At 44.0% G+C, this 288,358-nt stretch overlaps 2 protein-coding genes, 1 long non-coding RNA gene and 1 other non-coding gene across 15 annotated transcripts in view; 1 reads left to right on the plus strand and 3 right to left on the minus strand.

Moving 5' to 3' along the window:
* Positions 1–14,706: 14,706 nt before the first annotated feature.
* Positions 14,707–236,143, minus strand: LOC120543393. 11 transcript variants are annotated; one of them, XM_039776461.1, is made up of 10 exons: positions 235,837–236,143; positions 190,254–190,375; positions 121,335–121,414; positions 86,713–86,894; positions 86,407–86,458; positions 85,926–86,320; positions 74,487–75,697; positions 61,511–62,663; positions 49,811–50,944; positions 14,707–19,818 (listed from the first exon to the last, which is right to left on the minus strand). In XM_039776461.1, the coding sequence occupies exons 7-10, from the start codon at positions 75,637–75,639 to the stop codon at positions 19,815–19,817; spliced, it is 3,444 nt and encodes a 1,147-aa protein (XP_039632395.1). In that variant the 5' UTR covers positions 75,640–75,697; positions 85,926–86,320; positions 86,407–86,458; positions 86,713–86,894; positions 121,335–121,414; positions 190,254–190,375; positions 235,837–236,143; the 3' UTR covers positions 14,707–19,814. The 11 variants fall into 11 exon arrangements, with proteins under 11 accessions (XP_039632395.1, XP_039632402.1, XP_039632397.1 ...); XM_039776468.1 differs by lacking the exon at positions 121,335–121,414; XM_039776463.1 differs by lacking the exons at positions 190,254–190,375; positions 235,837–236,143 and adding an exon at positions 170,063–171,128.
* LOC120543394 lies at positions 123,374–130,519 on the plus strand. Of its 2 annotated transcripts, XR_005636326.1 has the most exons (6): positions 123,374–123,776; positions 125,179–125,354; positions 126,658–126,778; positions 126,885–126,954; positions 127,050–127,200; positions 130,115–130,519. It is a non-coding gene; the product is annotated as an uncharacterized LOC120543394 (long non-coding RNA). The 2 variants fall into 2 exon arrangements; XR_005636327.1 differs by lacking the exon at positions 127,050–127,200.
* Positions 211,941–212,122, minus strand: LOC120543435. Its single transcript, XR_005636335.1, has one exon. It is a non-coding gene; the product is annotated as a U2 spliceosomal RNA (small nuclear RNA).
* A 48,851-nt stretch (positions 236,144–284,994) lies between the features above and the next one.
* Positions 284,995–288,358, minus strand: part of LOC120542541 (beta-1,4-galactosyltransferase galt-1-like) — an 11,908-nt gene continuing 8,544 nt past the window's right edge. Inside the window, exon 2 of the mRNA XM_039775071.1 lies at positions 284,995–286,324. Coding sequence (XP_039631005.1) covers positions 285,061–286,257 — 1,197 coding nt within the window. The 5' untranslated portion in view covers positions 286,258–286,324 and the 3' untranslated portion in view covers positions 284,995–285,060. The remainder of the gene's footprint in view (positions 286,325–288,358) is intronic.

Genomic DNA, 288,358 nt, shown 5'->3' on the forward strand with positions numbered 1-288,358 from the left:
CCGATCCCTGATGTAACCCCACGTCTGTCACTCCTACTGCAGACCTCACCACAGTCACACTCCCCTCGTTCATATCCTGTACAACTCTTACGTTCTTCTCTGTTACTCCCGACTTCCTCATACAGTACCACAGCTCCTCTTAGTCACCCTGTCATATGCTTTCTCCAGGTCCACAAAGATGCAATGCAACTCCTTCTGTTCTTCTCTCTTCTTCTCCATCAACATCCTCAGAGCAAACATCTCATCTGTGCTGCTCTTTCTTGGCATGAAACCATCCTGCTGCTCACTAATCATCACCTCACTTCTTAACTGAGCTTCCACTTCTCTTTCTCATAACTTCATGCTGTGGCTCATCAGTTTTATCCCCCTGTAGTTACTGCAGTCCTGCACATCCCCCTTATTCTTAAATATCAGCACCAGTACACTTCTTCTCCACTCCTGAGGCCTCCTCTCACTTTCCAAGATTCCATTAAACAATCTGATTAAAAACTCCACTGTCATCTCTCCTAAACACCTCCATGCTTCCACAGTATGTTCTTCATCCTCTTCATCGCTGTCCTTACTTCCTCCTTGCTAATCCGTTGCACTTCCTGATCCACTATCTCCACATCATCCAACCTTCTTGTTCTCTTTATTCATCAGCCTCTCAAAGTACTCTTTGGTAATAATGTCACTAAATCCAGTAATTATTTCACCAAATAAATCATACAATTCCTCCGTTTTGTCATTATATTTTGAATCAATCAGCAGTTTAATTGATAAATAAGTGGATGGGAAACAATTTCTAATAACCTTAAAACATTCTTGTACAAGTTTCCTAAGGTTAGGGTTAGGGTTTTCTTATTCAAATAAAAGTTTGATTTCATCATGACAATGTGTAATCCCAAGATTGCAGGAAGAAGAAACTCTGTTTGCATTATAAAAATACAATAACCATTGTGTATTTTTCAAATGAATTCAAATGCATGTCCTCCACATTTGGGGTCTGTCACCCTTCACGATGTCCTTATTTTTGTTTAGAAAGAATCTGCTGCAATAAACTTTGTGCTGAAGGGAGGATGTTGGGACCCTCAGAAGTGCATTTTGTGTCCTTGAAAAGCTCAGTTTGTGACAAATGGGTGGGGGGGGTAGTTGATGGGGGGGAGGTCGTGTGGTGCTTTGTTTCTTGCTGGCCTTACTTGATCTCGTCAACAATTACTGACATGGGATTATTTTTGTCCCCAGTGGCTCTTTTGTGAGGTAAATTCAAAAATAAACTTCTTTTACAGGTGGCACGGTGGCACAGAGGGTAATGCTGCTGCCTCACAGGTTTGCTTCCTGGGTCCTCCCTGCGTGGAGTTTGCACGTTCTCCCCGTGTGTGCGTGGGTTTCCTCCCACAGTCCAAATTAATGCAGGTTAGGTGCATTGGTGATCCTAAATTGTCACTAGTGTGTGCTTGGTGTGTGTGTGCCCTGTGGTGGGCTGGCACCCTGCCTGGGTATTGGTTCCTGCCTTGCACTCTGTGTTGGCTGGGATTGGCTCCAGTAGACCCCCATGACCCTGTGTTAGTACACTGCTCACAAAAATTAAAGGAACACTTTAAAGAAACACATTAGATACATCGGATCTCAATATGAAGTTGGATATCTATACAAATAACGACAGGGCAATGTCTTAGGAACAAAAGGATGCCAAGTCTTCTAATGGAAATACAAGTTTTCTGCCTACAGAGGGCTCAATTGTGTAGACACCCTAAAATCAGAGTGAAATGAAGATGTGGCAGGCTAGTCCATTTTTTCAAAAACTTAATTTCTGCTCCTCAAAATGCTTTTCAGTATCTTGTGTGGCCCCCACGAGCTTGTATGCATGCTTGCCAACGTCGGGGCATGCTCCTAATGAGACGACGGATGGTGTCTTGTGGCATTTCCTCCCAGATCTGTATGAGGGCATCCCTGAGCTGTTGTACAGTCTGAGGAGCAACCTGGCGGCGCCTAATGGACCGAAACATAATGTCCCACAGATGTTCTATTGGGTTTAAGTCAGGGGATCGTGAAGGCCATTCAATTGTTTCAATTCCTTCATCCTCCAGGTACTGCCTGCATACTCTTGCCACATGAGGCCGGGCATTGTCGTGCATTAGGAGGAAACCAGGACCTACTGCACCAGCGTAGGGTCTGACAATGGGTCAAGGATTTCATCCTGATACCTAATGGCAGTCAAGATGCGCTGTCTAGCCTGTAGAGGTCTGTGAGTCGCTCCATGGATATGCCTCCAAGATCATCACTGACCCACCACCAAACCAGTCATGCTAAACGATGTTACAGGCAGCATAATATTCTCCACGGCTTCTCCTGACCCTTTCACATCTTTCACATATACTCAGGGTGAACCTGCTCTCATCTGTGAAAAGCACAGGACGCCAGTGGTGGACCTGCCAATTCTGGTATTCTATGGCAAATGCCAATTGAGCTCCCCGGTGCTGTGCAGTGAGCACAGGGCGCAGTAGACATTTGGGCACTCAGGCAGCCCTCATGAAGTCTGATTCTGATTGTTTGGTCAGAGACATTCACACCAGTGGCCTGCTGGAGGTCATTTTGTAGGGCTCTGGCAGTGCTCATCCTGTTCCTCCTTGCCCAAAGGAGCAGATACTGGTCCTGCTGATGGGTTATGGACCTTCTATGGCCCTCTCCAGCTCTCCTAGAGTAACTGCTTGTCTCCTAGAATCTCCTCCATGCCCTTGAGACTGTGCAGGGAGACACAGCAAACCTTCTGGCAATGACACGTATTGATGTGCCATCCTGGAGAAGTTGGACTACCTGTGCAACCTCTGTAGGGTCCAGGTATCGCCTCATGCTACCAGTAGTGACACTGACTGTAGCCAAATGCAAAACCAGTGAAGAAACAGTCAGAAAAGATGAGGAGGGAAAAATGTCAGTGGCCTCCACCTGTTAAACCATTCCTGTTTTGGGGTCATCTCATTGTTGCCCCTCTAGTGCATCTGTTGTTAATTTCATTAACACCACAGCAGCTGAAACTGATTAACAACCCCCTCTGCTACTTAACTGACCAGATTAATATCCCATAAGTTTCATTGACTTTATGCTATACTCTGATTAAAAAGTGGTCCTTTCATTCTTTTGAGCAGTATATATAATGGATAATGGATGGATGGAACTTCTTTTACAGGAAAGTGCCCTGTTTTCTCAGAGAGAAGCACGTCGCTCATTTGCTTTCAATGATCCGATTTTTCCGTTTCTTTCACTCCTGTGTATCTAAACTGCCTACACTTCCATAAGCAGGTTCAGTTTGCAACACCCTGGCGTAGTTTTTAGGATAAGTGAAAATGTCACCTTCAAACGGCGAACCTTAAAAATGACACCACAGACTCAAGAGAAAGTTCTGTTCAGCTGGCTGACTGCTGCCATCTGCTGGTGAGTGGGCTGTCGCGTTTACTACCATACTGGGGCTCTGCGGTGGCTGCAGGTTTTTGCTTGATTTTTCAGGGCTTAATTTTAGTTACGATTCAGAACCCTCACTTGCATATTTTAGTTTTAAACTGCTGGTAGCCATCAGTCCCTAATGAGGTGCAAATGACAAAAGGAACCAGAAGCTCTCCAGCTAATGTGCTTCCTTGTAAACCTGCGTGTATTCATAGTTATGGAAGGCAACAGCAGCCATACCACCTGCACTTCAGAAGAGGTCACCCACCTGAAGATGAGCCTGTTCAGGCCCGGCCACGACTCGGAGGGGAAACCATCTAAGAAAAGCTTGGGCTGCTGCTGGAAGAGGTGCTGGTGAGGCCAGCAGGGGGCGTTTACCCTGTGGTCTGAATGTACATCCTAATGTCTCAGTGCAATGACAGGGGGACACTGTGCTGGAGAAAATGGTGCTGGCCTTTGGATGAGACGTAAAGCTGAGGCCCTGACTCTCTGGGCATCCATCATAAAGATCAGGGTCTATCCCAATGTCCTGGATTAAATGCCCACCACAGCTTTGTCTTTCCAGCCCCCTTTACCATCTCCTGTCCCCTATACCCTTATCACCTAATAACTAATGTGTGGTGAGCGTACTGGCACATGTGGTCTCATCACCCAGGTGGGGGCTACACATTGCTGGTGGTTGAAGTGGCTCCCCCTGTCTATGTAAAGCACACTGAGTGTCTTGAAAAGCGCAATATTAATGCAATGTCTTCTTCTTCTTAAGTAAATGCTGTGCAGTCTCATACAAGATAAACTGTAACGCTGTAAATATGAAGTCCAGAAGAAGCTTTCACTGTATGTAGCTGCACGTTCAGATTTACCCAGTTTACCAGAGCTCAGTGTGGGTGTCTGCTTTATTATTCATGGACCCCAATGGATCATTGAGAACAACAGGTGACCTTCACGTGTAAGAGGAGATGATTAGAAGTGCAAGAGGATCTGTGGCCACCAGGTGGAGCTGTGGGCCTTTACCTAACCAGCAGGACTTGCGCCAATGAAGCAGTAAGAAACTTCCAAGGCGGCCGACCTGAATTGTAACATCAGGCTATATCAGGGGTGTCCAGCTCCGGGCCTGGAGGGCCACAGTGGCTGCAGCTTTTCATTCTAACCCTTCTCCTAATCAGTTTTCACTGCTAATTAACTCCTTTTCCCTTCATTTTAATAGCCCAGTGTTTAAGGATTCAGTCCTCTGAATTGATTCGTTTCCTCATTAAATGGCAACCAAACAGAAATGAGACGTGAAACGAGCCAACAGGTGACCGCTTAAATTGGAACGTCAAACTCCAGTCAGTTTCATTCCAACCAGTCTCTTAATAAGGAGCCGATTCTTGCTGTTAATTACACCCGTTTTTGAATGCCAGGACCTGTTGCTGCTCTCATTCTGTTGATTTTCTGTTTTTTCTAAGACCACCATCAAGATCTTTTGGTGACCTGAGCAGACCAACATGACCCTTACTTTTATTTATTATCAGGTTAGCTGGTCATGTTTTGTGTCTCATTATTGTTGGGCTGCTCATTAAGGAAAAAGAAACAACTAAGGGGGTCTGAGTCACGTCAATTAAAACTAAGGTAAAACAAGTTAATCAGCAGTAAAAATGGCTCACTAACTAAGAAGATGGTTAGAATGAAAACTTGCAGCCACTGTGGCCCACCAGGACCGGAGTTGGACTCCCCTGACGTAACCAGTACAACTTGCGCCACTGAAGCAGTGCGAGATTTCCAAGGTGGCTGCCCTGAACTGTAATTGGCCTTCTGGATTCTGCCTCCGCCAGCAGCTGCTCTCCCGGTGCTGATATCAGAATGGATTGCTACGCTGTTTATCATCCGATCGTTTCAAAATGTGGCCAGACTTATGGTAAACGATGTCATTCGCTTTATTCAGACATGGTGACAAACATCAGGAGCTAAAAAGGAGAAGGCCTTCAAACTAAATGTTTCAAGTAATAAAAACGTGTGTCTACTATGAACTTACATGGGACAAATACTGCATGTCTTTACTTTAGGCTTCTTTAAAATAAACAGAATTTCAAAAATTAGTCATTAAACTTTAGTCAGGGACAGGTGACTGTGTACAGGTATGTAAGCCTAATATTGCAACGGCACTGGATAAGTGACAGTAACCAAAAGAATGAATGGTCTTTATAGCAGGAGCGCCTATAGAAACGGCAACTCCGCACAGCCGCGCACGCACTTTTTCCAACTGTGACAAAGGCGAGGCGTCCTTTTAAGGATAGCGAGTCCCCTCAAAGAGCCATGTAAAGAGCAGAGAATCCATCCATCGTGGTGCGCGCCGCTGATGTTACAATACACAATAACTTGAGTCTGCTGGACGTCTGTCTGAGCCATCAAAATGGTGAATAACAAACCGCTGCTTCATTTTAAGGGTCTCGATTTGTTTCCTCAGCTGGAGGGCCTCGTCTCTGGGAGACAGGTCTTCATCAAGCCCTACATTGGCAACTGCTGGATCTGGAGCTGAAGCCTAGTCGTGGTCCTTGAGGATTTTATCCTCCTCCTCCTCACCTGGCTTGTAATCCTCCATTGGTCACTTTCTCCTCTCACAATCCCCAGTTTTAAAAGTACGACAGAGAAATTGTTCCCTTCTTCAACAGTCGCTGCACTGTCTCAGACCCTGGCTCACAAAAATCGCCTTTTAAAAATACCGGGTGTGAGGACAAACCGTAAAGCTCTCTCTGGAAAGTGGCAATTCATTTAGATCGGGTTACCACATCCAGCCTGGCCTTCAGACAATCTTGGGCCCCTGACAATTGTGGCCGACCCCCTGGGCCCCCTGGCTCTGTACTTCGATAATTTTGCAAGCCCAAGCTGATCAAGTGACGTGCCTTATGCCACATTCAAGCTCATGATGGGTGGAGGAAACCCTAACCCTAACCCTAACCCTAATTCAAATGACTAACAGAGTCAACGTATCTTTTTGCAACGTTTTTATTTCTCAAGATATTGTAACGTGCAGGCTGTGTTTCCTAACCTTGTCTGAGAGAAAGGGAGGACTGGAAGAGGAGGTTTCTAATTCAGCGTTTCTCAACCTTTAAGTATTTGTGACCCGAGTTTTCATAACGGTTTTAATCACGCCCCCCCCACATTTTTTTGAAATGTAGATGCATATTTTATTATACCTACTTAACTTTTATCGACAATTATCTAACTCTATATTTATTGTTCTAGTATCAGAATGTAGTTTAAGTTAATTTGTTTTGGTTTCAACGGATGTTTTTTCATGTTTTTGATTCTTGTTTTCTTTTTTTCACATCTTCGCGCCCCCCTTTTTGTTACTTCGCACCCCCCTAGGGGGGTCCGCCCCACAGGTTGAAAACCACTGTTCTAATTGTAAGCGGTGGACACGCCTTGGAAGGGAAGTTTTGTTTTGATGTGTTCCGGAGGTGTTCTAGAAAAGGCAACATATTATTTATGTGTTAGGGATTAGTTTGGTCTGCGGTGGGCTGGCGCCCTGCCTGCTGTTTGTTTCCTGCCTTGTGCCCTGTGTTGGCTGGGATTGGCTCCAGCAGACCCCGTGACCCTGTAGTTAGGATATAGCGGGTTGGATAATCGGATGGATGGATGGATTAGTTTGGTGGTGTCTTAGCAGTAGAATTGGAGCATTATTTGTTAAATGTGAAAGTTTGCATAATTATATATAAAGTAAGTGGAATTTAATTGTTTGTCCTTAAAGTATATTGTTTATGTGTTTAAATTTGTAATTTGGATTTATATTTTAGTAAAGTTTCTAAATATAGACGTTTAAGGAATCTAATGTATAGTTGAACAGACGCTATTAGGAGTTTCACACATATTGTTTGTTATAGAATTACAGTATTACGGTTTCTTCATGTATAATATATATATATATATATATATATATATATATATATATATATATATATATATATATATATATATCCATCCATCCATCTTCCAACCCGTTAAATCCGAACACAGGGTCACGGGGGTCTGCTGGAGCCAATCCCAGCCAGCACAGGGCACAAGGCAGGAACCAATCCCAGGCAGGGTGCCAACCCACCACAGGACACACACACACCAAGCACAAACCAGGGCCAATTTAGAATCGCCAATGCACCTAACCTGCATGTCTTTGGACTGTGCCACCCATATATATATATATATATACTAGCAAAATACCCGCGCTTCACAGCGGCGAAGTACTGCATTAAAATTTTTATTAAGAAGAAAATTAAACCTTTTTAAACTGAGGGAAAATATGCCAATAATTATTTGTTAAGGATCTCTTTGTATACCACATTGTGAGTACGGCCCTCCGGTTGTAATATGACCAAGCTGTGCGCTGAGCTTACTCTTGAGCATGTAACGTACAGTCGGCCATGTGAACAGTAATCTTGTCTCAGATCTCACAGCGTGGATTGCTGCTGTCATAATCAGTTTGAGTTTCATGGTTTGTTTCAATGACGACAGTATTTGTAGGACTTGTGGTGTTCAAGAGACATTCGGCATCTGTCAAGCATTGTAAGCACACAACCGGTTTCATCGATAACTTCACATCCAGCTTTTGAGAGTTTAAACATTCATAAACATCAATGTGTCCACTACTCAAATCGTCACCTGTCAATCTAAGATGTTTAAGAGGCATTGGCGGTTGTCCAAAGGTGTAAAATATTTGGCCATTTCGGTACACTTGAAAGTGACAACCGAACAATTCAGTGGCAGCCATCAACTCACATGCAGAACCATAGGTGAAGGGCTTAAGCATTTCACTCTTCTAGTGCTCCTGTGTAGTCTAATTATCTCCTGTACCGTCATCAGTCCACACCTTGAACCTGTCCAGTCATTCAATACATAAGACACAATGTTCCTCCGGATATCAAGAGTGAGCCTGATATGGCCGTGCAATATGTAACAAAGAGAATGGAAAAGGCAGGTGCCATCTCCGGGCATGGAAACCACTCGGTAAGTGACAGTTCTTTGATCGATGGTGATCACCTCGATAGACATGTTAATGGGGGTTGGAATGATAAAGGAAATGGGTACCTGAACAATGTAAAGTAAGTGTAAAATACCTACACAATAACTATAATCGTAATAAACAAACAATAAAACAGCGGAGAAGCCGTGGATTAAACAAATTAGGGCTGTAGTTATCAGCAGGGAGACGTGAATCCCGTGGCGAAGCAAGGAAGGGAATGTAGAGACCGGAGCGACGGATGGTCTTATATTGGCAGCCAGCCAACAACGTGGGAGGCGTTGGGATGGGGGACACAAAACCACCACACGCAGTGACCGAGGTGCAGGCTATGCACGTATATATGTACGTAAGTAGGATTCAGTTAGCGTTGGGAACCCGTGTACCAAATTTCTTGAAGATGGGCCCATAAGTAACAAAGACTGTTGAAAATTTCAATATGGAGGCCGACAGTGGCATCATACCACCGAAATAAGTACGTACATTGGTTTTGATTAGTGCAGGGAAGCCGCCTACCAAATTTCGAGAAGATGGGGCCATAAATAAGAAAGTTCAACATGGCAGACGTTGTTGACCGTTATGACCATTATGCATAGAATTTCGAAATGAAACCTACTTAACTTTTGTAAGTAAGCTGTAAGGAATGAGCCTGCCAAATTTCAGCCTTCTACCTACATGGGAAGTTGGAGAATTACTGATGTTGGAAAGTTCAATATGGCGGCTGACAGTGGCATCATACCATCGAAATAAGTACGTACTTTGGTTTCGGTTAGCTCAGGGAAGCCACCTACCAAATTTCGTGAAGATGGGGCCGTAAATAAGAAAGTTCAACATGGCGGACGTTGTTGACCGTTATGACCGTTACGCGTAGAATTTCAAAATGAAACCTGATTAACTTTTGTAAGTCAGCTGTAAGGAATGAGCCTGCCAAATTTCAGCCTTCTACCTACATGGGAAGTTGGAGAATTAGTGACGTTTGGAAAATTCAATATGGCGGCCGACAGTGGCATCATACCACCGAAATAAGTACGTACATCGGTTTTGGTTAGCGCAGGGAAGCCACCTACCAAATTTCGTGAAGATGGGGTCAGCCTTCTACCTACACGGGAAGTCTGAAAATTGGTGATGTTGGAAAGTTCAATATGGCGGCCGACAGTGGCGTCATACCATCGAAATAAGTAAGTACATCGGATTCGGTTAGCGCAGGGAAGACGCCTACCAAAAGATGGGGCCATAAATAAGAAAGTTCAACATGGCGGACGTTGTCGAACGTTATCGACCGTTATGACCGTTACGTGTTGAATTTCGAAATGAAACCTGCTTAACTTTTGTAAGTAAGCTGTAAGGAATAAGCCCGCCAAATTTCAGCTTTCTACTTACATGGGAAGTTTGAGAATTAGTGATGAGTTAGTGAGTGAGTGAGTGAGTGTTGCTTTATTATTATATATATATATATATATATATATATATATATATATATATATATATATATATATATATATGTTAAGAATAATCACTTATTTAAATTGAGTAAATGCTTTATGGTTTAACGTTCCAGTAATTTCCTGATCTTGATGTTATCTTGAGTGTAGTGCGCCATCTACTGGATAAATAAAGTACCTGTTATAGACTGATGTTAACATTGACAAATTGAAGAGAAATAAACTGAGATAGCTAATTTATGTTTATTATTTTATTTAAACCATACCTTCACATTTGTATAACTTTGGAAGAAATTAATAAATAGAATTTGGACATCTTCATCCATCCTTGACCAGATGTGTGTAGTGGTTGTAATTTAATCCTGAACCAACTTAAATTCTTCACTATAGAAATTGTTCCCTTTTTCAACAGTCGCTGCACTGTCTCAGACCCTGGCTCACGAAAATCATCTTTTAAAAAAGCCGGCTACAAACTTTGGGCATGGGGACAAAACACAAAGCTGTCTCTGGAAAGCGGCGATTCATTTAGATCGGGTTACCACATCCAGCTCGATTGTGGCCGAGCTCCTGGGCCCCCGGCTCCATACTTTGATCATTTTACCTGCCCAAGCTGATTGAGTGACGTGCCTATGCCACACTCATCCTTAACGTCAATGGTGGTCATGAGGCATCTAGTTATTCTATGTCTATGGATGGATCATCTGCTTGTGCGTCAGATCCATCAGACTCAATAAGACGTCTTTGGTCTTCTGCGATGCCGACCTGACTTGAACACCACAGGGATTTCCATTTCATTTGCCGCAGCTTCAGCCTCCCACTGCTTGCGGCCCCCGGTTACCAAACCCTGGTGGCTGCTCGGCCACATCGGAGGGAAATGTATAAAAAGTAAGTGTGCTTACTGGAAGCTCGATATGAAAATACACAACAATGCTCAGCAGTAGAGCTCTACAGTGGTGCTTGAAAGTTTGTGAACCTTTTAGAATTTTCTATATTTCTGCATAAATATTTTTCACTCAGGTCCTAAAAGTAGATAAAGAGAAACCAGTTAAACAAATGAGACAAAAATATTATACTTGGTCATTTATTTATTAAGGAAAATGATTGAATATTACATATTTGTGAGTGGCACAAGTATGTGAACCTCACAGATTAGCAGTGAGTTTGAAGGTGAAATTCGAGTCGGGTTGATGTCAATCAATGGAATGCCAATCAAGTGTGAGTGGGCACCCTGTGTTATTTAAAGAACAGGATCTATCAAAGTCTGCTCTTCATAACGCATGTTTGTGGAAGTGTATCATGGCACGAACAAAGGAGATTTCTGAGGACCTCACAAAAAGAGTTGTTGATGCTCATCAGGCTGGAAAAGGTTACCAAACCATCTCTAAAGAGTTTGGACTCCACCAATCCACAGTCAGACAGATTGTGTACAAATGGAGGAAATTCAAGACCATTGTTACCCTCCCTAGGAGTGGTCAACCAACAAAGATCAGTCCAAGAGCATGGCACACGTGTAATAGTCGGCGAGGTCACAAACGACCCCAGGGTAACTTCTAAGCAACTGAAGGCCTCTCTCACATTGGTTAATGTTCATGTTCACGAGTCCACCATCAGGAGAACACTGAACAACAATGGTGTGCGTGGCAGGGTTGCAAGGAGAAAGCCACATTGCTGCTCGTCTGCAGTTTGCTAAAGATCACGTGGACAAACCAGAAGGCTATTGGAAGAATGTTTTGTGGATGGATGAGACCAAAATAGAACTTTTTGGTTTAAATGAAAAGCGTTATGTTTGGAGAAAGGAAAACACTGCATTCCAGCATAAGAACCTTATCCCATCTGTGAAACATGGTGCTGGTAGTGTCATAGTTTGGGCCTGGTTTGTTGCATCTGGGCCAGGACGGCTTGCCTTCATTGATGGAACAATGAATTCTGAATTAAATCAGAATTCTAAAGGAAAATGTCAGGACATCAGTCAATGAACTGAATCTCAAGAGAAGGTGGGTCATGCAGCAAGACAACGACTCTAAGCACACAAGTCAGTCTACCAAAGAATGGTTAAAGAAGAATAAAGTGAATGTTCTGGAATGGCCAAGTCAAAGTCCTGACCTTAATCCAATCGAAATGTTGTGCAAGGACCAGAAGTGAGCAGTTCATGTGAGGAAACCCACCAACATCCCAGAGTTGAAGCTGTTCTGTACGGAGGAATGGGCTGAAATTCCTCTAAGCCGGTGTGCAGGAATGATCAGAAGTTACCAGAAACGTTTAGTAAGGGGGGTCACAGCAGATACTGAAAGCAAAGGTTCACATAGTTTTGCCACTCACAAATATGGAATATTCGATCATTTTCCTCAATAAATAAATAACCAAGTATAATATTTTTGTCTCATTTGTTTAACTGGTTTCTCTTTATCTACTTTTAGGACTTGAGTGAAAATCTGAAGATGTTTTAGGTCATTTATGCAGAAATATAGAAAATTCTAAAGGGTTCACAAACTGTCAAGCACCACTGTATGTATGCGGAAACTTGAACTTCTTTTTCTCTGATATTCATGCCACTAAAAAAATTCACAACAGCAGCAGGCACAATGGAATTGACTGAGCGGGCTGAGATCGTCAGCACTACTGTGTGCATAGAGCCGATTTAATTTATGTTCTCCTCTCTTAGAGGTTCCTCCACTTCTAATGTCATTTGTTTTTGTACATTTTCTGTCAGTATTTGACAATTCACTTGAACTCGGGCTGTCATCTTTATTATGTGACCTCAGAAGACGTTTCACCCAACAGTTGTCTCATGTTGGAGCTCTAAAGGCGTTCTTTCATCTCCAAACTTTGGAGTTGGGAGTTGAGTCACAGACAAGGGTTCAAGTGTCCCCAGCACCCATAATCGATGGCACCTCTGCCTGTGCAGTTCACATGGAGCTCTTTAACTGAAAGTCAGAATCCCAGGTTTGGTGTTTCAAATTGTAGCCCACCATAGTCACACTTCTGTCCTACGAAGTAAACCGTGTATGGTGGACAAGATCTCAACACACTTTTAATTCCCAAGTACTGCTTCTAATCCAAGGACTGAGAAACTGCCTTATTCAATCTTATTTATTTATTTTCTGTATAGTAGAAAAAGTACCCACTGGCCCACCATCAGAGAAGAAGGATGGGAATAAAGTGCATCCTAGGCTCTTAGAATTAAATCATTTTAATAAATAAAGCAATACATTTTTAACCATTTTAAATACCTTCAAAAGTGTAATTTAGTATACAGTATAAAATTAAAGACCCCAATACAGCAATGAGAATCAGGCCCACTGAGCCCACATATAGTGCATCCAGAAAGTATTCACAGCTTCATCACTTTTTCCACATTTTGTTATGTCACAGCCTTATTCCAAAATGGATTAAATTCATTTTTTCCTCAGAATTCTACACACAACACCCCATAATGACAACGTGAAAGTTTACTTGAGGTTTTTGCAAATTTATTAAAAATAAAAACACTGAGAAATCCCATGTCCATAAGTATTCACAGCCTTTGCCATGAAGCTCCAAATTGAGCTCAGGTGCATCCTGCTTCCCCTGATCATCCTTGAGATGTTTCATTGGAGTCCACCTGTGGTCAATTCAGTTGACTGGACATGATTTGAAAGACACACACCTGTCTATAGAAGGTCCCACAGTTGACAGTTCATGTCAGAGCACAAACCAAGCATGAAGTCAAAGGAATTGTCTGTAGACCTCCAAGACAGGATTGTCTCGAGGCACAAATCTGGGGAAGGTTACAGAAAAATATCTTCTGCTTTGAAGGTCCCAGTGAGCACAGTGGCCTCCATCATCCGTAAGTGGAAGAAGTTCGAAACCACCAGGACTCTTCCTAGAGCTGGCCGGCCATCTAAACTGAGCGATTGGGGAGAAGGGCCTTAGTCAGGAGGTGACCAAGAACCCGATGGTCACTCTGTCAGAGCCCCAGAGGTCCTCTGTGGAGAGAGGAGAACCTTCCAGAAGGACAACCATCTCTGCAGCAATCCACCAATCAGGCCTGTATGGTAGAGTGGCCAGACGGAAGCCACTCCTTAGTAAAAGGCACATGGCAGCCCACCTGGAGTTTGCCAAAAGGCACCTGAAGGACTCTCAGACCATGAGAAACAAAATTCTCTGGTCTGATGAGACAAAGATTGAACTCTTTGGTGTGAATGCCAGGTGTCACGTTTGGAGGAAACCAGGCACCACTCATCACCAGGCCAATACCATCCCTACAGTGAAGCATGGTGGTGGCAGCATCATGCTGTGGGGATGGAACTCAGAAACCAGTCAGGATAAAGGGAAAGATGACTGCAGCAATGTACAGAGACATCCTGGATGAAAACCTGCTCCAGAGCTCTTGACCTCAGACTGGGGCGACGGTTCATCTTTCAGCAGGACAACGACCCTAAGCACACAGCCAAGATATCAAAGGAGTGGCTTCAGGACAACTCTGTGAATGTCCTTGAGTGGCCCAGACTTGAATCTGATTGAACATCTCTGGAGAGATCTTAAAATGGCTGTGCACCGACGCTTCCCATCCAACCTGATGGAGCTTGAGAGGTGCTGCAAAGAGGAATGGGCCAAACTGGCCAAGGATAGGTGTGCCAAGCTTGTGGCATCACATTCAAAAAGACTTGAGGCTGGAATTGCTGCCAAAGGTGCATCGACAAAGTATTGAGCAAAGGCTGTGAATACTTATGTACATGGGATTTGTCAGATTTTTTTATTTTTAATAAATTTGCAAAAACTTCAAGTAAACTTTTTTCACGTTGTCATTATGGGGTGTTGTGTGTAGAATTCTGAGGAAAAAAATGAATTTAATCCATTTTGGAATAAGGCTGTAACATAAAATGTGGAGAAAGTGATGCTCTGTGAATACTTTCCGGATGCACTGTACTTCTTTCCCTCAAACCACCTCACAGTGTCCTCCCTTCCGGCCATTTGTCACCCTGATTAGTGAATCCAGTTGTGTGTTTCATAAACGCCTGCCCTCCAAGTCCACTTATGCCCTCTAGTGGTTATTTAAAAAAAAAAAAAAAGATCAATCAGGTCCTGAGTAATCGCGTCACCCAGTGTGGTAACCAGGACTGGATTAAGACCCCAACAGGCCCCTGGAAGACTTCATGAATTGATGCGGACAGGCATCCATTTAATGCAGTGCATTAATTCCCAGTATTAATGGTGAGCGGACGCTTGATGAAGTCATCCAGTGGATTTGTCCCCATTGGTGATTTCTGCCCCTGGACACTCCTATTTCATGGAGAATCACCCCTTTAGAAACCGTCATTTGGGTGTCACCCCGTCTGATGGTGTCACACCCCTAGTGACGTCACGGGTCCCATTTTATTTCTGAATAATATGAAAGTGCATCATTGATTGGATCTTTATTTAGAAGAACTCCTCAATCAAGTTTCTTTATCATTCATTACGCTGTCAGAATCAAAATTATGCAAAAACCGTAAACTAAGCAATGCAGTGTGTATAAAATGTCTTCATCACTTTGGATGTTTTCCATGAACGTTGAGTCCCAGTGGATTGAATCTTCCATTGATTAACAGATAAAGACTTGTGAATGTCAACGTGAAAACAGATCTGTGCAAAGTGGTCTAAAGTACAAATATAAAGCACAAAACAATCGATGGCATAAGTATTGAATATGACGCTCCTAAATCCTCAATGGTGCAGACCCGCTGGTTTTAGGATGTCACCTGTCTGGGGTTTCCATTGACTGTATGTGGAAGGTCCAGCTTGTGGTGAGTCAGTATGGTGGGCTAACCTACACAATGAAGACAGAAGAATGAAACAAGCCACTCCATGACAAGCACAAGTCAAGAGAAGGAGACAAGGACATCTCCAAGTCACTGAATATAAAGATAAAGCAGTCATGAAGAAATGGAAAGAGTATGGCAGAGCTGGAAATGTGGCAGAGCAGACCATCCGAAAAACACTGAAGAAGATGAATGAGTGAGTCCACCAAGAGACCTCCGTGAGTGACAAGCTACAATGGGGGAAACTGTGCAGACAACGACCATGCCCGGGTGCTTCACCAGCCACAGCTTTATAGTAGAGGTTCAAACAGAAGATTCACACAGGACGTCTCAACAGAGGACACACGAGGGGCTCTGAAATCAACTGGAAGAAGGCTCTGTGGTCTAATGAGAGCCCAAATGCCACGTAACACTCCACATTATCACAAACACACCATCGCCATCGTGGAGCAAGGTGGTGGAAACATCAGGCTGTGGGGATGCTTCTCTGTAACATGATCTGGGAAGGGTTGTGAGGGGACAATGAAGGTAGCAATACAATGGGACATCCAGAAGAAGAACCTACTAAAGTCTGCAAGAAAACTGCACCATGGGAGAAGACAACAGGCCCAAGCATAAAGACAAAGCTACACAGGAATGGCTTCAAGACAACAATGTGAATGTCCTGGAGTGGCCGAGTCAGAGTGCAGATCTCAATCCGGGGCTGTTCACTCACGATGACCGTGACAACTGGCAGAGCTTGAGAAGTCTGGCAAAGAAGAACGGGTTAAAATATGGCAGAGCTGAAGGAGAGAGAAACCTGTGCACATAGACTCAAGGCTGTCATGGCTGCCATCTCCTAAATACTAAGTGAAGGGGGCGAAAACGTAATCCTTCATTAATTAATTAAGACACATGAGGTGCCTTCATTAATTAGTTAGTTGATTGATTGATTAAATTAATTAATCATTACTGTTGCCCTTCCATTTCTTCTTTTGTCTGTCACTCTCCCGTTTTCCTGAAAATGTGCCTTGCATGATGGTCCTTAAAAGGGCCTGATGATCTGGTGAGGAGGTCACACCATTTCAGTTTTCATGTTTTTGACAATTTTGATCAGATTATTGTCATGGATTCCTCAATTGTCCGTGTGATCTTCAGATTGATTTCTTCATTTGTAGCATTTCTGGTGCATGAGATGTTCAAGATCTTCCAATTTCCATGGCTTGAATTCTCCTCTGTAGCTCTGCTGTGAGGGTCCATGTTTGATATGCATACAAGAAAGCTGACAAGACAAGGGAAAGCATCAGCCTCAGTTTGGATCCAAGGGTGACGCTGATGTCATTCCAGATGGGTTTAAGTCACATGGGTGCTGCTGTTGTTTGAGCCATCTTGGCCATAATTTCAGGCATTGAAACTTGATCTAAGCCAACTGCTCCCAGGTACTTGAGGCCTGAAACTGTTCCAAGTGTCTGGTCATTGATTTTGATGACAACGCTGATGCCATTAGAGTTAGTGGTCTTCAGTTTATCATTAATTTAGACCACTTTGCAGAGATCTGTTCTTATTTGGACATTAAAGAGTCGTTGTGTTAAAAAGCCAAAGTAAATCCACTGGGATTCAAAGTCATATAACAAGAAAATCTGAGAATGTCCAATGGGGTTAAAAACTTCTTTTAACAGATGCCATCATTTTAAAGTGCAAACTGAGCTGAATCTGGCATCTTCCTTATCCAGCAAGAACGTTCATCCTATTATGTTGCCATCAAGACCATTTCTGTCTTTAATGGCACCATCTTGCCTTCATACAGAATATCTGAGGGTCCCACAGAGTTTAAAACTCCTGCCTCATCAGTCCAGCATTTAAGGTTCCAGTCAGACCTGGTTGTGTCTGTGTGGACCTCCATGTTCTCCCTGAGTTTCTGTGGCATTTCCAGTGTTTCTTAGGACATGGTGGTCATTTCCATGGGCAATTCTAAACTCTGCACTGCACCAGGCCTGTGTGCAGGACTGAACCCGGCTATGGACTGGCACCCTGTTGAGAGCTGGTTCCTGCCTTAAGTCCAATGGCCATTATTGATATAATTAGGTGAGCGGGCAACTCTAAACTGACCCTTCGTGGGTGTGAGTGTGCCTTCCAATGGACTGGCACTCTCTCCAGGGTTGGTGCCTGCTTTACTTCCCCTATTGTCACCACAGGCTCCACTCTACCTACAAGCCTGAATTATACCAAAGATTGTGCATTTGAAAACATTAACTTTTTAAAACCCTTGCAACCTTTTCAGATGATCCATGCTTACTTGGCATCAAAAAATATCAGGAGAGAAGGCCACCTGCCTGTGAGAACCTAAGATGGCCTTCTGATCTGAACTCTTCCCTCAAGCTTTGTCATCTCTTGTAATTTACCATTAGCCCTCCTGAGGGTATGCTAGTACATACGTCAAGACCCTTCTGTCCCGAGACTTCATTGGTTTTTCTAACATCTAAGATGTCCAAGCTTTTCATTGATCACTTTCAGACAAAATTTCAGGGTATCCACATCGCAGACTCTTCCAGTTCTCGGTGTGCTTTCCAATTTCCCATTAAATACCTCTTGTAAGTCACCTTCCTCAATGACACGTGACCACAGTCACAAATCATAACCTGACAAAGCACCCCGAAAGAGTCCACAGCCTGGCAGAATCTCTACAAAGACCCCTGTTGGGTTTGTCTGGCCAGCTGGACTTCAGGGTCTTCTTATCTGATCATTCATGTCACACCAAGTATCCCCTAATCCATGGGTGGGGGAGTCACAGAAAATGTCTTGATGACCCTTCTCCATCTCTCTCTTTGTGTACATCTCGGGTAGCTGGGAGTCACTAAAGTGCAGACCCTTACACTGTGTGCTGTTGTCCTTCCATCTCTTCTTTTGGCAATGTGCCTTGCAAGATGGTCTTTAAAAGGGCCTGATGACCTGGTGATCAGGCCACACCATTTCAGTTTTCATGTTTTTAACAATTTTGATCAGATTATTGTCGTGGATTCCAATTGTCCATGTGATCTTCAGATGGATTTCTTCATTTGTAGCGTTTCTGGTGTAGGAGATGTTCACGATCTTCAAATTTCCATGGCTTGAACTCTCTTCTGTAGCTCTGCTGTGAGGGTCCATGTTTGACATGCATACAAGAAAGCTGACAAGACATCTCCATCTCTCTCTGACAAGACATCTCCATCTCTCTCTTTGTGTACATCTCGGGTAGCTGGGAGTCACTAAAGTGCAGACCCTTACACTGTGTACTGTTGTCCTTCCATCTCTTCTTTTGGCAATGTGCCTTGCAAGATGGTCTTTAAAAGGGCCTGATGACCTGGTGATCAGGCCACACCATTTCAGTTTTCATGTTTTTAACAATTTTGATCAGTTTATCATGGATTATGATTGCCTGTGTGATCTTCAGATTGATTTCTTCATTTGTAGCATTTCTGGTGTAGGAGATGTTCAGGATCTTCAAATGTCCATGGCTTGAACTCTCTTCTGTAGCTCTGCTGTGAGGGTCCATGTCTGACATGCATACAAGAAAACTGACAGGACAAGGGAAAGCTGTTGCCCTTCCATTTCTTCTTTTGTCTGTCACTCTCCTCTTTTCCTGCCTTGCATGATGGTCCTTAAAAGGGCCTGATGATCTGGTGATCAGGCCACACCATTTCAGTTTTCATGTTTTTAACAATTTTGATCAGATTATCATGGATTATGATTGCCTGTGTGATCTTCAGATTGATTTCTTCATTTGTAGCATTTCTGGTGTAGGAGATGTTCAGGATCTTCAAATGTCCATGGCTTGAACTCTCTTCTGTAGCTCTGCTGTGAGGGTCCATGTCTGACATGCATACAAGAAAGCTGACAAGACAAGGGAAAGCATCAGCCTCAGTTTGGATCCAAGGGTGACGTTGTTGTCATTCCAGATGGAGCTTAAGTCACATTAGTGCTGCTGTTGTTCGAGCCATCTTGGCCATAATTTCAGGCATTGAATCTTCATCTGAGCGAACTGCTCAAAGGTACTTGAGGCCTGAAACTGCTCCAAGTGTCTGTTCTTTGATTTTGATGATAACGCTGATGCCATTAGAGGTATTGGTCTTCTGCACTGATGCATGATGATGCTGTTAAAATGAAAGCCAATAAGACATCAGCAGTGCAGACTTTAGGTGTTTTGGTAGGACCACTGCAAATTCTTCATCTGCAAAAAAAAAAGAAGACAACAGGGGTCATTGTTTAATTCCCATTCCATGTACTGTAATTCACAACTCAATTTCTCTCTTTTACAAACTAAATGTAAATTAAAAGTAACTGTGTATTAGGATAGAAAGGCGGCCTGTGACAAGTGAAACACCCAGCGCCCTCTGGAGGTTGTAGAAGGTGGCACAGCACCAAACTCTCATGGCCCCTGTGAGCGATGAAGTCGAAAAACAACAGGATAAACACCAATTTAAAATAAAAAGCAACTTCTTTAATATTTATTCTGGCTGAGTTAGAGAGACTGCGAGACTGACCAAAACCCCCGGCTCAGAGCAACTGATTTTTGTCCAGGCAGATTGCCCTGAAAGAAAAAATGTTCTCTCTTTTATCACCTAGCTTGTTCATTATCCAAAGAGAGAACAGCAAAAACATAACAGTTCATTATGAGGTCATACATAGATTATGGGCTACATCTTTAATTTATGACATACAGGAGTAGAGCAAAAAACAAGAACTGCCAGGCACTCGCATTTCTAAGGAATGTGCCCTTCTCAGTAGACACACACAAAACCAATTTAAGCAGTTTCTTTTTCCCCATTGCATTAGTTATAAAGAGATTACATTCTTATATCTTTAAAATCTTCATTAGAGGATATTTGTTTGATTATATTAATAATCTATCCATTCATCCATCCATCATCTAACCCCCTATATCCTAACTACAGGGTCATGGGGGTCTGCTGGAGCCAATCCCAGACAACACAGGGCACAAGGCAGGAAACAAACTCTGGGCAGGGCGCCAGCAGATTAATAATATTAATTTATTAATTCATAAATTACATTTTTGTTTGATATTATTAATAAGCAAGAATGAAGAAAAATGAACACATTGATTTATAATATCACAGGGTGTTCTGTTAATATCAAGAGGTCAGCATTTTCACATAAAAGAATGTAAGCCAGTCTCACATTCTGTGCATAAACTTAATTCCTTTCCCACCTAAATGAAGATCAAATCATTTTCACAGATGACCGGGGACACTGCCCGGCCGGGACACCTGGTTGGACAATACTTCTCCTCGGCCACGAGAGGGCAGCCGCCCGGAGCTATTTGGGGGCCACAGGGACGGAGCGGGGATGCCCATTTGGAGAGAATGTGGCCACCGCCAGGGGGCGCCCGGACAATTAGAGAAGCCTGGATGGCAGCACTTCCGCCACACCAGGAAGTGCTGCCGGAAGTAATTCCAAGGTCACCTGGAGGGCTTCCAGCTGCTTTCCTGACACTTCCGCCACACCAGGAATTGACGTCAAGGGGAGCACCTGGGGCTCATTCTGGGTCATGATAAAAGGGGAAGCCTCCCTCCAGTAGACGAGCCAGAGTTGGGAGGAAGGAGACGAAGCTTGTGAGGAGGAGAGAGAGAGGAGGTCGAAAGAGAAAGAAGAAGAAGAAGTCGACAGTGGAGAGAGTTGGTGATTGAAGGCATTGAGGTGCGGAAAATCTAAATAAAGAAGTGTGTTTTGGACATTCTGGTGTCGTCTGTCTGTGTCTGGGGGTACGCTTTCCACATCATATTGAAGTAAAAAATCATATAGCTCTCTGCAGCATGATTAATACAAAATACAGTCCTTGGTATTTTGTGAGTTAAATACTTATAATCATCTGCGGTGGGTTGGCACCCTGCCTGGGGTTTGTTTCCTGCCTTGCGCCCTGTGTTGGCTGAGATTGGCTCCAGCAGACCCCCATGACCCTGTAGTTAGGATATAGGGGGTTGAATAATGGATGGATGGATAGATTATTAATATAATCAAACAAATATCCTCTAATGAAGATTTTAAAGCTATAAGAATGTAATCTCTTTATAACTAATGCAATGGGGAAAAAGAAACTGCTTACATTGGTTTTGTGTGTGTGTGTGACCTTGTAGTTAGGATAAAACGGGTTGGATAATGAATGGATGGATGGATACATACACTCACCTAAAGGACTATTAGGACCACCATACTAATACAATGTTTGACCCCCTTTCGCCTTCAGAACTGCCTTAATTCGACGTGGCATTGATTCAACAAGGTGCTGAAAGCATTCTTTAGAAATGTTGGCCCATATTGATAGGATAGCATCTTGCAGTTGATGGAGATTTGTGGGATGCATATCCAGGGCACGAAGCTCCCGTTCCACCACATCCCAAAGATGCTCTATTGGGTTGAGATCTGGTGACTGTGGGGGCCATTTTAGTACAGTGAACTCATTGTCATGTTCAAGAAACCAATTTGAAATGATTCGAGCTTTGTGACATGGTGCATTATCCTGCTGGAAGTAGCCATCAGAGGATGGGTACATGGTGGTCATGAAGAGATGGACATGGTCAGAAACAATGCTCAGGTAGCCCGTGGCATTTAAACGATGCCTAATTGGCACTAAGGGGCCTAAAGTGTGCCAAGAAAACATCCCCACACCATTACACCACCACCACCAGCCTGCACAGTGGTAACAAGGAATGATGGATCCATGTTCTCATTCAAATTCTGACTCTACCATTTGAATGTCTCAACAGAAATCGAGACTCATCAGACCAGGCGACATTTTTCTAGTCTTTAACTGTCCAACTTTGGTGAGCTCATGCAAATTGTAGCCTCTTTTTCCTATTTGTAGTGGAGATGAGTGGTACCCTGTGGGGTCTTCTGCTGTTGTAGCCCATCCGCCTCAAGGTTGTGCGTGTTGTGGCTTCACAAATGCTTTGCTGCATACCTCGGTTGTAACGAGTGGTTATTTCAGTCAAAGTTGCTCTTCTATCAGCTTGAATCAGTCGGTCCATTCTCCTCTGACCTCTAGCATCAACAAGGCATTTTCGCCCACAGGACTGCCGCATACTGGATGTTTTTCCCTTTTCACACCAGTCTTTGTAAACCCTAGAAATGGTTGTGCGTGAAAATCCCAGTAACTGAGCAGATTGTGAAATACTCAGACCGGCCCGTCTGGCACCAACAACCATGCCACGCTCCAAATTGCTGAAATCACCTTTCTTTGCCATTCTGACATTCAGTTTGGAGTTCAGGAGATTGTCTTGACCAGGACCACACCCCTAAATGCATTGAAGCAACTGCCATGTGATTGGTTGATTAGATAATTACATTCATGAGAAATTGAACAGGTGTTCCTAATAATCCTTTAGGTGAGTGTATATAATCATTACAGTTAATAATGTTTTTTCTTCCTTGAACACCTTCCTGTACTCGATTTTGTTGTGTCACAATGTTATAACACACTACTCTGGAAGGATGATTGTGAGTAACATAACCAAGAGATGGTTACGTGAAGCAGAAGCTGCTAGTCAGTCAGAAAGACATCAAAGCCAGAAAAAGGCAAACGAGAAGGGAACTAAAACAAGAAGGCGAGTCAAGAATCATACGTCAAAATCAAAAAGGACGATATCTGACATTAGGAGGTGTGTGGATTTGAAATGAGCCAATCACGCCGAAGGAGTTTATCTAATTTGAGATAAGCTATGATGTGACTGTCGCCATATTAATAGGGTCACATCCTGTGATGTCATTGAATCGATGGCACAAATAGTCAGATTGCATTAATAAAGAAACGAAACACAAAGAAAATAAAACTTTTCTAATTCGCTCTGACATGATCAATCAATCCCATAAATGGATTTTACAGCTTAAATAAAACAGAAAACGACCCAAAACACAATACAATTTATTTTTGTAGAGGCGAAAATCACACAAGAATGGGCTTCTTATATGCGCAAGTGAAACATTCTCATTATTACAGCTTGGATTTATTTACTATTTTACTGTTGTTATTAAATGATTGATTAGGTTTGTTATTTGTGTGCCATTTATCTTAAATGTCCCCCTGACTCCCCCCCACAATGAGCAAGACCACCATGATATCAAACCTGATGGACCGTCCTCCACCGTTATTTTCTAAATGAGATGGCTTCCCTCAGGTCTTTGAAGTTTTGTGAGTATTTGTTTTTCAATTTTTTTTTTTTTGTGTATTTTTGATTCTGTTTTTAGACTTTGACGGATTGCCTTAAAGAAAATTCATATATTTGATTTATGGCCTTTTTCTTGCCAATAAATTCTTGGGTTGTCTCACAAAGCCTGAGGTTTACGGTTTCCCTCTCCCTTGCAGGGTATTTTGGTATAGTTTGAGCTCCTCATTTTCTGATGTGTGTAAGCAGAAGCCTGCAGGTAGTAGTTGGGGGGCTGGCTCCCTGGGGTTATGCCATATCTGAGGGGGGTCTGGCTACAAATGCTGTAAGCTGTGGAAACACATGACCTGCATACAATCTTGTTTTTGTTACTCTGAGTCAGCAAATTCCCCCCACAACCCAATCTTCACCGTACACTAGACAGGTACTTCAGAACATCATGATTTTGAGGGTGGCGGTCACGTGCCTCCTGACTAGGCTGGACCTCCAGACCTTCAAATAGGCTGAAATCAAACAAATTATAAGGACCACATAATCTTTATCACAGAGTCCTTGAGGAGGTTAGTGAGTGTAACAGGCGGCTGCGATACTCGCCCGGCCCTGGACGATGGACGACAGGTTTGCTACGCTGCCACAGAGCAGGGGCGTTCAACCCTGCTGTGGCTCACGAACACCACCAGGGGGCGTTTGGAGAACGACTGTGCCCTCCTGTGCAGGACTGCCATCTCACCCGGAAGTGCAGCCGGAAGCTAATCAGGGAACAGCTGGAGCACTTCCGGGTCCTCTATAAAAGGAGACACAACTCAGGAGCTGGAGTCGGGTGGCAGTGGACCGAGCTAGGAGGAGAGCACAGGAGTGGAGCTTTTTGGACAAATGGAAGAAAGGACTGAGTACTGTGAGGGTATTGTCAGCACTGTGGGTTATTATTGTGTGCTGTGCCAGTACGTAGAATAAAGGTGTGCTGTGTGACCACAGCGTGGTGTCTGTCTGTGGTCCGGGCGATCCGTTACATGAGTACAGATAGAAACTATTAACTCTTACTTTTAGGGAGTCACTGTGCACTGGGGAAATTCTGAAGGACTGGAAAATGGCAAATATTGTCCCATTATATAAAAAGCAGATCCAAGCAGGGCGGCATGGTGGCGCAGTGGTAGCGCTGCTGCCTCGCAGTTAGGAGACCTGGGTTCGCTTCCCGGGTCCTCCCTGCGTGGAGTTTGCATGTTCTCCCCGTGTCTGCGTGGGTTTCCTCCGGGCGCTCCGGTTTCCTCCCACAGTCCAAAGACATGCTGGTTAGGTGGATTGGTGATTCTGAATTGGCCCTAGTGTGTGCTTGGTGTGTTTGTGTGTGTGTCCTGCGGTGGGTTGGCACCCTACCCAGGATTGGTTCCTGCCTTGTGCCCTGTGTTGGCTGGGATTGGCTCCGGCAGACCCCCGTGACCCTGTGTTCGGATTCAGCGGGTTATATAATGGATGGATGGCAGATCCAAGCAATTATAGGTCAGTAAGCTTAATGTGAATCACTGGAAAATTAAGGTAAGGAATTATTAAGGAGAAGATTGAGCAACGGGTGGCGCAGTGGTGGAGCTGCTGTCTCACAGTTAGGAGACCCTTAAGGGTTCTCTTCCTGGGTCCTCCCCGTGTGGAGTTTGCATGTTCTCCCCATGTCTCCAGTTTCCTCCCACAATCCAAAGACATGCAGGTGAGGTGCATTGGTGATCCTAAATTGTCCCTAAGGTGTGTGTGTGCCCTGCCCGGGGTTTGTTTCCTGCCTTGCGCCCTGGGATTGGCTGGGATTGGCTCCAGCAGACCCCCGTGACCCTGTAGTTATGATATAGCGGGTTGGATAATGACTGACTGACTGATTGAGCAACACATGACAAGAAGAGGAGTTTTACTGAACAGTCAGCATGGAGTCGCGTTTTAATAACCTGCTGGAATTCTATAAAGAAGCAACAAAAGGATATGACCAGAGTGGAGCTTGTGAGATGATTTATCGTGAAAATCAGAAAGCATTTGAGAGGGTGGACATCAAACTAAAAGACCTGGGAGTTCAGGGTGATGTTTTTAGATGGGTGCAGAATTGGCGCAGACACAGGAAGCAGAGGGTGATGGTGCGAGGAACCTCATCAGAACTGACTGATGTTAAGAGTGGTGACCAGCAGGGGGCAATGATGGGGCGGCTGCTATTTTTAATAATAATAATAATAATAATACATTTTATTTATTTGTAGGCGCCTTTCTAAACACTCAAGGACACCAAACAATAGAAAAAACAGATTATAAACAAAAGTAAAATACAGAAGTTCAAATCAGACAGATCAATTGTAATCAAAGAGAAAAAGCCGTCTTAAACAAATGAGTTTTAAGTTTAGATTTAAAAAGTGAGAATGATTCAATATTTCTAAGCTCAGATGGTAGTGAGTTCCAGAGCTGAGGAGCAGAACAACTGAATGCTGAGCCCCCCATAGTGGTAAGAAGGGCGAAGGGGACAGTCAAGTGGATGGAGGAAGAGGATTCTGAGGATGCAGGAGTGAATGGCAACATGGAGGAGGTCAGACAGATATGGAGGGATGATGTTATGGAGAGCCTTAAAAGTTAGTAGGTGAATTTTGAATTGAATTCGGAACTAAACTGGAAGCCAATGAAGCTGCTGCAGGACGGGAGTGATGTGGTAAATAGAGGGGGCTCTAGTAATGATGTGGGTGGGCAGCTGAATTCTGGACCAGTTGAAGCTTATAAAGAGATTTGCGAGATAGAAAAGGGAATTGCAGTAATCCAGAGGAGAAGTGACGAGGCTATGAACGAGGATAGCAGTGGTGTGAGGAGTGAGGGACGGGGGGTGAATACGATTAAAGTTACACAGAGTAGAAATATGGAGTCTGGGAGATGTTACTGATGTGGGACTGAAAGGATAAAGTACTGTCAAGGATGACACCTGTGGAGAAGGGGAGACAGAGAAATTATCAATAACATCCATCCATCCATTGTCTAACCCGCTGAATCCGAATACAGGGTCACGGGGGTCTGCTGGAGCCAATCCCAGCCAACACAGGGCACGAACCAATCCTGGGCAGGGCGCCAACCCACCGCAGAACAAACACAAACACCAAGCACACACTTAGGGCCAATTTAGAATCGCCAATCCACCTGACCTGCATGTCTTTGGATTGTGGGAGGAAACCCACGCAGACACGGGGAGAACATGCAAACTCCACGCAGGGAGGACCCGGGAAGTGAACCCACTGCGCCACCGTGCCGCCCCTTATCAATAACAAATGAAAAATAATCAGCTTTGGATGACGTTGATTTTGTACCAATGAGGAGAACCTCAGTTTTGTCACTATATATATATATAACTGATTTGGACAGGAATGTAAATAACAAGCTGGTTAAGTCTGCAGATGATACCAAGACAGGTGGATTGGCAGATCATCAAGAATCTACTGAATCATCACAGATGGACTTGGACAGCAGACAGGCTTGGGCAGATTTGTGGACAATGATTTTTAAAATGAGTGAATGCATTACACATAGGAAGTAAAAAATGTGAAGTCTGAATACACAATGGGATGTCTGTAATTTGAAAGTCCACCTCATGACTCACAGAGAACTCATCACTATCAACTGCCAGACCATTAAGAAGGCAAACAGAATGTCAGGTTATATAGCGCCTTGACGTGTGGAGAACAAGTCACTGGAGGTTCTGCTCAGGCTTTATAACACACTGGTGAGGCCTCATCTGGAGTCCTGTGTGCAGATTGGGTCTCCAGGCCAGAAAAACGACATAGCAGAACTAGAGAAGGTCCAGAGAAGAACAACTAGGCTGATTCCAGGACTACAGGAGATGAGTTAGGAGGAAAGATTAAAAGAGCTGAGCCTTTACAGGTGATGAAGAGGAGACCTGACTGACTGAAGTGTTTAAAATGATGAAGGGGATTAGCCCAGTGGATCGAGACGGTGACTTTAAAATGAGATCATCAAGAACACGGGGACACAGTTGGAATCTTGCTGAGCTAACTTGCTAAGTTTGTCACACAAACATTATGAACTTTTTCTCCACACAGAGGAGCACAGACACATAGAATAAGCGACAAATAGCAGGTCAGTAAATGTAAAGTATTAAACATAGGAAGTCAAAATGTGAAGATTGAATATGCAATGGGTGGTCTGAAAATGGCAAGTACACCGTATGAGAAGGATTTAGGAGTCATAGTGGACTCTAAGCTATCAACTTCCCGACAGTGTTCAGAAGCCATTAAGAAGGCTCACAGAATATCAGGTTATATAGCGCCTTGATGTGTGGAGTACAAGTCACAGGAGGTTCTGCTCAAGTCTTTATAACACACTGGTGAGGCCTCATCTGGAATCCTGGGTGCAGTTTTGGTCTCCAGGCTACAAAAAGGACATAACAGCACCGGAGAAGGTCCAGAGAAGAGCGACTAGGCTAATTCAGGGCAACAGGGGATGAGTTAGGAGGAAAAATTTAAAGAGCTGAGCCTTTACAGGAGATGAAGAGGAGACCTGACTGACTGAAGTGTTTAAAATGATGAAGAGGATTAGCCCAGTGGATCGAGATGGTGACTTTAAAATGAGTTCATCAAGAACACGGGGACACAGTTGGAATCTTGTTAAGGGTTAATTTCGCACAAACATTAGGAAGTTTTTCTTCGCATTCATAAGTGATCAAGTAGCGTGGTGGACAGCAGGACTTTAGGGTCTTTCAAAACTCGACTTGGCCTTGTTTGGGGGACTTAAGTGGACAGCACTGGTGAGCGTTGTTGGACTGAACGGCCTGTTCTAATCCAGATTGTTCCAACGTTCCCTGACTAGCGTGGAGCTCCACACCTTCCAGTAGCCACAACTGGGCAGGTCTGTGAATGTCCTGGCCTGTTTTTATTTTTTGGAATTCTAGCAGACCTTACACCTTTGCCATGTTTTTCACTTCATTATACAACAAACTCGCACCTTAGAAACGGTTTCAGAATTAGAATCATTGCGTATTTTTTCTTTGTTTTTGCATTCCAGTTATTTGGGGTGACCAGGTTGGTACCCCAACTCTTTATTGGTGTCGTCTCCTTCTCTTACACTGGATATTTACCAGCTTTTATTATTTTATTCTTATCTGTTTTGAGTCTCTCTCACGCACCCTGGTTTATCCTCAGCATGACTACTAGATGCCCATTGAACCATTTCAAGGCATTGGGTGGGTAAGGGTCTTCACCAGGTTGCTGGCATCATTTCAAATAAATTATCACGGGATATTTAACAATGAAACATTTTTAGGCTTTACATTCTGGTATGGTTTCATGCAGATATTTTAGTATACTTTGAAGCTGAGGTCTTCTGTGGCCCCTGTGCCCGTACCCACTCCGGCAACCCCTCCATATGCCACTCAGCAAGGGTCCGTATGCCAGCTGACACTGAATCTCTGATGTATGTCTGCTCTCAGAGTTCATGAACGTCAAGGTGGTGTTCATTGGCACACATCCCAGTCTGCCCCCGCCCGCCCCCCAATCTGGCAAAGGACACATTTTGTGAATTTTGAACTCACTCCAAAGAATTTCTGAGGAACTCTGCAGTTGTTTTTGGCAATGTCGTAGATTTCAGGTGACACTTGACCGCTCAGGATGAACGTGCGTTATTAAGACTTGGTCAACCGGAACCCCTTTCAAAAAGAGGAAGCATTCCATATTAAAGGAACTATTCATAATTGTCACTTTTAACATCGGTGAAAATACCAAATGCTCAGCAATTCAAAAAGGCCAATTAAGCGGTTCCCACCATGAACAGTTCAAAATTAAAAAACAAATTCAGTGTGTCACTCAAGAAGGAACAAAGAGACAAAAATAATGGAAATGAAGGAAGTGATGAAAATGTCCGCTTGTTATCATTTGTGCTTCTTGGCAGTTTCTGAGTAATTTCCTGCAAACACAACATAAATATTTCTACATCTCCCGCAGCCCACAAACTCTCAAAGCAGACAAGGAATGAGTTTACTTTCGTTCATCTGGATGCTTGATTTTCCAACAGAGCACTTTTCAGGGTAGGCAGCATGTGCTAAATAACCAGGGGGTAATTGGGGGTCTCGTATTGGGGGTCCTCCGGAGAAAATTATTAGGAACAGCTGCTTATCCAGCCAATCATGTGGCAGCAGTGCAATGCATCCAATCACGAAGATAAGCATCTCAGAAAGGACAGCACAATGAACTTTGGGAAGCCTTGGCCTACAGCAGCAGAAGACCACGTCGGCCCCCCCACCCCGTCAGCCAAGAACAGAAAGCTGAGAGCGCAGTGGGCACAGGCGCACCAAAAACTGAACAGCTGAAGACTGGACAGATGAGGCCTGGCATCTCGACTTCTGTAGAGGCACACAGAGGGTAAGTGCCAACCGCAGGAATCCAAGGGCCCAACCTGCCAGTGGTGTAGCTAGGGGACGGGCGGAGGGGGCGGTATGCCTCGGGTGGCACATTTTGGGAGGGGGCATGAATGGTCAAAAGGCTCAAAGCAATTCGTGTGTAAGCAGCAGAGTTTGGAAAAATATCACTCATGAATGAAAAAGGCAAAATCCTCTGATTTTTATCCACAAATGTTTCAAAAATAATTTTCAGACTGTCCTTCTGTGACAGCATCAGACACAGCAGTTGAAATTTATGAGGCAATAACAAAAATAAACCTAAACATCACACCGAAAAGAATTTCTATTTATAATTTTGTTTCGTTATCAATCAGAATGCGTTGTTGATCTGTGCAGAAAACATCCCCACCTATCACTTGTAGACTACACTGGTTGTGGTTTTCACAGCGTAATTAAATTAAACTGATAATTAGAACAGTCGAACCCTCTAGATGAGAACGGGCCATTCAGCCCAATAAAGTTCGCCAGCCCTCTCCACTTATTTCTTCCAAAAAGCATCAAGTCGAGTTTTGAAAGTCCCTGAAGTCTTACTGTCTACCACACTACTTGGTCACTTATTCCAACTGTCTATTGTTCTTTATTTAAAGAATAACTTCCTAATATTTGTGCGAAATTTCCCCTTCACAAGTTTCCAACTGTGTCTCGATCCACTGGACTAATTCCCTTCATCATTTTAAACACTTCAGTCAGTCAGGTCTCCTCTTCATCTCCTGTTAAGGCTCAGCTCTTTTAATCTTTCCTCATCACTCATCCCCTGTAGCTCTGAATCAGCCTAGTCGCTCTTCTCTGGACCTTCTCCAGTGCTGTTATGTCCTTTTTGTAGCCTGGAGACCAAAACTGCACACAGGACTGCAGATGAGGCCTCACCAGTGTGTTATAAATGTTGAGCAGAACCTCCTGTGACTTGTACTCCACACATCAAGGCGCTATATAACCTGACATTCTATTAGATGTTTTGATGACTTGTGTCCTCTGCCTACACATAGACAGTGACCAGGACACTAAGACTCCCAGGTCCATCTCAATGGAGACCAAAACTGCACCCAGGACTCCAAATGAGGCCTCACCAGTGTGTTATAAAGGTTGAGCAGAACCTCCTGTGACTTGTACTCCACACATCAAGGCGCTATATAACCTGACATTCTCTTAGCCTTCTTAATGGCTTCTGAACACTGACTGGCAGTTGATAGCTTAGAGTCCACTACAACTCCTAAATCCTTCTCATAAGGTGGACTCTTGATATTCAAATCTCTCATTGTATATTTAATCGACACATTTTTTACCTCCTATGTTTAATACTTTCATGCTATTTGTCGCTTATTCCGTGTGTCTATGCTCCTCTGTATGAAGAAAACGTTCATAATGTTTGTGTGACATTTACCCTTCACAAGTTTCCAGCTGTGACCCTGTGTTCTTGATGAACTCATTTTAAATTCCCAGTCTCAATCCACTGGACTAATTCCCTTAATCACTTTAAACACTCCAATCATGTCACCTCTTAATCCTCTTTTTCTTAAACTGTAAAGGCTCAGCTCTTTTAATCTTTCCTGATCACTCATCCCTGTAGCCCTGAATCAGCCTAGTTGCTCTTCTCTGGACCTTCTCTAGTGCTGTTATGTCCTTTTTGTAGCCTGGAGACCAAAACTGCACACAGTACTCCAGATGAGGCCTCACCAGTGTGTTATAAAGGTTGATCAGAACCTCTTGGCACTTAATCATATATTACTGATTAATTTGTGACTTAATTGCATATTAATCAGACCACTAGGACAGCATTTTTACACTTAAGAAATACAACAAAAGTTAGACCTCTTATAACAGTGAAAGACGCTGAGAAATTAGTTCAGGCTTTTGTTTTCAGTCGACTAGATTACCGTAACGCACTCCTCTCAGGACCACCCAAAAAAAGACATCAATCGACTACAATGAGTGCAGAATGGAGCTGCTAGAATCCTAACTAGGAAAAGAAAATCCGAGCACATCACCCCAGTCCTGGTGTCACTGCACTGGTTACCGGTGTCATTCAGAATTGACTTTAAAATCCTGCTGATGGTTTACAAAGCCTTCAATAATCTGCTCCATTTTATATATCGGAGTGTCTGACACCTTACACTCCAAATCCTAACCTTAGATCTTCAAATGAGGGTCTGCTTAGAATTCCAAGAGCAAAACTTAAAAGAAGTGGTGAGGCGGGCAGGCGGCCTTCTGCTGTTATGAGTCTCAAATCTGGATTAGCCTGCCAGTAGGAATTCACCAGGCTGATACGGTGGAGCTCTTTAAAAGACTGCTGAAAACTCATTAGTGTAACATGGCCTTCTCATAACTTCACCTTCATTTAATCCTGATGCTCTGTATATTCAATTCATTATAATTACTATTCATGGTGGCTCTAAAATCCATACTAACCCCTACTTTCTCTTCTGTTCTTTTTCTGGATTTCTGTCATGTTGACCTGCACCACCACCACCTGATCAAAGCACTGTGATGTCCTACATTGATGGATTGAAAGCCAGAAGTCTACATGACCATCATCATCAAGTCCTTCCATGAGAACCCTGAATACAATGAGGACCGATTGAGGTCATTTATGTTAGGTAGAATGCCCAGAGTGGGCTGGGTGGTCTTGTGGACCCCCTGCAGATTTTATTTTTTTTTTCCAGCCGTCTGGAGTTTTTTTTTTTTGTTTTTTCTGTCCTCCCTGGCCATTGGACCTTACTCTTATTCTATGTTAATTAGTGTTGTCTAATTTTAATTCTTACTTTGTCTTTCATTTCTCTTTTCTTCATCATGTAAAGCACTTTGAGCTACATTATCTGTATGAAAATGTGCTATAGAAATAAATGTTGTTGTTGTTATTGTACTCCACACATCAAGGCGCTATATAACCTGACATTCTCTTAGCCTTCTTAATGGCTTCTGAACACTGTCTGGAAGTTGATAGCTTAGAGTCCACTGCAACTCCTAAGTTCTTCTCATAAGGTGGACTGTCAATTTTCCGACCGTCCATTGTGTATTCAAACCTCACATTTTTATTTCCTATGTGTAATTCTTTACATTTACTGACATTAAATGTCATCTGCCCTTCTGTAATGAGTCCTTCTGTAATGATTTAACGGATTTCAAATTATCTGCTAATCCACCTGTCTTTGTATCATCTGCAAACTTCACCAGCTTGTTACTAATCAGTGCGTCTATACTATATACTTGTCTAGTTGATGTTTATAATTAATTATATGTGAAAAATGATTGCTGTTTCTCTATATATGAATAAATCTATGCAAAATGTATCCTAATTTTTCTCTATACGGTACGTCATTTTAATTTTCTATGTAAATGGGTTAACCTATTCAGATATGTTGAGGCGCCACCTCTCCCCGTCCCGAGCGGCACAAACTCGAGCTACGCCACTGAACCTGCCTTGCGTCAACAGTCCGGCTGGTGGTGGCGGAGCTGAGGATGACTTGTCTTCTGTTCTGTGCGTTGTATTGTGTTGTACTGACCCCCTTATTCTCTTTGACACTCACTGCACGGCCAACCCACCTGGAAAGGGGTCTCTGTTTGAACGGCCTTCACCGAGGCTTCTTCCATTTTTTTCCCTACAAGGGTCTTCTCTTCTTAGAGCAGGGGTGTCAAACCAAAGGCCTGGGGAGCCACAGCGGCTGCAGGTTTTTGTAATAAGTGACCAGGGGCCTCATGTATAAATGGTGCGTATGCACTAAAATGTTGCATAAGAACTTTTCCACGTTCAAATCGCGATGTATAAAACCTACACTTGGCGTAAAGCCACGCACTTTTCCACGGTACCTCATAGCTTGTCGTACGCAAGTTCTCCGCTCGGTTTTGCAGACTGGCGGCACCCAGCGTCAAAGCAATGCTACTGTTCCTGTGTGGTTACTCTTTATTTTCCTGACACGGCTTTATAAATACACGGAAACTAACCGCATATTGTTTATTAGTGTAACGCATCTGATTGTAATTAACTTGTAACAATATAATGGTCCAGGGAACAGCCATAGTATTCCAAAATACTAGAACTGCTTTAGCGTCGTTACTCTCACTGCACCTTCCTCTTCTTCTTCTTCTTCTTCTTCTTCTTTCAGCTCCTCCCGTTAGGAGTTGCCACAGCGGATCATCTTTTTCCATATTACTCTCACTGCACCACTCAGAGTATTTATATCACTGTATCTGAGTGTGAATCACAGCAGCAGCTGATCGGAAAGAGAATTATCGGTATACAGCTTCAAGGACACGCTGTCTCAGCCACGGCAAAACGTTTCAAAGCCTTTCCTGTACGGACCTCGCGGTTCACAAACAGTTTTATCCCAAGAACTTTAAATGCACTCAATCAATTGCTCCTTGTAGAACTGTTAGGACTTATAAGTACAATCACCTCACTGTAAACTTGCACTACAGTTATAATATCTCACAACCTGAGCCACTTTATAAAGCGCGTATTTACATATGATGACAATATCATTTTTAAGGTGAAATGCAGCAAAATATGTTTATTATATTATACAGATAAAACTTTAACTTCATTTAAATAATCTATATTCTTCACTGGGAGTGTCGTGAAGGATAGAATAATTAAACATGTACTACGAAGATATTTCAATGTTCTTTAAGCGTTTTGAAGAATCGGCGCTAAGCTTACAGATGGCTTAACGTCTATTACAGAGCTGATTGTGTGGCGATCGGTTACTTGGGGAAAGAAAAGCACTGACTGCAGTGACGGCCACGCCAATATATATTGAATATAAAACAGAAAGAGAAAATAACAACACAGCTAAAAACGCAGCGACAAATTTCAGCAAAAGTTAAACGCTTGTGTCATGAGCACGAGGCGGCTATGCAGTGTCTACAACGGACGAGGCCATCCACCGTGATAAGCTACCTTACTGACATTGGCGGGCGAAGGAGCCACCGATTCTTCCTCTGCCCAGTGCCACCACAAGTCTAGAGCCACCCCTGAGTACTGCTGCAATAAATTATTTCATCGAAGTGAAACACATGTTTAATAACGTGCTTTAACTCCTATCATCATGAAAATGATATCACGTATACATCTCAGTATTTTAGTTATTCAGAGAGCTGTAATATCACGAATGTAATGGATTCTGTGTCCAGTTGGAGGAAGAGAGCGGTTTAAGAAGCAAGTAGTGATTCACACACACAGAGCACATAGAAGATCAAATACAAAACAAAACATTTAACGTGCTACTTTAATTACGATGTGATTTGAGAAACTGGTTAATTAAATGATTTTAAGATGAAGTTTATGATGTTCTACTTTAATGACAAAATAAACTACGTGATTAAAGTGGAAATGTCGAGATTGAAGTTGACATTTCGTGCTTTTTCCCCACCGTGTGCCTTTTTTCTCTGTACCCTAATAAACTTTCATATGACACTCAGACAGTGGGCTACAACTCGGCTTTTCACGGCGACTTTGATATGTGACTTCTTTTTTATTTCCGGCACTGTGCGATTTTGTGAACGTGAGCTTTCAAGTTTCTCCAACACGCTATGTCACTTGATCAACTTCATTTTGTTGATTATACCACGGTTTATTTGAACAAATGTATGTTTTCCTTTGCCTCCACTTGGTATTCGCTGAAATTCTTATATTTTCCCCCGTGCTTTTCCCATTGTCTTTTCACAGAAGGCTGCGCTTAAGGGCGATTTATATTGATTTGCATATTCAAAGAGGCGTAATTCTGGGAGGAGTTGGGGCGTTACATAATGCGTGTGCACGAGCGTTACTTTTCACGCTGATCGGGATTTATGCAGCGGAAGAACGTGGAAGTTGGAGTAGCACAGATTCCTGCATCTGGATTTTTCTGTGCGTAAGCACATTTCGGCTTTTGTGTTTACGCCATGTTATAGTGCGAGTTCTACGCACGGCGTTATACATGAGGCCGCAGGTTTCCCTGCTAATTAACTTCTTTTCTTTAGCCCTGTTTTTAAGGATTCAGTGCCCTGAGTTGATTCTTTTCTTCATTAAATGACAGCCAAACAGAAATGAGACGTGAAACGAACCCACAGATGACCAATTAAACTGGGGATTCAAACTCCAACCAATTTCACTCCAAGCAGTTTCTTAATGAGAAGCCAATTCTTGCTGTTAATTAAACCCGTCATTTAATTCCATGGCTTGTTGCTGCTTTCATTCTGCCACAGCTGCCATTTCTAAAACTACTGATTTTCTGTTTTACTAAGACTTTCAGTTTTCTTTATTTTCAGCTATTGTGTGATGGGCACAGGTTAGCTGGTCATGTTTTGTGTCTCATTATCGTTTGGCTGCTAATTAAGGAAAAAGAAACAACAAAGGGGTCTGAGTCACATCAATTAAAACAAAGGCAAAACATGTTAATTAGCAGCAAAAACTGATCACTAATTAAGGCGATGATTAGACCAAACCTGCAGCCACTGTGGCCCTCCAGGACTGGACCTCGACACCCCTGCATTAGAGGGTCAAGGCTGAGAGCCTGTTAAAGCCCATTGTGATACTTTCTTGTATGATTTTGGGTCACACAAAAACCAATTGTATTATACAGGGAGTGCAGAATTATTAGGCAAGTTGTATTTTTGAGGATTCATTTTAATATGGAACAAACACAGTGCAATCAGTCAATCCAAAATGTTAATAAACCTGAAACCTGAATGTTTCACAACGGAAATGTGAGTGTGAACATCATCAGGGGAATACATATGTGCGCACAATTATTAGGCGACTATTAGTGTGCAGATTTATTATGCAACTAAAGGAAAAATGAAAATGTTCCCATCTCACTTGTTTCTTTTCATCTGTTATAGTGAGAATAATAGACAAACACCTCAAAATTTACAAATAAACATCTCTGACATTTCAAAAAAAATCAATCAATCAATCAATGACCAATATAGCCCCCCTTCTTTCCAATAACAGTCATAAGCCTTTCCATTCATGGAGTCTGTCAGTTTCTTGATCTGTTGACGATCAGCTTTTTGTGGAGCAGTGACTACAGCCTCCCAGACACTCTTCAGAGAGGTGGATTGTTTTTCTCCCCCGTAAATCTAGCGTTTAAGAAGTGCCCACAAGTTCTCGATAGGGTTTAGGTCAGATGAGGAAGGGGGGCCATGTCATTATTCCTTCATCTTTAAGGCCTTTACTGGCTGGCCACGCAGTGCAGAACTTCGATGCAAGTGATGGAGCATTGGCCTGCATAAAATCATGGTCTTTTCCTGTATCACTGTTTGAAGAAAGTGTCTTGAAAAACTGGCAGTAGGTTTGGGAGTTGATTTTGAGTTCATCTTCAATGCAAAAGGTCCAACTAGCTCATCTTTAAAAATACCAGCTCATACCAGTACCCCACCTCCACGTTGGAGTGGAGCTCTGTGCCCATTACTGATCCACAGGTCCATCCATCTGGTCCATCAAGAGTCACTCTCATCTCATCGGTCCATAAAATCTGTCTTCAGATATTTCTTGGCCCAGTTTTGACGTTTCAACTTATGTTTCTTGTTCAGTGGTGGTTGGGTTTCAGCCCTCCTTACCTTGGCCATGTCTTTGAGCACTGAACACCTTGTACTTCTGGGCACTCCAGGTAGGTTGCAGCTCTGGAATATGAAAGTACTGGAGGATAATGGGTTCCTGGTAGCTTCACGTTTGATTCTTCTCAAATCTTTGGCAGCTAATTTGCTTCTTTTGTTCTCAACACGTTTCTTGCGACCCTGTTGACTATTTGCAACAAAATGTTTGATGGTTCTGTGATCACACACCAATATCTTAGCAATTCCAAAAGTGCTGCATCCCTCTGAAAGACTTTTTACAATTTTTGACTTTTCAGAGTCAGTTAAATCTCTTTTGGCCCATTTTGCCTGAGGAAAACGAGCTGCCTAATAATTCTGCACACCTTGATATAGGGTGTTGATCTCCTTAGGCCACACCCTCCTTCATTACACAAATACACATCACCTGACGTGCTGAAATCCAATAAGCATTCAAGTTAATACAGCTTGGAGTTGGAATATACGCATAAAAAATGATGATATGGTCAAAATACTCACTTGCCTAATAATTGTGCACACAGTGTAATGTATTGTATTGTATTGTACAATTGGCATACCAATCATTCATCACTTGAATGCCACAACTGATGAACAAAAGTATTGGGACACCCCTCTTAATTATTGAATTCAGCCCCTTTACCAGAGGTGTATAAAATCAAACATCTGGCCATGCAGCCTCCATTTACAAACATTTGTGAAATGAAATGGCTCATTCTGAAGAGCTCGGTAACTTCGAGCCTGGCACCGGTGTCGCTTATGGATGTCACCTGTGCAATAAGATGGTTTGTGAAGTTTCATCCCAACTGGATATTCCATGATCAACTGTAAGTGATTTTATTGGAAAAAGTGGAAGCGTTTGGGAACAAAGGCAATGCATCCACGAAGTGGAAGACCACGTAAAGTCACAGGGCGGGGTCAACGGCTGCTGCGGGTGCATGGTGCGCAAAAATCACCAACGCTGTGCTGATTCTATTGCTGAAGAGTTCCAAACTTCCACTGGCATTAATGTAAGCAGAAGGAGCTTTCTGGAATGGGTTTCTATGGCTGAGCAGTTGCATGCAAGCCTCCTGCCAAGCGTCAGATGGAGCGGTGGAAACGTGATCTACAGAGTGACGGCTCACGCGTCAGATGAGCGAGTCTGGGTCCTCCGGGGGAACATTACCTGCCTGACTGCATTGTGCCAACTGTGAAGTTTGGTGAAGGAGGGAAAATGATGGTGGGGGGCTGTTAGTCAGGGTTTGGGCTAAGCTGCCCCCCAGAGGCATGGCTAGGGTTGTCAGCGCCCGGGGACAACTGAAGATTTCACGCCCCCTCCTGGTTGCCAAAATGCAATGGGGAAGGGAAAGAAAATTTAAAAAAATGTATTTAAAATAATAGTATTTTAAGGAAAAAATGTCATATTTTTTATTTTAAATAGTTTTCATTTTTTAAAGCACTTTTATGTGTATATTTTCAAGGTTTCACTAAATTTATAAAGATAGAACGAAGTAAAATAATTAAGACAACATGGTAGTTCGAAAATATAATTATTGAAAAATATTATTCAAATATAACATTGCAAAAACTTAAGCATTACATTGGATATAATAATATAATAATCTTAAAATGAAGTATAAAGTATGTACTTATGAATGTAATTATGAACTTCAAAGAGAAATTTTCCTAGCCTTTGCTGCTGCAAATTTATGGATGAGTTCATCAGAATGTCTGCTGTCGGTCACCGCCCGCTCCACACTCAGAAAAGCCAAGGCTGACAGTCTTTCCTGTGCCATGGATGATCTCAGGTAGGAGAAGATAAGTTTTAATTTACTGAAAGATCTTTCACATCTGGCGACGGAGGTTCCAACAGTCAGTAAAATCGGAAGACCAACTCTCAGATTTGAAAATACATCTTCATTTATTTTTTAGTGCGTTTAAGAATGGAAAACATTTCATTCTAATATTTCGTAACATCAATTTGGTGCCCCCTGGATGCTGCACCCGGGGACAGATGTCCCCCCTTGCCCCACCCTAGCTACGCCACTGGCAGCCCCTTACTTTCAGTAAAGGACAATCTTAATGCTTCAGTGTACTATGACAGGTTGGTCAACGCTACGCTACGAGACAGTTTGGCGAAGGCCCATAGTGCACAAAGCAAAGGTCCATGAAGAACTTGGAAGACCTTTAAAATGAGCTCTCGTGTAGCTTGAAAACACGAAACAGTTGGACCATTAAACAAATCGGAAATGTGTGACAATATGACACAGAGCTGCTTTTAGAAGTGTCAAGTACAGTGGAACCTCGAGATACGATCACCTCTGTATACGAGAAATTCAAGATAAGAGGAAAGTATGAGCGAAAAATTCGGATCTAAATACGAGCATTGGCTTGCGTAAAGAGCCACGACCAGGCTGTGGGTATGTGTGACGCGTTTTCCCGATCCGATCCTCGACTCGGGGATTCACCCAAGCTGACGCTGCCATCCCGTCAGCTCACTCAGTGTTCCTTGTTCTCCCGTAGCGTGAGGATCTATGCGTTTGTGCGCTTGTGATTTCATTGTTTGCTGTGCTGTAGCAGTTCGCCGTATAAGCGTATCCAAAAATATCGCAGACATGCAGACAGAGAATAGGAGACGATTGCCCTCAACAGGAGGGAGAGAGAGAGAGAGAGAGAGAGGCACGAGCGAGCGAGCAAGAGAGATAAGGAGAGAGAGAGAGAGAGAGAGATGCGTGCACGAGAGAGAGAGATAAGGAGAGAGAGAGAGAGAGAGCGAGCGAGGAGAGAGATAAGGAGAGAGAGAGAGAGAGAGAGAGAGAGAGAGAGAGAGAGAGAGATGCGAGCGAGAGCGAGAGAGATAAGGAGAGAGACGCGCGAGAGAGAAGAACCATCAGCTCAGTTGTGATCACATGACGCTCAGCAGACAAAGTGTATCCATACTACTCGTATTGCAAGACATCGCTCGTTTATCAAGTCAAAATTTATTAAAAAATTTAGCTCGACTTGCAAAACACTCGTAAACCAAGTTACTTGCAAACCGAGGTTCCACTTGTATATATTATTTATCAGTATTATTTGTTAGGAAAATTAATTTTTATGTTGATATTTTTGGGGGTGCGGAACAGATTAACTGGATTTCCATTATTTTCAATGGCGAAGTTTGTTCTAGATACGAGAAATTCACTATACGAGCTCAGTGCTGGAACGAATTAAACTTGTATCTCGAGGTTCCACTGTATCACGTTACTTTGTTTAATATTACTTTGATTTGTTTAACGGTCTGTTGTGGTGTATAAAATCTACATCTTATTCTGTATTACATTTTGCTCAAACCCAACAAGATGAATTCAGATGTAGGAGGCATTATAATAAAAAAGACATATCCTCTTCATTATACCTCACTTTTATAACAGTTGTTCACACCTTAGTGCTAATTTGGTTTACAGCCTGGGAAAGGAAGCCTGACCTGAAACCTCAGGCTATTGATTACTTTACAGATTGGCATCTTTGACATCAATTGGGTTTATGGCCTGGGAAAGGAAAAACTGAGGCAATATCAAAGAACTTTATTACCTGGGGAGCAAAATTCATCCATCATATTGACAGCCAGCCAATCAGGTGCATGGAACATTCATGTGTTGTGAAACCACGGCATGAAACTTTATAATAAATATGCCTCATTTTAAGCAACGTCAGAAGCAGAAGAAGAAGAGAAACAGCGACGATGGAAGAGCCACGTCAGAGAATAAAACAAAGAAACGTGTAAGCAGCTTTCATCCGATCGTCAGCTAACAGCATTCTCATGAACATCGATTGCTAAATCAAGCGCCGCCTGGGACTTTCATCCTTGACATCACTGATTCCTTTCAGTAAGCTGTTTTTAAAGACTATTTTATCCAGACTTTACTCTCGAACTTATTTTCTATTACTTATTATTGTTCTTTAATAAATAGTAACTTGTTTTCATCTTTTTGTGCTGTTTCTTAATATTTAGAGTGATTGAAGTGATAAGGTAGATTTCTAAGAGCACCTGAAGTAGCTGGAGATTTTGCCATTTAGCTCTATGCTGCGGGGTTTGAAGGCTGAGAGTGAGGGCGCCGCTCGATAGTTAGGGACAGTACGAGAAGAAGGTGTTCTTGGCTGATAAATGGCCTATAGTCAAGGATACTGAGTCTTCATATGTTTTAATATTTTCTTGGAGACCAAAAATAATATTTAGGTCTGAGGTCTATTTAAAACATCGTATGTTGTTCGTGCCGATAATAAATAAGTCTCTTGATGTGCAGAGAGAGTGACAAGTTGTATTATACCTAACGCATTTGTGTGGTATTTTAAGTGCTAAATGTTAGCCAACTGTGTGGGTCTCATTCATAGGGCACTGTTGTGGTTAAGGGTCCGAGTGTAAGTTTATCTATGTATGCGTGTGTGTTATTATTTAGGGTGCGGGAGTAGAACAATCCAATAACGAACCTGACAAAGAAAAGGGTAAATAGACGATAACACACGGTCCAACTGTTTAGTGTTTTCAAGCTCCTTGAGAGCTCCTTTTAAAGGCTCTTTCTTAACTCTTTCAGGGCTGATGTCGACTTTCGTTGAAAGGAGGAGTTGATGATAATCAGTAATCGACTATAAACTGTGACAAAATCAACCGTTACGTTTTAGTTGGACTCTCGTTGCTAGAAGAAAAGTTAGATTCGTTGGTTTGACCGAGACTCCCTGCACTCTCTTGAGTAGCAAGGTGCACACAACGGCCAAAATGGCCCTGATATCTGGCGAGAGATCGAAACAAATGCGTAAAGCAATATACTCCGTGGACGGCATCTTGTATGTTATCTCTGAACTGGACTATGAATTGTCGGACTCAGTTTTTGATACAAGTGATCGAGGTTCCAGCTTCAGCTGACTGGTCCCCAGCTAGTCGTGGTACTAGCGATGTTCGCCAGGGAGGATTGCCACGTAACAATGATAAGAGGCAGAAACCAGATTGTAACGCACTGCGACTGTGACCGATGCTGCTGTCCCAGTCACACGAAGACAGCCTGGCAGAAAACCCGCCACACATTCTTGGCAAACTGGCAGCCACAGCATGCAGCAACAGACGTTTATGTTGATTTCTGAGTGAAATCAACATAAAGAGTTAAACTTGACTTGCTTGTATGGAATGTTATTGGATTTTATTAAAATATAAAAAAAATAAATAAACACCAAGGTGACAGAAATGAGCGGCGGTGTGGGACGCTTGACTTGTTTTTTAACCAGAAAGCTTACAGTTTGATCCCCAGGTGTAGCAGAAAGAGAAAGCCCCACAGTGATAGACGAAGGAAAGAGGAGACCCCCGTGATGATTCAGGGTCCAAATAGGTTTGATGTCGACCATGCAGTTTGTGTGACTGGCCTATTGTGGGCTGCAGGGTAGGACGCTGGTCCACCGCTGTGAGAAGACCCCTTCTGCCATCTTCCCCTGTCAAACATTACAGTGGCTTGAGGACCTGGCAAAGGATGTCCACCGATTATACTGATAACCTCTTGGAGGACATTCTTTACTGCAACGGTCAAGGCCTCCACAAATAAAACACCCGTCAGAGTGCTTACTTGGGGTACCTGAACCTCAGCCGTGCCCACTGCTTCCACGCTAATAGGAAGAGTTAAAGTTGAAACGGCCCTGAAGTGACCATTGTTTTCCTTTATCATGGCCATTTTCTACAAGTCTATTCATTTAGTTTTATTCCTGACTGCTCACCTCTGGTCAATGGTAGTTTTCTGTTTTGTTTCTCTTCTTACTCCTGGCTGTGTGAACATCATTTTACACTCTAATCAAGTCCACAATCCTTGTCCCACCATTAATAATGGAAACAGACGGTTCTGACTGCATGATGTCCTACACTCTTAAAGATACCGGTCCTTTCATGGCACTTTATGGTTCTTTACGGGGTTGTGTGGTTCCTCATACACTCCGAAAATTGAAGGTGGCAGAGCAATCAATCCTGGACACCGCAACCAAACTGGCTGCCCACCGTCTCCCCTGGTTAGCCCAATCTGATGATGAGTTTGTTCCTCCTTGTCCATATCTGCCATCACCACTTTTATTAATCGATCATCCTGGATTGACCGTGGGCAGCACTCTGGAGGTGCACTCTCACTAATGAAGGTGACTAAGTAGCTCTTCAGAGTGACGCCTTAGTGGAACCGTTTTTGGCTCCCAGATGACCTCATCCACATGAAGGTTTCAGAAAGAATGTTTTATTTGTTAAGATCCATAACAGACTCCATGAAGTAACTAACCATAAACAGATGGTAACAGATTTGTGACATACAAAGAACTCCTGATTATAAAAGGACTCTCGCTGCATACAACAACTCAGGCTAAGTTCAGTAGTGTCCTGCTAGGTAGCCCACCATGCATTAAAGATTTTTTTTTCCTACATTTTAGGAGAGCATTGGGGTCATGAGGTCGCTGGGAAGGGGCGTGTGGTGCTCCCGATATCTCTGCAAAAAGACGAAGGTCCAAGTCTTTAGAGTCCTGGTGCTCCCTGTTTGTGAGACATGGACGCTATCCAGTGACCTGAGATAAAGACTGGACTCCTTCATGTGGGTCTGTTCAGAGGGTCCTTGGATGTCACTGGTGTGACTTTGTGATGCTCATGCAGTCCCGAATGAGGCACATGACCTGCATTGTGAGGGAACGTCAGTTACGAAACTACGGCCATGTGGCACGATTCCCCAAGGGTGGTCTGGCTCGCAGAACCCTCATTGTTGAGGACCTGAGTGGCTGGACCAGGCCAAGGGGACACTCACGTAACATGTGATTGCAGCAGATAGATGGTCATTTCTAGGGGGTGGGACTGGACCGCGTGTCTGGCTGGGGGGTTGCCCACCCGGATCCTGAGCTGTTTCATTGTGTGGTGGGTGTGCCAATGTGCTGTACCAGTGCATGCTCGCCAACCTGACCTGACCTGATATTAGGAGGTTTTTCAAAGCACAAAGAACCAAAGTCATATGCAGAGAACTTGCCCCAGCATGAAAACGTTCTTTGCCAAGCAATGGAGCTACCAGGAACCACACAATCCAGTAAAGAAACATAAAATGCCACTAAAGATCCAGCATTTGTTAGAGTGTAGCTCCGTTGCTTGACCAAGCACCATTTCAAGATTTTCTGCATATGAAGTTGGTTCTTTTTAGTTTGAAGACTTCCTAATATGTAGACAAAAAACAAATCTTTAATACATGGTGGACTACCTAGAAGGTCATAACAGATTTAGAAAACCTGAACTGAGCCTGTGATATCGTATGCAGTGAGAGTCCATTTAAAATCAGGAGGCACTGGCAATTCACAGTTGTGTTACAATCTCTTCATGGTTAGTTACTGTACCGAGGTTGTTGTGGATCTAAATAAGTAAAGGGTTCTTTCTGGAACTTTCACGTGTGGTTGGGTCTTTGGGGAACCAAAAAATGGTTCTACTATATGGCATCACTCCCAAAAGACACTCAGGCCCCTTCATTAGTGAGAGTGCACCTCCAGTCTGCCACGCATGGTCAATCCAGGAAGATCAATTAATAAAGGTGCTGATCCCAGACATGGACAAGGAGGAACAAACTCATCATCAGATTGGACGGCCATCTGAGACTCCATGTAAAGAATGCCAGGGGAGGCGGTGGGTGGCCAGTTGGCTGGGGTCTCCAGGATTGTGATTGTGTCTGACTTTGTCTTTGATTTTCTCTTTTACAATTTTTACTTCCTCCATGGTCAACCGCCCGTAGTTCATCAGTTAATTAATCGACAGATATTGTTGGCATCCATGTGACGATGCGGGTTCTGCTCCATGCTCCCATCTCTCTTTTGGGTTAGGGTTAGGGTAGGGGATATTAGCTGTATCATAGCTATGCGCTGGTGCACTAATCCAAAATCTGCACTTGCAATTAATTCCGTTCTCCCTCAATTGTATGAGACTTAGACCTCAATTATCTAAGACACCAAACAATACAATTAACTTTCTTCTTTCAGGCCTTGAGGATATATCGTCCCTAAGGCCTTAATCCATTCTGCCTCCTTCTTAAGTCTAGCCGTCTTATTCCAATACGACTGATGTTCCAACCCGAAAAACAAGGCTGTATGTTTGGGAAGATTAAAGTGTTTATACAATTCTGTCTATTTAGTTTGATTTTCCATCAACCTCAAGTGCTGAACACACCTTGCTTTAATGGAGTTTTTCGTTTCTCCAATGTAAATCACACCACATTGTTTACATTGGATCCAATATATACAGTTAGTATACAGTTAGTTGCGGTTTTATCTAACTCCTGAAAAATTGGTCTTTCCTTCCTCGTGAGTGGATTACCTATTATTTTTTTCCCCCTTAAGCCACCAACCCAGTCCACAGCCTGGCCCTAACACTGCACTAAAACCACACGAAAAGCACTAAAAAGCACTCGGGTTCAGACAGACTTGTTCATCCTTCTGTTAAACATACAGGAACACAGGAACAGACGCAGAACTGTGCTTAAAGTTACCAAAACCAGAACACGACATGACAGTCACGGGCCTGTAAACCAGTGCTCTCAAACTCTGGTCCTGGAGGGCCGCAGTGGCTGCAGATTTTCATTCTAACTCTTTTCTTAATTGGTGACCAGTTTTTGCTGCTAATTAACTCCTTTTCCTTTCATTTTAATGAACTTGCTTTTTAAGATTTGTTCCTCTGAATTTCTTCATCGCTCCTCTGAATTGTTTTAATTTCTTTCCTTAATTGGCACCCAAATAGAAATAAAATGTGAAGTGAGGGAGCCAACAGAAGACCACCTAAGTCAGGGCCTCAAATGCCAACCAGTTTCTTAATTAGGCGCCGAGTCTCGTCGTTAATTAAACCCTTTCTTTAATTCCATGGCTTATTGCTGCTGTGATTGTGCAATAACAGACATGTCTGAAATTGTTGACTTTCTCTTTTTTAAGAGCACTGGTCAAATGTTTTGAGGACCTGAGCAGATCGACATTCCTGAGACGTTCATCTTTCTTAATTTTCAGATATTATATGATGGACGGCAGTTGTTTTTGCTCATTTTGTATCTCACTATTGTTTGGCTGCTAATTAAGGAAAATGAAACAAGGGGTCTGAGTCCGAGTCTTCAAGAGCAAGTCAATTAAAATGAATTCAAAAGAAATTAATTAACAGCAAAAAACTGGTCACTATTTAAGAAAAGGGTTAGAATGAAAACCTGCAGCCACTGCGGCCCTCCAGAACCGGATTGTGAGGCCACTGCTGTAAAAAATAAGGATACTCAACCTTCATGAGGGACTTGGAGTTATTTCCCTGTATTGCTGACCTTTAATCAAATGTAAGTTGAGTTATTTTTATACTTCTTTTCATCTGGATTCATATGTGACCATATGCTTTACGTAAATTAAAAATACAGAATTTTATGCTACTTTTTATTTCTTATTTAACCATCCTACTCAAAAATGATTAAAATAAAAACACTTGATGTGCACAAGAGAAACTCGTAGTCACACACCAAACACAAAAATCTCTCTGTTGTTAAAAATCCCCAAATGCAACGCATCAGAACAATCGAGAGGAGGACAGGCCATTCAGTCCAAGAAGGCTCACCAGTCCCATCCACTTATTTCTTCTAAAATAACATCAAGTCGAGATCTGAAGGTCCCTAAATTGTTACTGTCTACCACGCTACTTGGTCACTTATTCCATATGTCCGTGGCTCTTTGTGTAAAGATAAACTTCCTAATGTTTGTGTAAAAAAATTCCCTTATCAAGTTTCTAGCTGTGTCCCCGTGTTCTTAATGAACTTATTTTTAAAGTCACCGTCTCAATCCCCTGTACTAATTCCCTTTGTAATTTTAAACACTTCAATCACGTCTCCTTTTCATTTTGATTAAATTGAAATGGACCCAACGGACCCTTACAAGCCGTCACTTTAGAAGCCACGCCCCAGACAAATGAGATTCACACTAAGATGACGTGAAGCAAAGAGAAACAAAATGGCGTCAGAAACGGTGTAAAGTAATTTTGACAACTTTAATTAAGGCTCAAGTATAGACATAAACCAACTGAGCAAAACTCCCATTGGTCTAAAAGCTCTAAATAGTCAGAAGAAGGGGTGCAAAACATTAAAAATGATAAGAACTTAAAACAAATTCACAACAAATTGCAAACTTCTAATGCGGTTCTGTTGCAAAACTCATGGCTACCGTTGATCGGTGAATTTCAGCAAAGCGTTATTAGCAGATAATTATTTGGGATCGTCAATGATGTTTAGTGCACTGAATTTTTCACTGCTAATTCTCTGTGAGGTCAACTTAGACAAACTTTTTTCCCAGCGGCCCATGATGCCAGTATGACATCACAGAGCTGTAATAGCCACATTGGATGGGGAACTTACTACTTAATCTGTGCTGAACATGTACAATTTGCGTCACACAGGCACAGAATGTTCACCACACAAGTTATGGAGCTCCCAGACCTACATCGTGCTAGCGTGAATAAATTATGGGGTATACTGTACATGCATGCATGATGTCGGTACCTGATTGGTGCCCCAGCTAGATTTGATTTGCACCCCACAAACGTTGAGAGGTACCTTAGCTGACCACAATGAAAATGTTATGACAATGCAGCACTTTTCTACATAGACTCATTGTACGTCGTGTCTTCATTGTTGGATTAACCCTTAAACCGCTGGAACTGGCTATAGTCAGTTTCCACTGCAATTTGCCAGCACGCCACAGCTGAGTATATTCGGCAAAATACATTTGATGAATACTGCAACAGCTAAAGTCAGTTTCCACTGCAATTTGGAAGCATGCCGGAACCGAGTACTGTATGTTCGGTGAAGTACATTCATTGAACGCCGCAACTGGCTATAGTCGCTTCACAGAGCAATTTGCTAGCTGATCAGTCAGGGCCGTACATTCGTTGAGCAGGCAGCTCATGACCACTTCTGGCCCCGGCAGCACTGCAGCCTCACTGTCCCTGGGATTCAGCCGCTGCACTACACTAGCCTGCAGACATCAGCGTTGGCATCTGTGTGCTTGCGTGTGGCCAGTCCAAGGGCAGTTGGCGCAGTTGGTGATTTACTGAATTTCATCAATGGTGTCAGTTGCACCTCATACATATAATAATAGATTGTTGCAGTAGTTTTTTAAAATAGTTTTTACAGTGCATTGGCAGTGTGTAAAATGATCAGTGCTGCAGTAATTGTGATACTCTTTGTGAATTGTAACGTTTACTTAAAAAGTGCAGCATTTGGCGTCCAAGGGTGCATTAACGCCCCAGTATGTGGCGGTTTAAGTATGTTAAGTATGTTATGTTCCTCACTTTGTAGTGCAGATCAGGTAGTGACACAGAAAGCCCCATGAACGTAGAACGCTGAACCCTTGCATCACAACATGGGTCTGGCTGCAGAATTCCACTGAGATCTTATAACCAGTAAGAGCCTGGATGTACGGTGAAAGACAGGAAGTGATGTTTCATTGTTTGTGGAAATTGAGGAACTCGTCAAATGGGAAGCCAGTTTGTGCGGACGGTGTAGCTTTATAATAGGCATCATTCAGTCCCTTCTCGTTCAATTGGCTGCGCGTTCGTACTGATAGGAGCTCAGGGCATACAGGGAGAGATAAAGGACTCTGTGTATTGTGGACTCGGAAGGGATGCACAGTGGCACTGTGGTTAGCATTGCTGCCTCAGAGTTCAGGTCACAAGAATCAGTCCAGCATAGTAGACACCTACTTCCCTAGACCTTGGGAACACTTAAAAGACCACCATTATAGTCCACTCGTTCGGTTTCTTCTTTCCCTATTGATTTCATTGCATTTTTGTGAAGAAATTTCCAAACATTTCTATATTTTTGCAGAACTCAAAGTGAAACAAATTCAGTGGGGTTGCTCGTCACTACTCAGACTGGGGTTCGTCTCTCACATCCTCACCTGAGGAGCATCGCCATTCCAAAAAATAAAATGATTGCAAAGACAGCTGCCTCGCCTTTCATTATCATTACAAGAAGCACTCATCCCACAATTTCTCCAAGGAAAGTCTAACAAATGAAACTCTAGAAGACTTGACATGGACTGCCACGGAAGGAAATAAGCAGGCTTACCTTTTAATAGTTTCACTCAGAACTGCTTTCACGTGTTCGTTGAGCTTAGATTGAAAGTTCAATATTCTTGGGTCATACGAGCCTGATGAGGTGGCGGTGTGATTTTCGCAGAGAAACAGCATTGCGTCGTTTTTATCAACCTCCTTCACTTCTTCAACTAACTTCCGTAATTCAGGAATACACACCTTTTGTACAATTAGTGGGTCTAAAATGACCTTCTTGGACTCTGAGCCTTCTGCCTCTTTCTCTCTGTAGACGTGGTGCAGCACGTTCACCCCAGTGACACCCTCCCATTCTGTTCCACCAGAGACTTTCGGATTGGTGCTGCGGTGAAAGACGTGACCTGAAAACATGAAAATCCCGAACCTGGAGTTTTGATTTTTGAGGTAGTCGAGCAGCTCCTTCCAGGTGTTGTGTCTGTAGGGAAGAATTATTTCACCAGGACTGTTGAGGACCAGGTACCTGCTGGTGTACATGTTTCTGTAGAGGCAATCATGGAAGGCCACATTCTGGCCGTGATTAAATATCTCCGATGAAGTGAAATAGGAATCCACAGTCCAGTTGAAGACGACCAAGAACCCCTCAGCAATGTAGTAATCCAGAACCTTTTGCACCTCCGCAGAGCAGTTAGTTTTGTATATGAAGATCCTGTCAGCACCCAATAGGTGGTACATCTCAATGGACTGGACGAGCTGCAGAACATCATCATAATGACCAGCCATCACTGAAATGCACACAGTGAAGTTCCTTTGAGGCTTAGAAGGTCGTGCAAATTTGGAATTGCGAACGTTCAAATAGACATCGGATGGACTACTTACGTCGCTGTTACTCACAGCCACTCGGATCAAAGCAGCAGAGCCACATGGGTTCTGGCAAAGGAGATCTGCCGTACCGTAAGGAAAGTCATGATGGTTATCGTGGAGCTGAACATGAACGTCACGGCGGTGACTGACATTCTCACACTCAATGTGACAGTGAAGGGTCTGCTGCTGGCCTTCAAAGTGATCCCGCTTGACGATTCCAATAATGCGGATCACATCCCATGGCAGTTCATTTATCATTCTGTTGTCATAAAAGGCTGAAACAATGAAGACATTGACACCATCCACAGGTGTGACCACAAACGGGTAAAACCTGCATATGAAACAAAGTGAAAAAGAAGACCATTACAGGATAAGAAATGGTTAATAGACATCAAGGAATAAAAATTGAAGGAATAGAGTAGTCGAGCTGAAGGACCAGGAGTCAAGAACATGGCACTGCCCACTGACAACAATCACTTTGAAAATGTCTGTGCCGTATGATTATTATGAGTAAAAGGACCAGAAAAAGAAAAAAGGTATAAAGACCTTGAAGATCTCAGAGCCAGAAATGACAAACAAACCTGGCAAACAAAGTTTTTTGGGGGAAGAGAGAAGTGAAAATGGACAGCCGGGCAGAATTCAGAATGTGAAAATATTCAAAATAAAGTCTCAAGGCGTCTCACAGTTAGTTTGTTTAATACGTCTCATGAGATTTCCAAAACAGCCGTGACAAGAAATAGTGGTCTTCATGTGGTACCAAGGGAACCCTGGAGCAGGTTACATGAGGTGTGAATGTGATCCAATAAGGGACCACCTTAACTGCAGTAAATACTGTGCATTATGGGTAAAATTGTGTGTTCTGTGCTAGTCACGCAAAGCATCTGCATTTGGTTATTAAGGAGTGTCATTCACAGCATAATAAGTCAAGGGTTAATATGAGGAATTAAAAACAAGAAAAAGGTCCAAATAAATACGAACATAGGGAAAAATGTAACATTCGTCTCATGTGTGAAACCGGACAACAATTGAGAAAAAGGAAAAGCGAACGGTGCAAATTCACTTGTGATTGACTCTGTCTAAATACTTAACATTGGCGAGAATGCCAGAGCTGTGTGATTGACAATCAAACCCCCGAATTTTACACCACAAAAATAACAGTCACAAGTGGTACTGTGATTACGACACCGTATACTTAGAAAGCTTGGCAATCAGCTGTGGGAACAGGTGACAGCATCACTCCAAGGTCGTATCTTATTGAGACACAAGATGGAGCAACACTTGAGCAAAACCCCAGTCAGGAAGAAGATGTACCTCAGACATCACCCAATTACCGGCTTTGTTAGCACTGAGAACCAGCAGTGAGAGCCCAGAATGAAGTCCAGTAAATCATAATGTAATGGGTTCACCTATCAGAAAAAATGATGGGCACTTTGAAAGGCAAAAAGACAGATCTTTACCAAATCTGAAAGACTTAAGTAAGTCTATGGAAGGAGAAGATTTGGGAAAGACAGCGAGGAAACAACAAAACAAATTTTAGTGGGTAAGAATATCACTGTTTCATTTGGTAGAATAATTATAATTAGAACAATCTAGACGAGAACAGGCCATTCAGCCCAACAAAGCTCGCCAGTCCTCTCCACTTATTTCCTTCAAGAAAACATCAAGTCGAGTTTTGAAACTCCCTAACGTCTTACTGTCTACCACACTACTTGGTAGCTTATTCCAAGTGTCTATCGTTCTTTGTGTAAAGAAAAACTTCCTAATGTTTGTGCAAAATTTACCCTTAACAAGTTTCCAACTGTGTCCCCGTGTTCTTGATGAACTCATTTTAAAATACAAGTCTTGATCCACTGTACTAATTCCCTTCATAATTTTAAACACTTCAATCATGTCACCTCTTAATCTTCTTTTGCTTAAACTGTAAAGGCTCAGCTCTTTTAATCTTTCCTCATAACTCAACCCCTGTAGCTCTGAATCAGCCTAGTCGCTCTTCTCTGGACCTTCTCTTGTGCTGTTATGTCCTTTTTGTAGCCTGGAGACCAAAACTGCACACAGACTCCAGATGAGGCCTCACCAGTGCATTATAAAGCCTGAGCAGAACCTCCTGTGACTTGTACTCTGAACATCAAGGCGCTATATAACCTGACATTCTGTTAGCCTTCTTAATGGCTTCTGAACACTGTTGGGAAGTTGATAGCTTTGAGTCCACTATGACTCCTAAATCCTTCTCATAAGGTGGACTCTCAATTTTCCGACAGCCCATTGTGTATTCAAACCTAATATTTTTACTTCCTATGTGTAATTCTTTACATTTACTGACATTAAATTTCATTTGCCACAAATCTGCCCAAGCCTGTCTGCTATCCAAGTCCTTCTGTGATGATATAAAGGATTCCAAATTATCTGCTAATCCACCTATCTTGGTATCATCTGCAAACTTAACCAGCTTGTTACTTATATTCCTATCTAAATCATTTATATATATTAAAAATAGCAGCAGCACTAGCACTGACCCCTGCTGGTCACCACTCTTAACATCGGCCAGTTCTGATGAGGTTCCTCACACCATCACCCTCTGCTTCCTGTGTCTGAGCCAATTCTGCACCCATCTAAAAACATCACCCTGAACTCCCACTTCTTTTAACTTGATGCCCAACCTCTCATGTGGCACCTTATCAAATGCTTTCTGAAAGTCCAGATAAATAATATCATAAGCTCCACTTTGATCGTATCCTTTTGTTGCCTCATAGAATTCCAACATGTTAGTAAAACACGACCTCCCTCTTCTGACCCCATGCTGACTGTTCCTCCTGTCCTTGCCATGTGTTGCTCAATCTTATCCTTAATAATTCCTTCCATTAATTTTCCTGTGATGTTTCATGTTAAGCTTACTGGCCTATAGTTGCTCTGATCTGCCCTGTCACCCTTTTATATAATGGGATGATATTTGCCATTTTCCAGTCCTTCGGAATCTCTCCAGTGCTCAGTGACTTCCTAAAATATGTGTCAAAGGTTTATATCTGAACTCACTAGCCTCCTTAAGAACACGAGGATAAATATTATCTGGTCCTGGTGATTTGTTTGATTTCATCTTATTTAATCTGAGCAGCACTTCTCTCTCTTTAATTTCCAAATCCCTCAGTACCTCCTTAGTAGTCCCTGTTACTGCTCTGAGGTTATCCACTTGCTCACTTGTGAACACCTCAGAGAAATGTAAGTTTAAATCATCTGCTATTTCACTGTCTGTATCTTTTAATTCCCCTTTACTATTCCTGATGAACTTGACCTCCTCCTTAACTGTTCTTTTACTACTAAAATACTGAAAGAATCTCTTGGGGTCGTCTCTCACCTTATCTGCTCTATTCCTCTCCAACTGTCTTTTAGCCTCTCTGATATCCTTCTTAATGGTTGCCCTCATGTTCTCATACACTCTACGATTCACTTTGCAGTCATTAGTCTTATATGCCTTATACAGCAGTTTTTTCCTTTGCAACTTCTTTTTTAAATCTTTATTAATCCACCGTGGAGTTTTTTTTAGTTTCCTATTAATTCCAAATTTAGGTATGTATCTGTCCTGCATTACATTTTTAAACCTGCTCCACTGCTCCTCGACTGTCTCCACATTTAAAAGCTTATCCCAGTCTATCCTACTTAGACTTTGTCGCATCTGCTCAAAATTAGCAGGTGAAGATGTCATAGTGTGTACCTTAGAAAGGCATATCTGATTTTACGTTAATTTAAATAATAGATAGATTGATAGAAAAGGCACTATATAATAGACAGCGGTGGGCTGGAACCCTGCCCGGGGTTTGTGTCTGCCTTGCGCCCTGTGCTGGCTGGGATTGGCTCCAGCAGACCCCCTTGACCCTGTGTTAGGATGTAGCGGGTTGGACAATGACTGACTGACTGACTGACTATATAATAGGTAGATAGATAGATAGATAGAAGCATGTACGTCAGGCTAGTCTGAAGCAGGTATTACCTGCCAAGATGGGGCACTCATGTTAACCATCTCCTCTTTTCCCTCCACAGTGATGAAGGATGCCCAGTGAGGGCAATTGACTCCACCCCTCGTAGTCTTCAGCCCTTAAAGCCAACCACTGCCAGAAACTATCTGTCACTTCTGATTCAACTGAACCATACGATGGAGCTCCAAAAAACATGGACAAAAGACTACCAGACGATATTGGCTTACATGCTTTACTTTGTTGCTGTTGTAATTATAGTGGTCCATATACACTCACCTAAAGGATTATTAGGACCACCATACTAATACGGTGTTTGACCTTCAGAACTGCCTTCATTCTACGTGGCATTGATTCAACAAGGTGCTGAAAGCATTCTTTAGAAATGTTGGCCCATATTGATAGGATAGCATCTTGCAGTTGATGGAGATTTGTGGGATGCACATCCAGGGCACGAAGCTCCCGTTCCACCACATCCCAAAGATGCTCTATTGGGTTGAGATCTGGTGACTGTGGGGGCCATTTTAGTACAGTGAACTCATTGTCATGTTCAAGAAACCAATTTGAAATGATTCGAGCTTTGTGACATGGTGCATTATCCTGCTGGAAGTAGCCATCAGAGGATGGGTACATGGTGGTCATGAAGGGATGGACATGGTCAGAAACAATGCTCAGGTAGCCCGTGGCATTTAAACGATGCCCAATTGGCACTAAGGGGCCTAAAGTGTGCCAAGAAAACATCCCCCACACCATTACACCACCACCACCAGCCTGCACAGTGGTAACAAGGCATGATGGATCCATGTTTTAATTCTGTTTACGCCAAATTCTGACTCTACCATTTGAATGTCTCAACAGAAATCGAGACTCATCAGACCAGGCAACATTTTTCCAGTCTTCAACTGTCCAATTTTGGTGAGCTCGTACAAATTGTAGCCTCTTTTTCCTATTTGTAGTGGAGATGAGTGGTACCCGGTGGGGTCTTCTGCTGTTGTAGCCCATCCGCCTCAAGGTTGTAGCGGTTGTGGCTTCACAAATGCTTTGCTGCATACCTTGGTTGTAACGAGTGGTTATTTCAGTCAAAGTTGCTCTTCTATCAGCTTGAATCAGTCGGCCCATTCATTCTCCTCTGACCTCTAGCATCAACAAGGCATTTTCACCCACAGGACTGCCGCATACTGGATGTTTTTCCCTTTTCACACCAGTCTTTGTAAACCCTAGAAATGGTTGTGCGTGAAAATCCCAGTAACTGAGCAGATTGTGAAATACTCAGACCGGCCCGTCTGGCACCAACAACCATGCCACGCTCAGAATTGCTTAAATCACCTTTCTTTGCCATTCTGACATTCAGTTTGGAGTTCAGGAGATTGTCTTGACCAGGACCACACCCCTAAATGCATTGAAGCAACTGCCATGTGATTGGCTGATTAGATAATTGCGTTAATGAGAAATTGAACAGGTGTTCCTAATAATCCTTTAGGTGAGTGTAGATACCCTTTATCGTTTCATTAATTGGACTGTATTAAGCAGGGACGACCGCGTTCCATGGGAACTTGCAGTGTGTTATTCGACCACAATAGATAGATAGATAGATAGATAGATAGATAGATAGATAGATAGATAGATAGATAGATAGATAGAGTGGTGGATGGCCGGGGTTCATGCCCGGCCAGGATGCCCCTTCAGTATATGTTCAGGAGGAGTAGCCATGGACTCCGCCATACCTCCGCCTAGACGCTAGATGGCAAACCCCTTGTGTTGGTGCGGTGCCTCGGTTTCTCGCAGGGCTCCATGGGAATTGGAGTTGGGTGCAGCCCTGTTGGGTCACATTGGCACCGTCAGGGGGTGCTGCAGATGGGACTCCTGACCCCTTATGGGCAGTGTTTTCGCCACACCCGGAAATGCAGCCAGAACTCTTCAATCAACCACCTGGAGCACTTCTGGGTGGACTATAAAAGGGGCCAGCAGCCACCACTTGAGGAGCCTGAGTTGGGAGGAGGCGGACTACACTTGCTGGGAGGAGTAGTGGTGCAAAGAGGAAGAGTGTTTGTGCTTTTGTGTGCTTGGGACTGCGTTGTGCCTGTGTGTCACGGGGAAGAGGTGCCCCACAGGTGAAGAAAAATAAAAGCATTTTGTTGGTTTCATTTGTGCCTCTGGTGTCAGTCTGTGTCGGGTCGGGTACATATATAGCGCCTTGCTACAACAGATAGATAGATAGATAGTCCTCAGTGTTAGTGTGTCAGAGTGAGGATCTGCATTATGCCATTGTTCATAATGGCACTCCATTTTGTTTCAATTCTCTGCTCCTGTGCTACTTCTAGTGGGTCCAGAGTGCGTCCTTCAACCGAGTCTACCTTTTTAATTAGCTTGTTGATTTTGTGGGCCTCTCTTGAAGTGATGTTACCAGCCCAGCACACTACAAAGAAGAAAATGGCACAGGCCATAACAGAGTTGTAGAAGATGTGGAGGATGTCCATTCCCACATTAAAGCTCAGTCTCCAAAGAAAGAAGCATTTGCTCTCCCCTTTCTTCATGAGTTCCTCTGTGCTCCAAGACCAGTCCAATATGTCATTGATGTGGACCCCCAATTACTTGTAGGTTGGTGACCAGACATGGAACCTCTTTCAATAAGCAGTTGTTTAGTTTTGCTGATGTTGACTTGCGTACAAATCTCAAAGTTCTCCCCCTGACTCCTCTCCTTTGTCTCACCCCCCACCCCCCCCTTGTCATTACACCCCATAAGTGTAGAATCAGTTGAGAATTTCTGCAGGTGACCCAACCAGCTCTCATATTTATAACTTGGGGTTTACAGAGTGAAGAGAAAAAAAGACGGGACTGCTCCTTGGACTATTCTTTAGATGTACTGTAATTTGAAAAATAAACAAATAACTAAAACTAAACATTTCAATAGTTTATTCAGTGAAAATGAAATGCCCCCTTGGCTCTACTTGCTGGTATTGCCCCCTCAAGTCAGCTCTTCCTATCTCCTTCTAGTACTTTCTGACACTGACTCCATGCAGGTGGCTGATGTTCGAGGGGTGTCTTGTGCGCAGAGCCCATTTCAAATCCCCCTCAACAGGATTCAGATCTGGGTTTTTACTTGTCCATTCCAGAACCCACCATTTATTTCTTTTCATCCATTCTTTGGTGGATTTACTGGTATGTTTAGAGTCATTGTCATGTTGCCATGTCCACTTTCGGTTGAGCTTCATTCTTTTGACATGATGGTCCTACATTATCCTCAAGCATTCTATGATGGTCAGCTGCAGAGGCCCTGATGCAGCAGAGCACCCCCAAAAACAGGACATTTCCCCCACCATGCTATACATCTGGTATCAGGTTCTTCTGGTGAAAAGCTTTCTTGGGTTTTCACCAAACATCTTTTCGTGAACAATAGACAGACAACTCTATCTTTGCCTCGTCTGTCCAGAGCGGTCATAGTCATTATCTAGATCAGGGGTGCCCAAACTTTTTCCTATGAAGGGCCAAAAATCAAACTTGACTGAGGTGCCGTGGGCCAAAAGTAAATTTTGCATCATATATCAAACTGCATTACATTGAAGTTGCTATGGTTTCCCCTTATTTATTTCATAATATTTAAAATAAATATAAATGTTTTGTTTCATAATGACGACAGATATTGTACTCTTTTAAAACAGCAACCGACTGTTTGCAAACTAGACATACTGCCCTTGATTTGACTTCAGTGAATAAAAACTCGTCTTGCCAAACTTTTTTAAAATTTCTCTTGTCTGTGTGCCACCGCCTTGATTTCTCCATTATGGCGTTTGTTAATTTGTTGACGTTAATTGACGTGGAGTGTCGCAAAGCAGGCGGTGCTGCACCTTGAATTGCGCATGCACGAAAAATAAAATCTAATTAATTTACATTTAATTTAAACATTTAATATCAGTTTACTCTTTTGTAGTTCAACAATAAAACAAACAAAAATGTTATGTCAAACTACAAATGACGATCTGTGTCGAAGGCATCCTCTTCTCGGATGGTGTGGCGGGCCAAATCAAACATTACCACGGGCCCCTAGTTTGGGCATCTCTGATCTAGATGTTCAAGGGCTAACTTGTTGTGGTGTATAGCTGGAGCCCTTGCCCGGCCAGGACACCTCTACGCTGGAACAACTTGGGGAGGGAGTATATCCAGAGCATTACCTTAACTGGAGTGCTAGGTGGCAGCCCCCCGGGTTGCAGTGGTACCTCAGACTCCTGCAGGGCTCCATGGGGGTGGAGTTTAGTGCAACCCTGTTGGGTTCTGTGGGTGCTGCCAGGGGGTGGCTGCAGGTGCTGCTGAGACATTAATTGCAGCACTTCTGCCACACCTGGAAGTGCCTCCAGATCTAGGTCAAAGGAGCCAGAAGTGAGATGGGAGAAGACAGAGGAGTGGAGGAAAAAAGAGAAAGAAGAGAAGGAAAAAGAAAGAAGGGGAGTGTGCTATTGTCTGTGTCTGTGACTGTGCTGTACACGTGGGAAACAGGGGAAGGCGTTTCTCACAGGAAAAAATAAAAACGTGTGCCCTGAACTTGTGTCCCACGTCTGTCTATGTCGGGTTGGGGCGGCGGTGTGCCCCCTGGTGGTCCACACTACTCTTGCTCTGATGTTCATTCTGGGTTTCTCCTGGTGCAGCTCTCACGTGGATCTAGTTTGTGCAGCCTCCTTCGGAAGGTGGACTCATGTACTTTAACATCAACAAGGCAGGAGCTTTCTGTAGGTCCCATGCTGAAATTCTGGGCTTCTTGGAAACTTCTTTCAGCGTCTTACGTTATGTTCTTGGGTAGAACTTTCCTGGTCTGGACAGGCTGGCACTGGAATGGTTGATTTCCAGTTCTTTGGAGATCTTTTGGAATCCCTTCTGAGACTCATAGGCATCTAGAATCTTCTTTTTGAAGGTGTCAGGCAGCTCTGTCGATCCTGGCGAGTGATGAGACACACCTCAGCAACAACGAACAAGCCAAACTAAACGACTGTGACATAAATAAGATGGGGTCCTCTCTAATGATGTTCTGATCTTATTGTAATTTGAGGTATTTGAGGTAATGGTAAATGGAGGGGTGGACTAACTTCTTTCATATGCAAAAATTTAAATTATTTTTATTTAAATTATATATATATAACGGACTACAAAATGTAAGCATGGAACAAAGCTTTTTATATTACATCACCTTCATCTACAGCTACTGCTTAAGTGAAGGTCAAACCTTGCTGTATCTGCTATCACACATGTGTGCTTGGGAGGCAGTAAAATGGAGAGTCAGAGGTTGACACTGTACATTAACACCTCTTCTTCTTCCTCTACAGATCACCAGAGGATAAGAAGACCTAAGTCCTAACCAGCTTCCTCATTCCTCTCTAAGCCACGCCCGCCTTCTGACTTCGTGTCTGCCTCTTCCCTCCTGGACCCGCCTCTTCCTCTCCACCGCCTATTAACACCCAACCTCTGCCCTTCTGTTTCAGTCCCGTATGAATACTCGCTGGCAGTATGTTCTACTGGGTGGAATCCCCAAATCTTTTCCTGTCTTTGTGTTCTTGTATTTACACCGCATGCTGTATGTTAAAAAGACAATAACAACAACATTTATTTATATAGCACATGCTGTCTATTTGAACTGCTCCCATACGACAAACGCTGCAGAGACTTTCCTGTACGGACATCACGGTTCAACAACAACAACAACATTTATTTATATATCACATTTTCATACAGATAATGGAGCTCAAAGTGCTTTACATGATGAAGAACGAATTTAAATAAGAGAACACTAATAATCATAGAGCAAATGTAAGGTCTGATGGCCAGGGAGGACAGAAAAAACAAAAAAACTCCAGACGGCTGGAGAAAAAAATAAAATCTGCAGGGGTCCCAAGGCCACGAGGCCAACATCAATGACCTCACAATCAGTCCTCATGGTATTCAGAGTTCACATGGAAGAACCTGATGATGATGACGGTCATGTGGACTTCGACTCTGATTCTGGGGCTGCTGGGAAGTGTGACATGGAGGTATGTGGGGGATTGCTGAGATGTTTATGAGTAATGCCTTAGGGTTCTTGAAGTTTGCTCATTAAACAATTTCATGTGTGTAGTTCGTCTACAAATCTTTGCGCTGGTGAAACATTTTCCTCGAAAATCGGAACCACAAGAAGAATTTCTGGATCAGCTTGTTTTTTGCCCACTTCTAATTGACATTGCAAACAATGTTCTCCTGGCCAAGCAGAAATAGCTGCAAAGTGGCTTTTAACGCTATACGAACAATACCATGTTGAGTTCTGCTGTTGGATGGTAGCCACCATTTTGCGGACATTAATGCAACCAAAAAGTATGCAAAGTCTAAAATCGTGCATAAGAGGTTCCAGCACCACCATTACACACACCAGACAATCATTAAGTGTTTAAGCAGCGGTCATCACTGGACAGGAAGGTCAATGAAGTCTTATGACACCCAACCCCAAGAGTTAAGCAGAAGAGCAATAAAAATGCAAAGAAAAAGCACAGCAGTCAAAATGCTCATGTGATAACATTCAATACTTGACATTATCCATCCATCCATTATCCAACACGCTATATCCTAACTACAGGGTCACGGGGGTCCGCTGGAGCCAATCCCAGCCAACACACAGGGTGAAAGGCAGGGTGCCAGCTCACCGCAGGGCGCACACATCACCCACACACCAAGCGCACACTAGGGACAATTTAGAGTCGCCAATGCACCTAACCTGCATGTCTTTGGACTGTGGGAGGACACCGGAGTACCCGGAGGAAACCCACGCAGACACAGGGAGAACATGCAAACTCCAAGCAGGGAGGACCCGGGAAGCAAACCCAGGACTCCTAACTGCGAGGCAGCAGCGCTACCCACTGCGCCACTGTGCGCCACCTACCTGACATTAACTGAATGACAAACAGTGACGTCCATCTTACCGTCTTAGAGTTTGGCTCAAAACTTGATTCACGTTTACACTGAGCTCAGCTTTATAATCCAAAAGCCTTAAATCATTCCGGGGTGCCGAGATCACTTTGTGCTCTTTATAATGGAACATCAGGGCTTCCCATTCGTCGACTTCTTTCACTTTTCCAGAATGATGCGTGAGGTAATGAACTGAGGCTTTGTAGGCAATTCTGGGATCCACGATCATCTTTTTGGGGTCAAACCATTCGAGTTTCGTCTCCCTGTTGACAAATTGTAGAACATTGACTCCTGGGACATCGTTCCATTGTAGGGCGCCAGGGTCTTTATCATACATATCAGTTGGAAATACGCGATTTGAGAACCTGAAGATGTTGGCACCAGGTGTCACCTCTCTTAGGGAGTCTATCAGGTCTCTCCAGTTGTTGTGTTTGTAGGGTACAATGATCTCATCCTGGTCGATAAGAACCAGATACTTGCTGGAGTACATGTTTCGGTACAAACAGTCATTTAGTGCCACAATCTGACCGTGATAGTGCAAGTCTCCCTTGTGCAGTTTATAACTCCAGCTTGCGGATGGATTAAGGTACAAATTCACTGTCCACTCAAGAAGCTGGACAAACCCTTCTTTGACGTAGTAGTCCAGCACCTCCTGTACCTGGTCAGAACAGCTTGTCTTGTAGATGACCACCTTTCTGGCCCCCAGCAGTCGGTACATCTCTAGAGACTGGATGAGCTGCAGGACATTACTGAAGTTATTGAACATCGTGGAAGTGCAGACGGTGAAATCCCACAGAGGCTCAGGGGGTCGAGAGTCCTTAGTGTTGTGAATTGTTAGTGTGACCCCCGATGATGTCCTGTCACTGCTTGTGCTCACCGTCACATTGGTCAGAGCTCTTGATCCACATGGGTTTGTGCAGGTGAGACTCGCCATCCCGTAAGGAAAATCAAAGTGGTCCCCGTGAATGTCTGCATGGATGGGTCTGACGTGAATGGCATTCCCACACGGCACGTGGCAGTAGAGCGCCCCCTGCCCTTTTTCATAGTGACTTCGCTTCACAATTCCAGTGATTAGAATCAGATCTTTCTGCTGTCGGTCTTCGTAAAATGCTGTAACAACCAAAGCTTGGGCATCTCTGACTGGTTTGACCAATGAAGAGGTTTTTTCTGAGTGAGGAAACAAAATGTCAGAATTAACAACTCAGTGTATTTATTTAAGTTGAGTTAAGTCAGGATTATTAGTGTCGTGTCTACACGGTACAGAGTGGCGTGAAACTTTTACGTACTTGTGTCTTCAGAACTGAAGAAAAAATAAAACTGCTCAAAAAAATTAAAGGAACGCTTTGAAAACACATCAGATCTCAATGGGGGAAAAAATCCTGCTGGCTCTCTCTACTGATATGGACTGATATGGTGATGTGTGAGGAACGAAAGGATAGAAATGAAAATGATCAACCGACAGAGGGACACCCCGAAAATCAAAGGGAACAAAATGATCATTGATCAAAAGTCCATTTTGCAACTCCAAATCGTACTCAGTAGTTTGTATGACCCCAAGTACTTGTATGCATGTCTGACAACGTCCTGATGAGACGACAGATGGTGATCTGGACCAGGGCATCAGTGAGCTCCTGGACAGTCTGAGGTGCAGCCTAGTGGCACTGGATGGACTGAAACATAATGTCCCAGAGGTGTTCTATTGGATTGAGGTGAAGTGAGCGTGGGGACCACTCAATGGTATCAATTCCTTCATCCTCTCGTCACTTGAGGCCGGGCATTGTCATGCACCAGGAGGAACCAGCATAGGGTCTGACAGTGGGTCCAAGGATTTCATCCCGATACCTAATGGCAGTCCTGCGGTGCCGTTGTCTAGCCCAGCAGTTCTCAAACTTTCGTATTTCGCGTCCCCACCCCCTTCTACCTGGAATAATTCTGCGCCCCCTGCATAACATAAGATAGATGAGAATAACCTCTGGTACAACTAACCAAGGTGTGGTGTCGCCGAGTCCTATCATTTTTACTTCCATAAGACTTGCATGTGTTCGGCTAACTTCGATGAAATATTTGCAATTTAGTTGTTTTTAAAGTGCTTTAATAACTGTTAAAATGCCTTGTGTGGTTTTTGGTAGTAATTCTGATCCCAAAAACAAAGAATAAATTATTTATTCTTATTTAATTATTTTTTTTTATGTAAAGAAACGATTAAATATGTTTTCATTTTTAAAAATCTCGTAAACGAGGACACCGATGAAGTCAATCTGCGCGAGACAAACGTATTTTCGTCCAACACATATTATGCCGCTGTTAGTTGTATCATGAAAATAACCCAACACGCAGTAAATCATTTAACTCAAGTTGGCGATATTGGCTACGCTGCCAATGTGGTGAAGTCGTGCCACATTATCACCTGATCTGCTGTTACCCGAATGTTCGCGACAGACACCGATACGTCTCGGACTTTCTGGATTGAAAATACGCGACTATAAAGGCAGCAGCAGCAGCGGCGTCGCTTGTCAGTTAGTCATTAGATCTCTGCCTTAGAAATGTTTTATTTTAATTTTAGTTATAATGCATTCGTTGCGATTATATGCTTGCAAATTTTAATTTGAAATAAAAATGTAAAAAATGTATTTTGATGTCTTGTTCATTTATTCAACACCCCTCCCCTTGTGCAGCTTCAGGGCCGTCCCAAGGGGGTGCGCCCCACAGTTTGAGAGCCGCTGGTCTAGCCTGTAGAGGTCTGTGTGTTCCTCCATGGATATGCCTCCCCAGATATACCATTACTGACCCACCACCAAACCAGTCATGCTGATCGATGTTACAGCATAACGTTCTCCACGGCTTCTCCAGACCCTTTCACGTCTGTCACATGTGCTCAGGGTGAACCTGCTCTCATCTGTGAAAAGCACAGGGCGCCTGCCAGTGGTGGACCTGCCAATTCTGGTATTCTATGGCAATTGTCAATTGAGCGCCACAGTGCCGGGCAGTGAGCAAGTATCACTATATGCAGATGAAGTGGTACTATATCTATAGATTGTGGAGCCGACCCGGACACAGACAGGCGGACATGTTGTTTGTCACCACCACACGTTTTATTATTTACAATATTTACACAATATAAGTCAGTGCACAAACCCCAAACACAGTCCTGGCCACAAATGCCTTCTTCTCGGGCCGCCTCCACTCTCCTTTCTTGCCTTGTCCGTCTTCCACCCGACTCTAGCCTCGAATGAAGGGAGATGGCCCCTTTTGTTCTCTCCCGGATGAGCTCCAAGTGGCTCCCGGCAGTCCCTCATTGGCCACGCCCCAGCGTGGCGGAAGTGCCGGCTGTTCTCCCGGCAGCTCTCCGGGTGTCCTTCTTAATCTTCCCCCCAGCACTTCCTGGTGTGGCAGAAGTGCTGAGGGAACAGGTCCAAAAGGCATTGGGGCACCTCCTGGCGGTGACCACAGGCCCCTGCAGGGTGGGGCTTCCATGCCCTTAACCCGTGGCCCCCAAAGCAACCAGGAAGGCGGCCCCCACGTGATCCAGGGTGGGCGCAGACCCACATCCGGTCCCTCACGGCGTCCCGGCCGGGTCGTTGCCCCTGGCGTCCCTGACAATATATAAATGCAAAGCCCTCACTGACTCATCACTAATTCTCCCACTTTCCATATAAGTGGGAAGCTGAAATTTCGTGTACTCATTCCTTGCAGTGTACTTACAAAAGTTAGGTATGTTTCATGTCCTATTGTAACACCCAAGGGGAACTGGTGTACCCCCTAAACTGTATATATAGATAGAGGAAACCCCGCCTCACTATTTCTGTGACTTCCAATATACGTGAGAAGCCCAAATTCCCCATGCTCATCCTTTACACCGCACTTTACAAACGTTGAGTATGTTTCATTTCGCGCCATGCCCTGTAACGAACTTTTGAAAATAATGTCTTCTTTTTGGCGGTTCCCATCATTATGCCGTAAGGAACTTTTGTAACTGACCTCTTCTTTTGGCAGTTTCATTCCTTATTTCCATTAACAGACGATTTATTTCATGGCAGAGACTCACAAGCCCCAATGGTTCATTTTCCTTTTTCCCCATGGCCGCTGTCTGTGCACCTACAGTACCACGTGGTTTGCTCCCTGAATAAAAAAATGTGCTTTTCTCATTCACAACATTTACAATCGTAAATGAAACTCTTTACAATCAACAAATTCACTCTCAATACTAAAATAAGCCGACAATTACATTGATAATCATGTTACGTTATTTGTAAAATGTTTCTTTTTCATAACTTCTGTAGCACACTATTTCTCTGCTGCGAAGCGCGGGTATTTTGCTAGCACTGTATATGAGACCCACAAAACTCTGTGCCTTCAGCCCAAACAGCACTAGCAGAATTTCAAAACATATTTGGACTTAAAATTAATTTGAATACAAGTGTGCGCTTTCCACTGGACTCTGAAACCACACAACATTAGATTGGACGCCTTCCCTTTCATCATCGCAGGTCAGTTCACACACCTAGGGGTAAACATCACAAGTAACTATAAAGCTCTTTTTCAACAAAGCTTTGCTGTCTGCATGGAAAAAATTGAACAAGACATGCAGAGATGGACTACCCTGCATCTCACTTTAACAGGGGGAATTAACACTGTTGAGATGAACATCCTCCCTAAGCTTCTTTTTCTACTTCAAAGCATACCCATTGTCACAGATGGCTGGGGTTCTTACCCACCCGGGACACCTAAAAGGACCGGAAGGTGACAATAATAGCTTCCGAGTCAAGAGAGGGCAACCGCCCTGGACAAAAAGAGGACCACGGGAAAGGGACAAAAAGATTTTAACCCGTTGGGACCCGCGGCCACCGCCAGGAGGCACCTTAAGTCTCAACAGACCAGAAAAATTGTCACTTCCACCACACCAGGCAAGATGGCGGCTGAACCTGCCAGGAACGCCCGGAGTGCTTCCGGGACAAAGGGTAGGAAGTTCTGCCGGAAGTTTGTTTCCAGCCACCTGGAATGCATCCGGGCGGGAATAAAAGGGCCCGCCTCCTAACAGTTGGGGAGCTAGAGTCGGGAGAGGGAGCAGGACGAAGCTCCCAGGAGGAGATTGGCGGCCAAGGACATCGAGAGAAGCCCAAGAACAGGAGTGACTAGCGTTGAGTACACTGTGTGTGATTTGGGACTGTGTTTATTTATGTTTAGTAAACGTATGACTTTTATAAAGATGTGTTTTCCGACTGGTGGTGTCCGGGCAAGTCTCACACCATATACATTAACGTAGCGTTTCTCAGCCTTTAAGTATTTGCACCCGAGTTTTCATAACAGTTTTAAATCACACCCCCCCTAATTTTTTTTTGAAAGGAGCCCACTAATACCAATTTCTTTTTTAATTAATGACATATCATAGATACATATTTTATTATACCTACTTTTATCCACATTTATCTATATTTATTTATCTAGTATCAGAACGTAGTTTAAGTTAATTTGTTTTGGTTTCAATAGATTTATTTTTCATATTTTTGATTCTTGTTTTCTTTTTTTCACATCTTCGTGCCCCCTTAGGGGGGCCTGCCCCACCGTTTGAGAACCACTGCATTAACAAATATTTTTTAAGAAATTATATTAAATCATAACCTCATTTATTTGGAATTCCAAACATCCTCGCACCCAAAGGATAACCCTATAATGAACTAAAACAGAAGGTGGCACGGCACTACCTAACTTTCAATTTTATTACTGGGCGGTAAAGATACAAGCTATAAAAACCTGGACATTGACACAAATTGATGAACAGACACAGGCTTAATCCACAATAGAAATAAAATCCTGCAGTACGTCTTTATAGCCCTTGCTTTGTACCCCAGTAAATTCGAGTCATCGTCAATCTACTAACAACCCAGTTGTGCTCCACTCACTCAGAATATGGAACCAATGTAGGTAGCATTTCAAGACAGAGAAGCTTTTATCTGTTGCACCTCTACATAATAACCACATTTTTCCACCCTCTCAAACTTAACAGTTTTAAATGTTTGGACATCATACGGGATTAAATCACTTAGAGATTTGTACATTTGTGTATTCTACAAACAATTACACCCAAATTTAACCTCCCATCAACACAATTTTTCCACTATTTCCAAATTAGAAATGTTGCTAAACAAAATCTGCCTAATTTTCCTCACCTCTCACCTACTTCTATTCTGGAAGAAATATGGATCAGTCTTGAGGATTCAGACAGCATTTCTATTATATATAAAAACATTTTAAAGCCCCTTCCTTTTAAAAATCCCAGAATACAGTGGGAAAAGGATCTCTCACTCAACATTTCAGAAAAGGAATGGAAGATAGCAATACACAGAATTCACTTGGGCTCCATATTATCCATCCATCCATTATCCAACCCACTATATCCTAACTACAGGGTCACAGGGGTCTGCTGGAGCCAATACCAGCCAACACAGGGCAGAAGGCAAGAATCAAACCCAGGGCAGGGTGCCAGCCCACTGCAGGGCACACACACACACCCAAGCATACAATCAATCCACTTAAAACTATTAATCGAGCACATCTGTCTCATTTAAAATTGTCCAAAATGTTTCCAGGACAAGATCCAACCTGTGAACGTTGCAATCGAGCTCCAGCCTCACTGGGCCACATGTTTTGGTCCTGCACTAATGTCGTGATGTGAAATTTTGCATACAAATTGATAAATATTTTGTATGTCTTTATTTGTAACTTAGACAAAGCAAATGTAATATTAGTGTTACATTATTGATAATAACAGCAATGGTTTAAGAACCCTTTCCACCTTTTAGGACTGAGTCTCTTTGTAATTTTACGACAGAGTTGGGTGAAGTGCCTCGAACAAGTTCGGCTAATATGTCTCTGCTGAAGTCTTTCAGTCAACCCCCACAGGAAAGCCAGGCTGCCTAACTGCCAAGCTTTACCTTAACACCTGGTTTGGAGGGCCGGTCTGAAGGTATTCTGTCCCCCCATTGGTCTAAAGAATGGCTTGTATCAGAAGCCTTTAAGTACCATGACGTCCTATTGGCTCAAGGAGTTGGACAGGAAACCTATACCTACACAGCTCTCCCGTTCTCTTACCAAACTGATGAAAGACCATCTCACACATCATGAACTGAAAAGGACAAAACACCAGCGTTTCTCAACCTTTACGTATTTGCAACCCGAGTTTTCATAGTGGTTTTAATCGCAAAACTAACGTTTTTTTGAAAGGAGCCCACTAATACCAATTTGTTCTTTTTTAATTAATGATATATCATTGATGCATATTTTATTATACCTACTTAACTTTTATCAACATTTATCTAACTTTATATTTATTTGTCTAGTATCAGAATGTAGTTTTAAGTTGATTGGTTTTGGTTTCAATAGATGTATTTTTCATATTTTTGATTCTTGTTTCTCTTTTTTTCACATCTTCGTGTCCCTTCATGCTCCCCTAGAGGGGCCCACCCCACAGTTTGAGAACCAACACGATGAAGAGCACAGCTCGGCCGCCATATTGAAACAGGCATGTGGCCTGTTCTGAAGAAAGCTGACCACAAATGAACACGAGAGATTTTAAAGTAACTAACAAGTCTGTGTGCCGCCTGTAACTACAAATCACCATTTATCAGGTTGTATGGTTGCCAAAATTCAAATGTACTTGCATATTGCTAAGATTTAAATTGTAACTTAACTCCTTCTTGTCTTTTATTACTCCTAATTGTCTGAGGTTATAGATGTAGAAGGGAAGGTGTGGAGAAGTTATAAAGTACAATACCTTATAAACAGTGGTAAGTCTGGGAGATCTGAGGCATTCTGACAAAGGCTACAAAAGCGGACAGTTGAGTAATATAATCCTCCACCAAGACAAAACAACCAAATTAACGTCATTCTGGACCAAAATCTTTAAATGCCTTTCGGAGAGCCTTGGTGTCACAATCCCTCCTAATCCACTGACGCCTGTGTTTGGTGGGCTTCCATAGGGGCTTAAAGTGGAGAAGGACAAATAAACCGTAATTGGCTTTACTTCTCTATTAGCACAGACTTATCTTAATAACTGGAAGAATCCCAGTTCACCACCTTCACGTCAGTGGGTAACTGATGTCATATACTATTTAGAAATTGGAAAAAATCTAATTCTCAATTAGAGAATCTGTGCCTAAAACCTGGCAGGAACTGATCAATAACATTTTAGAATAAACATTTATATTGGGGGGAAAAGGGTTCTCTCCCCTCTTTTCTACTCTTAAACTTTTTCAGGGCTGTTGGCCTTCCTCTCTTTCTCTTGGGTGGAGGTTGAATTGAATTTCGTTTTGTCAAGTTATATTTTACCAGTAACGGCGCGCTGCACAATATCGTGCAGTGAATCCACTTGACTTGAGCATTCCTAGTTTTCCCCCTCTTTCTCTGTACGTTCATCATTCATTTGCTTAAAGGTTGATGCTCTTGCTGCTTCCTGAGCAGCTCTTCTCTTCTCCACCCTAGCGGCCTACTTCTTCTCTTCTCCCATCGTCATCTTTTCATGTTAAAACTGATAGTCAGTGTTTGTGTTGCAATTACTTAATACGTTTTCCTTAATTTTTCACCTAAGCTGGCACTTAATTCTTCAATCTGACTCAAGAATGATTTAAGATATGAAGAGGTAGAGGAAGTGATGGTGAAGGTGGTAGAGATGAGAACGACGCCCTGCTAGCCGCTGCCAAGAGTTGACTCTACTTCTTCTTCTTCTCTTGGCTGCTCCCGTTAAGGGTTGCCACAACGGATCATCTCCTTCCATATCTTTCTGTCCTCGTCATCTTTTTCTGTTACACCATCTCCTGCATGTCCTCTCTCACCACATCCAGAAACCTTCTCTTAGGCCTTCCTTTTCTCCTCTTGCCTGGCAGCTCTACTCTTAGCATCCTTCTCCAAATATACCCAGCATCTCTCCTCTGCACATGTCCAGACCAACACAATCTCGCCTCTCTGACTTTGTCTCCAAGTTGTCCAACCTGAGCTGACCCTCTAATGTCCTCATTTCTAATCTTGTCCATCCTCGTCACACCCAATGCAGATCTTAGCATATTTAACTCTGCCACCTCCAGCTCTGTCTCCTGTGCCACCATCTCCAGCCCATATAACATAGGTGGTCTCATTACCATCTTGTAGACCTTCCCGGTCACTCTTGCTGATACCCGTCTGTCACCAATCACTCCTGTCACTCTTCTCCACCCATTCCACCCTGCCTGCACTCTCTTCTTCACTTCTCTTCCACAATCCCCATTACTCTGTACTGTTGACCCTAAGTATTTAAACTCATCCACCTTCACCAACTCTACTCCCTCCATCCTCACCATTCCACTGACCTCCCTCTCATTCACACACATGGATTCTGTCTTGGTGGTCCTACTGTCCTTCATTCCTCTCCTCTCCTCTCATATCTCCTCCTCTCTAGGGCCTCCTCAACCTGCTCACTGCTCTCACTACAGATCACAATGTCATCAGCAAACATCTCAATCCATGGGAGTCCTGTCTAATCTTGTCTGTCAAGATCTGATTCTACAATAAAATAAGAATAAAAACAGGATTAACCTTGCTGGTCAATCATCACCCCAAATGCGGACAGTGGAGGTCACGTAGTATGTGTGTACCAAATTTCAGGTCAATCGGTCAAACGGATTGTGAGTTACAGGTGATTTAAAATCCTGGACAGACAAACGGACAGCCACGGTAGCATATTATATATAAAGATAAGGAATGTTACTTGCTTTTGATAAATTCAATAAAATGAAAAAAAAAAATGGAATTAGTGGGCTGTATTTGTAAGTGATCTCAGCTGATTGTTAAAAGAATATCCACAATGGTGACTAAAATATCAAGTGTTCATCTCTTAGACTAGGGGTACTCCTATTCCACCTGCCCACCACAGACCCTGAGCTGCCCTAATCAGGTTTATGAAGGTTAGGTTGTGTTAAGGGTGAGTGTGGCTGAGTATGCCAATGCGCCACTGCTCTTGAGATGGGCACTGGACGCCATGCCCTGACCTGAGTTGAGTGGGTTTCATAATGGATGTAACTGTATGTATCGGAGTACCAGGACCCCAATGACAGTGTTATACGGCTCACAGTGGTAAGCAGGTCATGTCAAATTCAACTTGTGTAAATCAATTTCTCTTTCATTCCTCTTTCTGCCTCCACACACTCAGGCCAGCAGGACCCCACCATTGCACTGTTGCTGTTGCATGAATTTCATCACACTGGACGCGGATTCTTCTGCTTTTGTAAGCTTGGTGACAATTAGTGGCTCCCACAACTTCTTGATTACTTGTCGGCCTGTGGTCAGTGCTGCTTCACATTTCTACAGATAAAAGATTACACATCTATTGCAGGAAAACATCTTCAGAAACGTCAGAAATGAGCTGCAGATGACAGCTTTCACTAAACGGAGCTCAGCAGCTGACCCCAGTGGTAGTCACAACAAGAGCTTCCTTCAAGAGTGTGGCAGGGGTGTGGGGCACAAGAACAGAAGGGCGGCACCACACGAGTTTCAATCATGAGTTCAGTTACAGAAGTTCTACACTAGGGGGCGGTAGGCCAACTTTTTGTTGTACAGTAGAATGTTCAGTGCACTAAGGTACAGAAGGTTAACCAGCTCACCAGAAGGCAGAACAAGGTCCTTAGATGTCAGCGAGGACATTTTGACTAAGTAAAAGCTGTTCTTACCAGAATACAGAGTTATGTGGATAAAGGCCAGGGGCCTCATGCATAACGCTGTGCGTAGAATTCACACTAAAAGATGGCGTACGGACAAAAGCGGAAATGTGCATACACACAAAAATATCCAGATGCATGAGTCTGCGTTCGCCAACTTCCACGTTCTTCTGCTCCATAAATCCCAGTCAGCATGAAGAGCAACACACATGCACGCGCATGCAGTCCCGCCCCAACTCCTCCCAGAATTACACCTCCTTGAATATGCAAATCAATATAATTAGCCCTTAAGCCCAGTGTTCTGCGAAAAGGCAATGGCAAAAGCACGAGGGGAAAAGAAGAATTCCAACGAATATCAAGTGGAGTCAAAGAAAAAAATGTACCATTTGTTGGTTTAAACAGTGATAACAAAAGGAAGCTGATCGACTGACATAGCGTGTCGGAGAAACTTGAACGCTCAAGTTCACAAAGTCGCACAGAAGTTGTCAGGAATCAACGTCGTCGTGAAAATGTGAGTCGTAGCCCACTGTCTGAGTGTCATATGAAAGCTTATTAGGGTACAGAGAAAAAAAAAATAGGGACACAGTAGGGGAAAAAAGTTCGAAATGTCAACTTTAATCTCGAAATTTCCACTTTAATCACATAGTTTATTTTGGGATTAAAGTAGAACATCATCAACTTCATGTTAAAATCGTTTAATTAATCAGTTTCTCAAATCCCATTGTAATTAAAGTAGCACGTTAAATGCTTTGTTTTGTATTTGTTCTTCTATGTGCTCTATGTGTGTGAATCACTACGTGCTTCTTAAACGGGCTTTCTCTTCCTCTGACAGAACACAGAATCCAATACATTCGTGATATTACAGCTCTCTGAATAATTAAAATACTGAGATGTATATGTGATATCATTTTCATGATGATAGGAGTCAAATCACGTTATTAAACATGGGAACATGGTGGCGCAGTGATTGTGAAGAGCTGGAGCCCTGTCCAGAGATTGTTCATGTCTTACGCAAGATGCTTGCTGCGTCGTGCGTGACCATCGATATTTTATTGCAGCAGTCCTGTCTCTTTCAAACGTACTAACCTCCAATTCATGTCCTTCCTTTTCTTTCTCCAAATACCCAATCGCCACACAATCAGCTCTGTAATAGACAGTAAGCCATCTGTAAGCTGAGAACGCCGATTCTTCAAAACTTTTAAGGAAGATTGAAATATCTTCGTAGTACGTGTTTAATTATCCTATCCATCCAGGGTCACGCCAGTCCCAGCAGGAACAATCCCTGAGCGAGGCACCAGATCGTCACTAGTGCTGTGCCATATGTTTAATTGTTAACAATATAGATTATTTAAATGCAGTTAAAATTTTATCTGTATAATGTAATAAACATTTTGCTGCATTTCATCTAAAAAATGATATCGTCATCATATGTAAATATACGCTTTATAAAGTGGCGCAGGTTGTGCAATATTATAACTGTAGCACAAGTTTACAGTGAGGTGATTGTACTTACAAGTGCCAACAGTTCTACAAGGAGCACTTGATGGAGTGATGGAGTGCGTTTAGAGCTCTTGGGATGAAACTGTTTGTGAACCGCGAGGTCCATACAGGAAAGTCTCTAAAGCGTTAGTCGTATGGAAGCAATTCAAATAGACAGCATGTTTGAGGCAGCGTGTGCTTGATGCTGTATGCCGATAATTCTCTTTCTGATCAGCTGCTGTACAGCTGTGATTCACATTCAGATAAGTGATATAAATACTCCTAGTGGTGCAGAGAGAGGAATATGGAGAAAGATGATCCGATGTGGCAACCCCTAACGGGAGCAGCTAAAAGAAGAAGAAGAAGGTGCAGTGAGAGGAACAACGCTAAAGCAGTTATGGTATTTAGAATAGTTTGACCATTCTGTGGACCATTATATTGTTACAGTTAATTACAATCGGATGCCTTAAACTAATAAACAATATGTGGTTAATTTTAATGTTTGTGATAAAGCCGCGTCAGGGATGTGGATCTAAAAAAGAAAGGGAAACCACACTGGAACAAAAGCACTGCTTTGACGCTGGGTGCCGCCAGTTTGCAAAACCGAGTGGAGAACTTGCATACGCCAAGCATTTAGCTAGCGTGAAAACGTGCGTGGCTTTATGTCAAGTTTAGGTTTTATACATCACTATTTGAGCGTGGAAACGGGAGTACGCAACATTTTTGTACATATGCACCATTTATACATGAGGCCCCTGGTCTCTTAATCATTGAGCCTGTCTTGCTTCTACTGTTGGGAGAACAAAATACAGGAACAGGAAGTCCTTACCTTTCTCCTCAATTCTCAGCTGAATAAAGGTCACTTGCTCCTGGGAAGCTGTGCTCCCAAGACACTGGGCCAGTGGAGACAGATTTTTCTTGGTAGAAGGTTCCGCAGCCAAAGTGAGGACAGCAAATGTGGTGTTTGTTCTTAGAAGTGGCATAATGGGGGCATCACCACACCTCGCCTGAGCTCCTTCAGTGCTCTTCTCCTGCCTGCTGGCATCATCAGAGGTAGCCACGTATCTGGCACAGTCCCGCACTTCCATGTCATTGATAGAAAAGTTCTCCTTTCTGAAGACCTGCAGCATCCCAGTCCAGGCATAGCCTTTAGTGAAAAGGCCATTTTGATCCGAGGCAGCGAGTATGAGATTCTGGCTGCCTCTCTTGTTTCTGTAAATGCAGTCACGCCAGGCTGCCCACTGAAGAGCTTGTATCAAGTCAGTTGCAGCCGGTCTTAAAATGGCATCCACTTTCCAGTTGATGACCTCCACACATCCCTTTTCGAGGAATTTGGCCAGCATCTTCTGTGTCTCCACAGAGGTTTCACTTTGGTAGATGTAGATCTTCTCAGCCCCCAAGTGCTGGTAAGCACTGACATGCTGGAGGAGCTGTCTTCTGTTGTAACTGCTGAAAGCTGAGATGCACACCGTAAGGTCTCTGGGGGACTCGCTCTCATTGAAAGACTGGATTTGGACAGAGGAACTCTGGGTCATGTTCTGACTCTTTGTTGTCACTGCCACTTTTATTACAGTGGCCAATGTGCATGGGTTGTGGCAATGGAGGTCCACCAGCATGTAAGGAAAGTTGTGAATAGAGAAGAAGATTTTAACCTGTGCATCCATGAAGACGACTCTATTGTCACAATCAAGGCGGCAGAGGTACTCCTCATGCGAGGTCCACTTTATAACGGCAAAGATCTGAATCCCCCCCTCAGAGGTTTTCACATCTGATACTGTATGTTGCTTTAAACTGGCAGATAAAGCCTGGGGCCCACCATCAAGCATCTCAGGTTTATGCCAGTGATTGGCCATGCCAGGGAAGAGTAGCGTTAAAAAAGTCAGCAGCTTCGTTTGGATTGAATAAAAGCAGAGAACCCCAACTAGCAGTAAAATAAAATAACTCTTGTGTCGTCTGCATATTGTCTTCTTGATGTGTTCCATCACTGATGGGTCTGCACTCCAGAGGATGGTTTATAGTGCCCAGCAGGGCGACAAACACCTGTAGAGAAGCAGAAAAGCAACACAGTTAAGTCAGCTATGCTTCGCCATGTTGGGCAGTCAATTGAGTTTCCAAAAGGAGGAGATGCCTGTTCACTTGGTGTGGTCAGGAAGTGTAGGGTCAGAGAGTAGGGCATGACCTGAAGCAGTAAATTGTCAGATTCATCTCCACAGATAGACCACTTCTAGTACTTAAAAATTTTTGCCCAGAATGATGTTAATTTGGTGCAGGCCCAGTGAGGCTGGGGCTTGGTTGCAACGTTTGCAGGTTGGATCATGCCCTGGAAACATTTTGGAGAGTTTTAGTCGAGACAGATGTGCTCGATATATAATTTTGAGTTGTATAATTGTATGCTTTGCGCATATGGAGCTTGAGTGAATTCTCTGCATTGCTACTTTCCACTCCTTTTCTGATATATTAATTAAGAGATCTTTTTCCCAGTGTCCTCTTGGATCTTTGAAAGGAAGGGATTGTAAAAGGATTTTATATATTGTAGAGATGGAGTCTAATTCCTTAAAATTAAGCAATATTTTTCCAGCGTGGATGAGGGTGCAAGATGAGGAAAATTTGGAAGGTTCTGTTTAACAAAGTTCCTGATTTGAAGATAGTGAAAGAAATGTGTAGCTGGAATATTAAATTCGGAATGTAATTTTTCATAGGATGCAAAGACGTTGTCTATATAAAGATCTCTAAGCAAGTTAATTCCAAATTTTTCCAGATATTAAAAACTGCATATGTTTGTGAAGGTTGAAAGAGGTGGTTCTCTTGCAGAGGTGCCACAGATAGAAGCTTCTCCGTCTTAAAATGCTTTCTACATTGGTTCCAGATTCTAAGTGAGTGGAGCACAATTGGGTTATTAGTGTATTGCCGATAACGTGTGTTTATTGGAGCACAGAGCAAGGAATACAAAGAAGTACTGCAGGATTTTACTTCTATTGCGGTCCAAGCCTGTGTATGTTCTTCTATTTGTGTCCAGGTTCTTATCGACTGTATATTTGCTGCCCAGTAATAAAACTGGAAGTTAGGTAGAGCCATGCCACCTTCTGCCTTTTGTCTTTGTAGGGTCGCTCTTTTGATGCGTGGATGTTTTGAATTCCAAATAAATGAGGTTATTGTTGAATCTAATTGCTTAAAGAATGATTTATTAATGTATATTGGGATGTTTTGAAATAAAAAGGAGCTTAGGAAGAATATTCATCTTAACAGTGTTAATTCTTCCAGCTAGTGTGAGATGAAGGGTTGACCATCTATGCAAGTCTTGTTTAATTTTTTCCATGCAGACGCGAAATTTTGTTGATAAAGAGCTTTATGTTTACTTGTGATGTTTACCCGAGGTATTTAAACTGTTCTGCAATGATAAAAGGTAGGGTGTCTAATCTAATATTATATGCTTGAGAATTCACTGGAAAGAGTACACTTTTATTCAGATTAATTCTGAGACCAGAGAGCTTTTGAAATTCTGTGAGTGCTGCTAAGACTGCAGGCACAGAATTTTCTGGGTCCGATATATACAGTACCATGTCATCTGCATATAATGAGATTTTCTGTTCCAGTCCTTCTCTGCTAATCCCCTTTATCTGATCAGTATTTCGACAATGTATTGCCAGTGGTTCAATGGCAATGCAAACAGCAGTGGTGACAAGGGCATCCTTGTCTAGTGCCACGTTCTAGTTTAAAGTAGTCTGAGCAAATGTTATTGATGCAAACTGAAGCTTCTGGGTTAGTATACAGTAATTTAATCCATGCACAAATGTTGGGCCAAACCCAAACTTCTCCAATGTAGTAAGAAGGTATTTCCATTCAATCATGTCGAATGCTTTTTCTGCATCCAATGATAATAATATTTCTGGGGTGTTTGATTTAGTTGGTGAGTATATTACATTAAACAGGCGTCGAAGATTTGAAGATAAGTGTCGGCCCCTAATAAATCCAGTTTGGTCTTGTGATATTACGAGGGAGCACTTTCTCCATCCTTCTAGCTATGATTTTAGAGAGTATTTTAACGTCGTTATTCAGAAGTGAAATTGGTCTGTATGATGCACATTGTAATAAGTCCTTATTTTGTTTTGGAAAGACAGTGATTAGTGCTTGGCGAAAGGTTTGTGGAAGAGATTGGTTATCTCTGGCTTCTGTAAATGTTGCTAATAGGAGGGAGCTAGCTGAGGAGAATTTCTTGTAAAACTCTGCAGGGTAGCCATCAGGGCCTGCTGCTTTTCCACCTTGGAGTGACTTTATAGCATCTAGTAATTCTGATAATGCCAGAGGTTTATCAAGTTCCTCCACACTAAAAGCGTCAATTTGTGGTATCTGTAATGTATCCAGAAATGCATTAGATTGTATATTGTCTTCTTTAAACTCAGTAGTATATAGGGATTTATAGTAGTCTCTGAAAGTGTGCATTATATTTTTGTGTTCGATGAGTTTATCTCCGTTAGTGTTAGTGATTACCGAGAATGCGTTGTCTACATCTTGCTTGTGAATTTGTTGAGCTAAAAGCTTATTAGCTTTCTCTCCATGTTCATAGTAATGATGTCTGGATTTGTAAATTAGTTGTTCAGTTTCTTTAGTTGTCAAGAGGTTTAATTCTGAATGTAGAGCCTGCCTCCTCCTATGTAGAGTCTCGCTTGGTAGTCTGGCATGTTCTTCATCTATTTTAGTAATTTCGCTTTTTATCTCTGCTACTTTCTTCTTCGGATTTATTTCTGTGGGAAAGATATGAGATAATCTGTCCTCTTAAGAAGGCCTTAAGAGTTTCCCAGAGTATTCCTGCAGAGATCTCAGGGGATGTATTTGTCTCTAGAAAGAATTTGATTTGTTTGGATATAAATTCAGTACAATTCTCGTCAGCTAATAGAAGCGGGTTGAGGCGCCATCTGCGGGTGAGTGTATGGGGCTTAGTAATTTCAGCTCCAAGATCATAGCATGGTCTGAAATAACAATAGCATCGTATTTACAAGATTTAATCTTAGGCAAGAAGTTATTGTCTATAAAGAAGTAATCAATCCTTGAGTAGCAATGATGTACTGGTGAGTAGAAAGAATATGTTCTTGAATTTGGGTTTAAAAACCTCCAGGGATCTGATAAGTTGTGATCAGTTATAAACTTTGTAATTATCTTTGCGGTGTTAGTTGCGTCCCCCTGTGGAGGAAGTCTTATCTAAAAGTGGATTTAGAACACAATTAAAGTCCCCAGCCATTATAACTTTATGAGTGTTCAGATTGGGAATGGATGCAAATAAATTTTGTATAAATTCCTTATCATCAACATTAGGTGCATAAACATTTATCAAAATCATTTTACAGTTAGATAAGTCTCCCATGACCATTACATATCTCCCTTCAGGATCCAATACTACATCTGATGCTACAAATGGTACTGTTCTATGTATGAGAATTCCCACCCTCTAGTTTTCTTTGTAAAACTAGAATGGAACATTTGGCCAGTCCAGTCTTTTGCAGCGGAACTGATCCTTGCTTAGTAAGTGGGTTTCCTGTAAAAATACTATTTTAGCATTTAGACCTGTTAGGTGAGAAAGTACTTTCTTTCTCTTTAATTTGTGATTCAGGCCTTTAACATTCCAGCTTACGAAGTTAACTGTCCCATCATGGAGACACTGATTCTGAGTTTTTGATGTCATTTTATAGTCTTAACTGGAAGTGAGATAGTTTAGGTCTTAATTTCCTATTTCCCCAAGAGTTGTTGCCATGCAGCTTATTATTACGTTGATAGTTATAATTATAAAGATTGAGAGGATAGATTAGGTATAGATCAAGCCTGCTCTCTTTCTCTCCCCTTAACCCCCACCCTCCCTTTTGCCTCCCCAAGTGAGGCTAAAACCCACTTCACGCAGTCCCAGTCCTCTGACATACCCAGAGACAGAGCACGTCCAAAGCACATCAAGCCCCATGCAGTGCGCTTTTAGGTTAAAAGACAGAGATATCTGTTACCAATATAGTCTTTAAAAGAGAAAAAAAAAAAGAATTTTGCACTTAAAATATATATATAGTCTTCAGCAATTTTAGTGCATTAAGATGATACACCCAGATAATGGTGTTAAAGATATGTCCAAAATAAGCATAACAAGTCTTAATGCAGTAATAGCAATAACAGTAAACCAAGGGTATGATATTGAACAGTCTCGTTTAGGGTACACATGAAATAATTAGAAAAGAAAAGAGAAAAAAAAGTAATTAAGCACAATAAAACATAAACAGATAGCGCCCTAGTAATACTAAGTAATAATATGAGAATATATGCTGATAAAAACCCGTATTTTAAAACAATAGATCAGACAGTAGATTATTAATCCTAGCTTTATCATTTACCGCCATGACTCACTATTATGTATCAGAATAGTCCGGATCAGCTTTCTTAATTCATTTTCTGCTTCTTCCTTGCTAGCGAAGACATAGAATGACCCTGCCATTCCACTTTCAGTTTTGCGGATACAGGAGGCTGTATTTGACGCTGGCTTGCCGTAGCCGCTGTTTAATATTATAGAAGGCTGCGCGTTTAATAGCTGTTGCTGGAGAGAAGTCAGGGAAGATACGAATGTGGTTATTTTCATATATAATATCTTCCTTGTTTCTGAGGAGTGCCATCACCTCTAGCTTAAATGATAATCGTTCAAAACGAACTATAAAAGATCTTGGTCGGGTCTACGGTGTTTGATCAGCGTACGCGTAAGCGCTGCTATCTCAGATTCTGCTTTAAAGTCGTCCCCGATTATTTTAGAAAAAAGTTCAGCTGCGAATTTCACAGGGTTTGAACTTTCTCGATTCTCCGGCAGACCTTCAATTCTGACATTATACCTTCTACTCCCATCTTCTAAAGCAGCCAGTCTGTCTCCAAGTTTTTCTCCGAGTTTTTTGCATTCGGAACTGACATTTACTGCTCTTTCCTCGGCACTGGCAGCTAAATGTTCGCCATTTCAATCCGATTCGTGAATGTCTCCTTAAGATGCTCCAATTGATCAGCAAGCGTGCTCAGTTTAACCAAGTTTTCCTGAATGCGCTCTTCAAGTTTACCCAGCACCTGTCGAAGTTCAAGTTGCACCTCTTGACTTAGCCTTTCATTTGCCTGTTGGATTTCCTGTTTCAGTCTCTCAAGTGCCTTTGCCGTTGCTTTCTCATTAGCCTTCTCGCTTTTCTTTATATCTTGCGTGAGCTCAGCGAGCAACACCTTCAGTTCAGATAGTTCAATTGTGCCTTCTTGTACCGTAGATGAAGCAGCAGACTTTGCTGAAGCCGGTGTCCCGCTGCTCCAGGCTCGCGTAATTGCGTAATTGAAGCCGCGGACTTCCCGGCCCTTTCCAGTTTCAGGTAATCTTCTCCAATCGGCGAGCTATCCACATCTGCACTCACGATCGCACCTTCGCCCCTTTTCGTCTCAGCCGGCGACGATGTAGCGGACCGTGGTCCCGAGGAGTCTGTACTTTCGCCCATCTGATCCAGGTCTGTCTCTGAGAGGCCGTATCTTGAACTAGGGCTTGCTGATCGCAGCTTGGATGTAGCTTTAGTTTTCGATTCTTTCGAACCCCCCTTCTTGTTGGCCATGTTTATATGTGCTTACATATACTGTAGCAGTCCCTCTCGGGTTGAATAAATACAGGATATCTCAGAATAATAAGCAAATAATGTGAAAAATAGCACCACTGCTTGCGGAGCTCCACTTCAGATGTCCATCTCTCGCATCGGACGAGAACCACTTCTAGTACTTACACATACAGTGCAGTCATATGAAAAGTTTAAGAACCCCTCTTAATTCTTTGGATTTTTGTTTCTCATTGGCTGAGATTTCAAAGTAGCAACTTCCTTTTAATATATGACATGCCTTATGGAGACAGTAGTATTTCAGCAGTGACATTAAGTTTATTGGATTAACAAAAAATATGCAATCTGCATCAAAATAAAATTAGACAGGTGCATAAATGTGGGCCCCCCAACAGAGATATGACATCAATACTTAGTTGAGCCTCCTTTTGCTCCTTTGAGCCTCTCGACGTTGTCCTCCTATAGCCTGTGATGAGCGTCTGGATTCTGGATGGAGGTATTTCTGACCAATTCTTCATACCAAATCTCTCCAGTTCAGTTCAATTTGATGGACAGCCTGCTTCAAATCATCACAAAGATTTGCGATGATATTCAAGTCAGGGGACTGTGACGGCCATTCCAGAACATTGTACTTCTCCCTCTGCATGAATGCCTTTGCAGATTTCCAACTGTGTTTTGGGTCATCGTCTTGTTGGAATATCCAACCCCTGCATAACTTTAACTTTGTGACTGATGCTTGAACATTATCCTGAAGAATATGTAGATATTGGGTTGAATTCATCCAACCCTCGACTTTAACAAGGGCCCCAGTTCCTGAACTGGCCACACAGCCCCACAGCATGATGGACCCTCCACCACATTTGACAGGAGGTAGCAGGTGTTTTTCTTCCACCATGCAAAGCACGTTTTGTTCTGACCACATAACTCAATTTTTGTCTCATCAGTCCAAAGCACTTTGTTCCCAAATTAATCTGACTTGTCTAAGTGAACATTTACATACAACAAGCTAATCTGTTTGTGACGTGAGTGCAGAAAGGGCTTCTCTCTCCTCACCCTGCCATACAGATGTTCTGAATTGTAGAACGATGTCCAGATACACCATCTGCAGCGAGATGTTCTTACAGGTCTTTGGAGGTGATCTGTGGTTGTCTGTCACCATTCTCACAATCCTGCTCATATGCCACTCCTGTATTTTTCTTGGCCTGCCAGACCTGCTGGGTTGGTTTAGCAGCAACTGTGCCTGTGGCCTTCCATGTCCTGATTCCACTCCTTACAGTTGAAACTGACAGTTTAAACCTCTGAGATGGCTTTTTGTAGCCTTCCCCTAAACCAGGAGACTCAACAATCTTTGTTTTCAGATCTTTGGAGAGTTGCTTTGAGGATCCCATGCTGTCTGTCACTCTTCAGAGGAGAGTCAAAGGGAAGGAAGCACAACTTGTAACTGACCACCTTAAATACCTTTGACCACTCATGACTGTGAAGTTCAAGGCTTAACGAGCTCATCCAACCAAGTCATCAGCATTGAGCAGTGACTGGCATTCAAATCAGCACAATGACAAGGGTGCCCACATTTGTGCAGAGCCAGTTTTTTCACATTTGATTTAACTTCATACAACTAAATACTGCGTCACTAAAAATCCTTGTTCGGAAAACACCGCAGTACTCCTAGGAAATGAAAGACATACCACTGTCATCTTTACTGTTGAAAGGAGAGTCAATTATTATGTAGGCTAAGAGGGGTTCGCAAACTTTTCACGTGTCACGTGTACAGCGTAACTTTATTTGTCAGTCGAAATCACACACTGCAGTGCACAGCAGAATGAAATCGTGTCAGACGGTCCAATTATCTGCAAAGAGTACAACAAGAATAAGCAACGTGGAATCACCAACAAACTTACATACCACTTAACAGACAATAGCAGAAGTTAATGTTGCCCAGATAAACTACAGCCAAATGTTCATTAAGTGTCAGGGTTATGATCCTGAAAACTCCACTGAAACAGGAAAGCATTGATCCTATGAGGAAAGAGGAATACGGTTTAGTCGGAACACCGGCCTGTGCGAAGAAGTAGTAACGGGCATGGCGGCCCTCCTCTCTCGGCGATGACCCTTACACAGATTTTTCTATGGAAACCTTGTTACAACTTTTACTTCCTCTACAATCAACTCCGATCTATTTGGCACAAGTGGGGCAAATCAGAGGACTTCACTAAGCCATCCAATCGGCTATAGCGACTGGCAGTGTGTACAAAGGGCAGGGACTTAACCAGGGCAAGCTTTTGACTCAAAGTTACTGGGAATTCTTTAGTTGTGGGGAACAATTGTCACTACACTGGTTGCCTGTGTCATTCAGGATTGACTTTAAAATACTGCTTATGGTTTATAAAGCCTTAAATAATCTTGCTCCATCTTATATATCGGAATGCCTGACACGTTATATTCCAAATCGTAACCTTAGATCTTCAAATGAGTGTCTCCTTATAATTCCAAAAGCTAAACTTAAAAGAAGTGGTGAGGCGGCCTTCTGCTGTTATGTACCTAAAATCTGGAATAGCCTGCCAATAGGAATTCGCCAGGCAAATACAGTGGAGCACTTTAAAACACGGCTGACAACACATTACTTTAACATGACTTCTCATAACTTCACTTTAACTTAATCCTGATACTCTGTATGTTCAATTCTTCATAATAACTATTCATGGTGGCTCTAAAATCCATACTGACCCCTACTCTCTTCTGTTTCTTTTTCCGTTTTTTGTGCGTGGCGGCCTGCGCCACCACCACCTACTCAAAGCATCCTGATGCACCAACATTGATAGACTGAAAGCCAGAAGTCTACGTGACCAACATCATCAGGTCCTTCCATGAAAACCTAAATACAAAGAGGACTGTTTGATTTATGTTAGGTAGATTGCCCAGAGGGGACTGGGTGGTCTCTTGGTCTGGAACCCTACAGATTTTATTTTTTTCTCCAGCCTTTGGAGTTTTTTTTTGTTTTTTCTGTCCACCCTGGCCATCGGACCTTACTTATTCTATGTTAATTAATGTTGACTTATGTTTATCTTTTATTGTGTCTTCTATTTCTCTATTCATTTTGTAAAGCACTTTGAGCTACATTTTTTTTGTATGAATATGTGCTATATAAATAAATGTTGATTGATTGATTGATTGAACAATTGTAAGGTTCGAGTCTCCATCCAACACAAATTGGAATAAACGATTTACCCAAACCTCCAGGTAGACACATCCATCCATCCATTTTCCAAACCGTTGAATCTGAACACAGGGTCATGGGGGGGTCTGCTGGAGCCAATCCCAGCCAACACAGGGCGCAAGGCAGGAACCAATCCCAACCCACCTCAGTACACACACACACACCAGGCACACACTAGGGACAATTTAGAATCGCCAATCCACCTAACCTGCATGTCTTTGGACTGTGGGAGGAAACCCACACAGAAACCGGGAGATCATGCAAACTCCACGCAGGGAGGACCCGGCAAGCAAACCCGGGTGTCCTAACTGCAAGGCAGCAGCGCTACCACTTCGCCACCATTAGCCACCCCAGGTAGACACACAGTGATCCAAACAACTAAGCACATCACAGTCCTGTTAACGGTTAACCTCACGCGTAGCTGGCATGCAATAGGCCTCTTGGAATTTGTCTCTGCCTTCCATGGCACCCGATGTCCGTCCGCGTCCCACCTCACAGCCTGCAGTGAGGACTTCCTCTGCGAATAGATGTGATCAGACCAAGTGTGTTACACTTTTATAACAGCAAAAAAACGAATCCACGGTAGTGGAATCTGCAGAAAGTGACGACTTTCTATATATTTCGTTTGTGAGTGTAATTTGTGAGTGTAATCCGTAAACGTGCTTGTAATCCAAAGCACTCGTATATCAAACCGAATTTCCCCATAAGAAATAATGGAAACTCAGATGATCTGTTCCACAACCCAACAATTTTCATATACAAATGATTAATACAAAATATGAAGTAAAAATATATAAAATAAATTAACCTGTACTGTACCTTTGAAAAGGATAGTGGCTGGTGTGAGGGAGAGGAAGAGGAGGGTTATTGTGTAGAACGACTTTTACTCTGACTAACGGAATCACTGCTGGCTCACTGGCATCTTTTTCCTTTTTTGTGACTTTTGACAAGGAACCTATCCCACTGACAGTTGCTTTTGCCTCCTTTTGAGTATTTTGCGGAAAAGTGACATTGCATTGTCGTTAAACAGATTCATCACTCGCACACACGAGGCCACAAAGCCATAGTAAACAGTATGGGCTCGTACGGATGTTGACTATACGAGTGAGGCACGCCGACTGAGACCGAGCATGGCAGACGATTACCCACAATCCTGCAGAGAGAGAAGAAACATCGGCTCAGTTGAGATTACGTGGCACTTGGCAGGCAAAGCGTATACATACTACTCGTATTGCAAGACCTCGCTCGTTTATTACAATTTTTTGCTTGTCAGGCAAAACACTCGCAGACCAAGTTACTCGCAATCCAAGGTTTTACTGTACTTCTCTTGCACAGCACTTAGTCAATTTGAGTTAGGGGGAATTTCTCAGCTAAGGGCTCTGGTATTTACGTATCTCGCTCATTTACATTTTTTTTTTTATTCACACTCCTCAAGGTGTCATTTACATATTTGTATACTTACATATGAAGGAGTCGTCTGAACTGAAACTCTGCAAGTATCCGCCACTCATTGATTACAGTCTATTAAATGGCTGGAATGTGTACGGACTCAATAGAGACAGTAAGAAAAAAATGAAAGTGATCAGAAGAGACGCAGGTCACAGAATGAGCCGTAGGTCACGTCAGTCAAACGTCAAGAGTCAAAATGAGAATCAAAAAGCAAAATTCTGGAACAAGAGGGAGGAGGATTTGGCAACCAGAAAAACAAAACCAAAGATTTCAAATCACAAAATGAAGTGTTCTCTCCATAAAGTCCGACAACACAGAACAGCTCGGGTCCATCTGTATATTGTCCCTAATGATGATGTCATCAGTGAGTAGGCACTGGGGAATTCTGGGAGATCTTTAAGGAAAGGGCTGGAAAAAGGAAAAAACAAATTGGCATTTTGAAAAATGTAAATACATTTACAACTTATTAAAAGCATGTGCAGTTTTGCTGTCACCTTTAAATTTGTGGAGACTCAAACCCCAACACGTAGTGTTCTGCTGCGAAGACTGGAGACAGAGAGGAGCAGGAGACGAATATGAGACTGATAGCATGGAGGTTTAAAATCTGATCTTTTAAACAGAACCAAAACTAACCCCAGAAATCCAACACAGAGAGAACAAAGCAAAAGTCGAAAACTTTTCGTCCGAACTAAAATGCTAACAAAAATTCAGAGCGTAAACTCGTTAACCGAGAACTAGTCGAAAGAAAGTTTTTGAAAACGCAATTCACGGGTGTATCAAACATGGCCGCCCGAGCTAACCTTTTGCCGTGTGTTCACGCGCTCTTAGACTTTTCAGAGCTTCGCGTTGTGACGCTTCACCTTGTCACTTTAGTGCGCTCACGTGGGTTTCATGTTGGAGCATTCGAGATGGGCCAGCCGTGGTTTATGTGGAGCTTGCGTGTTCCCTCCGGGTCAGTATGGGGTTTTTCTTGTCACTTGGTCTGCAAAAAAAAAAAAAAAAAAAAAAGAGATGAATGGCATTTTTTTCAAATAATGGCATTTCGGACTGAGCAGGTTATATGTTTTATTTCAAACAATGGACTACGGTGATGAGACAACTCGAGTAATTTTGATAGCTTACTTTTGTCCATATTGTCCGACTTTTAATTCTGATTTTGTTGAGCGTTCACATGCCAAGTTATTGAGAAACAAATACCACGTAAACGCTTAAGAATTACAAGCCGGACAATTTGAACATTTAATCCCTTGACCTAATGAGGTCAGGGTCACGACCCCTGTGAACACGCAAGCAACTGGCATCATAGCAACAGGATTCACAAAACTTAGAGAAAGGCAAAATGGAGTTGGGGTAACATGTAAAAAAAAAACAAAAAAAAAGTTAAACCTTTAAAGGTGCATAAAACGCACAAACCTCAGATTTGGAATCTCTGCAGGTCAAAACCCAATTATCGATGCACAATTAGCAAGGCGCTCCGTTAGCATTTGCTTAATAAGTTTTTACAAATCAGAGATCATAACGCAAGAGTCATCAGGATCCATGCAGGCACAAGCACAACTGTTTTGTTAAATTGCTGTTAAATCACAGCCAGATGAGGTGGGAGTTGGGGGTCTTCCAGGGTTTTCCAGGGTTGTTGATTTAACACCTTTTTTAATTCCAATGTGCTGAAGATCAAAACCTTTAGGACGGCAGATCACGAGTGAAGAGCGTGTCAGGCGCACTCATCGGGCGTCTGCATTTTGTGACGTGTCACCCGTAACAGGAGATCATTTTAAACATAAAACGCCAAGAGAGCCTCTGGGTAGTAGTCAGAAGTTTGCTTTCAACAAATCATTTGAGCTTTGGCAGGTCGTTTGGCAATGAAGCGACACAAAACTAGAACAACGCCGAGTCAGCATGATCTGGGAAAAACAACAGAGGAAGTTCATAAGCAGCGTAACAGTGCAGAGAGTCTGACAAATCAGCCTGCATATGTGTGTTTGTCTTTATTATATTTCTTGGAATTTTTAGCTTTTAGTTTTGTTTTTTTTTCTTATGGTTTCATGACAGGCGACACGGTGGCGCAGTGGGTAGCACTGCTGCCTCTCAGTTAGGAGACCTGGATTCGCTTCTTGGGTCCTCCCTGCGTGGAGTTTGCATGATCTCCCCGTGTCTGCGTGGGTTTAGGTGCATTGGCGATTCTAAATTGTCCTTGGTGTGTGGGCATGTGTGTGTGTGGACTGGTGCCCTGCCCGGAGTTTGTTTCTTGTCTTGCGCCCTGTGTTGGCTGGGATTGGCTCCAGCAGACCCCCCGTGACCCTATAGTTAGGATATAGCGGGTTGGATAATGGATGGATGGATATGAATGAGGACAGCGGGACTGTGGTGTGGAATGACAGCCTGGTCCAAGATGACCATGGGATTACACCAAGGTGCGTCTTTGAGCCCTTTCTGGATTGCAGTGGTGATGTACAGAGTGACAGATGAGGTCAGACAGGAGTCTCCGTGAACTGTGATGTTCATGGATGACATTGTGATCTGTAGTTACTTGTGTTCTGTTCTGTGTATTGTATTGCATATAGCCCCCCTTTGTTTTTGGACACCCACTACATGCCAAACCTACCTGGCAAGGCAAGGCAAGGTAATCTCTCTCTCTCTCTGAATTGCGTTTCCCAAGATTTCTTCCATTTTTTTGTTCTCCCTTTCTGCCATTCAAGGCTGTCAAGAGACAGGGCCTGTTAAAGCCCATTGTGGCAGTCCTTGTGTGATTTTGGACTATAGAAAAATAAATTCTATTGTATTGTATGGGGGCGGCACGGTGGTGCAGTGGGTAGCACTGCTGCCTCACAGTTAGGAGACCCTGGTTCACTTCCCGGGTCCTCCCTGCGTGGAGTTTGCATGTTCTCCCCGTGTCTGCGTGGGTTTCCTCCCACAGTCCAAAGACATGCAGGTCAGGTGCATTGGCGATTCTAAATTGTCCCTAGTGTGTGCTTGGTGTGTGTGTGCCCCCTGCGGTGGGCTGGCACCCTGCCCGGGGTTTGTTTCCTTCCTTGCACCCTGTGTTGACTGGTCCCCCGTGACCCTGTAGTTAGGATATAGCGGGTTGGATAATGGATGGATGGATGTATTGTATGGGGGAGGCATGGTGGCACAGTGGGTAGTGCTGCCGCCTCGCAGGTAGGACACCCTGGTTCGCTTCCCGGGCCCTCCCTGCGTGGAGTTTGAATGTTCTCCCTATGTCTGCGTGGGTTTACTCCCACAGTCCAAAGACATGCAGGTTAGGTGCATTGGTGGTCCTAAATTGTCCCTAGTGTGTGTACTTGGTGTGTGCTGTGTGTGTGTTTGTGTGCGCGCCCTGCGGTGGGCTGGCACCCTGCCCGGGGTTTCTTTCCTGCCTTGCGCCCTGTGTTGACTGGTCCCCCGTGACCCTGTAGTTAGGATATAGCGGGTTGGATGGATGGATGGATGTATTGTATGGGCAGCACGGTGGCACAGTTGCCTTGCAGTAAAGATACCCCAGTCCCCTTCCCGGGTCCTCTTTGTGTGGAGTTTGCATGTTAGGTGCATTGGCGGTCCTAAATTGGCCCTGGTGTGTGCTTGGTGTATGGGTGTTTGTGTGTGTGCCCTGTGGTGGGCTGGCGCCCTGCCCAGGGTTTGTTCCTGCCTTGTGCCCTGTGCTGGCTGGGTATGGCTCCAGCAGACCCCCGTGACCCTGTGTTAGGATCTAGCAGGTTGGACGATGATAACCATGACTGTATTGAATGGTGCAAGTAGACAGCAGGTTGAGGCGAACTTGAAGAGGTGGAGGTACACACTGGAGAGAAGGGGAATGAGTCTTTAGGGGTAAGATGGAGTCCATGTGTGTGAATGATGGGTGGCAGAAGGGTGCGACTGCAAGAAGCAAAGGTGGTGAAAGTAGACGAATGTGAATACTTGGGTCCAACAGTCGAATGGAGAGGTAAAGAAGGGAGTGCAGGCAGGGTGGCCTGGGTAGAGAAGAGTGACAAGAGATCAAAGACCACCTGAAAGAGTGAAAGGGACGGTCTATAAAATGGTAATGAGACCAGCTCTCTTGTATGGTTTAGAGACGACAGCACAGATAAAGACAGGAGGCAGAGCAGGAACTGGTGGAGATGAAGATGCTACGATTTTCGCTCAGAGTAACGAGGCCATACAGGATTAGGAATGAGGACATTAGAGGGACAACACGGGTACTACAGTTTGGCGACCATGTGAGAGTGGCGAGATTGAGATGGTTTGGGCACATGCAGAGGAGAGATGAGGAGTACATCGGGAAAAGAATGTGGAGGATGGAACCCGCGGGCAAGAGGAAGAGAGGAAGGCCAAAGACGAGGTCTGTGGATACGCCGAGCGAGGCGGAAAATGAGGTAAAAAGCCAGGGATAGATGGAGATGGATGATCTGCTGTGGTAACTCCTAAATGGGAGCCGCAGAAAGAAGAAGAAGAAGAAGATGACATGCACAGTCCAAAATACCCGACATTATGAAAATATTTTGGTGTAAGCATAATGAGAAAGCCAAAAACTTGCTTTCAGCAAGGTTTGCAAACATATTAAAAACTGAAAACTGACATCTCTCCTTGTTGGACTCTCCGGTACAGACGCTCCGGTACAACACAGTACTAACACAGCACCAAAGCACAGTTCTCTCCTTCTTCCTCTTCAATTTCTCTTGCTCTCTCTAAATCCTCTCGCCTCCACTCTTCCTGGCAAGCTTTGCCCACCTCCTCCCAACTCTGGCGTCTGGAGTAGTGGCGGATGGCCCCTTTTATAGGCCACCCAGAGGTGCTCCAGGTGCTCGATGACCTTCTTCCAGCAGCACTTCCAGGTGTGGCACCAAAGGGCTCAGAAATCGTCCAGGTGCCCCCTGACTGATGGCCACGGGCCTCAGAACGGCTGTGAATATTTTTTTTTGATTATTATTAGTGCATTTCCAAACATTTGTGGATTCCTGTTTTCAGTTTCAAGTGTTGCTTGATGAGGTAAAAAAAAAATAATTTAAATTATTTTAGCAAAAGGTGCCAACAAAGTGTGTCAAATGTGAAAGGGTCTGAAGAAGGCACTATATGTATGTATATATTTATATTTATATTATCTCGGTGAGCTTTGTGGCTATCAGCTCTGGCACATATGAAGTGCCCTCCATGTCCGCAGGTCTCCTTTTACTTTGTTCTGCATGTCTCACTTGCCATCTCAAACGTCACTCCTGTGGTTTCTGTGGCTGTCCAGCCATTTACTGCTAACTCTCGCTCTCTGCTCACAAACGACTTGCTGTTGTTATGTTGTGTCGACTCCTAACCTTTGACATTTTCTGCCCTCCATGCCACATAAGCCCCCCCATGTCCCTCCACCCCTGGAAATCCAAATTGGTCAGCAGTCATAGTTAAGTTTCCCTTCACCTTCTTTTGTTCTCTAACTAAACTACTCATTTACATGACAGTCTTGCTGGGTTAGGTGAGTGTTTCATGTCCAGCACTGCGTATGTCAGTTGTGGTCTCCAGGGGGTGCTGTTGAGCCAAACTTAACTGTTACCTGTCAGGCCCAAGTAAGTCAAAAGAAAAATCTACACGTGAGAGTTTTACTGGGTCAGTATGTAGCTCAGTCTCAGGTAATGTGTACTGCCGACTCTAGGGGGCGCCAGTGACCCCCAAATAGCAGACACAGCTGCAGGTTAAAACAGTTGTTTAATTTAATAACACTATCATTGCAGGCTTTTAGGTCAGTCCACACGGCAGAATCTAATGAATCAAAATCTCTTAACATCTTGTGGACCACCCAGGCTGGCACTGCCACCTGAACCCAACACAGACAAGCGTGGGACACAAGTTCAAGGTACACACATTTTATTTTTTCCTTTCTTTCTCGTTTCACACAAGCACAGCAACATTGTCCGAAGCACAGCACAATGCACAAACAATAAGTCTTCCTCATTTTTTTCCTTCTCCTCCACTCCTCAGGTCAAGCTTAGTCTTCCTCCTCCTCCCGACTCTGGCTACCTGAGTAATGGCTGCTGGCTCCTTTTATAACACACCCAGAAGAGCTCCAGGTGCGTGATTCCTTATTTCCGGATGCGGCAGAAGAACTGCCCATTAGGGCTCAGCAGCTCCTGTGGATTGCAACAGGGCTGCACCAAACTCCAATTCCCATGAAGCCCTGCAGGAGTCTGACGCACCGCTGCCACCCAGGGGGGTTGACATGTTATGTGGCCAGGCTTGCTCTCCTGGTCCTCCCAGCGTGGAGGCATCCCGGATAACCTCCACAGTGAGCATCATCCTCTTCCTCTTGACTCTAACCCTCTGACGAAGATGAAGTGGCTTCTTTTATGCTGCACACAGGAGCACCTCCAGTGCCACAACACTGCACAATGGAAGCACTTCTGGGCCGGACGGAAGCCCACCCAAAGTAGGGACAATGGTCCTTTGTAGCTTCCCCTAGCAGGATGCAAGAACCCCAACAAGGCTGACCATCCAGACTACAACTTTCCCTATACCCTGTGGGCACACAGACAGGATCTCCACCAGGTAAATGCTGCCACCCCATTAATAGGGGAATATATGCAACTATCTTCTATATATATAATTCACTAAGGCAAGACAACCATGGAAACCACGCGGGAAGAGAAGTGGATTCACTAAGCTGCCGACAAGTGAGACACCTATGGCGCACGCAGGAAAGAGCCACGGCCACCAACTCCAAGACCATTGCATACGTTATTAACTTCGCAGGGCCACGCCCACCAACTGGGACGCGACGACACAGAAAAAAGGGCGTCATTTATATTCATCTGTCGTTGAGGCCACATGCAGTGCAGGTCAGGTTAATGTCATGCGCATGTCATGCACCTCTGAGCTACGTTGACTGTTCATAGAGGCTGTCAGGGATGCCGGGGCAACGACCTGGCCAGGACGCCGTGAGGGACCGGAAGAGGGTCAAGGCCCACCCTGGATCACGTGGGGGCCACCTTCCTGGTTGCTCTGGGGGCCACGGGTTGAGGGCATGGAAGCCCTACCCTGTAGGGGCCCGTGGTCACCGCCAGGAGGTGCCCCAATGCGTTGGGGACCTGTTGCCTCAGCACTTCCGCCACACCAGGAAGTGCTGGGGGGAAGACTTACAAGGTTACCCGGAGAGCTGCCGGGAGGACAGCCGGCACTTCCGCCACGCTGGGGCGTGGCCAAGAGGGGAATGCCAGGAACCACCTGGAGCTCATCCGGGAGAGTATAAAAGGGGCCATCTCCCTTCATTCAAGGCTGGAGTCGGGAGGACGAAGGACGAGGCACAGAGGAGGTGTGGAGGCGGCCCGAGAAGAAGGCATTTGTGGCCAGGACTGTATATTGGGGTTTGTGAGTGTGCACTGGACTGGGTCTGAGTGACCATTATTGTAAATATTGTATATATAATAAACGTGTGGTGGTGATTAAGAGCATGTCCGCCTGTCTGTGTCCGGGTCGGCTCCACAAGGCATGTTTCTTGCGGAGGTGAATCACCATATGCAGCGTGTGAAATGGTTTGCGAGGGGTATCCCATGGGATCCTTAAAACAATCCTTTACAGCTGAGGTTGAAGCACAATAAAGTAAGCAGTCTTTAAAAAACAACTTTTCGGTTACGACGCATGACCGGGTGCACCATAGCAAACTGTTTTACATGCTACATACAGCTATTCGCTTCCGCGACAAACATGCGTCTTCTTAGATGCTCCTGCAGGAACACGGAAGACGTTTTCCTGCCCACCAACGCTCCTTTTTCACCGGACGGCGTCTACCCTCGCTCTCTAGGCATTCACACTGCCTGCCCATTTGCCCGGACGCAAAAACTCACCGACCACCCAGTTAGTCCCTTTCGTATGTGGTAAGAGTCCGCATGCACGTCTGAGCCACGCGCCGTTTGTTATGCCACAGGTTCACTATTGTGTTGTATTTTGCTCTCTCCAGAGTTCCATCTTTTCATTCACTTACTGTTGTATTCTCACACCAACCCGTTTTAGACAACCGTGTCTTTCCAGAAGTGTTTAGCATTCAATAAATAATTATGCATGACATTGAGCGTGTGTCTACCTGGCGCAGAGAGTCGTGGGTAAGCCGTTGAACTCCATTTGGACTGCAAGCCGTGGAATTCCCACTAAATGTGACTCATACGCTCCCACTCATTACGTCCCTACCCTTTGTGCACACCCCCCTCCTACCGTGGTCGGGTATCTTGGTGGATTATATACACTCACCTAAAGGATTATTAGGAACACCTGTTCAATTTCTCATTAATGCCATTATCTAATCAACCAATCACATGGCAGTTGCTTCAGTACATTTAGTGGTGTGGTCCTGGTCAAGACAATCTCCTGAACTCCAAACTGAATGTCAGAATGGCAAAGAAAGGTGATTTAAGGAATTTGGAGCGTGGCATGGTTGTTGGTGCCAGACAGGCCGGTCTGAGTATTTCACAATCTGCTCAATTACTGGGATTTTCACGCACAACCATTTCTAGGGTTTACAAAGAATGGTGTGAAAAGGGAAAAACATCCAGTATGCGGCAGTCCTGTGGGCGAAAATGCCTTGTCGATGCTAGAGGTCAGAGGAGAATGAATGGGCTGACTGATTCAAGCTGATAGAAGAGCAACTTGGACTGAAATAACCACTCGTTACAACCGAGGTATGCAGCAAAGCATTTGTGAAGCCACAACACGCACAACCTTGAGGCGGATGGGCTACAACAGCAGAAGACCCCACCGGGTACCACTCATCTCCACTACAAATAGGAAAAAGAGGCTACAATTTGCATGAGCTCACCAAAATTGGACAGTTGAAGACTGGAAAAATGTCGCCTGGTCTGATGAGTCTCGATTTCTGTTGAGACATTCAAATGGTGGAGTCAGAATTTGACGTAAACAGAATGAGAACATGGATCCATCATGCCTTGTTACCACTGTGCAGGCTGGTGGTGGTGGTGTAATGGTGTGGGGGATGTTTTCTTGGTACACTTTAGGCCCCTTAGTGCCAATTGGGCATCGTTTAAATGCCACGGGCTACCTGAGCATTGTTTCTGACCATGTCCATCCCTTCATGACCACCATGTACCCATCCTCTGATGGCTACTTCCAGCAGGATAATGCACCATGTCACAAAGCTCGAATCATTTCAAATTGGTTTCTTGAACATGACAATGAGTTCACTGTACTAAAATGGCCCCACAGTTGCCAGATCTCAACCCAATAGAGCATCTTTGGGATGTGGTGGAACGGGAGCTTCGTGCCCTGGATGTGCATCCCACAAATCTCCATCAACTGCAAGATGCTATCCTATCAATATGGGCCAACATTTCTAAAGAATGCTTTCAGCACCTTGTTGAATCAATGCCACGTAGAATGAAGGCAGTTCTGAAGGTCAAACACCGTATTAGTATGGTGGTCCTAATAGTCCTTTAGGTGAGTGTATAGAAAAGCAGCCAAAACCAAGGGGTATCCCATGGGGTCCTTAAAACATTCCTTTACAACTGAGGTTAAAACACAATCAAGTAGGCAGTCTTTAAACAAAAGAGTTTTCGGTTACGACGCACGCCTGCGCGCACCATAGCAAACTGTTTTACACGCTACATGCATCAATTCGCTTCAGCTTCTATTCTGCTGGGGTGGTGTGGGTTGGTGGCCTCAGACTCCGTGGGGCTTCTGTGATGCTGCTGCTTTGGGCCATGGCTAGATGGGCTGGGGCCTCCGTGCCCCGGGTGGATTTTGTGAACGGAGGTGCCCATTGGGGCCAGTAGGGTAGCTGGCTCCCTGGAGGGCTCAGGCCCCTCAGCCGTTCCTCCCCATCCTCAGACATTTCCCTCCTCCTGCTCCTTCACATCATCACACAAACATGCACATAGGGCCTTGGGGTGTGGGTAAGTCAGGGGGTGCGGGTATGGATCCCATTTCCGCAGTCCTGTGGCAGCCTACCCCCCAATTTTATTTGCACATTAAACACTTCCACAAACAACATGCCACACAAATGCACACTCAGGGCCTTGGGAGTGGGCACACTCAACGGCATCCGGTGGGGGGAAATTTCAGCCTCACTCCGAGTGCTGGTGCCCACTTCCAATTTTACACTGCACCTAGTCACGGAGAGTTTTGGGGGGGAAGTGGGGCTGTGTGTTGGCATCAGCTGGTGTAGGCCACATGGTGCCGGCACTGCCCGCGCCCCCCCAACCATAAAATGCACCTTATCAGCACACACCAACATTACATTAGAGCAGGCGGAGGGAGACTAGAGGTCTTATCACACCTCTGTTCTCAGTTAGCTGCCCGGGGCTGGAGGCTAGGAGTGGGAGCTGGCCGTCTGCCTGTGGTCTGGAGTGGTGGGTTGCTTTGCTCTGCGTTGGACGGGGGTGCCTGCTCACTATTACCCCTGCGGAACGGGGCTAACTCTGGCGTCCAGGAATGGTTGTACCTCAGGTAGGTAGGGTGTGTGTGGGGAGTGTGAATGGGTGTCTGGCGTACATCCTTGTAAGTCTTGGGTTGTATGTGTATGTGAGAGCATGAGGGAGGGAGTGTAGGACTGTGTTTGTGTGTGACTGGATATGTCAGGTGGGGTTTTGGACTCCTCATCTCTCCTGGGACATCTGGCAATACTACAACATCTTCGCCTACCCTCCCCCTGCCTTAAGCATCTGTCTGGTCGCTCCCGCTGGCTGCCTGGTGAGATCTGGTTCCCTGGGCTCTGTTGGGTCCTCGGCGGGGTGGGTCACCCTTGGGTCCCGGGCCCGGCCGACTCGTGGGAGAGCGGCTGCGGGCGGGCCTGAGGGCTTGCCGTTGATATCTCCCGGTACTCTGCCGGCTGCTGGTTGTGACCCCCGGGGTGATCCTCTGCGCCTCTCGAGTAGGGGTTGGGGCTTCTCTGGTGACGGCCTCCCTGGGGTCTCCGCGCTCTGGGGTGACCTCTGGGCTTGGAACTCCCTCCATCTTCCGCACGTTTTTGGGGGCAGGTCTATGGCCCTTCACACTCACTATTGGATGCTCCTATAGAGAAACCTTACACATACAAGCGTGCGTACGCACACAGGTGCTCACATGGTGATCTCATAAGTATGACTTGGACATCTTCAGCACATGACCTAAGGATGTGGTTGTCCCTAAATGCCTTAGTTATAATTACTGTGTGATTGTCAGCAAAAATTTTTACTTTTATATATCTTCATGTAGCTGATGCAGCAATGTTTTTGTCTTGTGGTTTTTTTTTCCCCCCCTATCTTTCTGCAGGTCTAGAAGCAGATTCTGGTTCATTTATTGTTTATTCTATACGAAACCCTCCCTTTTTAGACAACTGTGTCTTTCCAGAAGTGTTCAACCATCAATAAATAATTATGCGGCGTTTGTTATGCCGCGGGTTCACTATTGTGTTGTATTTTGCTCTCTCCAGAGTTCCATCTTTTCATTATGCATGACATTATGCGCCTGCCACAATCAATATATATATATATATATATATATATATATATATATATATATATTTTGATTGTGGCAGGCGGCCGGGTCCCATGCCCGACTGGGACGCCCCTTCAACATATGTTCCGGGGGAGCAACCATGGGCTACTCAGTACCTCCCTGGGACACTTGGTGGTAGCCTCCCTGGCTGATGATGGTGCCTCAGTTTCCCACAAGGCTCCATGGGAGATGGAGTTCTCCACGGCCCTGTTGGGATCTTGGGTGGCCGCCATGGTGTGCTGCATGGGTCCCTGAGCCTGCATGGATGACTCTGCAGCCCCACCCGGAAGTACAATCGGAAATAGGTGATCAAGCACCTGGAGCACTTCGAGGTGGGCTATGAAAGGGACCAGCAACCACCACTCAGAGGCCAGAGTCAGGAGGAGGATGACAAAGCTTGATGGGAGGAGTGGTAGTGCCAGAGAGGGTGTTGTGTGTGATTTTTGTGCTTTTGGGACTGTGTTGTGGCTGGAGGGATTACAGGGAAGATGTGCCATCCAGCTGAAGAGAAAACAAAAGTCTTTTGTTGTGTTTTACATGTGCCTCCGTGTGAGTCTGTGCCAGGTCGGGTGCAATACAGCATCCTAATCTGACAATATACATATAGTGGCAGTGGCGCTGAGTGGCAGGTGGAAGCAGCGTTGAAGACACCAACGGTCCTCACTTATCACATATCAGTATTAAGGGGCCAACTTCATCCCTCTGTCTCCTGAATGCAGTAACGTTGTTACTATATAGTATAAAACACGGCAGCAGCAGATTCTGCATCAGAGTCTCTTTTCTTTTGTGCCATTGTGTGCCCTTTTGTTTTCTTTTGTTAGAACTGAACGATAAATCCCAGGTAGGTACCCCAATGAATCTGCCAGTTCCGAACTGGTACCCTACTGCCAGTCTCACACATACACACAGACAGATTTTAAGATAATAAGTATTTTCCCCCAAATGCCAGCTAATACACGCTAATCCTAACACAAATTATTTTTGCGTAAAATTAATTAGTTTTTGCATTTCCATTCAGCGAGCATATTGGAGTCGTAAGATTGTATTTGATGTCCTATAATTACAACAAAATGATACTTGAAGTGGAAAAGAAATACTGCCAGTACTATCAGTTTGTGTCAGCTTCCTGGTCCCCCTCACGATGAAGCGGAGTGAATTTCACACAATTTCGTAATTGAGGGGGCAGGAGGGGGCATTGGTACCCCTCGGAGTGTTGAGTGCATTGTTTCATGTACTGCATATTAGTTTGAAGATGGGGTGGAGTGGGGTCCTCTTGGGGTCTCGAGCACGCTGACAGACGTAATTTAAATCGAAGAGCGGGGTTGGGTCACCCTTGGGGGTTTCGAGGGTGCTGGTATGCAGCCATTTACTGTCGGTACTCCGCCAATTCAAATGAATAGCCGCCCACTTTAAGCACCTCCAATAAGCATCGAGATTTGGTTTGATAGCACAAAGTCTGACTGGAAGGGTTGGGTGAAGGGGGTCTTTCTTGTCTGGGGGTCTGTGGACCTCAGGTCGCACCTTGCCGTGGTCGTTTATGAGCGGGAGGCTGATGTGAAGAAAGCGGTCAGATCCTAAGGGGAGAGACGTAGCCAACACTGAAGCAGAGTCATTTAGAGGAGGGCGTAATAGCTGATTGGCTGGATTTTTTTTTTATTATTAAGAAAAAGTTTTCAAAATAATAGTTGTGCGTCACATGGTGATGATAACTAAACCGATGGGGAGAGACATCTGATACACGTGGCACTTAACATTCCGCCGCATTGAAGACCCACAAGCTTTTGCAGGAACGTTTAAAAGCCTGACTACATAAAAAAAAAACTTTCAGCCGTGAAGCCGTCTCTGTTCTGTTTTGCTGACAACGCATATCACTCTAATATATACATACACAGCATATTAATCTCGAGAAGCAAAATTGAAAGTCATGGGGTTTTTGGTGGTTTTAAAAAGACAAACCAGAAAGATAAGGACGCACTTCCTCTTTCCTGCGGTAACTGCTGCCGTGTCAGTAGGTGGCGCTGTCTCCTTTTGGGCGCACCTGTCAATTTGAAATTCAGGAATCGGCCTCAGTTGTACCACTTTGATAATAACCTAACAGACTTACAAAATAAATATGTGCTGCTCAAACACCAGATTAATCATAGCCATTGCCACCCCCGGCTATACGGACAAAAAATGATAAGGGGGGGGGCATCTGAAATGCATGGAGCAATCGACAGCAGCGCTCGCGCCTTCCTGAAGCCAACAACACTTAAGCAAAAGCTTCTGCTGGTGGGAGCAACGATCTCTGAGTTATCATAATGCCGTCTGTGACAAAGGGTATGTTTACTCACTCCAACATCCACATACTGTACACGATTATTGACTTATTTAACTGGCACCTTTATCCAAGGCGACCCACGACATCTGAGATACAAGAGGTTACATTGCTTTAGGTGTTCCAGTAGGTGAAGTGACCTGTTCATGGTTTTAGGATTTGCAGTCCAAAGCCTTAACCATTACGCCGCCAGACACAAGCTTCACTTATATGCAATACGTATTACTGCAGGCTTCGTGAAACGGTGCATACACTTAACTATCCATCCATCTATTATCCAACCCGCTATATCCTAACTACAGGGTCTGCTGGAGCCAATCCCAGCCAACACAGGGCGCAAGGCAGGAAACAAATCCCGGGCAGGGCACCAGCCCACCGCAAGGCATACACACCCACACTATAGGGACGCCAATGCGCCTGGGGAAACTCACGCACACACGGTGAGAACATGCAAACTCCACGCAGGGAGGACCCGGATCTCCTAACTGCGAGGCAGCAGCGCTACCCACTGCGCCACCGTATCGCCCTACACTAAACATCGGACGAAAAAATACCTAAAATGCCATAAATGTAAGACAATAAAACGATTCACTGAAAACAATAAAACTCGTATAACTACTGCGATAACATGTATAAAACCAAGTTGAATGTCAACCGAAAGCCGCCGGTATCCTCCTCCTGCTCGCTTCTCCAAACCCCTCCGTTCTGCCTGCTAAAAGACGGCTGAGCCGTTAACTAAACACGAGCGGAACGGCGCGAACTTGTCTCCTCACAGACATCTGACTGAAGCTGACTCCAGAAATTAACATGTTACAAAATGACACCATCAGTTTATAAGGCGCTCCTGGGTCCGGACTTGTCCCTCCGGGCCGCTACAATGCAGTGTGGCGTACGCGTGCACGGACCCGTTATAAATATTAGGGTGGTAGGGGGGTTGGGTTTTGGGGGCGTGGGGTTGTTGCAAAAAAAAATCCAGCTTGCAATCAGGGACGGATCTCAAGATCACAGAACCCTGGCACTGACAAGACCCCCTGTTTCCAGGCAGAAGGGAAGACACGTCCAGAAAAAAAAAAAATCATTATTCAGCTTAAACTCGATGTTAATTTTCATTTGCAGGACATCAACAACCGAGTGACTTAATTATAGGAGCTAAACAGACAGTATGGGTGGCTCGGTGGCGCAGAAGTTTGCGCTGCTGCTTAGGAGACCCGGATTCGCTTCCTTGCGTGGAGTTTGCATGCTCTCCCCGTGTCTGCAGGGGTTTCCTCCCACAGTCCAAAGACATGCGGGTTAGGGGCATTGGCGATTCTAAATTGTTCCTAGTGTGACTGAGGAGACCCCACATGCGACTCTCCAGTTCCACCCGGGGGGTTAAACGACAAAGATATTGTCTGTTATACCTGCATTGTTATCACTCTTTAACATTGTTCTTTATCTGCTGCTGGAGTATGGGAATTTCTCCTTGGGATTATTAAAGCATCTATCTATCTATATGAGTCGAAAGATCTACCCCTAGAAAAAGCCATGTACAACTGACCGGGTCTGAAGACTGGTTGTTAGAATTATTGTGAAGAGTAAACAGCATATGGGTATGAGGAAGACCGCACTTCCGAAATTACGTAAATATAATCAATAACCAAAAAGATGTTGTTGTAGAATGTCTTTAAGTAATTCCCACAGCTGAATCCAAAAGACTCGTACTATACTATCAGGTCTGTGCTCCGGTCTTTGGGTATCCGACAGTGCATGGAGAATTCCCGGCCAAGCAGGATTTATAAATAAATGAGGCTTTTCGAATTTACGTACTGTGGCCGTGGCATCCTGATAGTTTTGTTGCATGTATCTTGGACTTCCTGGAAATGTGGACGGTAATCTGATCATTTTGCCTACACGTACGTTGTTATTTTCCGCGTTTTCTTGCAGCGCGTCTGAGAAGTCCTTTGTATTGTTCCACGTGCAGATCTTTTTGATGTAATCTGAGAGAGTTGAGACGCGCGCCCTTTGGTTTAACATACGCGTCTACGACGTACTGTTGGAATAGTTGGTCCCTTTAGTGCAAACTACTAAAAGTGTTCCTCATTGCTAATCTGTACGCGTAAAATTGGCATTGAGTGAGCCTGATTCGGTTGTCCGTTCTTTTATCGGGAACATGTTGTAAATCTTTGTGTCAGCCAATGTCTCCGTAAGGGAATAAACCATAGGATCGCAGTTCATATTCAGCGTGGAAATCTGTTTACAGGAGTTGCGTATGGGATAGATGTCATGCAAATGTCCCTTTTGGCAGGAGGGGAACTGACAAGTGCCTTATGAAGGATTGTATGAATTCTAGGCAGGAAGTAGAAAAAAGAATTATTCGTTAACTACATTATGTAAACGTGAAAATCGTATAAATTACTATTAAATTATTGATAACTTTTACTGAGAAAGATTTAGTTACAAAATTTTCAAAGAATATTCTTTAAACCTTATATTAAGAATGTGTGTAAAAGATTTGCTAAATAATGAACGCAAAAGCCATACATAAATTAAATAATAAAAATGGTAAAAATTCATGACAGTTAAAGTCGTACGGCAATGTAATGCTTAGAGCGGTTATATGCACTAAAAACTGCCGCCTCCATGTCGTATAACCGAACGACTTTAACTGCCGCGTCCATGTCGTATAACCGAACGACTTTAATCGTTATAGTACCTAGGGGGTCGTGAAAATTGTCCTATCAAAATGAGACTAGGACCAAAATTTTCGTGAAAATCTCTAGTTTTTGATGAAGCAAACCAAATTCCATAATATCAATTAGCGCAGATTTTGTTTCACCTTTTTAAAAATTTTTTACATCTCATATTTAAGGATGTTTTAGGTCTCAACGTAACTAGAAAGTGTCTTAAATGGCTACAAATATTAATTTTATCTGCCATGATTCTAAGGACTACAAATTATCCAAACTCCTGCCAAAACTCGTAGAAATTGACTTTAACCCCAAAATTGATTTAAAAATTTATTTTGTGCGGCACTGCTTTTCGATAAAGATCTGATCGCGTTTTTATCATTACTTGAAGAGAAAATGGCATCCGAGATGTTTCAAATTTTAACGTTTGCAGTCTATTTCAAAGGGTTTTATTTTTTAAATGTACGGTTTTCATTTTGACAGGAAAACCGTAGATTTACCATTGTGATTGTTTAATTTATTTATGGCTTTTGTGTCAATTTAGCAAATCTATTTACACATATTCTTAGTACATATATTGTGAAAAATTTGTTAAATCTTATTAGTAAAAAAAGTTATAAACAATTTTATCCAATAGTAATCAGCTGGACGATTTTCACTTTTACATAATGTAAATTAATTTAAAAATATCCAAGAATAGAATTAGACTTACCCGAGTATTTTTTCTTCAAACTGGGACGATTTTTTGTTTTTGCTTAAAACAGAAAATAATGCTGTGTACGCACTAGAAATTTATTTTAAGTTAAATAACAGATAACTCACGAAACACAATTACGTGATAATAATTTTTTAATCAACTATTATTTAAAAATATAAAAACATACGGTTTTGGATCGAATTATTTTCGTAATATTTTGATATAACATGGCGTTTAAGGGATCACCATGAAACGGGAATTCCCCATCGCAGATGGCACCAGTATGCAGAACAAGGCGCCATCTGCGAACAGTGACGGCATATAGGGAGGTGCAGGGCGGCATTATTCATTTTTCATGAAATTCTGAAAATGGCTATACATTTAATTAACGTAATAATTTATGTGATAAATTCAGCCATGAAAATTTTTTGTGGTGCCCCCTTTACCGTTGATGCCCTAAGCATGTGCTTTCTTTGCTTATATGGTTAATCCAGCACTGCATGGCACGATCAGCTCATCAACATAAATTTAGCGATTTCTGAAATATCGAGACGGACTATTTCAGCCAGGAATAATGTGAACATTTGCCTCGGGGAATTTACTTTGTGGACGCTTCTACAGACAGAGTGTAATGGACACGCACAGACCACACATTTCTTTACGGCGGCTGGATTAACGGTTTACTTTGATACGAGTCTAAAGACCGAAGACTGCCACCTAAGTAAAGAAAATATAATAAGAGCCTTACTGAACTATTTAATTAAATACTGGCATTGATGAAAGTAAGACAGATAATTAATTCACCAGAGTTAAGTCTCTTCCCATTGCTACTACAGGTAACACGGCTAGTGCCGTTATGATGAAAGAAAATCACTGCGAGTTTCCGGGTGCTCACATTTCACAAGGGCCCTAAAAGACGATTGCAACTGCAATATTTCTCAAGGGCCCCATAGAATCTTCACCAGGGCGTCTGCGTTCAGCTTACAAGACTCAGTTAGTGTTCATGAGGGCCAGCTTGCTTTTACGGGCTTGGACCTGGACCCAACAGGCCAGTTCAGGAATCCGCGCCATTACAACCTCCACGTTAATAAAAGGAGAAGTGTCTGCACGTCTGTATAGCTGTGTGGCTATCCTGATTATTATGTCCCTGTCATTCCAAAACAACACAAACATTTTTGTAATAGAATTAATCTCATTTGTCATTCCAACAGATGGTGCATCACAAACATTACGAATCCCAAACCAAATGGCATATACAGTCATATGAAAAAGTTTGTGAACCCCTCTCAGCCTGCACAATAACTGACTCTCCTTTCACCAGTAAAGATAACAGCGGTATGTCTTTCATTTCCTAGGAGTACTGGGGTGTTTTCTGAACAAAGATTTTTCGTGAAGCTGTATTTAGTTGTATGAAATTAAATCAAATGTGAAAAACTGGCTGTGCAAAAATGTGGGCACCCTTGTCATTGAGCTGATTTGAATGCCTGTCGCTGCTCAATGCTGATTACTTGGCTGGATGAGCTCGTTAAGCCTTGAACTTCACAGACAGGAGTGTCCAGTCATGAGTGGTCAAAGGTATTTAAGGTGGTCAATTACAAGTTGTGCTTCCTTCCCTTTGACTCTCCTCTGAAGAGTGACAGACAGCATGGGACCCTCAAAGCAACTCTCCAAAGATCTGAAAACAAAGACTGTTGAGTCTCCTGGTTTAGGGGAAGGCTACAAAAAGCCATCTCAGAGGTCTAAACTGTCAGTTTCAACTGTAAGGAGTGGACTCAGGAAATGGAAGACCACAGGCACATTTGCTGTTAAACCAACTCAGATCTGGCAGGCCAAGAAAAATACAGGAGTGGCAGAGAGACAGAGAAGGACAAGTGCCGTGGCGATGTCCCAGATATGGCGCATGCGCATTTTTCTAACGGCGCTCTGGGTAGAACTCTAAACTCCGATCGCGCATTTTTCATTTACGGAGGACTTCTGCCTCCGACGACTTTCTGACAAGCTGGAGGCGATGGGACGGGCAGTGCCAGCATTGAGCAAGTTTCAGATAAGTAGAATAAATAAAAGTGTGCAGAAATTCTGGAAACTCTACTGTGAGGCCACATCTGGAGACGTTTGTATCTGAAATGAGGGCATAAGAGCGCTGGGGAAGAGCCAACCGAATAACGGAAGGAGCAAACAGAATGTCGAACACTTAATCACGTCTTAAGTGAGCAAGTAGAGTCCCGGCGTGGGTTCCAGCTGTCCCTACACACACAAAGAAAGCTCCACACTCATTAAACACTCGTTGATTTTCGGCTGGTGTGATTATTTGCTTCCCCACTTGTAATAAACGGCAAATCACCCCGTAAAAATAGGAAGTGTTCTCATCTCGCTGACTGGTGACTTGAGAATGAGTCTCATTTGACAGATAATCTCCGAGATAGCGGAGCTTCTCGCCTGCTTTTCTATTCATGCACTTCGCGATCTCCTGGATTTGCGGTATCACCATGGCGGGCTGCTCACGCCGGACGCACCTTTGTTTGGCTCACGAAATTAGCAAAACAATCGACGGCGAGATTAAAATAAAAGCCATCAGAGCTGAAGCGGCAGTCCACACGGCATCCACCAACAGCCAGTGGCGTATACAATGCATCTACACATCTGTTTATTATAAGAGCGCCTTTTGGATAAGTCGACTGGTGTGTCACATGCACTGTGCCTTTGCATTTCTCTGTCTAGAAGGGTGTGTTGTATGTTTGTCGGCGGGGGTGAGGCGGTTTGTCAACTCGTGAATTCACACTGCATACCAATCATTCCTGTGGTCACCCGTCGGGGCCTGCACACTCAGCGTCTATATATCAGTAAAAAGCTCGGGCGCTTGCCGTTTTCTTGCTATTATCACTGGAATATTGTCCGAGCAGTACTGTGGGGGGTGAGCAGTGACAAAGTCTGTTCCAACTCTGCTGTAAGACACACAGAAGGGCTTTAAGTAATCATCCGAGGTTGGGACACCTGTGCAAATTGTTTACAATTCGTCTCCTTGGCCAGATTATTCGTAGCTATGGACTGGATTATCATTTTTATGCAGATGACACTCAACTCTATTTCAATGTCAAAAGTGCAACTTCATTAGAGTTTTGCCTCAGTGAAATTAACACTTGGGTGGAGCAGAAAGAACTCTTTAAAATTAAATGGCAACAAAACTGAACTCCTGCAAATTGGGACTGAAGAGCAACCTAAGAAAATGAGCTCCTTTTCAGTCGCTCTTGACAGTGATCTCATCGGACCTTCTTCTGATGCAAGGAATCTCGGTGTCATTTTTAATTCCTCCATTTCTTATTCCACCCACTAGGGTGTTGTACTGTGTTAGCCATTATTTATGTATTGGCTAACTAAAAAGATTACAATATGCAAGCTTTCGAGGCAACTCAGGCCCCTTCTTCAGGTAACATGTAATGATTAGCCTGAGTTGCCTCGAAAGCTTGCATATTGTAATCTTTTTAGTTGGCCAATAAAAGGGGTCATTTTGCTTGGCTTTTCTCTTATTCCGCCCACATAAACCACATTAAGAAACTTTCTTACTTTCACCTCCATCACGTATCCTGTGTTCACTCTTTCCTCTCCTTTTCTAATGCTGAGAAACCTGTCCCTGATTTCATCACATCCCGCACTGACTATTGTAACTCGCTGCTGGCAGGTGCCCCTTCTAATCTTCTATCACAGCTCCAGTTGATTCAAAACTCTCCTGCAAGAGTCCTGACTCAAACTAGCAACAGCGAGCACATCACGGCCATCCTGCTTCACCTTCACCGGCTCCCTGTGTCTTATAGAATTGAATTTCAAATTCTACTAATAACCTACAAAGCTTTAAATGGCCTCACACCGGACTACATCAGTGACCTTCTCCATCACTATGTGCCTGTCCGCCCACTAAGGTCCTCTGATTCTGGTAATCTTGTCGTGCCTCACGCTAACCTGCACTCTGTGGGTGACAGCAGGGCCTTCAGCTCCATAGCACCCAGACTTTGGAATGACATCCCGACATGAATGAGATCAGCCGACTCCATTCATTCTTTAAAAAAACAACTTAAAACTCGTCTACTTAGGAAGGCCTTTAACTTAACTTAACCTTCTGCTCTTTCTTTTAGTTCACCTCTCTGTTCAGGTGCTCAGGATAATTTGTGTGTCTGTTAGATCACACATTAGGCTATTTGTTAATTGAATTTAGTATTTTACTCTGGTTTATTGTCCTATATGCTATTTAATGCTTTGTTATCTGTTTCATTGTTCTAGTCAGGAAAACATTTGTATCCAATGTTACATATACGGTACCCTGCTGCTTATTTCTAAGACTCTGTGAAGCGCCTTGAGTGTGAGAAAGGCGCTATATAAATAAAATGTATTATTATTATTATTAAATGGCTTATTTTACTTGAATTGCTGCAGAACACCTATAGCGGGATAGCAGGGGTGCCCACACTTTTTCGGCTTGCAAGCTACTTTTAAAATGACCAAGTCAAAATGATCTACCTACATATATATATGTAATTTAGTGCCTGCCCATATAAGGCCATAAATTCGCCTTAAATTCCAAAGATATTTGTGTCGACTAAATAGAACTTGAAAAGATATATTTTTTCGAATGTAATCGTGCAATTCAGATCGAGTTGACGCGCACCGACGCATCGAGCCCGCATGCTATTGTGGTTTCGCCTGCGAGCCTCAATAAGTCATCCTTCCCTCGCTCTTACTTTTTTACTGTTCATATAATGATTACACTGAGTATGGCTTTACCAAAACAATCATTGATGGCGAATAAAGTATCCATTATTCATAAAGCTTCAATTGGTGATCTGTCTTTCTGCGTTAACCGCATATTTTTTCATACGTCTCAAACCAAGGGGATGCGAGGGTAAAATGAATCAGGAAATATATATATATATATATGTATATGTACAGTATATGTGTATATATATATATATATATATATATATATATATATATATATATATATATACACATATATATACACTCACCTAAAGGATTATTAGGAACACCTGTTCAATTTCTCATCAATGCAATTATCTAATCAGCCAATCACATGGCAGTTGCTTCAATGCATTTAGGGGTGTGGTCCTGGTCAAGACAATCTCCTGAACTCCAAACTGAATGTCAGAATGGCAAAGAAAGGGGATTTAAGTAATTTGGAGCGGCACGGTTGTTGGTGCCAGACGGGCGGTCTGAGTATTTCACAATCTGCTCAGTTACTGGGATTTTCACGCACAACCATTTCTAGGGTTTACAAAGACTGGTGTGAAAAGGGAAAAACATCCAGTATGCGGCAGTCCTGTGGGCGAAAATGCCTTGTTGATGCTAGAGGTCAGAGGAGAATGAATGGGCCGACTGATTCAAGCTGATAGAAGAGCAACTTTGACTGAAATAACCACTTGTTACAACCGAGGTATGCAGCAAAGCATTTGTGAAGCCACAACACGCACAACCTTGAGGTGGATGGGCTACAACAGCAGAAGACCCCACCGGGTACCACTCATCTCCACTACAAATAGGAAAAAGAGGCTACAATTTGCACGAGCTCACCAAAATTGGACAGTTGAAGACTGGAAAAATGTCGCCTGGTCTGATGAGTCTCGATTTCTGTTGAGACATTCAAATGATAGAGTCAGAATTTGGCATAAACAGAATGAGAACATGGATCCATCATGCCTTGTTACCACTGTGCAGGCTGGTGGTGGTGGTGTAATGGTGTGGGGGATGTTTTCTTGGCACACTTTAGGCCCCTTAGTGCCAATTGGGCATTGTTTAAATGCCACGGGCTACCTGAGCATTGTTTCTGACCATGTCCATCCCTTCATGACCACCATGTACCCATCCTCTGATGGCTACTTCCAGCAGGATAATGCACCATGTCACAAAGCTCGAATCATTTCAAATTGGTTTCTTGAACATGACAATGAGTTCACTGTACTAAAATGGCCCCCACAGTCACCAGATCTCAACCCAATAGAGCATCTTTGGGATGTGGTGGAACGGGAGCTTCGTGCCCTGAATGTGCATCCCACAAATCTCCATCAACTGCAAGATGCTATCCTATCAATATGGGCCAACATTTCTAAAGAATGCTTTCAGCACCTTGTTGAATCAATGCCACGTAGAATTAAGGCAGTTCTGAAGGTCAAACACCGTATTAGTATGGTGGTCCTAATGATCCTTTAGGTGAGTGTATAGAAAAGCAGCCAAAACCAAGGGGTATCCCATGGGGTCCTTAAAACATTCCTTTACAACTGAGGTTAAAACACAATCAAGTAGGCAGTCTTTAAAAAAAAAGAGTTTTCGGTTACGACGCACGCCTGCGTGCACCATAGCAAACTGTTTTACACGCTACATGCATCAATTCGCTTCAGCGACAAACATGCGTCTTCTTAGATGCTCCTGCACTTTGTTCACACCCCTCTCCCACCTCGCTACTACCGTGGTCGGATGTCTTGGTTGGATTATATATAGAAACGCAGCCAAAACCACACAGAGAGCAATGAAAAGTCTAGAGTTCCATCTTTTCATTCTCTTTCTCTTGTATCCTCAAAGCCTCCCTTTTTAGACAACAAGCCGAAAAAGTGTGGGCACCCCTGCCCTAGGGACATATAAAGTTCATTCTATTATATATTGTGATAGACGGCCGGGGACCTTGCCCCACCGGGAGGCCTGGAGAAGCAGGGAACTGGGAGAGGGGCAATTCCTTCCCCATGACGCTAGAGGGCAGCCATCCTGGATTGTGTGGGAGCCACAGAACTGGAAGTCTTAACCCTGTGGGGATCCATGACCACCGTCCAGGGGCCCCTGAAGGACTAAGGAGCCTTGGGCCGCAGCACTTCCACCACACCAGGAAGTACTGCAGGGAGATCATCAGGGAGCATCTGGAGCGCATCCAGGGGGCAGTATAAAAGGGGCTGCCTCACTCCATTCAGAGAGCCGGAGTCGGGTGGAAGAGGATGCAGCTGCGAGGAGGGGAGTAGAGGTGGCAGAAGAAGGAAAGAAAAGGACTGTGAGTCTTTGGGCACTGTGTTTGTGCTGTGTTGTGTGGAGGAAAAGGGAAATAAATTGTGTTATGTTGTTTTGTGGATATCTGGAGTCGTGTCTGTCTGTGGCCGGGCTTTTTACTATATATATATATATATATATATATATATATATAGTAGTGGTGGACGGCTGAAAGCCCTGCCTGGCTGGGACACCCGGAGAGCGAAAAGACCTGGACAGGGACAATAACTCCCCCAGGACATGAAAGGGCAGCCACAATGGTTTGCATCAAGGCCACGGGATTGGCGCTAGGAAGCTCAAACCATGTTAGGGCCTGTGGCCACCGCCCGGAGGATTATGGAGTCTTGGACTGCAGCACTTCCACCACACCAGGAAGCACTCCAGGTGTACCTGGTTTCTGTTCTGGCAGCACTTCCTGGCCTAGCTGCAGGAAGGCCATCAGGGAGCACCTGGAGCACCTCCATTCAGAGAGCCGGAGTTGGGAGGCAGAGGACAGAGCTTGCGAGTAGAGGAGCGGAGCCGAGTGGAGGCAGCAGAAGAATAAGAAGAGAGAAGAGAAGTTAAAGGACTGAGCTGAATATTGTGGTGATTGGTGCACTGCACTATGCAGAGAAGTAAAATAAACACGTTGTTTGGACTTGTGTGTGTCCTGGTGTCTGTCTACTTTCAGGCTGATCTTCCACAATATACAGTAGCTGTCCACGACGGGAGCAGAACAAACTTAAAAAATCAATAAACAAACCTACAGTCCCTATGTCATACATAACCCGGGCCTGCCTGTGTTTTTTTATATATATATATATATTGTGGAGGATGGCCGTCCGTTTATCCCGGCCAATACCCCCAAGCCTCCAGGTGGAGCCCTCCTTGCAGCATGGAGGTCCCCAGAAGACCAGCAGGGCATCATGGACAATGTAGTTTTTTATGCACAGCCCTGCTGGATGCCATGGGGGCCACAAAAGGGAGCTGCAGGGAGGACCAAAGATTTCTTCATGCCTATGACCCGGAAGTTCGTCATAGGAAGAGCGACGGGATTCCGGGTTGAAGAAAAGAACTTTTACCTGACCTGGAAGTGATTGAGAATCACATGGACTGGGGATTGGGAACACTTCCGGGTCAGGAGATATAAAAGGACTGTGGGAGCTCCCAGACGGCGAGATGAGCTGGGTGGAAGGGTGGCAACGCGTCTGGGAGTGGAGGATTGGTTTATTGTGTAGTATTTGTGATTTATATGAGTATTGTGGTGGAGAGTGTGCTTTGTGCACTGTGGCAATTAAATAAAGTCTACATTTGGACTTTTACCTAGTGTCTGGAGTCGTGGACAGGGGTTCAAGGGAGTGAGAGCGCCCCCTATCGACCACAATAAATATATTAGTAGTTGGAGATTCACAAAAGGAGAGAATGAATCAAGTATCATAAAGTAGTTTTTATTCCTGAGCTTTCAGCCCCTTTCAGGAGCTGTCATCAGTGGGGGGTGATCTTGTACTCTTGTATGCACATTATCATCCAGTTGACACTCCGAACGACCACCAGAGGCTATAATGGAGGCGATTGCCAGCATTCTTCATGTTTGAGCACCACCGCGCCCCTGTTGCTTTTCAAATTAAATACAGTTGGCCGGTTCTGAGCATCAACTGGATGATAACATACACACAACACCATAAGACAAGCACATTAGTGACTCTTTATCCATCCATCCATTATCCAACCCGCTATATCCTAACTACAGGGTCACGGGGTCTGCGGGAGCCAATCCCAGCCAACACAGGGCGCAAAGCAGGAAACAAACCCCGGGCAGGGCGTCTGCCCACCGCAGAAAACCCATGCAGACACGGGGAGAACATGCAAACTCCACGCAGGGAGGACCCGGGAAGCGAACCCAGGTTTATGGTTTGTTAATTTATTTTTATTTTTAAAGTTGTCTTTTTTTTAGTATCTTTTTCTCAAACAATAAAAATAATGGCTGGGTATTTCAGCTAGTATATATACTGTATATATATTTACTAGGGGGCTCCGCTTCCTCCTCACTTCGCTCACTCACCCTCGTGTTTGGTTTGCTGGATACACAATTTAAAGAGAATGTTATTTTCATGTGAATTGTTACATGTGCATGATTTTCACTTTTACTTTAAATCTTTTGTAAAAACAATACTTGTCCTTTATTTCCGGCTCCGGGCGTGATTAAATCTCTTTCTTGCAGGATGTACAGCGCTGCTTGCGTTGTGCAGAGGGTGCGGCTGAACGCATGCTAAGGAGATGCGATCGATCAGTTCAGCTGCTGTCTTGCTGCTGCTGCTCCTGCTGGCGAGTGGCGTGTTTTGTTTGTCGCGCTGCGTGTCGATCATTTCGAAGCCGCTCGCGTTGTGAATGAATTTTAACACACGCTAAGGAGAAGCTGGCTTGCTGCTGCTGGCGAGCTGCGTGTTCTGCTTGTCTTTCTTTTAAGAGCTGGGAGCACATGAAGTGTGTCTGCCAAAAGCATTCCAACAACTGCTAGTTTAGATGTCTGTGGACTTATTTAAAATGATGGCTCAATGCCTTGTCTTGTGGAAAGATCACGTCTCGTCTCCCTTTTTTATAATAGAGAGATATGTAGTATATATTTCTATACAGCAGTGTTTCCTCGGTCCTGGGGGTCCCCTGTGGCTGCAGGTTTTTGTTCCAGCCAGATTCCTAATCAGTGACAACACCTGATGGCACTGATCTCATTTAAGTAGCTGGTATTTTTATTCTTTTATTCTACATTCAGAAAAGTACAGCAGCATGATTTTTACATTGCTAAGACATTTAGAAATATTTCAGCATTTGCTATCGATTTAAATGCTTAACTCTCTTTTGTTGATTTCATTATACATGTACTTTGCCCTTTCTCTGTGCAGTTTTTCCCCTTTGTTGTATCTTATTAGTGACAATTAAAAATGAGCAGAGCAGACATGCTGGCAAACAACAGGGAATAATTAAAGGCTGCAAGTACATCTGACCCGCTAATTAGTAAAGAATGGATTAATTAAACAATTAGAACATCTGGAAAAGTAGAATGAAAATCAAGATGAAAATTCATTATTCCCATATAACTGCTTGGTACATTTTAATATATATACAGGTAAGTCCCCAGGCTACGGACATCTACCTTACGAATGGGGTGACAGCTGCGACGCATGTGCCTCAGTAACTGCCGCTCCGTCATCTTCGGCCTGGGGACGCTGCAAGCGGTGGCTGGAGGTGGGGTGATTTTGCTGGTCGTGCAAGTGTAGTGTCCCACGGGCGGCTCTCGGCAACAAGCGGTGACCCGTGGTCCATAGTCACCAATGGCCACAGCTATCGCTCGTGTGCAGGACAGAGGCTTGATGCACTGCATCGCCGCAGCTGCTGCTCCTGACTGGACGCAGGCTGGATGGAGTGGAGGGGGGCGTTTCAATGCCCACCCACCACACACACCTGCCCTGTTCGTTCTCGGTGGGTGGCTGGTGATGCTGCAAGCGGTGACCTGGTTGTGGCTGCGGTTGAACGGGGCGGCAGGGGGTATCATTGTAGGGTGGCTACCTGTTGAATGGGGGTGGCAGTGGCCGATTCACTACTCGCCTTTGGCCGCACCGTATTTGTTCTCGGTGGGCGGAGGGCGCAGGCAGCATACTGTAGTGGAAGTGACTGTGTGATGGGTGGGTGGTGAACCCCCCATCACCCCCATTCATTTTTAAGAGCAAGCCTGCTTGTATTGTTACGCACATATCAGGAAGTTGTCTCTCATCAGTATATCAGACATGTTGACGACGGGTGCCTTCCTGCTGTGATAGTGTGGACAGTGCGGTGCAGAAGAGCTCATCTTAATCTTTTGTCTTCACCCTTCAACAATGTCTCTGAAACACAAATCTGATGCAAATGCTGGTGATACAGTAAAGAAGAGGAAAATCATCACCATTGAAACTAAAGTAGAAATAATAAAAGGTCAGAGAGAGGAGAAACTCCATCATTCATTGGCAGAGCACTTGGTTACAGTCGGTCAACGATAGCATTTATTAAAATAATGGACCTGTTCCGACATACTTAAAAATTCAAATTAAGTACAAACCTACAGTCCCTGTCTCGTACGTAACCCGGGGACTGCCCGTTGTCACAGGTGGCTGGGGGTGCTACCCAGCCGAGACGCCCAGGAGGACTGGAGGAGGGTTTACGCCTCACCCAGACCATGTGGAGGTGACTGCCCTGGTGGCTATGGGGACAACGGGCACAGAGCTTTGAATCTCAGCCCTGTAGGAGCCCGTGGTCACCACCAGGGGGCGCCCCAATGCCTTTGGAGCACTGGACCTCAGCACTTCCGCCACACCCGGAAGTGCTTGGGGGAAGAGGATCAGGGACACCCGGAGTGCTTCCGGATGCAGAGCCGGTACTTCTGCCACAGTGGGGAGTGCCGGTGGAAGATTGCCGGGTGTATATAAAAGGGGCCACCTCCCTCCATTCGATGGCTGGAGTCCGGTGGAAGAGGATGAAGTCTTGGTGGAGAGGAGTGGAGGCGGCCTGAAGAGAGAGAAAGCCATTGTGTTGAGGGCCTGGACTTGAGGGTGATTGGTGCTGCGGCACTGGGGTGTGTGTGTTCATTGTAGATAGGACTTGTAAAGAAACGTGTGTGGTGATATAAAATCAGGTCTACCTGTCTGTGTCCGGGCTGTTCCCAACACTCTCTCTATATATATATTTTTTTTTTTAACCAAACTTAGTCTTCTAATTTCTATATTGTTCCCAAAACACTGAACTTGGGCAATAACACAACACTTAATTAGCCCAGGAGTCCAATTAAAAACAGAAGCTGGTGGGAACACAAACCTTCAGCCACAGTGCGCCCCCTGGACCGAGGCTGAGAAACACTGATATGCAGTATATACAGTACGTATTTATATACAGTGTCACACACGTGTGCTTAGGAGCCAATCAACAGGCCCAGAGGTGAGTGAATGTGTACAAGATGGGGGGGAGTATGATGGTATTAATGCCTCTCTTTCTGACCCTGCAGAACTAAAGAAGAGAAATAATCGCATACCAGAATCAATAAACCCCACAGACTACGATTCATCATACACTTCACCACCCATAACACCACGTCCGGCTCCTGTTGATGATGTCACTTCCGGTTCTGGCATGACGATGTCACGTCTGGCTCCCACTGATGCCGCCACTTCCGGTCCCACTATGATGACATCACATCCGGCTCCAGTTGATGACGTCACCTCCTGTTATCGTCATTTCCTGTAGCCATTTGTGTATAAAAGCCGACAGAAGCAACATCAAGTGGTCGAATGTCTGATAAAATATTACATTTATCATCTTGACCTGGAAAATCAATATACGGGGCCAATCCCCGAACCTTTATATTTGTCTTGGAGACAGTATATGTGCCCATTGCCTGATGCCTTTTGAGACATAATCAGCTACATTTCTTTTGCTTTTCCAATTGGAGCCCAGACAGGTGGTCACACAGTCACAATTGGGGGACTTCAGCCCACAACACCTCAGGGTTTGAAGTCCAAAGTCTTAACAACTACACCAGTCGGCCTGCACATTAAATATATCTCAATTTTATCTGTTCCTAGTCCACTGCGTGCAAAATGACTCGCTTCGCTCGCCCACCACCCAAACCCAGGGCGCGCTTCGCACCTCTGCCGCTCGATGAAGAGGTGGTGAATGCACCGAGCTGCGTGTTCGGCTTGTCGTGCTGCGTGTCGATCATTTAAAAGCCCGAACAGCAGCTGCCCTTTTGTCTCACTGCCTTGTCTCGCGGGACGTTCAAGTGTCTTCAGAGAGGATCACGTCTCAATCCCAGTTTTTATTTATTACAATAGAGAGATATATGTGTACACACAAGTACATGTGTGTGTATGTGTGTGTGAAAAAGTAAGTACACCTCATTGAAATGCTTTTTTTGCTTCATAAATGGACATATCAGGATTTGCTATTCGTTTAACCAGTATTTATAAACTAAACATAACATAACAACCTTCGGGCCACACGTACATTTTGTAGTCTACTGTATACAGTCATTTGAAAAAGTCTGGGGACCCCTCTTAATTCTTTGGATTTTTGTTTCTCATTGGCTGAGCTTTCAAAGTAGCAACTTCCTTTTAATATCTGACATGCCTTACGGAGACAGTAGGATTTCAGCAGTGACATGAAGTTTATTGGAATAACAGAAAATATGCAATATGCATTATAACAAAATTAGACAGGTGCATAAATGTGGGCAACAGAGATATGACATCAATACTTAGTTGAGCCTCCTTTTGCTCCTTTTAGCCTCTGAGGTATTTCTGACCATTCTTCATACCAAATCTCTCCAGTTCAGTTCAATTTGATGGACAGCCTGCTTCAAATCATACCACAGATTTTCGATGATATTCAAGTCAGGCGACTGTGACGGCCATTCCAGAACATTGGACTTCTCCCTCTGCATGAATGCCTTTGTAGATTTCCAACTGTGTTTTGGGACATCGCCTTATTGGAATATCCAACCCCTGCTTAAGTAACTTCAACTTTGTGACTGATGCTTGAACATTATCATGAAGAATTTGTTGATATTGGGTTGAATTCATCTGACCCTCGACTTTAACAAGGGCCCCAGTCCCTGAACTGGCCACACAGCCCCACAGCATGATGGGACCTCCACCAAATTTGACAGGAGGTAGCAGGTGTTTTTCTTGTTCTTCTTCCGCCATGAAAAGCACTTTTTGTTCTGACCAGATAACTCCATTTCTGTCTCGTCAGTCCAAAGCACTTTGTTCCAAAATGAATCTGGCTTGTCTAAATGAGCATTTGATACAACAAGCGACTCTGTTTGTGGTGCGAGTGCAGAAAGGGCTTCTTTCTCATCACCCTGCCATACAGATGTTCTGAATTGTAGAACGATGTACAGATACACCATCTGCAGTGAGATGTTCTTGCTGGTCTGTGGAGGTGATCTGTGGTTGTCTGTCACCATTCTCACAATCCTGCTCATATGCTGCTCCTGTATTTTTCTTGGCCTGCCAGACCCGCTGGGTTGGTTTAACATCAACTGTGCCTGTGGCCTTCCATGTCCTGATTCCATTCCTTACAGTTGAAACTGACAGTTTAAACCTCTGAGATGGCTTTTTGTAGCCTTCCTCTAAACCAGGAGACTCCACAGTCTTTGTTTTCAGATCTTTGGAGAGTTGCTTTGAGGATCCCATGCTGTCTGTCACTCTTCAGAGGAGAGTCAAAGGGAAGGAAGCACAACTTGCGATTGACCACCTTAAATACCTTTGACCTCTCATGACTGGACACTCCGGTCTATGAAGTTCAAGGCTTAATGAGCTCATCCAACCAAGTAATCAGCATTGAGCAGTGACAGGCATTCAAATCAGCACAATGACAAGGGTGCCCATATTTTTGCACAGCCAGTTTTTCACATTTGATTTAACTTCATACAACTAAATACAGCTTCATGAAAAATCTTTGTTCTGAAAACACCGCAGTGCTCAGATGTTCCTAGGAAATGAAAGACACACCACTGGTATCTTGAACGGAGAGTCAATTATTATGCAGGCTGAGAGGGGTTCACAAACATTTTCATATGACTGTAATTGAATTAAGCAGAAATATAAATTCATCACAACCTCAAATACCTCATCCGGTGCCAGTGGCTAGAACTTCATGACAGAGAATATCTTGTCTAACTCCATCTTGAGTAAACTCTCAGACATTTTGTTTGTTTCAAAGTGTGTGTTATCACCATGTGAGATCCAAAGAGCTCTCTGAAGCCTCCAGAAAAAAAAAAAAAAAAGGTTCTGAATGCCACGGAGTCTGGGAAAGGAGTTCAAAAGATCTCCAAACAACTGGAAATCAACCATCCCACCATCTGGAAGGTTTCAAACAAAAAATCATTAAGTTCAGCCCAAGAGCCAAATGCAAGATGCTGAATGGGGTCTCTCTAAGAAGCCCCGAGTTTCAACATGGGACCTACAGGTAGCTCTTGTCCTGTTGATGCTGAAGTGCATGGGTCTACCATTAGAAAGATGTTGCAAAAATGTGATTGATAAGAGAGGTGAACCAGGAGGAGATCAGAAGATAATCACCAAGACAAAGACTGGACTTCTGGAACACTGAGCGGTGGACAGAAGAGGCAAAGATGAGAGCTATGCGGTCACACCATCTCTGGCAAAACACACACACACAATGTTTGACCAGAGGAACCTGTTGGCAACTGTAGCTGAAGTCTGGTGGCGGAAATGTTCCAGTTTGGCCAGTTTGCTTTGCCTCATGAGGACCTGAGTATCTCACCATGAAATACACTGGGAATACTTCTTTTCTGAAAGATAAAGTGAGACCACCTGTCAGAAGGCAGAAGCTCAGCTGATGATGACCCTAAACGTACCAGCAAATCCACCAAAGAATAGCTGAAAATAAAGGAAAAAAAAAATATTTTGCACCGCGATCCTTGGAAATGTCATTATGTGACACTGTATGCTGCAATACGATGTACGAATGGTAGGACAGTAAAGCCACTTGACTCTTGACTTGAAAACATCGCAGAGCTGCCGGCAGAAGCAGGAAGAACTTTCTCTCAGTGGATGCCAGAGACTGCAAGTCAGTGATAGGAAATGTCGACTTGAGAGGTGCAATGCCAGCTGTTACAGCCTTTTACTTTTTTTAACAGACAAAAATGACATCATTGAATACGTTATTAAAAAGTCAAAATTTCTCTTTTTTCAATTAAATCTAAAGATACCGTTTAAATGAAGATCAAATCCTGATGTGTCCACATATCTTAAAAACGAAAATAATAAAAAATACATTTTTTGGGCTCTAGTTACTTTTTACATGACTAAATATAAAGAGAGAGAGAGAGAAATACAATCAAGTCAGGTCAGGTTGGCAAGCAGGCACTGGTACAGCACGTTGGCGCACCCACTACACGTCGAAACACCTCGGGATCCCGGTTTGCAACCCCCCAGACATGCAGTCCAGTCCCACCCCCCAGAAGTGACCCTCTATCTGCCACAGCCAGGTGTTATTTGAGGGGTCCCCTTGACCTGGTCCGGCCTTTTGAGTCCTCAACAATGAGGGGCCAGTGAGCCGGACCACCCTTCGGGTAATCGTGCCACATAGCTGTAGTGCTGTCACTGACACTCCCTCACAGCGCAGGTTATGAGCCTCAGTCGGGACTCTTTGAGCAACACAAAGTCACACCGGCGGTACCCAAGGACCCTCCAAAGAGACACACATGAAGGAGTCCAGTCTTCTTCTCAGGTCACTGGATAGCATCCATGTTTTGCAAACAGGAAGCGCAAGGACTCTAAAGACTTGGACCTTCTTCCTTTGCAGAGATATAAAGGGTGCTGGACACCCCTTTCCAGTGACCTCATGACCCCCATGCAACAAAGCCAGACACGCTTTTCAGTTCAACCCCCCAGAAGTGAATCTGCCACAGCCAGGTGTTATGTGGGGGTCCCCTTGGCCTGGTCCAGCCACTCAGGTCCTCAGCATTGAGGGTTCTGTGAGCCAGACCACCCTCGGGGAATTGCGTCACATGGCCATAATGCCATAACTGACGCTCCCTCACAATGCAGGTCATGTGCCTCATTTGGGACTCCATGGGCAACACAAAGTCAAACCAACGGTACCCAAGGATTTTCCGTAGACTCACAGTACCAAAGGAGTCCAGTCTTTGTCTCAGGTCACTGGATAGCGTCCATGTCTCACAACCATATAGCAAGACAGGAAGCACCAGGACTCTAAAGACTTGGACCTTCATCCTTTTGCAGATATCAGGGAGCACCACACACCCCTTTACAGTGACCTCATGACCCCCATTCAACCCCCCCGCCAGGCAGACACGCGGTTCAGTCCCACCCCCCAGAAGTGACCCTCCATCTGCCACAGCCAGGTGTTATGTGGGGGTCCCTTTGGCCTGGTCCAGCCACTCAGGTCCTCAGCATTGAGGGTTCTGTGAGCCGGGCAACCCTCGGGGAATTGCACCAAATGGCCGTAGTGCTGTAACTGATGTTCAGTCACAATGCAGGTCATGTGCCTCATTCGGGACTCCATGAGCAGCACAAAGTCAAACCAATGGGACGCAAGGATTTTCCGGAGAGACACACATGAAGGAGTCCAGTCTTCGTCTCAGGTCACTAGATAGCGTCCATGTCTCACAAACAGGAGGCACCAGGACTCTAAAGACTTGGACCTCCGTCCCTTTGCTGAGATATCAGGAACGCCACACACCCCTTTCCAGTGACCTCATGACCCCCCAAACACCATGCTCTCCCAATTCGTCTACTGACTTCATAGGAAGTCACCAGAGTCACATGAAGGTCACTGCCAAAGTAAGTAAACCTCTCAAAAAAGTCGACACTCTCTCTGCAGACAGACACGCTGGATGTTGGTTTTAATCAGGACCCTCACAAGCCCCGACACTCAGACTCCCGAAAGCCCCCATCAGAGCCTCCATTGAAGATCACAGCAACGTCAGCAAAGTCAAGATCTGTAAATTTTTCTTCATCAACAGATGCTCCACAGCCACTGGACCCCACGACTCTGCCCACCACCGAGTCCGTACAAGCACTGAACAGAGTAGGAGCAGAACACACACACACCTGACGAACCACAGAATCAACTGGGAAAAACACAAAGGGTCCTGCCTCCTCTCTGCACAGCACTCCCAGTACCAGAGGACAGGCCAGCCATGATATCCAGCAACCTCGAGGGGATTCCATGAACCCTCAGGATGTCCCACAGAGCAGCTCGATCAACTGAGTCAAACACTTTACAAAAACCGACAAACTACGTGTGTGTTTAAACAGATATATTACATATACGTTAAATATTTAAACATACAAGCTCACACATAATGTACTTTAGTGCACCGAAGTGATCTTTCCACGTCGCCCAGTAACCAGGAGCTTAACTCGGCCTCGCGCCGCACTTTTTATTTCTTCCATTTTGAACAGTTAGGTCGTTTTTTTTTTTTTGTTTTTTTTGTAACATACGATGGGAGAAAGAGAACGCGGTTTCGCAATTCAGCAGACACAACACATTTAAAAAAAAAAAAAAAGATCCCCATTCAGTTTTATTTATTAGAAAAGAGAGCCATACATGAGGCTGCCTATGAAACTCCCTGCCGAATTCGGGGCATCGTCGTTGTGCCCAGGCAGCCGACCACTACATAGGCAGACAATAACATGGCGAGTTCGACGGTTTGTAGACTAAGAATGGGTGAATAAGTACAAGTCATTTTAACTCGACACCTACCGCATGTTGCGTTTGGAGCTGACCGGATGAAACATCTGCGGGTCCTCCTCCGCTATCTACACACAGGCTGCTCTTGTGCTCTGAAAATAAAAACGTAGTGACGAAATATTAAAACTATTATCAACAATAAGTTGATGGACTTCTTTACTCCCAAGTCGCAGTTAAAGGCACTGCAGCCAACCCGCCCTGCCCTGCATGCTATTTACAGAGTTTACCGCCTGCGTCGCTTGCACTCAGGTAGGCAAATTCAAAGGGCGTCTCTTTGACGCTTTTCGCGAGCATTCTGCTCAGTTTGTCAAGAAGTCCCTAGAAAAGGGGAGGAAATGCTGAGCGCGCCTAACAGGTGCGCAGATGTGTCGTTAAGACCCCCAGTTCAAGTGAGCTTCATTACCGTTTACGTCCATTTTCGACCCCGCTTAAACCGGCATTGAGCTCCTGCCACAATTAAACCGAAATTAAAATAAAGTTGCACACCACTTTACATCAGTACATGCCTTGGAGTTTCAGAACTCCTTGAGATGAATGAGTTTATCACACTTGACGGTTTTATAGAAATATCGGCTGACATTCTGCGCGTTTCCTACCTCGGAGAAGCCGACATCGCGCTTGAATTGTGCCTCCCTCTTGAGCTCACCCGCATGACACCACCATGTCCGTTATTGAGTCAAATCCGTAGCCCCCCTGATACCCCCATAGTAGTCCTGGGCAGCCTTAGTCCTCGACTTCACATTTAGAATGGGTTATTTCTAAAGTAGACATTTCCTGTCTTCCAAAAAAAAAAAAAAAAAAACTCTTATAATATTGACGTGTCACGTAGGCTGTAGGCAGGCGTAGACTTAGTGACCCTCTGGGGTTTTAGGCTTCAGTTCACTAGCCGAGCACCCAGCACCCGTGAAATAAACGTGGACTGAGTGGCCTCGCGCGACTGCCGCGGTTTTCGTTGTGCTTTGCAATCGGGTCACCGGAGTGGAAGGCGTCCTGCTCAAAATATCGACTTGTAATTGACATCGCGTGCAGGAGTCTGGAAACAAAAAGGAAGGAGGCGTGAGGGAGCGACCACCGGTAAAAGAAATAACGTTTAACACGACACACTGAACATGTCGGGACAGTCCGCAATCTTACAAGGGGACACACTGTGACACTCAGCGCGATCATCTGAGAAATGGCCTAAAACGGAACGGTCTGTCATCTATAGGATGGTCCAGATCTAATTATGCAATTTTCATTACGCTATAACTTATTAAGTTTATTACATAGAAAATCACCCGAAAAATCCTGGACTATTCAAGAAGTGTGCAAACTGACGACATTAAGATTCATCTTCGCGCCGAACTGGAATCGTCCCCACATAAATCAAAGTCATCCAGACGATCTGGGTCTGCATAATTAGATCTGGACCACCCTATATCTATCTGTTATATAGCGCCATTCACTCAATCTATTTATCTATCCATTATATAGCACCTTTCAATTGATCTATCTCTCTAACTGTTATATAGTGCTTTTCACTCAATATACTGTATATATCTGTTATATGTTGCCTTTCATATCTATCTATCTATCTATCTATCTATCTATCTATCTATCTATCTATCTATCTATCTATCTATCTATTATATAGTGCCTTTCTATCTATCTATCTATCTATCTTATATAGTGCCTTTCACATATGTATCTATCTATCTATCTATTATATAGTGCCTTTCATATCTATCTATCTATCTATCTATCTATCTATCTATCTATCTATCTATCTATCTATCTATCTATCTATCTATTGCCTATCAGTGCCTATCTTCACTCTATCTATCTATCTATCTATCTATCTATTATATAGTGCCTTTCACTCTATCTATCTATCTATCTATCTATCTATCTATCTATCTATCTATCTATTGTATAGTGCCTTTCATCTCTATCTATCTATCTATCTATTATATAGTGCATTTCACTCTATCACTGTAAAGGATTGCTGTAAATTTACAGCGAGTTTCCTACAGTATTTTCCTGTATTTTATTTACACAGTAACATGCTGTAATATTTTAAAGAATGGCTGTACATCTGCAGCAAGGAGCTGTTTTCAAAACTTAATACAGTAATATATCAAAAATACAGTAACATACTGTAAACTAGTTAAGATACAGTAACATACTGTACAAGCAAGGCATTCTGGGATTGGTTTGAACGAGGAAGTATGAGCGGTGCAAGCTGAGCAGAGGTTTTGGTTCAGAAAACCACATTAGAACTTTTAGAACTTCTCTTACGTCCTGTTAATTATGTTATAGGTTATAATTATTTATCTTTTTATCACTCTGCCTATTCAGTTCATTTATTTTTAATATTATTCGTTTTGCACTTTCCATTGTTGAGTGAGACCGGGAACAACGTGTGAGGCGGGAGAATTGAAAGTTCCAGAAACAATTCATTACCGTTTTGACTTGGTGAGCATTTTTTTTTTTTGTCTATGTGAGTGTGTGAGTGAGTTCATTAGTTATTCATTTGACAGTCGCTTCACATCCTCAGCATTTGTGTTTGTATGTGTGTATAATTGCATAACTTTATTAGTTAGTTTGTACTTAAAGTATCGAATAGCCTGTATAGCCCGCACAACTATTTTGCCCTGCTTGTAGTGGAAAGTCATTTCGTCCAGTTAATGTTTAAACAATATCTTTATTTTTAAATTATCACAAAGTACTCTGCATACAGTATACGTTTTTGCTCAGTGTGTCATTAGACCACATACATTCATTCTAAAGTAAAATGTCACTTAGACATCCTGGCATTATAAAATAACAGATGTTACCGTGTGCTATCATTTTACATATAAGGACAAAGTGGTTTTGCACAAAGTACACAAGTTCCAAACTCTTTTAACTCAGTAACCTTTAAAGTTAGTCAAAGCAGTTGTGGCAGCTTAGCTATTTGTGACCAGTTAGTGTCAGCTAAGGAACCTGCTTAAAGCAATGAGTTGTTGCATATTTTTCTGACTTAAATAGATTAACCAACTGACCTAAAATGCTGCAGCGTCAATTTTGTGATCATGATTTTGAAACAATATTGCCATTTTGTCAGCACATTAAAATTTATAGTTATGTTCCTGTTATTTTATAGCTCATGTATCCATCTACCTTAGAAAAAATGAATCACGCAAGGAAAACTTTTCTCAGTACATTCCTATTAAACAAACTTTAGAAGCACTGTTTTATTATTCGGGAAACAAGATAAGGAAACAAAAGCTGAAATCAGAACAAAATATATTCTCTGATTTTTCCAATGGCAGATACATTTATGAGAACAGTGTGTTAATACTGATTCAGAATCGTTAGGTTTAATCTTATATCAAGTTGCCAATTGACTTGGATCAAAAAAGAAAAAAACCGGAGATTCTTGTTGTTTGTGTCATGCGTGCAATCCCGTTACTTTTCTGTAGGCCAAGCATTGAGCACATGCCGTTAGTTTAGTTGTGCAGGATTTCAGAGCAGGAGACAGTCTCAGCTCACACTACATTGGTGGATCTGTTGCAAATTTTAGTAGGAGTAGCAACTTTTGCAGATATTGTGACGGTCAAACATTCCGGTCAGGAAACACTTTACAAAAAGAACAGGCGTGCTGTTCTGGACAGAAATGACGAAGGTGTTGTATCTGGGAAAATTCAGTCGATTCTCATTCACAGCAATTCCAATGTACAGTACATGTTGTCACAAAGAAATAACTTTCTTGTAGACCAGGGAGTTCACTGATTGACATCACAAAATGGTGGTCACTTATGCGTTAATCAAAATAATCTGCCTGCCTTGTGTAGTCTGACTGTAATGGTTCTTCGTCATTCTTTTCCATTACTAGAATGATGTCTGAGTTACAAAAAGAGATTAAGCAAACCTTACTGTGAGTAATGCCAAGCCTTCCTGACGAGCCACTCAATCAGTCAGTTGAGAAATGTGTAGGCTGAGGAGTAGAAGATTTAATGTACGTGAAAGAAGAGGACATCTTAAGAGTGTTCAGCGCCTGGAAAGATCATGGTAAGTCAGACAATAAGCTAATTATGTTGTGCGCATTGTTTGTTGTGACACTGTGGTGTTATGGGTCCACAGCTCGTTGAGAAAAGGCCATTCATTTTAAATAAATAATCGATGTGCTCGCGGCTTAGTGAGGGGACGTTGGGCCATAGTGGGCCGCGGGACGATCCGTAGGGTGTGGGCGTTTCTCACCTAGTGCACAGGTGAGGAACTGCCCACATTCATGATTGTCCCGTGGCTAATGCTGCAGCTGCTGTGGCCCTCGTCATTTTAAAAAGAAGCGCGAGTCGGTTTTAAAGGGTGTAAAAAACGATCGGAGAGAAAAAGGAAAGGAGAGGACGGAGGTTACCGGGAGCAAGAGAGGAAGCAGGCGGTGCGTGAGTGTGGTGAGCGCGCGATCGAGCGCTCGTGGACAGCTGCGAGGAAGCTGGGTGTTAGGCCGACACCCAGGTGTTTGTGTTGATGTCGCTCCCGCTGAGCGATCAGGTAGGGGGAGTGACCAGGAAGGCGACTGGCCGCAGAGAGGCCATGGAAAGGCAGCGGAAGTCGGGAGACTTGGTGCTGGAATCCCCAACGTGGGCGACCTGGCCGTTGGTTGGAAACCAAGTTCTCCGAGACTGGGATGAGTGCCATACCGAAGCCAGGGATCGGGAGGTCTCCAGTCTGATGCGTGTGTTTCAGGAGGGCAGCTGCAGAGAGCGTCTTGCCTGCTGCTTGGCCCAAACGGGATAAGCAGGTGAGACGCTAACAAACGCTAAAAAACGATGCACCGGATTTGTTTGTTGTTTTAAGACTGCTTCCTAGAGAAGATTTTAACCTCTCGTTTTTAAGGATTGTGTTTTGTTTTTCCTAGTGTTTTAACCTCCACGTTCTTTTTATGGATTATTTATTTAATGAAGAACTGTGAAGACCTGCACTATTTATGGAACACTGTTTTTGTTGACTGTTTTAATAAAAGCACTTTTGTACTTTCAACCATCCCCTTGCTCAGATGCTCAATTTGCCTCCATTGACTAGCTCACTCGGTAACATTATCGACGGTGTTGGGTTCAAGTGCTTCCAACAGCAATGGGAGTGTGGAGCCAGAACCCACATCGTCACATTTTGGTGGCAGCGGTGGGATGAGCTAGCAGTGGAGGCCAGAAGAGGAGACAGAGCAGCAAGCGGGATTGGTAACTGACTAGCTCACTCGGTAACATTATCGACGGTGTTGGGTTCAAGGGTTCCCAAACAGCCATGGGAGCGTGGAGCCAGAACCCACATCGTCACAGACACTCTTGAACTGATATTTCGTTACATTTTTCAGAACAAAGAAGCAGCATTTTGGTTCAGTAATTAGTTTGACCGAGGTCTCCTCAAAATTCACCACAAATGAGCTCCTCAGGCTCCTCAATAAGAAAATGGATGGACTCACGCTTCAAGCAGATGTGAGTTAAATATTTTTTGAAAATCATACGTATGATTGCATGCGTGACTTATATGTCAAAATGTCTGCTTGAATGTTGTGTCCATTTTTTTTTTCTTTTACTTCAGGCATTTGCCACTTCAGCAGATGTCCAAGGAACACTCAACTTGCCTGACAGTCCTTGAATTATAATTCTTGGTATGTAGACGTAATAGTGTAGATATCTAATTGTACCTGATAAAAGTTTCTCATGTTTCAGAGTACTCTTTAATGAATGTCATTTTTATTCTCAGGTCAAATTCTAAGCAACCAGAAGGTCACGTTGTATGTGAGGGAACACAACTCAGCTTTGTCTGTGGCCGTACTGCTGTGTTTGCTTCATGGGTGGACACTTTTTCTTTGGTGTCGTTTCTTGTGACTGAAGACAGAGAAAGCAAAATTAAAGTTAGAAATATTCTTTACTAGCAGAATACCCGCGCTTCGCAGCAGAGAAGTAGTGTGTTAAAGAAGTTATGAAAAAGAAAAGCAAACATTTTAAAAATAACGTAAGATGATTGTTAATGTAATTGTTTTGTCATTGATATGAGTGTTGTTGTCATATCTATCTATTTATTTATATATATATATATATATATATATATATATATATATAGCAAAATAGCTGCGATTGGCAGCGAGAAGTAAAAAGAAAAGGAAACATTTTAATAATAACGTAACATAATTGACAATGTAATTGTTTTGTAATTGTCATGAGTGTTGCTGGCATATATATAAATATATATATATATATATATATATATACACACACACAGACACATATATAAACATATATATACATATAAACATATATATATACTCATCTATACACATATATATAGTTATATATATACACATATACACACACATATATACATACTGTATATACAACATATACATATCTACATATATACTGTATATACACATATATATACAAATCTACATATATATATCTACATATATATATTAGGGGTGGGATTCGATTAAAAAAATTAATCCAATTAATTAGAGGCTGTGTAAGAATTAATCTTGATTAATCGTATGTAATCGCACACGTAAATTTGCCCCAAATCGCAAATGTTTTTTTTTATTTAAAACGGTTTTAGTGGGTGACAGAATCAAATAATAGACATGGACATGAATATTGTAAACTGAAGCTGTTTTAATTTCTGAAAAAAAGCTTTTAAACTGCATTTGAATTCAAAACAGAAACAAAAATATCATCCCTGGTTAAAATTGGGCAGACTTAAAAATAAAGTGGTAGTTTAAGTACTTTAAGTACATTTTCAGAATAGTATTGTCTTTAAATAATAATAACCAAAATTTCACCATAAAGTGCAGTTTTTCTTCTTAAAAAAATAAGTCAGAAACATAAAAGGTAATTTGACCAGCTTACATTAACATTAGCCAAAATTATTTTGTACATTAGGCTAAAACAGTGTGATCATTGAACATTTTGTAATTAGATGTAATTAGAATTACTAACGGTCACAGAAGTCCAATGATCCCCAGTAAGAGCCACAAAGTCCGCTTTCTGTAATGCATCTAATTTTGCTTGCTTTTCAGTGTGCACAAAACCATGCTTTTATCAAGGCTTCGCTCGGGAAGTCGAAATGATCAGTCGTAGGAACGCGCTTTATTCCGACTCTAACATTTTTGTAGCTGTGATGTGTGCATCAGTGTAATGGATGTACCAGGAAATCATGCATTGACAAAAGTTCCCATTTGCTTGGAATTGAAAGTGTGATTAAATGCGTTATTTTTTAACGCGTTATGGAGTACATGCATCGAAGCTTCTCAACTGTGCTTGTGCTAAGAAAGGGAAAATTTAAAAATAACGTAACATGATTCTGCGTTAACCTAATATTTTTTCATATGTCCCAAACCAAGGAGATGCGAAGGTAAAATGAATCGGGTAGCGCACGTACATACTCAGTACACCCCCTCTCGGGAATCGAACCTCGAATGTCGGCGTTAGAGGTGTAGATTCTACAATTGCGCCACCGCTTGTCTATGTTAAAGTATGTATTGTAGATCGGGCTATAGATATACATTTATATATATATACCCGTGTATCGCAGTGGAGAAGTAGAAGTTATGAAAAAGAAAAGGGAACATTTTAAAAATAACGTAACATGATTGTCAATATACAGTAATTGTTTTGTGAGTGTTATTGAATGTTGCTGTCATCAAGGATTTGATTATCATTATTTCTTTCAATCAGGCTTGTATTTGTAGGATGTGTTCAAGTTACATTCCGTGTTTGTCAATCGTTGTAAAGATAAGAGGTTTCATTCATCGATTAGTTCCTTACTGCATCAATAAACAGCTCGTCTTCCTTTTTATCTGTGATGTGACAAACTGCATGCACGGGTTTTTTTACGCTGTCTTCCTTTAGCGGGACATTGACTTTTTCCACCGTGTGCTTTGTTTCCGCAGTAGCTGCATTTATGAATATGCTTATCAGACGCTTCATATTTTTGCTGCCTTTTCAATTGTGTAATTCGGTTTTTTTCAGCTCTTTGGAACTGTTGCTTTTTATCTGTACACTGCGTCAGTTCACGTGAGCCACTCGGTGTACATGCATCGAAGGTTCCCAGCTGTGCTGGTGCCATCTCGTGCTATGTCCGTGGCTGTATTTAATGTTACCTTAGTCCTGGCACTTAAAACTTTCTCTGGCAGTTTCGCTGAGTTTGTGTCAAACACCACCCTGACCATCTCATCTTCCTCTCCATAAGCACAGTCCTTCACCCGTGAATATTTACCCGTGGCAGTTTGCTATTGGATTGCCGCTGAAGGACAGCCTTATATGGGCAGGCACTAAATTACAAACACCAGCGCAGCCTGTCTATGAACTTAATTTAAAGTGTAGGTTTACATCGTGCTTTGTTTCCGAAGTAGCAGAACTCATGAATATGGTTGTATATGTCACTCGCCGCTTCTTATTGTTTCGCTGCCTTCTCAATTATATAATGCATGTTTTCTTCAGCGCTTTTTTCAGGTCTTCCTGGTTTTCTATGTACTGCGTGATTACGTGGGAGGCGTGATGATGTCACACGAAACTCCGCCCCCACGGCGTTGAAGCTCATCTCCATTACAGTAAATGGAGAAAAACTGCTTCCAGTTATGACCATTACGCGTAGAATTTTGATATAAAACCTGTCCAACTTTTGTAAGGAAGCTGTAAGGAATGAACCTGCCAAATTTCAGCCTTCCACCCACACGGGAAGTTGGAGAATTAGTGATGAGTGAGTGAGTGAGGGCTTTGCCTTTTATTAGTATAGATTAAGTACATGTGTTTTTCTTTCTTTTTGTCATTTAGATGATATATTGACATCAACCCTGAACACATGTCCAAGGCCAATCAAGGAAAAGCTACATCCAAGAAGACTAGCCAAGTAGTCCATAACAAGAAGAACGCAGTAAACCCTCATTTTTTCTATCCACTTTGTAAGATAATGGACTTTGAACACTTTGTTCACTTTTAATTTTGACAGTTTAGGCAATTTTTGTCTAACATGGCGTCCTTATTCTATTTTAATGTGAAGGTCAACATTGGTGTTATACTTTTAAATTTAGTATTGAATGCTGCACTATGTTTATTGCCAGTGTTTCCCACCATCTGTGTTTATCTGAAATAATGAAAGACTGCTAACAATTAAAAAAACTGCTAATGTAAAAAGCCAATCAAGACCATCAAAATAAATGTTTATTGGAATGTTTCAAATGAAAGAAGCATTATTTGTTTAAATTAATCTGTCAGTAAATATTGCAATATAATGTCCTTATCAGTGCTGTAGTGACACTATAAAATGGTATTCACAGCATGACCAATGTAAAAATACAATGCATAACTATAGAAAATACAGTTCTAACATTTTCTCATGTAATTTTACAGTAAAATACTGGCAGCAGAGTTGCCAGCCACTTACTGTATGTTTACAGAGAAGCTGCTGTAGTTAACATTTACAGTATTACACTGTAATGTCATCGTAGAGTATTGTACAATTATATTACAGTATCATACTGTTTTATGACATTACAGTGTAATACTGTAAATGTTAACTACAGCAGCTTCTCTGTAAACATACAGTAAGTGGCTGGCAACTCTGCTGCCAGTACTTTACTGTAAAATTACAATGAAAAATTTTACAGTCTATCTATCTTATATAGTGCCTTTCACATATGTATCTATCTATCTATTATATAGTGCCTTTCATATCTATCATATAATGCATTTTACTCTATCTATAGTGCTTTACACTTAATTTATCAATCTATCTATTATATAGCACCTTTCACTCAATCTATCTATTATATAGTGTGTGACGGACAGCCGGGTCCCATGCCCGGCCGGGACGCCTCTGCCGCATACATCCCGGGGGAGCCATCATGGACATTGCAATACCTTCCCCGGAGCGCTTGGGGGCAGTCTCCCTGGCAGTGGATTCCTCCTCAGTCTCCCCCCATGGAGTCCACCACAGCAGCCCGGTTGGGAGATTGGGTGGCCGCTAGGGGGTACTGCAGAGAACCAGCCACCACACTGGACGGTTTATCAGCCCCACCCGGAGGTGCAATTAAGACCAGCTGGTCAGGCACCTGGAACACTTCCGGGTTGGGTATAAAAGGGCCTGCCTCCCAGCAATCGAGGCCAGAATCGGGAGGAAGAGGACGAGGTTGCCTGGGAGGAGTGGTGGAGCAGGAAAGTGTTTGGTTTTTTGTGTGTTTGTGCTTTGGACTGTGTTGGGCCGGTGGGACACGGGGAAGACGTGTGCCCACGGCTGAAGAAAAAATAATAAAGCCTTTGAGTGTGAACACGTGCCTCAGCGTGGTCTGTGCCGGGTCGGGCGCTATATAGCGCCTTGTTTACAAGTGCCTTTCACTCGATCTTTCTATCTATCTGTCTGTCTATCTGCCCAGTAAAATCAGACAGTGCCTTTCATATCCATGCTATATGTAGCATCTTTAATATTTATTTCTCTTCTCCTCTGTTATATAGTGCCTTTCATATCTATATTTTTATCTTTTTTTATTTCTTTGTAGTGACCTCACATTTTATCTTTCTGTCTATCTTTTGCTTTGTGTAACTATTCTATGCTCCCTGTCATAACTATCCATGTTTTAGGTAGCATCTTTAAAATTTGTCTCTCTTCTTATCCATCATGTAGTGCCTTTCACACGTATCTGTCTGTCCTTTACAGTGACTTTCGTATTCTGTTTTTCTATGTGCCACATAAGGTGGCTTTCTTATCTATGAATTATATCACTTCTTTAACATATATTTTTGTACTTATTCCTATATGGTACCATTCGTATCTATTTTTTGGCATCTTTATTATTTATTTCTCTGATTGTTTCTGATTTGTTGCCTTTCATGTTTATTGTATAGCATCTTTCCTATGTACAGTCGCTGTCTGTGTGTTGTATAGTGCCTTTCATAGCTGCAGTATAAATCTATTTTAGATATGAAAGGTGTCTCTCGTTTATCCTCATATCTCGCTATATTATATAGTGCCTTTCTTAACTGTCTCCCTTCCATCTATGTTGAATCCCCCTCTCATGTGTACCATTACTCTCAGTCCCAGCAGGACTGTCCAGGACTGACCTGTTTTACTACAGAAGTCACTCCACACAAACACAGACGTGATTGGCCACAAAATGGGTGTGTTTTGGACCAGGGTGGCTTTTACTTCTGGCCATACATAGTACAGGAAAAAACTGCAGGAGAACATGAATGAACGGTTATATCACAAAGATGTACCATACCATTCTGTCACCGGTTTAATCCAGTTCAGGGCTGGAGCCTGTGCCAGCAGCATGGCACACAAGGCAGGCCTGGACTGGGTGCCAGTCTGTTTCAGGGCCTGCTTACCCAACATTTCCACCCTAGAGTCGTCAGTTCACCTCACCTGCAGGTATCTGGGGATGGGTGAGGAAACTCCAGCGGGCATGGCGAGAACATGCGGAGAACACACAGACACAAGACTCGCAGGAACATGAGGAGGCAGGGCTAACCGCCGTGTCACGACTCTGCCACAATAACACAACAACCCAAACTAAATATTACAGTCAGCATTCAAGAGCAGCATGGCAAAGGAGTTGGGAAGAACTCCCGCTTACCCACAGGAACTGAAACTACTATCTGCAGATGCCACAACTAACGACCTGCCAACTCAGTGGCTTTGTGCGCAGCTGCGGTTCTGTCACAGCTCCAGGACATTTGATTAGAGATGTTTATCGTCAAATACACTGGAAGAACAAAGGGGAAATTCTTGCGCCACGGTTTCGGTAATGAATACATAAATGCAGTGAATAAATAAGAATAGCAGAAGATAAACACATGAATGAATTAAATACAATAAATAAGATAAGAGTTAAACAAAAAAGTCCAATTCCACATAAACCAGCAGGTGGGTACAGCGCACAATGCAGGGCAGGCAGGAGCAGGTTACTAGGAATTTGGTGACCTCATCTATTCTTTCTATTATTTCTGTTATACAGGGTGGCGCACGAAAAACCGAGCCGTCTCCGACCGGTACGCCGTCTTTCAACAGGATGGAGCGACATGTCACACTTCTCGCGAGTCACTTTCTCGAATTCACAACGTCTTCACAGACGTCAGCAAAGGTTTGTGGCCACCAAGGTCACCGGACCTGTCCACTTGTGAATTTCACCTGTGAGGCAATCTGAAGGGAAAAAGTGTATGTCAATAATCCAAAGACATTAAAGGAAGTGAAGGATGACATTCGGAGTGCGATGGGGGCTGCGTGACATCTATGACAATATGGTGAGGCGTGCAGCAAAGTGTATTGACGCACAAGGAAATCATTTCCAGCCCCTCCTCTTACCAGTAAGTACAGATGTTTGTATTGCATATCTTTCGTTTCGTGTACGGGCTAAGAAACGTACGCCGAAGTTGGAGTCGGAGATGGTTTGGTTTTTCGTGCGCCACCCTTTATTTATATGGCCTGGAGAAGAAGGTGTCCCGTAAGCAGGTGGAGCGAATGGCGAGGCGTCCCAGAAGAGGAGGAGAGGTTAGGAGCAGGCGCTGATAGAAACCAACTCAGGATCCCAGATTAGGACCCTCAGCGCCACACCAGTTCAGATGGAAGGGAACAGGGTGAGGTTTTTTTTTTATTTTTTATGGTGCCTGGCGTGCCAATTCTGCAGGATGGGGTGCCCGCTTGCAGGGCCGAGTGCAGATTAATGTCACTAACCAGGACGGAGGAATTGCAGGTGAAGGGCCTTGCTCAAGGGTGGCCCAGGAGAGTGGAATTTACTTTGGCATTTTGCGGCATTTGAACTGGCAACCTTCCCGATTTCCAGTGCAGGCCCCCCTAGCCTCAGAGCTGCCACTCGGCTGCAGAAGGCAGAAGTGATGATGGACGAGCCGGGTGGCTGTCATCACGAGAGGATGGAGTCAGCTCTCCTCAGACATCTGGTTGAGTAGATGGTAGGAAGCCCAATGATTTTAGGAGCTGAACACACAGTCCTTAGGAGGATCAACAATCCTGGTTACCAAACCAAACTGTGATGCATCTGGCCAGGACACTTTTATTAGTGCAGCGGTAGAAGTTCTCCAATTTTGTTTTTGTTTCCACCCCAAACCTCTTTAACTTCCTCAGATATATAAAAAAGAGCCTTTGCTAAGCCTTTCTGAGTATGCAGGTGGTGTAGAGGAAACCACAAAAAGGCAGATGGTGATGTGGACACCCGGAAACCTGAAGCTGCTAGCTGTCTGGACAGGCGAGCCACTGATGTGGAGTGCAGCGTGACTGCCATTGTTCTTTCTGCAGTCAACAATGACGTTATGGCATTACACAGTCTGGACTTTTACTTCCTCCCTGTCTGCAACCTCGTCATTGTCACAGACGAGGCCTATCGCAATGGTGTCATCTGTGAACTTGATGAGGCTGCTGCCCCCGTGCTTTGCAACTCGTTCATAGCTGGATAGACTTGAGGAACACTGATGTTGGTGAACAGCATGGAGGAGACCCTTCTGATATTCCTCACTGACTGGGGTCTGCTTGTCAGGACGTCCGACACCCAGTCACAGATGGGGCTTGTCACACACGTGCGCACGGGAGGCAGCTAAAGGGCTTGGGTGAGGGCAGCTCTGAGTCAGACCAGGATGTGGCCGAGCCCACGGACTCTTTTTCTCCCTTTCCTGTAGACCATTCCCGGGAGATTCCATCTGGCCCTCTGAACGTCACTTCCGGGACCGAGCCTATGGAAGGAGACTTTGCCAGCTCCGGCCCCTGTGATGTTATGTCCGGGCTCGAACCAATGGCCGAAGACCATCATGAGCCCGAGCCCTATGATCTCACTTCCTGTCTTTCCTTTTAAAAGCCTGCACCTTTTATTTATTCCCTCAGTTCTGTTCTGGACTCGGTTTTGTGCACATCAGTGCTGTATTTACTTGCTCAGCTTTGCAGCCAGGAAATCAATTATACGGGTGGCTGCCCCAAACCTTTCCATGACTCTGAGTCGAGTTTCTGACAGGCTGTTCAGACCAAGACACTGTACTGCACATTTCCTTATGCAAGTGCAACCCTCTTCTGTTTCCTACACAACAGAACAGAAATGTAAACCGAAACAGGACCCCACCTGGTGAGAGAGAGAGAGAGAGAGAGAGAGGAGTGTCCTCCTTCCATTTGGTACCCATCTGTCTTCCATGAAGGGTGCTGCCAGGTGTGCTCCTCTCCCCAGCCTCATGCATGTGCCCTGCCTAAAGTTTACCTTCAGTAGCACAAACGGCGCCCCCTTGTGAATAAACCACAGTCTTTACAGATAATGAGCCCCTTGGTTTATGAGGTGTGCAAAATTTGACTTTCATACAGTCATATGAAAAAGTTTGGGAACTCCTCGTAATTCTTTGAATTTGTGTTTCTGATCGGCTGAGCTTAGCAACTTCCTTTTAATATCTGACATGCCTTATGGAGACAGTAGGATTTCAGCAGTGACATTAACTTAATTGAATTAACAGAAAACATGCCATATGCATCATAACAAAATTAGACAGGTGTATAAATGTGGACACCCAACAGAGATATGACATCAATACTTAGTTGGGCCTCCTTTTGCTCCTTTGAGCCTCTCGATGTTCGTCCTCCTATAGCCTGTGATGAGTGTCTGGACTCTGATGTTGGTATTTCTGGCCATTCTTCATACAAAATCTCTCCAGTTCAGTTCAATTTGTTGGACAACCTGCTTCAAATCATCCCATAGATTGTCGATGATATTCAAGTCAGGGGACTGTGACGGCCATTCCAGAACATTGTACTTCTCCCTCTGCAGGAATGCCTTTGCAGATTTCCAACTGTGTTTTGGGTCATCGTCTTGTTGGAATATCCAACCCCTGCGTAACTTCAACTTTGTGACTGATGTTTGAACATTATCTTATTATGTGATGTCATCCACTGTTAAATTCTATCTCGTACTTCTAAAATTTGTATTTTTATACTGTATTGAGGATTTGTTCTGTGCTGTGTATTGTATTGTATTGACCCCATTTTTCTTTTTGACACCCACCTACCTGGAAAGGGGTCTCTCTTTGAACTGCCTTTCCCAAGGTTTCTTTCATTTTTCCCTACTGGGTTTTTTTTTGGGAGTTTTTCATTGTCTTCTTAGAGAGTCAAGGGTGGGGGGGGGCTGTCAAGAGGCAGGGCCTGTTAAAGCCCATTGCGGCACTCCTTGCGTGATTTTGGGCTCAACAAAAATAAATTATATTGTAAGAATATTGGGTTGAATTCCTCCGACCCTCGACCTTAACAAGGGCCCCAGTCCCTGAACTGGCCACACAGCCCCACAGCATGATGGCACCTCCACCACATGTGACAGGAGGTAGCAGGTGTTTTTCTTGGACTGCGGTGTTCTTCTTCCACCATGCAAAGAGCTTTTTGTTCTGACCAAATAACTCCGTTTTTGTCTCATCAGTTCAAAGCACTTTGTTCCAAAATGAATCTGACTTGTCTAAATGAGCATTTGATACAACAAGCGACTCTGTTTGTGGCGTGAGTGCAGAAAGGGCTTCTTTCTCATCACCCTGCCATACAGATGTTCTGAATTGTAGAACGATGTACAGACACACCATCTGCACCGAGATGTTCTCTACAGATTTTATCTCCCTACAGATTTTATTTTTTCTCCAGCCGTCTGGAGTTTTTTTGTTTTTTCTGTCCCCTTTGGCCATTGAACCTTACTCTTATTCGATGTTAATTAATGTTGATTTATTTTATTTTCTTATTGTGTCTTTCATTTTTCTATTCTTTAATATGTAAAGAACTTTGAGCTACTGTTTGTATGAAAATGTGCTATATAAATAAATGTTGTTGTTGTTGTTGTTGTTCTTGTAGGTCTTTGGAGGTGATCTGTGGGTTGTCTGTAACCATTCTCACAATCCTGCTCATGTGCCACTCCTGTATTTCTCTTGGCCTGCCAGACCTGCTGAGTTTAACAGTGTTACGGTGTATAAAATCTACAAATTATTCTCTCTATTTTTTTATTATATTTTTCTGAATCCCAACAAGATGAATTCAGATGTAGGAGGCATTATAATAAAAAGGCCTATCCTCTTCGCTTACACCTCACTTTTATAACAGTTTTTCACAGCATAGTGCTGAATTGGTATTACAGCTTGGGAAAGGAAGACTGAGTTGATACCTCAGGCTATTGATTACTTTATGGATGGACATCTGGGACAACAATTTGGTTTACAGCCTGGGAAAGGTGGAAAAGGCAATATCAAAAAATTTTATTATCTGAGAAAAGATAGATTAAAGAATTTGAGCAAAATGCATCCATCATATTGACAGCCAGCCAATCAGGTGCATGCAACATTCACGTGTTGTGAAACCATGGCATGAAACTTTAAAAAAATATACCTCGTCTGAGGAGTGAGTAGGGCGGCGGTTCTCAACCTGTGGGGGGGACGCGAAAATGTGAAAAAAAGAAAACAAGAATCGAAAATATGAAAAATACATCTACTGAAACCAAAACAAATGAACTTAAACTACATTCTGATACTAGAAAAATAAATATAGAGGTAGATAAAAGTCGACAAAAGTTAAGTAAGTATAATAAAACTTGAAGCAGTGTATCGGCAGCAAAAAATATAGGAGTACATTTTATTAGGTTTTCAAAAAAACGTTAGGGGGTGCGAGATTAAAACTGTTATGAAAACTTGGGTCGTAAATACTTAAAGGTTGAGAAACACTGGAGTAGGGAAGTAAGGAAGGATCAGAGGAAGAAGAATGGACGAAACGTCAGAAAAGCGTCATGAACATTGATAGCTAAATCAAACACCACCCTGAGATTTTCATCCTTGTCATCTCTACTTTTTTCATTAAGCTTTTTCTAAAGACTATATGTATCCAGACTCTCTTATCAGTACCTATTTTCTACTATTCTTTGTTACACTGGTATTATTATTATTCTTGTAATAAATGCCATGCTGCTCTTAACATTCTATGCTTTGTCTTAATGTCTATAGAGTGATTGAAATAATAAGTTAGATGTCTTTGAGCACCTGGTGCAGCCGAAGACTTGCCATTATTCTCTGTGCTGCGAGGTTTATCAAGGCTGAGAGTGAGAGCTCCACCCAAGAGTAGGGAACAGTATATAAAGAAGGCTGATAAATGGCCGATAGTCAAGAGTGCTGAGCCTTTGTATGTTTCAATGTATTCTTGTAGACCAAAAGTAATATTTAGGTCTGAGATATCATTAAAACATCGTATGTTGTTTGTGTCGATAGTAAGTAAGTCTCTTGAAGTGCTAAATGACAGGCTGTGTTACACCCTAAGCGCTTGTGTGGTTTAAAGTGCTAAAGGTTACTCAGCGCGTGTGTGTCATTCATGGGGCACTGTTGTGGTTAGGATCTGTGTGTGTGCGTATAGCTATGTGTGTGTGCAACAGTAGACCAACCCGATAACGAACTTGACGAGTACACTTACCCTTGAGGAAACAGGTAAAGGAGAAGTAGAGGGAAATAGATAGATAGATAGATAGATAGATAGATAGATAGATAGATAGATAGATAGATAGATAGATAGATAGATAGATAGATAGATAGTGTGGAAGACGAATGTTCTCTTCGTTCCCTTGTACTAATTCATGTCTGAGAAGTAAGCTTTACAAAACCAAGTAATAGCAGGCTTTGTTTTAGCAAACAGAAAAATGTTTGTGCAAAGAACTCAAGGTCTGAGCATTCCACACATGAGTCTGCCTTATCACGTTTTCCCTTAGCTTACATCTGAACGCCATAACAAAAGGAGCCAAGAAATCAAGTTTTACAAGGGACATTAAAGGGGCTCAAGGATTGTGTATAATAAATGTGTTGACTGTTACATTTTATAATGATATTAAATCACGCATTCTAGGGGTATAAAACTGGACCCCACCCAACAGACAGGGTTCAGAAGAGCCCTGATGCTGTCATGTATATTTGATTGTCTGCTTTTCTGAAACTCTTCTCACCGTGACTCTGAAAATAAAGCTGCTTTATAACCACACCTGCTGTCTGGTCTGAAACCTTCGTTCACAGTTTTGGCGCCCAAACGTGGGGCAGGAGACGGCAGACGGCTCCTCGTGCAGGATCGTCCAGAGGACCTTGGTGGAGCCGATTCCGGTCGGGTCGGGTCCAGCTTCGGTAAATGTAGGATTGGCCTGCCTTGGCATTTCCTGCGTGGTGAGTCCCTGACCTCCTCCTAGCCGATACGAGGCACGACTTGACGGGCATTTCCATGCAGGTGGATGGAGTCACGGTGAGTAGATCGGGGGATTCCTGTTATTTGAGTTTGACTGGTGTGCTGGAAGTAATATGAATATAGAAAGAAAAAGAATAAAAGCATATGCAAAATAAAGAATAAGAGAGCATACTGTATCAGACATAGGAGGGTTCTAAGGACTCACGGAAGGTGACTTGGGACCCTACGGAAAACGCACAGTGTGAATGTTAGCTAGTCACCCCTGTGAAGTGGATTAGAAAGAGGCTAGTGGCACGCTCTATAATTTGAGGAAGGGGTGAAAGGGCGTATTTAGAGAATGTGTGTCTAAATAAACGGGAGGTCGAGTTTTCATCCGCTGTCTGGTCATACTCTTGTTTCAACGGGTTGCTAAGGTGACGGAGACAATACCCTGGCAGATTGACGCATACAAACCGTCTGATGAAGGGATCGGGGTAAAAACCTCCATATCCCGGACTCCACGGGGCGTATTGATGTAGGATTCTGCTGATGCGAATAAACGGACACGAAGTCACCTGAAGCTGTAATCCGGGAATAGGAGCGGACGGCGGGTGGAACGGGGTTTATCGAGGGCTGAGTCACTTTCTGCTGAGATCCTGCCACTCACTATGGGAAAAACAATCAGCAAGCCAGTCAAACAGTCCCCCAAGAGTCCTAAAAACCTAACGTTAGAAGGATTATTTTCGGGGATCGCCAGGCTCTAGTGCGCTGTCGGGATCGAAAGGCGGGTCCCCTAGAAAGCTCATTGAAAAGAAAACAGGATTAGATTAAAAAAGGCATGTAGAAAGTGGAATAAGGACAGTGCAGGTAGATGGTGTAGTGGAAGGATCCGGAGATATGAATGAGATACAGGAAATTAGAAAAATACTGTGCAGAAATACACAGGGTTGTTGTAATGGAGGTCCTTATCGGATGGATATTTATGACAGATGGGAATTGGTTATTAAAGACCGTACGTTGGAAGCGGCACAGAAACGGAATGAGCTTTAAGTTGCTGAACTTAAGAATAGAAAGGAAAAGAAGAGCTGCTTATAGCTTTACAGAAAGTGTAGGCTGATACGGGACCCCAGTCTGAAGGAAGGAGGAAAAGGAGTGATAAAAAAGACCCTTTATATCCAGTGCTCTCTTCCCCAACACTTTACCCACAACCCCTACCACGGCCACATTCAATCATTGCCCCAACGGCTCCTGTGGTTACCGATGCCCCAGTTACTGATGATTTCTTTGATGAACAATATCAGTGCGACCCCTCCTCACTTACAGATCCTGATGATGAGACTGACGGCCACTTGTTAGAGGCTATGGGAGGCTCTTCTAACTACACAAAAAGCCCTCCATTTCACAACGTACTAGAAGCAAAACCCTCAGAGATAAGTCCCTGAAAACCTTACCCCGTTTAAGTCCCCTAAACCTTTAGCACCCACATTTTCATGCCCATAAATTGAGGTCCCTAACCCCCGACACGATCCCACACAATCCCCAGAAAATGCTAACCCCACTACTGTAATGATACATCGTAACTGATATTCAAGAGCTGAAAGACGTAGTGTCCGAAGTGCCTGATCTTAAGTTAATCGGTGGGTTGAAGTTTGTGGAACAGGTGCAGCAACTAGACAACATATATAACCCAGTGCGGCCGAGTGGACCCAAGTGCTACGCAGAAAGATGGGCACTACTTGGGCTACTGTCAATCATGGGCAGCATAACGGAGTACAGTGGCAGTGGAATAAGGCATTGCCTCGTGGACAAAATAATGAGGGTCCTTTCCTTGCCCAATGGGAACCCGTGAAAACTACAATAGCTGCAAAATATAAAAAGGGCACCGACTGATAATGTATTTCAGCTGCCAAACAAAAGAAAGATGAGACGGTAGATGAATGGGCACACCTCATTCAGGACTTGTTGACAAACCATTCTGGCTTAGACAGCCCAGACAACCGTGCAAGGCAGGAGTTCCTCCTTTTGTGTCAGGACTCAGAAGTGATATTCAAAATAAAGTACGCACGTCCTGTATTTGGATGAGAAAGTGCCACCTTTGATGAAGTTTAAAGACACGCTGAACACGCTGAACGACAGATTAAACAAAAAGAGTCAGACACTCAGACCAAGTTAATCGCGGCACAAATGAATAATTATGCAGGTGGAGCTGCCTCAGGCAGGAGGCGAGGACGTGAAAGGCGTGGATTTTCCAAGAACAGGGGCGAAGCTGGGGAGAGGTCGTGGATTTTTACTTCCTAATCCGAATTCTTCATCTGCTCAGCCGCCTCTCCCCTCAGATCAAGCACCTACACATCTTGCCTGTTACGATGGGACACTTCTGCCGCAATTGCCCACATCAGCTTCCTCCCCCGCCTTCCTTACCTGAACCTGAGGATATTCCTTTCACAGGGACCCCCAGCCACTCTCTTCAGTTGCCTTTGCTCACTTGCCATGCGGACACAGATCCTTTATTGACTTTGCTGGTGAATGGCACTGAAACTGCTTTTCTAGTCTGCCTCGAACGATACACTGACTGTACTTACTGCTTCTGGACAACCACATGTTTTGCTGGTGTCTAAACCTCTTCGGGTTTCAGCTTCATTCCAGTGGTTCCACTTTGATGCACCGGTTTTTATTAAATCAGCTCTGCCCTGTTAATCTGTTAGGAAGGGATCTGATGACTAAGCTCTCCCTCTCTATTTCTCTAACCAAACGAGGGTTTCACTGTTCTATTCCTAAATTCCTGTGCCAAACCTCCCCCCACACTAAGCCCTCCTCTGCAGCCTGGACCCTGAACATCTCCTCACACACCATTCTCCTTAAAGCCCTACACTCTTTTCCTTCATGTCTTTTTTCTTCACTTACAAGTCCCCAACACCCTCCACTGCACTGCCCAGTACTTCCCTGCAAAGTGGACACACCTTGGTTAGAATCTTTTTTCTCTTCAGGTACGAGCCCAGAGACCCTCCATATCCCTTGCATTTTTTTCTCATCCAACACAGCTGCTGCTGTCAGTTCACCTCACATATTCACAAAGCGTTTTCTATTTCGGAGGTTCGGTTCCCCATATTTTTCTTTAGCCAATTCTAGCACCGTTCACTGAGTTGAAATTGGGGATTGGGTGGAACAATGTTACGATAGGATGGACTGGCTGCACGTTGCTCCGGGTATTTTGATACCTCAGATCATTTGACAACTAAAGTTGTGCTTCAAAATGATTTTTAGTATATTGTGCATTGTGCCGTCCTTCCCTTTCTGCTTTTTCATTGCAAACCACTCTCCCACTTGGCTTTCCTCACTTCCCGATGCACTGTGGTCGCAGGGGAAAAATGATTATGGAAGGATAGCACACTGTGAGCCACTGGTGATTTACCCAAAAATCGTCCTTCTGCCCGCATCGCGCCCAGTATCCTCTGTCTCCAGCAGCAGAGGCTGGCATCTCCGCCGTACATTCCGATCTCGTGAAACGTGGAGCAGTCATTCAAATTAAACACTCTCCAGTCAACTCCCCCGTTTTACCTGTTTAAAAGGCTGACAGTTCATGGAGTTTTTGTTCAAGATCTTCGACAAGTTAATTCTGCAGTTTTTCCTAGGGCACTTATTGTTACTAATCCTTCCACTATTCTTTCTACGATACCCTCGTCTGCCCGTTATTTCTCTGTTATTGACCTTGCTAACGCTTATTGTTGTATTCCTTTGCACCCCGACTCTCAATTCTGGTTTGCCATTACTTTCCAAAACCGCCGTTGGACATGGACCATTATGCCTCAGGGATACAGTGGTGTGAAAAACTATTTGCCCCCTTCCTGATTTCTTATTCTTTTGCATGTTTGTCACACAAAATGTTTCTGATCATCAAACACATTTAACCATTAGTCAAATATAACACAAGTAAACACAAAATGCAGTTTTTTTTTCTTCAGCCATTCAGAGCTGGATTTGCTGGTGTGTTTTGGGTCATTGTCCTGTTGCAGCACCCAAGATCGCTTCAGCTTGAGTTGGCGAACAGATGGCCGGACATTCTCCTTCAGGATTTTTTGGTAGGCAGTACAATTCATGGTTCCATCTATCACAGCAAGCCTTCCAGGTCCTGAAGCAGCAAAACAACCCCAGACCATCACACTACCACCACCATATTTTACTGTTGGTATGATGTTCTTTTTCTGAAATGCTGTGTTCCTTTTACGCCAGATGTAACGGGACATTTTCCTTCCAAAAGTTCAACTTTTGTCTCATCAGTCCACAAGGTATTTTCCCAAAAGTCTTGGCAATCATTGAGATGTTTCTTAGCAAAATTGAGACGAGCCCTAATGTTTTTTTTGCTTAACAGTGGTTTGCGTCTTGGAAATCTGCCATGCAGGCCGTTTTTGCCCAGTCTCTTTCTTATGGTGGAGTCGTGAACACTGACCTTAATTGAGGCAAGAGAGGCCTGCAGTTCTTTAGACATTGTCCTGGGGTCTTTTGTGACCTCTCGGATGAGTCGCCTCTGCGCTCTTGGGGTAATTTTGGTCAGCCGGCCGGCCACTCCTGGGAAGGTTCACCACTGTTCCATGTTTTTGCCATTTGTGGATAATGGCTCTCACTGTGGTTCGCTGGAGTCCCAAAGCTTTAGAAATGGCTTTATACCCTTTACCAGACTGATAGATCTCAATTACGTCTGTTCTCATTTGTTCCTGAATTTCTTTGGATCTTGGCATGATGTCTAGCTTTTGAGGTGCTTTTGGTCTACTTCTCTGTGTCAGGCAGCTCCTATTGAAGTGATTTCTTGATTGAAACAGGTGTGGCAGTAATCAGGAAATTGAACTCAGGTGTGATACACCACAGTTAGGTGATTTTTGAACAAGGGTGCAATTACTTTTTCACACAGTGCCATGTAGGTTTGGATTTCTTTCTCCCTAAATAATAAAAACCATCATTTAAAAACTGCATTTTGTGTTTACTTGTGTTATATTTGACTAATGGTTAAATGTGTTTGATGATCAGAAACATTTTGTGTGACAAACATGCAAAAGAATAAGAAATCAGGAAGGGGGCAAATAGTTTTTCACAGCACTGTATATTGTAGCCCTTGTGTATTGGATAAGCTCTTGCTCAAAATTTAGAAGGCCAGATAAAGACAGTGTATTGATACAGTATGTAAATGATATAATGTGTAGTACTACAGAAGAAGATTGTGCACGTGATACTCAGAAATTATTAGTTTTAGCAGCAAATGGCCATAAAGTTTCTAAAACAAAACTACAGTTCATTCAAACAACTGTGAAATATTCAGGTCATGACATTTCTTGTGAAACAAGAGCTCTCTCTCTCTAGCGATCGTATAAACACCATTCAAAATCTTCCTTGACCTGTTACAAAGCAACAGGTTGTGTCTGTATTAGGCATTCTAGGATACTCCCGGCAATGGATTTTAAGCTTCACTGCAAGAGCACAGCTTTTGCAAACTTTAGCGGTCACCCCTGCTCTTCCCCTTTCTGGTCAGGTGGTATGCAATGATCAAGCTGGGAAGGCTCTATGTGACTTAAAAAAAAAAAAAGTGCCCTACTGTTTGCGCATGCGTTGGGACTGTTGACTATCTCGTCCATTCACTCTGTTCGTGGACGAAAAGGGGGGATATATGAATGCAGTTCTTACACAATTCCATGGAGAAAAAACTAATAGAATCCCTATTTTTCGAAAATATTGGATCCAGTGGCCGCGGGACTTCCAACCTGTCTCAGAGCTGTAGCAGCCACACCAGAGGCCGTGCTAGCCAGTACAGATATGTGCTCATGAGCCCCCTCGTGGTAAAAGTGCCTCACGCCGTACACTCCATGTTAGTACAGGCTAAAACCTCACATCTCACTACTGCTTGGGCAATACACTATCAAAATGTACTCTGTACGTTGTCAAATGTTACCATAGAAAGGTGCTCCACCTTAAATCCAGCTACTTTTCTACCAACTGTCATGATGAAATAACTAAGGTTATAAAACCTAGACCAGACCTACAGGAAACAACCAAATTTCTTAAAGTTTAAGCGCAGGCAGCTGAGTTGATAGCTCTCACCTGAGCTTGTCAGTTGTCAGAGGGAAAAATTGTAACTATCTATACTGATTCTAGATATGCTTTTGGAGTCTGCCATGATCATGGGGCATTATGGAAACTTAGGGGATTCAAGACCAGTACTGGCAAGCCCATTCAGCATCAAAAACTAAAAGAATCCCTCTTAGAGGCCATAACGAAACCATCAAAGCTAGCGATCATTAAATGTCAAGCTCACATAGGAAAACAGGATCCTGTCAGCAAAGGAAACAAATTAGCTGATCATCTTGCTAAACGGGCTGCGTATAATAACACACCAATCTCTTTATTCCAACAGAGAAATGACCAGGACACTGATAATCAAATTATTTCTTTACAGAATGCAGCCACGGACACAGAAAGAGAAAATGGTCCAAAGAAGGGTCCCTCTCTGATGGAGTCTGGACCCATAAGCAAACTAACAAACCTTTCCTCCCAAAGCTTCTTTCCCAGGTATGGAAAAATCGCCCATGGCTTAGACCATGCTGGAAAAACACCATGGTTCAAGATGTTGAAAAACATTGGGAAGCTGTAGGTTTCTCTACATATGCAGAGCAGTTCTGTCAAAAGTTTAATGTAGGAAAGGGCACCCAGGTAAGTCCCGCTGTTACACCTAACCTAATGGGTCCATTCGAACACCTTCAAATGGACTTCATTGAATTAACACCATCAAAGGGGTACCGATACTGTTTAGTAACTGTTGATGTGTTCTCCCGATGGGTGGAAGCTTTCCCTTCCAAACATGCAGATGCCAAACCTGTGGCAAAAGCTTTGATAAAGGAAATCATTCCTAGATGGGGAATATAACAGAAATTACAAACTGATAATGGTACACTAAATTCTGAAATTAATGAATTAACCACCTGGCTCCAGATAAATGTGCATCATTATTGCAAATACCACCCCCAGAGTGGAGGTATTGTGGAACGATGCAATGGTACCTTGCAATCTAAATTGGCTAAAATCTGTGAGCAAACAAATTTAACTTGGCCTGATGCTCTGCCTCTGGCCTTGATGGGATTAAGGGGAAGAACACATTGGCAGTTAGGGCTGTCGCCATTTGAAATTCTGACGACGGCCATGCCAGTCGGCATGGTCATAGGTAATGTTACACTGCATACTGTGGACAATGATCTTCTTTCCAGTCTTACAGGTCTCCGAGCTTCTCTGAAGGAAGTCCACGAGCAGGTGAATCAGGCCTGGAGAACTAGTCCTCCATCAAAGGACTCCCCGATTCCATTAGGAACCTGGATTCTGGCTAGAGATACTCGAAGGAAACATTGGCATCACCATCGGTGGAGAGGGACTCAAGTTCTGCTGTAGACACCACACGCTGTTAAAGTTGAGGGACTGCCTGCTTGGATTCACATCTCACATTGCAAAAGATGGCACCCTTGATTGTGGTCCTACTATGTCTTTCCATCCCCTTGTCGACTGCTCTGGTCACCTTGACTTTTCCTTTCGGAATCACCACATCAGTTCAGGTGGATTTCTGTTCTATTATTGACTGTGGGACTGATCGACAAATCCAGTGGAACTGGTCTGACAAATATGTGTGTGTAACTGTTACAAACTCTGGATTCGGAAGTAACTGTGACATGTGGGACTGGGTTTTGGCTAATACTGGAACTGATGACTGGGGTTTATCAACCCTATAAGGCCCAGAAGTATGGTCTGAAATATCGTTTTTCTATTATAAAAGGACATGCCCCTCATGAATGTGCCGAATACCATTGTAACCCTTTGATCATTACTCTGAAGAACCCTTCTTTACATGATTCAGGAACCTATATTTTAGGGGCATGTGTATCTGGAATAGATCCTCTAGGAGATTTCAAATTAAGGTTGAGAACCCTGTTACTAACACCTCCCATTTCCCCACACACACACCTCTCTCTCCTACCCCTGGTCCAAACCCGCCCCCTGTCAAGGTCATGAATATTTCCACCTCTTCTTCCACTTTTTCGATTGAAATTGGGTATGGGGATCAGAACCGTTGGCTGCAATGGGTATTATATTCGCTAGACAAGTGAATCAATCTGATTGCTATGCATGTGCTACTGCTAGGCCACATTTGGCCACTGTCCCTTTTCCTCTTTCTAACATATCTGATCCTACTGGCCTTCCTTGCCTACTTGCCCTTTTTATCTCTTCCTCTATTCCAATCGACTCTAATTACATTACACTTTCCCTCTCTTTTCCCCTACTCTTCCCATGACTCCTCGATATTCCAGCCTGATGAAGGTATTTATACCTGTTTTTTTTAGAAACCTCACTTCCTCTCGTGGCACAAATGTTGGTAATATCCCATCCTCTTTTGTTTCCAAACTTTTCCGATTAATTCTTCCTCTTTAGCTTCCAAATTATCAATTTTTCTGATTACTCAGAATACTGATATTTGGTGGATGTGCCATAGGTCTAAATTGCTTGACATCCTTCCACCTGACTGGACTGGCACTTCTGCTTTAATACAATTTGTTATGCCTTTCCGACTTTTCCCTTTAACTGCCTTCCATGTGTCGACCATGTTTGGCCGACATCGTCAACCCCATTCTGTGGACCCTTCCCAGTTTTCCCTACATGGCCCTGGGGTGTATTTTGATTCCATTCGAGTCCCTCGTGGAGTCCCTGATAAGTTCAAGGCAAGGGACCAAGTTGCTGCCGAATTTGAGTCTATTTTTCCTCAGGTTACTATAAACAAAAATGTAGATTGGATTAATTACCTCTATTATAATCAACAAAGATTCTTAAATTTTACTAAGAAGCTGTTGAAGGTATCCATGAGCAACTTGATAAAACATCCCTCATGACCTGGCAAAATCGATTGGCTTTAGATATGCTCTTGGCTGAGAAAGGAGGTGTTTGTGCTATGTTTGGTGATGCATGCTGTACCTATATTCCTAATAATACAGCTCCTGATGGATCAATCACCCGTGCTTTAGCTGATTTGACATGAACTAGCTACTAATTCTGGCATTTCTAATCCTTGGGACAAATGGTTTATGTCCACTTTTGGGTCCTGGGGCCAATGGCTTAAATCAGTTTTCATCTGTCTTACGGTTGCTTTAATTGTTCTCCTGCTTGTAGCTTGCTGTATTGTTCCTTTTGATAAGATATATTGTATCCAAGTATTTTACTGCCTCTATGGCAAAGGCTTACTTTTTACACAAAGAAAAATGCTTCAGATCAGCACAGCCACCCCACACTCCTCCGCCCACTCCACTCCATCCTCCTCTCCTACCCTTTCCTACTCAACTCTCCCTGATCAAATATTTTTGTTTGCTAAAAAAGGGGGGAATGTGGAAGACGAATGTTCTCTTCGTTCCCTTGTACTAATTCATGTCTGAGAAGTAAGCTTTACAAAACCAAGTAACAGCATGCTTTGTTTTAGCAAACAGAAAAATGTTTGTACAAAGGACTGAAGGTCTGAGCATTCCACACATGAGTCTGCCTTATCACGTTTTCCCTAAGCTTACATCTGAACGCCATAACAAAAGGAGCCAAGAAATCAAGTTGCACAAGGGACATTAAAGGGGCTAAAGGATTGTGTATAATAAATGTGTTGACTGTTACATTTTATAATGATATTAAATCACGCATTCTAGGGGTATAAAACTGGACCCCACCCAACAGACGGGGTTCAGAAAAGCCCTGACGCTGTCATGTATATTTCATTGTCTGCTTTTCTGAAACTCTTCACACCATGACTCTGAAAAATAAAGCTGCTTTATAATCACACCTGCTGTCTGGTCTGAAACCTTCGTCCACAATAGATAGATAGATAGATAGATAGATAGATAGATAGATAGATAGATAGATAGATAGATAGATAGATAGATAGATAGATAGATGCGAAAGGCACTATATAATAGATAGATAGATAGATAGATAGATAGATAGATAGATAGATAGATAGATAGATAGATAGATAGATAGATAGAAAGGCCTATATAATAGATAGATAGATAGATAGATAGATATTTTATTAATTCCAACGGGAAATTCACTTAATCCAGCAGCAACATACTGATAAAGAACAATATTAAATTAAAGAGTGATAACAATGCTGGTATAACAGACAATAACTTTGTATAATGTTAACGTTTACCCCGAGTCGCATAGTGTGGGGTCTCCTCAGTCTGTCAGTGGAGCAGGATGGTGACAGCAGTCTGTCGCTGAAGCTGCTCCTCTGTCTGGAGATGATCCTGTTCAGTGGATTCTCTATGATTGACAGGAGTCTGCTCAGTGCCCGTCACTCTGCCACGGATGTCGAACTGCCTACAATAGAGCCTGCCTTTCTCACCAGTTTGTCCATGTGTGAGGCGAAATACTAATGATAATACAAACAGCAACTGTGCCTGTGGCCTTCCACTTCCTGATTCCATTCCTTACAGTTGAAACTGACAGTTTAAACCTCTGAGATGGCTTTTTGTGGCCTTCCTCTAAACCAGGAGACTCAACAATCTTTGTTTTCAGATCTTTTGAGAGTTGCTTTGAGGATCCCATGCTGTCTGTCACTCTTCAGAGGAGAGTCAAAGGGAAGGAAGCACAACTTGCAATTATCCATCTTAAATACCTTTGACCACTCATGATTGGACCCCTCTGTCTATGAAGTTCAAGGCTTAACAAGCTCATCCAACCAATTTGGTGTTGCAAGTAATATGCATTGAGCAGTTACCTTCATTCAAACCAGCAAAATTACAAGGTTGCCCACATTTTTGCACAGCCAGTTTTTCACATTTGATTTAAATTCATACAACTAAATACAGCTTCACGAAAAATCTTTGTTCAGAAAACACCGCAGTACTCCGATGTTCCTAGGAAATGAAAGACATACCACTGTTATCTTTACTGATGAAAGGAGAGTCAGTTATGCAGGCTGAGGGGGGTTCCCAAAACCTTTTCATATGACTGCAAACACCACCCAGCAGATAACAGTGCCCACTCAGTATCATCAGAGTCTGACAACCATGAGTCCTCCTCGGCAGCCCCTTAACCTTTAATAAATGGCACTCCTCAGATGACGGTGTCTTCGGTGGCCTTTTACGTCACCTAATGGATTGACCACCATTTATACAGCATAAACTCAGACTTTGGGTCCTTCACATGAATTTTATTAACAGGCTGGGAGTCTGCAAGTCTGCTTAGTCTAAGGGATTCTAGTGAAAGGATACGCTGGTAGAGAAGTCTTAAGGATAAAACTCGTGCCAAGCCAGAACTGGGCACAAGCACTAAACACAAGAGGAGAGTCAGCCCCTTACACTACGAAGTCCCACTGGTGCCAGAACTGCATCAAGAAACCACAAGAGAAGCAATCAGTTTGGAGTTATCAAGAAGCTCCATGTTTCTAATGCCATCCAGAGACCACCACATTGGCTCAGGGGACCAATCAGCTTACACATTTGTCAGCTGGCCCTTCATGCTGCTGTTCTACCACATCACAAAGACCTTCTGACTGGGATGGCCATTGAAAAACGTAGACCTCTTTGTCATGTTCGTCAAACCAGTTTGCTTTGTGACATGGCGCATACAAGATACGTAAAGTGTGGCCATGAAGGGCCCACCTGGTAAGAGAGAGGAGTGCTCTCCTTCCATTTGGTACCCATCTGTCTTCCATGGTGGGTGTTGCCAGGTGTGCTCCTCTCCCCAGCCTCATGCATGTGTCCTGCCTACATCTCACAGCAAAGACTACCTTCAGTAGCACAAACGGCGCCCCCTTGCGTATAAACCGCAGACTTTAAGGAGCATGCACCCCTTGGTGTGTGGAGCGCACAAAAGTTTCCTTTCATACTGTATCTATCTATCTATCATATAGTGCCTTTCACATCTATCTATCTATCTATCTATCTATCTATCTATCTATCTATCTATCTATCTATCTATCTATCTATCTATCTATCTATCTATCTATCTATCTATCTATCTATCTATCTATCTATCTATCTATCTATCTATCTGTATATCTGATGCCAGAGCTGCATCAAGGAACCACAAGAGGAGCAGTCAGTTGGGAGTTATCGAGAAGCTCAATGTCTCTAATTCCATCCAGAGACAGCTAGCTCAGGGGACCAATCAGCTTACACATTTGTCAGCTGGCCCTTCATGCTGCTGTTCGACCACACCCCAAAGATCTTCTGTCTGGGAATGCCATTGAAGAACATGGACCTCATTGTCATGTTCTTAAACCAGTTTGCTTTGTGACATGGCGCATTACCGCACTGGAAGTAGCCATCAGAAGATACGTAAAGTGTGGCCGTAAAGGGACATACAGTGCATAGTATTCACATCTTCATCACTTTTTCCACATTTTGTTATGTTACAGCCTTATTCCAAAATGGAATAAATTCATTTTTTTCCTCAGAATTCTACACACAACACCCCATAATGACAACGTGAAAAAAGTTTACTTGATGTTTTTGCAAATTTATTAAAAATAAAAAAATTGAGAATGCACATGTCCATATGTATTCACGGCCTTTGCCATGAAGCTCCAAATTGAGCTCAGGTGCATCCTGTTTCCCCTGATCATCCTTGAGATGTTTCATTGGAGCCACCTGTGGTCAATTCAGTTGACTGGACATGATTTGAAAGGCACACACCTGTCTATAGAAGGTCCCACAGTTGACAGTTCATGTCAGAGCACAAACCAAGCATGAAGTCCAAGGAATTGTCTGTAGACCTCCAAGACAGGATTGTCTCGAGTCACAAATCTGGGGAAGGTTACAGAAAAATGTCTGCTGCTTTGAAGGTCCCAATGAGTACAGTGGCCTCCATCATCCGTAAGTGGAAGAAGTTCAAAACCACCAGGACTCTTCCTAGAGCTGGTCAGCCATCTAAACTGAGCGATTGGGGGAGAAAGACCTTAGTCAGGGAGGTGACCAAGAACCCGATGGTCACTCTGTCAGAGCTCCAGAGGTCCTCTGTGGAGAGAGGAGAACCTTCCAGAAGGACAACCATCTCTGCAGCAATCCACCAATCAGGCCTGTATGGTAGAGCGGCCAGACGGAAGCCACTCCTTAGTAAAAGGCACATGGCAGCCCACCTGGAGTTTACTAAAAGGCACCTGAAGGACTCTCAGACCATGAGAAACAAAATTCTCTGGTCTGTTGAGACAAAGATTGAACTCTTTGGTGTGAATGGCAGGCGTCATGTTTGGAAAGAAACTAGGCACCGCTCATCACCAGGCTAATACCATCCCTACAGTGAAGCATGGTGGTGGCAGCATCATGCTGTGGGGATGGAACTGGGAGACTAGTCAGGATAAAGGGAAAGATGACTGCAGCAATGTACAGAGACATCCTGGATGAAAACCTGCTCCAGAGCGCTCGTGACCTCCGACTGGGGCGACGGTTCATCTTTCAGCAGGACAACGACCCTGAGCACACAGCCAAGATATCAAAGGAGTGGCTTCAGGACAACTCTGTGAATGTCCTTGAGTGGCCCAGCCAGAGCAGAGCCAGACTTGAATCCGATTGAACATCTCTGGAGAGATCTTAAAATGGCTGGGATCATGCTGTTGGGGTCCACCCAGCTGCGTTCCTCAGCACAAATTGACATTCCTCAGACCAGGCCTCGTGTTTTCCTGTCTTCACCTGTTTGAAGCTGCAGCCTCAGTTTCCTGTTCTTGGCTGACTGGAACAGAACCCGACGTGGTCTACTACTCTTGTGGCCCAACCTTCCTCAAAGTTCGGCACGCTATGACTTCTGAGATGCTTTCCTTCTCACCAGAGTGGTTATCTGAGTCATCACAGCCCCTCTCGCTCTCTCTCTCTCTCTCTCTCTCAACTCAGACAAATCTAGCCATTCTCATCAATAAGCGGTTTCCGTTCACAGAATTGCTGCTCACTGGATGTTTTATGCTTATTCTGAGTAAACTCTGAGAGATTATTGTGGGTGAAAATTCCAGGAGATCAGGAGGTCCAGAAATGCTCAAAGCAGCCCATCTGGCCCTGGAGCCTAACTCCCTCTGATCACATTTTTTTTCCCATCCCGGTGTTTGATGTGAACATGAACTGAAGCTCCTGACCCCGATCTGTAGGATTTTAGACTTTGTGCTGCTGCCACGTGATTGGCCGAGTAGGTCATTGCACGCATGAGCAGGTGTACCGGCGGTCCCATCAATTTGCTCAGTAAATGTATTAGGCAAGAATAAAAATATAAACTTGTATTGCTTGTTTCGGTTCCTTGTCTTGTCGCCAGGAGTTAGAAATATAAGAGAAAAGGGGAAGTGTTAAGACGCGGTAGCAGTCAACTCTGATGGTGACCATAAATGGAGCAGCAGGCTGGTGAGTGTTAACATGTGAGGGCCATGCTGAGGTTTGGGACTCTCTGTTCAGGTCTTGGCATGTGAGAATAGTGGAAGGGCATAGACGTAGACCACCAGAGCTCTGCCGAGCAGTCAGTTGGGTTGCATAGTCATGCCAAATGATTCACACATGCGGACTGCTCTCTGACTGCGGCCCCCAGAACTACACGTCACCCGCACTACAAGATGCAACACGTGTCATCACTCCTCAGACAACCTTAACCTTAAGTAAAGTGTCAGGGTGTTTGATGACAATGACACACGAGGTACAGCTTGAACTGGGTACAAATGATTGGGCGTGTCAGGTGACATGAGTGACACGTAACGCAAAGGCCGCAAAACATTATTGGATGTGATCGATTTGATAGGCTCGTCAGGGGAGCAGAGCTGTGGTGGTCTGAAGTTCAAATCTATTGTAGACACTGCGGACCCTTCCTCAGTAAAACAATCCCCATTCATAAAGACCATGTGACCGAGGCCTTTGACAATGCAGTGTGCCATCAGAAGGTGGCACTAACTTAGGAAAGCCACACCATTGGCATTCAGGTGGGTGCAAGGAGCAGTGCAGGGTGACAAGTCGTGCTGTTGAAGGACTCGGCATGACAACCCACCTGTTATCTTGCCTTGTGGGCGCCCCACTCCTTCTTCACACTTCATACTCGGCCAGTCCATTTTGAACTTCTCAGTCCATTCAAAGACACCCCGCCATGATAAGACCCTGCTGTGTGCGCAGAGACCCTCCTCTGGTTTGGTGCGTCGTGTGTCCTGCGGTGGTCTCCTCTGCCTTCCACAATGCTGTTCTGTAGTACTGATCGGCTCAGCTCAGCTTTCATCGCCATAAATTCGCTGGGCTCGCCGGCAAACTTGTTCATTAAATTCTATCCAATTACAAACTGGTGCCGGATTTGGACAACATCCGGGATTTCTGTGTGGTGGGGTTGTGGCCATAACAAAAAATTTGGGACAGTGATCCAGTCACTCCAAATTATCACTTGCTGCCAAAGTTATGCCTGCCACCGTGGCATCTTTCAGTGCCATTAGACATCCCGCTCTGAATTTTGTGGTTTAATGGGACAGAATGTGGAAAAGCAACGCTAGCTGTGTGATAAATAAAGAAGATGACACTGAAACGCCCGCACCAAAACGTGTTTTGCTTTTTGATATCAGTAAAGACTCGCCTGATTTGACTGTGTCTCTAGTTTTTTTTCTTTTCCTTTTTTTTTGTTAATTTGAGTTATTTATCTTTTGTACAGGAAGTCTCAAGTACAGGAATCGGCGCCTCTGCCACAGAAACTTCAGAGAGACGGCGGCACCTTGCCGAACACGGAGTGACTCTGCTCTGCACTTCTCGTTTGCTTTCAGTCTCAAAAACTGCGAAACGACACCAAACACTCACCTTGCTGAAACGCGCCGTTATTAAGCCAGCAAGCCCGCCCGCCCGACTCTTTTATAAAACTGATAACACTGGTCAACAAGCATTTTGCTACTGGGAGTCTTTCACCTTTACTTTACTTTACAGGTTTCACTTGCTGACTCCAAACCTGAAAACCATTTTCGTCCAGCACGTCCCGTGTTTTAGTTATGATGTTACAGGTCTTGGACAGTTAGAGTGACTGGACAGTAAAGGTGGACCCACTATATCCTAACTACAGGGTCTGCTGGAGCCAATCCCAGCCAACATTGGAAACAAACCCCGGGCAGGGTGCCAGCCCACACACCAAAGACAATTTAGGATCGCCAATGCGCCTAACCTGCATGTCTTTGGACTGTGGGAGGAAACCCACGCAGACACGGGGAGAACATGCAAACTCCACACTGGGAAGACCCGGGAAGCGAACCCGGGTCTCCTTACTGAGAGGCAGCCGCGCTACCCACTGTGCCACCGTGCTGCCTGTGAGTTGTTTACCTTGTCATTATTCATCTATCCATCCATTATCTAACTCGCTATATCCTAACTACAGGGTCACAGGGGTCTGCTGGAGCCAATCCCAGCCAACACAGGGTGCAAGGCAGGAAACAAACCCTGGGCAGGGCACCAGCCCACCACAGAGGCAGATAACCATTTTGATAAATACCAGTAATTCCGGATGCCATTGAGATAAAAGAATTTGCCACACGTTATTAACAGCTGTGAGTTGTTTAGTCAGTCATCATATCCTAACACAGGGTCACGGGGATCTGCTGGAGCCAATCTCAGCCAACACAGGGTGCAAGGCAGGAGCACATCCCGGGCAGGGCGCCAGCCCACCGCAGGGCAAACACACCAAGTACACACTAGGGACAATTCAGGATCTCCAATGCACCTAACCAGCATGTCTTTGGACTGTGGGAGGAAACCATCAGACTCGGGGAGAACATGCAAACTCCACGCAGGGAGTACCCAGGAAGCGAACCCTTAAGGGTCTCATTACTGTGAGGCAGCAGTGCTACCACTGCGCCACCGTGCTGCCCGTGAGTTGTTTACCTTGTCATTATTCATTTTATTTAAAAAATATAAATTATTGGGCGGCACGGTGGCGCAGTGGTAGCGCTTCTGCCTCGCAGTTAGGAGACCCGGGTTCGCTTCCCGGGTCCTCCCTGCGTGGAGTTTGCATGTTCTCCCGTGTCTGCGTGGGTTCCCTCCGGGTGCTCGGTTTCCTCCACAGTCCAAAGACATGCAGGTTAGGTGGATTGGCGATTCTAAATTGGCCGCTGGGTGTGTGTTGTGTGTGTTCTGCAGTGGGTTGGCACCCTGCCCAGGATTGGTTCCTGCCTTGTGCCCTGTGTTGGCTGGGATTGGCTCCAGCAGACCCCCGTGACCCTGTATTCGGATTCAGCGGGTTAGACAATGGATGGATGGAAATATAAATTATTAATTAGCAGGAAAAATATTTGTTACTGATTACCAGCTCTGCGGTGGGCTGGCATCCCGCCCGGGGTTTGTTTCCTGCCTTGCGCCCTGTGTTGGCTGGGATTGGCTCCAGCAGACCCCCGTGACCCTGTAGTTAGGATATAGCGGGTTGGATAATGGATGGATGGATGGATGATGACCAGCTCAGACATGACGGTGCAGTAGGTGGTCGGTTTTACTGTTAAACATAGCATTGAATTTCAGGACATTTCATTTATTAGATTCACCATTACTTTGAAAATTTTGCCAAGGCGATGGACAGAAACGGTGATGCTTCTCAGCATTTAAGAAATAAGTTTGGTCTCGAGAAAAGTGAAGCCAAAATGAAGGAAGGTGTTTTTGTTGATTCCTGATATCCGTGAACTGATGCTTGACGAGGAGTTCAAAAGGAAACTGAATCAGCAGCATGGGAAGCATTCGTGTGGGCTGAGCTTGTGGAGAACCTGCTGAAAGTGTATCACCTTACGGGAGCCCGAATGTCACTGAAGACTCCTTTTTTACATTCTCATCTCGACTTTTTTCCACCAAATCCGGGGCGATGTCAGCGATGAGTATAGGGAAAGATTTCATCAAGATATAAAGGTGATGGAAAACTGATATCTATGGGGGGGAATTCACTCCGAGCATTATGGGAGACTGCTGTTGGTTTTTGCAAAGAGAGACGGATGTGCAGTACAAGCGCAAAAGAGAGCGCCTCAGACATTTTTGGGCACACTGACCTCACTTTTATATTGAAGTGAATTGACATAAATATACTTTAACGTGTCTCTGGTGTCGTCTTCTGGTTTGTTTTCAGAATAAAACACATCAAAACAATTTTGGTGGGACAGAGTCCAATCTCCAGATAGCATGTTGATGTATTATATTGATATCACTGCAGTTTTTGCTTCTTGAACACTGTTGGGTGTTTCTTATAGATTTTTGGGTGCTGATCACAAATATCACATCAAAATGTACCCATCATGTACCATTTCATGATTTTTTCTTATATTTGTATCCAAACAGTTTTGACCACCCTAATCCACTCTCACGTCAGAGTACTGCACCCTCCACCCATCCTGCTGCTAATACCAGCATAGGTGAGACATCCCCACCCAAAATTACAGCAGCGCAGGTGAGCAGGGAGCTGAGGAGACTTCGTGCCAGCAAAGCAGCGGGTCCAGGTGGAGCATCGCCACGACTGCTGAAGGTCTGTGCGCTGGAACTGGGGAGTCCGCTACAGCGCATCTTCAACCTCAGCTTGGAATAGGGGAGAGTCCAGAGGCTCTGGAGAACATCTTGTATCACCCCAGTCCCAAAGGTATCACGTCCTGGTGAGCTGAATGACTGGTGGCATGGATCGTGGACTATCTTACAGACAGACTTCAGTATGTGCGTCTCATGAACTGCATGTCTGACATTGTGGTCAGCAGCACAGGAGCGCCGCAGCGGACTGTACTTTCTCTGGTTCTGTTCAGCCAACATGCATCGGACTTCCAATACAACTCGGAGTCCTGCCACATGCAAAAGTTCGCTGATGACACTGCGATCGTGGGCTGCATCAGGAGTGGGCAGGAGGAGGAGTATAGGAACCTAATCAAGGACTTTGTTAAATGATGCGACTCAAACCACCTACACCTGAACACCAGCAAAACCAAGGAGCTTGTGGTGGATTTTAGGAGGACCAGACCCCTCATGGACCCCGTGATCATCAGAGGTGACTGTGCAGAGGGTGCAGACCTATAAACACCTGGGAGTGCAGCTGGATGATAAACTGGACTGGACTGCCAATACTGATGATCTGTGTAAGAGAGGACAGAGCCGACTATACTTCATTAGAAGGCTGGCGTCTTTCAACATCTGCAATAAGATGCTGCAGATGTTCTATCAGACGGTTGTGGCGAGCGCCCTCTTCTATGCGGTGGTGTGCTGGGGAGGCAGCATAAAGAAGAGGGACACCTCACGACTGGACAAACTGGTGAGGAAGGCAGGCTCTATTGTAGGCACGGAGCTGGACAGTTTGACATCCGTGGCAGAGTGATGGGCGCTGAGCAGACTCCTGTCAATCATGGAGAATCCACTGAACAGGATCATCTCCAGACAGAGGAGCAGCTTCAGCGACAGACTGCTGTCACCATCCTGCTCCACTGACAGACTGAGGAGACCCCACACTATGCGAATATTCAGTTCCACCCGGGAGGGTAAACGTTAACATTATTCAAAGTTATTGTCTGTTATACCTGCATTGTTATCACTCTTTAATTTAATATTTTTATTATCAGTATGCTGCTGCTGGATTATGGGAATTTCCCCTTGGGATTAATAAAGTATCTATCTATCTATCTATCTATCTATCTATATATCTATCTATCTATCTATCTATCAATCTAACTATTATATAGCGCCTTTCACTCTGTCTATCTATTATATAGCGCCTTTCACTCTGTCTATCTATTATATAGCGCCTTTCACTCTGTCTATCTATTATATAGCACCTTTCACTCTGTCTATCTATCTATTAAACATTTTCACTCTGTAAGTGACTTATCAACAACGGTTTGTGCAGTCTGGGATGTCCAGCCATGGAATCAGGCCCGGTTGGAAGCTATTCTATGGAGTTGACATCCTGGGCAGGTCTGACGGAGCTTGACGCTGTCTCACATGCTATAAAGGTGGCTGGCATACAGCGATCCTGCTCATTTGGTTAATGTTGAGAGTCAGTGTGTGTGTATGTAGAGTATCAGTATAGTAAAGTATAGTATCTGTAGCAATATAACAGTAAGTAAGCTTGATGCTATAGACGTTTTGGTGTCTCGTCAATGTCGTAACAGCCGCAATACATTCTGCTATATCTGTGGCGAATATACACTTTGGTGCTCAGAGACATTGGATGACTGCTCTTGTGAAGAAAGCTTATCTCTATTTTGGCTGTAAAATTGGTGATCAACACAATTAACGGGCGCCTCACATTTGCTATGTGACATGTGCTGTCAGTCTGAGAGCCTGGCTCAGATGGCACTCGAAAGACGATGCCTTTTTTCTGATCCAATGACATGGCGAGAACAGAAAGACCATGTGACGGATTATTACTTCTGTTTGACTAATGTGTCTGGTTTCTCTGCCAAAAACAAGAAGTCAATTGAATATCCTAATCTGCCTTCAGCAATGAGACCCGTGCCACAGGGTCAGGGTACGACAGTCTTCCAATGCTGAAACCACCAGAGGACTGGACCTTAGACGAACCAGATGAAGAAACTGCAATGCAGGGTACTGACAGTGACATTGACCCAAATACTCAAATACTCAAAGCATCCTGATGCACCAACATTGATGGACTGAAAGCCAGAAGTCTACGTGACCATCATCATCAGGTCCTTCCATGAAAACCCTAAATACAAAGAGGACTGTTTGATTTATGTTAGGTAGATTGCCCAGAGGGGACTAGGCGGTCTCGTGGTCTGGAACCCCTACAGATTTTATTTTTTTCTCCAGCTTTTGAGTTTTTTTTGTTTTTCTGTCCACCCTGGCCATCGGACCTTACTCTTATTCTATGTTAATTAATGTTGACTTATGTTTATCTTTTATTGTGTCTTCTATTTCTCTATTCATCTTGTAAAGCACTTTGAGCTACATTTTTTTGTATGAATATGTGCTATATAAATAAATGTTGATTGATTGATTGATTGATTGATTAACCCGGATTTTGAACCGGGCTCATCAGGCGATCCACATCTCGTAACACAGTCAGAATTGAATGATTTGTCAGAGATTTGGGTCTGTCAAAAACAAAAGCCGAGCTGCTGGGTTCGAGACTGCAGGAAAGGTGTTTGCTGTCACCAGGTACAAACATGTCTGTGTTTCGAGGCCGACATCGTGATATAACCACATTGTTTGCACAAGTCGACAGTTTCTGTTTCTGTTGACACTGAAGGATTGTTCTCGGCTTTGGGTTGTGATCATAACCCAGAAGAGTGGCGTCTCTTCATTGATTTGTCAATGTTAAGCCTGAAAGCTTTCACACATGAAAGAAACATATGAGAATATGAAACTGTTGCTGAAGCACGTCCAGTATAGCAGGTACAACTGGAATATCTGTGGAAATCTTAAAGTCGTTGCTCTGTTACTATAGGACTGCAGCTCGGTTACGCAAAGTACTGTTGTCTCATCTGTGAATGTGACAGCCGTGCCAAAGAGTCGACAGATCTGTCCACTCTGTAAAAAGTTAGTCCCAGGACAGAAAAATGTGGCACATGAAATGCTTGTCGACCCGGCAAAGATATTTTTGCCTCCTCTTCACATAAAACTGGGACTCATGAAGGATTTTGTGAAAGCACTGAACAAGGAAGGCGGATGTTCCCAAGAATAACTGACGCCAAGATCAAAGAGGGCATTTTTGTTGGCCCCCAGATCAGACATGTTATGAGTGACAAGTGGTTTGAAGATCTGTTAGTTGGGCCTGGAAAGGATTCTAAGACGATGTTGACAATTTTCTGGGCAATTACAGAGCCCCAAACTCCATTTATCTGTTAGACAAACTTCTCAAAGCATGCGAAACAATGACGTGCAACATGTCACTCAAGATTCATCTCCTCCACTCACACTTGGACTTCTTCCCTGCAAATCTCGATGCTGTCAGTGACGAACACGGTGAAAGGTTTCACCAGGGCACTGCTACGATGGAGAGATGATACCAGGGCAACTGGACTCTGTCAATGCTTACTGACTACTGCTGGACACGGAAACTGATGTACCAGACATTGAATACAAAAGAAAGTCGGGAGCAAAACACTTTGAATTGTGTTGAATTTAATAGCTTATGCAAATCATAAACGTGACTAAATACGTTATTGTCAGTAAACACATAAATGTCTGTTTCTCCGAGTTACGTGATGCAGTAAAATCCAAACTGTATTTGTGCATACCCAGTAGGTACCTGTCACAATCAGGAAGCAAGACTTTTCTAAAAAAAATTGTTGTGCAGTGTATTCAAAAGTGTCAAAACGTCAATGACGTGTATTTCAACAACCTGACCTGCTAGCTTAATTCCAATGTCATTTATGAAATCAGTGCAAAAAGACTTAATAGAGAGCTGCTCTGAAGTTTCCAGTAGCAAACAAAAATATTTTGTGTAGACCATGTAATCCTATTATTAACCTCTGCTCAAGCAAAACGCAATTATGGTTTTATCTTCGCCTTTCTCCTCCGTTGTCCTTTCTTAACAGATTCTCAGATGTTTGAGATGCTGCATACTTTACGTAGAAACAGTTAGCGTGGGTGGGTGGGCGTATAGGAAACGAGGTGGGCAAGTAAACGTTCACCCAGATAAGACAGCTTCCTAAGCAGCTGAACAAAGGGAAACCTAAAAAAACAAAAACCCTGCTCGGTAACACGCACAAATTCAAAGACCCCACCCTTAAAAATAAAAGTCTGCCCTTCTTGGCTATTATAAGAAGAAAACAAAAAGTATGACCTTACGATGATACAAAAAAATAACACAAAACCAAAAAAAAAAAAAGTCACTGGCATGATGGCACCCGAACTACAGACCCCAATAATAGCCTGCGGTGAACAACACCATCAAGTGAATGTTTTTTTCTTTCCCTGAAGCTCTAGCTAGGGATGATGAATAATCTCTTTATATATCTCTCTATTATAATAAAAAAATCCTGGGATGAGACGAGACCTTTTAGCCTGGGAAGAGACTTGAAAGTATCCCTCTGAAAAAGTCATGTCCCGCGAGATAAGACTTTGTGCCAAGAGATTTAACCACGGAAATAAAAGACAAAGAGTAGATGACAAAGTAGAACGTCATAAAGAGTTCTAAAAGGGTGGCGTGATACACATGCAGAGCAGGTTAGAGACAATGAAAAGTACTAAAATTTAACAGTCTCAAAAAAAGGATAGTAAAGATCGCATTAGCACAGACAAACGGAAATTATTACTCAGCGAAAAGAGATTGAATATATTGTTCGCATTTAAACTTCAAGTCGGAGTCTTGCAGATCGTCTTTTCCGTGTTGCCATCGGTGTTTCTTCCCAATGAAGAGGCCTATCAGTGAAAATTAAAAGATTTGTTTGGTGAAAGTGAAATCCACAAACATGGGCGGCAGAGATGCCAAGTGATTGGCGCACAGCGCAGGCCAAAGGGGTTGGTGATCGGAGCAAGCAGGGGAAGAAGCCCCCTAGTCATTTAAAATAAGTATAATATACTGTAAAATATTAATCAAATACACACAAGAACTTCTAGCTTGGATAATGAAGAGCTGCTGCTGTCAGTGCCAGGACTGTAGGTGGCAGTAAGAGGGTCAGATCTTCCCAGATGCCCCACAGGTTTACATTTAAAGGTGTTGACATTGACATTAGAATAAGGGGAGTCCAGCTTGCTTTGTCCACAAAAGGAATGCAGCTTATTCATCATCTACTATATATATATATAGCGGTCTACGGCCAGCTTGTCATCCCGGCCAATACCCCCAGGCCACCAGGTGGAGCTCTCCCTGCAGCATGGAGGTGCCCTGAATACCAGCAGGAAATTATGGATGATGGAATTCTCCTTTACAGCCCTGCTGGATACCACAGGGGACAACAGAGGACGCTGCAGGGAGGCCCAGAGTGTCGTATGTGCCCTATAAACCCGGAAGTACGTAATAGGCAAAGGGACAGGGGAAATGACGTACTTCCAGGATGAAGAAAAGGACTTTTTATCTGACCCGGAAGTGATAGGAAGTCACATGGACTGAACGATTGGAAACATTTCTGGGTCAGGGACTATAAAAGGATGATGGGAAATCCCAGACATCGAGCTGAGCTGGGTGGAAGGGTGGCAACACGTCTGGGAGTGGTGGAGTGATTATTGATTAGTGTATTGTTATTTATGAGTATTGTGGAGAGGAAGGTGCTTTGTGCACTATTTATTAATAAATAATAGTCAACATATTGGACTTTTGCCTGGTGTCTGTTGTATAGTCTGAGAGTTCAAGAGGACGATAGCACCCTCTGTCACAATATATATGTATATATATATATATATATATACTAGGGGGCTTCACCCCCTGCTCACGTCACTCGCCAACCCCTTCCTCACCCCTGCCAAGTGCTATGCGCTGTTGTGAAGTTAGGGGCGCAAAACTCCGCTTTATCGGTGATACAATGGGAATCAGATAACAGTTGTTTTTTGTTGACCTCCTCTTTGCTCGATCACCTGCTGGCTTGCTGCTGCTCCTGTGTAGTGTGATCTGCATTTCATGTGACATTTCAAATGTTTTAAAGTCATTGCCTTATAAAGATCGCATTAGCGCAAACACACAGAAATGATTACTCTGTGAAAAAATGGAAAAGTGAAAAGAGATCGAATATATTGTTCAGATTTAAACTTTAAGTCGGTGACTTGTAGATCCTCTAATTCGAGTTGCCATCAGAGAAAAGTAGTGTTTCTTCCCGATGAAGATGTGTATCCGTGAGAATTAAAAGTTTTGTTGTTTGGTGAAAGTGAATTCCACATACGTGAGCGGCAAGGATGCAAAGTGGCTGGTGCATTGCGTACGTGGGGGGGTTGGCGAGCAAACGAGCAGGGGGTGAAGCACCGTAGTATATATAAAATCCAACATCTGCCTGTCCGCTTTCACGAGAAGACTACTTCACGGATTTAGATCGGGTTATTTTCTATAATTTGCTTAAACATTCCATTTGATTTTTGCAACTTCTTTCATCGCGCGAAGAATCAGAGTTTGGTTGATTGACACTTGTGAGAATCCAAGAGAGAGGTTGCTGGCCGGGCCTTAGGAGTGGGGAGCCGGGTGGGGGTCTCCTCACTCACGTGGCAGCCTCGGTTCGAGTTGCTCTACCTCTGCGTTTTTGAAGTGTATCTCGCCTCTGCTTAGCTAGTGATGCCCGTTTGCTTATTGATTTTTAAAATTTGTCCTGTGTCACTACTACGCAGGCGGTGCGGTGCCACGGGGGAAGGCTAGTACTAATATAAAAATCAAAACTCTTTTCAGGTCAGCTCAGGCACACCCACCACACAAAGAAACAGCTCAGGATCCTGGTTGGTACCCCCCAGTCCAGTCACCACCCCCGGAAATGACCCTTTATCTGCTGCAGCCTGGTGTTACGTTGGCATCCCCTTGGCCTGGTCCAGCCACTCGGGTCCTCAACAATTGAGGGTCCTGTGAGTTGGCTCACCCTCGGGGAAACGCGTCACATGGCTGTAGTGACGTAACTGACGCTCCCTCACAATGCAGGTCATGTGCCTCATTCAGGACTCCATGAGTAACACAAAATCAAACCTACGGTACCCAAGGACCCTCTGAAGAGACCCAGATGAAGGAGTCAAGTCTTCATTTTAGGTCACCAAACAGGGAGCACCAGGTCGCTAAAGACTTGGACCTTCACCCGTTTGATGAGATATTGGGGACACCACACACCCATTTCCAGTGACCTCATGAACCCTCATGCTCTCCCAATCTGTCTACTGACTTCATCGCCAATGTCACTGCCAAGGTAAGTAAATCGACAATCTCTCTGCTGATGGCCGTGCCCAAGAAGTCATTAAAGGCCTGGCTCTTGGATTTTATTAGGTCACTCACAAGCCCAGACACTCAGACCCCTCGCTCAGAGCCTCCATTGACTCCATGAAGATCACAGCATCATCGGCAAAGTCGAGATCAGTGATTCTTTCTTCGCCAACCAGATGCTCCACAGCTGCTGGACCCCATGACCCTGCCCACCACCCAGCCCATGCAAGAATTGAGCAGAGTAGGAGCAAAACAGCCCCCTGACGGACCCCTGAATCAACTGGGAAAAACACAGAGGTTCTGCCTCCACTCTGCACAGCACTCACAGTACCAGCGTACAGGCCCGGCCATGATATCCAGCAACTTTGAGGAGATCCTGCGAAGATTCAGGACATCCTACAGGGCAGCTCGATCAACTGAGTCGAAAACTTTACAAAATCGACAAAGTCTGCAAAGGAACTCTGCCGATATTTGCATTTGCGCTCCATGAGGACCCTCAGTGCCAGGATGTGGTCGATGGTCAACTTTTCAAATGAAAAACCAGACTGGTAGGTGAGCAAGTGATCACGGGTCCTCTTGAGGAGGACCCTTGCGAGGACCTTACCTGGCACCGAGAGCAGTGGTATCCCCCTGAAGTTGCCCCAATCCAGGTGATCCCCCCTTCCCTTTCCCGACAGGGATGACAAGTCCCGTTTTCCATTCAGTTGGGATGACGCCAGTCTCCCAAATGGAAGTAAAGATTGCTTGCGATGCCAGGTGGGCAGCCTGACCACCAGCCTGGAGAAACTCACTACCACATTGAATCAATACGAAGGGTTTTCCCTGTCATGCATAACAGCATCTCTCACCAAAGTCATTTCTAGGGTATGCTGCCATTACCCAATAGCATAACCTTAACATGTGACTTTTATCTATTGTTCTGTGTCAATAAATAAAATGTATTAAAACCGCAACTCTGCTCAGAATGAGTTTGTTTTTAAGCCTGAGGAATGTCACTACATCGTGACTTTAAGGTGATTCAATTGAACACGAGGGTATCGGTTTTTATTTGACTACCATTGACATCATTTGTTTGCATGTCATTAAAACTTGGCAAAGAATCGCCAGACACTTCGCTCAAATCGGGGGATTTTATTTATTTTATTTTTTTTTTTACATTTCCGCTGGAGATAAAGAGGAATGGACAACTTTTGGGATTTTTTGTTTTTTTCAGACTGTTTGTATTAGCCTAGGATTAGTTCATTTCATTAAGCCCCACCCCTTTTGGAGTTTCTGCCACCTCCACACATTCATCTAACGTCAAGTAAAGAAGAGGAGCGGGAAAAACTGCATTTTCATAGCCGGAGATTAGTGTGACTATGACAAACGCTATGGGTGTGTGATAATCTGACTCACCAACTGCCTACTCCACGCCACACCGGCAGGCTGAACCTCTCCTTGTGAAGACAGGCCGGTTTCTCTAACGTGCGAATGATCCTTTGTGTCATCCATTATTGAGCAATGCCATGTGGTTGTGCTTTCAGGATCAGTGATTTGAAATTTCATCCATTTCCTTAACCCGCATATCTAGGGCAGAGTCGTGGGGCAGCAGATGCCCATCAAGCCTGGCATCGGGCACAAGGCAGGATGAACACACACACACAATTCACCTGTCATTGGACTGTGGGAGGAAACAATACGATACAATTTATTTTTTTGTAGTGCCCAAAATCACACAATGGGCTTTAACTGTCCATGCCTCTGGACAGACCCCCAGCCTCAACTCTCTAAGAAGACAAGGAAAAAATGGAAGAAAGGCAGTTCAAAGAGAGACCCCTTACCAGGTAGGTTGGGTGTGCAGTGGGAGTCAGAAGGGGGTCAATACAATACAATACACAGAACAGAACAAATCCTCAATACAGTATAAAAATAAAATTAAATTTACAAGTAAGTAGCAGAATTTAAGAGTAGATGATATCCCATAATATGATTTGGATTTGTTTAGAGTTCTGGAGACCTCATCCATCAAGCTGCCTCCCCCATTCGGCCATTCCACAGCTGGGCCAGCCAATCTGATGACAGGACCCCTCTACCCCACGATTCCTGCAATCCTCCATCAAAGATGACTTTACCTTAGGCAGGCAAAACAACTTGTCAGGTTGGCCGTGGGCACCAAGTGCCACATTTGAGTACCAAGAAGTGACACAGAACAGGTGAGGGTTAGAAACAAATTCTAACTATCATGTTACTTATGTTTTAGTGCTAATGACTGACCACAGAGATGCGGTCTGCGCAGTAAATCAGCAGCTCTAGTCAGGGTGTGCAAGTTGCACAAAGAACATCTGTATGGCAGGGTGCACTCACGCCAAAAACACAGTCGCTTGTTGTATGCCAATGCTCATTTAGATGAGCCAGATTCATGTTGGAACAAAGTGCTTTGGACTGATGAGTTATTTGGTCAGAACAAAAAGGAGAGAAGAAGAACATCGCATTCCAAGACAAACACCTGCTTACCTCCTGTCAGATTTGGTGGAGGTCCCATCATGCTGTGGGGCTGTGTGGCCAGTTCAGGGACTGGGGTCCTTGTTAAAGTCGAGGGTTGGAGGAATTCAACCCAATATCTACAAATTCTTCAGTATAATGTTCAAGCATCAGTCACAAAGTTGAAGTTACGCAGGAGTTGGATATTCCAACAAGACCCAAAACACAGTTGGAAATCTGCAAAGGCATTCATGCAGAGGGAGTAGCACAATGTCCTGGAATGGCCGTCACAGTCGCCTGACTTGAATATCATCGACAATCTATGGGATGATTTGAAGCAGGCTGTCCATCAGATTGAACTGAACTGGAGAGATTTGGTATGAAGAATTGGTCAGAAATACCTCCATCAGAGTCCAGACACTCATCACAGGCTACAGGAGGACAACGTCGAGAGGCTCAAAGGAAGCTCAACTAAGTATTGATGTCATATCTCTGTTGAGGTGCCCACATTTATGCACCTGTCTAATTTTGTTATGATGCATACTGAATATTTTCTGTTAATCCAATAAACTTAATGTCACTGCTGAAATCCTCCTGTGTCCATAAGGCATGTCGTATATTAACAGGAAGTTGCTACTTTGAAAGCTCAGCCGATCAGAAACAAAAATCCAAACTTTTTCATATGACTGTAGAAGGGCTTTCTACGGGTCTCCATTGCTGCAGCACTCTTTACAATTTATAAATTCATCCTTTACCTTCCATTATTTTGTGCTACTGAGTACAGAAATTGTTGCTTTTTATTTTAACTTACTCTCAGTGTCAACTCTTTTGTTCCTTTTCCTTTTTGCGCGCTCCCTGAAAGCCCCGTCAGTTTAAAATGCACAGACTGCAGAAACTGGAGGAAGGTTTTTAGGAAGAACACCCGTAGCTGTAGCCTTTGCTGCTGTCCACTGAAAACTTTTGAACAGGTTGTCCCCAAACTTATCGTTTGAGAACCCGCCAAGATTAATGCCATAAAGGAGCGACATTTGGTCCCCAAAGGAAACCACCCAAATGAAGGTTTTCCAGGAAACAACCTTTATAGATTTAGATCCATCGCAGGTTCCATTAATAGCCATACATATTCGAGAATTGACTGGTGAAACACCAGCGGCTTGATGATTTTAAACGAACTCTTGCTGCATTGTATCCTCCTAGAGAGCCTTCTATACATTAAAGATTTGCCGTTTTGTCCACACATTAGGAATCTTTTCAAATCCCAAAGAACCAACTTCATATTTAAATAACCCTCCATGAAATAAAATAGTTCGTTTTTCTTTTGTTGTTGTTGTTTTTTGTTTCGTGAGGAACCACACAACCCAGTAAAACGCCATTACAGATCCGTTATTTTTTTTAACATCGTACCTATCTGGTCGCGACGGATGAATTAAAATAGGCCAAGGCGTGTCCTGGCATACTGCAAACATTACAATGAGGGAAAAAAAGCATTTACAGTTTTACAAACCCATCTGCAGCTCTGCGGAAGTCGGAAACTATTAAAAAAAAACGGTTTTTGGTTAACCAAATGTAAGTAAAGCCGTGCTGTGCTTGCCAGTTTGTGTCGTGAACGTCGAAATAATGAGTCTCCAAAGTTTTTATCGACTCATTTCTGCTCAAATACCAAATACCGTTATTTCTACATTTCTTCACATTTAGAACAATATCCATTGAAGGAACTTCTTTCAGTAAACTGTAAAAAGTCCACGTAGATGCATGGATTAAGTGGGAAGGCATGGTGGCGCAGTGGTAGCGCAATGGAAGCGCATTAAGATGGATGCGCTTGCGCGAGTAAAAATGGACAGGCATTCGTTCAAATAAAAACAAATCGAAAAAATACAAATCAATATTTATTTAAACCCGAGCCCAAGTAGTAAGAGGAAAAGAAAAAAAGTCGGAACCCGGTCCAAACCTTTGTTGATCCCCGTCGGGGTTTGGTATGGGGTTAAGGAACAACATACAGACAGCAATGCGGTGGGCTCAGAAACTTTCAAAAGTTAATTAGACATATTAAAAGTCTGAATGAGACGGTGAATGCCTTTCGCCACCTTTCAAAAACGTTCAAAATGACCGTCACGGGTGTTTTTTTTACTCACTCCCTTTTAACGAACAGAAGGCCGGCCCGTTACGGTCCTAAGGAAACATCCGTACCAAATACTGATGCGATTCTCGGCAGATGATATGAAAATGATCGCTTGATATTTATTTAGTTATTTACACATTTATTTTTGAAGCGAATGGACTACTCAACTTAGGCTTACGATGTCGTGTACCAGCAAGAGTGTGACTGATGCGCCCCTTACCTTCTGTCGCCTTGAAGACCCCAGGCCGCTCCAGGGACTCCCGTCTCTCCAGTGCCAAACAAGCAGCCCAAGTGTTGAAAATGTCTACGGAACTCCTTTCAAAACGCGATGGCAAAGGCACCCCTCCGTTTCTGCTTTTTGTGCTTGTTGAACATGTGTCATGTTCGGCTATGCAAACGTAACCAAATTGAAAAGCTGCAGCTGTGGGCGCTACTGTCTCCTTTGAACCCCTTAAGTGGATCACCGAACGTCCTGGCAGCCCTTCGCACCTGCCAACGACCACATTAGACATTTAAGTTTGTATTCCTCGACAATTTGGAAATGTTCGTTAGTTATGAATGCTGTTCAGATTCATGTCCTCCCATACTGTGACATTTAACGTGTGTGTTGCTCAAACCCCAGACGGGTGTCAGTCAGTTGGTGGCTGTCAGGGGTTGAAACAAATCCTGCTGAAGTGTCACCTGCTCCGTCCATAAACCTTTTCTATGTAAGCCTAATTTCTGCTTGACTATAAAGGGTTAAACGAAAGACTAGCGCGTCTCGCAAAATAAAATTCGTCAACATAAACGTCCTTTCTGGTAGACAAAGTTTTTATTTTTATTTTAGATTATTGACTGAGGTCAGCGATACACCACACACAGGAAATTCGTGTAGTATTGTTTCCTGCAAATTCACCTTATCAGCGTTCCCACTACGAGGTGTTGTTCACGTAAAATATCCTGGCATTATTCTGTCATTCTGACCGATCTTGAACGTAACATTACAAAAAAAAAAATGAAATTCGCTCATTGGCTAGACTTTTCTGATAAGCAAACACACAAGCCAATGAGAGCTCGGGAGCCCCGGCTTCAGCTCCTGTAGCCCCGCCTTCTTTCTCGCCTCTGCTGTGGACCAGAATCTGCTGAATTAATTCGTTTTGGTTTTTTTTTTTACTTCTTTCGCGTCCTCTTCTTAATCAGACGTTGAGTTTGTGGCTCCTGAGAGGCCCTTTGAATTTTCCTCAAACTTGTGACTGCGCCTCTGTGAGCTGCAGTTTCTAAAGCAATGTGATGAAATGATTAGAGCAGGGGTCCAAAACTGTTCGTGGGATCCCTTCTGGGTTGCTGGATATCATGGCCGGCCTGTCCACTGGTACTGTGAGTGCTGTGCAGAGTGGAGGGAGGACCTCTGTGTTTGTCAGGTGTGTATGTGTTCTGTTCCTACTCTGTTCAATGCTTGTATGGACTGGGTGTTGGGGAAGGTCGTGGGGTCCAGCGGCTGTAGGGCATCAGTTGGTGAAGAAAGATTCAATGATCTTGACTTTGCTGACGATGCTGTGATCTTCAATGGAGGCTCTGATCGGGGCTCTTGAGAGACGGAGTGAGGAGTCTGAGTGTCTGGGCTTGCGAGTGTCCTGATAAAAACCAACATCCAGGCCTTCAATGACCTCTTGGGCACGGCCATCAGCAGTGTGTCTGTATGCGGAGAGAGTGTCGACCATGTTGAGAGGTTTTCTTTCCTTGGCAGTGACATTCATGTCTCTGGTGACTCTTCCTGTGAAGTCAGTAGATGGACTGGGAGAGCATGGGGGGGTGATGAGGTCACTGGAAAGGGGTGTGTGGCGCTCTTGATATCAGCAAAAGGACGAAGGTCCAAGTGTTTAGAGTCCCGGTGCCTCCTGTTTGTGAGACATGGACGCTATCCAGTGACCTGAGACGAATACTGGACTCCTTTGGCACTGTGTCTCTCCGGAAAATCCTTGGGTACCACTGGTGTGACTTTGTGTTGCTCATGGAGTCCCAAATGAGGCACATGACCTGCATTGTGAGGGAGTGCCAGTTACGGCACTGCAGTCATGTGGCGCGTTTCCCCGAGGGTGACCCGGTTCATAAGATCCTCATTGTTGGTGACCCAAGTGGTTGGAACAGGCCAAGGGGTCACCCACGTAACACCTGGCTGCGGCAGATGGAGGGTCATTTCCGGAAGGTGGGACGCGTGTCTGCCTGGGAAGTTCCCAACCGGGATCCCGAATTGTTTCGTCATGTAGTGGGTGCGGCATCGCTCTGTACTGGTGCATACTCCCCAACTTGACTTGGTCCTCAGTCACAGTCCTGGGGGGCCGCAGTGGCTGCAGGTTTTTGTTCTAACCCATCTGCTTAACTCTTTGAGGGCGGATGTTGACTTTTGTCAAAACATTCAGGGGTAGAGGATGGTAATCGGCTGTCAACGGCGACAAAACTCGCTCTTATGTTTTAGTTAAACTCTCTTTGCTAGATGGAGAGATGGTTTGACTGATTTGATTTCGGTTACCGGCATACACATGAGAAGCGAAGAGCAAACGACCTCTAAAATGGCGTTGGCATCTGGCAAGAGACCAACGCGAGCGCGCAATGCAACAGACCCTGTGGACGACATTTTGCGTATTTTGTCATTGAATTGCAATCTGACTTGCCAGACTCCGATTTTGGTGCAAGTGACCTGGAGATGGAGATTGAAAACAAAAGTGAGGTAGGTACTGGCATCAGCTGATTGTGCTGCTGAACGCACTTGCGTAGCTGATGCGCCCGGGAAGGACTGCCACTTACGATGACAAGAGGGACCAAACCAAGATTGCATCGCACTGTGGTTGTCACCACCACGTGAACACAGCCAGGCAAGCCAGCCTGCCACCCTACACAGCCGGCATAAACAGCGAATAGAACAAAGCAACTGATGATCTGTGTAAGAGAGGACAGAGCCGACTACACTTCCTTAGAAGGTTGGCATCCTTCAACATCTGCAATAAGATGCTGCAGATGTTCTACCAGACGGTTGTGGTGAGCGCCCTCTTCTATGCGGTGGTGTGCTGGGGAGGCAGCATAAAGAAGAGGGCGCCTCACGCCAGGACAAACTGGTGAGGAAGGCAGGCTCTATTGTAGGCACGGAGCTGGACAGATTGACATCCGTGGCAGAGCGACGGCGCTGAGCAGACTCCTGTCAATCATGGAGAGTCCACTGAACAGGATCATCTCCAGACAGAGGAGCAGCTTCAGCCACAGACTGCTGTCACCATCCTGCTCCACTGACAGACTGAGGAGACCCCACACTATGCGACTATTCAGTTCCACCAGGGGGTAAATGTTAACATTACTCATAGTTATTGTCTGTTATACCTGCATTGTTATCACTCTTTAATTTAATATTGTTATCATCAGTATGCTGCTGCTGCTGGAGTATGGGAATTATAAAGTTATAGTTATTATATAGTGCCTTATCTATCTATCTATCTATCTATCTATCTATCTATCTATCTATCTATCTGTTATATAGTGCCTTTCATATCTATCTATCTATCTATCTATCTATCTATCTATCTATCTATCTACAGTGGTGTGAAAAACTATTTGGCCCCTTCCTGATTTCTTACTCTTTTGCATGTTTGTCACACAAAATGTTTCTGATCATCAAACACATTTAACCATTAGTCAAATATAACACAAGTAAACACAAAATGCAGTTTTTAAATGATGGTTTTATTATTTAGGGAGAAAAAATCCAAACCTACAATGCCCTGTGTGAAAAAGTAATTGCCCCCTGAACCTAATAACTGGTTGGGCCACCCTTAGCAGCAATAACTGCAATCAAGCGTTTGCGATAACTTGCAATGAGTCTTTTACTGCGCTCTGGAGGAATTTTGGCCCACTCATCTTTGCAGAATTGTTGTAATTCAGCTTTATTTGAGGGTTTTTTAGCATGAAGCGCCTTTTTAAGGTCATGCCATAGCATCTCAATTGGATTCAGGTCAGGACTTGACTAGGCCACTCCAAAGTCTTCATTTTGTTTTTCTTCAGCCATTCAGAGGTGGATTTGCTGGTGTGTTTTGGGTCATTGTCCTGTTGCAGCACCCAAGATCGCTTCAGCTTGAGTTGACGAACAGATGGCGGACATTCTCCTTCAGGATTTTTAGGTAGACAGTAGAATTCATGGTTCCATCTATCACAGCAAGCCTTCCAGGTCCTGAAGCAGCAAAACAACCCCAAACCATCACACTACCACCACCATATTTTACTGTTGGTATGATGTTCTTTTTCTGAAATGCTGTGTTCCTTTTATGTCAGATGTAACGGGACATTTGCCTTCCAAAAGTTCAACTTTTGTCTCATCAGTCCACAAGGTATTTTCCCAAAAGTCTTGGCAATCATTGAGATGTTTCTTAGCAAAATTGAGACGAGCCCTAATGTTCTTTTGCTTAACAGTGGTTTGCGTCTTGGAAATCTGCCATGCAGGCCGTTTTGCAGGCCAGTCTCTTTCTTATGGTGGAGTCGTGAACACTGACCTTAATTGAGGCAAGTGAGGCCTGCAGTTCTTTAGACGTTGTCCTGGGGTCTTTTGTGACATCTCGGATGAGTCGTCTCTGCGCTCTTGGGGTAATTTTGGTCAGCCGGCAGGGTTCACCACTGTTCCATGTTTTGCCATTTGTGGATAATGGCTCTCACTGTGGTTCGCTGGAGTCCCAAAGCTTTAGAAATGGCTTTATAACCTTTACCAGACTGATAGATCTCAATTACTTCTGTTCTCATTTGTTCCTGAATTTCTTTGGATCTTGGCATGATGTCTAGCTTTTGAGGTGCTTTTGGTCTACTTCTCTGTGTCAGGCAGCTCCTATTGAAGTGATTTCTTGATTGAAACAGGTGTGGCAGTAATCAGGAAATTGAACTCAGGTTTGATACACCACAGTTAGGTGATTTTTTAACCAGGGGGCAATTACTTTTTCACACAGGGCCATGTAAGTTTGGATTTTTTTTCTCCCTAAATAATAAAAACCATCATTTAAAAAACTGCATTTTGTGTTTACTTGTGTTATATTTGACTAATGGTTAAATGTGTTTGATGATCAGAAACATTTTGTGTGACAAACATGCAAAAGAAAAAGAAATCAGGAAGGGGGCAAATAGTTTTTCACACCACTGTATCTATCTATCTAACAGACGTTTGATGTTGATTTATGTGTGAAACTATTGTTTGGAGAAAAAATATTCAGCCCTCAAAGAATTAATAAGAAAGCAATTGTTGCCAGTAATTTAATTGTATGAATTGTATGGCTTGTCGGTGCTTTAACTCTGCTATGTCAGGTCGTTCTCATATCCTCAATTTTCTTCCCCTTTCTAAGGAGATCATCCAAATGATTTGAAGGCTAAAGCAGACGAAGAATACTCAGTAATTCACTTTTTTTTCTCTTCACTTTCCTTCGAAGTATTTAATTAAAACTAATAGTGCACGATAAATACACACAGGGGTGTAAATGGTAACAAGCTAAATGGAGAAATGCTGGTCTCTTTTGTCATTTCCATGTTATTGCTGATTAGAAGCAATTGAAAACCAATAATCCATTTGTTTTAAGACTAAAATAAGCAGTAAGGGTTTGAAATCTTAACGAGTGAGACCACTAAAGTGAAGCAGAAGTGTCACTTGAGCAGTAAGGGCTTCTTATTAACTCTTTAAGTGCTGAATATTTTTTCCAAAAAACAGTTTTCTGAAAAGCAATGGCTTCACACAGAAATAAACATAAAACATCTGTTGCTGCACGCTGTGGCTGCCAGTTTGCCAAGAATGTGCGTCAGGCTTGCTGCCAGGCTGTCTTGGAGTGGCTGGGGCAGCAGCAGCGGTCACGGTCGCAGTGCATTGCAATCTGGATTCTACCTCTTACCAATGTTAAGTGGCAGTCCTCCATGGCGAACAGTGTCATTGGCTTGTACCTGTCCATTACCACGAATAGCTGGGGACCAATCAGCTGAAACCGGTACCTCACATTCGTTTTCGATCGCTTCTATCAAAATCAGAGTCCGACAAGTCATAGTCCAGTTCAGAGAGAACAGGCAAAACATCGTCCCTGGAGATATACAATACAATACAATTTATTTGTTGTATAGCCCAAAATCACACAAGGAGTGCCGCCATGGGCTTTAACAGGCCCTGCCTCTTGACAGCCCCCAGCCTTGACTCTCTAAGAAGACAAGAAAAAAAACCCTTGAAGCAAAAAAATGGTAGAAACCTCGGAAAAGGCAGTTCAAGGAGAGTTCAAAGGGGGTCAATACAATACAATACACAGAACAGAACAAATCCTCGATACAGTATACAAATAAAAATTTTAGAAGTACGTAGCAGAATTTAACAGTGGATGACATCGCATAACATGATTTGGATTTGTTTAGAGTCCTGGATACCTCATTCATCAAGCTGCCTCCCCCAATTGGCCATTCCACAGCTGGGCCAGCCAATCCGATGAAAGGACCCCTATTTCCCATGATTCCTGTGATCCTCCATCATGGATGACTTTACCTTAGGCAGGCAAAACAACTTGGCATTTGGGCTGTGGCACTGAGTGCCACATTTGAGTACCGAGAAGAGAAACAGAACAGGTGAGGGTTAGTAACAAATTCTAACTATCATGTTACTTATGTTTTAGTGCTAATGACTAACAACAGAGATGCAGTCTGTACAGTTAATCAGCAGCTCTAGTCAGGATATGCTAAACTGAAGTAGTGAGTCTTCAGCCTGAGACCAAAGGGGCATCTCTTATAGTAGCAGGCAGACCATTCCACAGTTTAGGGGCCCTGTAACTAAAAGCTCGACCTCCCACTGTTATTTTATTAATCCTTGGAATCCTAAGCAGACCGGCATCTTGAGATCTTAATGTGTGCTCAGGTTTGTAAGTCATGATAAGTTCAGACAAGTAAGTTGGACCTTGGCCATTTAATGCTTTATATGTTAAAAGGAGGATTTTGAAATCTGCCCTAAACTTAACTGGGAGCCAGTGTAAGGATTTAAGAACTGGAGTTATGTGTTCATATTTTCTTGTTCTTGTAATAATTCTTGCAGCAGCATTTTGGATTAACTGGAGGCTGTATAAAGAACAGTTTGAACAGCCAGTGAACACCGCATTGCAGTAGTCAATCCTACTAGAGATAAATGCATGAATTAATTTCTCAGAATCCTGTTTATTTAGAAAGCACCTTAATTTCCTAACATTTTTAAGATGGAAGAAACATGTTTTGGACAACTTTGTAATATGCTTTAAATGACATGCTAGAGTCAAAGATAACTCCTAGATTGCGGGCTGATTCAGTGAAATTAATGGAGATTCCAACTGAGTTAAATGACAACAAAATATTGCTGTGATCAGCGTCATTAACATCTCTGTTTTATCTGTATTTAAAGACAAGTAGTTCTCATTCATCCACTCCTTTAATTCACTAACACAACTAATTAAAGACAACATCGGAGAAACTTCATTTGATTTAAATGAAAGGTATAACTGGGTGTCATCTGCATACGAGTGAAAATTAACATTATGTTTCCTAATGAGAGATCCCAGTGGAAGCATGTAAAGTGAAAACAGTAAAGGTCCCAGTACTGAGCCCTGCGGACACCATATTGAACTTCTGTGTATAATGATGGAGTACTGTCAGCACATTTCTGTACATATTGGAATCGATTTGATAAATAAGAACTAAACCAAGCGAGCACGGGGCCTGTAAGCCCAACATCGTTTTCTAGCCTGTGCAGTAAAATAGAATGGTCAATGGTGTCAAATGCTGCACTTAAGTCCAACAACATAATTACAGTGGAGTTTCCTTCATCAGAGGATATCAGAATGTCATTTACAACCCGTGTTAGTGCCGTTTCTGTACTATGACCAGTGCGAAAGCCAGACTGGAATTTCTCAAATAAATTGTAATGCGTAAGGTGTGACTGAAGCTGACTGGCGACTTTTCTAGTATTTTAGAGAAAGGTAAATTTGAAATAGGCCTAGAATTATTTAGTGTGTGAGGGTCTTAGTCTGACTTTTAAGTAATGGTTTAATGACTGACACTTTTAGTGCATCAGGTACTGTGCCATGCAATAATGAACTATTGATAATGTTTAGAATAGGCGCTGCAAGAACATCCATTGCACTTTTTACTAGTTTTGTTGGCACTGGATCTAGGGAACAAGTAGTGGGCTTCATTTTAAATTAAAGTTAAGACTTCCTGCTCAGTTACAGGATTAAAATTATTAAAGTGCTGAATGCAATGTAGACAGGGTCTGCTAAGCTAGTATTTGGTTTGTACTGTGATGCTGAGATCTGGGATCTTATATTTTTAATTTTCTCATTGAAGAAGTTCATAAAGTCTGTACTGCTAATATCTGTTGGTATTTTGCACTGTTGATCTGAATTCCCATTTGTTAATTTAGCCACTGTTCTAAACAGTACCCGAGGATTTTTATTATTGCTATCTATTAATGTAGAATAGTATTCTGAGCAAGCTTTAAAAGAGCTTTTTTATATTTATGTGAATTTCCCCTTGGGATTAATAAAGTATCTATCTATCTATCTATCTATCTATCTATCTATCTATCTATCTATCTATTTATTAACACTCTCTGTCCATGCAATTTGAAAGACATGTAGCTTTGTTGTTCTCCATCTGTGCTCCAGTTTTCGACACTCTAACTTAAGAGTGCGAGTATTTTCATTAAACCAGGTAGAGCTTCTATGTGCTTTGATCACTTTTGTTTTTAGGAAAGCCACTGTGTCCAGAGCATCTCTCAAGGTCACATTATAATGTCGTATTAGCTGATCTAAATTGTTTTCCACGCTTACATTTGATGTTAACTGATCTGAATGGTTTTCCACAATTACACTCGACTTACTCAAAGTATCTACAAATTTTGAAGCAGAATTACAATCTAGATGTCTCACTGTCTTTGTTTTAATCTGTGAGTGCGTTGGCATGGGCAGAACTAAATCAAACGTAATTAAGTAGTGATCGGAAATAACTTAATTTAATGGAGTAATATTTCAATTTTGAATTTCAACTTTATACGTTATAATTAAATCTAATGTGTGGTTATGATTATGAGTTGGACCTTCGACAATCTGACAAAATCCTACTGAATTTAACAAATAAGTAAAACATTTGCTAAATGTGTCAGTTTCCACATCAATGTGTACATTAAAATCCCCCATCAGTACTACGAGATCATAATTTATAGCCAAATCAGATAAAAGGTTGCTAAATTCAGTCATGAACAATGAATATGGCCCTGGTGGTCTGTAGACTAGCACGATATTTGTGTTGGAATCTGTTTTAATATTTAAAATGAATGCCTCAAAGGATGTAAAGTTGCCTAGATTTTTAGACGTGATTTGCATTTTGCCACAATGAATTATTCCAAGTCCTCATCCTCAACCAGAATCTCTAGACTTATGATATGAACGAGTATCCATCTGGTGACGCCTCAGCTAGGGGGACAGTGTCACATTTACTAAGCCAGGTTTCAGTGAGAAGACACAGATCAGATGTTATACTTAATATAATAAGTATTTACGTATCCGCTTTGATCTCTCGCCAGGTGTCAGGGCCATTTTTGCCAATGTTTGTGCCTTGCTACTCATGGTTGTGCAGGAAATCTTGGTCAAAACCATTCTGCTAGCAACAAATCTCCAACTAAAACATAGGTGGTTTTGTCACAGTTTACAGTTGATCACTATCGTCAACTCATCCTTTTGACAAAAGTCGACATTAGCCCTGAAAGAGTTAAGTAATTGGGTTGGAGTAAAAACCTGCAGCCCTCCAGGACCACAATTGAGGACACCTGGCCAACGCCACTTTTTTTATAACATCACCAAAATTTCAATCCAATCAGTTTTTTTTTTAATTTTAGGGTACTTAGTTTTTTTTTATTGTAGGAGTTGTCGTTACCCCTAAATATTCAAATATCGAAATGTCCTTTCTCAACGCATAACCACTGCCCTAGAAGTACAAACCTGCCAAATTTCAACTTTGTAAACTAAATGGAAACACGGTGTTTGAGCTGGCGAGTGAGCAAGTCAGTCATATCAGCCTTGCCATTTTATATATTTTAAGAAGTAACCCGGTCACCAGACAACTTTGGTTGAGGTTGCCACCCTGGTTAACTCTGTTTAATTACAAAGACAGCTGATAACGGCTCAAACAAAAAATGGTAGACATCAAAATACAGGGGGATCTCTGCCCTGAGTAAGTCAGTTTGACATCTCACGCCGCCTTCTGGGAATGAGCCAGCTTTATACTCTGGGGACTGAAATGGGTGGGGTTACTAGGATTATGGGCGGAGTCAGTCGTCCCTCTTGGGTACTTTTTCTTGGTTGTGGAGGAGGAAGGAGAAGATGAGATTAGCGTTGACACCCCCTCTCATTCCAGGGTGGTATTGCTTAACTGGTCAGAGCCAAAAATATGACAATATAGAGATCAGGGGTCCCCAACTCCGGTCCTGGAGGGCCGCAGTGGCTACAGGGTTTCATTCTACCCATCTTCTTCATTGGTGACCAGTTTTGGCTGCTAATTAACTTCTTTTGAATTCATTTTAATTGACTTGTTCTTGAAGACTCAGACCCCTCAATTGTTTCTTTTTCCTTAATTAGCAGCCAAACAATCACGAGATACAAAATGAGCCAAAACAACTGGTGACCATCATAAAATATCTTAAAATAAAGAAAGATGAAGGTCTCAGGAATGTCAATCTGCTCAGGTCCACAAAACATTTGACCAGAGATCTTAGAAAAGAGAAAATCGACAATGTCGGAAATGTCTGCTATTGCACCACGAGAGCAGCAACAAGCCACGGAATTAAAGAACGGGTTTAATTAACGACGAGACTCTGCGCCTGATTAAGTAGCTGGTTGGAGTTTGAGGCCCTGACTTAGTTGGTCTTCTGTCGGCTCCCTCACTTCACATTTCATTTCTGTTTGAGTGCCATTTAAGGAAGGAAATGAAGCAATGAAGGGGAACAATGAAGGGAACAAATCTTAAAAACAGCAATTTAATTACAATGAATTCACAAGAACTTAATTAGCAGGACAAACAGGACACTCATTAAAAAAAAGAGTTAGAATGAAAACCTAGGGCGGCACGGTGGTGCAGTGGGTAGCGCTGCTGCCTCGCAGTTAGGAGACCTGGCTTCGCTTCCGGGTCCTCCCTGCGTGGAGTTTGCATGTTCTCCCCGTGTCTTCGTGGGTTTCCTCCCGCAGTCCAAAGACATGAGGTTAGGTGCACTGGCGATCCTAAATTGTCCCAAGTGTGTGCTTGGTGTCTGTGTGTGTTTGTCCTGCTCGGGGTTTATTTCCTGCCTTGTGCCCTGTGTTGGCTGGGATTGGCTCCAGCAGACCCCTGTGACCCTGTAGCTAGGTTAGAGCGGGTTGGATAATGGATGGAGTACCACCGCTCCCTAAATGCAGAGTATGCAGTCTGCGTAGGGCACCAACTCCCTGGGGGGCACCATCCCAGCTGCTCAAAATAATCGTTTTTATATATTATAATAATAAATGAATATTAATAATATAGATATACAAATAAACAAAAATGAAAACGTGTATATTTCATTTTTGTGTGAACGCAGAGTAGGCTAAGCACACGTGATGATGACGCGCGCGCCCTTGTGTATTTACTTTTAATTTGAATAAAGTTCTATTTTGGCCCCTATAGTAGGTGGTTTTTTTTTATTATTTTATTTTTACTTCCGTAATATTTGGGGAAGGGGGCACAAAAGTAAATTTCTGCTTAGGGCACCCATTTGGCCAGCAGTGGCCCTGGATGGATGAAAACCTGCAGCCACGGTGTCCCTCCAGGACCAGACTTGGCAACCCCTGGCCTACACCACGGGTGTCAACCTCCGTTCCTGGACGGCTGCAGTGGCTGCAGGTTTTCATTCTAACCATCTTCTTCATCAGTGACCAGTTTTGGCTGCTAATTAACTTCTTTAACTTTAGTTTTAATTAACTTGACTCCGCCCCCTAAATTAGTTATATGGGTTGGAGACGGTGGCACTGACAAGAAACAGGAGACAGAGCTGGTGGTGGCAGAGTTAAAGATGGTAAGATTTGCATTGGGTGTGATGAGGATGGACAGGATTAGAAATGAGGACATTAGAGAGTCAGGTCAGTTGGGACGATTGGGAGACAAAGTCAGAGAGGCGAGATTGTGTTGGTTTGGACATGTGCAGAGGCGAGAGAAGAGTGCTAAGGATAGAACTGCCAGGTAAGAGGACAAGAAGAAGGCCTAAGCGGAGGTTTATGGATTTGGTGAGAGAGGACATGCAGGTGATGGGTGTGACAGAACAAGATGCAGAGGACAGAAAGATGAGGAAGAAGGTGATCCACTGTGGCAGCCACTAACAGGAGCAGCCGAAAGAAGAAGAAGAAGAAGAAGATCACATGACCAGCTCACCTGTGCCCATCACATAATATCTGAAGACCAGTAACGGCGCACTGCTATAACAATAACATGCAGTGAATCCACTTGACTTGACCATTCCAAGCATTCATTTGCTCAGAGGTTGACGCGCCTGCTACTTCCTGAGCGGCTCTTCTTTTCACGTTAAAACTGATTAAGTCAGCGTTTGTGTTGCAATTATTTAGTATGTTTCTTTAATTTTTCACTTAAGCTGGCACTTAAGTCTTCAATCTTGAATGATTTAAGATATGAAGAGGTAAGGGAAGTGACAGCGAAGGTGGTAGGGAATGAGAACGCCGCACATACACATGCGCCGCATGGCTGCTGCTGAGAGTTGATTCCACAATAATCTAAAATAAAAGTGAAAAGAGGAATAACCTTGGAGGCCAATCATCACCCCGAAAGCGGCCAGTGGACGTCACGTAGTATATCCATCCGTTATCCAACCCGCTGTATCCTAACTACAGGGTCACGGGGGTCTACTGGAGCCAATCCCAGCCATCACAGGGCACAAGGCAGGAAACAAACCCCAGGTGGGGCGCACGTAGTGTATGTGTACCAAATTTCAGGTCAATACGAGCTACAAGTGATTTCAAATCCTGGACAGACAAACGGACAGCCACGCTAGCATATTATATATAAAGATAAAGAAAGGTGAAGGCCTCAGCAAGGCTGATCTCTCAGGTCGCCACAGCATTGTGAGGATGTTGTTTAGAAATAAAACTAAAATCGACAGTTTGGGAAAAGTCTGCTGTAGCAGAATGAGAGCAGCAACAAGCCATGGAATTAAATAACGGGTTTAAAGAACAGCAAGAATCGACTTCTCATTAAGAGATTGGTTAGAATTTGAAGCCCCAAGCTTGCTGGTCATCTGTTGGCTCGTTTCATGTCTCATTTCTGTTTGGCTGCCATTTAATGAAGAAATGCATCAATTTAAAGGACTGAATCCTTAAAAACAGGTGTTATGGTGTATAAAATCTGTACATTTTGGTTTCCATTATATTTTGTACAAGACAAGACAACAGATGAACTAAGACAAATTAAAGCAGGTTTTCTTCCCTTACACTTACTTTTGTTCATAGCTTCGTGCTAATTTGGTTTATAGCCTGGGAAAGGGTGCTGAGCTGATACCTCAGGCTATTGATTACTTTATGGATGGACATCTGGAACAACAATTTGCTTTATAGCCTGGGACAGGAAGAACTACTGATACCTCAGAGTACATCAAAGGTTGTGTGGGAAAACGGACAGTGAATTAATTCATCAATCATTCAGACAGCCAGCCAATCAGGAGCATGTGTTGTGAAACCAAGGCTTGACATTTCATAATAAATATGCCTTGGTTTGGAAAGCAAGAAGAGAGAAGCAAAGAACAAGAGGAACGGACGAAGACGGCCCTGGTCGTCAGAAAGGCATCATGAACATCGATAGCTAAATCAAACGCCTCCTTGGGACATTCATCCTTGTCATCTGTAACTTTTTCGTAAGCTTTTTCTAAAGACTATGTATATTCAGACTTTCCTATCACTACCTATTTTCTAGTATTCTTTGTTCTTGTGGTATTATTATTATTCTTGTAATAAATACCATGCTGCTTTTAACTTTCAATGCTTTGTCTTAATGTCTAGAGTGATTGAAGTAATAAGTTAGATTTCTTTGAGCACCTGGTGACAGCCGGATTTTTGCCATTATTTCTGTGCTGCGAGGTTTATAAGGCTGAGAGTGAAGAGCGCTATACTCAATAGAAGGGACAAATACGAGAAAGAAGGTATTCTTGGCTGATAAATGGCGAACAGTCAAGAGTGCTGAGTCTTTATATGTTTAAATGTATTCTTGTAGACCAAAAGTAATATTTAGGTCTGAGATATCACTAAAACATCGTATTGTTGTTCGTGCCGAAAATAAGTAAGTCTCTTGAAGTGCTGAATGACAGGCTGTTATTCCTAAAGCACTTGTGTGGTTTAAAGTGCTAAGGGTTAATCAGCGTGTGTGTGTCATTCATGGAGCACTGTTGTGGTTAGGGTCTGTGTGTGTGTGTGTTCATCTTAAAGTGCAACAGTAGACCAACCCGATAACGAACTTGACGAGAACACTTAACCCTTGAGGAAACAGGTAAAGGGCAAGTAGAGGGAAATACTACGATAATACAACAGGGAAAAAGAAATTCATTAGCAGTGAAAACTGGTCACTAATTAAGAAAAGTGTGCGGTGTAGCGGGTCCACGGCTTCAAAAGAATGTCCGCTCTTAAAATAATGGCCGTGTCAGTCTCCATGGGCGCGATCGCATGACCTTGGGGGATCAATGAGGTTACTGGGGCGAGTCGCACCTGCAGGTGAGGGTGAGGGTGCAATCGTTCTCAGTTGCTTCATTGGCTTCCTGTGGTTGGCACAGAGAAACAGAACAAGGAGAGGATAGAAAAGATAGCTGAGGTTGGAGGAAGAGGAAGAGGTTGACGAAGAAGAAGAAGAAGATGAGGAAGAAGCTGGAGGCTGAGAGCCAGACTGAGAGCGAGCGAGATCAGGCTCGCTAGAAAGCAAACAGCTGGGAGAAGAGCCCCTGAGGTGGAGTGTGTTGCCGACACTCGGTAGAGGGGCAGTTGGAAGGGGTCCCTCCGGTTAAGCGGTCCCGAGGAGCTGGAGTGACCGTTAGTGAGGACGAGTCACTGCAGAAGGTAGCGGGAGTCAGGGAGGCTGATCCCTAGTGTGAACCCGAGTCTCGGTCCGGTGGGAGCTATACATAGCCAATGGATGGAAGGCTACAGGACCAGGATTGATGGTCGGCTGACAGAGCGACTCCCGTCCTGTGAGGCCTGTTTGGGATGAGCAGGAGAGCCGCCAGGTAGAAGGAGAAGGCACCCGGTTGTTTTCTTAAGGGACAACTTCCTGACTTTGTAAAGGAACGTTTTTTGAATTTTAACCTCCACTTTTTACATCTGTTTTACGGATTATTTATTGACTGTTTGTTTGCTGGACCCCTGCACTATTGTTTTGGACACTTTGTGGTTTTGACTGTTTTTAATAAAAGCACTTTGCACTTTCCCCTTGTTTCATTTTGGTGTCCTCATTGTCCAGCTCATCCGGTTACATTACCAATAGTGTTGGCTCCCTGAAGAGAAGCAAGGAGCAGGACAACACATCGTCACAATGGGTTAGAATGAAAACCTGAGGCCCACCAGGCCCAGAGTTCGACACCCCTGGCCTACACTGAGCCATACGTCCATCAGTGGAACTTTCCTGACAGGCAGCTCTCCTGGATCTTATGGCAGAACATGAGCTGCGACTTCCCCTTTGGTCGTCTGTGGCCTCCTTAGCTGCTCTCACATCCTCGACCCCTCAGTTTAATTTGGTGTCCAAACACCATCGCAAGACAGAATTACAGTTTGCTCAAATGGGCCACACATCACGGCCCTTGACTGGGTCAGTGTTCGTTGTCCTCACCAGACCACAAGCTGGCATCTTTTTTGGTCCTCATCATTATAAAGATCTTGCCTGTTACTTTGTCTGGCCCCTTGAGTCACTTTTCTTGCACAATTACACTACACTGTAGCAATCTCCTGAATGTCAGCAAAAATCCAAAATCAAAAAGTAAATCATCAGTGACTGACAGACACATCCTTCCTGCAAGCCACAGTTATAAATACACAACACACCAACAGCGGTAAATAGCAGAATGGAAAGGACATTAAACACAGAATTAGAAATGACAACATGAACATCAGCTATTTACAGAATCGCACAGTGCAGCACAGCCTCGAACACCAGAATTACGATACGACACAATTAACACATGAGCCATGCAGGAGAATCGAACTTCTGCCCACCCGAGGACCTCAGTTTCACTTCTGAGCTGGGATGCCAGAGATGTGAAGAGGTCTGTACACTTTATGTCCTGCTGTCCTCGAACGTCATTGGTGACACAGCAGTGGTGGGCCTGATAGCAACAATAACGAGAAGGCTGCATGTGGATGAAGTGAAGAGCCCACCAGTCAGGTGTCAGGCAGCAGGCTCCACCTGAATGTCAGCAAAACAGAGGAGCAAATTATAGACTTTTGGGGGAAACAGCTGAGGTACCACCACCCAGCACTCCTGGACAGTTTCAGATAGTTGGATGTCCACATCACAGAGGATCTGACTTGGTCCAGGCACCTTAGGAGGCACAGCAACGTGTGCACCACCTCAGACACCGCGGGGATTTCAGCCCGCCATTGATTGGTGTAGTGATTTTTGATTGGTATTGGAGAATTGTGAAGTGGAGGTGCTTTGGGCACATTATTATTACAAAATAAATAATAATTGGACTTTTATCTGGTATCTGGCGTCTGATCTGAGGGTTCAAGGGGACGATAGCACCCTCTATCTGTCGCACCACCTTTTCACATATAAAGCATTAAATGGCAGAGGTCCGGCTTGCTTGTCTGAACTTATCACACCTGAATGTACATTAAGATCTCAAGATGCTGGTCTGCTTGTGATTCCAAGGATTAATAAAATAACAGTAGGAGGTCGAGCTTTTAGTTACAGGGCCCCTAAACTGTGGAGTGGTCTGCCTGTTACTATAAGAGATGCCCCTTCAGTCTCAGCCTTTAAATCCCGGCTGAAGACTCACAACTTCAGTTTAGCACACCCTGACTAGAGCTGCTGATTCACTGTGCAGACTGCATCTCTGTTGTCAGTCATTAGCACTAAAACATGACAGTTATAATTTGATACTAACCCTCACCTATCCTGTTTCTCTTCTCGGGTACTCAAATGTGGCACTTGGTACCCACGGCCCACCTGCCTAAGGTAAAGTCATCTCTGATGGAAGAGCACTGGAATCATCGGGTAGAGGGGTCCTTTCATCTGAAAGGTTTGATGGCCGAGATCTCCAGGACTCTAAACAAAGCCAAATCATATTATGGGATATCATCTACTGTTAAATTCTGCTCCATACCTTTAATATTTTTATTTTTATACTGTATTGGGATTACTTGTGTTCTGTTCTGTGTATTGTATTGACCCCCTTTTTCTTGTTGACACCCACTGCACGCCCAACCTACCTGGAAAGGGGTCTCTCTTTCAACTGCCTTTCCTGAACTTTCTTCCGTTTTTTTTTTCTTGTCTTCTTAGAGAGTCAAGGCTCGGGTGCCGTCAAGAGGCAGGACCTGTTAAAGCCCATTGCGGCACTTCTTGTGTGATTTTGGGCTACACAAAAATAAATTGTATTGTATTGTATTGTATTGTATTGTATTGTATAGGACTTCTATACACACTGTTTGGTTTTACAGTCTTTTTGTTATTTTGTGGCGCCACAATCACAACACTTCACAAGTGTCTTGATGAATTCATTTTAAAGTCACCGTCTCAATCCACTGGACTAATTCCCTTCATCATTTTAAACACCTCAGTCAGGTCTCCTCTTCATCTCCTTTAAAGGCTCAGCTCCTTTCATCTTTCCTCATAACTCATCCCCTGTAGCCCTGAATCAACCTAGTCGCTCTTCTCTGGACCTTCTCTTGTGCTGCTATGTCCTTTTTGTAGCCTGGAGACCAAAACTGCACACAGGACTCCAGATGAGGCCTCACCAGTGTGTTATAAAGGCTGAGCAGAACCTCCTGTGACTTGTACTCCACACATCAAGGCGCTATATAACCTGACATTCTGTTAGCCTTCTTAATGGCTTCTGAACACTGCCGGGAAGTCCATAGCTTAGAGTCCACTGGGACAACCAGAAAGCATTGACCTTTGGACTGATGTCACACGTCCCAGAGATTCTTTCAGTATTTTAGTAGTACAAGATCAGTCAAGGAGGAGGTCACATACATTAGAAATAATAAAGAGGAATTTAAAGATAAAGACAATGAAATAGCGGATGATCTAAACTAACGTCTGAGGTGTTTACAAGTGAGCCAGTGGATAACCTCAGAGCAGTAACAGGGACTACTAAGGAGGTGCTGAGGGATTTGGAAATTATAGAGAGAGAAGAGCTGTGATGATTAAATAAGATGAAATCAAACAAATCACCAGGCCAGATAATATTTATCCTCGTGTTCTTAAGGAGGCTAGTGAGTTCAGATATAAACCGTTGACACATATTTTAGGAAGTCACTGAGCACTGGAGAGATTCTGAAGGACTGGAAAATGTCAAATATCATCCCATTATATAAAAAGGGTGACAGAGCAGATCAGAGCAACTATAGGCCAGTAAGCTTAACATGAAACATCACAGGAAAATTAATGGAAGGAATTATTAAGGATAAGATTGAGCAACACATGGCAAGGACAGGAGGAACAGTCAGCATGGGGTCAGAAGAGGGAGGTCGTGTTTTACTAACATGTTGGAATTCTATGAGGAGGCAACAAAAGGATACGATCAAAGTGGAGCTCATGATATTATTTATCTGGACTTTAAGAAAGTATTTGATAAGGTGCCACATGAGAGGTTGGGCATCAAACTAAAAGTGGGAGTTCAGGGTGATGTTTTTACATGGGTGCAGAATTGGCTCAGACACAGGAAGCAGAGGGTGATGGTGTGAGGAACCTCATCAGAACTGGCCGATATTAAGAGTGGTGTTCCACTCCATTTAATGTCAGTAAATGTAAAGAATTACACATAGGAAGCAAAAATGTTAGGTTTGAATATACAATGGGTGGTCAGAAAATCGAGAGTCCACCTTATGAGAAGGATTTAGGAGTCACAGTGGACTCTAAGCTATCGACTTCCCAACTGTGTTCAGAAGCCATTAAGAAGGCTAACAGAATGTCAGGTTATATAGCGCCTTGATGTTCAGAGTACAAGTCACAGGAGGTTCTGCTCAGCCTTTATAACACACTGGTGAGGCCTCATCTTGAGTCCTGTGTGCAGTTTTGGTCTCCAGGCTACAAAAAGGACATAACAGCACTAGAGAAGGTCCAGAGAAGAGCGACTAGGCTGATTCAGGGCTACAGGGGATGAGTGATCAGGAAAGATTAAAAGAGCTGAGCCTTTAGAGTTTAAACAAAAGAAGATTAAGAGGTGACATGATTGAAGTGTTTAAAATTATGAAGGTTATTAGTACAGTGGATCGAGACTTGTATTTTAAAATGAGTTCATCAAGAACACGGGGACACAGTTGGGAACTTGTGAAGGGTAAATTTCACACAAACATTAGGAAGTTTTTCTTTACACAAAGAACGATAGACGCTTGGAATAAGCGACCAAGTAGTGTGGTAGACAGTAAGACTTGAGGGACTTTCAAAACTCGACTTGATGTTTTCTTGGAGGAAATAAGTGGAGAGGACTGGCAAGCTTTGTTGGGCTGAATGGCCGGTTCTCGTCTCGAGTGTTCTGATGTTCTAATAACCAAATAGCAACCATTGTCAACATAGTACAGTGTTTCTCATCCTTTAAGTATTTGCCACCCGAGTTTACATAACAGCTTTAATTGCGCCCCTGCCTAACATTTTTTTAAAAGGAGTCCACTAATACCAATTTGTTCTTTTTGAATTAATGATATATCCTAGATGCATATTTAATTATACCTACTTAACTTTTATCGACATTTATCTAACTCTATATTTATTTTTCTAGTATCCGAATGCAGTTTAAGTTCATTTGTTTTGGTTTCAGTAGATGTATTTTCATATTTTCGATTCTTGTTTTCTTTTTTTCACATCTTCTCGCCCCCCCTTTTTGTTACTTCGCGCCCCCCTAGGGGGGCCCACCACACAGGTTGAGAACCACTGACACAGGAAGACAAAATGGCATTGCAGGTAAACGTCATTTGTTCTTAATAATGGTAAAAAATGATTTGGAATAAAAAAATAAACTTAACCAGTCAGTTAGAGTCACGGGTCACTGAATTCCCAAAACAGCATCTCAAATGTTGATTAAAAAAATACTAAAAGCAAATCCCGTCTGAATTCGGGTGAATCTACGAGAGCACAGAGCAGCATTGAACAGTATGGCGGCTGGACTGGAGAAGAGTGAGAAAGCTGAGCTCACGAAGACGGCGTCTCACCTGAGGAGGTCCAAGTGGTTCACCAGAGGCCGACGGCAGTCCAGCCGCTCACAGACGCTCCTCTCGAGGGCCGTTAACCGTTGCTCACTTCTGTGCTTCAGTCCTTCCTCCCTCAGTTCAGGCTGTTTCGAAAGGAAGGTGAAAATAAGGGGAAGTCAAAGATTAGGTCAGATTTGGTTTTATTATTAATAACACAGTGAAACAGCAACTCATTAAAGAGAGAATTTGACAGATTTCAGCACAGAGTGTTTATCGCCACTGCACTGGACTGATAGTGAGAGTTCACTTGGTTAGTCGCGTTGGCTCTGCTTCAACAAAAACTTCACAGCCATCCTCCCTTAGAAATGTGACTGCTGGGCGCTGCCTGGGTCGTTAGTCAAAGTTATCTGAATGGCTAGACCTCCAGTGAACCGTCCAACGGAAAAAATAAATATCACTTTGTAAAAGTCATCTCGCTCACCTGGAATGATAATGGAATGAACGCTTGATGACTCCTGAGGTTGTGGAGATGTGACGGGTCTGAGTTGACCTACCATGTGTGACGTGAATGTGTGGGTGACTGCAGGGGAGTGTCAAGGAATGAAGGAGGGACGCGTCTGTAAACGTGTGTCAGCGTTTTGTGCGAAATGCAGGAAAGTAAAATCAGTCTGTGAGATCAGAGCCGCCCAGGCCAGACCTCTCTGATGGCCCATTGACGGAGAGGGTTCTGCTCCTAATTGTTCTAATTGTTCTAAACCAGGGGTGCCCACACCTTTTTGGCTTGCAAGCTACTTTGAAAATGACCAGATCAAAATGATCTACCTACATTAAAAATGATATACATATATACATACATACATATTATGGGGTGCCAAACAGGCAAATATAATGATTTTTGGAATATACAAAGTCAGTGTCTGCGGTGGGCTGGTGCCCTGCCCGGGGTTTGTTTCCTGCCCTGTGCCCTGTGTTGGCGGGGATTGGCTCCAGCAGACCCCAGTGACCCTGTAGTTAGGATATAGCGGGTTGGATAATGGATGGATGGAAAATCTGATTATATAAAGTCAGCATTGGAATATATAAAATCATTCCCAATTATATATAATGTCAAAGCCTGATTATATAAAATCAGCGTCGGATACACTGTATATAAACTCATTTTTGAATATATAAAGTCAGCATTGGAATATATAAAAGCATTCCAGCATATATAAAATTTTCAGGCTTGTCATTTCACTCGTACTTGTGAAAGGTAAACTTCGACAGAAGCCACTGAGAGTTGATCGGGCTTGTGAGGTTCGTCCAAAAATGCGCAAATACAAAATGAACAAATAAATATAGTATTCAAAATGCCGGGCATATACATCAATTTGAACAAATTAACTGAACGGTGGGGGTTTTAAAAATATTTTTCTGAAGATGTTTTTGTTAACTTGAGTTTACTTAAAATGTGCCTGAGTCATTTCAATCAATATCAATATAATTTGACTTTAAATGTATATATTCAGGAATGAGGTTATATATTCCGACACTGACTTGATATATTCCAAAAATCATTGTAATTGCCTGCTGTTAGACACCCCGTAGTTATATATATATATATACTGCTCAAAAGAATTAAAGGACCACTTTTTAATCAGAGTATAGCATCAAGTCAATGAAACTTATGGGATGTTAATCTGGTCAGTTAAGTAGCAGAGGGGGTTGTTCATCAGTTTCAGCTGCTGTGGTGTTAATGAAATTAACAACAGACGCACTAGAGGGGCAACAATGAGATGACCCCCAAAACATGAATGGTTTAACAGGTGGAGGCCACTGACATTTTTCCCTCCTCATCTTTTCTGACTGTTTCTTCACTGGTTTTGCATTTGGCTACAGTCAGTGTCACTACTGGTAGCATGAGGCGATACCTGGACCCTACAGAGGTTGCACAGGTAGTCCAACTTCTCCAGGATGGCACATCAATACGTGTCATTGCCAGAAGGTTTGCTGTGTCTCCCTGCACAGTCTCAAGGGCATGGAGGAGATTCTAGGAGACAAGCAGTTACTCTAGGAGAGCTGGAGAGGGCCATAGAAGGTCCATAACCCATCAGCAGGACCAGTATCTGCTCCTTTGGGCAAGGAGGAACAGGATGAGCACTGCCAGAGCCCTACAAAATGATGGTTAATGATTGTCTGGGGAGGCATATCCATGGAGGGTCACACAGACCGCTACAGGCTTGACAAAGGCACCTTGGCTGCCATTAGGTATCAGGATGAAATCCTTGGACCCATTGTCAGACCCTATGCTGGTACAGTGGCTCCTGGTGCACAACAATTCCTGGCCTCATGTGGTGAGAGTATGCAGGCAGTTCCTGGAGGATGAAGGAATTGATACCATTGACTGGCCACCACACTTTCCTGACCTAAATCCAATAGAACACCTCTGGGACATTATGTTTTGGTCCATCCAATGCCACCAGGTTGCACCTCAGACTGTCCAGGAGCTCAGTGATGCCCTGGTCCAGATCTGGGAGGAGATCCCCCACAACACCATCTGTCATCTCATTAGAAGCATGCACCGATGTTGTCAGGCATGTATACAAGAACACAGGGGCCATACAAAGTGCTGCGTACAATTTGGAGTTGCTGCAATTCAATTTGGGCAAAATGGACTAGCCTGCCACATAATTTTTTCACTCTGATTTTTGGGGCGTCTTTGAATTCAGGGCTCTGTAGGTTGATCATTTTCATTTCCATCAAACGATGTGGCATCCTTTCGTTCCTAACACATTACCCAGTCTATATCAGTATAGATATCCAGGAGGATTTCTTTTTCCCATTGAGATCTGATGTGTTTTCAAAGTGTTCCTTTCATTTTTTTGAGCAGTTTATATATATATATATATATTGTAAAAGATAGCCCAGCCACAGACAGACACGACAGCACAGTCCAAGACACGCGGGTTTATTTTGCTCACTATTTACTACTCTTTTCCGCTCTCACTCTTTCTCAGTCCTTATCCTCTCTCTCTCTTCAGCTGCCTCTGCTCCTCCTTCACAAGTTCCGTCTATCTCCTCCCGACTCCGGCTTGTCCACTGGAGTGAGGAGGTCCCTTTTATCTTGCCCCAAATGTGCTCCAGGCGCTGATGATGGTCTTCCGGCAGCACTTCCTGGTGTGTCGGAAGTGCTGCCCTTGCACCCGGAAGCACTCCGGGCATACACAGTTCCTGGAGTGGCAGCACTTCCTGGTGTGGCGGAAGTGCTGTCCTCCAGGGCTCAGGAACCATCCAGGCAGCCCCTTGGTTGGACCATGGACCCCCACGGGGCTGCGCTTCCCAGCTCCGTAGTCGTGGTCCTGGATGGAAATCAGGGGGGCTGCTCTCTTGCGTCCAGGGAAAATATTGCCCCCTTCCCGGTCCTTCCCTCATCCAGGCGTCTCAGTGGGGCAAGGTCCCTGGCCATCTGCCACAATATATATATATATACACAGTACATATACTGAGTATAAGAGGTGGGTAGTAACGAGTTACATTTACTTGAGTAACTTTTTGTAAGTTGTACTTCTAAGAGTAGTTTTACTGCACCATACTTTTCACTTTTACTTGAGCACATTTGTGAAGAAGAAACGCTACTCTTACTCCGCTACATTGGGCAACACTCGACTCGTTACTTTTTTTCCATTAGATAAAGTCTGACAGACAATTTTCAATCAGCTCCGTGTAGCTCACGCCGTCAAGTTGCGCTCACGCCTTCCATTGTGTCTTCAGCTCTGACGCGAGGTTTTCGATGTTCCCCAAATCAAGGCGCTGCAGCTTTGAGGACAGATGCTGCATTTTTTATTTGAAAGCTTTAACTGAGCTAATCATATTCACCGGATTGGTTTTCTCTTTTCCTTGCAGCTGTAAATTAAGCTCATTCAACATGTTGGTCGAAGCGGAGTGGTGGCTCTGAGGTTAGGGATCTGCACTGGCAATCGGGAGGTTGCCGGTTTGAATCCCGTAAATGCCAATAGGGACTCTGCTCTGTTGGGCCCTTAACCTGAAACTGCTGAGTGCTTTGAGTAGTGAGAACAGCGCTATATAAATGCAAAGAATTATTATTATTATCGGAAAACAGATGCCAAGTCTAGCGGCCATTGATCGTCATTAAGTTGCTTGTGTTCTGCATGTTTAATGACAACGAGAAACTCCTTTATCTCTGACCAGGGTTCTTGAAATCTCAGCAGGAATTTCTCCCTCACCATCTGCCTCAATGAAGGCCTCTTTTATCATCTCTCCATCTTGGAAGGACTTCTTATGCTTAATGATCGAGTGACTCACCCGGAACGATGCTTCGTGTGTCTGCCTTTGCTTTTGAATTCAGCCGAGTGAAAAATGACGGCTGTCTGAATAACTGCAGTTTTAGTTCCCTCTCCTTTCTCTTTCTCAGATCGCTTTTCTAAAAGGAAGTCAGTTTCGTAGTTTTTATGAACGGTTTGAAAGTGCCTTTCCACATTTTCCTTCTTTGGAATAGCAATGATAGATTGACAGACCAGACAAACGCACTTCGATTGTGACATCGTGAGAAAAAAAAATCCTCTTCCAATTCCACATCCAGCCCATAAACAACAATTTTTTAGTTGATATAAATTGGAAGGCTAACTAGATCACTTAGATAGCCGGAGTTTTGCAGTAGCTCGCGCATTTGATCGTACGTGCGGGATGACCAGTGTGTTAGAAGAAAAGAGATCTCAGACTGGCCGCCCTGGATGTCAATCAAGTGGCAAATGCCATAGGGAGGATATAAGATTTTTTTTTTTGAATGCAACGCCATCTACCCGCACTACCTTTCCGATCTACCAGTCAATTGCGATCAACATATTGGGCACCCCTGGTCTTAACGAACAGGTGAAGGTCCCTACAGAACATGAACTGGCATAGAGGATTGAAACAGAAGATGCAGTTAAAGCCTTTGAAGCTCTGGCCGGAATACTTTGGAAAGATTTGTGTTATAATACCACCAGGGTTTAAATTCCTGGCTTTATTATGTTTGTTCGTGTTATTCTTCTTCACCTTGAATCATTATTATTTTTCATGTTTCTCTGTTATTTCTGTTGAAATTGTTTACTTGCATTAATTTTACTCTCCCTTTGAAGAGGTGTAATATGTATTGTCTATGTGTAATGGTCATGAAGGGGTCAGAGGTGGGCAGAAGCAGGCGTACAGCTGGTCATATGGCAAAAGACACGCAGGTTATGCTTTATGAACTCAATAACTTTAAGAAGTAGAAGACAAATAATACAAATGAACAATACAATAATAAATAAATAAATAATACAGGAAAAAACTCTGTGTTTCACATATTTACATCCGTTACCCTACTTTTGCCCACTCTGTATATATGCGTACTAGGGAGTTCCCCCCCTGCTCGCTTCGCTCACCAACCTATCTGGGCTGCAGTAAGCGCCAGCCACTTCGCATCTCTGACCCTCATGTTGTGAAGAGGGGGGCAAAACACAGCCCTAGAAGATGCGGCCCCCCTCTTAAACGGTGCTACAATGCAGTTGTTTTTTTACCTCCTCTTTGCTCGATCAGCTGCTGCTGTGCCACGTAATCTGCGTCTCACGCGGCGCTTCGAACTTTTAAAAAGCCAGTACAGCAGCTGTCGTACTCTTTGTCTTTTATTTCCGGCCCCAGGCGGTGGTTAAATCTCTTGGCACAAAGTCTCGTCTCTTGGGACGCGAGTTCTTCATATTTTTTAGTTTAGCATTTAAAAATGGACTTAGACTCCATCTCTACAATATATAAAATCATTTTACAATCCCTCCCTTTCAAAGATCCAAGAGGACACTGGGAAAAAAAAATCAGAAAAGGAGTGGAAAGTAGCAATGCAGAGAATTCACTCGAGCTCCATATGCGCAAAGCATACAATTATACAACTCAAAATTATATATCGAGCACATCTGTCTCGACTAAAACTCTCCAAAATGTTTCCAGGGCGAGATCCAACCTGCGAACGTTGCAATCAAGTCCCAGCCTCACTGGATCACATGTTCTGGGCCACGTACACCTAATTAATATTAATTTTAATTACCTTTCAGACAGCCTTGGACTCACAATCCCTCCTAACCCACTAACAGCTGTGTTTGGGGGTCTTCCAGAGGGGCTTAAAGTGGAGAAGGACAAACAAACTGGGATTGCATTCACTACACTCTTGGCACGCAGACTCATTCTGATAAACTGGAAGAACCCAAACTCTCCTCTTTTAAGTCAGCGGGAAACCGATGTGTTATATTATTTGAAATTGGAAAAAATCAAATAGTCAGTTAGAGGATCTGTGCAGACTTTTTACAAAACATGGCAGGATCTAATCAGTAATATTTTAGAATAAGTTCATAAAGCACAGAGAATTTATTAATTCAGGTATGTTTACAAGCCTTAAATTTCACGCCGTTCGGCTTGCTCTCTCTCTCAGGGGTGGGGATCGATCTGTTCTTAACATAATTTTTCTTTTTGTAAAAACTTGATTGCTTTGTATGGATTGCAACAAAATTAATAAAAAGGAAAAAAAAAAATGGAATAAGAATCTGAAAATCTAAAAACATCACATTAAAGTTTGATAAATTCTGAAAACAATGATTCCAAACATATATATGCTCAGCAAAAAAAGAAATGTCCTCTGACTTTCCACTGTTTTTACTTTCAGTAAACTTAATGTGTAAATATTTGTATGAACACTAAAAGAGTCAACACCATAAGACATAAACTAAAAATGTTTCACAATGTGTCCCTGAATGAAGGGAGGCTCAAATTAAAAAGTACCAGTCAGTCTCTGGTGTGGCCACCAGCTGCTTGAAGTACTGCAGTGCATCTCCTCCTCATGGACTGGACCAGATTTGTCAGTTCTTGCTGTGAGATGTTACCCCACTCTTCCACCAAGGCACCTGCAAGTTCCTGGACATTTCTGGGGGGAATGGCCCTAGCCATCGATCCAAATCGATCCCGCTCCAGGGTACAGGCCTCGGTGTAACGCTCATTCCTTCGACGATAAACACGAATCCGTCCATCACCCCTGGTGAGACAAAACCGTGACTCATCAGTGAAGAGCACTTTTTGCCACTCCTGTCTGGTCCAGCGAAGGTGGGTTTGTGCCCATAGGCGTCGTTGCTGGTGATGTCTGGTAAGGACCTGCCTTACAACAGGCCTACAAGCCCTCAGTCCAGCCTCTCTCAGCCTATTGCGGACAGTCTGAGCACTGATGGAGGGATTGTGTGTTCCTGGTGTGACTCGGGCAGTTGTTGTGGCCATCCTGTACCTGTCACGCAGGTGTGATATTCGGATGTGCCGATCCTGTGCAGGTGTTGTTACACGTGGTCTTCCACTGCGAGGATGATCAGCTGTCCTTCCTGTCTCCCTGTAGCGCTGTCTTAGGCGTCTCACAGTGCGGACATGGCAATTTATTCAGCAGTCCTCATGCCTCCCTGCAGCAGGCCTAATGCACGTTCACGCAGATGAGCAGGGACCCTGGGCATCTTTCACAGTCGGTAGACAAGTCTCTTTAGTGTCCTGCGTTTTTAGAACTGTGACCTTAAATGCCTACTTTCTGTAAGCTGTTAAGGTCTTCACGACCATTCCACAGGTGCATGTTAATTCATTGATTGTGGTTAATTGAACATGCATGGAAAACAAACCCTTTACAATGAAGATCTGTCAAGTTATTTGGATTTTTAAAACATTATTGTTGAAATACACAGTCCTGAAAAAGGGACGTTTCTTTTTTTGCTGAGTATATATATGTAGGTTTTAAAATAAACCCGATTTAAAGCGTGACAGAAAAGTCCTTGCACAAAATCGTTGCACTTTTAGGCTTAGGATTTTATATATAGAGAGTAGATATAAACTGCTCAAAAAATTCAAAGGGACCCTTTGTAATCCGAGTATCGAATCAAGTCAATGACACTTGTGAGCTATTGATCTGCTCAGTGAATCGAGCCCCCGATTCTGGTAAGAAAACAGATGGAGGGCTGTGTGTCTATACTAATAATGCTTGGTGCACTAATCTATATTACGAAACGAAGGCTGTATATATGCACGGATGTCAGAGGCCAGAAGCACCGAAAGCGCACACGCACAGCGCCTCAGAGTCAAACCCAGCGGCGTCCCAGAGCCAGTAGGTGGCGCCCAAACAACACATCACAACCTGTAAACTAAACGTCAGGTCACAATACAACCTGCCGCCCGAACGCGAACGCGCACACCACCGCATTTACAACCTTCGTTTAGTAATGTAGATCTCCAAACCGGGATCAGAGGCCAGAAGCAAGCCGTGCACAATACAACCGCTCACCGAATGCGAACACCACCGCATACACAACCTCTTGACGTTGACCAGATAAATAACCAAGTGATTGGACTGCTTCCCGGAGAAAGCCACGTCTTTCTAAGTGCTGAGAGTGTTGATTCTGAAGAGGAAACTGAGCATCTTAATTTCCCATTCAAATATTTAAACACTATTAGCACAACACAATATTAACCTTAAAGTAGGGACTTCCGGCATTCGTGTGACGTTAAAGTGAAGGTTTTAACTACTCCATACCAGGGAGGGCTAATTCAAGGACAGGAAACCATCTTTACCAAAAATGTCCAATCAATCAATCAACATTTATTTATATAGCACATATTCATACAAACAAATGTAGCTCAAAGTGCTTTACAAAATGAATAGAGAAATAGAAGACACAATAAAAAATAAACAGAAGTCAACATTAATTAACATAGAATAAGAGTAAGGTCCGATGGCCAGGGTGGACAGAAAAAACAAAAAAAAAAAACTCCAAAAGCTGGAGAAAAAAAAATAAAATCTGTAGGGGTACCAGACCACGAGACCACCAGTCCCCTCTTTATAAGTACATTTTTGATTAACTATTTTGAATTTACCATTTTATGAATTTTTTGTTTCCAATTTACTTCATTTAAACCTTTGCACTCTGATATTTTTTTACTTATAAGTGCAGCAACTCAAAGACATTTTGGACTTAAATGATATAACAATTACATTTCAATTTTAGTTTTAATAAATTGATTAATTTTTAGTACAAATTTACGCAAGCTTTCAAGGCAACTCAGGCCCCTTCTTCAGGCGAGATGTAATCACATTGTAATCTTTTGAGTTAGCCAATAAAAGGGGTCAGTTTGCTTGGCTTTTCTCTACATTCAAAATGGCTAACACGGTACAACACCCTGGTACTATCAATCCATCCATCCATCCATCCATCCATTTTCCAACCCGCTGAATCCAAACACAAGGTCACGGGGGTCTGCTGGAGCCAATCCCAGCCAACACAGGGCACAAGGCTGGAACCAATCCCGGGCAGGGTGCCAACCCACCGCAGGACACACACAAGAGAGATTCACTGATCTTGACTTTGCCGATGATGCTGTGATCTTCATGGAGTCAATGGAGGCTCTGAATGAGGCTTGCGAGTGTCCTGATACAAACCAAAATCCAGGCCTTTAATGACCTTTTGGGCAAAGCCGTTGGCACTGGAGAGAGTGTCGACCTCGTCATCGAGAGGTTTACTTACCTCGGCAGTGACATTCATGACTCTGGTGACTCTTCCTATGAAGTCAATAGGTAGTGTGGTGGGGGTTCATAATGTCACTGGAAAAGGATGAAGGTTCAAGTCTTTAGAGTCCTGGTGCTTCCTGTTTGTGAGATATGGACGCTATCCAGTGACCTGAGATGAAAACTGGACTCCTTCATGTGGGTCTCTTCAGAGAATCCTTGGGTCTCGTTGGTTTGACTTCCCGAAAGAGGCACATGACCTGCATGGTGAGGGAACGTCAGTTATGGCACTATGGCCATGTAGCACGATTCCCAGAGGGTGGTCCGGCTCACAGGACCCTCATTGTTGAGGACCCGAGTGGCTGGATCAGGCCAAGGGGACACCCACATAACACCTGGCTGTGGCAGATAGAGGGTCACTTCTGTGGGGTGGGGCTGAACTGTGTGTCTGGCTGGGGAGTTGCATAGGGGGTCATGAGGTCACTGCTCCCCGATATGTGCCAAAGGACGAAGGTCCAAGTCTTTAGAGTCCTGGTGCTTCCTGTTTGTGAGATATGGATGCTATCCAGTGACCTGAGATGAAGGCTGGACTCCTTCATGTGGGTCTATTTGGAGGGTCCTTGGGTACCACTGGTGTGACTTTGTGTTGCTCACGGAGTCCCGATTGAGGCACATGACCTGCACTGTGAGGGAGTGTCAGTGACAGCACTACGGCCATGTGGCACGATATCCCAGAGGGTGGTCCGGCTCACTGGCCCCTCATTGTTGAGGACTGAAGAGGCTGGACCAGGCTAAGAGGACATCCATATAACACCTGCCTATGGCACATAGAGGGTCACTTCCAGAGGGTGGCACTGGACCACATGTCTGCTTGGTGGGTTTCCAACCAGAAGCTGTTTTGTCAGGTGGTGGGTGTGCCAGTGTGCTGTACCAGTGTCTGCTCCCCAACCTGACCTGACCTGATCTCAGCCACAATAAATGTTGAGTTTTTGCAGATGGAGGAAAAAGGTTGCCGATGCCGTGAGCATTTTCGTGATAACGGCGTGAATTTCACTTTTAGCCAAACACCCGTTGTTCCACAGTTATTATTATTTTTTTCTATGAAGCAAAACTCTTTAACTTTTTGTTGTGAATTTGGTTTTTGCACAAATCATTTCGCTCAACACTTCTCACTTTCTACTTTACTGGGTGAATCCCACCACACTCGATCCTCTCACAGTAACTCAGAGTATCCCATGAGGGGGTCTCCTTAGCCAGAAGCGTCACAATACTAGGTATTCTTCAAGGGGTTTACCCCCAACTCATACTGGACGTCAGTGTGTCTGACTTCAGGAGGGTCTCCCTGCAGCCCACATCACTCTTGACATGTTAGTCACAACTCGCCCATCACCATCGTTTGCAGAGCTTCAATCATTCACCTTGGAATGGCACAAATCCCTGGACGTGTCCCGAGTGACATTTGTAAGCGTAACATGAGTGACCTCATAGGCACCACCATGGACTCCAGTTACACCCTCTTGTCCGACCTCCTGTCTTCATGACTCATATTGTCATATTAAAGCGCACCACTGAACCTGAACTTTTGTGCATTCTGCTACACCAAACAAGAACAACAAAGCAACTGGATGATCAAATCTTCCATTTCTTTGTACATCCAAAAGGAAAGTAGAGCGCGGCAATTAGAGGGATGAGGTTCGGAGTGGCGCCATACTGGGGTCCTTGGAGAAAAGGTTGGCTGTGCCTGTCAATTAGGGGGTCTCCTCCACTGCGAGGTCCCGTGCGGGGTAAGTAGAGGAGATATCAGTTTGAAAGGAATGCTGAGACTTTTCAAGAAGATCCCTGCTGTGTTTTAACTTTATATATCCATAATTATATGGATTGTGGTGAATGGCCGGCCCATTATCCCGCCGCCAGGTGGAGCCCTCCTTGCAGCATGGAGGACCCCAGAAGACCAGCAGGGCATCATGGACAATGTAGTTTTTATGCGCAGCCCTGCTGGATGCCATGGGGGCCACTAGGGGACGCTGCAGGGAAGAATAATGGATATTTTCCCTACGCCCCGGTAGCACATGTGGACAAGAGGAATGACGTGCTTCCGGGGTGAAGAAAAGAACTTGTACCTGACCCGGAAGTGATTGAGAGTCACATGGGCTGGGGATGGAGAACACTTCCGGGTCAGGAGATATAAAAGGACTGTGGGAGCCCCCAGACGGCGAGCTGAGCTGGGTGGAAGGAAGGGTGGCAACGCGTCTGGGAGCTGGAGGATTGGATTATTGTGATTATTAGTGATTTGTATGAGTATTGTGGAGGAGAGGGTGTTTTGTACACTGTGGCTAAAGAATAAAGTCGAATTGTGGATTTTCACCTGGTGTCTGGAGTCGTGGTCAGGGGTTCAAATCTACCACAGGATTTATTTATTCTAGATTTTTAAACATTTAAAAGATTATTTATTTACCAGTAACGGCACACTGCTATAACGATAACGTGCAGTGAATTCACCAGTTTTCTTACTCTTTCTCTGTCCGTTTACCATTCGTTTGCTCAGATGTTGATGCGCTTGCTGTTTCCTGATCGGCTCTTTTTTTCTCCACCCTAGCCGCCCGCTTCTTCTCTTCTTCTGTTGGCATCTTTTCGCGTTAAAACCGATTAAGTCCGTGTTTGTGTTGCAATTACTTAGTGTTTTCTTTAATTTTTCACTTAAGCTGGCACTTAAATCATTCTTGAGGCAGATTGACGACTTAAAATATGAAGAGGTAGGGGAAGTGACGGTGAAGATGGCAGGGATGGGAATGGTGCCCATATGCATGCACTGCACAGCCGCCCAGCTGGCCGCTGCCAAGTGTTCATTCTTTCCACCCATCCATCCATTATCCAACCCGCTGTATCCTAACTACAGGGTCACAGGGGTCTGCTGGAGCCAATCCCAGCCAACATAGGGTGCAAGGCAGGAAACAAACCCTGGGCAGGGTGCCAGCCAACCGCAGGGCACACACACACACAAACACACACCAGGGACAATTTAGGATCGCCAATGTACCTAACCTGCATGTCTTTGGACTGTGGGAGGAAACCCACACAGACACGGAGAGAACATACAAACTCCACGCAGGGAGGACCCGGGAAGTGAACCCAGATCTGTGAGGTAGCAGAGCTACCACTGCGCCACCGTGCTGCCCTACTTCATTCTACAATAAAATAAAATAAAAATAAAAAGAATAATAAAAATCATCACCCCGAAAGTGGATAGCAGACGTCCCATAGTATATGTGTACCAAATTTCAGGTCAATAGTTCAAACGGTTTGTGAGCTACAGGTGATTTAAAATCCCAGACAGACAAGCGGACAGCAAACGGTTGCGTATTTTATAATTTGTGAAGCTGCGCTGCACTCTATTTGGGTTGCTTGTCTTGGACTTTGTTTTTAATCTAAGCACTGGTCACGTTGGCACCTACCCCTTTACCATATGCATGTGTGCCCTCATTCGCCCGGCTCATCTCAGTTACGGTATCGATGATCCGGGTGTAAGAGGGTCCCTAAAGGCGAACGGGAGCATGGAGCCAACCCGGACCGTCCTGGTATCGTCTACCCAATTTCATTTTTAGCAAAGTTGTTGGGTCTCGTTTCCTGCTGTTATGCCCCTATACAATGAGTACCTAAAAAGTTTTGTTGAGTTGGCTTATGATTTACAAACTTTATTTTTATGCACCTGTTTTTTTTTTTGTTTTGTCCTTCTGGAACAATCCACGCATCACCCACAAATGAAAAATCAATATTCTTATATGAATGTTTTAATAACAATATTTTATCGATTCACCAGTGATTTGTTAATAATCATTCTGTGAATGCCTGTTCTGATTTTTGTTTACGAGAGGTGTTGAATAACGTATCTACCTCAGTAGGAAAGAAAAGAGTTTTCAAAAAATGTTTGGTTTTTTTTTTCAATCTAAGCTCCCCCGCTCGCTCCATACACTTCATCCACTTTTGCTGCAATGACTTTAACCCGGGGGTCTCCAACCTTTTTTTTTTTCTCCCGAGAGCAACTTTTACAAAATGAAAATGGCTGAGAGCTAACGTTTCTCCTCATCGCTTATTTCAACCCAAACAAACTGAATCAGCTCGTTTTGCCTGAACATTTACAGAATGTTGGCGTCCAGATCTCACATTTTGCATTAAAACATCAGAAAAAAAATATTGAGTATGTCTGTATCTCACACTACTGAATTAAAACATGAATGCTGTCGAAACAGAAGAATGCAAATCCAAATCCACAGTGCCACACACGTGCAAACAGGAGCAGCTGAAGTTAACACGTCCGCCCAGTAGCCGGTGCCTCAGCTCAGAGCACGTCACTTCCTGTCCCGGCCACGACGATGACATCACTTCCCCCAGACGCCATATAATGCCTCTCTCCCCTCCTCTGGATTTCAGTTCTGTTTTGGAATCAGTCTTGTAAACTACTCTGGTCTTACAATTCTTTATTGCTGCAGCCAGGAACATATTAAACGGGTGGCCGCCCCAAACCCTTATCATGTCAGAGGTCTCAATGTTTCAGAGCATCCATCCATCAATCCATTATCCAATCTACTATATCCTAACTACAGGGTTCATGGGGGCCTGCTGGAGCCAATCCCAGCCAACACAGGGTGCCACAAACCCCGGGCAGGGTGCCAGCCCACCGCAGGGCACACACACACACACACACACCAAGCGCACACTAGGGACAATTTAGGATTGCCAATGCACCTAACCTGCATGTCTTTGGACTGTGGGAGGAAACCCACGCAGACACGGGGAGAACATGCAAACCCGGGTCTGCTAACTGCGAGGCAGCAATGCTAACCACTGTGCCACCATGCCACCCTATGTCACAACAGATATGACTTATTCATTTGTCATTTTTTCACGTCGCTGTGTCACTTTTTTCCTTAGAAGGTTGGCGTCCTTCAACATCTGCAATAAGATGCTGCAAATGTTCTGTCAGATGTTTGTGGTGAGCGCCCTCTTCTACGCGGTGGTGTGCTGGGGAGGCAGCATAAAGAAGAGGGACAAGCTGGTGAGGAAGGCAGGCTCTATTGTAGGCACGGAGCTGGACAGTTTGACATCCGTGGCAGACGGCAGCGCTGAGCAGACTCCTGTCAATCATGGAGAATTCACTGAACAGGATCATCTCCAGACAGAGGAGCAGCTTCAGTGACAGACTGCTGTCTGGAGATGATCCTGTTCAGCGGATGCAGTGGTTTCTCCATGACTGACACTCGCCTGCTCAGCACCCATCGCTCTGCCACAGATGTCAAATTGTCCAGCTCCATGCCTACAATAGAGCCTGCCTTCCTCACCAGTTTGTCCCTCTTCTTTATGTTGCCTCCCCAGCACACCACCACGTAGGAGAGGGTGCTCGCCACAACCGTCTGGTAGAACATCTGCAGCATCTTATTACAGATGTTGAAGGACGTCAGCCGTCTAATGAAGTATTGTCGGCTCTGTCCTCTCTTACACAGATCATCAGTATTGGCAGTCCAGTCCAATTTATCATCCAGCTGCACTCCCAGGTATTTATAGGTCTTCACCCTCTGCACAGTCACCTCTGATGATCATGAGGTCCATGAGGGGTCTGGTCCTCCTAAAATCCACCATCAGCTCCTTGGTTTTGCTGGTGTTCAGGTGTAAGTGGTTTGAGTCGCACCATTTAACAAAGTCCTTGATTAGGTTCCTATACTCCTCCTCCTGCCCACTCCTGATGCAGCCCACCATAGCAGTGTCATCAGCAAACTTTTGCACGTGGCAGGACTCCGAGTTGTATTAGAAGTCTGATGTATGTTGGCTGAACAGGACCAGAGAAAGTCCAGTCCCCTGCGGCTCTCCTGTGCTGCTGACCACAATGTCAGACCTGCAGTTCACGAGACGCACATACTGAGGTCTGACTGTAAGATAGTCCGCGATCCATGGCACCAGGTGTGAATCTACTGCTATCTCTGTCAGCTTGTCTCTAAGGAGCAGAGGTTGGATGGTGTTGAAGGTGCTAGAGACGTCCAGAAACATAATTCTTACAGCATCACTGCCTCTGTCCAAGTGGGAGAGGGATCAGTGTAGCATGTAGATGATGGCATCCTCCGCTCCCACCTTCTCCTGGTATGAGAACTGCAGAGGGTCGAGGGCGTGGCGGACCTGTGGCCTCAGGTGGTGAAGCAGTGCAGCGTGGCAATGCATGCAGTTGGCTGCTCTGAGCGAGATCAGACTTGGCAGGACTTTGCTGTGTGACATGTATGTGAAATCATAGAGTATGCAGGTTCATACAACATGCAAGACAGTAACATTTGTCAAAAGTAATTATTTTTTGTTGATTTAATATGTTAAACGATTGCTTTGTGTTGTTGTTTTTTTTAAAAGTTCAGCCCTGGGAGTAAAGAAACAAAAAAAAAAATTTGCCCTAAAAGAGTTCATTTGACACCGCAGGTTCGGGTGTCTTACAGGAAGTGCAGATCCCAGCTTTGTTTTTGTTGTTATTAATTTCGTCTTTTAAACTGTGCTTTGTGTATAAGAATTCCCCTTCTGCTCTCATAACCTTCTGCAATGTCTCAGTTTTTACTTGAAGTGTTTCTGCGGCTTGTAGGCGTATCTGCTACAGCGAGCTGGTTAGGAGAGGCCAAATTCAAAAGAAATTCAGAAGAACTTCAGATGCTGCAAAAAAAAAAGTGACGGGTACCATGAGCCTCAGTGGGCATCTCAGAGGACAGCTTGGCACTGACACAGCCAACGCTACCACCAGAAGTGTTCGGAGTTGGAGGTTTGTGGAGACTCCAGTCATCCAATCAGATAAAGGAGAGACGCGGCCAGCTGCTGTATGCAAATTCTGAGACCGAAAGGTCAAGGGGGCGACACCCTCTTCCAAAAGGAATAAAACGATTGGAAGTCGGAGCAGCATTGGGTGCGCATGTGGTGTGAGTCGGTGTGCATGTGACAGGTTACAGGTGATGAAGAGGTGGCGGAGCCCCCGATTAACATATCAGTGAGCTGTGAAAAGGCAGAAGTGGAGCGTTGAATGGACAAGCGACCATTATGAGCTTTGGAGTTGGCAGCGAGAGTCAGAGGGGATTGCAGTCTGACTGGTACCAGCAGGTGACAAAGAGCTGCCAAGATGGCAGGACCAGCAGAGAGCTGGAGGAGCAGACACAGGGTGACACTGCTAGTTAAGGTACTATGGGGGCCGTTAACAATACAATACCATTCAAATTATTTTTAGTGTACTCCAAAATCACACAAGGAGTGTGGCAATGGGCTTTAGCAGGCCTTGCCTTTTGATAGCCCCACACAGCCATTGACTCTCTAAAACATGGGTGTCGAACTGTGGGCCTGGTGGGCCGCAGTGGCTGCAGGTTTTCATTCTAACCCTTTTCCTAATCAGTGACCAGTTTTCACTGCTAACTAACTTCTTTTCCCTTGTCACACACATGCGACTAAGAGCGAGCTGAGTGGACCAAGTGGAGGTGCTTACCCGCCAGGCCAGGGGGTGGCAGGGTGCTCTGAACCTATTTCTGGTATCTGTGCAGACCAAATATGGGAAAACCTGCCTGATTTAACGTTCAGTTCCGGCGCCCAGACTGACGTCACTTCCTGTTCCGGACAAATGGCATCACTTCTGGTCTATAGCATATAAAGCCTCCATATTTCCAAACCAGTTCAGTTCAATCTGGGAACTCAACCTGAGAGCATCCCCTTGTTTGCTTTAAACCTTTTTGCAGCCTGGGACAATACACGGGTGGCTGCCCCAAACCTTTTCAGTGTGTTGAGACTCATTTATTTACACCCTTCATTTTAAAAGCCCTGTTTTTAAGGATTCACACCTCTGAATTGATTCTTCTCTTTGTTAAATGGCAGCCAAACAGAAATGAGACGTGAAATGAGCTGACAGGTGACCAGCTACAGTTGTGCTTGAAAGTTTGTGAACCCTTCAGAATTTTCGATATTTCTGCATAAATAGGACCTAAAACATCATCAGATTTCCACTAAAGTCCTAAAAGTAGATAAAGAGAAACCAGTTAAACAAATGAGACAAAAATATTATACGTGGTCATTTATTTATTAAGGAAAATGATGGAATATTAAATATTTGTGAGTGGCAAAAAGTATGTGAACCTTTGCTTTCAGTATCTGCTGTGACTCCCTTACTAAACGTTTCCGGTAACTTTTGCTCATTCCTGCACAACAGCTTGGAGGAATTTCAGCCCATTCCTCCGTATAGAACATCTTCAACTCTGGGATGTTGGTGGGTTTCCTCCCATGAACTGCTCTCTTCAGGTCCTTCCACAACATTTCGATTGGATTAAGATCAGAACTTTGACTTGGCCATTCCAGAACATTCACTTTATTCTTCTTTAACCTTTCTTTGGTAGAACGACTTGTGTGCTTAGGGTCGTTGTCTTGCTGCATGACCCACCTTCTCTTGAGATTCAGTTCATGGACAGATGTCCTGACATTTTCCTTTAGAATTCTCTGATATAATTCAGAATTCATTGTTCCATCAATGAAGGCAAGCCCTCCTGGCCCAGATGCAGCAAACCAGGCCCAAACCATGATACTACCACCACCATGTTTCACAGATGGGATAAGGTTCTTATGCCGGAATGCAGTGTTTTCCTTTCTCCAAACATAACGCTTTTCATTTAAACCAAAAAGTTCTATTTTGGTCTCATCCGTCCACAAAACATTCTTCCAGTAGCCTTCTGGTTTGTCCACGTGATCTTTAGCAAACTGCAGACGAGCAGCAATGTGGCTTTCTCCTTGCAACCCTGCCATCCACACCATTGTTGTTCAGTGTTCTCCTGATGGTGGACTCATGAACATGAACATTAGTCAATGTGAGAGAGGCCTTCCGTTGCTTAGAAGTTACCCGGGGGTCCTTTGCTGACTATTACACGTGTGCCTTGCTCTTGGAGTGATCTTTGTTGGTCGACCACTCCTGGGGAGGGTAACAATGGTCTTGAATTTCCTCCATTTGTACTCAATCTGTCTAACTGTGGATTGGTGGAGTCCAAACTCTTTAGAGATGGTTTTGTAACCTTTTCCAACCTGATGAGCATCAACAACTCTTTTTGTGAGGTCCTCAGAAATCTCCTTTGTTTGTGCCATGATACACTTCCACAAATGTGTTGTGAAGAGCAGACTTTGATAGATCCTGTTCTTTAAATAACACAGGGTGCCCACTCACACCTGATTGGCATCCCATTGATTGAAAACACCGGACACCTGACACCTCACCTTCAAACTAACTGATCATCTGTGAGGTTCACATAGGTTTGCCACTCACAAATATGGAATATTCCATCATTTTCCTCAATAAATGACCAAGTATAATACTTTTGTCTCATTTGTTTAACTGGAGTTTCTCTTTATCTACTTTTAGGACACGAGTGAAAATCTGATGATGTTTTAGGTCATATTTATGCAGAAATCTAGAAAATTCTAAAGGGTTCACAAACTTTCAAGCACAACTGTAAATTGGGGCTTCAAATTCCAACCAATCACTTAATGATGAGCCAATTCTTGCTGATCATTAAATCCGTTATTTAATTCCACGGTTTGTTGCTGCTCTCATTCTGCTACAGCAGACATTTCCCAAACTGTTGACTTTCTGTTTTATTTCTAAACAACACCCTCACAATGTTTTGGTGACCTGAGAGATCAGCCTTACTGAGACCACCACATTTCTTTAATTTCAGATATTGTGTGATGGGGACAGGTGAGGTGGTCATGTGACGGCTCGTCTTGTGTCTCATTATTGTTTGGCTGCTAATTGATGAAAAAAAGAAACAGCTAAGGGGGGTGGAGTCAAGTTCATTTAAAGTAAGGCAAAAGAAGTTTATTAGTAGCAAAAACTGGTCACTGATGGTCACAAAAACAGCCACTGTGGCCCTCCAGGACTGGAGTCTGACATCCGTGCTCTAAGAAGACAAGGAAAAACTCCCCAGGGGATAAAAAAAAAAATGGAAGAAACCTCGGGAAAAGCAATTTGAAAAGAGACCCCTTTCCAGGTAGGTTGGGTGTGAGGTGGGTGTCAAAAAAAAGGGGGTCAATACAACACAATACACAGAACAGAACACAAGTCATTCTCAGTACACTACAATAGTGCAATTCTAATACCATCAGTACAAAACAGTACATGATATCACATAATGGGATTCCGATTTGTTCAGAGTCCTGGAGACCTCGGCCACCATGGTGGGGAGTGTGAGTGGTCCTTCGCAGCCATTCCACAGATGAGTCAGTGATGGGCCGGCCAATATGATGAATATGGGATATGGAATGGTCTGCTCGCTAGGCCCCTTCGGTCTCGGCTTATTTAAGGTCCGGGACCAGTAACACTGGTGTGGATTAAATAGACAGAGAGGTGGCATTTTCTGGGGTCTCAACGCTGGAACAGTTGAAAACTGGGCCAGAACACCAGGAGGGTTCATAAGATAAAGGCCTGCACAAGTGCATTACCATAAGAACATAAGAAGTGTGACAAACGAGAGGAGGCCATTCAGCCCATCAAGCCCGTTTGTTTAACTCAGAGCCAAGCCGTCCCCAATATCACATCCCAGATTGTCCTTAAAGGTCCTCAAGGTTTCTGCTTCCACTCTATGTCTCGGTACTTTGCTCCAGAGACCCACAACTCTTCACATGAAGAAGAGCTTCCTGGCGTCAGTTTTCAGGGCCTGGAGTAGAGCTGGGACAAGAACACTGGGATGGCTAAACAGGGTGGTGTACCCTGGGGGCGGGGGGCGGACCACCAGAAGGCCTTAACTAAGGCAGTAGCAACAGAGTGAGAGGTGGTTGGTGTTTTTTTTTTTCCAAAGATGGACCATCAGAACGGTTGAAATTGTAATGATGTGCTCTGGGACCACAACACCAGAGTTTAGAGAATACGTACCAGTGATATGAATCACATACTGGTGGAAATGAAGGGGAGTCAAGAGCCCCTCATTATAGAAAGAATTGTGGGAGTCTACTGAGGCAGAAACCTTAAGAATCTTCAAAAAGAATCTGGAAGTCATTAGCTAAAGAATCAAGTAGCAAATGGATCTGAAGGGTCTCCACTCCTTTGCCAGACGTCATATGTACATTCTCAGCAGCGTCACGGTGAGAAAGACACCACATAGAGCCAAACAGTAAATATGTCAAGCTCAAGGCGTCTTTGAACCTCATTGTGGCCACTGTGGGAGGGTGCGTTACTTCCTGCGTGTGATCTTGAAGGGCTGCTGCAAGTTCATTTGAAACAAGAGACGTAAATTACCAAAAGACCCACATAGGAAGCAAAATGTACAAGAAGAGAAAGAAATCCGCAAACGGACCAAAGCTCACTGTAGCTGCACTTGTTGAGGGCTTCTGAAAGAGGTCCAGCTCAAGCTACTGGAAAGGCCCAAGCACTGAATATCCAGCCAAGCCAAGACAAGGGGGCTTTCCTGTGTCACACCATCCATCATGGGTGTCATTGTGGGGAGACAAAGGGTAATGATTACTGATCATTCAAAGCCTGGAATGAAAAGTTTATATTTAAGAGGAAGAGATCCACAGAGACTGCTTATGTAAACTACCCAGAGTTCTGTGCTACAAATCTGCGATCCATCCACCATATTGCAGCATAGAGTGGCACGAAATAACAGGAGCAACATTTATATACACATAGGCCAAGTGCACAACGAGTCAAAAAATTAACACACACCGACATTACTCCACTCCACTCCACTGTGTTAATAGATAAGTAAATACGTAGGGAAATGAATTATTGGTAATACATTAAAAGAGACTGCAATGGACTGGCACCCTCTCCAGGGTTTGTGCCTGCCTTGCACTATATGCCAGCTGGGATAGGCTCCAGCAACCCCCGCCAACCCTGGTCTGGATTAAGTGGGTTAGAAAATGACCATTTGGGACAGATAATGATACTAACCATAAAGACGCTACCTGTAGTAACAGATGCCCCCTATATACAGGTAGACAGAGAATGGGCTGATGGGAGCAGATCAGAGGGCAGGTGGGCAGCCCAGAGTTCATTCCAGACAGCCAAGGGGTAGAAGCTGCTGCAGAACCTGGCAGGACTGGTTTGGATGTTATGGCACCTTCTGTTAGATGGAAATGGGACAAAAGAACCGTGAGGGAAGTGGGAGTGGTCCTTCACAGTGCTGTAGGCTTTGTGGGTGCAATGCTTGATAAAGATGTCTTTAATGGAGGACAGAGCGGTATTATTGTATTTTTTTTACCCTATCCCATCTCCCTGTTCCAAAAATCAATTTAATATACGGTCCCCAGAAAGGGGACGTATCAGATATTAAACTGATAAGAACAGATGCTACACTTGATCTTAGCCAAAAGGCCGAGAAGCGATTCCAATGGTCTCTTCTGCGGTGTGCATTCTCCATTGTAGGATTTTGCAATCAGAGTCCCAGAAGCAGACGGTGATGCAGCTGGTCAGGATGCTCTCGATGGTGGCCCCTGTAGAATGTGGTGAGAATGCAAAGAGGTTAACTTGCCTCAATCAGTCATTGAAGGAACTGGAGAAAGCTGTTGATGTTAATTGTCCGGGTGAGGTCAGCTGCCAGGTGCCCACCAAGGACTGTGGAGCTCCACCATAGAGACCTCGATGTGCAGGATGGTGCGGGCAACATGAAGTCAACAATCATCTCTTTTATCTTGCCCACGTTAAGAGACACATTGTTGCCTTTGCTCAGTCTGCCAGTCGCTATGTCTCCATTCTGTGTGTGATTCATCCCTTATTCCTGGCAAGACCCCCCCATTACTGTTAGATGGTGTTAGAGCTGTACACAGCCGGGCATTTGTGTGCCAGCAGAGTGAACAGACGTGGGCCGAGTATGCAGCCTTGGGGGGGGGCCGTGCTTAACATGATGGTATCTTGAGTCTCTGTCAGGAAGTTCAGGATCCACTTGCATATAAAACACGTACTGTATGTGGATCGAAGTTTTAAAAGTTTTAGTGAAATTCACGGCAAAAAATTCAGTTAAAAAATTAAACAGAAACAACAATACACTGTGACCTGAAGGGGGTGCCCCAGCTCCCCCAGACCCAACACAGACAGACACAGGACACAAGTCCAGCACAAACACAGGCTTTTATTATGTGGGAAATGCTTCCTTAGTCATTTCCCACCACCAAAGCACAGTAATGAAGCACACAGCCTCCTTTTCTATCTCTCTTCCTTCTGTCTCTCTCACTCCGACTCCTACTTTCTCCAACAACCTTTGTCTTCTTTTTCCCTGACTCAGACTCCTGGAATGAAGGTAGCGGCCTTCTTTTATGTTGCACTTCTGGTGGCCCATTAGCTTGGTCTGGGAGCACTTCCATGTGAGGCGGAAGCCCAATGAAATATGGTTCACTCGTCCCTGCAGCACCCCTTGGCGGCACCCATGGGACCCAAGAGGGCTGAGCCACAGAACTCCATCTCCCCTGAAGCCCTGTGGGAATCCACGGTGCTGCAGCAGTCCAGAGAGCCTGCTATCTAGTGATCTGGTGGAGATAATGCCCTGTACATGCTCTCTCTCCCTGTCCTTCCAGTTCATAGGTGCCCTGGCTGGGTATGGGTCCTGGCACACAAAAAAGAAAACCATCTTGTCAACGATGAATTCAGTTTAAATTTAGTCAGGGCTTGAAGTGGGCCAATACACATCGGTAAGGAATAGTGGCACTTCTGCCGGCAGTGTTTTCGAGCACATCGGCTCACGTTGCGAATATCCAAACCCATCCCTTTCCTGCTGTTCAAATGTATGTTGGTGTTTAGCATCGCTCAGACCTCCCAGGTGGAAGCCCCCCTACCCCATTCATCTTGTAATGTTAATCTACACTTTGAACATTCAAAGGGGGTCTCCTACTTCCCTGCTCTTCGATCGACGTACGGTGTGTCGCTTTGCTGGAAACTCCCACTTACACAGGGTACCAGGACTTCCTCAGTCCATATCCCCATTAGGCACTGATCGTAGTTCCATTTCTTCCAGTTTCTAAATGTTTTCACATGCGCTATGAATGACATGCGTTTAGAAAATTAGCTGCCTCTCGGTATTCAGGCAAACAATCTAAACTATCAAACGTTTCATGTTCCTGTCTAAGGCAACGTCCAAAAATGCAGAAGTTAGTCTTCATTTTCTCCTTTTGTTCACACTACCGCAGCATTCTTTAAGCCCCAAGAATCAGAGACATTCGAAGACGTTCTCGAGAGGCGTAAATTTTTCTGAAAATTCCAGCTCACCACAGTTGCCCAGATAATAATGGGGCCAACATAATAAAAAAGTGAAATGACGCCAAACTACCGTAACAACCTAGATGGCACTTCATCTCGCAGGTGGCTCTGTCTCTGGTCTACCAGATGACCTTTGAATGGAGTGAGTGATGGCTCACTCCTTCATGGATGAGAAATGTCAGAGAGAGAGAGTGAACAAACATGATCCAATCCTTTGGCTTCCTGTCATGTGCCATGGACCAATGGGGCATCATGGTGCAGAGTGACTCTCCCGATTCAACAGCCAATCCTGTTCAACCACAGCTCAGTTGCACCAGCCCAGTTGTGGCCTGTATTCTCCTAGGCTAGCCGTCCAGTTCCAAAAGATAAATTTACTTGTCCCATCCTATTTGCCAATAGCTTGTCCTGCACAGAGGCTTCTAAACTCACTAAATTGATGCCTCTGGAATGTCCGCACATCACCCTTGTAGACAGATGAATGCTTCCAACTCCCTACCACAACTGACATTCCCCAAAGCAGCACTTAACACAAGGTGACAGCATTTCTAAAATGTGCATAGAAGTATATTTCCTATAGAAAGAAAAGAAACATCTGAGTAAAGGAAAGAGAGGTGGGGGTCATGCGCTGATTACAATATGTTGCTGCGCCCACCACACAACAATCCACTTAGACTGGGACCCAGTAGCAGCGGGTGATACCTCAGCACCACACTGGAACAATGTGAGGTTTTTTTTTTATCTCAGTTGCTGGAGTGCCAATCCTGACACCAACCCCAAGTTTTCTTTATAATTGGAGGACCTGCTTGCAGGGCTGGATGAAGATTAATGTCATACCCAGGGTGGAGCAAATACAGGGTCTTGCCCACGGGGCCCAACAGAGTAGAGTCACTTCAAACCAGCTACATTCTGATTGTCTGTGCAGATACCAAGAGCCTCAGAGCCACCACTCCGTCCTTAATGATGGAAAGCAAGCTAAAATATATAAAAGGCAAACTCACGCAGAAGAACATGAAGGATGTTTGGAATGGACTGAGCAGCAATCCGTGGCTCAGGTGCTAGAAAGGGCTTTTGACAAAACCAATGACCTGATCGATTTTGTTAATTGATTTTCCCTCCTACTGCCACCTTCTTACCCATCTGCCCACACCATCCCTACCACATCAGCAGGAATGGCCAGTGACAAGTCCACCTCTAACCATCAGTGTGGACTGTCCATAACTGAAGACCAACAAAGGAGACAACTGAGGAAGCTGAACAGAGGAAAAGACACATTACCAGATGGACTCCTTGGGTTCTTAACCCCCTTGTTGCCTAAATGTATTTACAATTATATAAAAAAAAGAAAGGGCGGCACGGTGGCACAGTGGTAGCGCTGCTGCCTTGCAGTTAGGAGACCTGGGTTCGCTTCCTTAGTCCTCCCTGCGTGGAGTTTGCATGTTCTCCCCGTGTCTGCGTGGGTTTCCTCCCACAGTCCAAAGGCATGCAGGTTAGTTGGATTGGCCCTGGTGTGTTTGTGTGTGTCCTGTAGTGGGTTGGCACCCTGCCCTGGATTGGTTCCTACCTTATGCCCTGTGTTTGCTGGGATTGGCTCCCGTGACCCTGTATTCGGATTCAGCGGGTTAGAAAATGGATGGATGGATAAAAAAAGCTGTCAAGCAGATGCTAAATTAACTCTTTGAGGGCTGAATATTTTTTTCCAAAAAAACTCAGTTTTCTGAACAGCACACAAAGCAACGATTTTACACATAAATCAACATAAAATGTTTGTTGCTATGTGCTGTGGCTGCTGTTGGCGTATGTTTGGCATCTCTGGCGGCAGTGGCCTCGATGGTCCGCAGGAGTGTATGGTGGGCCAGCTGCCTGGCTGTCTTGTACTTCTTGTCATCATAAGCGGTGGTCCTCCCAGGCAAACACTGCTGTAGGCGCATCAGCTACATGAAAGTGTTCAGCACCACGAGCACCTGGGGACCGATCAGATGATGCTGGTACCTCACTTTCGTTTTGGATCTCCATCCCCAGATCACTTGCATCAAACTCAAGTCAGAGGTCTATGCAACGAAATTACCTAAAACGTTCATGGAGTATTTCGCTTTGGCCCCTCGCCAGATGTCGGTGCCATTTTAGAGGTTGTTTGCTCTTCGCTACTCGTGCACGCGTAGGGAATCGAGGTTAAATCAACAACGCTGCATGTACAGTAACTTTCCTTCTAGCAAAAAGAGTCAAACTAAAACGTAAGGGTGAGTTTTGTTGCACTTTGCAGCTGATTACTGTCTATTCCTGAATTTTGACAAAAGTTGACATCAGCCTGAAAGAGTTAAGGAGAAAGGTCTAGCAGCAGCCTACAATACCTATGACATCGGTCAGGTAATGCCCACAACGTCAAAACGCCCTTTGACTCAGATAACCCACCAACAACCCTAATCTTAACCATAGTGTAACGGGGCCCTAATGCTAAGCATAGTCTAATGTGGTGGGTGTTACGTGATGGACGTTGAGGGTGTTTCATGACGTTAAGACATTACATGACTGACCTCATAGGTACCGCAGTCTGCAATTACACTCTGTCGAAATTAAGTGGAGATTGTTCATTTGAATATAGCACACAAGCAAACAATAAGCTGGTATGTATTTTTATCTTAGCACAGGTTACCTCAAATTTGGACAATATCTCGAAATTAGTAGCCAAAATACATGTGCATGGCCACGCCAGCACTTCGCTTCCATCAGGCGGATGTAGTTTCCACTACGACTGATGGATGGTGTGACCAGTGCTTCCAATACGATCCTTGGTATATATTGAATACGCATCAACTGGCATTGGTGGGATACATATGCCACCTCGGCTGCATTCAGGCCGGTAGCGATTTGAAACAATTTCGTGACAATCGTCTACAAGGGGTTAAGGCCTGTGCTGATCAACTTTGTGATGTTAAGATACGTCAGACCCAATCAACACTTGAAACCACACGCAGAGCTATTTGTTAACAAAGGCCCGTTGTATCAAATGTTCCTTACACACCAAAACACCAGACGTTAAACAGAACACAGGTGGGTGTATTTTAGAATAACATTGGTTAATCTTCCCTCCATTGAGTTATGGGAGCTGCATAAGGACAAAACGAGTTGACCCACTAGCAATGTGGAAATGGAAATCATCATCCCCCGAGTTTATCAATGGTCACTCCCGACCGATGTTACTCCGAACGCCGCTGTAACAGGATTAGGATTAACTGGAAGTGAGACTTTATCTAAGAGATAACACCTGCACTGCCGTTCTCCAAAATGAAATTCTTTTAGCTCCGTGTTCTGTTGTTCTATGCTGCCACCTACTGGCCGTCCATTATCCAATAATACTCATTGGCAGTGTTTATCTTAACCCAGGGTTGTTTTTTTCTTTATTTCGCTTTATGAATTTCTTGTATTTGTTATTTTTCGCATACCCCTTAGGGTCAGAGTGCAGGGTCAGCCATTGTATAGCACCCCTGGAGCAACTGTAGGTTAAGGGCCTCGCTCAAGGGCCCAGCAGAGTAGGATCTCTTTTGGTGGTGACGGGGACTCGAACCGGCAACCTTCTGGATACCAGCGGGTTCTTAACCTTTTTCACCCTGTTTATCCCGTCGTAACTTTTTGAAAGTTACTTTCATCCCCACCTTGTTTTCTTGAGTAGTTTGAGGTAATACTTCTAACATAATAAAGCGATCGACAAAGGGAAACTTGTAAGATACTGTTGTTAACATTTTTATTTTAAGTTCTAATAACAGTGACAATAATAATAACACAATTTCAGTTGATGATGAGTAGAGAGCAGATAGCGGCGTACCAGAACAAAACACACGGAGTCGATGAGAACACATCAGTGCGTGAGACGCCTGTTCTTGATTTTCACCTACAGTTGTAGATATTCTTGGTGCAGTTGTTGAAAGAGCAAGTCTCATGTCATCTTTGGGAAATAATCAAGATCTTCCCAGCCTCAGTTTTTTTAAGCAAATCCACCCCTTCTGAGTAGGCCCGGGGGGTAAATTTTACTTCCGGTTAGGTCGAGACCTAACATGTTTGTGATGGGTCACTGCATGATTGGGGTCGTAAAATGAGCTAGTTTTATTCAAATTAGAATTCTGACCGAATGCCTTCAGTTTGTTGCAGAAGTTTCAGATCTGAGACTTGACTAAGAACAATGGCATTGATGCATTGGAGACTTTTATGGGACGTCAAATATAATAGAAGTTCCCGACGTCTGCACCACCACCCTTCTCACAACTGGTAAAACAATGAAACTGAGAGGACGGACGAACAAAGACACTGTGATGGACGGCCGGTGTTTCAGTCCGGCCGGGACGTCCCTCAACAGAAGAAAGCAGCCTTTTCAGGGCACTAAATCCCCCAGGACGCTAGATGGCAGCTCCCCTGGATGAAAATGGTTCCTGGGATTCCCGCAGGGCAGTATGGGACATGGAGTCCATCTCTTCAGCCCTGCTGAGTGCCGCCAGGGGGAGCTCACCAAGAACCTGGGGAATATTACCCTGACGCTAACCCGGAAGTACTTCGGAGTCACGAGGACGGAAACCTGCAGTACTTCCGGGATACTTAAGGAAGGCATTTGACCCAGAGAAGTAATACTTCCGGGTCATGGACTGTAAAAGGACTATGGGAAACCCAGCAGATTGAGGCGGAGTTGGGAGGGTGTGTAACGGAGCTGCTGGCAGTGGAAGATTGTGTTTAATTTTTGTTTTTGATTATTGGATTAGTGAATTGTGGAGTGTGTGGTGTTTTGTGCATTTTATTGAAAGAATTATTAAAATTATTCTTAGTGCTTTTAACCGTGTGTCCTGGACGTCTGTCTGGTGGGTTCAACTGGACAACAGCGACCCCTAGCGTCCACAACACATAAAAGAAAGGAGTTGAGAGAAGGGAATGAAACACACAATCCTGTAAGCTGTGGGTCAGTTTGAAATGTTGAAATGAACGTAACAGATGCGGAGTGTTAGAAAGGAGTGACTCAATAAGGTGGAGGTCTATCTAGTGCCATGCCAGTGAGTGCTGTAGGCTACATGCACTTTCAGACACAGTGTGCAACTGGACTCTTCAAAATGAAGGTGCCAAAGCGGTTCTTCAGAGAACTTAGGGGAGCCATTTTTGTTTCTCTAACGAAAGAGAGAATGAGTGCAGTTTGAAATACTCTTCTAAAATAAGGCCTCTTTCTCTATTGCTTTATGGCCGAATCCAGACGTCCTCACTAAGACGGAGCTCATCATCTCACTGAAGAGGACTTGTGTATAAATTCTGTTTGACACAAACAGCTGCCTTCCTCCTTTTTTGTTCTGTCATCCCTTCCTACTAACTGTGTACCCCTCCATGTTCTACTCATCGACATCTTTGTTATGTAGCCACGTTTCTGTTATTGCTATAACATTATAATTAAGTTCAGCTACACACAACTCCAACTGCCTTGTTTATGATACTTGTAGCATTGAGGCAGACTCTTTAAAATGTGCTGTTCATTTTACTTTTGCACTTACACTTTTACTCTTTTACATCACTATGCATATTTGTTTTTACATCTTTGTTCGTCCCCTCATGCCCGCCCTAAACTCCCAGGCTCTGGTTCAGACCACGAAAGCTTTACTGAAGTTTAGAGTCCTGGCAGGGACAGACATCAGGATTGTATTCCATTTTGATTTCTGAATGTATTTAAAAACAAGTAACGTGTATTGATATAAGGTAGACATGCTGTACTTCAATCAATCCAGTGCAAAAAGAGCACCATAGGTAAGAAAGCTGAGTGTACAGTACAGGCCAAAAGTTTGGACACACGTCCTCATTCAATGTGTTTTCTTTATTTTCATTGGTAGATTCTCACTGAAGGCATCAAAACTATGAATGAACACATGTGGAGTTATGTACTTCACAAAAAAACGTGAAATAACTGAAAACATGTTTTATATTCTAGTTTCTTCAAAACAGCCACCCTTTGCTCCGATTACTGCTTTGCACACTCTTGGCATTCTCTCGATGAGCTTCAACAGGTAGTCAGTCACCTGAAATGGTTTTCACTTCACAGGTGTGCCTCATCAGGGTTATTTAGTGGAATTTCTTGCTTTATCAATGGGGTTGGGACCAGCAGTTGTGTTGTGCAGAAGTCAGGTTAGTTGGACGATCATTTAGTTTTCAACAGGACAATGACCCCAAACACACCTCCAGGCTGTGTAAGGGCTATTTGACCAAGAAGGAGAGTGATGGAGTGCTGGAAATGGTCAGGAAAATAAAGAAAACACATTGAATGAGGAGGTGGGTCCAAACTTTTGGCCTGTACTGTATATAAACTTCATTTACATTGAGTCGGGGCAACCTGACAGTCGTATAGATAGATAGATAGATAGATAGATAGATAGATAGATAGATAGATAGATAGATAGATAGAGTGAAAGACACTATATAATAGATAGATAGATAGATAGATAGATAGATAGATAGATAGATAGATAGATAGATAGATAGATAGATAGATAGAGTGAAAGGCACTATATAATAGATAGATAGATAGATAGATAGATAGATAGATAGATAGATAGATAGATAGATAGATAGAGTGAAAGGCACTATATAAGAGATAGATAGATAGATAGATAGATAGATAGATAGATAGATAGATAGAGTGAAAGGCACTATATGATAGATAGATAGATAGATAGATAGATAGATAGATAGATAGATAGAGTGAAAGGCACTATATAATAGATAGATAGATAGATAGATAGATAGATAGATAGATAGATAGAGTGAAAGGCACTATATAATAGATAGATAGATAGATAGATAGATAGATAGATAGATAGATAGATAGATAGATAGAGTGAAAGGCACTATATAAGAGATAGATAGATAGATAGATAGATAGATAGATAGAAAGGCACTATATAATAGATAGATAGATAGATAGATAGATAGATAGATAGATAGATAGATAGATACTTTATTAATCCCCAAGGGGAAATTCACATTGTAAGTTGACCCACTGCAACAAGTCCAGGACTCACCCCCAAAATATCATGTCTAAGGGGGACCTCTGTGTGTGCATGAGACCTGACACCCAAAGAACACCCACCTTCAAGTGTTACATAAAGGCCCGGAGTGGCTAATCGTGAGAAACGGAAAAATTCCCAGTGGGCCGGCTAGGTTTATGGGCTGCGAGTGTTAAATAAGAATCGACATACATGTCACATACTATGCGGCACCTACGGCTTCTGCACTCACAGGTCCAGCCAGCCAGTGCTCACCTGCTGTAACCTGTGCCATGTGACCACAACCAGCCAATCACACAGAGGCTGGTGTATAGGGTTGTTTGCCTGTTACCCAGACAGAGCCTTATAGTAGAGAGGATCTGCAGTTACCAACCTACGTTACTCTGAGAGACGCCCGAGAGTAGATGGATGGTAAAAAAAGCAAAGGTGGTGCCGAAAAGGCGAGAATAAAAAAACGGAAGGCACTTGAAAATGACGCGGCCAAATGCGCCAAACTGAGTGGCTTTTTAATTAAAAACCCCTCGCTTTGAGAGCAAAAGTCTAAGTGGAGACGGTAAAAATAGTAAGTAAGCTACGAATTTGCAAAGCATTTATTCTTATCAAACAGGCTACGTTATATGTCATAACGCCATGTAATTAATTTACATGATTCATAAACTTAAACAGTAATTTTCAGGCAATGCTGCACTTTGTTTAGAGCACTGCTTATTGTGACGCCGATGCCACCTAAATGAGAGACACTTTTGTGGTCCTGTAGCCCCACCATCCTAATTTGCTGCTGGTGATACTGAAGTGCTGGAACCAAGCAGCAGCCAAAAAACACTTCATTTCAAAGGGAGCAGGTAGGATTATTCTCTGAGTGAACATTGTGATGAAGTTTATTATGAAGTATATCCTGTAATATTTGCCTATATAAAAAGTGCCGGGAGATTATGAATGATTTGGCATCACAAATAAATCAGCTTTGACCTGATCAGAAAACTTTCTAATTTAGGCTACAAATGTTTACAGTTTCTATGTGCCATGAGAAGCCGAGCCAGGCAGGGGTACACCTACTGTGTCCACACAAAGTGCTGCTGTCTGTGTGTCTGTGTGTGTGTGTGTGCCCGCCCTGCGGTGGGCTGGCGCCCTGCCCGGGGTTTGTTTCCTGCCATGCGCCCTGTGTTGGCTGGGATTGGCTCCAGCAGACCCCCGTGACCCTGTAGTTAGGATATAGTGGGTTGGATAATGGATATATATATATTGTCACGGGCGGCTGGGTGACATACCCAGCCGGGATGCCTGTATAGCGCCTCTGCGCCTGGTTTCTATGGGGGTCACGGGAACCGAGCTGGGAAGCTTAACCCAATAGGGGCTCGTGAAGCCCAGGAAGCCAGCACTTCCGCCACACCAGGAACGGCTGGCGGAAATTCATCAAGGGGCACGTGGAGCATATCCTGGGCAACATAACAGGGGCCGCCTTCTTCAGGGAGCTGGTGTCAGGTGGCAGAAGACAACACTTCGGAGAGTGGGAGAAGGCGGCCTGAAGAGGACCATTGAAAAGCCAGAAAAGGATGTTTGATGCTGGAGCACTGTGTGCTGTGCAGGACTATTGAACTTTGTAAATATTGTAAATAAATCGTGTGTGTTGGACTGGAAAAGCGGTGTCTGTCTGTCTGTGGTCGGGCTGGCTTTCACAATATATATATATAGCAGAGAAGTAGTGTGTTACAGAAGTAATGAAAAAGAAAAGAAAACATTTTAATAATAACGTAACATGATTGACATTGTCATTGTCATGAGTGTTGCTGTCATATATTTATATATATATATATATATACAGTGGGATGCAAAAGTGTGGGCTACCTTGTTAATAGTCCTTATTTTCCTGTATAAATCGTTGGTTGTTGTCAGTTAAATATATCATATAGGAGACACACACAGTGATATTTGAGAAGTGAAATGAAGTTTATTGGATTTACAGAAAGTGTGCAATAATTGTTCAAACAAAATCAGGCAGGTGCATAAATTTGGGCACCGTTGTCATTTTATTGATTCCCAAACTTTTAGAACTAATTATTGGAACTCCAATTGGCTTGGTAAGCTCAGTGACCCCTGACCTACATACACAGGTGAATCCGAGTATTTAAGGGGGTCCATTGTAAGTTTCTCTGAAGAGTAGCAACATGGGGGTCACAAAACAACTCTCAAATGACCTGAAGACAAAGATTGTTCACCATCATGGTTTAGGGGAAGGATACAGAAAGCTGTCCCAGAGATTGAAGCTGTCTGTTTCCACAGTTAGGAACATATTGAGGAAATGGAAGACCACAGGCTCAGTTCAAGTTAAGGCTCGAAGTGGCAGACCAAGAAAGATTTCGGATAGACAGAAGCGACGAATGGTGAGAACAGTCAGAGTCAACCCACAGACCAGCACCAAAGACCTACAACATCATCTTGCAGCAGATGGAGTCACTGTGCATCGTTCAACCATTCAGTGCACTTTACACAAGGAGATGCTGTATGCGAGAGTGATGCAGAGGAAGCACAAACAGAGCCACTTGAGGTCTGCTCAAGCACATTTGGACAAGCCAGCTTCATTTTGGAATAAGGTGCTGTGGACTGATGAAACTAAAATGGAGTTATTTGGGCATAACAAGGGCGTTATGCATGGAGGAAAAGGAACACAGCATTGCAAGAAAAACACCTGCTACCTCCAGTCAAATATGGTGGTGGTCCATCATGCTGTGAGGCTGTGTGGCCAGTGCAGGGACTGAGAATCTCGTCAAAGTTGAGGGACGCATGGATTCCACTCAGTATCAGCAGATTCTGGAGACCAATGTCCAGGAATCAGTGACAAAGCTGAAGCTGCGCTGGGGCTGGATCTTTCAACAAGACAACGACCGAAACACTGCTCAAAATCCACTAAGGCATTCATGCAGAGGAACAAGTACAACGTTCTGGAATGGCCATCTCAGTCCCCAGACCTGAATAGAATTGAAAATCTGTGGTGTGAGTTAAAGAGAGCTGTCCATGCTCGGAAGCCATCAAACCTGAATGAACTCGAGATGTTTTGTAAAGAGGAATGGTCCAAAATACCTTCAACCACAATCCAGACTCTCATTGGAACCTACAGGAAGCGTTTAGAGGCTGGAATTTCTGCAAAAGGCGGATCAACTAAATATTGATTTCATGTCTTTTTTGTGGTGCCCAAATTTATGCACCTGCCTGATTTTGTTTGAACAATTATTACACACTTTCTGTAAATCCAAGAAACTTCATTTCACTTCTCAAATATCACTGTGTGTGTCTCCTCTATGATAGATTTAACTGACATTTTTTTATCGCAACAACCAACGATTTAGACAGGAAAATAATGACTATTAACAAGGTTGCCCAAACTTTTGCATCCCACTGTATATATATATATACATATATAGGGCAGCACGGTGGCGCAGTGGTAGCGCTGCTGCCTCGCAGTTAGGAGACCCGGGTCCTCCGTGCGTGGAGTTTGCATGTTGTCTGTGTGGATTTCCTCCGGGCGCTCCGGTTTCCTCCCACAGTCCAAAGACATGCAGGTTAGGTGGATTGGTGATTCTAAATTGGCCCTAGTGTGTGCTTGGTGTGTGGGTGTGTTTGTGTGTGTCCTGCGGTGGGTTGGCACCCTGCCCTGGATTGGTTCCTGCCTTGTGCCCTGTATTGGCTGGGATTGGCTCCAGCAGACCCCCGTGACCCTGTATTCAGATTCAGCGGGTTTGAAAATGGATGGATGGATATACACACATATATATATGCACAAAACCACGCTTTTATCAAGACTTCCATCGGGTAGTCTTTTGAAATGAAATTTTCCTCCGATCAGTCCTAGCAACGCGCTTTCTTCTGACTGTTACATTTTTGTAGCTCTGATGTGTGCATCAATGTAATCGGTGTACCAGGAAATCATGCATTGACAAAAGCTCCCCTTTGCTTGTAATGCAAAGTGTGATTAAATTCATTATTTTTTAACGCGTTATGGAGCACATGCATCAAAGCTTCTCATCTGTGCTTGTGCTAAGGAAAGGAAACATTTTAAAAATAACGTAACACGATTGTCAATGTAACCTTTTGTAAGTAGTGCCTAGAGGATTCAGTGTGGAGAAACTCTAGAGACAGGCAGCGTGTGTATTAACTTGTTGATTTTTCTGTGAGTATTTGGTGGCAGCGTCACAAAGTCACTTCCATGTTAGCTGTGGAGCTCAGCTCAGAGCGAAATGAGGTGAATGGGAGGGGAGATGATGACGTGACTCTCCCATCCGCCTTAACTGTCAATCCCCCACAAACACAGTCTCTCGGAATTTGCATAAGCACACCCCTTCACCTACAATTTTAACTTAGTTACAAAGTGATCAAAACTCTTGTTTATATCCTGCGTCCTCTCATTAAACTTGTATCCCGCATTACCCGTGGGCATGTCAAACGCCAGCGGCAGCCTGTCTATGAACTTAATTTAAACTTACGGTTTACACCGTGCTTTGTTTCCGAGGTAGCAGCACTCATGAATATGCTTGTATGTGTCACTCGCTCGCTTCTTATTGTTTCGCTGCCTTCTCAATTATATAATGCAAGTTTTCTTCAGCGCTTTTTGGAGCTCTTCCTTGTTTTCTATGCACTGCGTTGACAGTCAGTTCACGTGATTACGTGGGAGGCGTGATGATGTCACACGAAACTCCGCCCCCACGGCCATTGAGCTCAACTCCATTACAGTATATGGAGAAAAATAGGTTCCAGTTATAACCATTAGGCGTAGAATTTTGAAATGAAACCTGCCCAACTTTTAAGCTGTAAGGAATGAGCTGCCAAGTTTCAGCTTTCTACCTACACAGGAAGTTGGAGAATTAGTGATGAGTCAGTCAGTCAGTCTGTGAGGGCTTTGCCTTTTATTAGTATAGCCCTACTATTACCCTAGGGTCGGTACCGAGCCGTTTTCAAGTTTTAAATGCATAAAAGTACCACATACATTTTGTTTACTGCATCAAGGCTTTTTCTATTTTTCTGAAACTTCCATTTAAACAAAAAAAAAAAAAAAAAGGAAAATTATTTCTCTAATCAGAAATTCACTGCCTGTGGTCTTACTGGTCGGCCACGACCCAGGGTACAATAAGAGATCATAAAACAATAAATCCTGGCCAAACTTAAGTTCCAGTATAAACACACTCTCAGCTCACTCTGCCCCCCACACCCCCACACAACTCTGTCAGGTAGCAGGCCTCTCCCATCCCCCGAGCTGTAGTCAGGGGCTTATCTCTTCACACCTCCCCCGAGTAAAAAAACAGAGACAGCCCAGACAAAACAGACCCAGACCAGTTCAGTTTGGTGATTGTGACTGGAGAGAAAGCATCTAATTTGCAGAGGTAAAAATGGCCAGATTCACAGCACTCCAAGCTCTGGATCATATCCTAGCTGAAGGACAAGTTACAGAGTGGCACAGCGACACTGATGAGGTGGACTCAGAGGAGGAAGACATTGTGGAGTGTCAGTCAGAAGACACAGACACAGAGTCTGAGGAGGAGATCACCTCTGAAGCAGTTTCCCCACCAGCTGAAGTACTACAGTCCAAGAATGGCAGAATCTCCTGCAGGTTAATACCACCTGACGAGACTCGCAGGACAACTGGCAGGGCAGCTGCTGAAAATATCATCAGAATGACTCCTGGGGTCACAAGGTTTGCCATAACAAGGATAAGTGACATCAAAACAAGTTTTGAACAGTTCATGCCATCATCGCTGAAAAAATAATACTTGACATGACAAACCTAGAAGGACAAAAAGTCTACGGAGACACATGGATTGACTTTGATGAAGAATTCCTGGATGCTTATATTGGAATTCTTCTTCTTGCTGGAGTATACCGATCCAGCAATGAGGCCACAGCCAGTCTCTGGGACACAGCAACAGGCAGAAATATTTTTCGGGCCACGATGTCACTGAAGAGCTTCCACATGATCTCGAGAATCCTCAGGTTTGACAACCGAGACATGAGAGCAAGACGTGACAAGCTTGCTCCCATAAGGGATGTCTGGGAGAGATGGGTGCAGCGCCTGCCTTGATGTTCAATCCAGGAGTGGTCAGCAGGAAGACGAAGAGCTTCAGCACCAGCATCCTTCCCTTTATCCAGCCCTGCCACAGCCACAGACCCAGACCCAGAGAGGCTGCCGGATTCCAAAAGAAAGCGCTGTCAGGTCTGCCCAAGCAGCAAGGACAGAAAACCAATTCCATGTGTGCCAAATGCAAGAAATATATTTGCAAAGAGCACACTAAAAATGTCACTTACTGTCCTACTTGCACATAGTGTAAACATACAGTAGCAATCCTGCTCCTGGAGAGCTACCACCCTACCACCGTACTACTAATTCTATTGGTTTGATTGTTTGTTTGATCTACATTTTGTAATTTATTTTGTATTTTATTTTGTCTTACTTGTTTGGCTTTGTCTTTGTAATTGAATTAAAGTTCAACTTTTGGAAAAAAAAATACTTTTTTTGCCTTCTTCTTGAAGTAAATATATATGGGTCAAAACCGACCCTAACACCACAGATGTTACTAATATTAATAATATTGATATTGATAGTAATATTATTAAAATAAAAAATTGTAATTTTTTTTTACAGTTGTGTTCTAATACCCTCAGTAATAGTCAGGTAACATATAAACCTTTGATTTATTTGTATAATTCTCCTGAGGTTTATTTTACCAATTTTTTTGGACTGGGCCGTTTAATTGACATCATACGTCTCATCTTCAGAGGGCCACACCAAAAATTTTAAAACCAAATTTTTAAATCTTTTCATGGATAAGGAAGCCTAACAAGGTAACCAAGAGGTAAGGAAACACACTGGATGATAAAAAAATGTTTGAGGGTTGAGGGAGGCTGATTTAGGACACGGGTCGGCACCGACCCGCCCAAGATAACAGATGGGTGGAAATGCTAGGATAATAGTAGGGATAGACTAGCAAAATACCCGCGCTGCACAGCGCTGAAGTACTGCATTAAAATTTTTATTAAGAAGAAAATTAATCCTTTTTAAACTGAGGGAAAATATGCCAATAATTATTCGTTAAGGATCTCTTTGTATACCACGTTGTGAATTCGGCCCTTCAGTTGTAACATGACCAAGCTGTGCGCTGAGCTGACTCTTGAGCATTTAACGTACAGTCGGCCACGTGAACAGTAATCTTGTCTCAAATCTCACAGCTTGGATTGCTGCTGTCGTAATCGGTTTGAGTTTCATGGTTTGTTTCAATGACAACAGTATTTGTAGGACTTGTGTTGAAGTGACATTCGGCATCTGTCAAGTGTTGTAAGTATACAACTGGCTTCATCGATAACTTCACATCCAGCTTTTGTGAGTTTAAACATTCATAAACATCAATGTGTCCACTACTCAAATCGTCACCTGTCAATCTAAGATGTTGAAGAGGCATTGGCGGTTGTCCAAAGGTGTAAAATGTTTGGCCATTGCGGTAAACTTGAAAGCGACAACCGAACAATTCAGCGGCAGCCATCAACTCACATGCAGATCCATAGGTGAAGGGCTTAAGCATTTGACTCTTCTAGTGCTCCTGTGTAGTCTAATTATCTCCTGTACGTCATCAGTCCACACCTTGAACCTGTGCCAGTCATTCAATACAGAAGACACAATGGATATCAAGAGTGAGCCTGATATGGCCGTGCAATATGTAACAAAGAGAATGGAAAAGGCAGGTGCCATCTCCGGGCATGGAAACCACTCAGTAAGTGACAGTTCTTTGATCGATGGTGATCACCTCGATAGACATGTTAATGGGGGTACGGTTGGAACGATAAAGGAAATGGGTACCTGAACAACGTAAAGTAAGTCTAAAATACCTACACAATAACTATAATCATAATAGATGAACAATAAAACAGCGGAGAAGCCGTGGATTAAATAAAAAGGCTGAAGTTATCAGTAGAGACTTGAATCCGTGGCGAAGCAAGGAAGCGAATGTAGAGACTGGAGCGACGGACGGCCTTATATAGGCAGGCAGCCAACAAGCGTGGGAGGCGTTGGGATGGGGACCCACGCGCCTCACATGGTGACCGAGCTGCAGGCTATGGACGTATATATGTACGTAAGTAGGATTCAGTTAGCGTTGGGAACCCGTGTACCAAATTTCTTGAAGATGGGCCCATAAGTAACAAAGACTGTTGAAAAGTTCGATATGGCGGCCGACAGTGGCATCATACCACCAAAATAAGTACGTACATTGGTTTTGGTTAGTGCAGGGAAGCCGCCTACCAAATTTCGTGAAGATGGGGCCATGAATAAGAAAGTTCAATATGGCGGACGTTGTTGATCGTTATGACCGTTACGCATAGAATTTCGAAATGAAACCTGCTTAACTTTTGTAAGTAAGCTGTAAGGAATGAGCCTGCCAAATTTCAGCCTTCTACCTACACGGGAAGTAGGAGAATTAGTGACTTTGGAAAATTCAATATGGCGGCCAACAGTGACGTCATACCACCGAAATAAGTACGTAAATCGGTTTTGGTTAGCGCAGGGAAGCCACCTACCAAATTTCATGAAGATGGGGCCATAAATAAGAAAGTTCAACATGGCGGATGTTGTCGACCGTTATCGACCGTTATGACCGTTACGTGTAGAATTTCGAAATGAAACCTGTTTTTGTAAGTAAGCTGTAAGGAATAAGTCTGTCAAATTTCAGCTTTCTTCCTACACGGGAAGTTGGAGAATTAGTGATTAGTGAGTCAGTCAGTGGGTCAGTGAGGGCTTTGCCTTTTATTATATATATATATATATATATATATATATATATATATAAATATATATATATATACTCAGCAAAAAAAGAAACGTCCCTTTTTCAGGACTGTGTATTTCAACAATAAGGTTTTAAAAATCCAAATAACTTGACAGATCTTCATTGTAAAGGGTTTGTTTTCCATGCATGTTCAATTAACCACAATCAATTAATTAACATGCACCTGTGGAATGGTCGTGAAGACCTTAACAGCTTACAGAAAGTAGACATTTAAGGTCACAGTTCTAAAAACGCAGGACACTAAAGAGACTTGTCTACCGACTGTGAAAGATGCCCAGGGTCCCTGCTCATCTGCGTGAAGCGTGCATTAGGCCTGCTGCAGGGAGGCATGAGGACTGCTGAATAAATTGCCATGTCCGCACTGTGAGACGCCTAAGACAGCGCTACAGGGAGACAGGAAGGACAGCTGATCATCCTCGCAGTGGAAGACCACGTGTAACAACACCTGCACAGGATCGGCACATCCGAATATCACACCTGCGTGACAGGTACAGGATGGCCACAACAACTGCCGAGTCACACCAGGAACACACAATCCCTCCATCAGTGCTCAGACTGTCCGCAATATGCTGAGAGAGGCTGGACTGAGGGATTGTAGGCCTGTTGTAAGGCAGGTCCTTACCAGACATCACCAGCAACGACGCCGCCTATGGGCACAAACCCACCTTCGCTGGACCAGACAGGAATGGCAAAAAGTGCTCTTCACTGATGAGTCACGGTTTTGTCTCACCAGGGGTGATGGACGGATTTGTGTTTATCGTCGAAGGAATTGAGCACGTCTGGGACCTGTTGGATCGCAGGGTGAGGGCTAGGGCCATTCCCCCCTGAAATGTCCAGGAACTTGCAGGTGCCTTGGTGGAAGAGTGGGGTAACATCTCACAGCAAGAACTGACAAATCTGGTCCAGTCCATGAGGAGGAGATGCACTGCAGTACTTCAAGCAGCTGGTGGCCACACCAGAGACTGACTGGTACTTTTGAATTTGAGCCTCCCTTCATTCAGGGACACATTGTGAAACATTTTTAGTTGATGTCTTATGGTGTTGACTCTTTTAGTGTTCATACAAATATTTACACATTAAGTTTACTGAAAGTAAAAACAGTTGAAAGTCAGAGGACGTTTCTTTTTTTGCTGAGTATATATATATGTGTGTATGAACAACCTCAGCGATCTCTGTCCAGAAGGGCGCAGTCCTAGGAACAGCTAAGTTACTGCACAGAACCCTCAGGCTCCCAGACCTTGGCTAGAGGACGAGAGCTTGAAGTGAATATGCAGCCACTCATGGGAAAGAAAGGGTGAGCTGTGAGTTTTAAAAATAATATGTGGGTGTATACTGTATATAGTTGGCCGGTCTCAGCATTGAAACTCCCGGGCTGAAAATGAGTCAGACTCCAGCCCTAGTAACATGTATGACACAGTGACAAAGAATAAGGAACACAGGGGACGTCACAAACATAAGAGACTCTCATCTGTCTGATGTCACGTGTTTTATAGACCGCACCAGAATGGAAAAAAAGATAAAACATCCAATTTCTGAACTCGCTGTACCTTTAAGCCCCATGCACGGGCACCATTCTAGTTCTAATAGACAGCACGCTATTGGCTGTGATAAAAGCCGGTGAGTTTGCGATACTTGAAAATGTGAGACTGGGCTGGAACGTCAACACAGAGTCATGTAATTTGACATACCCTGTGATTTTTAGTCACATCACTTGACATCGTCATCATCATCATCCCCATCATCATGTCATGTGACATCAGCTTTCAGGGAAATTTGCAACCAGCGTGCAAATCACACAAACGGAACAGCGTCACCCACCTATTCTCACAACAAAAGGAAGTTTGCTCAGATGTAACCCACCAGTCACGGCAGCCTGACCAACTCTTTCTGGGCAGTTTGCGATTTTATCTCAGTGACATATATTAAAGAGTGCCCATTTGTGCTGGGACCCACCACCGTCATGGCCTTCACTAAAGTACCATCTAGCAGTGTTCATTGCTTGTTATAGAAGAAGCCACCATCACTGGCAAAATAAATCGAAGGGGATCTCGTTTGCCTCAACTGGCCTTGAAGGTCATGTTTTGGTTCTCAGGTAGGGTGGCAGAGACGTGAGTTTGCTTCACAGGTGTCAACTGGGAGCGATTCGTGCCACTTGAGTGAATAAGTAGGCTGGCGCTAACACACATAGCTGGATTCCTGCATCATCAGGCCTGCATCTGCAAATGTCCGTCTCTTACCCAAAAAAATATCATGACTATGGGGTGACTTTTAGGACTCATTCAACTTTTATTTTTTGCAGTTTAATGTGTGGTCAAAAATTTTAAAAAAGTGTGTCCAAACAAGGAAAATAACGGACAATAAATTCATATGACAAGGACGTGTCTCCTGTCACGTGTTGCTCTTCTCTCTTCCCTCTGACTGCACATGTGCGATAGACAATTGAAATTATAAAAGGTTTCAAACAGACCCTCGGGCAGTCGCCTCCACACTTCTGAACAGGCTCTCCCATCATCATCATCATTATAAAATGCACCGCCTCACACCTGCCAAGCAAAGTCAGCTACTGGCAAATATTAAATAATTTATACTCTGCATCAACAGGCTGGGCGTGTGAAGACACTTTGGTTTCATTATTCTGTCACAGGAAAAGTGACAGATACATCACAAAGAAAGTGTGGCTCATCATCAGAGCTGCCGCCATTAGAGCTGAATGACCCTCGTATACTGCATTGTGCTCATAAGAATGACTTCTGAATGCTTTGTAATCACTTCAGGCTTTGACCCCCGGCGCCAACCAAGAAAATCCCTACGTATGACACGCCGTTGAACTTGTCTTGATGTTTCATCATGCAAGACTGCATTATGGTGGTGTTTCCCTCCATTTTCCCTTTACCTAGGGTTAAGTGTACGCATCAGGTTCTTTACCGTGTTGGTCTACTGTCACACCTTAAGATTAACACACATATTCATAGATACACACACATACACACACAGACCCAAACCACAACAGTGCCCCTATGAATGACACACACACTGCTGGTTAACCTTGTCCACTTAAAACCACACAAGTGCCATAGGAATAATCACAGCCTGTCACTTGCTCAGCACTTCAAGACACTTACTTATCACCGGCACGAACAACATGCAATGTTTTAATGATATCTCAGACCTAAATATTACTTTTAGTCTCCAAGAATACATTTAAACACACAAAGACTCAACATTGTTGACTATCGGCCATTTATCAGCCAAGAATGCCTTACTTGACGTCCTGTTCCCTACTATTGGGTGGAGCTCACACCCTCAGCCTTAATAAACCTCATAGCACAGAGCGTATGGCAAACCTCCGGCTGCACCAGCAACTCAAAGAAATCTACCTTATTACTTCAATCATATTAGACATCATCATAAAATAATAATAATAATAATAATAATACGTTTTATGTAGCACCTTTCATACACTCAAGGACACGTTACAACTTAATAAACACATTAACAAAACAATAGAAATCACATACAAGAAAATGAATAATATTCATTGAAGAAATGTGTTTTTAACAGGCGTTTGAAATGAATAATAGATTTTTCCTCGCGAAGGCTGAGAGGAAGAGCATTCCAAATTTTAGGAGCCTTCACACTGAAAGCTCTGCCCCCCATAGTTACTAAGCTGTATTTGAGTTCAGTGAGTGAGTGAGGGTCCTATGATCTTAATGCACAGGCAGGAGTGTGAGGAGGCAGCAGCTCAGACAGATAATGGGGGGCTAAACCACGAAGGGCTTTAAAGGTGAGAAGAGTAATTTGATATTTGATTCTTGAAAAGACTGGTAACCAATGCAAATCATATAGGACAGGAGTGATTGGAGCAGATTTTTTAGGGTGTGTAAGTAGAGGAGCAGCAGAATTCTGAACATACCGTAATCTATTGATATATTTAGTCAGGAGGCAATGAAACAATGTATTTTAATCGTCCAGATGGGTAGTGATGATGAAAGCGTGAATCGGTGTTTCAGGGTCCATCACACTGAGGACAGAATGCAGATGACAAAGTGGCAAAGATGAAAAAAAGCCGTCTGTACTGTTGAGCTAATGTGTGGTTGGACAGTAAGGAGCTGATTAAAGATGACACCCAAACTATGGACTGATGCTGAGGGTTCCACCAGGATCCCATCAACGTCAATATTTAGCCCACGAAGGGTAGAGAGGACAAATTTGGTACCAACTAATAAGATTTCTGTTTTATCAGGATTGAGTTGTAAAAAACTGATCTGTCATCCAATGATTGATTTCCTGAATGCAGTCAGTCAGTGCAACAGGTGAAGACATTGCAGATACATCAACACTTCTATAGAGTTGTGTGTCATCGACATAGCAGTGGAAGCTGAGACCAAACCGATGAAAAATCTCACCTAATGGGGACATAGACATGTTAAAGAGATTTGGACCGAGAACTGACCCTTGAGGGACACCTTGTGTGAGTGAAGCAGCGGCAGATTTGTGTTCCCTAATGAAGTCCTGACACTGGTGATCACTGAGGTGTGATGTGAACCAAGAAAGAGCAGAACCAGAGATACCAATAGCTGAGAGTCGGGACAGTAAAATGTCCTGGTTAACTGTATTAAAAGTTAAGGAGAACTAGAAATTCAAGGGATAGTGATATAGTGATGCGGAGGGAGCAGGGGATCATGGGAATTCCCTGCTGAAGTCCAAGGGATGGCGGTGGGGGGATGTAGCAGAGGATCATGGGAGTTCCCTGCTGAAGTCCAAGGGATGGTGGTGGGGGTGGGGGGAGCACGGGATCATGGGAGTTCCCTGCTGAAGACCAGAGGATAACGGTGGGACCACAAGCTGGATTCTTAAAGGGGTGGGAGGTCTGTGCCAGTCGGAGGAGAAGATGGTAACCTGAGGATGTGCCACTTCTAGCAGGAGGCTCAGAGGCTCATGAGGGGTCTTTAGACAGCAGATCCTGGTTTCTGCTTGGATTTTTGTTTTTTTAACCTGTCGTTGCATTATTTATTCATTTTGAGCTCCTCTGAACTCTGTTGCTGTTTTTCTGTTCTGGATTAGTTATGAACTCACTTAGTGAGGGATGACTGCACTGCACTCCATGTGTTGTTTGAACACGGTGAGTAAAAAGCACTGAGCGCCTCCACACACCATCTCTTGCTGTTAGGGGGTCCTCCTTTGTCAGTCCATCCTTGATTTATGACTATCGATATCCCGGGTTCAAGGGAATGGTGACGGTTACAGCCAACCCGGACATCACAAGGGCCGACATGAGAGAAGAGTTCCAAACTAAGAAAGTTATTAGCGGACTGGACCCCCATTTTAGAATAAATTCTGCAACAACTTGGAAACTTGTTGTTCATGACACAAAAAAGACCAAAGACGTGGAATAAATGACCAAGTAGGAGTTGTAGGGACCTTCAAATCTCGACTTGACGTTAGTTTGGACCACTGAGGTGAATCGGATGGATGGGCTGAATAGGAACGTCAAGGGGTCTGAACACTTCCTGAATCCATTGCCCCCGTGCCGACTGACCCCTGCTGGACGCCACTTCTAACCTCACCCATTGCTGGCAATGTTCTCCACAGCACGAGCCGAGCTTACTACCCATCTACACATTGTGCCCTGAATTCCCACTTCTCCGGTTTGACACCCAAGCCCCCTCAAAATCCCGATCGATGATCTCATCCGCCCCTCTCCCATCATATGTTTTTTTTTTCTGATTCCTCCTAGAAGTCCAGCATATCAGTGAAACCCGACCTTCCTTGTCTGATCCCCGGCTGACTCCTCACTCACTCATCTGTTCCGCTGCTCCATCTTTTGCTTAACATTTGCTGGCCTGGAGTTACTCGGATCGGCCTGATCACCTTTTTTGGTTTTTTTTACAGTCTCCCAGCATATAGAAAACCCACTGCAGTGCCCCCCCAATACCCCCCATGACTCCCTTCTCTTATTAATTACATCAACATTTGCATGTGCTGTGCAAACAACAAAACCTTCTCCCACCTGCTTTCCATGAAAAACATCCCGACTCGGCTCACTGCGTTAATCATTTGTTGAAAGGGCAGAGTGAACTGGTGTTGAGAGGTGAATCCCCCTTCGGCCGCCTAGCCAGGCCATCCAGTAGCTTAGGAGGTGACGGCACGTCCTCTTCATGTGTGACTTGAGCCTTCAAATGCCACCACGATTACCCCGGTGACATAATAAAGGTCCATCCCGTTGGGAAAACTTCAGAATAATCCCATATAATGCAGAGCTAATCTGATGGCTGTACAGTAACATAAGCTAAAGAACACGAGTGCACCTTGGCAGCGGTGGGCACGGACAAGCCACAATTATTAATTCACTGCTCCTCCTACCTTCATGCCTCCGGGGGGCTCCCCCTTCAGATTAGCTGTGTGTAATAAACAAAAAAAAAAAAGGAGGTCCCGGCAGCCCAGAGCTTTGGCCTGTGCTTCCTTCACAGATGAAAATGCCAACCTATGAGACGTGCCAGCGGAGGTGGGTGACTTATCAAGTGTGGTGTGGACCAATCAGGCTAACTGGCCTCTATGGAAGTGGGCTGTGCAATGGACTGGCATCTCCTCCTCAGCCTACTTTGTGCCAAGTGCTTTTTGGGATGGCTCCCCCATACTGGATTAGGCAGGTGTGATGATGTTATGTTCGTGGCCTGAGTGGCACACCGGCTTGGCAGACCTCACAGTACTTGTTTTCCGGGTTGCATTCAGTGGGCAGTTTGCGTGTTTTCCTCATGTTTGGGTCCATTAAATCCCCCAATTCAGTTCTAATGCTGCCTGGCATGTGTGGGTGTGTGGCTGTACCTTGCCTGCACAAAGCTGGCTCTTCTGTATTGCCCCAATAATGCCAAAAACTTGCCAGAGTGAATCAAAACATGGATGCCAGTACTTCCCCTGTGCTCAGAGTTGTTGCTCCTCTCTGCTTGAGGTCCTGGCAGGAGCGTCCTGTGCTGTTAACCTTTGCTCCGTTTAAAAGTCAAAATGTAAACCTCTGAATTAAAGGAGCCTCGCAGGCAGGCATACTGAGGGGGCTGCAGGTAGAGTAGGTAGGTAGGTGCTATAAAGCAGACACCATGTGAAATTAGGGACAGTCACAAAAAAATAAAAGCCCCTTGTGCACCCCCTCTGTACCCATTTTATAGTCCCATCCAGGTAAGGGAATGCCATCCATTCCGGTCAGGACATCAGCCCGGGGTCGCCTCCTGTTACAATGGATTTAGAGTTTTCATATTTTGCGCAGACTTTTGGCCACACAGCTTTTGCATCATTGTGGATGTCGCTCTTTGTTCTTGTCTTTGCGATAAATGAAAATGTATTTATGTATTTTTTTCCGTGTGGTTCAGTTGAGCCTGTGCAGGCCTTCAAGCCTGCTTCTTAACCCGGGGTCCAAGCTGATTTTGTTATTTCTAGGCCGAGTTTGTATCTGTCTGTGATGAGAGAGGTTTGTGGCGTTTTAAATTTGAAATAAGTAATCGGGGGTCCCGGAGCATGCAGGCTACTAGCACATGCAGGCGCACATGTGGGTGTGAATGCACCACCCAGTGGTAGATTGGGGTGCTTGGCTGACATGTAAATGCGAGCGGGTCGGCACCCAATCGGCTCTGTAAAGGGAGTCTGCATGGCGAAATTGCAAAGTCAGGTCAGGTTGGGAAGCAGGCACTGGTACAGCACGTTGGCACACCCACCACATGACGAAACAGCTCAGGTTACTAGTTGGTAACCCCCAAGGCAGACACAGTGCAGTCCCACCTTCCAGAAATTAACCTTTATCTGCCACAGCCAGGTGTTACGTGGGCATGCCCCCGGCCACTCGGGTCCTCGACAATGAGGGTCCTGCGAACTGGATCACACTTGGGTAATCGCACCACATGGCCGTAGTGTCGTAATTGACACCCCCTCACAATGCAGGTCTCCATGAGCAACACAAAGTCAAACCAGCGGGACCCAAGGACCCTCTGAAGAGACCCACATGAAGGAGTCCAGTCTTCGTCTCAGGTCACTGGATAGCAGCCATGTAGCAAGACAGGAAGCACCAAGACTCTGAAGACTTGGACCTTCGTCCTTTTGCTGATATCAGGAGCGCCGCACACCCCTTTCCAGCGACCTCATGACGACCACCCCATGCTCTCCCAAACCGTCTACTGACTTCATAGGAAGAGTCACCAGAGTCACTTGACTGTCACTGCCAAGGTAAGTAAACCTCTTGACGAGGTTGACGCTCTTTCTAGTGCCAATGGCCATTCCCACGAGGTCATTAAAGGCCTGGCTCTTGGTTTTTATCAGGACTCTCGCAATCCCAGACACTCGGACCCCTCGCTCAGTCTCTCGAGACCCCGAAACAGAACCTCCATTGACACTGCGAAGATTACAGCATCATCACAGCAAGATCAGAGGGGAGTACGAGCGGCCACATCATGCGACATTGCCCAGATTGAGGGACACATGAGTGGAGTTTGGTTGGTCCTACAGATGCCAAGGGACTGGCGCTGGGAAAAAAGGGATGACTGCACCTGTCGGTGGGCGTTCTTCATGCTGTAAGGTCCTGATGGGACAAGCCGAGAAGACACCCGATTTTAAAGTCCGAGGCATTGGGGCTCAAGTTGTAAGAAGATTCTGCCTCTCTGAGATTTTAACCTCGTTTTTAATTGGATGTATTTATTGATTTTAACCTCCTTGTGTTCACGTCAGCTTATGGTTTACTGTATTTGTATTGAAGGGCGTGCACTGCACGTCTTTGACACTTTGTCTTTTTTAATAAATAAAAGCACTGAGCACTTTGCATGGTGTGTGTGTGTGTGTCCTCATTTGTCCGGTTCATCCTTGGGTACTTTATTGGCGGTTCCGGGTTCAAGAGGCTCCACCAGGGAGAGTGGAGCCGACCCGGACTGTTGCACTGTCATGTCTCTGCCGGGGCTCAGATTCACACCTGAGGTCACTTTTGGTCAGTCAGTCAGTCATTTTCCAACTCGCTTTATCCAAACACAGGGTCATGGGGGTCTGCTGGAGCCAATCCCAGCCAAACGCAGGGCACACACACACACAAACACACCCCAGGGACAATTTAGGATCGCCAATGTACCTAACCTGCTTGTCTTTGGACTGTGGGAGGAAACCCACGCAGACACGGGGAGAACATGCAAACTCCACGCAGGGAGGACCTGGGATCTCATTTTTCAGCTAATCCCTTATTTGGTGATATAGAAAGGGGGGGTCTGCTAAAAAAAAAACTCCACAGTGGATTAATAAAGATTTAAAAAAGAAGTTGCAAAGGAAAAAACTGCTGTATAAGGCATATAAGACTAATGACTGCAAAGTGAATCGTAGAGCATATGAGAACATGAGGGCAACCATTAAGAGGGATATCAGGGAGGCTGAAAGACAGTTGGAGAGGAATAGAGCAGATAAGGTGAGAGAAGACCCTAAGAGATTCTTTCAGTATTTTAGTAGTAAAAGAACAGTTAAGGAGGAGGTCAAGTTCATCAGGAATAGTAAAGGGAATTAAAAGATACAGACAGTGAAATAGCAGATGCCCTAAACTTACATTTTTCTGAGGTGTTCACAAGTGAGCAAGTGGATAACCTCAGAGCAGTAACAGGGACTACTAAGGAGGTGCTGAGGGATTTGGAAATTATAGAGAGAGAAGAGCTGTGATGATTAAATAAGATGAAATCAAACAAATCACCAGGCCCAGATAATATTTATCCTCGTGTTCTTAAGGAGGCTAATGAGTTCAGATATAAACCGTTGACACATATTTTAGGAAGTCACTGAGCACTGGAGAGATTCTGAAGGACTGGAAAATGTCAAATATCATCCCATTATATAAAAAGGGTGACAGGGCAGATCAGAGCAACTATAGGCCAGTAAGCTTAACATGAAACATCACAGGAAAATTAATGGAAGGAATTATTAAGGATAAGATTGAGCAAAACATGGCAAGGACAGGAGGAACAGTCAGCATGGGGTCAGAAGAGGGAGGTCGTGTTTTACTAACATGCTGGAATTCTATGAGTTTGCAACAAAAGCATACGATCAAAGTGGAGCAGATGAGATTATTTATCTGGACTTTCAGAAAGTATTTGATAAGGTGCCACATGAGAGGTTGGCCATCAAGTTAAAAGAAGTGGCAGTTCAGGGTGATGATTTTAGATGGGTGCAGAATTGGCTGAAACACAGGAAGCAGAGGGTGATGGTGTGAGGAACCTCATCAGAACTGGCCGATGTTAAGAGTGGTGACCAGCAGGGGTCAGTGCTAGGGCTGCTGCTATTTTTAATATCTATAAATGATTTAGATAGGAATATAAGTAACAAGCTGGTGTGACAGTTTAAGGGTATGCTCGCACCCTTGTACCCTCGAACCACACGTCAGACACCAGGTAAAAGTCCAATTATTATTTATTATAATAATAATGTGCACAAAGCACGCTCCTCTCCACAATACTCAATGAACAATCACAAATAAACCAATAACAATCCTCCTAACTCCCAGACGCTTAGCCACCCTGCCTCCCAACTCAGCTCGTCTGTCTGGGATCTCCCAGAGTCCTTTATACTCCTTGACCCGGAAGTATTTGTCCCTCAGTCCATGTGACTTTCTATCACTTCTCTTTTCTTCATCCCGGAAGCACGTCATTTCTTCTGTCCATGTGAGTGGGACGTACTTCCGGAGTGGAGGGAAAATAGTCCCTGGGCCTCCCTGCAGCGACTCCTGGCGGCCCCCATGGTATCCAGCAGGGCTGTGCATTTAAAGACCACTGTCCATAATTCCCTGCTGGCATTTGGGGCACCTCTACGCTGCAAGGAGGGCTCCATCTGGCGGCCTGGAGGTATTGGCCGGGGTACATGGCCGGCCATATCTTACACTGGTTAAGTTTGCAGATGATACCAAGATAGGTGGATTAGCAGATAATTTGGAATCCGTTATATCATCACAGAAGGACTTGGATAGCAGACAGAATTGGGCAGATTTGTGGACAATGAAATTTAATGTCAGTAAATGTAAAGAATTACACATAGGAAGTAAAAATGTGAGGTTTCAATACACAATGGGCGGTCGGAAAATCGAGAGTCCACCTTATGAGAAGGATTTAGAAGTCGTAGTGGACTCAAAGCTATCAACTTCCCAACAGTGTTCAGAAGCCATTAAGAAGGCTAACAGAATGTTAGGTTGTATAGCGCCTTGATGTGTGGAGTACAAGTCACAGGAGGTTCTGCTCAACCTTTATAACACACTGGTGAGGCCTCATCTGGAGTACTGTGTGCAGTTTTGGTCTCCATAAAGACATAACAGCACTAGAGAAAGTCCAGAGAAGAGCAACTAGGCTGATTCAGGGCTACAGGGGATGAGTTATGAGGAAAAATTAAAAGAGCTGAGCCTTTAGAGTTTAAACAAAAGAAGATTGAGAGGTGACATGATTGAAGTGTTTAAAATTATGAAGGTTATTAGTCCAGTGGATCGAGACTTGTATTTTAAAATGAGTTCATCAAGAACACGGGGACACAGTTGGAAACTTGTGAAGGGGAAATTTCACACAAACATTAGGAAGTTTTTCTTTACACAAAGAACGATAGACACTTGGAATAAGCGACCAAGTAGTGTGGTAGACAGTAAGACGTTAGGGACTTTCAAAACTCGACTTGATGTTTTCTTGGAGGAAACAAGTGTAGAGGACTGGCGAGCTTTGTTGGGCTGAATGGCCTGTTCTCGTCTAGATTTTTCTGATGTTCTAGAAATGCAAAGATAAACTCCACTAACCTACCTGGTCTCTCATTTTTCAGCTAATCCCCTATTTTGCTGTGGAGATATAGTAAGGGGGGTCTGAAGAAGTCTCTAGAGATGCTTACAGGTGCCCCCACACCCCCCCATCACTCCAGTTTCCTACTCTTGAAAACATCTCCCAGGACCCTTCTGACGTTTTCTATGAGTTCATCTTTGTAATGCAGCAGCCTGGCGTCCTTGTGGTGCGAGGGGACTAGGAATGGCCCCCGACAGTGGTGCAGGAAGGCGACCTCGGTGTCCACCACAATTTGCTGAATCCAAGGCTCAATCACCTCATGAACAGAGATCTTGACACAAGCCTGGGGCGTCACTATGATCTTCTTTGGGTCAAACTTCTGCTGCTCTTTCTCCCGGTAGACATGGTTCAGGATGTTGACCCCTAAAATGTCGTCCCACTCCTCAACGTCGAAGGGCTGGCTGTGTCTATTACTGGGAAAGAGATGGTTCTGAAAGGAGAAAACCGTCCATGGGTGGTGGATCAGGCTGAGGAAGTCTATCATCTCTGCCCATGTGTCACGTCTGCTGGGCATGATGATCTCGTCGGAGTCGATAAACACCACGTACTCGCTGGCGTACATGTTCCTGTAAAGACAGTCATTAAGGGCAGCTGTCTGTCCATGGTAGTGCAGCTCTTCTCCAGGCTGTGGCTTCCAGCTGGCCGATTCATTAAGGTATGAGTCCACCGTCCAGTTGAAGACGACGGCAAAGCCCTCTCTGGAGTAGAAGTCCAGCAGCCCCTGCACTTCATCCGAGCAACTGGTTTTGTAGATGAAAACCTTTTCGGCTCCCAGCAGGCGGTACATCTCCATGGACTGAAGGAACTGGAGGACATTGTTGTACCTAAACATGGTTGAAATGCAGACGGTGAACTGACGCAGGGGCTTCGGGGGTCTCGACTCTCTCGTGTTGAGAAGCTTTAGGGCGAGGCCGGGTGAATCCACTTCAGGATGCTTACTGATTCTCAAGTTGCTCACTGAAAGCACGCCACATGGGTTCTTGCAGAGCAGGTCGGCCAAGCCGTAGGGAAATTGAAAGTGATCCTGATGGACCTCAACGTGGACTTCACTGGACAACCACACCCTGCTCTCACACTCCACGTGGCAATGGAGCGTCAACTGCTGCGATGTGAAATCGGCCCGATTCACAACGGCAAGAATTCGAACCACAGGAGAGCTGCCAACGAGGGGTCTGTCGTCAAAATAGGCGGAAATCACGTAGGCTCTGATGTCCTCGAGGCGTCTGAACTCGGGGGGATCCTGGATGTGGGGAAGCGGGCCTCTCTCTGTTGACCAAACAAACAGAAAATACATGTTGAAATGTGGCAGCCCAGTAGGGGGCAGCATTACAGCTGCGGATACATCAGAACAGAGCCGTGCGGTCAGGGGAGGCTGTCATCATGAAAAGGAAAAAAAAACTAATAAGGATAACATAAAATAAATGTGCCCACCGGTCTGTGCTATGAATTTGTTTTCTGTTTGATTCCAATAATTTTGATATTTTTACAGTCAAAATCGCTGAATTGGCACATTTTCTGTTCAAATACACAGGAGAAACGCGAGGTGTGGCAGCAACAAGCCTCACCTCCCCTTGGACTGCGATCTCCCTCAAACACTGATGGGGTTGATGCGTGCGATTGGCACGTGCCCGTCACTGTCTCTCTGTATGTCGCCAATATAATGTTTCCATACACGTTTATTATACACCCTGACTTTCCACAGTCTGACTGATATCTTTAGTGAGTGCGTGTGACAGATTTAGTCTTGCTGATCGGACATAAAACTGCAGTGAGAAGGCACAAGGTGAGGCAGACAGTACCGTGCCACCCTGAAGGGGGCGCGTGTGAGCCCAACAGGCGCTCGTTGTTGCTGTTCTTCTGCTCAGAGGCGCCAATAAGTTAGAGAGAGAGGTTAGGAGCCTCCGCTGATACCCCACATGACAACAAACCAGCTCAGGATCCCAGATTAGGACCCGAGTTTAGCCATGCAACTGGTGACACCTCAGCAGCACACTGGTTCACTGCAGTTTGGAGGGCCTACATATGCAGGGCTGGATGCAGATTAACGTCACACCCAGGACGGAGAAATTGCAGGGGCCCAACAGAGCAGAGTCCATCCACCTATCGATTATCCAAACCGTAAATATCCTAACTACAGGGTTTATGGGGGTCTTCTGGAGCCAATCCCAGCCAACCCAGGGCACAAGGCAGGAAACAAACCCCGGGCAGGGCACCAGCCCACCGCAGGACACACACACACAAACACACACCAAGCACACACTAAGAGACAATTTAGAATCGCCAGTCCACCTAACCTGCATGTCTTTGGACTGTGGGAGGAAACCCACGCAGACACGGGGAGAACATGCAGACTCCATGCAGGGAGGACCCGGGAAGAGAACCAGGGTCTCCTAACTGTGAGGCAGCAGCACTACCCACTGCGCCACCGTGCCGCTCCCAGAGCAGAGTCCCTTTTGGCATTTACCTTCTGATTGCCAGTGCAGATCCATAGCCTCAGAGCCACCACTCCGATATCAGAAAGTCAAGTGCACTGCAGCGCTCCGTTTATTTTTTATGTGTTCCGAATGACTGCCAAAATGGAACATTAAAGACTTTTAAAATTAAAGGAAAATAAGGAGGACTTTTACAAGAAAGTGACGGAGATTTTCGTGGAGAAGGATAGGTGCATGGACTTCATTTACAAATAAAGGTTAAGACCATATCAGACTAAGGGCGGCACGGTGGCGCAGTGGGTGGCACTGCTGCCTCACAGTTAGGAGACCTGGATTCGCTTCCCGGGTCCTCCCTGCATGGAGTTTGCTTGTTCTCCCCGTGTCTGCGTGGGTTTCCTCTCACAGTCCAAAGACATGCAGGTTAGGTGCATTGGTGATCCTAAATTGTCCCTAGTGGGTGTGTGTTGGGCAGCATGGTGGTGCAGTGGGTAGCGGTGCTGCCTCACAGTTAGGAGACCCGGGTTCGCTTCCCACGTCTTCCCTGTGTGGAGTTTGCATGTTCTCCCCGTGTCAAGACATGCCAGTTAGGTGGATTGGCAATAATAAATTGGCCCTAGTGTGTGCTTGGTGTGTGTGTCCTGCGGTGGGTTGGCACCCTGCCCAGGATTGGTTCCTGCCTTGTGCCCTGTGTTGGCTGGGTTTGGCTCCAGCAGACCCCTGTGTTCAGATTCAGCGGGTTGGAAAATGGATGGATGGGTGTGTGTTTGTGCCCTGCGGTGGGCTAGCACCCTGCCCGGGGTTTGTTTCCTGCCTTGTGCCCTGTGTTGGCTGGGATTGGCTCCAGCAGACCCTAAATTTTGTGTTTCGTGTTCTCCTTTTGTTGAACAGTCTGTATTAAAATTTGATTAAAGCATCAAAAAAACAACTAAATATTTCGATTAAGGCAGCGGTTCTCAAACTGTGGGGCTGACCCCCCTAGGGGGGCGGGAAATAACAAAAAGGGGGGCGAAGAAGATGTGAAAAAAAGAAAACAAGGATCAAAAATATGAAAAATCCATCAATTGAAACCAAAACAGATGAACTTAAACTACATTCCGATACTAGAAAAATAAATCTAGAGTTAGACAAATGTCGATAAAAGTTAAGTAGGTATAATAAAATATGCATCTCTGATATATCATTAATTAAAAAAGAAGAAATTGGTATTAGTGGGCTCTTTTCAAAAAAATGTTAGGCGGGGACGCGATTAAAGCTGTTATGAAAACTTGGGTCGCAAATACTTAAAAGGTTGAGAAACGCTGACTTAAGGGTCAAAATTGAAATCCTTCTTTTGTCCACCACTCTGTACTTTCATTTGTACTGAATGAGTGTGAATTGTGGAATTGCAACGGCAGATTAGAATACGTGGAGAGTGAGGAGCAGATGCGCCCTCTCCGCTCCCTCTTGCCGTTCTTTTGTTATCCAAATATGAGTCTCACCTGTGTGTGTAAAGAATGAGATATGACACATCACCAGTAGTCAAGGTGCCTGCGGGCTGTCAATTGAATTCTCATTTAAGAGACCCTTTGGGGTTCATATTTTTGTAAATCTCACTGTGCAGGAGTCACCAGCCATGAACCTCACCGCACGTCACTACATCAGAAGGGCCATCAGCACACCACGCGACTTCAGAGCCAAACAAAAGTGGTCCTGAGGGACCTCGACGTGGACACCCTGAAGGTAGCCCCCCAAGTGGAATGGCACCACGGCGACTGTAGGCAAGACCCTGGGGTTTGTGATGTGTGTGTGTGTGTTTGTTACTGAGCTCTCAGAGGCTTTCGCCTCTTTAGCTTATTGATGGTTCTGTCATGGCAATCTGGCGAGGTGGGCTTCACTCCAACCCAATTCACGGTCCAATTATTCGCTACATTGGAACATTTTTCTGTTCGGATTTGCGTGGATTTTGGATGTGAAGGTTTTTGGTTGTTTTTTTTTCCAACATCATTTTCTTACGATTAGCCCCAAAAGTAACGGGATGAGCCAGGAATTGTCACTGAAAGACAATCTGGGAGTGCGTTAAACCCAAATCGTAACTTAAAGAACCGTCATTGTAATATTAAAGCCGACTGAGGATTCTTTAGGGCAGGGGTCCCCAACTCCGGTCCTGAAGGACCCCAATGGCAGCAGGTTTTCATTCCAACCCTTTTCTTAATTAGTGACCTTTTTTTGCAGCTAATTTAATTCAGAAACCTATGCACTGTAATAAAAATGCCAATCAAATAACCATTAGAAAGTGTTGTCAGGGTCAACCCCCAGTACGCAGTGTGCATCAGTAAAGTAACAACAACCGATAACACACTTGTACCATTTAATTATACACTTTGAAAAACAATTCAGCGTTTAAGGAAGTTACGGCACATTGTCTGCTGGAGAAGTAAAGTTTGCTTTGGTGGTGTTTGGTGGCCTACAGGTGTGCCAGCTTTTCGAAAATAACCCACCATAAATCAGCTTCCATAACCTCAAAAAACCTTCAGCACGCAGGGAAAAATACGTCTGCTAACTTTAACGATTTTCACAAAGCATTTGACTCAGTTGATCGAGTTGCCCAGTGGGACATCCTGAGGGTTCATGGGATCCCCTCGAGGTTGCTGGATATCATGGCCGGCCTGTCCTCTGGTACTGGGAGTGCTGTGCAAAGTGGAGGCAGGACCCTCTGTGTTTTTCCCAGTTGATTCTGGGGTTCGTCAGCAGTGTGTGTTTTCTGCTCCTACTCTGTTCAATGTTTGTACGGACTCGGTGGTGGGCAGAGTCGTGGGGTCCAGTGGCTGTGGAGCATCTGTTGATGAAGAAAGATTCACGGATCTTGACTTTGCTGATGATGCTGTGGTCTTCACGGAGTCAATGGAGACTCTGATCGGGGCACTCGAGAGACTGAGTGAGGAGTCGGAGTGTCTGGGCTTGCGAGTGTCCTGATAAAAACCAACATCAGGCCTTTAATGACCTCTTGGGCACGGCCATCAGCAGTGTGTCTGTCTGCGGAGAGAGTGTCGACCTCATCGAGAGGTTTACTTACCTTGGCAGTGACATCCATGTCTCTGGTGACTCTTCCTATGAAGTCAGTAGATGGATTGGGAGATCATAGGGGGGTCATGAGGTCACTTTAAAGGGCTGTGTGGTGCTTCTGATATCCGTAAAAGGACGAAGGTCCAAGTCTTTAGAGGCCTAGTGCCTCCTGTCTTGCTATATGGTTGCTTTGTTTATGTTTATGTTTATCTTTTATTGTGTCTTCTATTTCTCTATTCATTTTGTAAAGCACTTTGAGCTACATTTGTTTGTATGAATATGTGCTATATAAATAAATGTTGATTGATTGAAGACATGGACGCTATCCGGTGACCTGAGACGAAGACTGGACTCCTTTGGTACTGTGTCTCTCCGGCAAATCCTTGGGTACCACTGGTGTGACTTTATGTTGCTCATGGAGTCCCGAATGAGGCACATGACCTGTACTGTGAGGGAGCGTCAGTTACGGCACTATGGCCATGTGGCGCGTTTCCCTGAGGGTGATCTGGCTCATAAGATCCTCATCGTTGGGGACCCAAGTGGCTGGACCAGGCCAAGGGGTCGCCCACGTAACACCTGGCTGCGGCAGATAGAGGGTCATTTCCGGAAGGTAGGACTGGACCGCGTGTCTGCCTGGGGGGTTACCAAGTGGGATCCCGAGTTTCGACATGTAGTGGGGGCAGCAACACGTTGTAGCAGTGCATGTCCCCCAACTTGACTTAACTAACGTTATTTAAGTTTTATTCCCCTACTCTTCATAGGTATGCGGTTCACTACTGTAGGAACAATACGGTAAAAGGGGGCGTGTTCTTATGCAAATATCATAACTTGGGCGTTACTGAAACTGCACTTTGCCGTTTTACATTTCACAGTTGTGTATCTTTGTTATTTAGCAGTTTTACACGGTAGAGTGAACAGAGATTTTTTTCAGTGTAATTTTAAAGCATCAGTAGACGGTATGTAGCATATTGTGAAGGTAGACAAATATCGATTTTACAGAACTTGGCTGTAAAAATAATGAAATGTATTGTTTAAGATATACAGGTAATTTTCAGTAAAACATTAGGTAACTTTCCTTTTTTTCAGAAAAGCCATTTTACTTTCACCATTTACAGTCTTCTTCTTCTTTCGGCTGCTCCCGTTAGGGGTTGCCACAGTGGGTCACCTTCTTCCATATCTTCCTGTCCTCGTCATCTTGTTCTGTCCCTCCCATCATCTGCATGTCCTCTCTCACCACATTCATAAACCTTCACTTAGGCCTTCCTCTTCTCCTCTTCCCTGGCAGTTCTATCCTTACCATCCTTTTCCCAGTATACCCCTCATCTCTCCTCTGCACATGTCCAAGCCAATGCAATCTCACCTCTCTGACTTTGTCCCCCAACTGTTCAACCTGAGCTGACCCTCCGATGTCCTCATGTCTAATCCTGACCATCCTCGTCACACCCAATGCAAATCTTAGCATCTTTAACTCTGCCACCTCCAGCTCTGTCTCCTGTGCCACCGTCTCCAGCCCATATAACATAGGTGGTCTCACTACTGTCCTACAGACCTTCCCTGTCACTCTTGCCGATACCCATCGGTCACAAATCCTGACACTCTTCTCCACCCTACCTGCACTCTCTTCTTCACTTCTCTTCCACAATCCCCATTACTCTGTACTGTTGACCCCAAGTATACTGCTCCAAAGAATTAAAGGACCACTTTTTAATCAGAGTATAGCATAAAGTCAATGAAACTTCTGGGATATTAATCTGGTCAGTTAAGTAGCAGAGGGGGTTGTTAATCAGTTTCAGCTGCTGTGGTGTTAATGAAATTAACAACAGATGCACTAGAGGGGCAACAATGAGATGACCCCCAAAACAGGAATGGTTTAACAGGTGGAGGCCACTGACTTTTTTCCCTCCTCATCTTTTCTGACTGTTTCTTCACTAGTTTTGCATTTGGCTACAGTCAGTGTCACTACTGGTAGCATGAGGCGATACCTGGACCCTACAGAGGTGGCACAGGTAGTCCAACTTCTCCAGGATGGCACATCAATACGTGTCATTGCCAGAAGGTTTGCTGTGTCTCCCTGCACAGTCTCAAGGGCATGGAGGAGATTCTAGGAGACAAGCAGTTACTCTAGGAGAGCTGGAGAGGGCCATAGAAGGTCCATAACCCATCAGCAGGACCAGTATCTGCTCCTTTGGGCAAGGAGGAACAGGATGAGCACTGCCAGAGCCCTACAAAATGACCTCCAGCAGGCCACTGGTGTCAATGTCTCTGACCAAACAACCAGAAAGACTTCATGAGGGTGACCCAAGGGCCCCATGTCCTCTAATGGGCCCTGAGCTCACTGCCCAGCAGCATGCAGCTCGATTGGCATTCGCCATAGAATACCAGAATTGGCAGATGCACCACTGGTGCCCTGTGCTTTTTACAGATGAGAGCAGGTTCACCCTGAGCACGTGACAGAAGTGAAAGGGTCTGGAGAAGCCATGGAGAACATTATGCTGCCTGTAACATCATTCAGCATGAGCAGTTTGGTGGTGGGTTAATGATTGTCTGGGGAGGCATATCCATGGAGGGTCACACAGACCGTTACAGGCTTGACAAAGGCACCTTGGCTGCCATTAGGTATCAGGATGAAATCCTTGGACCCATTGTCAGACCCTATGCTGGTACAGTGGCTCCTGGTGCACGACAATTCCTGGCCTCATGTGGTGAGAGTATGCAGGCAGTTCCTGGAGGATGAAGGAATTGATACCATTGACTGGCCACCACACTTTCCTGACCTAAATCCAATAGAACACCTCTGGGACATTATGTTTTGGTCCATCCAATGCCACCAGGTTGCACCTCAGACTGTCCAGGAGCCCAGTGATGCCCTGGTCCAGATCTGGGAGGAGATCCCCCACAACACCATCTGTCATCTCATTAGAAGCATGCACCGATGTTGTCAGGCATGTATACAAGAACACAGGGGCCATACAAAGTGCTGCGGACAATTTGGAGTTGCTGCAATTAATTTTGGCAAAATGGACTAGCCTGCCACATCATTTTTCACTCTGATTTTTGGGGCGTCTTTGAATTCAGGGCTCTGTAGGTTGATCATTTTCATTTCCATCAAACGATGTGGCATCCTTTCGTTCCTCACACATTACCCAGTCTATATCAGTATAGATATCCACGAGGATTTCTTCTTCCCATTGAGATCTGATGTGTTTTCAAAGTGTTCCTTTCATTTTTTTGAGCAGTTTATTTAAACTCTTCCACCTTCACCAGCTCTACTCCCCTCATCCTCACCATTCCACTGACCTCCCTCTCATTCACACACATGGATTCTGTCCTGGTGGTCCTACTGACCTTCATTCCTCTCCTCTCGTATCTCCACCTCTCCAGGGTCTCCTCAACCTGCAGATCACAACGTCATCAGCAAACATCACAGTCCACGGGGACTCCTGTCTGATCTCGTCTGTCAGCCTGTCCATCACCATTGTGAATAAGAAAGGGCTCAGAGCCGATCCCTGATGTGATCCCACCTCCGTCACTCCCACCGCAGACCTCACCACGGTCACACTTCTCTCGTACCATTTACAGTATTTTAACATAAAATTTACTGACATTTTTTACTGTGACTTCATTTTGGCTCACCCTGTAGTTTGCTGCTGCCTTTTGTAACTGTGTGTTGTGCGTTACTAACAAAGTAGGTTGTTCTCCATTTTGCTGTGTTCAACGTAGCTGAATATCTTAGTCAATATTGCAACTTATATTCATGTTCAGTCTGCAAATATACAAATGTGCTACTATGGCCATGTTAGCTGTTCACGAGTGAACATACTGTTACATTTGTGCACTGTTGACGTTTAAGGAGAGATGCGCTGTAATTTACTTTCAAACTCTTTTGTTAAATTATGTTGATTCTTGTAATAATAAACGTAAAGTTTTTTTTGTTTTTAAACGAATGCCATCTTGGGCATTACTCTATACCAGGGATGGGCAATGTCGGTCCTGAAGAGCCACAATGGCTAAAGCTTTTCATTGCATCCCAATTAGAAACCAATCCTTGTCAGTCTCAGACCTTATTGAAGTTTATGGCTTGTTGCTCTGCAATGTAAGGGGCTTCTATCGTAGGCTCTCAGCCACGTGATTTGAAACCTAAAAAGGATCATTTTCACTCTGTCACATTTTCGATTAAGTGTTTTATTAAATCCGACAGTGCATGATGAACACAGAGAGATATAAATGGAAACAAGCTAGATGAAGAACTGCTGGCTGCTTTGTCATTTACATCTTATTGTTAACTAGCAGAATACCCGCACTTCGCAGCGGAGAAGTCGTGTGTTAAAGAAGTAATGAAAAAGAAAAGGAAACATTTTAAAAATAACGTAACCTGATTGTCAATGTAATTGTCTTGTGACTGTTATGAGTGTCGCTGTCATCGAGGATTTGATTCTCATTATTTCTTTCAATCAGGTTCGTATTTGGAGGACGTGTTGTGTTCAAGTTACATTCCGTGTTTGTCAACCGTTGTAAAGATAACCGGTTTCATTCAACGAAGTGTTCACCACCCAAATCGCTACTCGTGAATCGAAGATGTTTAACAGGCATTCCCGGTATTAACTTGTGGATTTGCCTGCGAATATTTAGCAGCAGCGTGTCTATGAACTTAATTTAAACTTAAGCTTTGCACTTTGCTTTCCTATTGATGTGTCTACAACAACAACAACAACATTTATTTCTATAGCACATTTTCATACAAACAGTAGCTCAAAGTGCTTTACATATTAAAGAATAGAAAAATGAAAGACACAATAATAAAACAAAATAAATCAACATTAATTAACATCGAATAAGAGTAAGGTTCAATGGCCAGGGGGGACAGAAAAAAACAAAAAAACTCCAGACGGCTGGAGAAAAAATAAAATCTGTAGGGATTCCAGACCATGAGACCGCCTGACCAGTCCCCTCTGGGCATTCTACCTAACATCAATGAAACAGTCCTCTTTGGATTTAGGGTTCTCACGGAAGGGCTTGATGATGATGATGGTCACGTAGACTTCTTCCTTTTAATCCGTCCATCATTGTTGGAGCATCATGAAGCTTTGAGTGGGTGGAGGGGGCGCAGCCCACCACCACAAAGAAACCGGAAAAAGAAACAGAAAAGAGAGTTGGGGTCAGTACAGATTTTAGAGCCACCATGAATAGTTATTATGATGAACATACAGAGTATCAGGATTAAGTTAAATTGAAGTTATAAAAAGGCCACGTTACAGTAATGTGTTTTCAGCCGTGTTTTAAAGTGCTCTACTGTATCAGCCTGGTGAATTCCTACTGGCAGGCTATTCCAGATTTTAGGTGCATAACAGCAGAAGGCCGCCTGCCCGCCTCACCACTTCTTTTAAGTTTTGTTCTTGGAATTCTAAGGAGACACTCATTTGAGGATCTGAGGTTACGATTTGGAATATAAGATGTCAGACATTCTGATATATAAAATGGAGCAGATTATTTAAGGCTTTATAAACCATAAGCAGAATTTTAAAGTCAATCCTGAATGACACAGGTAACCAGTGTAGTGACGCTAAGACTGGGGTGATGTGTTCTGATTTTCTTTTCCCAGTTAGGATTCTAGCAGCTCCATTCTGCACTCGTTGCAAATGATTGATGTCTTTTTTGGGTGGTCCTGAGAGGAGTGCGTTACAGTAATCTAGTCGACTGAAAACAAACGCGTGAACTAATTTCTCAGCATCTTTCAATGATATAAGAGGTCTAACTTTACTTATGTTTCTTAAGTGACAAAATGCTGTCCTAGTGATCTGATTAATATGTGATTTAAAATTCAGATTACAGTCAACAATCACCCCTAAGCTTTTTACCTCCGTCTTGACTTTTAATCCTAATGTATCCAGTTTATTTCTAATAGCCTTACTGTATCCATCTACAAGGGCTTGTTCAGCATCAGAGGGTTGTTCGTTTCTTACTGCATCAATAAACAGCTCGTCTTCCTCTTTATCTGAGACGTCACACACTGCATGCACTGATTTTTTTTTTACACTGTCTTCCTTTAGCGGGACATTGACTTTTTCCACCGTGTGCTTTGTTTCCGCAGTAGCTGCACTTATGAATATGCTTGTATGCGTCACTCGCTTCATATTCTTTTGCTGTCTTCTCAATTGTGGAATGCGCTTTTTGTTCAGCGCAATTTGGAGCTTTTGCTTTATAAAAGTTTCTGTCGCACTTTCGCTGAGATTGTGCCAAACACTATTCTATCCCTGACCATCTCATCTTCGTTTGAATAAGCACAGTCCTTCACCAGCAATTTTAACTCCGTTATAAAGTGATCAAAAGTCTCGTTTATACCCTGCATCTTCTCACTAAACTTGTATCTCGCGAAAATCGTATTCGACTTAGGCATGACAAACGCCTCGTAGCGGCAGCGTGTCTATTGGATTGCTGCTGACGGACGGCCTTATATGGGCAGGCAGCCAACTGCGTGGGAGGCGTGGTGATGGGTGACGCAACTCCGCCTCACACGGCGACTGAGCTGCAGGCTATGGCCGTATACAGTGGTGTGAAAAACTATTTGCCCCCTTCCTGATTTCTTATTCTTTTGCATGTTTGTCACACAAAATGTTTCTGATCATCAAACACATTTAACCATTAGTCAAATATAACACAAGTAAACACAAAATGCACTTTTTAAATGATGGTTTTTATTATTTAGGGAGAAAAAAAAATCCAAACCTATATGGCCCTGTGTGAAAAAGTAATTGCCCCCTGAACCTAATAACTGGTTGGGCCACCCTTAGCAGCAATAACTGCAATCAAGCGTTTGCGATAACTTGCAATGAGTCTTTTACAGCGCTCTGGAGGAATTTTGGCTCACTCATCTTTGCAGAATTGTTGTAATTCAGCTTTATTTGAGGGTTTTCTAGCATGAAGCGCCTTTTTAAGGTCATGCCATAGCATCTCAATTGGATTCAGGTCAGGACTTTGACTAGGCCACTCCAAAGTCTTCATTTTGTTTTTCTTCAGCCATTCAGAGCTGGATTTGCTGGTGTGTTTTGGGTCATTGTCCTGTTGCAGCACCCAAGATCGCTTCAGCTTGAGTTGACGAACAGATGGCCGGACATTCTCCTTCAGGTTTTTGCTTGACAGTAGAATTCATGGTTCCATCTATCACAGCAAGCCTTCCAGGTCCTGAAGCAGCAAAACAACCCCAGACCATCACACTACCACCACCATATTTTACTGTTGGTATGATGTTCTTTTTCTGAAATGCTGTGTTCCTTTTACGCCAGATGTAACGGGACATTTGCCTTCCAAAAAGTTCAACTTTTCTCTCATCAGTTCACAAGGTATTTTCCCAAAAGTCTTGGCAATCATTGAGATGTTTCTTAACAAAATTGAGACGAGCCCTAATGTTCTTTTTGCTTAACAGTGGTTTGTGTCTTGGTAATCTGCCATGCAGGCCGTTTTGCCCAGTCTCTTTCTTATGGTGGAGTCGTGAACACTGACCTTAATTGAGGCAAGTGAGGCCTGCAGTTCTTTAGACGTTGTCCTGGGGTCTTTTGTGACCTCTCGGATGAGTCGTCTCTGCGCTCTTGGGGTAATTTTGGTCGGCCGGCCACTCCTGGGAAGGTTCACCACTGTTCCATGTTTTTGCCATTTGTGGATAATGGCTCTCACTGTGGTTCGCTGGAGTCCCAAAGCTTTAGAAATGGCTTTATAACCTTTACCAGACTGACAGATCTCAATTACTTCTGTTCTCATTTGTTCCTGAATTTCTTTGGATCTTGGCATGATGTCTAGCTTTTGAGGTGCTTTTGGTCTACTTCTCTGTGTCAGGCAGCTCCTATTGAAGTGATTTCTTGATTGAAACAGGTGTGGCAGTAATCAGGAAATTGAACTCAGGTGTGATACACCACAGGTAGGTGATTTTTGAACAAGGGGGCAATTACTTTTTCACACAGGGCCATGTAGGTCTTGATTTCTTTCTCCCTAAATAATAAAAACCATCATTTAAAAACTGCATTTTGTGTTTACTTGTGTTATATTTGACTAATGGTTAAATGTGTTTGATGATCAGAAACATTTTGTGTGACAAACATGCAAAAGAATAAGAAATCAGGAAGGGGGCAAATAGTTTTTCACACCACTGTATATGGACGAAAGTAGGTTCCAGTTATGACCGTTATGCGTAGGATTTCGAAATGGAACCCGCTTAACTTTTGTAAGTAAGCTGTAAGGAATGAGCCTGCCAAATTTCAGTCTTCTACCTACACGGGAACTTGGAGAATTAGTGATGAGTGAGTGAGTGAGTGCTTTGCCTTTTATCAGTATAGATAAGGAGCCATTAAGACAGTGAATGCAGCTGTTTGAGAACCTTAGCAAGTGAGACCACTAAAATGAAGCATCAAAATGTCACTTAAGCAATAAGGACTTATAAAAAACAATAAAATAATGGAAAAAAATCTTGGAAACAGAGACGAGACGTGACTTTTTCCAGAGAGACACTTTCATTTCCCATGAGATGAGACTTTGCGCCAAGAGATTTAATCATGCCAGGGGCCGGAAATAAAAGACAAAGAGTAGATGACAAAGTAGAACGTCATAAAGAATTCAAAACCATTGGTGCGGCACACATGCAAAGCAGGTTAGTGATAATGGAAGTACGAAAATTCTCCAAAAAATTATAGTAAAGATCGCATTAGGGCAAACCAATGGAGATCATTACAGCAAAAAGAGATCGAGTATATTGTTCAGATTTAAACTTTAAGTTGGAGACTTGAAGATCGTCTAATTCGAGTTGCCATCAGGGATAAGTAGTGTTTCTTCCCACTGAAGAGGCGTATCGGTGAGAATTAAAAGATTTTTTTGCTTGGTGAAAGTGAAATCCACACACGCGAGAGGCAGAGACACAAAGTGGCTGGCGGGCAGGGGGGTTGGCGAGTGAAGCCCCCCTAGTATATATATATATATATACTGTATATATACACACATTTGCATTATATGTCTTGTGTTTTTTTTATCTCAGGTGTGTGATTAACTGTTGTGTGTAACTTTTAATTAGAGAGTCACCAAAACCAGAGTCAAATTCCTTGTTTGCAGGCATATGTGGCCAATAAATCTGATTCAGGTTGTGATCCCCTGTAGCCCTGGAGTCAGCCTAGTCGCTCTTCTCTGGACCTTCTCTAGTGCTGTTACGTCTTTTTTGTACCCTGAAAACCAAAACTGCACCCAGTACTCCAGATGAGGCCTCACCAGCCTGAGCAGAACCTCCTGTGACCTGTACTGCACACATCAAGGCGCTATATAACCTGACATTCTGTTAGCCTTCTTAATGGCTTCTGGACACTGTCGGGAAGTCGATAGCTTAGAGTCCACTACGACTTCCTAAATCCTTCTCATAAGGCGGACTGTCGATTTTCAGACCATCCACTGTGTATTCCAACCTAACAATTTTACTTCCTACATTTAATACTTTACATTTACTGACCTGCTATTTGTCTCTTATTCCATTTGTCTCTGCCCCTCTGTGTGAAGAAGAACTTCCTAATGCTTGTCTGAAATTTCCCCTTCACACGTTTCCAACTGTGTCTCCATGTTGTTGATGAACTCATTTTAAAGTCACCGTCTCAGTCCACTGGACTAATTCCCTTTATCATTTTAAACACTTCACTCAGGTCTCCTCTTCTCCTGTAAAGGCTCCGCTCTTTTAATTTTTCCTCCTAACTTACCCCCTGTAGCCCTGAATCAGCCTCGTCGCTCTTCTCTGGACCTTCTCTTGTGCTGTTACGTCTTTTTTGTGGCCTGGAGACCAAAACTCCACACACAGGACTCCAGATGAGGCCTCACCAGCTTGAACTCCAAACGTCAAGGCGCTATATATTCTGACCTTCTGAACACTGTCTGGAGGTTGACAGTAAGAAGTCCTCTGTGACTCCCAAGTCCTTCTCACGTGAGGTCCTTTCAATTTTCAGCCCTCCTGTTCTCGAGTTCTTGTGTGTTCCTGTAAGATTTTTTTGCACCAGGAAAGCAACGAATCACTTCTCATCGTCACGTTACAATGGAACACGCTGGGCACTTGTAGGCCGTGGGGTATTTTTATAATTTTAAGTCACAAGTGTGGATGTGCTTGACCTTCAGGGCACTTGAGGAGACTACTGGCTGTGACGTTTGCCGATTCAAAGTGATGGCACCATTGTGTTTCCCTGACGTGATCTTGCCTATATGTTGTGAGTGGCTGCTACCGCTACACTCGGATTGTTCAGGTTAATTTGGCGATTGATCCAAATCCTAATCGAGTGTGCACAGATGTGTATCCTGAATGCACTTCTCATGCACACAATTCATGACTTGAAGATTCGGGAACCCAGAGCCCAAACATCTGCAGCGGCGGTTTCTCAAAAGGATTTACTTTACTTTACATTACAATAACAACAGTTGTTAGTTGTGGTAATTATACTTCAAAGACAAATGATATTCTATATGGCGGTTCACAAGTGTCTCTCCGGGGTCTGCTGCTCTTTTCAATCTACATGCTTCCGTTAGGTCAGATTATCTCAGGGCACAACGTGAGCTACCACAGCTATGCTGACGACACTCAACTGTACTTATCGATAGCACCTGATGACCCCGACTCTCTTGATTCACTGACACAATGTCTGACTTGTGTTTCTGAATGGACGAGGAGTCCATAAGGAGAAAACAGAGATTTTAGTGATTGGCAAAAATGGATATAATGAGGTTATTAGAAAATAAACTTGACGCATTAGGATTAAAAGTCAAGATGGGGGGTAAAGAATTTAGGGGTAACTATTGACTCTGACCTGAATTTTAAATGACATATTAATCAGATCACTAGGACAGCATTTTTACATTTAAGAAATATAACAAAATTTCGACCCCTTATAAGTTTTGAAGATGCTGAGAAATGAGTTCACACTTTTGTTTTCAGTTGACTAGATTACCGTAACGCACTCCTCTCAGGACCACCCAACAAAAGACATCAATTGACTGCAGTGACTGCAGAATGGAGCTGCCAGAGTCTTAACTAGGAAAAGAAAATCTGAGCACATCACCCCAGTCCTGGTGTCACTGCACTGGTTACCTGTGCCATTCAGAATTGACTTTAAAATCCTGCTGATGGTTTACAAAGCCTTCAATCATCTCGACCCCGTCTTATATCTCGGACTGTCTGACACCTTACACTCCAAACCGTAACCTTAGATCTTCAAGTGAGGGTCTGCTTAGAATTACGAGAGCTAAACTTAAAAGAAGTGCTGAGGCGGGCAGGCGGCCTTCTGCTGTGATGCACCTCAAATCTGGAATACGAGTTTACAGATACGAATTCACCAGGCTGATATGATGGATCACTTTAAACAACTGCTAAACACTCATTACTTGAACATGGCTTTCTCACGGCTTCATTTTAATTTAATCCTGATGCTCTGCATGTGCATTTACTTATCATTACTATTCATGGTGGCTCCTCAATCAGTACTCATCCCTACTCTCTCCTCTGTTCTTCTTCTGGTTTTCTGTCATGTTGATCTGCAATACCACCACCTAATCAAAGCACCGTGATGTCCCTCCATTTATGTGTTCAAGGCCAGAGTCCACGTGACCATAATCATCAAGTTCTTCCATATCAACCCTGAATCCCACGAGGACTGATTGTGAGGTAGAATGCCCAGAGGGTGCTGGGTGGTCTCATGGCATTGGGACCCCTGCTGATTTTGGTTTGTTTTCCTTCTAGAGTTTTTTTTTCTTGTTTTGTCTGTCCTCCCTGGCCATCGGACCTTACTAAATTGGTCCTAGTGTGTGCTTGGTGTGTGGGTGTGTGTGTGTGTGTGTGTCCTGCGGTGGGTTGGCACCCCAGCCAGGATTGATTCCTGCTCTGTGCCCAGCGTTGGGCTCCAGCAGACCCCCCGTGACCCTGTGTTTGGATTCAGCAGGTTGGGAAATGGATGGATACTCTTATTCTATGTTAATTAATATTGCCTAATTTTATTTTTTAATATATTTTATCTTTTTCTCTTTCTTCATCCTGTAAAGCACTTTGAGCTCCACCATTTGTATGAAAATGTGCTCTAGAAATAAATGTTGTTGTACCTTACATTGCGCGCCTTTAGCGTGTCCTCTTTCACTTTGTTATTAATTTTTTTTTAATCACATTTTGGTCTTAGGGCGACACGGTGGTGCAGTGGTAGCGCAGTTAGGAGACCCTTAAGGGTTCGCTTCCCAGGTCCTCCCTGCGTGGAGTTTGCATGTTCTCCCCGTGTCTGCGTGGGTCTGGTTTCCTGCCACAGTCCAAGGACATGCAGGTTAAGTGCATTGGCGGTCCTAAATTGACCCAAGTGCTTGGTGGGTGTGTGTGTGTGCCCTACAGTGGGCTGGTGCCCTGCCTGGGGTTTGTTCCTGCCTTACGCCCTGTGCTGGCTGGGATTGGCACCAGCAGACCCCCATGACCCTGTGTTAGGATATAGCGGGTTGGATGATGACTAACTGAAATTTCGGTCTTAGTAGTTTTGGTTTCAAATGCTTAAAAAGAAAATGAAAAATGTGCGCCGACAAAGCTATCAACAGAAATCAAACAGAAACACAGAGGTCAGCGTCCTAACCCAAAGGCCGGCGTTGCGTTACCTTCACACCGTCTCTTCAGCGTGGCGTTTACACTTCTGATGAGAGAAGAGCTGAACTCCAGGATCCTTGGCTGGCTGACTAGACCCCTCCTGGTCAATGGGACCCTCTGGCAGCGGTGCACCACAGCCAGCCCACCCGGCACCTCCACCACTTGTCCTTTCAAGTTTAAAATGGAGCGAGTCGAAGTGCGGGTGACGGCTCTGGGGTTTACCATCATCTTGAGATCGTCTCCATCGGCCAGGCCCTCCTCCCAGTAGATGTGACGCAGAAGGCTGACCCCAGGGATGGCGGCCCATTCCTCAACATGAAAGGAGTCTCTGAATTCACTACTGGGGAAGACACGGCTTTTAAAAAGGAAGACGTCCCCCTTGTTGAGGGAGGTAATCATGTCGGCCCATGTGTGGTTTCTATAAGGCAGAATGATGTCTTCCAGGTCATTAAAGACCACGTAGGTGCTGAAGAACATACTCCTGTAGAGGCAGTCATGCTGGGCCAGGGTCTTTGCAAGGTATCGTGTCCTGGCTCTGTCCGTGAAGGACGCTATAGAATCAAAAACCTTTGCCCAGTCCATTACTTCCACGAAGCCTTGTTCGGCGTAGAGCTCGAGAACATCCCCTACCTCATCGGAGCAGTCCACATTATACAGGATTATCTTCGCAGCTCCCAGGAGTCGGTACATCTCTAGGGTCTGGACGAGCTGCAGGACGTTGTTCTCATTGCCCAGGAGTTCAGCGATACATACAGTGAAGTCCCACTGGGGTCTGGGAGGCCTTTTTTCATTGGTGTTGAGAACATGGAGGGCTGAAGAATTCCCATTTGTATCTGAACTTAGTGTAATTCTCATCGGAGGGTCCGGTCCGCACGGGTCCTCACAGAGGAGGTCCACTACCCCGTATCCAGAGCCAACGGTGTCCTCGTGAGGTTCCACCCAAGCTTCAACAGAGAAGGTCCCACGCTCACATTCTAACTGACAGAAGAATTCTTCCCGATTTGATTGGTTGAGAAACCCAATGATGCGAACCACAGGAGGACCGAGGAGGACGAGGCGGTCGTCGTAAAAAGCCGAAACTATCAACGCCGAGGTGTTGCCCACAATTCCGCCTTCTGGGGGGATACTGGATGCCACGTGTCTCACTGCAGAAGAAAAAGATTTGTTACCAAAACATTCAAGACATCGAGTGGCAGTGCAAGACAAGCTAGGGAATGGTGGGCTGGGAGTTTAGGAGGGTCCTGCTTTAGAACTCTACATGGAGGAACAAAGGGCTGTGCAAAAATGGAAGGTAAACTCTCACCCAAAAGTAAAATGACTAACACGCTACAAGGAGACTAAACAAGTGAGCTGGAGTTGAATGGAGAGGAGCAGAATTATGATATTACAGCAATAACGGCAACCTGGCCACATAACAAAGATGGCGATGAGTAGAGCATAGAGGGGTAGACATTCATCAGGAAGGACAGACAGAACACAAAAGGAGGTGGGGTTACTGTTGTGGTGGTTGGCTGGCATCCTTACCCAGCCGGGACGACTTCATAATGAAAGGACCGGGCGTTAGAGCACTAGGTGGCAGCCCCCCTGGGTTGCTACAGCAACCATGCATTCCCACCGGGCACACCGGGACTTGGAGTTTGTTGGCTCAAACCTGTTGGGTTCCAGAGGAGCCACCAGGGGGTACTTCAGAGACTGAGGAGCCCAACTTGGTCAACTAACTCACAGTTGCTGTTTCCGGGACACCGGAGATACTCCTGGGGGGTCACACTGCTGCAGCTCTAGAGGTCGGAGTCTGGGAGGAGAAGACAAAGCTTGCTGAGAGGAAGGAGAGACAGAGAGAGAGAGAGAGATGAAGAAGATGAAGAAGATGAAGACAGAAGTGTGTGCCGTGCTTTGTACTGCGGTTGTGGTTGTGTGGGAAATGCTTAAGGGAAGAGTCCATCCATCCATTAAATCCTAACTACAGGGTCACGGGGGTCTGCTGGAGCCAATCCAAGCCAACCCAGGGCACAAGGCAGGAAACAAACCCCGGGCAGGGTGCCAGCCCACCGCAGGGCACACACACACACACACACACACTAGGGCCAATTTAGAATCGCCAATCCACCTGACCTGCATGTCTTTGGACTGTGGGAGGAAACCCACGCGGACACGGGGAGAACATGGAAACTCCACACAGGGAGGACCTGGGAAGCGAACCCTTAAGGCAGCAACGCTACCCACTGCGCCACTATGCCACCTAAGGGAAGAGTAACCCACGAAGTTAAAGGCTTTGTTGTTCTGGACTGAATTTAAATGCAAGTCCTCTTCAGTTGGCTGATGAGAACCACAGACAACGTGAAATAAGGGACCAAGTAGTGTGGTGGAGAGGAGGACTTTAGGGACCATCAGAACTCAACTTGATGTTATTGTGGAGAAATTAAGTGGATGGAACTGGGGAGGAACAACAAGAAAACAAAAGTGGATCGAGCATTAGGCTGGGATGCCATTTGGGAGTGAGACATTTCTGGGACAATATTTCGATTTTGTGGATGGGGCGCTAAATCAAATGTGGAATATTTCCTGCTGATTGTGGGCTGGAATGGCAGGTCAGCTGGCCTTGGATCATCCTGAGCTTTGTTGGCCTCGGATCATCCTGAGCTTTGTTGGCCTCAGAGGCTGTGTAACTTTTACTTGATGGTGTGTTCGTTACAGAAGTGCATGGCCTGCGACTTCTAGAGGTGACCACTCGACTATTTATTAGGTGTATTTTTTTTTTTTGTAGGTTAGGCACCATTTGGTTTGAACTTGTTTTGACAAAGTGTGACTTTTTTTTTTTTTTTAATACGTCCTTTCCTCCAAGTTGTATCACATGATTAGAGTAGTCACCTTTCTGACATCACGAGAAGCGCTGCTATAAATGTGGTGCCATTCCCAGTATTCGCTACCCCTCAGTGGGCTCTCTTCGTGACAGCCGCCCTCAGATTCAAGCAGACCCCAGCGCTTGGGGTTTTTCACTCGTGTTTCGCATTTTGCCTTTTGGCAGCACAGCCTTTCTCCTTCTTGGTAAAGACCCCCTGCCTGTGCTTTACCATAACCTTTTCTTCACACTCTCATCACTGGGTCCTTTTTGCTCACAAGAGACCCCCAGAGTCCCGTAACACCTCACACCATGCAGCTGCATCTTCGCCATTGGCATCTTTGGTGCTCCTTAAACCTGATCTCCTGTTGTTTTTTGTTGGTGATGTCCATTTTTTTCTGCCACTTATCACTTTTCATCATTACAGTGTGTTAGTAAAAATAACTATTGTAGATGGATAAAGCAGATATGATTTGTGCAATTCAAATTTAAATTCAAATGTAGTCAGATGACGTTTGGACTTCTTGAAGCTGCAGGTCCATTTCAATGGCTGGCGTCAAGTAGATTAGATAACTTGATACTTGATTTGTATCACACAGCAACATATAGTGAAAGGCACTATATAATAGATAGATAGATAGATGTGAAAGGCACTATAAGATAGATAGATAGATAGATAGATAGATGTGAAAGGCACTATATAATAGATAGATAGATAGATACTTTATAATTTCCATACTCCAGCAGCAGCATACTGATAATAACAATATTAAATATCAGAGTGATAGCAATGCAGGTATAACATATGAATGTAGTGACAAGTAAAATGACCCCTTTTATTGGCTAACTAAAAAGATTACAGTATGTGAGCTTTCGAGGTGACTCAGGCCCCAGTTAGAGTCTTCATATTACAGACAAAGACATAACAGCACTTGAGGAAGACCAGAGGCGATGAGGTGAGTCAGGCCCCTTCTGTATTACATTCTTGCCCAAAGAAGGGGCCTGAGTCGCCTTATAGCCCTAAGCCCCCAAATCAGCCCAGTCACCCTTCTCTTGTCTTCCTCAAGTGCTGTTATGTCTTTGTCTGTAATATGGAGACCCTAATTGGGATCTGAGTTGCATTGAAAGCTTGCCTATTGTAATCTTTTTTTAGTTAGCCAATAAAAGGTGCCATTTTACTTGACTTGTCACTACTAACCATCTGATTTACTGGGGGGAATCGAGTTAAAGTTAGAAAATGGAACAAACTTTCACAAAACCGATCATGTCATTTATTTCTCAGTGGGGTCTCCACCCTTCTCAATGCACTTGTTTCACCTGCCTGGAGGTGCCTGTAAGTGCCAGCAGAATAAAAGGTTTTGTCTCGTCCTCGCCACCCACCACTTGTGCACCCGAGTTGCTGTCGAAGTGGGTACTCCCCTTCTTACCCGGCCAGGATGCCTCGACAGTGGAAGGACCAGGGGGAGAGAATTTACTGAGGGTGTTAACTCCCCCAGACCACTAGGTGGCAGCGGCCTTCACCTTTCTCATGATTTTCCTCACCCACCCCATGACACAAGATCTTACATGGAGCTCCAGACCGATGGCAATTGATGGTCATTTTTTTTATTTCTTCCATTTCAGAATAATTGCACCAACAGTTGTTACATTCTCACCAAGTATTTTGATGGTGGTCTTGTCACCCATTGCAGCCTTGTCCCAGATGTCCTTTGGTGTTGCCTGTGGTGCTGGAGAGGTTGGAATGGAAGAAATGGATTCTGTGGACAGGTATGCTTTGTACGCATAACGAGTTGAGATTAGGAGTATCTGTGATTGATTGATTGTAATCTGTAGGAGCCAGAATTCTGTCCGGGTTGTTGTAGGGGCTCAGTGCTGACGGATTGGGGCCATCAAGTCATTTGAGGTTCTGGTGTGCTTTGAAATCTGAAAAGCTACAAATTGCTTCCTTTTTTTCCTGAGGAATTCTTATTGGAAGGGGGGGGGATAACAATTTTGACCACCCCAATTTATTATTAATTATTGAGTGAGTGTCTGGGCTTGGCGGCACAGTGGAGACCTGGGAAGTGAACCTATGCAGAGTCTGCATGTTCTCCCCGTGTCTGCGTGGGTTTCCTCCCACAATCCAAAGACATGCAGGTTAGGTGCATTGGCGATCCTAAATTGTCCCTAGTGTGTGCTTGGTGTGTGTGCCCTGTGGTGGGCTGGCGCCCTGCCCGGGATTGGTTCCTGCCTTGTGCCCTGTGTTGGCTGTGATTGACTCCAGCAGACCCCCCGTGACCCTGTGTTCGGATTCAGCAAGTTGGAAAATGGATGAATGGATGGCTCCAACAGACCCCCATGACCCTGTAGTTAGGATATAGTGGGTTGGAAAATGGATGAATGAATGAATGGATGGATGTCTGGGCTTGTGAGGGTCCTGATAAACACCAAGATCCAGGCTTTTAATGACCTCTTGGGCACGGCCATCAGCACTGTGTCTGTCTGCGGAGAGAGTGTCGACCTCATCAAGAGGTTTACTTACCTCTGCAGTGACAGTCTTGCGACTCTGGTGACTCTTCCTATGAAGTCAGTGGACGGATTGGGAGAGCATGGGGGGGTCATAAGGTCTCTGAAAGGGGTGTGTGGTGCCCCCTCTATCTCTGCAAAAGGACGAAGGTCCAAGTCGTTAGAGTCCCAGTGCTCCCTGTCTGTGAGACATGGATGCTATCCAGTGACCTGAGATGAAGACTGGACTCCTTCATGTGTGTCTCGTCGGAGGATCCTTGGGTACCACTGGTGTGACTTTGTGTTGCTCACAGAGTCCCAAATGAGGCACATGACCTGCATTGTGAGTGAGCGTCAGTTACGGCACTACAGCCATGTAGTGCGATTCCCCAAGGGCGATCCTTACTGTTGAGGACCCGAGTGACTGGACTAGGCCAAGGGGACATCCATGTAACTCTTGGCTGTGGCAGGTAGAGGGTGGGACTGGACTGCGTCTCTGTTTGGGGGGGGGGTCTGCCTTTGCCAACCAGGATGCCGAGTTGTTTCGTTGTGTGGTGGGTAAGGCACCGTTCTGTACCAGTGCCCACTCCCCAACCTGACCTCACCTGATTTACAATCTAGGAGATTTTTACAAAATCTAAAATGTACAAAATGGAGGCCTGTACATTGATGGATGTTTTACACTGGAAGTTTTCATGAATGTTGTGAACATTAGGCAGGATTTTAGAAAAACGTTCCATTTCTACCAGGGGGCTAATAATTCCGTCCTTACTGTTTGTCCAGTGAAGTAAAGGCCGTCTGTCTCATCTTATCTAACACCTTTACTTAGACTCAGTGGATGTCCCGGGCATAGGCAAGATAGGCAAAGATGGAGGGTAGAAATGCCCAGGAGCACACAAACATCTTCCCTCCCCACATATGTGATCAAATCCAATCAGCACCCACCTTGGTGCCTGTATGGTGTATAAAATCTAAAAATTATTCTCTGTTTTTTTATTATTCTATTTTGCTCAATCCCAACAAGATGAATTCAGATGTAGGAGGCATTATAATAACAAGGCCTATCCTCTTCCCTTACACCTGCCTTTTAAAACAGTTTTTCACAGCATAGTGCTGAATTGGTATTACAGCCTGGAAAAAAGGAAGACCGAGTCGATACCTCAGGCTATTGATTACTTTATGGATGGACGTCTGGGACAACAATTTGGTTTACAGCCTGGCAAAGAAGGACATGAGGCAATGTCAAAAAACTTTATTTTTATCTGGGAAAAGATAGATTAAAGAGTTTGAGCAAAATTTATCCATCATATTGACAGCCAGCCAATCAGGGGCATGCAACATTCACGTGATGTGAAACCATGGCATGAAACTTTATAATAAATATGCCTAATAAATATATAATATAAATATATATAAAAATAAATAAATATCATTCTAAAGCAATGTCAGAAGAAGAAGAAGAGAAACAGCGACGACGGGGGAGCGACTTCAGAGAAGAAAACAAAGACATGTGTGACCAGTTTTTATCCAATCGTCAGTTAACAGCATTTTCATGAACATCGATTGCTAAATCACACGCCGCCCTGGGACATTCATCCTTGACATTTTTACTTTTTTGTAAGCTTTTTCTAATACCTTTATATATCCAAATCCGAATTTAATTCGTTCATTCGTTCACGATTTGGTCGTGACCCAAACTAATTTCCCCCGTAGGATTGTATGTAAATACAATTAATCTGTTCCGGACCATATGAACTGTATGTAAATGTATTTTTTTAAAGATTTTTAAGCACAAAAATAGTTAATTATACCATAGAATGCTCAGTGCAGTAGTAAACTACATTAAATAACACTGAGAAAACCTTGAACAGAGAAAACTAACAGCCTTACGAACCGCTCGATGTAAACACTTTTTTTAATGAGTTTTAAGCACAGGGGAAAAAAAAATGAACATTTGAAAAATCCTTAATTTATCCAAAAACTAATCATAAACAACCAAGAAAAGTAACCTTGCATGAGTCGAGTTCTGAGGAGAAACTGGGTGGAGAGGAGATTACAGTTTTGAGGTAAAGTCCCTTTGCATGATGCGTGTCTGACCGAGAACAACGTACTGTACAGGGAGAGACTGAACACGTGCAGAAATCACCGGCACGTACGAACTGGAAGGGGAACTGGCTTGTTCGTCATCCGAGTGTGTGGTCGTGAACAAATGAAAAAGTCTGGCGAACTTTTTGGTCGTAACCCGATTTGTACGTGTTCAGAGATGTTCATGACCCGAGGTTCCACTGTACCATGCTGCTTATAACTTTCTATGCTTTGTCTTAATGTCCATAGAGTGATTGAAATAATAAGTTAGATTTCTTTGAGCACCTGGTGCAGCTGGAGATTTGCCATTACACGCCATGCAGCAAGGTTTATTAAGGCTGAGGGTGTGAGCTCCACCCAATAGTATGGAACAGGATGTAAAGTAAGGCATTCTTGGCTGATAAATGGCCGATAGTCAAGAGTGCTGAGCCTTTGTACTGTATGTTTAAATGTATTCTTGTAGACCAGAAGTAATATTTAGGCCTGAAATATCTTTAAAACATTGTATGTTGTTCTTGCTGTGTTATACCTAAATCACTTGTGTGGTTTAAAGGATGTCACAGATGGCTGGTTGCCACCCGGCCGGGACGCCCAGGAGGACCAGGGGAGGGCTTACGCCTCCCCCAGACCACGTGGGGGTGACTGCCCTGGTGCCTTTCGGGGCCACGGGTACAGAGCTTTGATGCTCAACCCTGTAGGGGCCCGTTGTCACCGCCAGGGGGTGCCCCTATACCTTTGGAGCCCTGGACCTCAACACTTCCACCACACCCAGAAGTGCTGGGGAAAGAGGATTTGGGACACCCGGAGTGCTTCTGGTTGCACAGCCGACACTTCCGCCACACTGGGGAGCCGGCGGAAGATTGTCGGGAGGCACCTGGAGCACATCCGGGTGACTATAAAAGGGGCCTCCTCCCTCCATATGAGGACGGAAGTCGGTGGAGAGGAGTGGAGGCGGTCAGAAGAGAGAAAAGGCCTGGTATAGAGGGCCTGGACTTTGGGGTGATTGGTGCTGTGGTACTGGGTTGTGTGTGTTCACCATTGTAAACAGTAGTGTAAATAAACGTGTGTGGGTTTGAACCAACATGTTTACCTGTCTGTGTCCGGGCTGCTAACCACAAGTGTAAAGGTTAATCAGCGTGTGTGTGTCATTCATGGGGCACTGTTGTGGTTAGGGTCCATGTGTATGTGTATAGCTATGTACAGGTGCTGGTCATAAAATTAGAATATCATGACAAAGTTGATTTATTTCAGTAATTCCATTCAAAAAGTGAAACTTGTACATTAGACTCATTCATTACACACAGACTGACGTATTTCAAATGCTTATTTCTTTTAATTTTGATGATAACTGACAATTAATGGAAGTCCCAAATTCAGTATGTCAGAAAATGTGAATATTGTGAACAGGTTCAATACTGAAGACACCTGGTGCCACACTCACTCTAACCAGCTAATGAACTCCAAACACCTTCAAAGCCTTTAAATGGTCTCTCAGTCGAGTTCTGTAGGCTACACAATCATGAAGAAGACTGCTGACTTGACAGTTGTCCAAAAGACGACCATTGGCACCTGGCACAAGGAGGACAAGACACAAAAGGTCATCGCTAAAGAGGCTGGCTGTTCACAGAGCTCTGTGTCCAAGCACATTAATAGAGAGAGAGGCGAAGGGAACGACAAGATGTGGTAGAAAAAAGTGGACAAGCAATAGAGATAACCGCTGGTACCCTGGAGAGGACTATGAAACAAAACTGTGGGGGAGATTCACAAAGAGTGGACTGCAGCTGGAGTCAGTGCTTCAAGAACTTCCACGCACAAACGTATGCAAGACATGGGTTTGTTTCAGCTGTCGCACTCCTCGTGTCAAGCCACTCTTGAACAAGAGACAGCGTCAGAAGTGTCTCGACTGGACTGCTGCTGTGTGGTCCAAAGTTATGTTCTCTGATGAAAGTCAATGTTGCATTTCCTTTGGAAATTAATGTCCCAGAGTCTGGAGGAAGAGAGGAGAGGCACAGAATCCACGTTGCTTGAGGTCCAGTGTAAAGTTTCCACAGTCCGTGATGGTTTGGGGTGCCATGTCATCTGCTGGTGTTGGTCCATTGTGTTTTCTGAGGTCCAAGGTCAACGCAGCCGTCTACCAGGAAGTTTTAGAGCACTTCATGCTTCCTGCTGCTGACGAACTTTATGGAGATGCAGATTTCATTTTCCAACAGGACCTGGCACCTGCACACAGTGCCAAAGCTACCAGTACCTGGTTTAAGGACCATGGTATCCCTGTTCTTGATTGGCCAACAAACTCACTGACCTCAACCCCATAGAAAATCTATTGTGAAGAGGAAGATGAAATACGCCAGAGCCAACAATTCAGAAGAGCTGAAGGCCACCATCAGAGCAACATGGGCTCACATAACACCTGAGCAGTGCCACAGACTGAGCGACTCCATGCCACGCCGCATTGCTGCAATAATCCAGACCAACTAAATATTGAGTGCTGTACCTGCTCAGACTTTTCATGTTCATACCTTTCAGTTGGCCAACATTTTTAAAAATCCATTTGTCTTAATTGATATTCGAATTTTCCGAGATACTGAATTTGGGACTTTCATTAGTTGTCAGTTATAATCATCAAAATTAAAAGAAATAAACATTTGAAATACGTCAGTCTGTGTGTAATGAATGAGTCTAATGTACAAGTTTCACTTTTTGAATGGAATTACTGAAATAAATCAACTTTATATGTCATGATATTCTAATTTTATGACCAGCACCTGTATATGCGTGTGATCATCTTAAAGTGCAACAGCAGACCAACCCGATAACGAACTTGACGAGTACAACTTACCTCCAGGTAAAGGGGAAGTAGAGGGAAAGACTACGATAATCCAGCACCTTTTTAGTGCTCAGCCCACCTCCTTCCATTTCCAGTTAAAGTGGAGATGACGATGATGCAGGGGTGGCTGTCACAGAGTCCCCCTTTGTCAAACTCTCTCACTGTACTGCAGTGCTGACAAACATGACACGTGACAACTAAAGAAACAGAAGACCAAACGCTCACAACGTTGAGCAACAGTGACATCTGGTGGTGAGAGTGTGCTTATCAAATAACGGATCTGAGTGGCGCTTGAAAACACCTCACATAACCTCTACACAGGAATCTACAGCAGGAACACACCGAGTGACGACACAATGGAGAGAGCAGGAGCAGAAAAGACGAAGAGCTGAAGACAAGAGACAGAGAACAAGTGGGCTGGGGTCACGTAGAGTAAGCCCACTAAGTGTACAGGGCACCTTGAAATTTAGTGACCCCCTCAGGGGTGTTCCACATTCCTGCCTCAATACGACTTCAAATATCATCCGATTTTCACACAAGACCTAAAAGTAAAGACCTGGAGAAGCCAGCGAAACAAATGACACAAATTATCAGACTTGCTCATTTATGACAAATCTGGGAGTGGAAAAAGTGTGTCGAATTGAAGGTGTGATGTGAGTCAGGGGTTGTCACTCAATGTGTGACAATGTGTGAGGGGGGGCCCCCCGTGTTTAGAGTCCTGTCAGGGGCTTCATCTTCAGACAGGTTTGTGCAGCATTGGTTGTGGACCCCCGGGGCACGTAGAGCCACCCAAACCTCGACAAAGACAGGCTGAGACACATATTGCCAACACAGCACACCTTTATTTACAGGAGGGGGCGCCTCCTTTGCACCCCACAAGAGCACAATGCCCACAGTAAATAGCACAGTACAATCAGCAAAGCACAGTTCTTTTCACCTCCACTTCTCCTCCTCCTCCTCCTCCTCAGCTTCTTCGTCCTTCTTCCTCATCGAGTAGTGGCACCTGGCCCCTTTTATAGGGTGACCTGGATGGACTCCAGGTGCCCAACAGCCTTCTTCTAGCAGAACTTCCTGGTGTGGTGGAAGTGCTGCCAAACAAGGCCCTGTAAACGTCCAGGCACCCCCTGGTGGTGGCCACAGGCCCCAGCGGGGTTCAGCATCCCTCTACAGGTCCGGGAGAGAAACGGTCCTAAAAATGCTCTCTCGCCAAGTCCTTCCCTTGTCAGAGCATCCCGGCCAGGGTCCGCCACATGGTGTATCACACCATAGACAAAGGACACTTCAGAGGACCTCAGGAAAAAGAACTGTTGGAGCTCATTGTGCTGGGAAAGGTGACAAGACCATCTCTAAAGAGTTTGGACTGCACCAATATAACCGCCAGACAGACTGTGGCGAGACGATTGTGACTCGGAGTGGTCGACCACCAAAGATCACTCTGAGGACAAGACATGGGATTATCCATAGCGTCACAAAAGAATAAAAAGGTCAGGCAACTAAAAGCCCCTCTGACATTGGTGAATGTTTATGAGCCCACCATCAGGAGAACACAGAACTACAGTGGTGTGCATGGCAGCACTGGAAGGAGAAAGTCACAGCTTTACAAAACAAAATAAATTAAACATGGCTTCCCATCTACAATCTTGGGCAAAATGTTTCGAGAATGACCCAAGTCACCCATGTTGGCCGTTTCAGTGTTTTTAGATCTTTGTGTCAGATGTTTCTCTGGTAGACTGAAGTAGAATTACAAGCAGTTCAGAAGTTTCAAAGGCTTTTACTGACAATGACGTGAAGTTTAATATTTGCAATGCTGGCCCTCCCTTCTTTGTCAAGACCTCTGCAATTTGCCCTGGCAGGCTGTCAATCAACATCTGGGCCCAATCCTGACTGATGGCAGCCCATTCTTGCATAATGAATGCTTGAACTTTCTTAGAATTGGTGGGGTTTTGTTTGTCCCCCCCGCCTCTTGGCCACAAGTTCTCAATGGGATTAAAGGTCTGGGGAGTTTCCTGGTCATGGACCCCAAATGTTGATGTTTTGTTCCCCAAGCCACCGAGTTCTCACTTTTGCCTTCTGGCCCGGTGGGTCCATCATGTTGGTCACCAAACTGTTCTTGGATAGTTGGGAGAAGTTGCTACTGCAGGATGTTTTGGTCAAGGTCGAGTTCTGAATGCAGAGCCTGCCTTTTCCTATGAAGCGTCTCACTTGGACACCTGGTATGCTCTTCATCTCTTCTTGTAATTTCGCTGGTTAGCTCCAATACCTTCTTGGTTTCCAGTTTATTCCATGGGAAAGATATAAAATAATCTGTCCTCTTAAGAAGGCCTTCAGGGTTTCCCAGAGTATTCCTGCAGAGCCTCTGATGATGTATTGGTCTCCAGAGAAAAGTTGATTTGTTTGGGTATAAATTCTTCACAGTTCTCGTCTGCTAATAGAAGTGGGTGAAGACGGCATCTGCGAGATGAGCATGTGGGGCATAATGATTTTAGCTCCAAGATCAAAGGGGCGTGGTAGGAAATACAGTAACAATAACGTCATACGTGCAAGATTTAATTGTAGGCAAGAAATTGCGATCTACAAAGAAGTAATCAATTCTTGAGTAGCAATGATGCACTGGTGAGTAGAAGGAATATGTTCTTGAGTTTGGGTGTAGAAATCTCCAGGGGTCTGATAAGTTGTGGTCAGTTACAAACTGTGTAATGGTCTTTGCAGTGTTAGATGTCATCACCCCTGTGACAGGAGACCTAAGTCTGTGGGGACCCCCCGAGGACCACCCGCCAACAGATAATCCCTGGGTGGCATACAAAGCACCTGGAGGGATGACAAGCAGATAATCGCAGCCTATATACAGTGGAATGCAAGTTTGGGCAACCTTGTTAATAGTCCTTATTTTCCTGTATAAATCGTTTTTGTTACGATAAAAAATATCAGTTAAATCTATCATACAGGAGACACACACAGTGATATTTGAGAAGTGAAAAGAAGTTTATTGGGTTTACAGAAAGTGTGTAATAATTGTTCAAACAAAATCAGGCAGGTGCATAACTTTGGGCACCACAAAAAGAAATGAAATCAATATTTAGTAGATCCGCCTTTTGCAGAAATTCCAGCCTCTAAACGCTTCCTGTAGGTTCCAATGAGAGTCTGGATTGTGGTTGAAGGTATTTTGGACCATTCCTCTTTACAAAACATCTCGAGTTCATTCAGGTTTGATGGCTTCCGAGCATGGACAGCTCTCTCTAACTCACACCACAGATTTTCAATTCTATTCAGGTCTGGGGACTGAGATGGCCATTCCAGAACGTTGGACTTGTTCCTCTGCATGAATGCCTTAGTGGATTTTGAGCAGTGTTTCGGGTCGTTGTCTTGTTGAAAGATCCAGCTCAGGCGCAGCTTCAGCTTTGTCACTGATTCCTGGACATTGGTCTCCAGAATCTGCTGATACTGAGTGGAATCCATGCGTCCCTCAACTTTGACAAGATTCCCAGTCCCTGCACTGGCCACACAGCCCCACAGCATGATGGACCACCACCATATTTTACTGGAGGTAGCAGGTGTTTCTTGAAATGCTGTGTTCTTTTTCCTCCATGCATAACGCCCCTTGTTATGCCCAAATAACTCCATTTTAGTTTCATCAGTCCACAGCACCTTATTCCAAAATGAAGCTGGCTTGTCCAAATGTGCTTGAGCAGACCTCAAGTGGCTCTGTTTGTGCTTCCTCTTCATCACTCTCGCATACAGCATCTCCTTGTGTAAAGTGCACTGAATGGCTGAACGATGCCCAGTGACTCCATCTGCTGCAAGATGATGTTGTAGGTCTTTGGTGCTGGTCTGTGGGTTGACTCTGACTGTTCTCACCATTCGTCGCTTCTGTCTATCAGAAATCTTTCTTGGTCTGCCACTTCGAGCCTTAACTTGAACTGAGCCTGTGGTCTTCCATTTCCTCAATATGTTCCTAACTGTGGAAACAGACAGCTTCAATCTCTGGGACAGCTTTCTGTATCCTTCCCCTAAACCATGATGGTGAACAATCTTTGTCTTCAGGTCATTTGAGAGTTGTTTTGTGACCCCCATGTTGCTACTCTTCAGAGAAACTTACAATGGACCCCCTTAAATACTCGGATTCACCTGTGTATGTAGGTCAGGGGTCACTGAGCTTACCAAGCCAATTGGAATTCCAATAATTAGTTTGAAAAGTTTGGGAATCAATAAAATGACAGCGGTGCCCAAATTTATGCACCTTCCTGATTTTGTTTGAACAATTATTGCACACTTTCTGTAAATCCAATAAACTTCATTTCACTTCTCAAATATCACTGTGTGTGTCTCCTATATGATAGATTTAACTGACAACAACCAACGATTTAGACAGGAAAATAATGACGATTAACAAGGTTGCCCAAACTTTTGCATCCCACTGTATTTACCTATGTAATGTTCTGATCCTGCTGACTATGCTAAAATGAATATCTATCACCCAATCTGCTATTTCCCAACTATAGGGTGGTCCAGATCTAATTATGCAATTTTCATTACGCTATAACTTAAGTTTATTACATAAAAAAATCACCCAAAAAATCCCGGACCATCGAGAAGTGTGCGAACCGACGACAAAGTCATCCAGACGATCAGGATCTGCATAAGTAGATCTGGACCACGCTGTAGGTCTGCTATATTCCTCTCCAACTGTCTGTCTGCCTGATATCCTTCTTAAAGGTTGCCCTCATATTCTCATAAGCCCTACGATTCACTTTGAAATTTAGTTATATGTCTTATTTTATGTTCTTTCCAGCTTCAACTCTTTTTAAAAAATAAAAAACACACTCCACAGTGCATTAATAATTTCCTATTCATTCCAGATTTTGGTATGTATCTAACCTGCTTTACATTTTTTAAACCTGTTCCAGCCCATCCTCAGACTGTCACATCTGCTCAAAATTAAATTCAAATTTTAATCTTTATATCTGCATTCCTACAAAAGACTGAAAATTGTTTTATATTCTGGTCACGTGACCCTAGTGGTCCAATCACCTCTACTCCCTCAATTCGATCCTGATTATTACAAAATAATAAATCCGTACAAGTTTCACCTCGTGTTGGTGCTTTAGCATACGGCGTTAAAAAACAGTCACTGATTAAGGCTAAAAACTCCCGCTCTTGTGCCCCGCCATTTGCAAAGTTAATAATAATTCTTTTTCTTTGCATTTACTGTATGTAGCGTTTCTTCTTACGACTCAAAGCGCTCAGCAATTGCAGGTTAAGGGCTGTACTCAAGGGCCCAACAGAGCGGAGTCCCTTTTTTCCCCATTTACGGGATTTACCTTCCGATTGCCAGTGCAGATTTCTAGCCTCAGAGTCGCCACTCCACCTTACTTGAATAATTAAAGTCCCCCTTGACTAGAATATCTCCCTGTAAAAGCCATTTCCTAGTTACACAAGATTCATAAACGTTTTACTAATCTATGGGAGGTTCCTAGAACCACCATTAGTAGAACTGAATTGGGATATTCTAGCGGTTTCTAACTTCTCTGACTAAACATTACGCTGTGCGCACAATTATTAGGCAAGTGAGTATTTTGACCATACCATCATTTTTATTTATGTATTCCGACTCTGTACAAACTTGAATAGTTATTAGATTTAAGAATATCAGGTGACGTGTGTTTGAGTAATGAGGGAGGGTGTGGCCTAAGAAGATTGACACCCTACATCAAGGTGTGCAGAATTATTAGGCAGCTTGTTTTCCTCAGGCAAAATGGGCTGAAAAAGAGATTTAACCGACACTAAAAAGACAAAAATTCTAAAAATACCTTTATTCACCTTTGCCAGCAAAGCAGCGGGTCCAGATGGAGCATCGCCACGACTGCTGAAGGCCTGTGCGCTGGAGCTGGGGAGTCCTCTACAGCGCATCTTCAACCTGAGCCTGGAACAGGGGAGAGTCCAGAGGCTTTGGAGAACATCTTGTATCAGCCCAGTCCCAAAGGTATCACGTCCTAGTGAGCGGAATGACTGGTCGCCCTGATGTCACATATGATGAAGACCATGGAGCGGCTGCTGCTTCACCACCTGAGGCCACAGGTCCGCCACGCGATCGACCTTCTGCAGTTCACATACCAGGAGAAGGTGGGAGCGGAGGATGCCATCATCTATATGCTACACTGATCCATCTCCCACTTGGACAGAGGCAGTGGTGCTGTAAGAATTATGTTTCTGGACTTCTCTAGCGCCTTCAACACCATCCAACCTCTGCTCCTTAGAGACAAGCTGACAGAGATGGCAGTAGAGTCACACATGGTGGCATGGATTGTGGACTCTCTTACAGACAGACCTCAGTATGTGCATCTCGGGAACTGCAGGTCTGACATTGTGGTCAGCAGCACAGGAGTGCCGCAGGGGACTGGACTTTCTCTGGTCCTGTTCAGCCAACATACATCAGACTTCCAGTCCTGCCACGTGCAAAAGTTCGCAGATGACACTGCTATGGTGGGCTTCACCAGAAATGAGCAGGAGGAGGAGTACAGGAACCTAATCAAGGACTTTGTTAAATGGTGCGACTCAAACCACCTACACCTGAACACCAGCAAAACCAAGGAGCTTGTGGTGGATTTTAGGAGGACCAGGCCCCTCATGGACCCTGTGATCATCAGAGGTGACTGTGCAGAGGGTGCAGACCTATAAATACCTGGGAGTGCAGCTGGATGATAAACTGGACTGGACTGCCAATACTGATGATCTGTGTAAGAGAGGACAGAGCCGACTATACTTTTTTAGAAGGCTGGCGTCTTTCAACATCTGCAATAAGATGCTGCAGATGTTCTACCAGACGGATGAGGCGAGCGCCCTCTTCTATGTGGTGGTGGGCCGGGGAGGCAGCATAAAGAAGAGGGACGCCTCACGCCTGGACAAACTGGTGAGGAAGGCAGGCTCTATTGTAGGCACAGAGCTGGGCAGTTTGACATCCGTGGCAGAGCGACGGGCGGCTGAGCAGACTCCTGTCAATCATGGAGAATCCACTGAACAGGATCATCTCCAGACAGAGGAGCAGCTTCAGCGACAGACTGTTGTCACCATCCTGCTCCACTGACAGACTGAGGAGACCCCACACTATGCGACTCTTCAATTCCACCCGAGGGGGGAGTAAACGTTAATATTATACAAAGTTATTGTCCGTTATACCTGCATTGTTATCACTTTTTAATATTGTTCTTTATCAGTATGCTGCTGCTGGAGTGTGTGAATTTCCCCTGAGGGATTAATAAAGTATCCATCTATCTAAAAGTCTTTCAGGGTGATGCAGCACTCTTGCAATTGCTCAAATATTGGGGTGTGATCACAGAACCATCAAACGTTTTGTTGCAAATAGTCAACAGGGCCACAAGAAACGGGTTGGGGAATAAAAAAATAAAAGACGCAAATTAGCTGTCAAAGATTGGAGAAGAATCAAAACATGAAGTTACCAGGAAGCCATTATCCTCCAGTACTTTCATATTCCAGAGCTGCAACCTACCTGGAGTGCCCAGAAGTACAAGGTGTTCAGTGCTCAGAGACATGGCCAAGGTAAGGAAGGCTGAAACCCAACCACCACTCAACAAGACACACAAGTTGAAAGGTCAAGACTGGGCCAAGGAGTACCTGAAGACAGATTTTTCAAAGGTTTTATGGACCGATGAGATGAGAGGGACTCTTGACGGAGCAGATGGATGGGCCTTGGCTGGATCAGTAACGGGCAAAGAGCTCCACTTCGACTCAGAAACCAACCAGTAAGATGAAGGTGGGGTACTGGTATGGTCTGGCATTATTAATGGATGAGCTAGTTGGACCTTATCAGGTTTAAGATAGACTCAAAACCAACTCCTCAAACCTACTGCCAGTTTTTAGAAGACAAAGACACTTCACTCAAGCAGTGGTAAAAGAAAGAGTCTTTCTAGAAGACCACGATTTTTATGCTCCATCACATGCATCGAAGGACTCCACTGCGTGGCCAGCCAGGAACGGCCTTAAAGATGACAGAATAATGACATGGCCCCAATCCTTACCCGACCTAAAGCCCTTCTTAAAACGGCAGATTTACGGGCAAGTAAAAGAGAAGACCTCTCTGAACGGCGCCTGGGACACGTCGTCAGCAGATCAAGAAGCCAACAGACTCCATGAATGGAAGGCTTATGACTGTTACTGAACAGAAGGATCGCTATATTGGGCAGCGATTCTTTTTTTTTGAAATGTCAGATGCGTTTATTATTCTCACTTTAACCGATGAAAACAAGCAAGCGAGATGAGGAAAATTTTCATTTTTCCTTTCGCCGCGTAAAAATTCTGACTTGTGGTACCGAATCTGTGGAAACAGTCAGTCATTACCCCCGTATCTACGGTTTCTAGGCCAGGCTGTCTAAATGACTACAGCCCAGTGGCACTTCCAACTATTCCAACAAGATGCTTTGAGCATTTTAAACGACAGAGACAAAGTCTTTTCCAGACAGCACTTTGCTTATTGTGTAAACCGAAGTGTGGAAGATGCTCGGCTTGTTATCTTACATCCAATCTACACCTTTCTTCATCAGCCTGCTTCACCGGTCAGAGAACTAGTTTGGGATTTTTCTGCAGCGTTCAATAGCATACAGCCTCATACACTGTGTGCACAATTATTAGGCAAGTTGTATTTTTGAGGATTCATTTTAATATGGAACAAACACAGTGCTATCAGTCAATCCAAAATGTTAATAAACCTGAAACCTGAATGTTTCACAACGGAAATGTGAGTGTGAACATCATCAGGGGAATACATATGTGCGCACAATTATTAGGCAACTAGTAGTGTGCAGATTTATTATGCAACTAAAGGAAAAATGAAAATGTTCCCATCTCACTTGTTTCTTTTCATCTGTTATAGTGAGAATAATAAACAAACACCTCAAAATGTACAAATAAACATCTCTGACATTTAAAAAAAAATCAATCAATCAATCAATGACCAATATAGCCACCCTTCTTTCCAATAACAGTCATAAGCCTTTCCATTCATGGAGTCTGTCAGTTTCTTGATCTGTTGACGATCAGCTTTTGTGGAGCAGTGACTACAGCCTCCCAGACACTCTTCAGAGAGGTGGATTGTTTTTCTCCCCCGTAAATCTAGCGTTTAAGAAGTGCCCACAAGTTCTCGATAGGGTTTAGGTCAGATGAGGAAGGGGGGCCATGTCATTATTCCTTCATCTTTAAGGCCTTTACTGGCTGGCCACGCAGTGGAGAACTTCGATGCAAGTGATGGAGCATTGGCCTGCATAAAAATCATGGTCTTCTTCCTGTATCACTGTTTGAAGAAAGTGTCTTCGAAAAACTGGCAGTAGGTTTGGGAGTTGATTTTGAGTTCAAAAAGGTCCAACTAGCTCATCTTTAAAAATACCAGCTCATACCAGTACCCCACCTCCACGTTGGAGTGGAGCTCTGTGCCCATTACTGATCCACAGGTCCATCCATCTGGTCCATCAAGAGTCACTCTCATCTCATCGGTCCATAAAACCTTTGAAAAAAATCTGTCTTCAGATATTTCTTGGCCCAGTTTTGACGTTTCAACTTCTGTTTCTTGTTCAGTGGTGGTTGGGTTTCAGCCCTCCTTACCTTGGCCATGTCTTTGAGCACTGAACACCTTGTACTTCTGGGCACTCCAGGTAGGTTGCAGCTCTGGAATATGAAAGTACTGGAGGATAATGGGTTCCTGGTAGCTTCACGTTTGATTCTTCTCAAATCTTTGGCAGCTAATTTGCGTCTTTTGTTCTCAACACGTTTCTTGCGACCCTGTTGACTATTTGCAACAAAATGTTTGATGGTTCTGTGATCACACACCAATATCTTAGCAATTCCAAAAGTGCTGCATCCCTCTGAAAGACTTTTTACAATTTTTGACTTTTCAGAGTCAGTTAAATCTCTTTTTTGGCCCATTTTGCCCGAGGAAAACTAGCTGCCTAATAATTCTGCACACCTTGATATAGGGTGTTGATCTCCTTAGGCCACACCCTCCCTCATTACACAAATACACATCACCTGACGTGCTGAAATCCAATAAGCATTCAAGTTAATACAGCTTGGAGTTGGAATATACGCATAAAAATGATGATATGGTCAAAATACTCACTTGCCTAATTGTGCACACAGTGTATACGGATTGGGAAATTGAACAGTATGAACGTAAACCCATTTATTACACTTTGGATTGAGAACTTTCTTTTAAATCGTTCACAGACAGTTTAAAGTACAGGACACTTTTTTCAACAGTCATTCATTCAAACACAGGACGTCTGCAGGGGGCGTCTTATCGCCATTACTGTTTATTGTGTACACCGGCAGTTCTGCTGGCCAGCTGTGTTGTGGGGTACAAAATCTGTTAATTTTGCTCACGACAAAACAACAGATGAACTTCAATATACTGCAGGTCACTAGCATGGACAGTTAACATCAGAGACAGTCAGTTTTCCTGACTTGTACCAATATCAGTGCCATCTGTTTGAACTGCACGGGCATTCAGGAGACGCCTCACGCTGTATTGACGATTTTATCACCTGTGAAGGGAAAGGCACCAGGACTAGATTGGTTTACAGCTTGAGAAAGGATGACAGTTCAAGTTGTGCCCAATTTCTTTACAACCTGTGAACAGAAGGAGATGCCCTCTTGAGACAGGAGGTTGTTGAAACATTAGAAACTTTATTGTTTTAAAAAGAAAAAAAATAAACGAACATCCTCAAATAGATTAAAGTATCTGACTATCTGGTATTGACATATCTACCGATCACGTGTTGTAGAATAAACAGGTCTCGTCTAAAAGCGACGTCAGAAGGCGAACAGCAACGATGGAAGAGCAAACAAACAAAGACACGCGTGCCCAGTTTTCATCCGCTTGTCACTTAATAGCATTTTATGAACATCGATTGCTAAATCAATGCCGCCCTGGGACTTTTCATCCTTGACATCTCGTATTTCTTTCAGTAAGCTTGTAAGAGCCATTTGCTAGTTATTTCAGTTTTATTAAACATTTGTCTATACAGTATATTAGTGCCCAGTCTATAGGAGGGTGAATTGAATTGGTCTATTCTCACTATTTCGAGCCTCTTTGACTATAGCGGCAGTTCTCAAAATGTGAGGAGGGGGGCACAAAGTAACAGGGCGGCACGAAGATGTGGAAAAAAAAGGAAAACAAGAATCGAAAATATGAAAAATACATCTATTGAAACCAAAGCAAATGAACTTAAAGTACATTCCGATACTAGAGAAATAGATAAATGTCGATAAACGTTAATCAGGTATAATAAAACTTGTAGCGGTGTATCAGCAGAATAAAATTTATTAGGGTTTCAAAATAAACGTTTAGAACGGGGGCACAATTAAAACGGTTATGAAAATTCGAGTCGCAAATACTTGACAAATGCTGGAGTACACAAGTGACCCGAGACAGAACAGTGACCGCCGCTCCATCATCAAGTATGCCGACGACACCAGGCTCATAGGATGAAAACCACCATGTAAATCAGGTGGACTGGACAGTAAACTGGTCTCTCACTCCGAATGTAAAAAAGACAAAAGAAATGAGATTTGATTTTAAGAGATAGAAATCTGTATGTTCACCCATTGTAGTTCTGGGAGAGGAGGTAGAAATGGTGACTGAATAGAAATACTTAGGAACTTACCTAGATAACAGACTCAACCGGAATACATCCAACCATCCATTATCCAACCCGCAATATCCTAACTGCAGGGTCACGGGGGTCTGCTGGAGCCAATCCCAGCCAACACAGGGCGCAAGGCAGGACAAGCAGAATACAAATACAATAATTCTCTAAATGCAACCAGCGCTTATTTCTCCTCCATAAACTCAAACTATTTCAAGTAGACAAGGACCTCATGTTGTCCTTTCATCGCAGTCGGTCATCACTTTCATTGTTTGACAAACCAAAACTCAAAACGGCTCCAGCAGAATACGAAGTGTGCAGCTAAAGTTATTGGGGCTGATGGAGAGGATTTGACTGGCGTGTGTGTGTGTGTGTGTGTGTGTGTGTCTCAGAGGGCAGGTGACGTTCAAGAAACTGGAAATCTCAGCTGATGACAGACATCCATTACACGGAGAACTAAAGTTCAGTAAATCAGGACGGAGAGTCGCTTTGAAAACCCACACAAATCGCACCACAAACTCCTTTCTTCCTCCTCGTGCCAGACGACTTTTCAATAAGAAATAATTGGAAATAATGATTAAGGTTTTGATATATCCTGTAACCTTTTTTTTTGGTGTAAATACGTTGTAAGCTGGAGGGGTAATCGCACCCCAAGAGGACACAGACGCCCCTGGGAATACCCCTGAAACACAGTCTACCTTCACATTGCTCCTTACCCTTCTCACTTGCACTATAATGCGTAATAAAACCCTCACACGGTACTCCGCTTACTCACTCTATCTACACTCACCTGAAGGATTATTAGGAGCACCATACTAATACGGTGTTTGACCCCCTTTCGCCTTCAGAACTGCCTTAATTCTACGTGGCATTGATTCAACAAGGTGCTGAAAGCATTTTTAGAAATGTTGGCCCATATTGATAGGATAGCATCTTGCAGTTGATGGAGATTTGTGGGATGCACATCCAGGGCACGAAGCTCCCGTTCCACCACATCCCAAAGATGCTCTATTGGGTTGAGATCTGGTGACTGTGGGGGCCATTTTAGTACAGTGAACTCATTGTCATGTTCAAGAAACCAATTTGAAATGATTCGAGCTTTGTGACATGGTGCATTATCCTGCTGGAAGTAGCCATCAGAGGATGGGTACATGGTGGTCATGAAGGGATGGACATGGTCAGAAACAATGCTCAGGTAGCCCGTGGCATTTAAACGATGCCCAATTGGCACTAAGGGGCCTAAAGTGTGTCAAGAAAACATCCCCCACACCATTACACCACCACCACCACCAGCCTGCACAGTGGTAACAAGGCATGATGGATCCATGTTCTCAAATTCTGACTCTACCATTTGAATGTCTCAACAGAAATCGAGACTCATCAGACCAGGCGACATTTTTCCAGTCTTCAACTGTCCAATTTTGGTGAGCTCATGCAAATTGTAGCCTCTTGTTCCTATTTGTAGTGGAGATGAGTGGTACCCGGTGGGGTCTTCTGCTGTTGTAGCCCATCCGCCTCAAGGTTGTGCGTGTTGTGGCTTCACAAATGCTTTGCTGCATACCTCGGTTGTAACGTGTGGTTATTTCAGTCAAAGTTGCTCTTCTATCAGCTTGAATCAGTCGGCCCATTCATTCTCCTCTGAATAATCCTTTAGGTGAGTGTATATACACATATATACACACACACACACACACTTTTTTTTTTTTTTTAATTTGAACTGCATTTGTTTTAATTGGGAAAATGGTTCAAGGGGTTCTTTAGAGTAAGTGGGCAAAAATCATAGAGAAGAGGTCCGATACTTTAGTAAAATTTACTTATTCAATTATAACATATAAATACATATGAATAGTATAATGCAGTAACAATAGATTATAGAAACAAATATATGCTTACAGTAATATCAAAAGACCCAGAGCCATCATCCTAGACCAGTAGACTGAGGGAGCCCGCATGTCAGTCTCGTCAGAGGATCAACTTGTGTACCTGGTCCCAAATACCAGGCGGTGGGCACTTTCCCCACGGTTGAGCTTCCAAAGAAGCTGAGGGCGGAACCTTCCCTTATATGCTAATTGAGTGTCATTGCCCAAAAAGCGGCTTACGTGCAAGCAGTGCATACAGAAGTGATCAGTTTCAGTACACACCCTTCCACGGGACACGGTGTTGTTTTTCCTCTACTTGGCCTTGACCGAGACGGTGCCTAGTACCAGAAGACGCACAATAATAAGCGTTGCGTGCAAGGAGGCCCCTTGAAGTGAAAAACAACTCCTTACATAGCCTTGGCTGTATCTTTTGAACATTCCTGGCTATTTTCGAAAAACAAATCCTCACAGCTGGTTTTGCACTGAAGCGACCAACGCCCATCTGCACTCTTTATTCCCCCTCCGTCATCTTCCATTACAGCATTATCATCACTCTTTAATTGAATATTGTTTTTTTTATCAGTAGGTTGCTGCTGGAGTATGTGAATTTCCCCTTGGGGATTAATCAAGTATCTCTCTCTATAAAATATATATATATTAGATATACTCAGTCTGAATCATGATCCAATTGTATGGGTGGTTACCTGGCAACTACATGAGTTACCTGGTGGGGCAGCTTAAAGGGGTTTCGCCTGACGCCCGATCCCCGTGAGGGGATGCAGTGGAGTGTGTACACCAGATGAGCCTACAGTAAATAAGAGTGAAACACGCGTCGCATACTCTTTGCATTATTTGACAGTAAACTATGTAACACACACTATATATAATATATAGTGTGTGTTACATAGTTTACTGTCAAATAATGCAAAGAGTACGCACACATACACATATATAAAATATAATGTACTAAGCAGTTATAAACACAATATAAATCCATTATTTTCTAATTTGTGGGTCTAACCCTTAAGCAGTTGCAGCCTTTCATGATTCCGTGTTTGCCTGGCTGTCATTTTTAAATGGTCAGTAATCAGATAAAAACGAAGGGGGAGAAACTGCACAGAAAAAAAAAGGGCAAAATAGAACCAACAAAATAGAGTTAAGCATTTCAATCTCTAGCAAAAGCAGAAATATTTCAAAATGTCTTACAAATGTAACAATCATGCTTTTGTAATGTAGAATAAGAGAAGAGACAAATTCCAGGTAATTAATTGAGATCAGTGATTAGGAGTCTGGTTGAAGTAAACGCCTGAAGCCAGTGTGGGCCCCCAGGACCAACTTCAAGACCACCGGTTTAGAGTATTTACACCAAAAACCGGAAATCGGGGAGGGCAGAGGAGAGAAAAAAAAAAAACAAACCAAACTAAAGTGGAATCGGGCGTCAGCCTAGCAGTGTAAACACGCCACCCAAACAGATAATCGAGGAGCTAAAAGGAAGGAAGGAAGGAACGAACAGCAGCTGCTTAACTCCATTTATTAAGTAACAAATACAACAAGCAGTGACCGCGAGGCGCCAAGTGGAGGCTTCATTTCCACAAAGCGTGGGTTGGATTCCCAATTCCTCGCCGTAACTCACCTTTCTTCAGGACTTTTTTCACGTTCTCCAACAGGGAGAGATTGTAATAATCGAGCCTCTCATCCTCCTGAAGCCGCTGGAGCAAATCCCGGTTGTCGCACGTAAAGACTTCACCCCGCAGGTCCACCCACTTCCCGCGGTGCTCCAAGGCCGAATTGTCAGCTACCTGGACGATGACTTGGGGGTTCACAATCCCATAGAAGCCGCTCATCGTGAGGGGATTGGTCAGAAAGCTGAAAATGTCCCCTTCGGGGTATGCAGATCTGAGGGAGGACACGAGATCGCTCCAATTCTTAGAAGTGCTTGGCAGGAACAGTTTATCCAAACCGTGGACCACCACAAACCTGTTGGAGTACATGGTCCTGTAGAGGCAGTCGTTGAGCGCCACAACCAACTTTAAGTCAGGGAAGCCCTGCTGCAGCTTTGGGTAATCCCACTTGTTGGATGGGATGAGGAACGAATCTCCAGTCAGGTTGAAAACTTTCAGAAACCCTTCCCTGGAGTAGAAGTCCAGTACCTTCTGGATTTTGTGTGAGCAGCCATCTTTGTAAAGGATCACCTTCTCGGCCCCCAGCAGTCTGAACATCTCCAAAGACTGGACGAGCTCAGAGACGTTGTTGAAATTCTTGGAGAGAGTGGGAACGCAGACGGTGAGTCCGACCCGGGGCTGTGGGGGTCGGCGTCGCCTGGTGTTGAGGAGTTTCAGGGCGACTGCAGACGAGGGGTCCTCATGACTTCGACCCACCTTCACCCAGGTGAAGTTAGAAGAATCACACGGGTGCCTGCAGAGGAAGTGTGCCAGTCCATAACGCCATATGGGCAGAGAGTTGAAGGCGGATGGGCGGGCCTCAGTGGAACGCATTCCACTCCCACACCACACGTGGCATAAAAGTCGATCTCCTTCATTCAACCAGTGGTCACCATCCGCAAGTGCAATCAGTCGAATCGCAGCCCTGCCCTTCATCTGCCCGTTGAGGTTTTCTCGATCGTCGTAATACGATGAAAACAGCAGATACTTGGCGGGTTGCCTTTTTGCCCATATGAAGCTCGGCAGGTGCCATTCAGTTTGAAAGAAAATAATAAGAGTAAATAAAAAGGCAAGAACAAAAACCGCACAGAGCCGCCGCTGGAATGACGGCCGGGACATGTCGATCACCAGCACTATGCACCTTGCAGGGGTTTGCTTGACTGCTCCTTCACGGGGTCCATGGAGCCTGTAACATAAAATGAGGGAGAAGAAATTAACAGCAAGAAGAAAAAACGCCTCCACAGTAGGACCTTCCCTCACCATTTTGGGGATCATAACCGGTGGGCCCGTTTAAGTTCTCCATTGCCGAGACACCAGCAGGTCTGGGTGGTTTGCATCTTTAATCCACTTATCTAAAAAGATGGCTCCACGGGGTCCAGGACCGCTTCAACGGGCACCATATTGTTAAATTCAAAGTATTAACGTGCATATTGAGCCATAGACTCCATGAGAAGGACTTGACTGGGGGTCTAGAAAAGCATCAGGAGGTGGGAAAACAATCATCAGACAGTGAAGAACTTCGAGGTGGAATACGCAACACGGCCACAAAACACCAAGGCATCGCTAAACCCCAGTAAGTCGAGACTGGACGGCACCCACTGGGCAACTCCACGGAAATGGGGGAGCGCCAACCTACAAAATACACCCACTGGCCACTTTATTAGGTACACCTGATCAACTGCTTATTAACACAAATATCTCATCAGCCAATCACATGGTAGCAGCTCAATGCATTTCAGCCTGTAGATAATTTTCAAGACCACCTGCCGAGGTTCAAATGGTGGAAGAAAGGCAACTGAAGGGACTTTGAAGGTGGCCAGATGGACTGGTCAGAGTATTTCAGAAACTGCCGATCTGCTGGGATTTTCACACACAGCCACCTCTATGGTTTACAGAGAGTGGTCCGAAAAAGGGAAAATACCCAGTTGAGGGGCACATCTCTTATGCCAGAGGAGCCTGGCCAGACTGATCTGAGCTGATTGAAAGGCAACAAGAACTCAACTAAGCACTCGTTACAAGCGAGGTATGCAGAAGAGCAGCTCTGAACGCACAACATGTCGAACCTTAAAGCAGATGGGGGGCTACAGCAGCAGGAGACCACCACCCCGGGTGACAGCTAAGAACAGGCGACTGAGGCAACAAGTCACACGGACTTACCAAAAGTGGACAACAGAAGATTGGAAAAAATGTCACCTTGGCTGACGAATCTCGATTTGTGCTGCGACATTTGGGTGTTCGGGTCAGAATGTGTTACCAACAACATGAAAGCCTGGATCCCCCCTGCCTTGTATGAACGCTTCAAGCTGGTGTTGTAATGGGGGGGTATTTTCTTGTCGTACTTTGAGCTCCTTACTACCAACTGTGTATCGTTTAAATGCCCCAGCCTACCCGAGTGTTGTTGCTGACCATGTCCATCCCTTCATGACCACAGTGTGCCCACCTTCTGATAGCTCCTTCCAGCAGAATAACCCGCTTTGTCAAAGTGGTCAGATCATCTCCAACTGGTTTCTTAAACATGACAAGGAGTTCACTGGACTCAACTGGCCTCCACACAGCCACCAGGGGCCAAAAGTATAAATGGTGCGTATGCACAAAAATGTTGTGTACTCCCGTTTCCACACTCACATCGCGAAGTATAAAAACTAAACTTCGCGTCACGCCAACTCAAAAACTCAAACCCTGGCGTACGCAAGTTCTCAGCTCGGTCTTGCAAACTGGCAGCACCCAGCGTGAAAGCAGTGCTACTGTTCCAGTGTGGTTTCCCTTTCTTTTTTAGATCCATATCCCTGACGCGGCTTTATCAAATACACTGAAATTAATCATATATTGTTTATTAGTTTTAGGCATCTGATTACCGGATATATATTTCTCTTCTGGTCTGTTGTGCTTCCACTTCAAACCCGGTCATGTCACATCACCACCCTATATCTAGCCCTTTCACTTAGGTGGTGACATGACACCAATTGGGTTATGAGAGTGGAGCGGGGAATGCAGGAGTCCAAAGGAGGAATAGGAAACAAGAAAAGCGGCGTGGGGGTGTATGGGAGGCCACAGCCAGCGTGGGGACGGGTTTGGAAGCGGAGGAATAGGAATCGAGAAATGCCGTGTGGGCTGCGTGTGAGGGAAGAAGGACAAACTAGAAGAGAGAGAGAGAGAGAGAGAGAGAGAGAGAGAGAGAGAGAGAGAGAGAGAGAGAGAGAGAGAGAGAGAGAGAGAGAGA

The sequence above is a fragment of the Polypterus senegalus genome, chromosome 13, assembly GCF_016835505.1.
Source record: "Polypterus senegalus isolate Bchr_013 chromosome 13, ASM1683550v1, whole genome shotgun sequence".
In the NCBI taxonomy this organism is placed as follows: Eukaryota; Metazoa; Chordata; class Cladistia; order Polypteriformes; family Polypteridae; genus Polypterus; species Polypterus senegalus.

Excerpts from the sequence above, each read along its gene's own strand:
- LOC120543393 (XM_039776468.1), bottom strand. The coding sequence starts at position 75,639 with ATGGAACACATCAAGAAGACAATATGCAGACGACACAAGAGTTATTTT. Across the intron at positions 62,664-74,486 it reads GCTGAGAATTGAGGAGAAAG|AAAAAACCTCTTCATTGGTC; the intron begins GTAAGGACTTCC and ends TTCCTCACTCAG. Across the intron at positions 50,945-61,510 it reads TTGAGCCAAACTCTAAGACG|GTTTTACCCGTTTGTGGTCA; the intron begins GTAAGATGGACG and ends TTTCATATGCAG.